This window comes from Mytilus galloprovincialis, chromosome 11, assembly GCF_965363235.1.
Source record: "Mytilus galloprovincialis chromosome 11, xbMytGall1.hap1.1, whole genome shotgun sequence".
NCBI lineage: Eukaryota > Metazoa > Mollusca > Bivalvia > Mytilida > Mytilidae > Mytilus > Mytilus galloprovincialis.
The window spans coordinates 40,264,765-40,553,122 of record NC_134848.1 but is presented as its reverse complement, the minus strand read 5'-3'; the positions used below and the strand labels follow the sequence as shown (position 1 = coordinate 40,553,122).

The window sequence follows — 288,358 nt, the reverse complement described above, 5'->3', positions numbered from 1 at the left end:
CCCTCAGACTGTAATCAATGCAGCAAGTATACACCAAATTAAAGCTTATTGATAAAACAATTAACTGATTATAAACGATATGTTCTGCAACGCATATTAGAGGAGTAACGAAGGAACTAAACATCGGAATATGCTTGAACATGAAGAAATAGCTTATTTTGAATAACGGAATGGACTGCTGCAAGCCGTTAGCCCCTTATCAAGGAAAAATTAATGCAACAAATTAAAGCTTTTTGATAGAGGAATAACATGAGTATCAATGATATGTGCCGTAATGACCATTAGAGGGGTTACGGAGGACCTAATGTCCAAAATACGCGTGAAAATTAAGAAATAGCCAATCTTGAATTATGAAATGGATATTTTGAATAATGGAATGGACTGTTGCGAGACTTTGGTCCCTAATCATAGATATACATTATACTCCATTCGAAAACCTATTAAGAGATGAACAAAAGGTATATAGTCGATATTTTCAGCAACGCATATTAGAGGAGTAACGAAGGAATTAAACAGCGAAATACGCTTGAACATTAAAAAATAGCTTATTTTGAATAACGGAATGGACTGCTGAAAGCCGTTTGCCCCTAATTTCGGCAAAATTGATACACGGAATTAAAGCTTATTGATAGAGGAATTAATTTAGTTTAAACTGTATGTGCCGTACTGACAATTAGAGTGGTTACGGAGAACCTAAATGACAAAATACGCGTGAAAATGTAGAAATCGCCAATTTGAATAATGAAATGGATATCTTGAATTATGGAATGGACTGTTGCAAGACTTTAGTCCCTAATTATAGAAATACCTTTAACCACATTCGAAAGCTTATAAAGAGAGAAACAAAATATATACAGTTGATGAGTTCTGCAACGCATATTAGAAGAGTAACGAAGGACCTAAACATCGAAATACGCTTGAACATAAAAAAAATTAGCTTTTTTTGAATAACGGAATGGACTGTTGCAAGCCGTTAGCCTATAATCAAGGCAAAACAAATACACCAAATGAGAACTTATTGGTAATGGAATAAACTGAGTATAAACTATATGTGCAGCATTGACTATTAAAGGGGTTGTGGGGGACCTAAATGCTAAAATACGCCTGAAAATTAAGACAAATAAGAAATTTTAAATAACAAAATGAATGATTGCAATAATGGAACGGACTGGTGCGATCTTTTAGCTCTAATTATAGATATACATTATATCTCATTCGAAAGCTTTTTAGCAGAGGAACAAAAGGTATACAGTCGATATATTCCGTATCGCATATTCGAGGAATAAAGAAGGAACTTTACCTCGAAATACGCTTGAACATTGAGAAATAGCTTATTTAGAATAACGGAATAGATTGCTATAAGCAGTCAGAGCCTATTCAAGGCAAAAACAAAATACCCCAAATTAAAGATAATTGATAATTGAATAAACTGAGGATAAATGATATGTGCAGCAATGACCATTACAGGGGTTATGGAGGACCTAAATGCCAAAATATGCTTGAAAACTAAGAATTAGCGAATTTTGTATAATGAATGGATATTTTAAATAATGAAATACACTGCTGCGACCATTTAGTACCTTATGATAGATATACCTTATTTCTCATTCGAAAGCTTATTAAGAGAGGAAAAAAAATATATAGTGGATATGTTCTGCAACGTATATAAAAGGAATAACGAAGAACCTTAAAACGGCAAAATACGTTTGAACATTAAGAAATAGCTTATTTTGAATAATGGAATGGACTGCTGCAAGCCGTTAGCCCCTTATCAAGGCAAAGTTAATACACCAAATTAAAGCTTATTGATAGAGGAATAAATTTAGTTTAAACAATATGTGCTGTAATGACCATTAGAGAGGTTACGGAGGACCTAATTTCAAAAATACGCGTGAAAATTAAGAAATAGCCAATCTTGATTAACGAAATGGATATTTTGAATAATGGAATGGACTGGTGCAACCCTTTAGTCCCTTATTATAGATATACATTATACTTCATTCAAAAGCTTATGAAGAGATGAAAAAAAATATATAATAGATATGTTCAGTAACGCATATTAGAGGAGTAACGAAGGAATTAAAATCGAAATACGCTTGAACATTAAGAAATAGCTTATTTTGAATAACGGAATGAACTGCTGCAAGCCGTTAGTCCCTAATGTAGGCAAAACTAATACACTAAATTAAAGCTTATTGATAGATGAATAATTTTAGTTGAAACGATATGTGCCGTATTGACCATAAGGGGTTACGGAGTACCTAAATGCCAAAATACGCGTGAAAATTTAGAAATAGCCAATTTTGAATAATAAAATGAATATTTTGAATAATGGAATGGACTGTTGCGAGACTTTAGCCCCTAATTATAGATATACCTTCAACCTCATTCGAAAGCTTATTAAGAGAGAAACAAAATATATATAGTTGATAAGTTCCGCAACGCATTTTAGAAGAGTAACGAAGGACCTAAACATCGAAATACACTTGATTTATGGAATGGACTGCTGCCACCATTTAGCCCCTAATTATTGATATACCTTATACCTCATTTGAAAGCTTATTAAGAGAGGAAAACAAGATAAATAGTCGATATGTTCAGCAACACATATTAATGGAGTAATGAAGGATCTAAACATCGAAATACGCTCGAACATTAAGATATAGCTTATTTTAAATAATGAAATGGACTGATGCAAGGCCTAGGCCTTTAATCAAGGCAAACTGTATACAAATTAAAGCTTATTGATAGAGGAATAAACTGAGGATAAACGATATGTTCTGCAACGCATATTAGAGGAGTACAGAAGGAACAAAACATCGAAATACGTTTGAACATTAAGAAATAGCTTATTTTGAATAACGGAATGGATTGTTGCAGGCCGTTTGCCCCTAATCAAGACAAAATTAATACACCAAATGAGAGCTTATTGGTAATGGAATAAACTGAGTATAAACGATATGTGCAGCATTGACTATTAGAGGGGTTACGGAGGACCTAAATGCCAAAATACGCGTGAAAATTAAGAAAAATAAGAAATTTTGAATAATGAAATGAATAATAATTTGAAAAATGGAATGAACTGCTGCGACCTTTTAGCTCTAATTATAGATATACCCTATATCTCATTCGAAAGCTTTTTAACATAGGAACAAAAGGTATACAGTCGATATAGTCCGCAACGCATATAAGAGGAATCCTGAAATTCCTCCCAACACTTTGAAACTTTAGTTATAAAATCAAAATCATTGTCTCTAATTTCACAAAATCGACATCGTTGAAACACGGACCGCGAAGAGGACCCCAAAATGAACTGGTTTGGAAACAGAAATGTTCATATTACTGCTTGCTCAACGTGGAATTGGGGTAACAGGACAAGTACAAAAAAGCAAACATTTATTTGTATGTACCTGTTATTTATACAATAGTTGGCTAATTGCAGGATTCATTTTTATACCCCACGCAACGAAGTTGCGGATGGTATAATGTTTTTGACCCGTCCGTCCGTCCGTCAGTCCTGTTTCTTGTCATCGCAACTCCTCTCAAACCAAACAACAGAATGTCATGAAACCTTTTTAGATGAAAAGGGCATATTATGTAGTTGTGCATATCGTCAGGAAATTACGATTCAACTTTTTTCTAGGAGTTACGCCCCTTTGAACTTATTTGCTTCAATGTACTACTGCAACAGTTTGTCATCGCAACTCCTCTAAAACTACACTACAGAATTTCATGAAACCTTTTTAGATAATAAGGACATACTATTAGATGTGCATATCGTCAGGAAATTACGATTCAATTTTTTTTCTAGGAGTTACGCCCCTTTGAACTTATTTACTTAAATGTACTACTGCAACAGTTTGTCATCGCAATTCCTCTGAAACTACACAACAGAATTTCATGAAACCTTTTTAGATAATAAGTACATACTATGTAGATGTGCATATCGACAGGAAATTGTGATTCAATTTTTTTTATAGGAGTTAGGCCTCTTTGAATTTTTTTGCTTTAAGGTACTACTTCAACAATTTGTCATCTCAACTCCTCTGAAACCACACAACAAAATTTCATGAAACTTTGTAGATAATAAGGACATACTACGTAGATGTGCATATTGACAGGAAATTACGATTCATTTTTTTTTCTAGGAGTTAGGCCCCTTTGAACTTATTTGTTTCAATGTACTTCTGCAACAGTTTGTCATCTCAACTCCTCTGAAACCACACAACAGTATTTCAGGAAATTTTGTAGATAATAAGGACATACTACATTGTGACACAACAGCCGACAGTTTATTTTTGTGTTGATTTAGATGTAAATGTGAAAATAAAAGAAGATAAAAGATAGACGTTTTGCTATATAATATTTTGATATGAGCGTCACTGATGAGTCTTATGTAGACGAAACGCGCGTCTGGCGTACAAAATTATAATCCTGGTACCTTTGATAACTATTGCTACATTTTTGTTGATAAACAAACGCCACTCCGTCAATCACGCTCGTCGTTGGGAGATGTCCGACGTGGAGCGATTTTGCTTTTTATAATTATTTTCTCATCCGTTAATTCACTGACCAATTCAGATTCACAGTCACTGTCATATGACGATTCCGTAGTTGAATCGGGAATGTCATTGTACACACGAGTTATCGGACTAAACTGGTCACCCGCTGATTGATACTTCGGCACACGATAACAGTGAAACAACAGCAGGGGTCCAGTTTATTCTCGGACTTTATCGTTGCTAAATAACTAACGGAAGTCTTCGGGAGCATTCGAATCAAATATATAGGGCCTCTAATGGGAATCCAGCAATTGAAATCCATTGACCTTGTTGTGTTGCACGACTTCTTAATCCGGTGAAAGGCTTTCAAACTATTATTTAATTAAACAGTTTAGCTACAGAATGGCAGTTTCGATTTTGTGGCCGTAATTATTTGAGTAAGGTTCATTTAATTGATCTGAGGGAAAGTTCCTTTCTTGTCATTATCGGCGATGGGGGTAACTGACCAGTTTAACGTTTCTTTACGAAAAAATCACTTTATACATGCACACAGACATGCTAATTAGTTTGTAATAACAACTCACAAGTTCATTAAACCTCAAATACCTTCGGAGATACTCTGCCACCCTGTGTTTGTTTAATTAAATCATGCAAATAATTAATTATATTTTATTGTTTTGATTGGTATTGATCGATTTTGACAGGTAATTTTTAGATACAAATTTACTAACGAGCCTTCAAAAAGCGTTCGGAATTCGGTGTTGACAGGGTTCGGTTTTTTCAGGTTAGATTAACGTTAATTAATAGGGAAATTGTGTGGGACTTTGAAAATTGTTCGGTTTAAACTGAAATTCGGTTTTATCAGGGTTCGGTTTACCCAGGTTTCACTGTATGTAGATGTGCATATTGACAGGAAATTATTAGTCATTATTTTTTCTTATACAATTTTTTTTTCTTACACTTATTCAATTTCTCCAGTGACAATGTGGGGACGTGGGGTATGTGAGCGTGCTCACTAAGGTTCTTTAATTTTATATGCTAAGACTTCATAAAGTTATCCTTAAAGTGAAAATGTCCTTAAGACCTTAGTAGTACTCCTAAAGTTGGGACCACCATTAGGACATCTCTTAAAATAAGATCGTTTCAATAACATGGCTAAGAGCAAAAAAGTCTCCTACGATGGTCTTGGGACATGTCTTAGTCCTAAGACACCTTCGATGACACGACCCCAGGTCACTACAATTTAATTTATTTATCTACAATGTACGCTTGCGTTAAACAATGGAAATTAACACTGTATATTATAATTCTGTTGACTGGTAAAGAAGAATTTTACAAGCCTGTCGAAAGAAATTGTACAAGCCAATTCCGTAGAAATTATTGTATAGCGTGAAGATTGTATGTTTTTCTTGTATATGTTTCGACATTTTACAGATCGTTTTCAAAACTCCATTTCATTACTCTGTAATATTTTCCACTGAACATACACAAAACACTTTTAAGGATAATTATATAAAAACCGCGCCCAATAGTCAATAGTGTCCTGGTTTTGATTCCAAAATATGTAGTCATACTTGAATGCAAATGTTTTAGCTCACCTGACACCAGGGCTAGGTGAATAATTCTCATCATTTGTCGTGCGTTAACTTTTACAAACATAAAAAAGAAAATGTGGTATGATTGCCATGCAATGAGACAACTCTCCACAAGAAACCAAAATGACACTGAAATTAACAACTTTAGGTCACCGTACGGCCTTCAACAATTAGCAAAGCCCATAACGCATAGTCAGCTAAGAAAGACACCAAAATGACAATGTAAAAAAATGAAACACTTAAACAAAAGACACCGGTACGTCTAAACACCGCTCAGGACGTCCTGAGTGCACGCAGGACATACAAACTGCACTCAGGACATGAAATATATGTTTTAGTGTGTTGTGAAGGTATGCATTCGATAGATAATATAACTCTTCATCTAATAATTTTTGTTTTGATAAAATCATTTTAACATTTTAACATTTAAGGAGTTATCGAAGTTTTCATCGGCCGTTTTTGTGAAATATGTCAGGCATGACCTAGGATTATATATATTGAATACCAATTATCAGGTTTATTTTGCCTAGCCAGTCAAGGTCGTTAAAAACTTCCATTTGTTGTTGTTTATTAGGTCATTTGGTCTTTAATAGTTAGGAGTTATTAGTGATGGTACTAACCGCATACAAGTAAGCTTGGCAAACAAACAAAATAAGATGTCTTTTGAAATATCAAAAAACAATGAAGATATATTGTTTTAGAAAAAACCCGCTAAATAAACATTTTTCTTTTTGTTTGTAATAATTGAAGACAGTCGAGAAATATGAGAAATCTACATATATAGTTTGGAAATTTTAATTCAATAGACCACTTTCGAGTTCATCCGTCACCGGAAAAAAACTCGTCAATTATACGCGCCTTTATGACGTCATTTACCAGATAGAGGGGATCGCCTGTATCCCTGCACTATTAACGTTCATCAAGCGTCTTAGTGATCGTCATTATGCAGGATAAACTAGAAATAATGCTTGTTATATAGGTACTTAATGACAATTCCGATTGACAGTAGTGCTGATTGTCAATTTTGAGAATTCAATTTGCCGAATAATTCGTACAATATAGAAGTATAGTTTTCCAACCACTCGTTCAATATTGGAATGGAAGTGACGACGCCCCTAAACGCACAAATGACGTTCACTAAAACTAGAGTTTTTGACGGAAATGCATCGAACTCGAAAGTTGTCTATTCATTTAATTTCATTAACTTAATAGAAACAAAACATATCGTTATTTAATATTTTATTTGTATGGATTTTCGTACACTATATTTTATTTCAATTTCGTGCGATGAAAATTTTAGTTTTATTCTTGCTTCAAAATTAGGAATTTTTATTATTAGATGTATTAACGACTAACTTCTTTCGATGACAGAAACCAACCCGCGTCAGCATACACTCCAAAATTCATTTTTGATGGGGGAGTGTTATGACGACAAACGCTCGAGAGCTGTAACCGAGGTGTTGAATAATGGACATTCATTTAACTGTCTCACGACTTTGGTACTGATTATGCTACCTGTCATCGTTATTACTACGTCAGAAACTCGTAGACTAGTACGCCATCATCGTTGTTAGCGGGCTATCAAGCTAACCAACCTGGGCCTGAAAGTAGCCGTTGTGAAGTACAAAAGAAACATCAAAAGAGTAAACAAACCAAAAATAACTCAGCATAACCAAGATGGCCGCGCACCAAAATAGCGGCCTTCAACCTGTTGCTGATTACCAAGGATTTGTATAGTAAGTCTTACTATACAAATCCTTGTGATACCAACTGCAGAAAATATCTAAAGCTCACCAATTGCCCGCGGGATGTATATCCAGTCAATGTCGTTAAACACTTCCATCATCATCATGTTAAAGCACGTACAACAAGATCAAAGCCACAAACATGATAAGCAGAAAAAAGCATTATTATAGTCCATTTGCCAATTCCCGACCCTGTAATTAGATACCTTTTTTTTTAGTTGTCTCCATTATGAGGGACATTCATTTTTTTTTTATTACAATGGAGAGCTAGCAGGAACAGCAAATTTACCTGTGCGTAATCTTAGATTTTGAAATCTTTTAATTACATTAATTTGTTGTTTAGATACATACTTACGACATCAGAAATTATTGTTAAAAACTTCCAAGTGCTCAACGAAACCTCTTTCTAAATTATTAACATCTACTTTATCAGCAATCAAAGATGGGCTTCAAAGTTATTGTGAAACTGTCTATTCTAGAGGTGGCGTGAATCAGATGTGGATACTTAAAAATTCCAAAGATCTTTTAGAGTACATACAATCTAACTCTCTTTCATATTGTAACAGTGTTAAAACATTTGACTTTTCTACTCTTTACACAAGTATTCCACATTCCAAACTAAAAGACGAAAGAGTTGGTATTACTTTGCTTCATAAAAAAGAATGGCCAACGTAGATACAAGTATCTTGTCTTAGGGAGGGATAAATCATACTTTGTAAAGAATCACTCTGATTCAGACAAAAAATTCTCTGAAACCGATATTATCAAGATGCTTGATTTCTTGATTGACAACATATTTGTAACGTTTGGAGGACGTGTTTTTCAACAGACTGTCGGCATCCCAATGGGAACAAACTGTGTCCCTCTACTTGCCGACTTGTTTCTTTATTATTATGAAGCTGACTTCATGCAGGAACTTCTTAGGAAGAAAGATAAGAAGTTAGCAATATCCTTTAACTCTACTTTCCGCTATATAGATGACGTTCTTTCACTAAACAATTCAAAATTTGGTGACTATGTGGAACGCATCTATCCCATCAAATTGGAGATAAAGGATACTACAGATACAGTTAAGTCGGCTTCATATCTTGACTTACATCTAGAACTTGACAATGAGGGTCGGTTGAAAACAAAACTTTACGACAAAAGAGATGATTTCAGCTTTCCAATTGTGAACTTTCCATTTCTAAGTAGCAACATTCCAGCAGCACCTGCATACGGGGTATATATCTCCCAATTGAAACGATATTCCCGTGCTTGCATTTCCTATCATGATTTTCTTGATAGAGGGTTACTGCTCACAAGGAAGCTATTAAACCAAGAGTTCCAAATGGTGAAGTTGAAATCACCCCTTCGTAAATTTTACGGACGCCATCACGAGTTGGTTGACCGTTATGGAATAACCCTTTCATGAATGTGACCTACCGAATTAGACTATTTACCGGATTTGTAATCACATAAGCAACACAACGGGTGCCACATGTGGAGCAGGATCTGCTTACCCTTCCGGAGCACCTGAGATCACCCCTAGTTTTTGGTTGGGTTCGTGTTGTTTATTCTTTAGTTTTCTATGTTGTGTCATGTGTACTATTGTTTTTCTGTTTGTCTTTTTCATTTTTAGCCATGGCGTTGTCAGTTTGTTTTAGATTTATGAGTTTGACTGTCCCTTTGGTATCTTTCGTCCCTCTTGTTGTTTAGATAAATACTTACGACATCAGAAATTATTTTTCATACAAAATTAGTTTAACCGCCGATACATCATTTTCAATCCATCATACTTTGCATTGGCAAAAGCCAAATTGTCCGGTATTGAACCAGTCTCAGATTAACAAAGGGAAGTAATTTGTTTAAAAAGTTTGTAATAACAGAATCAAATCGGACCAAACATTTTGCCTTATTTTGCATTAGAAATGCACAGAAGACTAAGTTGATGATATACATGCATTGGTTTAAGAATGGGATAAACATTACTTTTAACGAGTGACTCACTTTAAATATTGGTTTTATCGTGCAAAAAACCAAAAAAGAAGACAATTTTCATTCCAAATGTAATTAAGATTAATTGTATCGATGTATACCACCAGGACCAGTGCATCTATCCATTTTCAATGATTTTAATCTGAGGAATCTGCTCTAATTTCTGCATGATGACATTTTCAACCTTTCAAGCAACTGTGAAGTGCTGCAATATATTTTTAAGCAGCACATAAACAGTTATTAGAGAGGTACTTTCAGCTGAAACGAGAAAATATATTAGTTTTGAAAAAACACTTTATACACTAAATAAAACATTTCAGTATCTCTTTTTATAAATTTTTTTTAGTGTTATAATATTTTTTTTGAATTTTACATTTGTTAGAGATACATGAAGTACCGATACCTTATCCCGGCCTCGTGTTTCTTGTTTGTACACCTGATTTCTCTCACAGTCTATTAAAAAATAAACAGGGACTAAATTTAAAGTCAGTCCGGAGATTTAAAAAAAAAATATGTGTTCCAGGGTTCACGTTCCCCTTTTCTTGCCCACTCTTCATGTTCTTTGTATGTACTTCATGTCCAGGTAAATGAAATGTGAGGTGAAAACAGTCTCCGGGACAAGTTTGCAATTCCGCTGAGTGCAAAAGTTGTCACCTTAATTTTTGGAGTTAAGTCAAAACAAAGTTGATAACTTGATTGGTATTGGTTCCCTGATATTTGTCCTAAAATTTTTTGGATCTAGCACCACTGTTGAAAAAGTTATGCCCCTTTTTTCAACAATTTCCTCAGAGGAAAAGTACTTTTCCTCAAGGGAAATCAAATTTCCCTGAAGGAAAAAGATTTTTCCTCAAGGGAAATTGTTTTTTCCTCAAGGGAAAAAGATTTCCCTTAGGGAATTTGCTGTTTAATTATTTCCTTTGAGGAAATTCTATTTCCTTTGAGGAAATTCTATTTCCTTTGAGGAAATTCTATTTCCTTAGAGGAAATTCTTTTTCCTTTGAGGAAATTTGCAGCTTCAAATTTTCCTTGGAGGAAATACTTTTTCCTGTGAGGAAATTTGTAGCTTCAAATTTTCCTTGGAGGAAATACTTTTTCCTGTGAGGAAATTTTTGACAAACACTTTTCCTTGGAGGAAAATTCAAGACAACAAATTTCCTCTAAGGAAATCATTGATCTTTAAATTTCCTCTAGGGAAATTTCTGGACATCAAATTTCCCTTAAGGAAATGTTTTTCCTCTATGGAAATTTCATAACAGTACAAACAGTATTAATATATTTTCTCCTAGACTGAATTATTGATACAAAAGATAATTAAAACTTTAATACTGTAATACAAATTTTCATGGTGAGTATTAAACATACAAAAACAAAAGGCTGACTGTTTAGCATGTTTAAGACAATACAATAATAAGCAAAATGCTATGAATATCATACCATTTGTGATGTTATTAATATTGTGCTCATATTTGCATATTAAATAAAATAAACACTTTTCATGTCAAATTAACTTGTCTTCTGTTTCAGCTGCTGTGTATTCGACCCCCTACATAACAGTTAAGTGCATAAATAATTCAATCCACAAGACATCTTCCTTCAATTGGTTGAATAAATTTTGGCAACGTATGTTCTTCAAACATCTTCTTTGTATATTTGATATGATGGAGCCATGTACATGAATTGATAAAGCAGGTGTTTATTTCGACAACAAACATGACAAAGATACTATTTTTTTTCTTAATTTCTCCATAATCCATCAGTTAATATGAATGTAGGTTGTTACATTTTACACAATTGTGTTCTTTGATAGTACTCCATTTTGTTTATAGCAATTTTGTAGGATTTTTTCTATTTCTTTTTCCAGAAAAACACACAGTTGAGTTCATTTCACATTAATAATCCAATTAGCACATTATGTAGAAAAGTATTAACAATTAAGTTTCCTCTTCAGTATAGACCTGCAGGACCTGTTGATGATCATAAAAACCAAGATATCTGACCTATAAATACACAAAATAAAAAAAAAATGTTATAAATGGAGAAAAAAACAGCAATATAAATAAGCTTATTTTATCATGTTTTAATGAACATTTTGAGAAACTTTCATTTGATATTCTTACTTGTCATGCTTATGAGTTCTCTTATTTCAGTGCTTTGTGTCCAAGATTTAATATTCGTTGTTTAGTGCCTTGCAGTGATATTTAAAGTTGAGCCACTTGCAATAGTTGTTATAGAATGTTCATATGTTGTGTTAATATTTGAACCACTGTCCTATATTATGGTCAAGTTGAGTGCTCACAGACATGAGGCCTAAATTAATATATTGTTTGTTTCCCTAATCCCTATTCTGACAAGCCAGGTGTGGGTAGGTAGGTAGGTAAATAATTTTATTTTTCCCAAAAGCCTGAATATTATCGGATGATCCGGCAAGCCTGAAAATCAGAAATGAATAAAATAATATTTGGCTTAGTTTTGACAATAAAATTTTATGAGTAGGGCCATTTTTGCAGGGTCGGTCAGGATTGGAGAAACAAACAATATTTTATATTAGGCATGATTTTTTTTTATTAATTGTTATTGACTTTGAACATGTTGAACTAAATTGGATTGTTTAAATCTTTATATGTTGAGATCTTTAATGGATGACCTATAAAGGAAGTGTTTTCTCATTATTGAAGGCAGGCCCATGATTGGCCTTTAATTTCTTGCATCCGCTTCATTGAACTCTGGTGGATAAGTCACTCATTTACCATACCACATTTTCTTATTTTTATATGAGTCATCATTCAAAGGCAATTTCTTTTATTACTGTAATTCAGAAATTATCGAAACTTTTTAGTAATGCGAATAATGTGACTGGGTGAGTATCGCAAAAATAAGAAATCATATTTTGATAACAGAAACATATATATATATATATATATATATATATATCATGTAACTATATAGATCTTTATGCAGATTTTTTTTGTAATCACAATAAGTTGTCCCTTCCCTGAAAAATCTGAATTTACAGTATATAGAAGTGGTCTTACCATTTAGGCCTTGTTGTATTCTGTTTATCTTGTTTTGCGCTCATTTCTATTGTAACTGTTTATATTTTTCATCATTTTTCTATATTTCTTGTCCTATAAAACATAAAAAGGGTAAAAACTATTATAAAACATCAGTTTGTGTTTTTCTTTATATTCAGTTATATTTAAAAAGAATTGAATATTTGTGCTATTTCATTTCACAAACTTTTTGCCAGTCATGACTTTCAAAGACTTTCACCCTGGTCAATAGTTTAAAAAACAAACATTCCCATACTTTTTCTTTGTGTTTGTACTAATTTTTCATTTGACAACAAAGACATGATTCAACTATTCTTCTAAAATTTGTTTCGCTTGACTACGTTAAACTCTGAAATATTGTTAACAGTATAATCTGTATGTGTCTCACTTGTCAAAATTTCAAATTAATATATAAATCAGATAAAAATGCTATGCATGGCTCAGCTTGATACAAAGGTACAGGTTGAACCCAGAACAGTTGGGGCAAGTATGGACACAACATTCAAGCTCAATACAACTCTGAATTTTAAATTTGGATTGTGATTCAATAGTTGATGCAGCATAGGTTTCTGACACAGAATGAATGCGGTCCAAGTACTTAAAAATTTTAAATTGACAATTAACCTCTAAAATGGTCCAATATTCAAAATCTCAATACATGGTTAGATGCAGCATATCAACATGATCAAAGAACCCCAATAATTCATTTTTTGGTGAAATCAAATAAAGTTAAATTTTGGACCTTTTAGAACTCAATGTGGACCAATTTGATAATGGGTCAAAATATCAAAAATCTGAATGAATGGTTAGATTCAGCATATCAAAGAGCCCCATATAATCAATTTTTGTTGAAATCAAACAAAGTAAAATTTTGGACCCCGATTTGGATCAACTTGAATTTGGGCCCATAATAAAAAAATCTAAGTAAATATTCAGATTCAGCATATTAATCTGAACACCAAGGATTTAAATATTGTTAAAATCAAAATAAGTTTAATTTTGGACCCTTTGGACCTTAAGGTAGACCAATTTAAACAGAACCAAAAAACTAGGAATCTAAATACACAGTTAGATTTGGCATATCAAAGAACTCCAATAATTCAATTTTCTATAAAATCAAACAAAGTTTAATATTGGCCCCTATTGGCCCCTAATTCATGTAATTCCTAAACTCTGAACAAAACTCTGGTCACAAACCTTGTGTTTGAATTTCATAGATTTCTATTACTTGTACTAAAGTTATTAAGCGAAAACTAAATGTCCTGGGACAACGACGACTACATGATAAAATTGAGAATGGAAAAAGGGAATGTGTCAAAGAGACAACAACCTGACCATAGATTTGAGGGTTGGAATCCTTTTCTTTTACCGAGCAATGCATTTGAATGGGAGATATAGTTGGAACCCCTCTTTGCTCTTGGTTGGGACCCCCCTTTTAAAATGGCTGGATCCGCCCCTGAGAAGCATTATAGAAAAATCTATAAGCTTTAACTCAAAATAAGGATAATTTTATTTTTAAAGGGCAGGCACAGATCCAGAGGGGGGTTCAAGGGATTGGAACCCCCCTTTTTTTGGATAATCAATGCATTTGAATAGGGACATGTAATTGGACCCCCCCCCCCCCCCCCCCCCACCTTCCCCTTTTGTCCTGGGTTAGAATCCCACCCCCACCCCTTTTTAAAATGACTGGATCCGCCCCTTAAGGGTCTATAATTAAGTTTGACAACATCAGACGACATACTACTTTATCAAAAAAAAAATGCCACATTTCATCCCTTACTTCATTGTACTTGCTACATGTATTTCATCCATAATATTTAAAGAAATAAATTTGGGAGGAGTATGATTTTAATTCATTTGTAATTTGCAAGTTATTAACTATCCAAACTAGAGACCTAATAGAGTAGATATACTTGACTAATTTAAATCAAACTTGGGGTGACTGGGAACAAAGATTTAAGGGAATAGATGACAGTTTACCTACAATGACCTAGTTTCATAGCAATAGCATACATTAATAAAGACTACATGGTCATTCTTATGTTTAAACGTGGTTTAAACTTTGGGTGTTCATTTTTTAATGTTTAACATGTTTAAAGCTAACAATTTCAACTACATACATGTATCAAGATTTGATCCTACATTATTTAAATATTGAAAAAAATAGCTTTTTAAATTTGGATCTATATATAATTGTGAATGTCACATGGATGTATTTTGATGTAAAGCATCAGAAAAATCATTAGCCGTCTCATATTTATTTCAGTTCTTCAAAAGGCAAATTTATATGAGCTTATGCTGAAAATAGAGATTTCTAGTCCAAATAATTATGACGTCTTGAAAGGCTATTATAATTTTTTTCTTTGACGCCTTACTTCGAAGTAAGGCGTCAATTGGACTAAGAGATTTCTTATTAAGGAGAAATCCCTGCCCCCCTTTTTGTGTGAAAAATTTTGTTGATTATATAGGGAATCACAGAAACATGACTGAGGCAAGCATCCCCCATCTGAACCCCCCCCCCAATGAATATGTTTTTTTAGCTTGTGTAGGTGTAAGTCAGTAAGGAGGCAACCATGCATTTGATTTGTAGGCCGGGTGAAAAATGTGATTAATCTTGCTTTGTAAACTTGTGCTATAAATAAAAATTACCAATCCATTAAAAAATCCGTGAGCCCAATCTCATCCAGTGAAATAGATTATAGTCTGTTTTCGAAGTTATATGGAAGTAAGTTAGTAGTCCAGATAATTATGACGCAGTGCAAGGCATTTTTTCTAAGGAGAAGTGTAGAATGGGGGAATGGAACCAATAAATTGATCGGATCCGAAATGTTCTTCCCAGTAAAGGAGCACCTATTATTTTGTAGGTAATTATTATTAGTGTCGGTGGTCTCACAAGTAAATCAGAGTGAATATTGCATGCACATTAAAATTAGCAGAGAAGAGACAATTTTCAACTTGTGTATAATTCATTTTCTCGCAGTTATTTACGGTAAATCAGCTATATAGACATAGGAAGATGTGGTGTATATATATATATCCGAAAACAGGTGTTCGGTTCTAGTACTATAGTGGCTATAGTATATGACTTTTAAATAACAATTATCAATTATATCTGTATTCTGTGGCGGGTCGAAGGGGATGGAATCCGGGGTTGGCCTCCCCTAGCATTTTGTGAGCAATCATTGCATAAATGATAATCTCGGGAATCCTCTCAAGTTCCTATATACAAGGTGATAGGACGTTCCGTTGGAATAGGTTACCTGTGCATCAGGAAAAGTTTTAAGGCATAGCGTGAAAAGGTAACCTATTCCAACGGAACCGAACGTCCTATCACCTTGTATATAGGAACCTTAAAAATATGTGAATAGGTCGGGGAAAACTCTCTTTTGACACTTAGGTATTGCACTGTTGCATTACACACCAATCAAAACGCAAACAATATGGGAAAAGATAACATTTTAACCTACACAATATATGAATAAGGTATACACTTTTGAAATCTAAATTATATGAAAAGGGTGGGGTAACCGTAGAAAACCAGCGGCAACGACACCCCTTATTTAATGGAGACATGTAGTTGGAACCCCCTTTATCATGGCTGGATCCGCCCATGATTTTACATGTAAATCAAGCCCCGGGTATTTGTTGGCATAACGGTAACCACGAAGGGGGGGGGGGCTAATTAAAAGCACGAGGAATTATAAATATACAATTCAACAGGGGTAGAGTGCATCGAGGAATGGGAATTGAAATTGTCTCTTCACGATGATCGAAAAAAGTATCTTGCACGTTATTTTCATCATCTTGTCTGAAACACTCTGAATAATGAGCTTCAAGGCGAAAACAAGGCATGTGAAATACTAATAACATACACTTCTTTTTTTATACGTTGTATGGACAAACCCATAAATCCCTCAACAAAAATTGCTTGATTCATGTCATATCAAATAAATTACAGCGCGGAAAGGTAACTTTAATTTAATATCAAAACTAAATTTTTGTTATATTTTTCAATAAATTTATAAATCTTAATTAGGCATGCGTTGCGTGAGTTCCATTTCATGAGACCTACACAGATTTCTATAAAACAAACCAAAAATTATAAATACAGTTTTTCAATTCTTTCCGGCATAGATAAAAAAAAATATGTATATAATCTATATACGATTTGGTTGAATTATTTCACTTCATTTTAATGATAAATCCTTTAGTTCTTAAATTTTTAATTAAAATGAATTTATCATTTTGATATCTAACGATAAACTTTTTAAATTGAAGTGACATGGTCAGTAACCTAATTAGTTGCATGGCTGATTACTATCTTACAGGTGACCCAGTAATTTTCCATATGACAGTAGCGTGTACCCTCGGGGTTATATCGGGGTGTGTATAACTTATTTTCTGGGGAACATCCTGTCCACGTGTAGTACTTACCATATATTGCAACAGATGACATTAAACAAATTTTCTTTGTAGCATCGGAGGCAATTTCATGTTCGACCACACAAAATATTTCACAAAAAAGATATGATAAAATCAAAAGAAAAAGATAAAGAAATATTAACAAATAAAGGTGGAATTGAGTAAACGGGGATTCGTGTTTTTATGAGCTTATTTTCAGTGGACAACAACAAATGGAAGTTTTTAACGACCTTGTGTGACCTATAGTTGTTAATGTTTGTGTCATTTTGGTCTTTTGTGGATAGTTGTCTCATTGGCAATCATACCACATCTTTTTGACTGGCTATATACATGATATAATATATATAGCACTTACACGGTCGGTCCAGTGGACATATTTCATACTAGATAACTTATACAGTAATTCTTTTTATATATATGAAAATTATTGTCCGATCTGATACACGTACCTATAATGTACAGAATTTTGAACAGCTTCAAATATATGGGGTCCGTAGAAACACCGCAAAGGACCTCCTTAGTGCACTAAGAACAAAAATGTGCACTAAGGACCTACTCCTTTCATAATTTTAAATTATATTTTTTCTAATGTTTTCTCGACACGTGCCTCAAAAAGTTGATTGTCACCTTTAGTATAATCGATAGCAATTCATGTTCGCTCAACCTTGGCCCGTGAATAATCTACTAGTATACTGATTAAACATGTATATGGTATTTCAAATTGTTCTCTATTTTTTTTTCATTTGTTTGTTTTTGCCGTATTTATTCTGTCTGCTATATTTTTTATTTCTAAATTAATAGCGTATTTTCAACTCTTTTCAGTTTGGGATTTTTCATCCTTTTAATTTTAAAAAGACAAATAATTGTGAACACTTCACGGAACAGTGAGGATTGATATTTGGTTGCTTAACGTCCAGTTGCCAATACTTCATTCATTTTTCTAATGTTAAGAACTATGCCATTTATCAATATTTCGATTTGAGCGTTACTGATGAGTCTTGTGTAGACGAAACGCGCGTCTGGCGTACTAAATTATAATCCTGGTACTTTTGATAACTATCACAGCAATGTTTTTAAACATGTTTAGGAAAGGAACATGTTTCTGATTCGATGTTTATATACAAATGCATTACAAGTATAAATATGTATAGGTTGATGTTTAGTCCCTTCGATGTTTTAGACTGTAAATAAATTATGACCAATTTATTTCTGACATCTTCTTCATTTTTAACTTTTGTGGATAGGTGTTTCATTGACAGCCGTACCACATCTCCTTTCGCTTATTTTTGTTGTATATATTTTTTAATTCACTTTCCTTGTCTTTTAAAATATAAAGTAAGTAAGTAAGTAAGTAAATTGTTTATTATAGTGACATGTGTAAATCAGCATAAATTTGTACAAAATATAATTACATATATAATACACCCGGCCCAATGGACCAATAAGTCACCTTTTACTGTTAGTTCAATATAAATGTTCTAATATCACGTGTCAATTGCCAATTTAAATTTAAATACAGATAATTATAGATTAAGAATTAACGATTGTAAAAGTTCATATATTATTCAACTAATGTTTGTGAAAAAGTTTAAGAATGTTAACTAGAGTAAACTGTTTGTTTTCTACGGAAAAATGACGCTGCTAAGTATTTAGCTATTTTCCTTGGATGGTTCACCATTAGAAATGTTAATTTTCCCTGCTCATCTAGTTGCGTAAAGTCAGGCACCATTAATATCTCGTTAAAAACAGTTTGTCTGATATCATTATAAAATGTGCAGTTTATAAGAAAATGTAGCTCACTTTCAACATTTTGAGAATTACAAAATCGGCATAGTCTGTTTTCTACTGGTTCCCCAATATATCTACCAGTCTCAATTCTGATCGGTAATAATCCGCATCTAAACTGGGCTAGCACAGATCGCTCGTGTTTCGTAAGATTTAGTTTTACATAGTGCTCTAGTTCGAAGTTTGTTTTAAAGTTTAAGTAAGATCGTAGCTTTGGTTTATTTATCAAGGACTCTCTCCATATATCACTGTAATAAGTTCGTACAATTTGTTCAAAAGATTTTAAATCCACCATTGTTCTACTTTCGTAATAATGTAACATATTAATTTTAGTGAAAATATCTTTAGTGTCACTACACCAATTGTTTGTGCAACGATCATAATCCATATTGAACACCACTTTCGTTAATCGGTCGTCTTCAAACGATAAAAGCCTATTCCAGTATCGAATAATGTTCACCCAATGCCGAAACTGACTTGGTATCCATCCAGTATCCCCATACAGTGCTAGAATTGGTGCAAATCTGTGAACGCCTAAGTAATATCGAATTGCTCTGTTCTGTACGTTGTCTATTGATTGGAACTTCCTATATATTTATTCCATTATTTTTATTTGATGCCGAAAATAACAATACGAAGTTATTTGTTAAATGCTATAAATAAGCGAAGTAAAACAACCGTTAATAATTATGTATATGAGCATTATATCTATTTATAAAATATTTTAAATACAAGCAGACATACCATTTGTGACACCAATTTCATTTATTTCCAAATCTTAAAATCATACATTTCCGTTCTTTAGCGTTTCTTAATAATGGCAGAATGGGCTTAAGAGTCATATGATTAAGTTAACTAAATAATTTAGTTTTCCCACATCATTAGCGGATTTAGGGGGTTAAAGCGAGCCCCCCCCCTCCCCCACCCCCGGTTGAAAATCTTAAAATATTTTTTGTATTAACCATTTCTTGTTTTAATGTTATCTTTACTATAATTTGAATATCTAGCACTGAATAGGGTGACACGTTGTCGCTACACTTCTTTAAATATACACAAGTCATAATAACATTGGCCAGAGGGTAACTTGATAATTAGAGGACCAAAGGATTTAATTAAAACAATCCAAGGCTGCTATCTCTATATTTTATTATATATATCTTTATTAGCCTCCCTTAGAGTGATACAACAATTGCAAAACGGGTAGATACGATCTGTAATCAAATAATTAACCTTATAAAATTAATACTTAAAATTTTATTTAGAGTAACCATATGCCGGATGAACAAAAAGTGTGCCATTTATTGAAAAACATATGGTTTGGTATAACATGAAAACTTCTCTAGTGTTTTAAACATTTCTCACATAACCCCTCCCCCAAACCCCCACTTTAAGCTCTGGATCCGCGCCTGCCCATAGTGCTTATTACATTATAAAATAAAATGGTATTCATCTTCAATTGTTGAAATAAAGATGAATTGTTAAAAAAAAAGCATTGACACCAGTTTAAAGTTATCGTTCATAGAAGACAGTTATGATTTATTCTATAATTCTCTTTTTAAAACGTAATATACTTTTACCTCTTGGAGTTTTTCTATATGTTACTTCTGTAATCGGATTTTGAAGAACCCCATGGACACCACATACTCTCAAATGTCTTTCAAGGAATAATGATAGTATGTAAACTCTTGTGTTGTTAGTAAGGAAATGAAATATCAAAAGCATTTGTTTCTCAATTTTTATCTCAAAATAGGGTTCTTTAAATAATAAAAAAAGCTTGCATAGCAATTTCCTTAAAAACTAAATATATATAACAAAGGCAAAGTTTTAAAACACAAAATTTATTTTTTATTTTTCTTTCATAAACTTGAATTTATACCACGCTAAACCGTTAGGTTAACAACCATTGATTAATCAATAAGTAACGATCAAAAGACAATTGTTTATTGGATTAGGTTGATTGAACATGATGATTCGGGAATCTGCAATAAACCGTTGGTCACGTGGCGAGTGGCAGGCGTTGATTAAAAAGTCATTTAACTTCAAAATTACAAAATCTATTGATACCTAACTTTATAGATTTGAGGTATTTAATCATATCCTCTTATATTCATGTTCGCTGTGATCTTAAAACATCGTTTTAGTGTCCTTAATGCAAAAACTTTCTTCTTAGTGCACTAAGAAGTCTTTTGCGGTATTTCTACACACCGAATTATATGGCCTTATTATTGGTAATATACCATATTAGTGTCACTAATGGCTTAACGTGTTACCAAATTAAAAAGAAGAAATAGGCTCAAAACCGCATTTTTAACTTTAGATTTTTTTTGAATCCCAAAATAGAGAAGAGGTCCGGTATACAGACTTATTAAAAAGTCCAGATGAGAAGTTTAACTTGCTTTTCTATTCCCGGCACTTTTAACTTAACGCATGCAAAAAAAAAATTCAGTACCTGGTTACAGTTGCGCATTGACAAATTATAATCTTTCGATTAAATGATCTTAAATCTATATGGTCTTTATTTTAAAAGTTATAAAATCTAAATGTAAAGTGATCTAAAATGTTCAATATAAATGAGTATTTTCGCTGTGAAATGAATCTAAGGTCGTCTAAAAGTGTATACATGTGTATTTGACCCGACTACTGACTACATAGTAAACTATTCATTATGTACCTATAAGGGGGGTCTGAGCGGGACTCGGGATTGTCGAGGCGTATTTTTTGTAAACGTGACACATGAAAGTCAAATTATGAGGGAGGGTAGGAGGGGTACTGATCCCGAAATCCCGAGCTTAAAAACACGAAATCCCGAAATCCCGGGCTTAAAAAACACGAAATCCAGAGGTCCCGAAATTCGAAAAAAGAATTATCGTATCCCGAAAGGGTCAATCCCGAAATCCAGAGCTTAAAAACACCCGATCCCGCAGTCCCGATAAAGGTCCTATCCTCCCTCAAATTATTGTGCCGTGAAAACGCGAAATGAAGTTTAGCGGGACATGGGAAATTACAAAAATAGCAGAATTGTTCACTTACATAGTGTACGCGGGATGGCATCATGCGAGAATCTAAAAAAATAAGTAGTAACTAAGCGGGATCCGTGAACAGAACCCCCAATGAGACCCCCATTAGTTGTGGCTTATTTTAGTCTTTTTAGTTAGTTTCTTTCCCCTACATTACTTGACCGTTTTTGTAAAACAACAGCACTCGAGGTCTGACAGTATTTTACCAAGAAATGCACAAAATATTCAAAAAGAAGGCCTAGAAAATTTAAATATTGGTATGCACACATACTCCCCTATCAGCACAGACAATTATATTTTTGTAAAGGCGCCAAACTCGTTTCTAATATTTATAATAGAACCGAAAAGAAAATGGAAATGGAAATGGGGAATGTATCAAAGAGATAACAACATGACCAAAGAGCAGATAACAGCCATAGGTCACCGATGGGTCTTCATTGCAACGAGAAAATCCCGCAACCTGAGACTGGGGTGGATCTAGTCATATAAAGGAGGGGTTCCTAACCCAGGACAATTTTTTTTTTGGGGGGGGGGGGGCGGTGTCCAACTACATGTCCCCATTCAAATGCATTGATCGTCCAATAAAGAAAGGGGGTTCCAATATGTTCAACCTTCAGCCCCCCCCCCCTGGATCCATGCCTGTGAGGCATGCTTTAGCTTGCCATTAAACAAAAATGTATACTAGTTGAGTGATAATGGACGTCATACTAAACTCTTCAATATAAAAAAAAGAAACTAAAATAAAAATCATACAAAGGTCACAAAGGCCATAACTTCTGGCTCCTGAATTAGGAAAAGTGCAAAATGCAGTGAGGATAAAAGCCTTTACTGTAAATTCCTGAAATTACAATTATATAAATCATCTCACATCTTTGTGCATTTCTTGAAATTGGTCATATTAATAAATGCATGCAATATTTTCAGAAAATTTCAATATATAGGCTTTTAAAAGTCAATCTTGTGCATGATTATCAATGATTATACTCGCACAATTAACACATGTGGTTCTCAAAACTCAGAGGTGTCTATGCTATTTATGACAATATTTTAATCAAGTATAAATTTACAAAATATGTTTAGAACTATATGATTTTTAGGTTTTTAAGCATAGATATAGTAGGTCAGGATCTGCGAACTCTCACTGACTGACTGAGCACATGAATTCAACACTAGTTTTTTGGTGATGTTGGTGTTGCTTAGTGTTTTGTTTTGTTTTTCTTTTCTGCATCTTATGTTTTGCCTTGGCATTGTCAGTTTCTCTTTCATTGCCTTTGGTTTTTTTTCTTATGTTAAATAACAAGTCACAAGAGAGAAAAAACAAAAAAAATATGTGAAAAAATGGCTTAGTTCAGTATATATTAAGGACAGAGATAACAAATAGCTAAATAAGAAAAAAGAAAAAAGAAAATTCCTTTTCTATGTACAGTCAATTGTCTGATAATCTAGAAGATAGCCTGATTTGGTCTAATTCTCCTGAATTCTAGCAGGTACTTTATTCCAACTTTTTTAATTCAAACAAACCATGTCTTAGATAGTCTTGGAATTAGAATACATTAATCATAAAATTTTCATAATACTTTGGTGAATTATCTATTGATATAATCATGATAATTAAGCTCCTTTTTAATTTTTAGGGATTTTAAATTTTTAATTTAAAGTTAGGGATTTTATTCATAAAAGCGGGGATTTTTCCAATACGTATACTATTAATAATGCTTTGAGCAATTTTCATGAAACTTGGTGAATTATTTTTGTATAACATAAACATGATAATTTTCCTTTTAATTTAAAAAAAAATCTGATTTATGTCATTGTACTATCATGACTTGGGATTAGGATAGTCTCAAGAATGCTTTCACAAATTTTGATGAAACTTTGGTGAATTGTTTTTATATCTTGACAAACTCCCTTTTTATTGTTATGACCCAAAGTGGAGGGGGCATAATGTTTAACACTTGTCAGATCGTTTGTCCGTCTGTCCCAAAGTTGTTTTTTGTTCTCTTACAGTACTTTAGTTTGCCTCAACCAAATTCAATTAAACTTTTACAAAAGCTTGTTATCACAATTCTCATATCAAGTTTGAATTTTGGTGATGTCAGTGTTACTGTACTAGAGTATCAGAGTTATGCCCCTTTAGAAATGGGGAAAATATGCTGAATTTTTGGTTTCCTGTTCTCTAAAATTTAGTTTGTCTCAACCAAATGTTATGAAATCAATACACAATGCTTATCATCACAAAATACAGATTAAGTTTGAATTTTGGTAGTGTCTCTTTTACTAAATTCTATAGTTATGTTCTTTAAAAATGGAAAAAAATAATTCGGCCTTCTAACTTAAGTTTCCCTCAACCAAATTTTATTAAACTTTAAAAAAATACTTTTTATCACAATTTTAATCAGATCAATTTCAAATTTTGGTAGTAAAACTTTTACCGTTCTTCAGTTATGTTCCTTTAAAACTTTGAATAATATGCAAGCTGGAGTATCATTCCCTATTTATCATGTATATTTTTTTATAAGATGCAGAGTTAAGGAACTTTAGTTGTTGCAAAGTTATTTTAAAATTGTCCATTTTCAAAAACTTTGAAAGGTTTTAGAAATTTAAGGATTTGTTAAAAAAACCACAGCCTTAAACTTATAGTCACTTGAGATATATATCTATAAATGGAGCCAAATTATATACATGTTTTATGTCAATAAATACCACTGTTTGTGCATGTTTTGTTTTTTTTGGAGGGCAGGGGTCTTATTTGCACAGTGCTCATAGTTTTTTAGTCGATCATTAAAATTCATTTAAAGCTTAAAGACCAGCTATAAGGGCAAGAAGCTTATCAAGCACTCATGGTTTAGATTTTTATTAAACACACATTAATATACATAATGTACATTAAACAGAAAAAAATATTGATGCAAGATGTCATTCAACTTTTACTCTTTTATGTATAGGACAAGAACTATAGAAGATACAGAGAAATTATATACAGCAGAAATGATAGGCAATGTAAAATTTGCAGAAGCCAACTAAACCTAAATTGTAAGGCACCTTTCAATTTTAAAAAAGTTATTGAACTTGAAAGATGATTACTAGTATCATGATTACTATAAAAATTAAAAGATGTGGTATATTAAATATGAAAACTATCATGGCTTTGAGAAAGCAATTGTAGGCCTGTTACGACCTTCAATAATGAGAAAATCCATACCCTATACTATAGTCAAAGTAGGCAGCTATAAAAGACCTAAAGATGAAACATTGAAACAATCCAAACTGTAAAACTAATCATGGTAATTGCCTAGTTTATAACAAAATAAATTACAAAAAATAAATATGACCGGTATGAAACAACAACAACAACAACCACTAAATTTTAGTGTCAGACTAAACTGACAAAAGCTACAGGCTCTGAACTTTGGACAGGCACAATAGGAATATGGCAAGGTTATATAAAAATAAGATGTGGTATGATTGCCAATAAGACAACTCTCCACCAGACAACCAATGATGTAAATTTCCTGCAAACAGGGACTTGACTTCTGTAAATCAACTAATTTTTCGTGAATACTTTATTTGGCATTTTATACTTTCTAGTCTACATCGCAGTTATTTATTTTTCTCGAGTTCAAGTTTACTTAATGTATTTTAATAAGGAAAGATACACATGAAAAACATTTATTGCTGTTTCTCTCTCCATTTATAACATTTTATTTGTTTATTTTGTGTATTTATAGGTGATCAGACATCTTGGTTTTCATGATCAATAGGTCATTACTGAAGAGGAAACTTATAGTTGAAATTTATTTACATAGTGCATAATTGGATTAATTTGAAATGGAATGTGTGCTTTCCTGCAAAAAAGAAATAGGAAATTTCAACATTATCACATGATAATGACCATAAACAAAATGGAGTTCTATCATAGATACACAAAAACACTATTGCATAAAAGCAACAACATATCTTAATCAAAAGAAAGGAGAATGCTGAACAAATACTATTTTGTTGTTGAAAAAAGGAACACCAGTTTTATCCACTCATTTACATCGCTCCCTCATATCAAATATACAGAAGAAGATCATTGAAGAACAATTTGCAAAAATGATTTCTCTTAGAATTGAAGGGAATTGTTTAGTGAATGGAATAATGTATTCACTGAATTCTTACGTAGTGGATTGAATAACTGTACACAAGCTGAAACAGAAGAAATTCTAATTTAAAATAACATGAAAAGTGTTTATTTTATTATTTAATCTGCAAATATATAAACAAATTCTTTAGAACACCACAAATGGTATGACATTCAAATTGGTTGCTTATTAATGTATCGCATTGAAACAATTACAAAGAAAATAGAAGCATTTGCTCCAAAAAAAATTATAAATCAAAGTTAAATTTATAAAAAAAGTATAAACAATACCTAGATCTAAACAGTCAGACTGTATTATTTTCAATGTCATTAAAATGTTGAGTCAAACATTTATTAAAGTTTTAAATATCATTTGCATCAATTATACAGTCTTGTTATTATTATATTCATACTGTTTGTATACATGGTGTAGTGAAGAAATGTTCAACAAGTAAAAATAAGGGAAAACATTTCCTTAAGGGAAATTTGATCTTCAGAAATTTCCTTAGAGGAAATTTGAAGAACAATGATTTCCCTAGAGGAAATTTGTTGTCTTGAATTTTCCTCCAAGGAAAAGTGTTTGTCAAAAATTTCCTCACAGGAAAAAGTATTTCCTCCAAGGAAAATTTGAAGCTACAAATTTCCTCACAGGAAAAAGTATTTCCTCCAAGGAAAATTTGAAGCTGCCAATTTCCTCAAAGGAAAAAGAATTTCCTCTAAGGAAAAAGAATTTCCTCTAAGGAAATAGAATTTCCTCAAAGGAAATAGAATTTCCTCAAAGGAAATAATTATGCAGCAAATTCCCTAAGGGAAATCTTTTTCCCTTGAGGAAAAAACAATTTCCCTTGAGGAAAAATCTTTTTCCTTCAGGGAAATTTGATTTCCCTTGAGGAAAAGTACTTTTCCTCTGAGGAAATTGTTGAAAAAAGGGGCATAACTTTTTCAACAGTGGTGCTAGATCCAACAAATTTTAGGACAAATATCAGGGAACCAATACCAACCAAGTTATCAACTTTGTTTTGACTTAACTCCAAAAATTAAGGTGACAACTTTTGCACTCAGCGGAATTGCAAACTTGTCCCGGAGACTGTTTGAATATCAACTAAGGTGTGATCAAGTATAAAAAATCAAATGACACTCTCTCTAAAAGAACAGATATTATGAAACCATATAACATTTTAGTTCCAGGAAAATATCTTAAGAAGGTGGAAATAAAATTATGTTATGTTTGTTCCAAAGAACTTATTACCATTCAAAGACTTGTTCCAGGGGGAACAAGTATTATGGGAACAACAATCATGTTCACACCACTATGAGAATAAAAAGTTTTCTGGCTTTTGGCTTCAGTTGGAAAAGTTTTAAGATCTGTCATACACTAGATGTGTAAAAGTTAAATGCATTTTGTGTTTCAGAAAGATAATTTCTACAGATGGATTCAGCCATATACATTATTAGATAAAGAACTTGTGTTATGATGAATCTTGAAAAATAAGTGATGAAAACTGCATTAATATGACCTCAATTGGAGATATAACCCAGAGCCCAGAGGTGGATTTAAGGGGAGCAGGGTGTTATTTCTGAACAATTGGTGGAATATAAAGGGAACACAGACGGATCAACCCATTTTAAAAAGGGGTTCCTAACCCGGGACAAAAAGGGGGGATTATATAGGGAACACAAAATCTTACCGCTTTTGAATCCGCCACTGTGGAATCACTGAAGAATGACTAGAGAGGGCCCCTACTTTATGAAAATTTCTAGATCCAACCGGGTCTGTGATCAATTTAAATCTAAATAAGCTATTGTTATTTATTACATTAAGTAGGTCAACAGCTCATCTAGCTAATAAATATATTGTTGTGCCTTTTTATGTATATGGCTCGTTGTAGATTAACATCTAAGAAATAGTTAAATTCATGTTTATGATTTGTGTCATTATTGTTTCATTATTGTAACAATTATAAAAATCATTGTAATAACGTATTTAAGCACGTGAGATTCATTGCTATAAAAAAAAAAAAAAACAGCTTACGCCCGACGTCTTGTGTGGAAGTTTTATGCAATAATCATAAATAGTTTCTGAGGAAGTTTTAAGCAATAACCATTTATTGTTTTTGAGACACGGCGGGACATGTGAACCCCCCTTTCCCACCCTGTTTTATTTTACAAATATCACTAAAATAAAATTTTGAATCAAACCAAAAAGTATACAGATCTTTAAATTAGTATAACAAAGAAGTGTGTACAGTTTCAAGCAATAATCACAAATTGTTTTTGAGCTACGGCGCGACATGTAAAAAAAACCCTCCCCTTTTTAACAAAATACTCAATAACTCAAAAATAAAATTTTGAGTCATCACCAAAAAGTATACAGATCTTTAGATTAATATAACAAAGAAGTGTGTAAAGTTTTAAGCAATAATCATAAATCGTTTTTGAGATACGGCGCGACATGTAAAAAAACCCTCCCCCTTTTAACAAAATACTCAAAAACTCAAAAAGGAAATTTTGAATCATCACCAAAAAATATACAGATATTAAGATTAATATAACTAAGAAGTGTGTAAAGTTTTAAGCAATAATCAAGAAACGTTTTTGAGATACGGTGCGACATGTGAAAAAAAGCACACCCCTGTTTTAGTTACAAAGTGCCGTAACTCAAAAAGTTTAAATCTTATTTTCACCAAAAAGTATACAGATCATTTGACCATCATAAGAAACAACTATATTAAGTTTCATGAAATTTGGATAAGTCGTTCTCAAGTTACGGTGCGACATGTTTACGCCGGACAGACGGACAGACGGACGAACAGACGGACGGACACCAGACATTTGTATACCATAATACGTCCCGTCAAAATTTTGACGGGCGTATAAAAATACCTTTTAACGAGGCGTATATCGGTTTATTAAATATATCTTTTTAAACTAAGAAAGTTGGTTTTACTTAATTTAAACAAAACATTAAGGTATCTTACACTTTATCTATTTCATAAATAAAAAGCAATATATATATAATTATATATCGTTACAGTTTATGTATAGAGGGGAAATGCATACTTAAACCCCGTGCCTACTTTGGTGTTTGTACACCTGATTTCTCTAATATGACCTCAATTGGAGATATAACCCAGAGCCCAGAGGTAGATTTAAGGGGGTGCAGGGAACTATTTCTGAAAAATTGGTTGAATATAAAGAGAACACAGGCGGATCAAGCCATTTTAAAAAGGGGTTCCTAACCCAGTACAAAAAAGGGGGGATTATACAGGGAACACACAATCTTACCGCTTTTGAATCCGCCACTGTGGAATCACTGAAGAATGACTAGAGAGGGCCCCTACTTTATGAAAATTTCTAGATCCGCCAGGGTCTGTGATAAATTTAAATCTAAATAAGCTATTGTTATTTATTACGTTAAGTAGGTCAACAGCTCATCTAGCTAATAAATATATTGTTTTGCCTTTTTATGTATATGGCTCTGATCTGGTTGTAGATTAACATCTAAGAAATAGTTAAATTCATGTTTATGATTTGTGTCATTATTGTTTCATTATTGTAACTATAAAAATCATTGTAATAACGTATTTAATCACGTGAGATTCATTGCTATAAAAAAAACCTTTTAACGAGGCGTATATCGGTTTATTAAATATATCTTTTTAAACTAAGAAAGTTGGTTTTACTTAATTTAAACAAAACATTAAGGTATCTTACACTTTATCTATTTCATAAATAAAAATCAATACATATATAAAAATATATCGTTACAGTTTATGTATAGAGGGAAATGCATACTTAAACCCCGTGCCTACTTTGGTGTTTGTACACCTGATTTCTCTAATATGACCTCAATTGGAGATATAACCCAGAGCCCAGAGGTAGATTTAAGGGGGCGCAGGGTTCTATTTCTGAAAAGTGGTTAAATATTAAGAGAACACAGGCGGATCAAACCATTTTTAAAAGGGGTTCCCAACCCAGGACAAAAAAGGGGGGATTATATAGGGAACACAAAATCTTACCGCTTTTGAATCCGCCACTGTGGAATCATTGAAAGTTGACTAGAGAGGGCCCCTACTTTATGAAAATTTCTAGATCCACCAGGGTCTGTGATAAATTTAAATGTAAATAAGCTATTGTTATTTATTACGTTAAGTAGGTCAAGAGCTCATCTAGCCAAAAATAACAACTAAATGCATTTAATACCTATCTATTATATCTATTATACTGACAATAAACAAATAATACAAATAAAATCCTATTTGGAATTTTCATACCTTGATAAACTCGTAATATAGTGTAAATCTCAAAATATATAACTTCCATTTTCTACAGACTGTACATGATATCAAATGTCCTTCACATAACATGTGACGTATTTAATCACGTGAGATTTATTGCTAGAAAAGAAAACCCTTTTAACGAGGCGTATATATCGGTTTATTAAATATATCTTTTTAACTAAGAAAGTTGGCTTTATATAATTTAACCAAAAATTAAGGTATTTTACACTTTATCTATTTCATAAATAAAAAGCAATATATATATCAGTTTAAATGAGAAATATATGATTAAAGACCGTGCACTCTTAAGTTATATGTTTGAAGCAAGCGCATAGGTCATCATATATACGTCTTGAAATTTCGAAGTGTCGGCATTTCACGAAAATAAACGCAATTGAGCTAATTTTTGGTGCATGTGGAAGATAATGTAAAAGCCTTTAAAAATAATACCGTAATTCAATGAACAAATAAGTTTTTCATAGAGAAATATATCGCTACAGTTTAAGTATGCAGGGAAATGCATAGTTAAACCCCGTGCCTACTTTGGTGGTCATTTTTACGCACGAAATGCTGACTTTTACGCCAATAATTGATATATATATATATATATATATATATATATATATATATATATTGATACATCAATCTATTTTTCATCTTTAGGAGATTCTCTGTACCATACAATACACAATCATATTGGAAATGGTGTAAAGTTTTATACATTTGACCGCGACAATGATATTAACATGATTAATGCACCTTCAAATTGTGCTCAACAATTTTCTGGTGCACGGTGAAATATAGATTGTCACTTAAGCAACTTGACTGGAAAATATCTGGGAGGTGTTTACAAATCCTATGATGATGGAATAGTATGGAATAGTTTTAAGGGAATGTCTTAACCCTTGAAGACTGTCAAAACGATGTTCCGAAAGTATTGATAAAGCAATTGCAATATGATTTCCACTACATTTTATTGTTTTCATTTGTAATTAAAACATAATAAATACCAACAGAGCGCATTATCGTTAATTACACTTAAGTTTCTGTGTGTGTTACGTTTCGGTGTTGTGTCTCTGTTGTGTCGTATAATTGATATGTTTTCTTCAGTTTTAGTTAGTAACCCGGATTTGTTTTTTTCTCTATTGATTTATGAATTTTGAACAGCGGTATACTACTGTTGCCTTTTTTAAAGTGATTTCTACACGTCATGATTACAACCATTTAAAATAGTATGAACTAGACGTTTGTGTCACACTAGTATACATTTGTTATTATATTTTCAAATGGAATATACTTTGCTAAGTTTATATGTGCGTTACCGCCAATCCAATTACTCAGTCTGCAATTATTTGAAGTGAACGACCTATGTGTGCTGCCTATAAGTAAGCGCAGCCATATCAATGTGTCATGAATTACGCAAATGGAGTTAACGCAAATGTGTATAGCGTCATTGTAATATTTCATCAATAAATATCTTAACATTAATGGTATAAAACTATCATCTAGACGTGTATAGATAACAAAATCAGGATACTTTTAAATAAGTTCTTTATTTTGTATTATGGGTTTAGATTGCTGCTACATCGACATTATATACCGTTAATTGCAGGACGGATGTCACTAGTCATGTTCTATCAGAAACAGAAAAGAAACAGGAAACAAACAGAATTCTTATCGATTTTTTCTTAAATCTATTAACGATATATTCAAACCGTAAAACTCCAGTTGATTATGGCAGCTCTAATGTTGTGCTGTTATACCACTAGCACAGGTAGGGAAATCAATATCCACGAAAATGCAAGTATTAGTAATTTCTGGAAAATCTAAAGGTGTAGGCGTATGGTGATCTGTAATTGCTTAATTGCTTATATTTTCGCCTTTAAATTGTGTAAATTGGTCTTACATTAATATATTTGATTAACCTGATGAAATAGGCTTCATAATATAACGTTTTAAATCCGAGTACTAGTATATAAACACTTACAAATGTACATGTAACCACTAAAGAAAAGATATATAGGGATAATGATGGTTTTAAAAAATGTTTTAAGTCATCAAACCGTGACAGTGATGTTACAGTACAACATGAGAACAAACTTGAAAAATTAGTTGAAAGGGGTTTTATTAAAAAAAGGCACACAAGCAATCAACATTAATACAGTAGATACAAGAAACAAAAATCACCGAGATAAACTTATACGTAGTTATTGAAAGGTAGTTCAAAGCCTTTGTCACATGCAGGCAAAATGTAAGTGAAGGTTATTCTTTTTATCAATAACTTTACGTAGGGATCGACATTTTTCAATCAAAAATGAATAATTGAATTTTAAAAATGGACGAAGATGACAAGCTTCATAAACACCGTCTAATACTGTGTTTACCTATTATGTCTATTTGTTTTTTTCACACATCGTTGTAATTAGGGAATTTTATGTGACTGCAATACAAGTTAGAGGTTTAGAGGCTGTTAAACCAGGTTTAATCCACAAGTCCCTACATAAGCAAATCCCTGCGCCTAGTCGGCAATATGACAGTTGTTTTTCATTCGTTTGATGTGTTTGAACTTTTGATTTTGAAGTTTGAATACGGACTTATTGTGTATTGCATATTCCTCAGAGTTCGGTATTTTTACTATCTTACTGATCAATATTTTGATATTCAGCTAATTCATAATCAAAATGTTAATTTAGTTAATATAAAGACCATGATCAACAAACGAGGTCATTTCAATTAATATAATAAAAGAATGGGAATTTGTAATGTTGCAAAATATACAGTATAATCAATTTCCACAAATTTAACTACTTTTCCTCCTAAAAGAAACAAAACAAATGTATTTACAATGTCAATCACTTAATTCGCAGTAAATAAAGTTTGGATGCCAATGTCTTTTTTTCAGATCTAAATTCATTATTAACAAAATAACACGAATTATTTTTGTATCAATTAAAATTGTTTAAATGTGTCTTTTAGTCAGGTCTCAGTAAGCAACATAACAATATGTTCATCTGTTTAATAATATGGCATGTAAAAACACAAAACAAGTCAATTGTATTAAATCAGATTGATGTATGGAGTCACCATAGGTGAAACAAAAGGGTAGGCAGTGTATAAATCATGAACGCACACATGCAACAGCAAGACAGAACAAAGTTGTTGCTTTCAACAATATAATATATTCGTTGTTTGACCAAATTTAGCAAAGCGATGAACCAATGCATAGTGACAATCGTCGAACAGTATGGTAAAAGTATTTTCTCTTTCTGTCAACATTTGATTTTTACTTTATACTGGGCAGGATATTTAAACCTTTCTTGCAAAGATTTTAAAATTGAATTTAGAAGGGAAAAGGGAATGTGTCAAAGGGAACAAAAAACAGCCCAAGTTCACCAATGAGTTTTTAACACACCAAGAAATGTTTATTTTGTTTACTTTAGGCACTTATTTTTCTCATCTTATCACATTGATGCAATTCATCTTGCGATAAAACTAACTTCCTTATCGTAACATTTATTAAAAGGGTATTGCTTCCTTAAAAGCTAAATTATTTTGATATTAGGTTATCAACATCATAAATGCCAATGAATATAAACAGGAAACAAATCTTGATATCTGTCGAAAATAAAAACAAATCCTGCATGTGTCACTTTAAGGACAGTGATAAATTACATTTATAAGGAAACATTTCGATTATAGTATCAGGTTATGATATAACGCAAAAAGGTTGCCTTTGAGAATCTCAACATGATAACAAACTGTTATCATATCAAAAAAATAATTTCCGAATATTTCGTGATTTTGTTATGACAGAAAAATACAAACTTATATATTAAATGAATGTAGATCAATGTCATTTTTTCTCAATTCAACTCAAAATATTATGTTACATACAATAAGTCATATGTAATTTTGATATGATATAAAAAATAATACGATTTATACTTTTTAAAATAATGTAACATCACCACTATTTGAAACATAAGCCAATGTTATGAACATGAAAAACATATTAAGGGGACTCCTGGGTATAAATCAATTTTTTTTTCTAATAAAGGATTTCCCCATAAATGAACTTTATCGTATACTTAATAGAAAAATGAAATAAAAAAATGGGGTCACCGTTCATTTAAGCTCACAATCTGCCTCCGGAAGAAACATACATTTTTGTTAATGTCCTTTTTTTCTGTTGAGCTAATAGGAGAAATAGAGGTTATATCGAAATAAAAAAAAAACTTATTACAGAAATTTTACAACTATTTAGTTTATGTATAGCTTATTTGAAAACAATAATAAAAAATATAGGTCACCGATGAGTTAAATTTCTTTCAATCTGAATCATCAATTTTTTCGTCTGTTGAAACCTTTACGTTTTTTTTTCTCTCAGTACCGTTTTGTTTTTATAAAGGGACGTAACACCACTACTAACCGTGTATGAGATAAGCCCCGCCTCCCTACTTACCTAATATCAAATATACACGGTCTCCACTAGGGCGCTTTAAACCAATCACATTTCTAGAAATGTAAAGGTGGTAAGATAATGTTCCACACATAGTCGCATTATTCACCCTCGCTTATGCTTATTCCTTTTAGGATATTGTGGGAGGAAAACAAAAATTAAGGCGTCCGGATATTATTTCCGTCATTGGACAGACTTTTAAGTCATAAACAAGAATTACGTTAAGAATCGTTTACAATTACACCTTATTTTATAATAATAAGTATAGATAAATGAATACGCTTTATTTAAGAGTCGATATAGTGTACACACAAGGACATAACATACTCTCTAATGAGTTATCAACCGACATAGGTATTTTGGGACTAGACATACTTTTTCGCGTTTTCTGTATACTATGAACATACATATATACTATGAATAAATAGTAAATGATATGTTCTCAATAAGTTTAATATCCACGGTAGTCCCTGATACATTAACACAGTCTCTTTATAATATAGCAGTGACCACCATGGATAGTAAACTTGTAATTATTAGCAAATGGTAAAGGTAGCTACATTTTAGTAATAGTATGTGTATATTAATAGTAAACAGTCTAAAAAAAAACGCAAATAAATTGAAATGAATATAAAACAAAAATGAAATGATTGAACTCCGTTACACCCGTCTTGCAACTTCTATTAAAGGTCATCTGCACTTTTACAAATACATGTACACTGATTCGGTACCTTTAAATTACCTGCCTACTGTCACGCGTACAGGTGAAATTCGACCTCCTATTGGCTAATATGGCAAGGCGTTAGCTACTTGTGGCTGAACATTGACATGCAATTGACATGTAAAATGACGGTAGCAGTACTAGGTGCATAGGCAAACCAATTCAATGTAAATAACACCGTCATTGTTAGAATTTTACGACGTCATGTTAATACAAGAACTGTAAATGATAGATATAGGTCATGAAGACCCCGCTTAACTTCCCGTCGTGGAGACAAGAGACTTTCCCTAAATGGCAACAAAGAAGCAGGTATCAATGGGCTAAAGACTGTCGACGCTGGAACATGAGAAGCTGGCAAAAAAGTCATTGGTCAGATAAGAGTCCGTTAGTGTTATGTCAAGCAGCTATATATAGACGGCAGGAAACGAGTTTGACGGGAAAATAAAACTGCCTACCAAAACAAAATTTCCCAACGAATACATTCGGTGCCGGTGGTGTTGCAAAATGGGGTTGATTCCAATATCGCTATAAGCTTGGTATGCATATTCTGAAGGTTAACATGAATGGACAGACATACAAGGAATTGGTGCTAATAGATATTGTAGTCCCTTAATTGAAGTCAAGAAGGCTTGTATAGAGGATGATACGCCGTGTTATGGAACTGTACCCGACGAGATGAGGATACACATCATATAAGAGGGACGACAGATACCAGAGGGACAGTCAAACTCATAGATCAAAAATTAACTGACAATGCCATAGCTAAAAGAAAAGACAAACAGAAAAACAATGGTACACAAGGCACAACATAGAAAACTAAAGTGTAAGCAGCACGAACCTCACGAAAACCAGGGATGATCTCAGGTGCTCCGGAAAATAATAAGCAAATCCTGCTCCACATGTTGCACCTGTCATGTTGCTCATTTTGCTGTTGCTATTTCAAACCCGGTAAATAGTCTAATTCAGTAGATCAAATTTATGAAAATGGTTCGGAATTGTAGTCACGACATAAGGAACATATCCGATATAATTTGTGAAATGGGTACTCCATAACGTTTAACCAATTCGTGATGGCGTCCATAAAATTTACGAAGGGATGATTTCAACTTCATCATTTGGAACTCTTGCTTTACAATCTTCCTTGTGAGCAGCAACCCCCTATCAAAGAAACCATGATATAAAATACAAGCGCGGAAGAGTCTTTTCAATTGGGAGATATATACTGCATATGCAGGCGATGCTGGAATGTTGCTTCATATAAATGGAAAGTTCACAATTGGGAAGCCTAAAATCATCTTTTTTTCCCGTTAAGTTTTAGTTTTTATCCGACCCTTATTGTCAAAAACTAGATTTAAGTCAAGAAATGAGTCAGGCTTAACTCCATATTTTGCATCCTTTATCTATAGTTCGAAGGGATAGATGCGTTCAACATAGTCACTAAATTTTGAGTTATTTATTGAGAGATACATCATTTATAAAGCGGAAAGTAAAGTTTAAGGATACTGCTAACTTCTTTGCTTTTTTCCTAAGAAATTTCTGAATAAAGTCAGCCTGAAAATAATATAAAAACAGGTCGGCCAGAAGAGGGGAACATATTGTTCTCATTGGAATGCCGACAGTCGTTGAAAAACACGTTCTCCAAACGTAACAAATCTGTTGTCAATCAGAAACTTCGTTTTTGCTTATATAAAGTAATGTGCTTTTTTTTTGGATGACTGTATACTTTTAACCACGCCCTCTTTATTTTGCGGTTTGTTTCTAGTATAGTTGATTGAAGTTCAAGACGATATCGAGTGGAAACTCCATTAGCTAGAAACTTATATCACTCAGGCTTCTTTTGCTACATATTCTGACATCGGCCTTGGACTTCTTTTTGACTGAGTTGTACTGATAGTAATGATGTATGTTTGATTTTTCTACATTGGCTAAACGTATAGGTTGAGATATCACTTATATATGAGATATGTTTGCGCCTGTTCCAATTCAGGAGGATCTGGCCTTTGTTAGTCTTGTGCAATTTTTATATGTTTTGGATTTTAGTATAATATCCCTGATCACTGAATTAGTACACATTTTTACGGGGCATGCTGAAACCCGCCTTTGTGTGCGGGATCATTTCACTGTGTTGAAGATCAATCAGTGGACCTCGGCTGTTTTTTGCCCTTTGATCGGGTTGTTTTCTCTTTGTCACATTCCCTATTTCCATTTTCCATTGTATGATAGGACTGTATTAATGTATGTAATAATGCCAGGACTATATAAATTCATATTTCTTATGTCAGAAAAAAATGTATAATTGATTCGAATGCATAGGTGATATTGAAGGGAAATTTAAACGATTTTACAAAAAACAATTGTGAGTAACTTGCGCAAGTTTGAGAAAGTGGAACATATCTGTTATGTGATATTTTCGTCTGATTGACCTTGCAAACCAAATCACTTATTATGAAATTTGTCGATAAGATAACGTGTCTCTGATTTATAATGATGATAAAATACAAGAAAATAAATACTTTAAAACCATATAGACCTTATGATTTGCCAAATGTATACGGATGCAAGATTGATATTTCGTTAGTATCTACATGGTCATTATTATCACTTGATATCTAACAGTTCGTACGTATAATGTCATTTTTTGTCAGATGATAGAAAATGGGCGTACTGGTAATTATAGGGCATATAAATGATAACGCAACACGGATTTATTTAGTAAGACAAAATTTAGGCTATCTAAAAGATATATAAGGATCAATTCAAATAAAACTGGTAAGAATTACAACTAGTTGACCTGTTAGCATAAACTTACAATATCATAATACACAAGCAAATTGATTAATGAATCGGTGTTTTACATTTTAGAATGGCTAAATCAAATAGTGTATTTCTAATAAATCGTATACATATGATTTTTGAAATGTTTCATATTTTTCCTAAACATGTCTACTACACAAGTAATTACAATAAAATATGGTTAAAATGAGTATGAACAAATATGACGGCTTAAGACTGGTGGCGTCTTTGCTCAACTACTATGCATTCTTGTTTCGGTACCTGTTCTTCGGTCGAGTTGTACTATGCCTATTTTACGTTTCACTCTTTATTTTCTATTCTATTCTATCCAATTTGTTAAAACGGAAATCACATCCTCCGATTACAAATAATGTAAATTTATTCTTGATTGGGAGTACAAGTTATTATTCACTTATTTTTGTCTATGCCGTGGACAACACGTTGAATCAATCGCTCTGTTGTTGTTTAAAGTTGACATAATAAACCTCAAGTCAAAATTATGTAATGTCCATTGAGATACTAACGAAATATCAATCTTGCACCCGTATACATTTGGCAAATCATAAGTCCTTTATGGTTTGAACATATTTATTTTTTTGTATGTTCTCCGCATTATAAATCAGAGACATATTCTCTGTTTTATCAAATTTCGCACGCCGTTTTATTCTGATTAACGGTTGTATTATAATAAGTGAGTTGGTTGGCAAGGTCTATCAGACGAAAATACCCCATAACAGATATGTTTTATTATCTAAAACTTGCGGAAAGAACTCTTAAACTTAAAATTGAAAATAGAAATGGGGAATGTGTCAAAGAGACAACGACCCGAACATAGAACAGACAACAGCAGAAGGTCACCAACAGGTCTTCAATGCAATGAGAAATTCCCGCACTCGGAGGCGTCCTTCAGCTGTCCCCTAAACAAATTTATATACTAGTTCAGTGATAATGACCGCCATATTATACTCCAAATTGTACACAAGAAACTAAAATTAAAAATTAAACTAAACTAACAAAGGCCAGAGGCTCCTGACAGGCGCAAACATGCGGCGGGGTTAAACATGTTTATGAGATCTCAACCCTCCCCTATACCGCTAGCCAATGCAGAAAAGTAAACGCATAACAATACTCACATTACAATTCAGTTTGCTTTTCTTATTCAAGTAAAACACTTTTTTTTAACGTAGGAAGAATAATAAATCTTTGGTGCAACTTTAGGTTTTAACATGTTTTTGTCTTGTAGTAACACGTTGACGAAGATAACCTTTGGTTTTATTTTAGGACGATGAGAAGATATAACCATATAGTTGTTCATGAAAGTCAAGCCCCATTCTAAAATGTTCATGATGTTCACAAAAAAGCTTATTATGTGTTCGTGTATGAAATGGAATCACCAAATGTAATAAATAAGATTTTATCAATGACATTTGATCAAATAAAAAGAAGAAAATTATCAATTAACATCTGTTTTAATACTTTTTTAAATCTATATTCTAGATTGGTCAATATGAGTCAGATACGTTCACCATGGCATGATATGTTTCCAAAATATCATTACAATGCCATCAAACGTATCCAAAAAATAAGGTCACGAAGAGACAAGAAATATCCAGTTCCCGACGTAGAAGATGAGGACAATGGCCTTTGGCAGGTAATACGAATTTCGAATACAGAATTTATCTACAAGGGTGAAATAAAACTACAAGATATACTATATAGACTTCAGTACTTAGCACATTTCAATGAAAGTAAAACTGAAAGAAATCCAGAATGTACCATAACGATGAATATTCTTGGCGCAGATACTAAATTTCGACTTGTGGAGTCTAAATTGTCTCCAAATAACCAACGTGGATGGCAGATTCTTGTATATTATGGCGACGATTCCTATCCAAAAAAATATGAGAACATTATGGATAGTTTGAATACAGTAGATTCTGGAAAACTTGCGAAAGCTATCTTAAGAGCACTGGAAACCTCTTTGGACACCCAGGAGATGTTTGAGCTAGAGGGATATCCTCCTAGTCATGTTAATAACGTAAGGATGTTCATTTTGCTTACTCATATAGCGGAAGCAGCTGTACCATCAGTTCAAGTATTAAAGCAATATTTAGATCTTGTTAAAAGTCATGATGGAAATACAGAGATTAAACCTAAACATGGTCGTACACCAATGATGGATAAAATAGTTAGAGCTAAATTAAGAAAAATTGCTAATGCTCCTACATTTTCAAGTGAGTTTTCGAAAGATGCTTTTCCAAGCCAAGAAAAGGGAGGGACAGAAATGTCAAGGCAGAATGTACTAAAAGGCAATGAAACCGATTTTTTAAGCGATATTGCAGATGAAGCCGTTCCTTTAGGAAATATTGAAGATGAAACCGATCATTCCAGCTCTATTCAAGATGTAACCGATCCTTTAAGCGATATTGAAGATGATGCCGGACCGTCAAATGATGATGATGATTTGGCGAATTCATTTGGTAAAATGAATGTCATTGCTTCTGACAATAATTAGTTTGCATTTGAATAAACTTTTTGTTACGTAATAAACTAGTATATGGATAGTGTACTTATTGTTATATAATAATCAATGAGAATAAATCAATTGTACCAACTTACAATTACACGCTCTTCTAATCTATTGTTTTAAGGTGATACATTGTATATCTGTAAAAATCAGCTGAACGTTTTAATCACGTTCTGTTGTTATGGAAATATTAAGCTTTTCAATGATCAAAAGTTATGTTTGTCAAACTGCTATATATCCAATGATTTGTTTTCCGATAAATTTTGTGGTTCAAGTATTTTGATATTTTTTTAATTTTTGTCAAAGGGTCACAGTAAATATTTAGTCAAAATTAAACGAGTCAAATTAATTTTAGGGAAGTTTTTTTTGGTACCACTTTAACAACTATTAAAGCTTAAAATTAAAAACAAAATCTGCTACTTTATCAAAATGTTCTGCGTAAAGACTCCAAACATTTTAAAAATTTAAACTACAATTATAAAAAGAAGATGAATTAAAACGTTTCCAACCAAAAAATAGATTCTTCATTCGAATTTTGCATAAAAATGCCTTCTGTTGTTGTTTTTTTTTAATTTCTACAACATCAACGACGTGATCTTGATATATCATATCTTTCTTTAAAATGTACGTCCAAAACACTGCAGACGTCCATTTAGGGACAATCAATGTACCACTTGCCTTGCAAGATATACCATGTTTAAATACTTTTACAACCAAATTGATTGGAGGAAAAAGCAAATTGTTCTCTTGAGACCAGTCTTGTGTAAAAGCGTCGATAGCTTCAACAGTAGCATTCCAAACAAGGAATTGTAACGAGGTGACTTAGTATTATAATGGCTAGCAAAGCGATCGATCGTAGGTGGACCCCACATTTCATCTATTAAATTTAAAAATTCGAAGAACACCTCAATCTGCATGATCAACCATTTTGCTAGCATAATCAGCCAAAGTATTTTCAGAACGTGGAAACCATTGTACATGGATTAATATGCCTTGTTCATGTTGTTGAGAACAAACAGAAAATATAGAATATGTCAAATTTTGTAACTCTAATTACATGCTTCTAGATCTTACAATTATTACACAATTTTGGTTATCTGTCAACCATTTTAATGTTCTCCCTTTGAAATTTGTTTCAAAAGAAAGCAGAGACAGCTCAATTGCCTTCATGTCTCTCCAAGTAGAAGTCAGTTGCATTTTTGAACGATTCCACATTTGATGAATAATCTTACTATCAACTTCTACTGTATAAGCACCACAAGCAACATTACTTGCATCTGAATATACCATAACCGTAGATTTGCTATAAGATTAAGCTTTCTTTACATTAAATTTCTTAATGTTATCAAGCCAAAACATTAATAAGCCAAAGTATTGGCAATATTTTTAGACTTAAACTAGATAAAGTTACAAGGTTATTGAAAGTACATTATCTTGGGATACGGTATTGAATATGGAAATGCCAGTCAAAGTTACGGATGAGTTACTGTTTTGGCTTGATATCATTAAGAGATTTAATGTAAAAAAGCTCGATTTTATAGGAACTCATCTTAAACTTTGACTGGTATTTCCATATTCAATACCGTATCCCAAGATAATCTCCTTTCAATACCCTTGTAACTTTATCGAGTTTTAAGTCTAGAAATATTGCCAATTACAGGAGACATAGATTTTAAAATGAAACAAAGCATCCGACAAGGAACATATTAAATCATTAATACGCCTATAGTAACACAAAATGCAGGTGAATTCCTAATGATTCCGAGACATTCAAACTTCTGAACAAGAGTGACAATAGATTTTTTCCAGTTTATTAAAAACCCAGCTGACAAAAGCCCTTTTCTAACAAAAAAGCATCTTTATTACATTCTTCAAAAGTATAACATGTATAAGCCAAGCCCAAACTGTCACCCAGATATAAAACTATATTTTTAAAATTTCTTCCCCAGTATTTAACCATTTCACGTTGACAGATTGAAAAAAGAATAAAAGGAGCTGTTGATAAGCCAAAATGTAAGACAGTGAAGGTTGTTTCCAGGATAAACCTAAAAAGGTGTGATGTTGGGGACAATATCAAAATGATGATACCCCGATTATAAATCAAACTTATATAGTGAGTAATCATTCGCATATTGTGTATTGCAATTTTCCAGTCTTCAAACTTGAACTTGTCTTTCCTGACACTTTGGTTCAAAATACTGAGATCTAATATTAACCCAGGCTTTGAAGATGAATTTAGCGCTACGCTCATGAGACCCACTACGAAATGCTTAAGGTAGATTCATAGTATATCGCCATCTTGGATTGTACAATCACAGTACAAAATCGGTCTAGTTATTTACCTTAATCTGCAAATTTGGAGACAGATTTTGCAACTCAATGGTTAGACTGTTTTTTTCTATTTAAAGAAAACTTGTTAATTAATCGTATTATAAAAAATTTGTTAACAAATGTATTTTTTTTTGGTTTTAAAATCAATTTCAAATGAGCCATTTAAGGGGAGATAACTCTTTTAATACAAAATTTATACTGAGCTAATAGGGAATTTTTTTTACTTTTACTTGTAGCAAGAAAACAAGTTCGGTGACACCATGTTTTCTTTTTATTTTCTTAAAACATATTATGAAAGCTTTTTTCTCACAATTTATTTCAAAATTCTATCACATAGAATTTTTTTTATGCACACTAGTGTGTTTTTCATGAACAAACTAACCAAATTTTGGCAATTTTCAACGCCTCTCAGCTGGAAAAATAGCACGGCGACCCATACTTTTTATTAAATTTTTGAAAAGAGCATAGTAAAATCTTCATTTTTGCAAATTATAAAAAAAATCTGTCTCAAAAAATATATACTTGTGATTTACCTTAAAAGGGACTTACTTAGCACACCCAGTACATTAAGAAAGCTTCATCAACACATTTCTAATTCATAAATACTGATTTGTTGTTCTTACAGTGCATCTGTTTAGGTGTTTCTTAAAACGGTATAATGTAACCGCCTTTTGTAGTATTAATGACAAAATCACTTGCTCCAATATTTTTCCAAAATTCGATATGTTTTTTCAAACTCCCCTTTACACTATGAACAGTGCTATTATGTTCTGCATTTTCAATAAACTTTATTTGTTCAAGAAAAACGGAAAAGTCATTATTATTGTTTTCATTAACTCATTCAAAATAATTTGATTCACAATCTAAGTACTTATCATTAAATACCTGTTTAAGTTCGTTGAGCGCCTTGTCCTTGCGTGTTGTTATGACATGTCTGGAACCTGTTCTTAAGCAAATGCCTAAACTATTTACACTGGTTACACATGTCATACTGTGCCGGCTCACGCCGACCATAGCCTCTACGAAAGGGCTGTGGAGGTTGAGAATAACGACTGTAAGACTGCGAATAACCTGGATTCGGCTCCGTTTCAGCTGGTCTAGCAATTTGGATAGCTCTATTGCTAAAGTTGTACGGAGAAGAGCGAGGTTTGGTCCTCTCCTCTCTTTAATTGACTTAACTACACGGCTTTTGGCTTGTCTAATGTTCTTTTCATCGTCAGATTTATCAACGATGGTATTTAACTCATATTCTCGCACTGTAGTCCAGCTCCCTGCAAAGCTGTCGGTGATCCTTATCGACTTATTCCTAGCTTTAACTTTAGTTATAAGCTCAGACACAATACTGTTAGTGGGATAATCTAAAGAGGGTCCCTTCTTATGAATTTTATGGAACCCGGTCAGAATTTCATCATTGAAATGCTAGTGAATACTGTATCCTTCTTTCTTGAATGTGATAAATTTACATAATAAATTGTCTTGCTTGGAAGCCAAATCATCTTCTACATTTAAGTTTGTAATCAAGATAATCACGGAACAAATGAAAAGCATATGCTATATCAGAAATGGAGCAGGGAGCTATGACTCACCTCTAGGATGTGAATTAGTTGCGTTGTGGTCAGTATCAATATCCGACATAGCTTAAAATTAATCAAACTTTACTGCACTAAGACTGAGCTTCGAATGGTCAAGCTATGAAAATGTATTTTCAATGTAAAATTTTGTTAAGGTGAGTTATTGTTATGCTAAAATAATTTAAATATAATGGTAAACATGAACACGTGTTCACAATATAACAACAAACCAAAATGCTACTGCTTGTTGATAAATACATTTATAATGAGTTATCAAGTGTTATTCGTATAGAAGGTAGAAAGTCCTAGTTACCGGAAATATTTTACAAAAATGAGAACAAACAAATTGTCCGCGATCTCCTGCTTTTAATGGATACTGTTTTTGTGTCTATATTGCAAAAGAAAATTTAGCAAATAGCAACATTATTAAGAAGCAAATGTTAATTTGTGAACATATGCATCATAGGGACAGAAAAAATCGGTCTAGAGTTTTCTTCACTTGACCTGCCATCAGTGTCTTCGATTAAGGCATATTAATATAAGGGAACAATAGAAGATCAAAGCAAACATCAATAGTATTGCTAAAAAGTCCATACATTTCAATACACTAGCATATTACATTTTTTAAAAAGCATGAACATTTCAAGATGTCAGAGGCCTTCAGTTCGGTTAATTGTTCATGAGTTTCACAAGTTGCTTATTATGTGTAAGATTCGTTGAAAATTGAAGGAACGGTAAAATATCTATGTCACAAATTTTGCTAAAGCTTCGGTCACACCTTAACGGATAGCTCGAACGGATGCCTAACGGTAAACTTTTTTTCAATCTGTTCATGCCCGTTAGACGTCTGTTATTATCCGTTAAACGTCCGTCCGAATCCGTTGCATGTCCGTTTAACGTACGTTTTATCCGTCGACGTCCGTTCTGTCCAGTGGAAATGTTTGAGCATGTTAAAAACTTTGAACGGACGTCCAACGGATGAAATGTCCATTGAACGTCCGGTAGGCGTCCGTTTCGTACGGTACTCGTCCGTTTCGTGTCCGTTTTGTATCCGTTACGTATCCGTTATACATCCGTTGGAGGTCTGGAAGATAACTTTAACAACGGACTTCTACCGGACGTTTAACGGATAAAACGAATGTTCAACGAATGAGAAACGGACTTCTACCGGTCGTACAACGGATAAAATGGATAATGAATGGATCTGAAACGGATAAATGCCAATTGAAAATTTCGTGTCAGAAATGCCAATTATTGGTATGTTAGATTTCTAAAGGTTCATGAATTCTTATTATTCATAATCGATCTTAGAGTAAGACACGTCTTCACAATAAATCAGCTCTTATTCAGGCCAGACACTGCCCTTTGGCGGCATTTTGAAGAACAAACAAAAACCAGTTAAACAGAAACATTTTGAATATTTATGCGATTTACATGTATTATTATTGTCGCCTTTAATTTTTCCGAATATCTTGTTCATCCGTTTTATCCGGTACGCTTCCGTTAGGTGCCCTTGTTATGCGGTACTCGTCCGTTGGATGTACGTTCTATATCCGTTCTGTCCGGTACGTTTCCGTTTCTCGTACATTGCATATCCGGTGTGTGTCCGTTATGCATTCGTTACACCTCCGTTTTGTTCGGTCAGTACATCAACGGACTCCCGACGGATACAATTTTGTCAACGAACAACTTTTATTTTCATCCGTTAGTCGTCCGTTCGTGCTATCCGGTAAGGTGTGACCGAGGCTTAATATTTTGCATACAACTTTGGCTCTTTGATCTATAACTTTAAATCTAAAACAAAAAAAATATTTACCTCTTAAATTCTTTGAAAATAAGTGGACATTTGTATAAAAAGTACATAAAATCATTAAAACGTTGTCTTAAATTTTCCTTAAAATTATCAAATCTCAAATTTCTATGATATGGAATTTTGTCATAAAACCATAGGTTGTTAATATAAATTTACATTTAAATGAAACATAATTATAATACGGTAACAGACCTCGTTATTTTGTTTTTAATGACCTTTAATCAGATACAATTTTTGTAAGTTATTATTAATCAGCCAAAATTGCACTTTGATTTTAATTACTTAATTATTTACAAAATACCTTGTTATCCTGATTACATTTCAATTATATTCATGGCATTCCGGCTAAAATGGAAAACAAAAACAATGTTTGGTCAATTTATCATGTCTTAAATGAACGTGTTTTTTTTTATTAGATTCTAATAAATATGTAAATTGATAAAATAGATATGTTTACTTAAGCATATACAATCCGTGTTTACAGATTAGATTCAATTTAACATCCTTGTGTCAGCTGAGTGTTTGAACTCAGATTTTGTAGTTTCATGAACATCAAAGTATCACGCTCAAGGTTTTGCTTAAGTTAATTTACCTTTAAGTTTTTCAAATGGAATTATTATCTTGATTATTTTCTATCGTTTAAATAAATCAAAATAAATAAACCATTGCATCTCGCAACATTTTCTTTTATTATCCTGTACAAAAACAGTTGCACAACTTATATTTTGCATTTACGATACTTAAACACAAAGGTCTCCTGGTAACTGTGTTGAGCAAACGGTAATGTAAAATTTAAATGTGTCCTTGCATGTGACAGCTTTTTTTTTGTCCATCGTCGTCCAAGTGTAAACTATGTTGATTTCATTTCGAAATTAGAGACAGCTACTTGTATATGGATTTAAACAACTAAAGCTTCGAGTGTCAGGGGTACAATGCAGGAAAAAATATGGACATTATCGGATACTTACTATGAATAAATACTCGTTACGAAACAGGCCTCGCTTTTAGTCCCGTTTTCCAAAGCTCAAACCTTTTTTTTTTTTAATTTTCCAACAATATTGTATATATATATTTGTCTTTCTTAATATTTTACCGAATCTGGATAAAATATGAACTACCGCGCGTAAATTTACACACATCGAAATATATTCGGTAAAACAATTAATTACAGTCTATAAGATAAAGTTATACAAAAATTGTGCATACAATATCTTTTAATTGTGCTTTCTAAAAATGATTTTTCTATACTGATCAAATACTAGAAATTACTTTTTTATGTTGAGTACATAAAATTTAAATGAACACAAACATAAACTTTTAGCTACTTCTTTACAAGCAGAACCAAACACAATGAAAGTCCCAACTATGTACTGGCTTCCGAAGCTGCACAAAAAACCTTACAAATATAGATTTATTTCATCTTCTAGCCATTGTTCAACTACTAAATTGTCTGTTTTACTTACTAGTACACTTGGTACAATAAAAAACCTGATAATAAATTGTTCAAATAAGGCCTTTGAAAATAGTGGAATTAATTACTTTTGGAGTGTCAAAAACTCGTTGGAAGTACTTGATAAATTGCATGCATATATTGGTGATTTTGAATCTGTTCAAAGTTTTGATTTTTCTACCCTATATACCACTTTGCCTCATATTCTTATTAAGAAAAAATTCACATCCCTAATTAACTGGGCATTTAAAAAGTCGGAATGCGAGTACATATGTTCAAACTCTTTTAGATCATTTTTTAGTAGCAATAAACAAAAGAACTATGTCAATTGGACATGCTTTGATACTATTTATGCACTTGAATTTTTACTTGATAACATTTTTGTTCGCTTTGGAGATTCCGTATATCGTCAAGTTATTGGAATTCCAATGGGGACTAACTGTGCACCACTTATTGCGGACCTGTTTTTGTATTGTTATGAGTTACAATTTATGACTAAAATTAGCAAAGACCCATCAAAACAACATTTGATACAAAAATTTAACAATACTTTTAGATATTTGGATGATATATTGGCTCTAAATAATGACGACTTCAGTATGTATACTAAAGAAATTTATCCTGTAGAACTTACTTTAAATAAAGCTAATGATAACAATGACCACTGCCCTTTCCTCGATCTTGATATCTATATCATAAACGGGAAGCTTAATACAAAAATTTATGATAAAAGAGATGATTTTTCATTTCCTATTGTTAATTATCCATTTTTAGATGGTGACGTTCCCTTGTCACCATCTTATGGTGTTTATATATCTCAACTTGTACGATTCGCTCGTGTATGTAACAATGTATTAGATTTTAGCGAGAGAAATTTATGTATTACTGAAAAATTATTACACCAGGGTTTTCGATATCACAAACTGGTCAAAACATTTACTAAATTTTATCAAAGTTATAAGGAAATAATTCGTAAATATAACTCAACATGCAGACATCTTATACGTTCAGGTATTTCACATCCAAAATTTTATGGAAATATTCTTTATAAAGCACAAAAATGTCAGTATTCTCCTCAGAAACTAACAAAACCTTTAAATAGACTTATTAAAAGGGGATATAGTTACGATACTGTTGTCAGGTCATTAAAGATTGCATATTTTGGCTTTAACATTGATTCACTGATAGGGTCTTTGCATCAGAACTAAACACATTTATTTCTTAAAAAACAGTTGTTGGCATGACACGGGTTATGTTCTTCTCATATATTTTATGATAGTATGATACTAAACCCCTAAAGGGAGGGATTGTACCTGATATTCATATGATGAAGACATAATCTTCCAATCAGTTTAATTGAGGTCTGGAGCTGGCATGTCAGTTAACTGCTAGTAGTCTGTTGTTATTTATGTATTATTGTCATTTTATTTATTTTCTTTTGTTACATCTTTTGACATCGGACTCGGACTTCTCTTGAACTGAATTTTAATGTGCGTATTGTTATTCTTTTACTTTTCTACATTGGCTAGAGGTATAGGGGGAGGGTTGAGATCTCATAAACATGTTTAACCCCGCCGCAATTTTGCGCCTGTCCCAAGTCAGGAGCCTCTGGCCTTTGTTAGTCTTGTATGATTTTAAATTTTAGTTTCTTATGTATAATTCAGAGTTTAGTATGACGTCCATTATCACTGTACTATTATGCATATTTTAGGGGCCAGCTGAAGGACACCTACGGGTGCGGGAATTCTCGCTACATTGAAGACCCATTGGTTGCCTTCGGCTGTTGTTTGCTCTATGGTCGGGTGGTTGTCGCTTTGACATATTCACCATTTCCTTTCTCAATTTTACACTTCAATTAAACTGACTGAAAGATTATGATTTCATCATATGAACATCAGGCACAATCCTTCCCGTTAGGGGTTTAGCATCATACCATCATAACATATATGAGAAGAACATAACCCGTGTCATGCCAACAACTGGTTTTTGAATAGATGTGTTTAGTTCCGATGCACAGACCCTATAAGTGAATCAATATTAACGCCAAAATATGCAATTTTTAATGACCTGACAACAGTATCGTAACTATATCCCTTCTTAATAAGTCTATTCAAAGGTTTTGTTAGTTTCTTAGGTGAATACTGACACCTTTGTGCTTTATAAAGAATATTTCTATAAAAAATTAGATGCGAAATACCTGAACGTATAAGAAGTCTGCATGTTGAGCTATATTTACGAATGATGTCCTTATACCGATGATAAAGGGAACGTCACCATCTAAAAATGGATAATTAACGATAGGAAATGTAAAATCATCTCTTTTCTCATAAATTTTAGTATTCAGTTTTCTGTTAGTGATATAGATATCAAGATCGAGGAAAGGCCAGTGTTCCTTGTTAGTATTAGCTTTATTTAAAGTAAGTTCAACAGGATACATTTCTTTAGTATACATACTGAAATCTTCATTATTGAGAGCCAAAATATCATCCAAATATCTAAAAGTATTATTAAATTTGTTTATCAGATGTTGTTTCGATGAGTCTTTGCTTATTTTTGTCATAAATTGTAACTCATAGCAATACAAAAACAGGTCCGCAATAAGTGGTGCACAGTTAGTCCCCATTGGAATTCCGATAACCTGACGATATACGGAATCCCAAAAGCGCACACAAATGTTATCTAGTAAAATTTCAAGGGCATATAGTATCAAAGCATGTCCAATTGACATAGTTTTTTTTTGTTTATTGCTACTAAAAAAGACCTAAAAGAGTGTGTACATATATATTCACATTCTGACTTTTTAAATGCACATTTTATGAGGTGTGTGATTTTTTTCTTAATGAGAATGTGAGGCAATGTGGTATACAGGGTAGAAAAATCTAAACTTTGAACAGATTCAAAATCACCAATATAAGCATGCAATTTATCAAGTACTTCCAACGAGTTCTTGACACTCCAAAAGTAATTAATTCCACTATTTTCGAAGGCCTTATTTGAACAATTTATTATCAGGTTTTTGATAGTACTAAGTGTGCTGGTAAGACAATTAAGTAGTGGAACAATGGCTTGAAGACGAAATAAATCTATATTTGTAAGGTGTTTTGTGTAGATTCGGAAGCCAATACATAGTTGGGACTTTCATTGTATTTGGTTATGCTTGTAAAGCGGTAGCTAAAAGTTAATGTTTGTTACAGATGTCGATTTCTGAAAATGGAGTCAGTTGGAATGTTGGTGAATTTGTGATTTCGTTTTTCAGAACCTCAATGTAAAATTTACGTCAAACAATAATAATAGTATTAGGCTTTATCGGCTGGGACAAAAACAAATTCCTTGGCTAGTTCTTTTAGTTTATGTTTGATACGAGAAATAGGTTTGTTGTGGTTATTTTAAATAGTAACATGTTCTTTAAAATGTTGAATACGTATATCAACTATCTTCATTACTGAATTGAAAAAAGGTCCGAAGACTTTTTGTCAGCTTTTTCCCGTTTTATCTATTTCATACAGTATGTATGGAGTGAGTCGTGGATGATATTACGACACTCACTGCTTATGCTACGTCAATCTTTACAGATCAAAATGGTGCCAAACACTTCTCCTACCGCCATGACTAATATGTTGCTGTCCTTGCAGATAAAGCCTAAATCAATATCTTTGGTGTGTGTAAAACTCATTATATTAACTGCTTGATAAACGAATAAGGTATTGACAACTGACTTGGAAACTTAACATATACCCTTACGACACTTACCAAAGAGGAAATTCTAGATAATCATGGGTCTGTTCTATGTTCCTTTGGAATTTCAACCAAAGATGAAGAATTGGATCTTCCATCGCTGTATCGGGTACCTAAACTACATAAGTGTCCTTACAAACAACGGTAAATTGCAGGGTCTTCCAAGTGCTTCAGGAAACCCCTTTCTAAATTATTAACATCTATTTTATCAGCAATCAAAGCAGGGCTTTAAGGTATTGTGAAATTGCCTATTATAGAGGTGGCGTGAGTCAGATGTGGATACTAAAAAATTGTAAAGATCTTTTAGAGTTCATACAATCTAACTCTCTTTCATCTTGCAATAGTATTAAATCATTTGACTTTTCTACACTTTACACAAGTATTCCAAATTATAAGCTAAAAGACAACTTGAAAAAATTGGTATTGCTTTGTTTCATAAAAAAAGAATGACAAAAACGTAGATACAAGTATCTTTTCTTAGGGAGTGATAAATCCTACTTTGTAAAGGATCATTCTGATTTAAACAAAAAAATCTCTGAATCTGACATTTTCAAGATTCTTGATTTTTTGATTGCCACATATTTGTTACGTTCGTGGGACGTGTTTTCAACAGACTGTCGACATTCCAATGGGAACCAAGTGTGCCGCCCGTCTTCTTTCCGACTTGTTACTTTATCATTATGAGGCTGACTTCATACAGGAACTATTAGGAAGAAAGCTACGAAGTATCTATCACATCGAACTAGAGAAAAAGGATACAACAGTTACAGTCGGCCTCATATCTTGACTAACATCTAGAAATGGACAATGAGTGTCGGTTGATTTCAGCTTTCAAAATGTGAACTTTCAATTTCTAAGTAGCAACATTCAAGCAGCACCTGCATACGGGGTAAATATTTCTCAATAAATACGATATTCCCGTGCTTGTATTTTCTATCATGATTTTCTTGATGGATGGTTGCTGCTCACAAGGAAGCTATTTCACCAAGAGTTCCAAATGGTGCAGTTTAAATCATCCCTTCGTAATTTTTACGGAGGCCATCACGAGTTTGTTGACCGTTATGGAATAACCGTTTCACAGATGATATTGGATATGCTCCTTATGTTGTAATTACAATCCCCTTACCTTTCATGAATGTGACCTACCGAATAAGACTATTTACCGGAATTGTAATAACATGCGCAACACGACGGGTGCTACATGTGGAGCAGGATCTTCTTACCCTTTCGGAGCACCTGAAATCCCTTCAGTTTTTTGTGAGATTCGTGTTCACTTGCTTAGTCTTTAGTTTTCTATGTTATGTCATATGTACTATTATTTGTGGGTTTGTCTTTTTTATTTTAAGCCATGGCGTTGTCAGTTTTAATTTCGATTTACGAGTTTGACTGTCCCTCTAGTAGCTTTCGTTCCTCTTTTTTACACACTTTGATCAAATCAAAAGTATGATTGTTTTGCTAAATGACAAGTAAAAATGAAAAGTTTCTTTCATTTAGTTTGTTGCTAGTCTCACTGTTTTATCCTATTCTTTTGAGGATTGGTGATATGATTACAGCAAGATTTGGATGGGTAGTTAATATTGTGAAAATGTAGATTTTTGCGTCGATATAGTTATTACATACTTGTATCTACTTTTTTACATACTATTGAATCAAATTAATACAGAAATGAACGTGTCTTGTTATTCACTTTTGAAAAACTGATAAAAATTCACGATACATTCATCAAATACAAAGCATTATTTAATGAAAAGCAAATGTAAAGTTTGCTCCTTGTTTTCTTGTTCTGTATGATGAGTTATAGACAGTTGGATCGCACGCAGAAAGAGGCATTCACCCTGCATTGAATTACTGCTATATTCGATTCACTCAGTATTTGATTGCTGTATGATGCTATGATTCTGATATTTTCAAAGGTTTTCCAGAGCAGAATGAATGGAGCTACGGATTTTTGCCGAGGATGGATTGATTATGAAAATGGGTTTGGAAGTTTGACATCTGAGTTTTGGTTGGGTACAATTCATTTTAGTTTATACTTTTTTTTCAATTTTGCAGAGTTAGTTTTGTCTTTTTACTATACTCAATTTTATATACGAGACATTAATACTTTATGTTCGATGTCTCTTAATGATGTTCAATGTTTTGTTTAAAAATAACAAGCATTTAAAAAAAAATGTTTAAAATTGATAGTTTATGAATTACAGAACTAAAATAGCATAAAAATGTAAGGTATGTGTTCTTGTTTTTGATATATAATCCATTGAAAATGTGGTAGAGAATGATTTTCTCTAGATATTTCATACATTTAACATTGGCATCCTTATTCTTTGAAAAAATGTAAGGGCAAGCGGGTAATGATTTTTATTCCCACTACATGGACAAAACTAGAGGATTCTGCAGTTGACAAAAAAAAAACCACCAGAGCAACATACCTTCTAAACAAAGACACCTCAAGCCGTTGTGACAGATAAGGATTTGGATATGTAACCTGATACGATGAAAATGTATTTTCAGACTTTTAGTTTTAATTAAACTTACCACAAGAGCTTATATTTTAATAATGTCATTGATTAACAGCATAGTTTTCTTTAAGTCTTCTATGCTTAATAATTTTTCACATGTATAGAATTTGAAACAATTTTACATTCTTTTCGTTGCAATGTTTGTATCTATGAACGAATTTAGTAAAAAAATAAAGTGATTTTTGGTAACAAAAGCCTTGACTGAATAATTTAACAGTAGTATATAGATTACGTCTATTAAACGTAACTACAGTCACGTGCACAGCTAACGAATTGGGATATATAAAGGATCCTCCCTGTCCAAGAAAGAAAAATTAACATCAGGGAACGAAAACCCGTTCTTTTGGTCGTATTTTTTTGTGTAGAGTTTTCCGTGCGAACCTGAAATATGTAAATGAAGGAAAGAACGTGTAATGCTTTTTATATGTGATTTGCTTAGAGTAAATTCTTTTTGGTACATTAAGAAAATTCTTGATAATTAAGCGAAAAAAATCAGGAAGTGTTGTTGATTTTATCAATAACAAGGAATTAAGACAGGTTTGCCCAAATACTGTGATATATTACAGTGAAAGAACAAATCTGCTATTTAAGGGGCACAGTTGGTGTCCATTTGAATATCTAGCACCTGTCGATAAACTTTATGGCCGAAACGTACATACATATACCACATGTATGTAAACATATATAAATTATGTTGTAAGTTTTATCGTTTGCATTGTTTGACAATCATCTGACAATTGTCATTTCGGGTTTTTTTTTAAACATATAGCTGACTACGCGGTATTTGTTTCGCTCATTGATGAAGGCCGTACAGTAAGCTAATGTTGTTAATTTTAACATCATTTGGTCTTTGGTGGAGAGTTGTCTCATTTGCAGACTGTTGTCAAGGAGAAGATTTACAGCTTTCATCAATTCATCCCACTTTCAGTAGGTATAACTAGCATGTTTACTTTCTCATGAGAGACGAAGGCTTTATATTGAATACTGTGGATTCATTTATTTTCGTGGTACAAATTATCGTCGATTGAGGAAAATTCTAATTTTAGTTGATATTTGATTTTGTGGATTTGCCAAAGTCTGCATATTGTCCTATATAAAATTTGGAATTCGTTGGATATTGAAACTCGTGGTCCCAGGTGACCACGTAATCCACGAAAATTGGTATCCAATGAATAATAGTGAATCCACAGTACAGCATATACATTTGCAATCAGATTTTTCAAACAACCATTTTATGAAATAGGACATCAGATGACATATTTTAATGTGCTACCTGCAGTCCCACAATATCTTCCGACATTCAATGTATAATCAGTAACAGGACCTCCAAGACAAAATTCGGAATATTCTGCATGTGCCGAATTCCCTTCAAAATCTTCAAGATTGATATAAAGCTTGTAATTTCCAGTCGAAGTGAGAAGATGTATGAAATTATTTCCTGTTTTAAAGTAAAGAATGACATTTTGATAATCAAAAGGAAATTAATCGCTTGAATATTTCTTACTATGAATTCCAACTTAAAAAAGAGGCGAAAGATACTAAAGGGCCATTCAAACTCATAAGTCAAAAAGAAATGGACAACTTCATGGCAAAAAAAAAGACTAAACAGACAAACACTCGTACACAAAACACAAAATAGAACATATGGTACCTGTCTTGTTGGTTATGTTAGTAAACAACTGTTGTACGTTTAATTATCAATTGTTAACATTATTTTATCATCAATTGGAAATTTTAAGGGAGATTAGCAAGATACAAAAGTGACATTCAAACTCGAAAGTAAACTGGTGGGGAAAAGTAAAAGACCGGAAGTCATTCAACAATGCATTAATCACAGACAAATAAAATCAAAAATAGAGCAACACGACCCCCACCAAAAACTGTCTTTGATCGCATGTACTCTAGAAAGGTGAGCCCTCCTGCCTCACGTGTACTTAACTCATTTTTTAAAAAAAAGTGTTGTAATAGATACATATTATAAGATTTTATAAATATACTTTATTCAATGCTGTAGATAGTGGCGAATAATAATGAATGAAGACATAAAACTCAAGCCGAGCAAAGACGACAATGATACGGTCGAGCACGAAAACCGACGTGAAGATGGAAACACAGTCTACATAGTTTTTGTATTATATCTATTAATCACTGAGAACTTGAAGAAGACGAAAAAGTACAATTTTTATAGATCTGATGATCTTATGTTGTACTGTAACATTCCAGTCCTTGGTTCTGGGGATAGTTAGCCGCAAGTAAACATGTTTAGACACTCCACATCATGTATGTGCATGTATCAGTAACCTATAATTTAGTGATGTTGGTTGTTGCTGTATGTCGTTATTCGATTTTTGAATATTGTTGTGTTCGTAAAATCAGGTCGTAAGTTTTCTCGGTTAAATACTTTTACATTTAATAGTTCGGAGCCTTTTATCGCTTACTTTGGGGTATGGTATTTGCTCATTGTTGACGGCTGTGAGGTGACCTCCAGTTGATAGATTCTACTTCATGTGGTCTCTGGTAAAGAGTTGTCTCATAGGCAATCATACAAAATCTATGACTTACCAGTACACTAAATAATTTAAGCTACAACAAACAAGTCAGCTCATTTTGTGAAACTTCGATGTTTTAGTATTTAAGTTGTAATCGAATTATTTAAGTATATTACTTTTTGTTTTGCAAAAAAAAAAAAACAATTGGTATATGTATAGAATAGTACACCTTTATGGCTTATTCTTTCTTTTATACCTAACAAAGTATATGCTCGTTTCTTGTGTAGCGAATGCTTTTTCATTGTTTATTAGGTTTCAGATTTATAAATAGTTTGCCGCGCTGAAAAGGCATTATTGTCGAGATGCGCATCTGTTGCAGTTAAATTGATATACCGGAAGTGTTATTATACATTTGGAAGACACTTCAGATTATTGATTGTTAGTCCCCGAAATTATAACCAAGGATGAAGCTAGAACTTCGATAGTGCCCTAAAAATACGTATACTGTTTGACTGAAATTTGAAAATTTCCTCATGATGAGGTCTGATTTTTGCCATAATTTAGGTCCTTTTTTGTTTGATCAGCTCTTTTACGATGGAATTAGGTTTTGAATTTTCAAATATTTTGCCGCAATAATGGTTGACGTGACATTGATTGTCGAATCGCGCATGTGTTACAGTGAAGTTGATATTGGTAATGTCACTATAATAGTTATCAAAAGTATTAGGATTATAATTTAGTACGCCAGACGCGCGTTTCGTCTACCCAAGACTCATCAGTGATGCTTAACTTTGTATATACTTCTGCTCTTGGACTGTTTGTTCCCGAGGGTATCACAAGCCCAGTCGTCAATGCGTCGGTAATGGCATGAAAAATGGATAGTTGCCATTATAAAATGATCAAAGTCATTATATATTACGGATTACATCTCCTTGATACAAAGTTTTTAATTCTTGTCCTGATTTGACTTTTCTGTATGTCCTCGGAATACACCTCATTCATGCAAAGTTATGAATTTTGTCCGGATAAGGCTATTATTGATGTCCTTTTTGGTTTGATTAGTTTTTTAACCTTTGTATTAGGTTTTGGATTTCCAAATATTTCGGCCTCAATCACTAATGACTAAATATTATTTGTCGTAACTGGATAAGTACAAATAGTACCATTAATATTTGTATTTTTATATCACATTTGTTCGAATAATTTACATAACTTTGAAACGAAATGCAAAGTGTTTCTATTATAATTATATGCACTCTTTATTTACTTGCTTAGACGATAGCCTTATGTCACTTTGACACCAAGCAGAATATACCAGTAACAGCATATTAATTTCTTTTAATACAGGAATAACGAAAGAAATTCACCACAAAAGTTATAGTCTTAAAGTAGATTTTATTAACTCTTTTTTTACTTGCATAGAAGATAGCCTGATGTCTACTGTCAACAACAACGTCTATAATCAAAACGGCATGATGTTTTCTTCTAAAGACAAGGATAATGACAGATATGTTCGCAGTTGAACTCTATTTCATATCAACTATATTTCAAAGGGCATGGTGGTACAATAGGTGTCATAATTCTAATTTAAATGGAGCATATCATGGTGGGAACCACTCGTCTCAGGGCAATGGTATCAATTGGAGTACACGAAAAGGATTTTTCTATTCACTAAAATCTAATAAAATGATGATTAAATGACACTAAGAACCCTTTTATGAAAGACTCCAAATTCTACTTTACAAAAGTTCATAGTCAATTACAGCTTCAGACAGTTCTTCTATGATGTAATATATAAACAATTTGAGGGAATCACACAAAGTGAAAACATATATACCTACTGAAGAGAAATAAACTTTACTATTTTGTATGTCTTTATATTTTCCATGAGCTATCAACGTTTTTTTTATGAAAGGTCAATTTTAATTCATATGAAATAGCTATCGACACAGAGAAAAAAGCAATAATTCGGGCGTTTTGTAATGCTCATTAAAAACCAAAAGTATTACAGAAACTGTTGAAACTGATACTGTAAAACTGATACACTAAAAATACAAGAAACAAAAGTGCACAATAAAACAATGCCTAAGAATGCTAGCTAGTTTAGTGCTGGAGATGATACCGTTAATCATGATATGAAAATCAATGGATATACTGAGACTGCAGCAGCATTAAAATTATATCTGTTTATCATACACATGATACATGAATGAAGATATTGGTAAAACGTCAATTAGACAGCAGAACAAGATAAAATTGGAAATGGAAATGGGGAATGTGCTAAACAGACAACAACCCGAACATAAAGCATCTATTCAAGTAATTTTTGTTTCGACACCTTTTCCACCTGATAACCATTGACAAAAACTGAAAACAAGAAAAATGTGTAATTCTAAAAAAAAAAACTTTTGTTATTCATTTTAGGTTGAGTTATCAATGAGATACATCATGGGTATAAACCCTGTATTTCGTTTGAGGTTGGGTTATCAATGAGATAAATCACGGGTATAAACCTTGTGATTCATTTGAGATTGGGTTATCAATGAGATAGATCATGGGTATAAACCTTCTGATTCATTTGAGATTGGGTTATCAGTGAGATATATCATTGGTATAAACCTTGTGATTCATTTTAGATTGGGTTATCAATGAGATATATCATTGGTATACACCTTGTGATTCATTTGAGGTTGGATTATCAAGGAGATAGATCATGAGTATCAACCTTGTGATTCATTTGAGGTTGGGTTATCAATGAGATAGATCATAAGTATAAACCTTGTGATTCATTTGAGGTTGGGTTATCAATGAGATAGATCAGGGGTATACATCTTGTGATTTAATTTAGGTTGGGTTATCAATATGATAGAACATGGTTATCAATCTTGTGATTCATTTTAGTTTGAGTTACCCATGAGATAGAAAATCGGTATAAACCTTGTGATTCATTGGATGTTGGGTTATCAATGAGATAAATCATGGATATAAACCTTGTCATTCATTTGAGGTTGGGTTATCAGTGAGATAGAAAATGGGTATAAACCTTGTGATTCATTTGAGGTTTGGTTATCAATGAGAAAAAACGTGGGCATAAACCTTGTGATTTATTTGAGGTTGGTTATCAGTGAGATAGATCATGGGTAGAAACCTTGTGATTCATTTGAGGTTAGGTTATCAATGAGATAGAACATGAGTATTAACCTAGAAATGCATTTCAGGTTGGGTTATCAATGAGGTACATCATGGGTATAAACCTTGTGATTCATTTGAGGTTGGGTTATCAATGAGATAGATCATGGGTTTAAACCTTGTGATTCGTTTTAGATTGGGTAATCAATGAGATAGATCTTGTGTGTAACATAACCGTACGGGCTTTAACAATCATAAAAACTTATACCGTACGGCATAGAATATAACAAAACAATTCACAAAACAAATGCGACATGCATACACTCACGACAACCACCGAAATAGTCGCCTGACTTGATACAGACATATTTAGAAGCGGGGTTCAACAAGTCTGTGAGCGTTCAACCCTCCCTTAACATTGGACAGTGATGAAGCATAACAACATAAGAAGAAATTATAAAAATGAAATTGAAAAAGACTTTTAAATCGTTAGTAAAATCAAAGGAATCATATGTTGGTGGTTGATGAAATTCTTTGTATTGTCACATACATTTGTAATCATTATCAAGCATTTTATTCTTTTATTCTAGTAAGTCATCCAGGAGAATGATATACTATCAACAAATTTCATGAGGTCAAACACGCTTTTTTAAAGTCATTTACATGTATCCCCATTTTAACTACAACTTCAGGAATTTTACGCCTTTTGTAAAGATCAATCCAGCGGATAAGAAGTTTCAACTGTATAAAGTATTCAAACTCATTTTCAAAATCCGAAAAACCAAAATGTACAAAGTGTTTTTCAAAGCATAGGCATATATATAGCAACCAAAACAAAATAGGTTAAAATTTAGCATCGAGCGACTTAGATAAAGTTTACATGAATACACATACCAAATGTCACACTCGCAATCGCTTTGAATCATTTCAATGAGCGAATATATTTAAGAAGAGCTATGAACATGTCTGTTCAGTGACAAAATAGTCGAAGATAACATTTTTTTCGAACTAATAAATCAAAACAAACTGACACCACCATATCAAACACTGAATTAAAACATGCACAATAATAAGTGAATTTAAAAAAAAAAAAGATAAATATGCAAAAAATGCTCTTCAACTTCGTACTTTATTTGGCCTTTTTAACTTTTTTGGATTCGAGCGTCACTGATGAGTCTTTTGTAGACGAAACGCGCATCTGGCATATATACTAAATTTAGTCCTGGTATCTATGATGAGTTTATTTACCTATTTTCAAGTCAAAACCGCAATTTTTCCGAATATTGGTGAGTCCTACATATTTTGTCTGCTGTTAGTGTACAAATACATATTGTATAAAATGTGCTAAAAAATCCCACGCGAGTGCGGCTTGAACATGTTGACGACTACTTAAAATGTTTATGGAGTACGCGTTTCTCAATCTGTGTCTATATACTGATGCATTATGTTGATAGTTTTAATCAAGTTTGTCAGGACTTCATTCATATGCATCTGTATATCCAATTAGTAGCTTCTGTCTCGGTGTTACACAAGTGCTTCTAAAACGAAGAAAAACAAAGAGAAGAATAAGACAAACTAGAGCACTGATGATAAAAACATGTCCCAGTGGTCTAGTTTGTAGCACTTCTTTTTTGCTGATACGAATTTTATAAAGTGATCTAAGTTGAAATAACATAAGCAACACGGCTGGTGCCACATTTGGAACAGGATATTCTTACCCTTTTCGAAGCACCTGAGATCACTTTTTTGCTGGGTTTCGTGTTGCTTAGTCTTAAGTTTTTTTATGTAGTGTCTTGTAAACTTTAATTTGTCTTTTTCATTTTTAGCCATGGCGTTGTCAGTTTATATTCGAGCCATGGGTTTGACTGTCCCTCTGGTATCTTTCGTCCCTCTTTTAAGACTAAGTCTTATTTGGTAGGAAACATTCGTGAAACAAGAACGAGATTGTAGCTACAACAAAAGGAACATATCCGATATCATCTGTATAACGGATGTTTAATGTTGGCTAACCAACTCGTGATATCGTCCGTAAAGCTTACAAAGAGATGATGTAATCTTCAACATTTTACACTCTGCGTTTCATATCTTTCTTGTGAGCAGCTACCCTCTACAAATACAAAACCGTATCAATTGGAAGATATATACTCCGTTTGCAGGCGCTGTTGGAATGTTGCTTCATAGAAATGAAAAGTAAACAATTTTGAAGCTGAAATCATCTCTTTTGTCGTTTTTTTTAACCGACCCTCATTGTCAATTTCGATAAATGAGACAGACTTGACTATATCCGTAGCATCCTTCGCCGGGATAAATACGGTCAACATAGTCACCAAATGTTGAATTATTTAGTGAGGGAACACCATCTATATAGCGGAAAGTAGAGCTAAAGGATATTGCGAATTTCTTTTCTTAACTGTAAGAGTTAAATTCAAAAACAAAAAAGCATTTCGGAATCTGTGTTTACAGTTGATTTTGGATAACACAACAAATAATAACAAACAAGTAAGCTGAATTGTTTAAGCAAATGTCTAGGCTATATTAAAAACTCACAAACGAAAAAAAAACACCAACGATGAAACACTTTTTGAAAGAGACAAAACTCTAATGGTTTCATTTATAATACAATATAAACAAGAATAATCAAATATACGTCGTGTAAATTGAGTGCAACGTCTACACAAGACTCACCAGTAGCGTAAAATCTCTTGAAATAGTTGGAATAGCGCTTATAATATGACATTTATAATTATATTAACACATGACTTTGTAAGAAGAAACATAATAAAAATTAAAACTTGTTCATGATTGTCACAATTGCTTATGCATCATCGAAGATCGCAATGCACACTATTAGTTTGTTGTAACAGTGATGATATGTATGTATCAATAGAGTTCACCGACATGTCTCCATCTATACCTATATGAAATGACGTCGATGCTATATCTAACATAACCTTAAACTGTTCATCACTCTGATCAAGTCCAACCACAAATATTTCTACATTTTCTTTTAAAGTTTCAATAAGTATACTCTCTTCAATTGTCACATCATTCTGGAAATTTGAAAAGACAACAAGAAACTTCTTTGCAGACACACGCGCACCTTTTACACTATCAAATAATAACGCGTTGGCGCTGTTTATCATGGTTGTAATATTGGTTTTGGTGTCGGTAGTTTTAACAAAAGACGACAACTGTCTTTGTAAATTTTGTCTTTCAGTTTCGTTATTGTACTTATTAAAATCAAACCGTATATTTGACGAAGATGCATACGTCAATAAAGCAATTTGTGTGTTCATCGGTCCGAGTTTGAGTCCGGATAATATTTTATTTATTATCGTAGGGACTTTGGTGGTTAAGTCTAAGTTTTGCCAACCATTCGAAGTATCCACAGCAACTACGACATCTGTTTCTTCAGATCTTCGGCAAACTACAAAAAAAAGGAAAAGTTAGAACTTGATATATATGTTGGCATTATGCATTTACCATTCACAAATATATTTCAAAACCAATTGCTATGTAGAAAAGCATTTGAACATATTCCATGTTAGAAAAAATACAATTGAACATTTAATTTTTAATTGGGATTTGCCTGTGAGAGTTCGAATATATAGAGGACTTCAGTCCTTAGATGATTTGAATAGATATATTTTGGTTAAAACGAAGACACAGCACACACCTATTACATGTGTTATCTTTTGGAATTCGTCTTTTTCCTCGATATATTTAAGTGGGCGTTGTATACTCTTTTCTACGTGTGTACATTTGTATTTGTTTTTTTGGTTTTTTTGTTACGGTTAAACGTTGAAGTTGCGAAATCATAGGTTATGATCGTGATATTACGTGACAATTTAACTTTATAGTGAGTGACATACACGCTCGTATTTTGTGACATTTTATTACGATTTTAACACAACACATTTATGGTATTATACAATGGATTTTGATATCTTATTGCTTTTTATAATATTCTCTCTCATTTACACTCTCTTTTGTATCGTTAGTTTTGTCTTGTTATATCTTTTCCTTTTAAATTACTACCATGGTATCCTTCTTAGAATTGAACATTAGTTCTAAAGATGCTCTAAGTGTCGTCATGTTTTCCCAAAATGAGTCAAAATATGTTTTCCCCTTTTCCTTAATTTTTGTATCTCTTTTCGTAAATAGTTTTCAAGATATCTTTCTTAGACTTGATTATTAGTTCTGAATTTTCTTGATGTCATCATGTTTTCTTCAATTACAAATTATCTTGGTCTTTTAATTTGATAAACTCAAACACTGCAAGTATCTGTGATTGTGTAAACAGTCAGTCATCAGCGCTTAAAAGACGTAACAAAATATATACTGTGAGAGAGGGAGGTAAATCGTTATATAAAAACAATAATCATATAGTCTTTTAGCTATAGCATGTATAGTAAACTGTTGTAAATATTTTGAACTTGCTTTGAAAATATGTAAAACTCACTATTACAGCTTTGGTCAATTAGCGCATTCATTGTGTAGTGCCACAATCGATCATTATTGTACGGGAATATTTTTTCACTTCCTCCAGTAATAACAGACAGGAAATGATGCGACACATCTTCCCCAACAGCCACTGCAAACGTTTCTATTCCATACCCGCTCACTGTCGATATCATGCTAGGTGTAGATGGCAGTCCGTCAGATACAAGAATTATATACTCTTTCACCTTACTGCTTGATACAACACGATTTCTGTTATATAAGATATTAACAGCATGGTTGAGGCCCTTTTGAATTTCAGATATTCCGCCTCTAGGATTCATTTGAGTAACAAAATCATCGAAATTGAATTTATTCATCGAACTGTCAAAGTTCAGCTCAGTGTATGAATTATCTGCATACGACACAATGGCTACTTGAAAGTTGTTTACAGTTATCTCCCATTCCTTCGTAACGGATTTAATAAAGTTCTTTGTTATATTGAAATATTCTGGAGAACAACTGTTAGAACTGTCTATTACAAATACTACATCAGTTGGATAAGGCTTGCACATATCTAAATTGAATAGAAAGACATATCAAATGATTCGTCACAATGGCAATTTATTTGAACACGACATAATTACGTTCATGTGACGATAATTGGCCCATGCTAGCTCATGATTGTACTTTCAGACCTATTTCGAGTGTTTGGTTTTTAGTAATTATACAACCATGTTGGCTGCTTTACACTTTTTTTTTCTAACATTTTTACCTGGTTTCTCTGTTTGTTTTGTTAACACGGTGTTGTCAAAATAATTACGTGACGGTCATACAAATGAAAGGAGCTAACTATAAACCAGTTTAAATGGATCATTTTCTATATGACAAAAGACTGCAATAAGTCAGGAATATGGCAGTTGTTAACAATTCGTTGAGTGTATTTTATTAGCTTTTGATTTTGGCATTTGCTTAATAACTTTCCGTTTCTTAATTGCTTAAAATTTTGTCATAATAGTTATCAAAGGTAACAGAATTATAATTTAATGCGCCAGACGCGCGTCTCGCCTACATAAGACTAATCAATGACGCTCATATCAAAATATTTATGAAGCCAAACAAGTTCATAGACAGAGAGCATTGAGGATCCAAAATTCCAAAAAAGTTGTGTCAAATACGGCTAAGATAATCTATGCCTAGGATAAGAAAATCCTTAGTTTTTTTTAAAAATTCCAAGTTTTGTAAACAGGAAATTTGTAGAAATGACCACACTATTGATATTCATGTCAACACCGAAATGTTGACTACTGGGCTGGTGATATCCTCGGGGACGAAACGTCAACCAGCAGTGACATCTACCAAGTTGTGTAATTAGTTATCAAAGGTACCAGGATTATAATTTAGTTCGCTAGACGCGCGTTTCGTTTACATTAAACTATCAGTGACGCTCATATCAAAATATTTATAAAGCCAAACAAAGCTTCAAAGTTGAATGACATTACCTTTTATAGTGGATTACATATTATAAATTGTGCTCATTGTGAAATGCCATATCTTAATCAATTGTTCTTTCAATTCTCTAGTTTACATTATTTTGTGTGATATTGTTGTGACAATCATGCCACATCTCCTAACATGCATTTGATACAGATATTTTCAGTAGGATGAAGCCCCACTTTGAAGCTTCATCTTCCTGTGCGCACTGTATGCAATATATTATATATGAACGCCTGTTTTTTTTAAATATTAAAGAAAACACATTATTCAATTACTTCCTTCTTTTTTATATTTTGTTTTAGAAATATCAACAAAAAAATACAACAAAATAATCTCTTCATAAAAAGAAATGGTACATGATGTAAAAGTCCACTAAAATACAGTCTTCAGTTACACTTCAATGTGTTGTGGTCGACTGAGTTAAGCGAGTTTTTCAGAACGTTTTTGTTTAAATTTATTTCTATATGGATTATCCAATAAATCTTTTTGGATAAACAAATACATGTACATATTGTATGAAAAAAACTGTTTATTTACCTATTCCGCAATGTGTTCCTGTGTAATGTTCTGCACAGCTACATGTAAAACTTGCCAATCCATCTATGCATGTTCCTCCATTGTAACACATAACACCAGCACAGTCATCTATATCTAAAACAAACCCACAGAATACAGTATATTTCGTAATTTGAATGTTCATAATTATACGGCTACTAGATTTAACATAAATATTATGATTTTGAAAATATACCAGGAGCTGACAAATAACATTACAGTCGTCTGCTTAATGTTAAAGTCCACAATATCATTCATGAAATGCTTACCCTTCCGGACACCTGATTTCAATCCAGATTTTTAATGGAGTTTGTGTTGTTTCTTATTTATTATTTATAACTGTTGATGTAAATGTCCTTTGATTTTGTGAGTCTTTCTTTACTCCTTGGTTTTGATTGTTATTGTCTTAACAAACAAAACAATCATAGTACTGTAATACAAGCAAAACAAGGTTGTAACATCAATATAAACATAATGTGTAAAAGAAGAATGTTTACACTACTGTACATTATTGCATCTATAACAAATCAATCTATACGCAGAAGGTCAGCATCTTAATTACATTGTCTGGTGAATTCAAAATTGAGAAAGTATCAGTCAATTTGTTTCACCGTTTTCATATTTCATCCTTCAATTGATAAGATAGCTGTATAATAGGTGCTTCATTTTAGGAATGTGCTCACGATCACACTTTTACAATTATCAAAAGAAGCATTACATTTTTATAATTACTTGTTTGTGCTTTGGTCAGGAAAAATCGGTTTCTGTCAGTTATCTCTTTAATTAACCTATGCACTTCATAGTGATGGCACGATGATTGAAAATGTAACACTTGGTATGTGAATGTTTACTTTAATCTGACGTGCAACGTTGTTATCCTATCAAAATAATAGATTATTCTAGAACTTACATGTAATGATATTAGAAGTTCATAAATATCAACAGTAAAGAAGATCTAGAACGAAAGAAAACATATACGTCTTGTTTAAATAATAGCACAGGAGGAAATGTTTACACCATTGGATAATTTCTACTTTCCAAATAAAGCTTGCAAATTGTACTGGTTTATGATATATTGAAAATGAAATAGATCTAAGTAGAGATATAGTAAATTAATGAAATGGACACTAAATCATGTCTTTTTGACTACGTTGACAAATAAGATCGCACTGGTTTCGAAGGGCGTATGTGATTACGTAGTTGTATTTTTTGTTATATGTAGCAAACCTGTTTGACAGTTATGATCTGTGAAGCCGTTTGGACACAAGCACGTGTACTTAGAACCTCCAGTCGAAATGCATGTGCCTTGGTTTTGACATGGCTGTGGACTTCGTTCACATGGATTTGTCAATACATCTGAAATAATCTATTTTGATAAGTGAACCTTCATCAAAATACAATCATGGTTATTCAACAAACTCAATAGGATTTTTTTTAATGTTACGAAGTGAGATAGATGGGTTTTGATTACATTGCAAATTTGTAATGGTTTGATAAAGATCGTTAGTTTCTCCTTCCACGTGTGACACTATATGTATCCAAATGAAAAATTGTATAAACGTTGATGATGGATGTTTTGTTGTTATATGTTGTTTTTTTTGCAGCTTCCTCCGCCTCAAATTATGTTTTGTATTGGTAATTTTTTTTTCATTTGATAAGTTTAGACAAATTGATATCACATAAATTGACTTGAGGTCGTGTTTTTCTCTGGCTGTTTATGACGTCTTTACACTAAATCCATTGGATGTTGGATGTGCACGGATTGATTGTTTAGTCTTACATGTAGATGCATGATTTTTGTATTAGTTGTTAGTGGCTTTGAACTAGCTGTCAGATAACAGCGAGTACTCTCAGATCTGTTCATTGTGTCTTTTTGTGTCGGGATGTATAAGTACCCGGCCACGTCCACTTGTATTTTTGTCCATCTGATGAGTTAAGCTGATTTTTATACCGCTGTCCCATGTTAGGGGAGGGTTGGAATCCCGCTAACATTATTTATGTATGTGCCTGTCCCAAGTCAGGAGCCTATAATTCAGTGGTTGGTTGTTTTTTTTTCATTTTTTTTATATAAATAAGGCCGTCAGTTTTCTCGTTTGAATTGTGTTACATTGTCTTATCGGGGACTTTTGTAGCTGACTATGCGGTATGGGCGTTGCTCATTGTTGAAAGCCGTACGGTGACCAATAGTTGTTAATGTCTGTGTCATTCTGGTCTCTTGTGGACAGTTGTCTCATTTGCAATCATACCACATCTTCTTTTTTATATTTAGGGTCTTATGAATGAAAATTGATATAAATTGAGTCTTTTATTCGTTAACATGTTCGTCAGAGAATACCACTGTTAAATGATTTTCCAATTCAAACACTTACCAGTGCAGGTTTTAGATTTTATGTCCCTATAAACTTGGCCAACTAAGTCGGCATAACTGGACGCCATGAAAACATAACTCTGGTTTGTTGCTATTTTATCCAATTGATTCCTGTCAACATTACCTCCAACACCGACTGCGTACACTATTACTCCTAGTTGATGAAGTGAATTTCCGCCATCTTTTACCGCCGATTGACCGTCAGTAAAAAATATTAAAATTTTAAGTGAAAAGTCCCGAGCTCCATTTACTCTTTGAAACATATTATTTTTAGCGAAAGCCAATGCCATTTTAAAATTTTCCCCGCCCCCATTATAACTTATATTGTCAACGTTAGATTTAATGCTTGCTTTATCGTTACAGCAACTAAAGTGAAAACCATTTCCCATTGAGGTATGGAATGCAAATGTACTTATTTTTACTGCGCTGTTTCCTACATCAAAAACATCCACAAATTGTTTAACGAAATCGAGATTTTTCTTGAAGTTTGCACCACCGACACTTCCCGATTCGTCAATTAGAAAACCTATATCTGCTGGCTGATTCGAGCAAACTGTAAAAGATAATTATGTTCATTGGTACACAAAAGTGTTATCTTTTATAGTTTTTGTAGATAAATTAAGTGGAAAAAGAATTAACCGATGCTAAAATTCAAGTTATTTTATTTGGCAATTGTCATTTTAACAATACGACTGAAAGTCGAATCTCTAAGTTCTTGATCAATACACCTAAATGATTTTTCAATTTATTCAATGTTTTAGTTTATTCTAGACTGATCCATTGTCACCTTGGCATGTTTCGTCTCGTAGATTTGAGTTTTCAGGGGTTTGCTTGCAATTTGTTAAATGCACTTGTTTCAAAATATTATGCTTCTAGTTATCAAAATATTCAAAGCCTTGACTAGAAACATGCATCACATGAATAACAGCATGATACATGTATACAGTTGGTCTTCATTCGTTTGAAATTGAGAGGGATATCACTGTGTTTGACCTTTATGGCGACTAACAATGCGAAAAACATAAAAGTTTTACTAGTCTAAGCATGCTAAATTATGAAAAACATTAAATTCATCTATTTTATATTTTACTGAACAACCGGGACAGGAACGAATCGATTTTTTTCCCGGAAAATATGAGTTTCTCAGCTCAAGATATTTTCTAAATTGTAAAATGGAATAATTCGTCCCGGGATTTTTTAAGCTACTACTTTTTGTCATGAGCTAAACGTCGTTTTATTATATTATTCTGCTTTTTTGGACCTGTTGATCTGGCTGAAATGTACAAAGCCTTGAACGTACGAATATAACAATTTATATTAAGAACTTAAATTATTAAGTATTCAATAGCGTTGTTAACAAGCCATTTAAACGGCGATCTTAGCAGCCATGACAAAGTATGCAAGAAAATTAAATCAATACTCATAAAATATCAAGTCTGAATTTAATCAATCTCTTTGTACTATTTTGGTCAAAGAAACTATCGTGCTACATGTGTATTCCATTACTGTTTCTTTTGGTCTAGAAAGTGTTACCTGAGATAAATTGTGTAGAGCACATAGAAGCGTTTCATACTTAAAATTATCACATTATAAAATGATAAAAAAGAAACATTCAATACTTGATTTAACATATTAATGCAAATATCAGAAAGTTTTTTTTAAATCAAGTTTCAGTTTATTTGCTTTTAATCTCCTTCGCAGTGTTGTGGTGTCATCATGGAATGTATTGGCAATCATGCATATTGTGCCTTAATTGAAAACATGTTTTCATACAACCACGTGATAGTTATCAGTTTAACAAAACTATGATGATATTCATATGACGAACTTTTATAAATCTGCAATATGATTTATGTTATTGCTTCTAAATATGTATAACGTATTTTGAGCAACATTTCTGATATTTAAGTAACATTTAATTTTTTGTGTGTCTGGTGTGATATGAACTATTACAACTCTGACTTTCCGATCGGTAAATTAATTGGACCGAGAAGCCTAGTACGTATTCTATCGTCTGCGGTTGTTTTTGTGTCTAGTATTTCGATGTAAAAAGTTGTATGTATAAGTTAAATAGAAGATTTCATAAAAAAAGAAACAATACACTTACCTTCAGCAGCTATACGTCTTAAAAAAAGAAGAGGTAGAAGAATCCAAACCAGCATCATTTAATATCTTTCCTACAACAATTATAATTTTAATCACCGTGAAACAAAACAAAACAAATTACATCGATATTAAACATATTTTATTAACTGTATCATCAAATGTTATTATCTCAAGAGACATACATAATTTATTTTGTTAATTTTAAAAGACAAACACAAGAAGATTTTTGTAATTGGCGTTAGGTTTGATTACGTACAAACTTTGTTAGAACTAATTTTTACGAAAAAGATATCGTCGCGATAACAACAGTTAACGTTTGAAACGTCTTTACATCCCCTGTACCCGTATCGTATGCCCTTAAATTTCTGAAATCCTTTTATTTTTCACAAAATTTATTTAAAGGTACATGTACATCCGTGACATGTGTTTGACTGAATTTATATTAATCTAGTCGTTTTTCACCACTACGGATTGACAAAGAACGTTCATCTAGTTACACCATTAGAGTAATAAATACGATTGTAATTTAAATTGCATAACAGTTGTACTTATACTGGTTGCAAAATTGGTTACTATTTAATGCTCGGTAGATAATACTTTTTTTTTTATTAAAATATTAAATATGTTTTACTTGATTTATATATTGTAAGAATTCTAGTATATATATCATTCATAAATACTCTTTATAACAACACTATATACATTTATGACTCATACACAAATAGAGAAAAGAAAAAAAATAACAATGAGATTGTAATCTATCAACAAAATATTAAGGTCAATATAGTTTTGAGCTATTCAAAGTCTTCTCATTAAAGATTGACGGCCTAACTCTATTCACAATAATATCATGGAAAATTCAAGACAAATAGCTATAAAAAATCAATAAAACTATGAAGTGGAAATTCCTACCAGATATGACCACAGGGAGGAAGGGTTATTATTTTGAACTGCCTTGGAAACAATGGTATATTTGAAAGAGTACTTTTGCCTTGCAAGTAGGCATCTACGGACTCAACTGGTTATGTAATGTAACGACTCTCTCTTGTCATGACACATCGGATTTGACGTTTACATTTTAACCGTACGTTTCTATAAATTTAGTACATGTATTACATCTCGTAAAATCAAACAGCAGTCATACTGTACTAAGAGTTTTACTGAAAGGGGATAGAATTGAAGATATAAGCTGCTTAATTTCTATTGGATGAAATATTATTATTATTATTATTATTATTATTATTATTATTATTATTATTATTATTATTATTATTATTATATCATTATTATTATTATTAGTATTACTATTATTATTTTTATGTTTAATTATTTTGTAGATCCAAAACCTTTCTTTCGTTATTCTAGATATGTAATAAATAGAAACCAATCAGTTGAAACAAACACGTTATAACAAAAATTGAAAAGTTTAATAATTAACAGAAATTTAGTACATAATATAATAATGTATAGAATCATGATAACAGTTAGTATTGTATTTATTTTCCCTGACTTTATTGGATGTTATATCCGTAGGATATAGATAAGTATATTTTAAATCTTTATTTTAGATTTTACTTGCTCGATATGGCTTTTGTTATTACAGTTCAAAAGCGATTGCTAAGTAACATTTCTATCTAGTTGTTTGTTTATATTTCTCACTCCAAATTAGAAATATTTTACATTCTTGCCTTTTGTGCTTGTTTTAAATCATTATTTATCATTTTCAACTAGTCTACATCTAGGTCAAATTGGAAAATGAAATATAGTAGAAACCTGAACATTTTTAATGATATTGTTTTATGTTGCCCAATTAGCAATTAACATAATTATGTTTTTCTTATTTGTTTATATTCTGATAACTTACAATTCATTGAAACAGCGTCAACTTACCTGCGTATCTAAAGGTGTACTGACTACTTCCGGCATGACATCAAGACAAATTCTTAATAGAGGAAGTTTAATTTTATTGGTTTATAATGCTTTGTCATACAGATAAAGATATTTAAAGTACTGACTTTACGTGTATAAATTCTTTACAATATTGATTATATCGGTTTAAATTTAATTTACTAATCCAAACATAGATGTATAAATACGCATATCAGTAAAGGTTTATATTTAAGAATTCAAAGATTTAAAACATGAATGTATTGTGGCTTACTTTCTTTCAACACGATTTCATTTGAGAATCGTAGATTATAAGAATAAGTTGCGCTAGTCAAATACTAACAAAACCTTTCAAGGCATAACACGCCTTTTCTGAGAACTCTGATAAAATGGAATTAAGAGGTTACCAAGAGGCACTCATAGATATGTCGGAACAAATAATGGTTCTACCATTGTAAACACTGGTTGAAACCCGGTTTCTACTGGGTTTTACTGTGTCACTCTGACAACCGGATAATATACAATACTGCTTTGAATCTTACAGAAAATTTAGTAACATTTTTTTTATAACAAATGAAAACTATAAAAGATTTTTAATTGATAAATTCAATTGTTTTGGACTCATATTATAAGTATTGGGTTCAGCAAATCAAAGACTTTATGACACATATAGAAATTGGCAAAGCTTTCTAAGTAAGATATCTAGATAATATTTAGGAAATCCATACTGTCCTAATTGGTCAAGCAGTCAATACGATGACAAATACATACGTCTTTTCCAACTATTTTATTCATTAATCACTAAATATATTATCAACTTCAAAGTCTAATAATACTTTTATGACCATCGCAAATTAACAAAGAATAATACATATTATCATGATTATGAATCAGATGTGTTTTTACAATCGGCTTATTCATTTATTTGAAAATTTCAATTTTCCAATCAACTAGAACACACAATGATATTAAAACAACATGAAAAATTGAGTGAATAAAACGAGTGTAATGTGGTTATCAATGTCGCTAAATGCCTTTACCAAGTCAGGAATATGACAGTTCTTATCCATTCGTTTTTGATGCGTTTTGTTATTTGATTTTGCCATGTGATTAGGGACTTTCCGAATTGATTTTCCTCTTTGTTCAGTATTTTGGTGATTTTACTTTTTACATATACGAATACACCATACGATGAACAGGAGACGTGATAGAGACACCTGGGAAACAGCAACTTACCAACACAAATTATTAAAAATCCGTCTATAATATACTGTTTACAAAATATGACAAATCTTACTTTGTTCCTATGCTATTTTCAACACAAATACTGTGAAATAAGCGAGTACGGCCGTGTTTTGTTCCGATATTTAATGTAAGTCATGCATTTGATCCGTCTAATATTACACATAAAAGAGGTAGGTTGCTATCAAATTAATGTGTCTTGCGAATTCCCTTTATTCTTCGTTGTACTGATGTGTAAATTCACACAGCAGCGTCATGAATATTACAGACAAATAACCATTCTGTTTATAATTGCGGAGCCTATTTTTTTCCAATCAAAACAGTTTCGAATACTAGGTAATTATCTTAAACATCAGTAAAGTTATTAGTTTTTTTTATATTTCAAACTAGTTTGCAATCGAAGTTCTTGTCAATTATCTTGCTAAACAAATTTCTCCCGCCTTAAAGAATTAGGATTGGAAACAAATCTTCGGTAGTCTCTTTTACCTCATTACGAATTTAATTCGACTGAAGATCGTTATTGACTTGACACCTAAACTGTTTTGACTAATGTGAACTGCTGACGAATGTACAATATTAATTACTAGATTCTATTTTTTATAGCTATTGGGTTAATCTCATTTAATGTTCTTGATGGTTTGTTTGTAGAGGTGCACCATTTTTTAAAAAGATCCATACGATATGTTTCTTAAAGAGGGGGTACTTTAAATAACTGGAATTATTTCAGGTAATGTAAAACCTTTTTTCAGATTTGGGTTCCGGTGAAGTACCACAGAGAACCCCTAAGTGCACTAAGAACAATATTCCGTACTATGCACAGATAAGGTGATATAATAAACACAACGGACATGGAGTATAGAAGTAGACTACATGAAAATATATAATTTCGAATTTTATAATGATATCTTTAATAATTTCGAAGTAATTCAATGTTTTATCAACACGTGTCACATTTAAACGATTGTCACCATTGTAATTGAAAACAAACCCCAGGGCCAGTTAATTGCATACATTTCTCTAATTCTTCCCATTCTGCACCAATTGTATAAACAAAAAAAGATGGACGAAAGATACCAAAGGGACAGTCAAACTCATAAATCTAAAACAAACTGACAACGCCATGGCTAAAAATGAAAAAGACAAACAAACAACAGCACACATGACACAACATAGAAAACTAAAGAATAAACAACACGAACCCCACCAAAAAACTGATCTGATCTCAGTTCTTTTGATGACGTCGAATTTTTTCTTGCTAACTTCTGGTATCTTCTGAATTTCCTATTGTTACGGCATGAAATAGGCGACCATGCCTGATAATCACCGACAGAACACATCTTTTTGCAAAGTTTGCCTGCATATTCTTTTTTAAATCATGAGAAAAACATATCCACCACCAAATCTCGTTTAATGCGATATATATACACTCTCGACAGTGAAATTTTAAATATGTAAAACGCTAGGCAAGTCCCGCGATTTAATCATGTTAATTGTTTCACTCTCGATGAAGTGGTAGTATCTATAATTCTATATGTATTTAGGTTGAGCATGCAAATGGAATTGCAGCATGTAACTATTTGTTGTTACCGTTTAATGAGTTTTGTATTTTAAATATAAAAGACATATCTTAGATATGGATAAACGAAAATAAAAAAAAAATATTTCGCTTGGACATTCTTGATCATAAAAAGCTTCTGTCATAAATTCTATTAAGGTTGCACTATATTATTGACTTGAAACTTTTCTTACTGATAATCGTTAAAAAAAACTTTTAAAAGTACATTGATCTTTCTCCCTTTGTTTGATGTAGTTAGGTAAAAATATGATACCAGAACATAGCATTTTTGATTTTCAAATCCTGTTTTGAGAAGTTTTTACTGAAATCAAAGATGTTATAGCTATTGAATCTTCTAAATTTAGAATACAACTAGTTATCAAAGGAACCAGGTTTCAAAAATATGATTTGCTATAAAATGAGTCAATTATCAACAAGAGACCAAATGACATCAATGAAAGAAACTGTAGGTCACTTTTCAGCCCTTAGAAAAAATACTTATTTGTTTTGCTCAAATTATAACTCAATATGACTTCTCCAAAAAAAAGTATGACTTTAAATAAAAATATCCCTTAATACAACATAAAAAAGGCAGCGTTAATAAACGTTTATTTTTCGAATATTTTTCATCAATCTACTATCAACTAATCAAATGGTGACGATTGAATGACAAATGTGTTTTAGATAACACCAAAATATTATGTTTTTTCCGTTGGAAGATTACCAGACATTTTATACGTTGTTTGAGATAATCCAGAGATAGAAATCGTTCTAAAGTTTAGGTATTTTATTGACAAAATCCAGAAATAATTAAAACAAAAATATTTTTAAATCACAAATTGAAAAAGGGAAACAAGCGATGTATTAGATACATACTAGAGAAACATTTCATAGCCTATCAGTTTCTTGTCAATTAGTTATGTTTGATAGAGTAGTAAAACCGGTTCTGTTATAGGGATCAGGAATTTGGGGATTCAGTGACTATGATGTTATCAAAAAGATCCATTGAATTTTATTTAGGTTGCTTCACAAATCTTCCGCTCAAAACTATATGATATGCAATGAGCTAGGACGTTTTCCACTTGCTGTTGGTGTAAAATTAAGAATGATATTCTACTGGTCGAAATTGAATATTAGAAAGCCGTCAAGTATTCTATTATTATGTATAAACTACTGTACCACTTGCATTGTACTAAAAACATTACTTTAAATGGTTAATATTTTTAAACGTCTGATTGATGAATATGGATTATCTTATATCTGGAACACACAGTTCGTTTTAAATGGTGTAAATGGTGTACGGCTGAGATATAATACTAAAACAAGATTGTGTGATAAATTCAAACAAACATGGGATGAAACTATTCAAGACTATTCGAAAGCCTTGAATTATCGTAATGTAAAAATAATTGTGTTTTCAGGAATATTTTAACATTTTTAACGATGTCTTAAGCTTTTGCTAGGACATTGTGTAAATTTAGAATTTGTAACCAGAAACTAATAGTCAAATTTGTGGTATGGCACAAAGCAGACGGAAAAAGAACTATTCAATTAGAATATTAATTGTTCACATTTTTAATGGTAGGCCAAACCTTATGTCATTATGTCGTCCACAAATAGGACAGCTCTCATAGATTTAGGTAATTTTATTCGAATTATAAACAAGCGATTATGTCCTCCTGAATAAATTAAAATTGTTTTTGTTGTTGTGGTACATATTCATAATGTACATTTATTTACATGGCTTTGCATGTATTTAAATGTATTAATTACATGTTTTCTCTATTCCAATGTATTTGGTGTTGAGAAAAAAGAATGATTGTTGTTTGAAGTATTTATTCGATTGTTAGTTGTTTAACGTTGAGTAATAATTTTGTCATGCATATTCTCAAATGAGGAAATTAATATTTTACTGCTTACCCTTCCGGGGCATCTGAAAACCCAGCCAATTTTAGTGGGATCCACCCTGCTTAGCCATGTTTTTTCTGTGTTGTGTTTTAGTAACTTGTTTATCTTTTCGTCTTCATTTTTGCAGTAAATAATTGTTTTTTTTTTTGGTCTGTTTTCTACCATGTCGTTTTAAGTTTATTATCGCTTAATGTGTTTGAATATCCCTTTGGTAACTCCCGCCTCTCTTTTATATCTAAGTTGTGAGTTTTAAATACATCCTCGCTGTCATTAGCCTCTTTTTCAATACCATGTAAGAAGCTAGGTTATACAAAAAGGGTTGGTTGAAATAATAAAGGGCGAATATTTTGACTTCAAATGAAAACCAATGCTATGTTGATGAGAGCAGAATTTGGCCCTTTCAACAGACTACCTATAAATCCTTACAGAGGTGGTACAAATATATTCAATGTCGTCATTCAAACTGACTAGGACTGCGTATTTATACAGCTTAAACAATTAACTATAACACTTGCAGTCAACGTACGCAGTTAGTTTAACTACTGAACGACTGAAGTCCAGATAACTATATGTTTGTGATTTTTATATTGATGTAAGGTAATACATGTAATATGGGATGTTTGCTATAAACTTTGACACTAACATGGATTCTTAACCGTCAGGCATATCCTAAATCGCACACAGTCTGTCAATAAATTGTAAATAAATGTAACAAATGATATGTAGGGTTAAGGTAAATGAGACCAAGGGTTAAAACAACAAAACAAATCTATTGGTCTATATAAAAACTTTCATAATAGCCAGATATCGATGCACTAAAGTTCTAAACCGTATCGAATTTAAACAAATGGGATATGCTGGAAAGGAAAAATTAAAAGTTGACACCTTTAATTATTCTCAAAATAACTAACAAATCAAGATATGTGTGACAAGAGATTTTGCCCATTAAGGATCCTGACTTACGTAAAGCACACGGCAATGTGACGATTTGAAACTATAGTTTTTATTTTAAATCGGAATTCCTCTTTCTTATGATTTGGATTAGTAAGCTAACAAAAAGTACAATATAAACCCAATAAAATAACACACCAAACCATGCTCTTCTAGTAGTTAACTCGCTAAACAAACATAACAAAAAGAACAGTTTATGGCGTATCAACGGATGCTCGCACTTACTAAAATTGTCCCCCAAAGTACTTTTACTGTTACACTAAGTTTGGTAACTGTACTTCATAGATTCCATACAACAAAATCAGAAACAGAAGACACGATTGTGTCCAATATATACACAGAGCTAATTGAACATTTCAAGCTTAATACAGGTAATGCGATTTTAAATCTGTATGTCAGTAACCAACTTATGTTGTTTTTATAAAAGCTAATTTGATTTTATAGCATATGTTCGTTAAATTACAAAGAAAATATCAGCGCTTACAAGTAAATGCTGTTAATTCAGGACGGTCGGGTAAAATGACAAACAAATATTAACGAATTTCGACTGGCCAAAAAAATATTAAGAAAATACACTTCGATTGTTCATTAAAAATTCTAACTGATCGCAAACATAGCTAGCGTTTTTGAAACTGCATCGCAAATCTCATCGCATCACTGCACACTATTAATACCAATGGAATACCAACTAAAAAAAGTCCAAAATATCCAATCGACACTGACGACTTCCGATTATCTGAGGCGGATATTTTTCTGTTGAGATATGCTGATGTTTTAATCTTATCAATGGTAAGATTCCGTTTAAGTTCATTTAAGTAATCATTTAGAAATATTTTCAATTCAACAGTTGACATATCCAAATCAGCAAGAAAGTTCCATTTAGTACTAACTGTTGAGCATGGGCACATGAATTGTATCTGATTTGACGTACTAGGACTACTATAATTTGAATATGAAGATATTCCTTCAGCTGCTGACGTAGAAATAGACAAGGTTGTCTGGGTAAACATTGTGTCTTTGATTAAAGATCTTGTCGAAGTTGAAATTTGCAGTTTAGCTACAGTTGACGCAACTTCACTTGACTGCACAAACGGAGATACGGTTGACGTTTTTTCTTTTTCTATTGTTTTAATTGTCTTATGGTTATCTATACTTGTCATGACTTTCAATGCACTGGTAGTAGATAACCTTTCTACTGTCGATGTATACACTTCTGTTGTGGGTTCTATTATAGATGTAGACACTTCCGTCGTGTGTTCTGCTGCAGGAATGTTTATGGGCAAAGATTCGCCTCTTACAATTGCAAAGAAATGATAAACACATACTTAATTAAAATTTCCGTGTGATCCAACTTTGAATAAAACACAAATCGATGTTTAAATCCGTTTTTATCTAATACATCCTCATTGAACTTTTTGCTGCACATTGTCATTGAAGGTAAACAATTCGACTGGGGTCGTGTTTTAACAAGTGATTTTAACTTGATCTTTTTCAGTGTTGCAACGTTTTTCGAATGAATATCAATAAAAACAAATGTAAACGAATAGACATACAATAAGGTAAGACGCCAAAGAATTGTTTTCCTCCTGCAATAAATAATAATTTAGAGATTTGTGTGGTTCAAATTGATCATTCCAGTTTCTTATAATTTAGGGGCTTTAAAATTTATTTAACCAACACTAATGAAAAATACTTTTGTGGTCTAACCATACAAACAGTTCTACGTTTTCAATGGACAAATGATAACATACATGATCATATTTCAGATTTCTAGAGTATTATGCATTATATAATTATAAATAGATAAAAATATGTATCAAGTTGTGTAGAGTTCATTGGAAAACTTTGACAATTCATTTCATGTGGAGTCTGTATATATACTTGACTCGTGGTCATTCATAACACGGCAAAGGGAAATAATGCATACACAATCCTATTGAAGTACACCGTTACTAAGTGGGGGAAATCTGTCTAACAATCAATAAGAGAACGCAAGAATATGTATTGATATACATATAAACAATATTATTATAATACATGCTACCATTCAAGTTATTTACCAGCAACTAATATCTTATTCGATTTTTCTTTGTTGAAAACTTTCAATAGTTATTTTGGATGTCGACCAATCAGTACTCTGACAAAAACATCTGTCGCAGACCAATCAGTTCTTTGACAAAAACGTATCTCGCTGACCAATCATTTATTTGACAAAAACATATCTGGCGGACCAATCATTTCTCTAACAAAAACATATCTCGCGGACCAATCATTTTTCTAACAAAACATATCTAGCGGCCCACCAGTTCTTTGACAAAAACATACTTCGCGGACTAATCAGTTATTTGACAAAAACAAATCTCGCGGACCTATCCGTTATCTGAAGAAAAAAAACATGTATAGCGGACCTATCAATTCTCTGACAAAAACATATATCGCAGACCTATCAGCACTCTCACAAAACAAAGCTTACCAACAAAAGAGAAGCAGGAAAACAAACAAAACATTTTTTCAGTAAATATTATTAATCCACATATCTAAAGCATGAAAATACTACCTTAACATACATTTAAACTTACGTATATCATAAACGGCCATTCGATTATAGCGTCCGCACATATCTCTCACGGTAATTGGACATGGAAATCCACATTCCGAGCCAGGAAGTGGTGTTGTAAATTGTATATCAAGTCCACAGTAGCACTCACATGAACCCTAAAACAAAATATTACTTTTCTATATTAATTATGAATTTTGAATATTTATACTAGTTATAATAATCCCAGATTATGGGCGTTTAAGGTACACGTTATATCATATGTTTTATATTGTGTCCTTGATTTACAGTCTACACGAAATATATTAAACTCTCATAAAAAACTGTTTGGTTTTATGACGACAATGTCCCTTTTCATTATAACGGTATTGAAATAACTTTAATGGTTCTTATGGTTACTTACAATATGCTTATTTCTATAAGTAATGTCTTCTCAGTGACGCTCGGTCGAAATATTTGAAAATTAAAAACCATATTCATGACAAAAACAAAATCGACTAGGTGTGCATGTAAAGCCAGTAGACTGAAATTAAAAATTTTACGATAGAATTTAAGCTGCCACTGGATAAAAGGATGGTTTTGAAAGACATGTCATCTTGTATAAACCATAAACCAGGTCACTATCAACTATAAACGATTGTTCCAATGGTTACTTTACTTTCACAAGAGATCTATAATGGCCTTTGGTTATTCCTGGTGTTAGATTATTATTTCCGGAGTTACGAATCTTTTGTTATCGATATATGATAAATCGATATAGCTTGCTATTAGGTCGACTTCTTTTACACTGTATAATAAAATTGTCAACAATATTGCAACTACTAGGGGTGTTGAATGATATGGATTACCAAGAAAAATTTCGCACGGTCGTTTAAAACAACTATAGTATAGCCTTTTATATGTTAATAGTGTTGCACTCGTCAAGACAATCATAATACCATGTAGGATATACTCGTTTTTGAATATCAATTTAATACGTAAAATTCAATATTCTGATTCTGCTATATAGAAATGGAAAGGTTACAAATAGACATCGCTCTTGACCGAAAATAATGTTCTCGTTTTCAATTATTGGTTAAAATCAAAACCATATTTGATAAATGTTATATCGCATCCTTAATTTCAAGTTTAATAAGATACATGATAAGAACATAAAAACAATATGATTTTATCTTTTTAAAGTGAAATGAGACGTGAGATCTAGGGCATGTGAGCATATTTTGATTCTTCTAATATGTTTCGTTCTGACATATAGTATCAATACTTACAAACGAGTCAAGTTTTGTTGCTGCATATTTGTAATTGATATTGGTACATTGTTCCAAGCAGAAAACTGTCGTATACTCGTGACTAGCCTTCATTTGAAAAGCTGCCATGCCATTGATATCATCTACCCAATAACAATCCATAACTATAAATCCTTTTTCAATAGATAAAGGAAAAATTATGGGGAATATGACGTCACAGGTTTTAAACAGATTTGCATATGACTATATTACTACGTAATCTCATAAACATGTTAAACCGCGCCGCAAGTTTGCGCCTGTCCCAAGTCAGGAGCCTCTGGTCTTTGTTAGTCTTGTAAGATTTTTTAATTTTAGTTTCTTGTTTATAATTCGGAGTTTAGTATGACGTCCATTACCACTGAACTAGTATACATATTTTTCTAGGGGCCGGCTGAAGGACGCCTTTGGGTGCGGGAGTTTCTCGCTACATTGAAGGCCCATATGTGGCCTCCGGCTGTTGTCTGCTCTATGGTTGGGTTGTTGTAGCTTTGACACATTCTCCATTTCCTTTTTCAATTTTATGTGATAATATTTAGTTTATCTCGTTTATCTCGTTTACTTTCATAAATGTCACCTTAAAAATCAAAAAAAAAGAGTTACAGTTACAAATATGGTAATGGGACAAAACAGCTCTATGTAACAAACCTGCTCACTATGATACTAGATACAGATATCAAACGTATAGTTAAAACAAAAAATATTTTATTCACATATATCAATCATAATATACAATTCTTATAACTGAAATAAAAAGGATGCAGTAACAAGAAATTTTGCTTTAAATTTATTTATCTGTCTCTTAGTATACACACACACCTTTATATCGTCATAATTATAAAAGTTTGGCATGTTCTAAAATATTATGTTTCTAAGAAAATAATAGGATATTGCAGTTCACAAAAATGATAAACTGACTAAACATGGTCAGGTGAAATAACTAGATGGCAATCGAATCTGATGCATCCCTGTAATACATTTTTCCTACTGTTACACGAAATGATTCCTACAGAACATTCCAATCTGATCCTAAAATTGCATGAAAAGAAGGATGTTCATAGAAAATCTAGAAATTGAAATACCTACAATGTTGTATAGATTGTCTTATGTTGGCTCCTATCAAACCTTAAGATATTGCATGATACATGTATCTCCGTATTTAAGATTTTTTTTTTGACTGGCTGTTAGGCTGCATATGAAACCATGGAGCAAGCATAAGTTGATAGGCGTGTTATATAACTATAGTTTAATAGTGATGAAATAGACCTATACTCTCTGATCATAATAATACACTGAATGGAAAACATATTGATGTCAAATTTAAAACATTGTTCAAAGAAAGGTGTAACATATTCTTCAAGTACATGAAAAGCGACGAGGTAAGAAGTCATATTTGACAATGACGATTTCAGTGGAAGGGCTATGAAACTGGTCATGAAACTGTGGCCTACTGGCGCGACTATTACGTGTAGAGGAACCATAATATTTCGATTCCAACCGAACAGCACTTTTCAAAAATAAGCATTACAATATTCAAGTAGATTTAATGTAAAATTCCATGTTCAGACAAAACAGGCAAGAGTTTGGCTTCCGAATGCAAGATATGTTGCAACATGATAAAAATATGTGTTAGTGTCAAGTTAAAATAATGGGAGGTATTCTGCATTTGTTTGTTAAGATGCCAAAGGTACAAAGCTATTCATTAGCTCAGGAGTTCTTCGTGGTCTTCCATATGGTCCGAAATAAGTAGCAACAGATCAAGATTTTTATCTTTAAGGCCTTGATCCCTATGTGGCTTTTGTAAGCGATATTCAAAACATCTCAAATTACATCTTTTTCAGTGGACATACATATTTTACAAGTAAATATAAACTTTTCCAAGCGTCGTCACCTAATTGTCATGCAACTAAACTAGCAAAAAAACTTCTCTAATGATGATGTCAATCAAGAAACATCAATACTGTGTTTGATGACAGATGGAGGGCTAAATAAAAGGGTTACTTTCGGGACCGTCCAACTATCGCACATTCAGCTATTTATCACATTCACTTGTATCTAAATGTATATATGATCATAGGATTAATAACGGCACATACAGACAGCTCAATAGATCCAGCAGAACGTTGAATGCTAATTACATGCCTGAGACTTATGAAAAAGCAGTAAAACACAAGTCGACTTTTACAGCTGTCAGCAACTTGGCTCTCGTAAAAACTTGGTTAAGAGATTCTTCTGATGAATTTATCAACAGTGTCCATAAAGTAATTAACTCTAGATTTTAGATGATATGACACTTTAGGTTGAATACCTCACAACTTATAAAGGATATGGATGTTTACGAAGTTGTTTGCCAGATCTTGAATATACAATAAAAGTAGGACAAGTCGAGTAGATAATTGCATCAGGTAATACAGTTGCGGGTAATTTTTGTAAGGGCTTTCTTATAGAGGGAATCGTTGCAGAGAAATGGAAAATCGATGACTAGATGGTCCCTTGCATTGGTATATATTAACAGTGTAAATTTGAATATATTTTATACTTAATATATGATTAGACTAAATCTAGTCATTTAATTTATAGATACTCACCTACATGCTAGTTTCCAAACTGGACGAGTGGCAGGTCATTTGAGTATTAATATGGCATAAATGAAAATTTAATGCAATGGACAAACAAATTTTAATTGATAAAGATGACGATCTACATATCAATTTGGTGTAGCTTTATGATTGTTTTCTAATAGTTAAGTATAACAGTATAAATGGCTATAGTAATATATCAATATTTTTTGAACTGCATTCGCGTTTTTTATTTATTAACAATACCAATCCATACACTGGACATTGGATCCGTCAAAGTAACTACCACGACGATATTTTTTTGTGTATATAACAAGAAAAAAGAAAGTACAAATTTCAACGAACAGCATGAACCATTAAAACCGGGGGTGAACTCATGTGTTCTAGAATGATCAGCAGTGCATGCTTCTTGCAAGACATTCGTGGTGATAAGTCTTGTCTCGTGACAATTCAATTGAAATAATTTAAGGCAATTGAAATAATAATTCAATTATTCAGTTCTAGGTCGGATTTCCTCAGAAAATAATAAGAATACAAGAAGTCATAAATATGCTGTAAGTACAAGTGGGCTTATCATTTCTTGGTTAACACCACAAAACCAAACAATTTTTTATTGACATTTACAAATCGCTGGCTCGACCTAATTTTTTGAGTGATAAAATCCGTAGAAAAAGAAATAAAGGATGTTCGCTACTCTGTTTCAAATTATTGAGCTTTTTAAAAGATGTTATCAATTAATAGTATATGAAAAAAGGAACTAAAAAAAAATCAGATAAAAATGAAGGTCCCTTGTACTTGTTTTTGAGATGTAAGCCATTTAAAATTTGGTGGGAAACTTCTCGCTAGATTTCCAAAGACTGCATTCTAAACTATATCTGATCAAATTATGAAAAGAAAAGGGTAAGTGGGCATTTTTTTCAAGGGTACTACATAGATAAAACCAGAGTAATTTGAATATTTGGCAATTATTCATAAATGAAAGGAGCGAGCATCTTTAAATTGGTGTGGCCTTAGTCTTCAAATACAGTTATATCAATTTTAAGAAAAAGGAAACATGGAGGCAAATTATTTCAGTATCATTGACTCATTTAGGCAATTTAAAGTTTCAGAAACTGGTTTTATTATTGAGAGTTTTATTCGAAAGGAACATTTATATATGTATCTATCAGATTTAATCCCAGTTCTAAATCAAGAACATGGATGTAATATTTGTAACGTTTTAGTCATTAATAATTAATAATAGTTATTATGTTGATAATAGACCGAACAAATCTAAATTTAACATGAGAATTCAAAGATAAACAACTATAAGGTTAGGATCATCATGATCATTACAGCAATTTCAGATTGAGAAAAACCATACACGAGGGTATTACCAGCCCAGTAGTCAGTACTTATGTGCTGACATGAATTACCATTGATATTGTTATATTCATAAATTACCTGTTTATAAAACCTTGGAATTTCGAAATACTAAGGCTTTTTCTACCTCAGGAATAGATAACCCAAGCTGTATTTGGCAAAACTTGTAGGAAATTTGGTCCTCAATGCTCTTCAACTTTGTACTTTATTTGGCATTTTGAACATTTTTGGATTCGACCGTCAATGATGAGTCTTTTGTAGTCGAAACGCGTGTCTGGCGTTAATTCAAAATTTAATATATTATAATCCTGGTATCTTTAATAAGTTTATTCGTAAAGATTTCTAAATTTATGAATGAAGAATGTAAGAAATGTATGATATTGATCATGCCAGGACTATCGAAGTCCACTCTTGACATTTGCTTTAGGTAAGAATATTTTTTGATATGTATATAAAATTCATAAATCTTTTAAAATACATAACACATATATGTTGACAATTTGGTTTTGTTGTTTCTTACTGTTTGATTTTAATACTATACCATAGATCTTCATCATATGCCTCAAATGATGCAGTTACTGGACTAGAATGTAACTCATATTTTTATTGAATATTGAAAAAGAATTATTTCTGTGTGGTTTTAATTTTAGTTAAACTAATATGAGATATAATCGGTTGAATGCAAAAGTTCATTAGCTGGCTGTCAATATGAGTATTAAGTACAAGTGAGAAATTAAAAAATTCAGCTAAATCAAAGTTAATTAATCAGTCCTGAAAATATACATCCTAATTATGTTGTAAAAATAAAACAATAACTGTGTCGATAATGGGCATGCTGTTTTATATTCTGATAAATATCTATCGGATAGAGGTTTGAAGTTAGCTACTAACGTATACGTATTATACCAAAGAAAATTTGAAATTGAAGATTACTGCTACTTTTTAAGTCACACAAGTGCTTTCGTAACAAAACAGAGTATATTCCAAAACATTTTTAAATTTAAGGTTACTGCTACATGTTAAGTCACACAAGCGCTTTGCAAAAATTAAGATGTAAGTTAGCCTCACTTATTGAATCTGGCAATATAAAAACAGAGTATTGCATGTATGTTATGGTTTTATTGAATACGAAGCACACTTTCCATTGCAATGTTCTCTTTATAACGTAAATAAAAAGCATTTATATTGTAAATGTTACTGAAACTTTTAATGAAAGCTTCGATAAAAAGATGACAAACAAAAATTTGTGTTTTAATTTTGATATATTAATGATACATATGTATGTTTGCCAACACATGTTATTTGATTTTAAGAAGACTTATAAAGTTATACATTGTAAATAGGACTTTACTTATGTTGTTAATTGCAGTATAACTTTGAAATTTAAAAGTCTCTTATAATTCTTTTATTGTTTAAACATTTATTAATATACATTGTATTTGTTAAGAGATTAAAAATTGAAAAGTAATTCACGAAAAAATCGTGGAAGAAAAGGTCTTACTTAACTTGAAATACCCAGCAACTAGTCATTCTTGTTATATTTAGGTTACCAACGAATCGAATCGAAAAGTAAACTAGACAATAGCAGATATGTAACATATTTATAAGAAGCATACAGTATAGCTTTTATTCTCAAAAATTTATCAAGTTGAAATAAAAAATTATAAAAAATTATTAAACGTACCTTCAAACATAATATGTAGAAAATCCTGATAGAATTTCATATATTAGATAAGAAAGAATGAATATTTGCATCATTTGTTAAGCTCTACTTCCAACAGTGTTCTTTTCAAAGATGATTGACGATTTCGTTTGTAACGCTAACCACAGCTTGATATTGGTCTCTTGAATGTTCATGCAAAACTGAATGTGCATCATAAATATGCAATTTGGATTTACCTAGCATTTAAATAAGTATCATACTTTACGAAATATTGATTGTGTTCATTGCTCTGTTTGATTGCAGCACACATTTGAAGAAAAAAAACTTCGTGGACGTTGATAATTTATTAAAAAATAATTAAGTTTTAACTCGGTATTTTATTAGGTAGTTGATCGGAAATATTCATATCAATCGAAAAGTGTTCGTATAGTGTGGTCGAGTAGACTGTCATTTCTTGACGCGAACTCTTTACCTTATGACCTTAAAATGTGTTCGTACCTGTATGAATTAAATATCTGCCACTAGACGACATTATCAACGTTTTAAAAACATCCATTTCTCTATTGACATTTGTAACATTTGTTAGTTGGAAAGAGAAAGTACCGGTTCACGGCCTCGTTAAAATGCGTAATAAAATTGAGACTGGAAATGGGTAATGTGTCCAGGAAACAACAACCCTACCATAGAGCAGACAACAGTCGAAGGTCATCAATGAGTTTTATATATACCAAGTAGTATATATTTGATAGACCTAGTTAATACGCGTTACTATTCTTAGTTTTGAAACATACATTACTATAATATTAAGCAATTACTATTTTTGTATGCCCTTGTAAAACATTCTATCACAATGGACAGTATGAGCACTTGTTGTGGATGAGAAATAAATTTTGCAATTTTGAACTTACATTTCTACACTTTTATGTCAAAATTTCAGCCCTAAGGTTTAAAAACTTCTCAAGTATCAGGCAAGCACAGAAATAATAGTTAAAAAAAAAATTATTGTCACTTTTTATTGTTATAGACATACATATGATGAATATTAGCAACTGTAAACTTATATAGAATTGAATTTGTGTATAACTTTTTTATCCTTAAGGACAAAAAAAACAGAATGTTAATGCCTTTATTTAATCTGCTACAAAAATGGAAAAACAAATATTGGCACCTTTGTTTTACGCGACAACAAATTTTGATTAACTAAAGTTCAATTTATTAATCCTCATGTCAAACAGTCTTTCCAAAGGTATAAAAAGTGCACAATTTTCAGGTTTTCCGTAGACTTAGAGAACTATCAATTTGTGTAAATTTTTTCATCATTTGGGGAAAAAAGAACAAATTTTAATGCAGTTGTAAAATTTTGAAACCAAAAGAAAAATATTGGTATCTTTTTTATACAACAAATTTAGCAAAAAAGAAAAGCTCACAATTCATGCAATTATCCGGCCTATTGCCACTTTCCCTATAACGCAAAAGTAATGGCCTGTTTACTTTGAATATAATTAGAATGCGCGCCTTGTTATGCCGTTCTAACTTTTTCTGACGTCTCCATGTAATGTTTGGTATGCAACCAATTGTATTTATTTATAAGTAAAGTTAAATATATGTTTTACGTCAAAAGTGTAAAACAAAACCAAACTGAAAATGAAAAAATAAATATGAGAAAATCAATATATATTTCGGCTAGCAAATATCCCACACAAAATTGAGCATCCTGGTGTAAAATGATGCCATAAGCAAAATCTTGAAGATATACATAAATAAATACTTTAGCTAAGAGAAAGCAAATGGTACTATATATGTTATTTCTATCAAATAAAGACAAACACTGTTAGATTTGCATTTTTTTTTTTTTTTCTCTCAGAGGAATTAGGTGCTCTAAATGACTGTGTATTATATGGCTGCACTATATCGTAACCAATGAGTTATTCTAATATTAATATTAAAATAATATAACTGTACTATAGCATACTTACATGCACATTTTGTAATGATAATAATTTTTTTTTAAATATCATGAAACGTCATTACTAAAATAACAGTTTTTAGAAAGCCATGCTAAGGCACACAAACACTTCATCTTTTCTAGAAGATGTTTAGATACATTTTTAAAGTTCAGAATTGCTCTTTGTTTTAATCAATGTCTGATGTGCAAAAGCATTAAAAAAATATCATAAACGTATTGGTTTGTTTGCGAAAATTTAAGCATAAAACTAAGTGATTGGAATTTGATATCAGACTTTTATAGAACAACTGGTCATCAGAGAGGTACAATTAACTGTAACAACAAATATTATAAGTGAGACAAATACCGAATACATATCAATAGACTACAGCCCTTGGATGGTGTTAACTCTCCAAAACAACGTGTATGGTGTAATGGTGTATGGCATATGGTGCAATGGTGTAAGGTCCAAGGACTGTAGCAGAGACAAAATAATTCAGAAACGTAATAAACTAACCTAGCTGCTAAACACAACTGACTTTTCATAAACTCTGTTTCTATACGCAAGGACGCATTGGTGATGAAAGATTACATTTAATTAATCAAAGTAATGCACAATTCAATGGTTGAGGTTTATCTTGAATTTGATGTTTTACTTTCTTTACACTTTCCCCACAAGATTGGCATTAAAAACAGTTAAAGTTCTGTCTAAATCATTCTTATAATATTTCATACTTTAAAAAAGAAATAATGGAATTTGCAAAAGTTTGATTTTTTTAAAAGCAATGTCAAAAATTGATTTATATTCCTTTAATATGTTTTGTTAAAACACAACTGCGTTCTACGTTTACTTAAATCGAATTGGAGTCAGTATGATGTTTTTTTTATTCACTTTGCGTCCGTCGTTTTTCGTCCGGTCCGTTAACTTTTACAAACATATTCTTTAAAACTATTAGGTTAAGTTAGACCAAACTTGTCCATAAGATAGCCATGTGTGTAAAATATGTATTAGGGTAAAACATAGCTCACAACTATACAGACCTAAAGAAACTTTTTGGCGTCTGTAGAATAACGCATGTATATCTAATAAAAAGTAACATAATGAAAAACAAAACACCTGAAAAATCAGTAATTTTTTTTCATAGATTACTACAACATGTACAAGTACTAAGTAACAGGATACTTTGAACAATAAAATGTTTCTACTTTGGTATTAAATCTTCAGTTTATTTATTTATCTATATGCACTTTTGGTTTATTTTCAGATAAGCATTAGTTGTTCTGTCTGGACTTATTTAGTTTTATTTTTGTTTTCTTTTACTTTCAGTCGATTTAAGAAGTTAACGTCTCGTGTATTTACTCTTCTCTATTTCTGTTGAGGATAGTTAATATAAAATATATCCGTTAAATAATCTGTAACATGCACGTTAATAATCATAAAATAAAGATAGTTTTTCACTGCCATCATTGCTATGATTCATTGCAGTTCTTTCGTCATTGAAATTGTTTTGTGAAACTTTGACGAAATTTCTTTATTATCATGACAATGATAGGTACATAGTTCAAACAACAGAATGTTTGATAATATGCACATTTACCGATAATACCTTAACACATTGTGTTTTTGATAATAGAAACACTTCTACGACTGAATACTTTATTTGTCAACGTAAACATACATTACATTTTGGAGGAGTACATCATTTATAGAATTCCAAAATTTTATATTTGAAGTCAATGTTTTGTTGTTTTAAAACTTTTTAGAATATTTTGAGCATTTGTTTGTTTTGAAGTTTTGATAAATACATTGTATAGTATGTTATTTATGTTTTTTTAAGAAAAGAAATAAATGATCGCATTTCATTAGTATGAAATTAATTTAAAGATCTTTCAACTTTTAATGGTCATGTTTGATGAATGTTATTTGAACCATTTTCGTGTTTTACTAACGTCCAGGGGCAACTGTTTCAACCAAGTTCAGATCTATATTTTTCTGACGTTCCAGACTCACAGATATCATTTATAGTCTTTATGGATACTAAGTCTGGCTAACTTGACAAGATGGTGCAAATGTAGTGTACATAGTTTTTTACGCTATACAACACTTTTTTCATTAATACCCCATAATCAGATAATTCATCCACTGTACAGTTTTCGTTTGAACATTTGTCAAAACAGAATCTTAAATCATGAATGTAAATCCAAGGAAAAGAATGTAAATTACGATTAAAATTCCATGAATTAATGCAGAGTTATATTTAGGAAGAGACTGTTAAAAACGGGGAACGAAGAAACGTAAAAAATGATGTTTCATTTGCAATCTTATAAAGATATTTCTCCGATGAGTTGGATAACCTTCTATCCACTTCGATATTTGTACATGTATATAAACGTTTGATCAGTAAACAATATAGAAAATCTGCTATTATATAGTAAATTAAGTGGAACTGATTTTTTTCTTCTAAATTCTAAAGTGCCCTTACTGCAGTTAAGTCATTTAGAACTTATCTACAGTCCTGACTGATTTAGTCAGTTCTGCTGACAGTTACTGATTTGGACAGTTTTACCTAGAACAGTTTTAGACAGTTCTACCTAGAACTGATTCTGACAGTTCTACTTAGAACAGTTCTAGGGAAGAGCTGTTCAAGGACAGGTTAGAACAGTTCTATGACAGATTATTCTGACAGTTCTAATGAGAGGTTAGAAGTGACCTCCACTGTAGCTTAAACAAAAATGTATATTAGTTTGGAGTGATAATGGTCGCCATTCAAACTCTAAAATATACACAATAAATTAAAACAAAAAAATCATACAAGACTAACAAAGACCAGAGGCTACTGACTGGCGATAGGCGCAAAAATGCGGCGAAGTTGAACATGTTCCTCCCCTACATCTATACCTTTGCGTAAACAGATCAGATCTTGTAGAAAGTTGGATGACATCATACCAGTAAATATAATTGGCATCGGACCGATGTTGCCTTTTAGCCATCCAAAGTCATACGAAGAACTTTTATTGTTTCTGTAGTTAGGTCGGCATTATCTTGGATAAGGTTTGACCCCCAGAAGAAGAAATAATACCATGTAGAACGTATGCCCCATCTTCAATTTGTCTAATCTCATGATCAGCCAAACTTGTTAATAGTTATCAAAGGTGTGTCCATAAATAAGGTGCATTTGTTATGATAAACCCAAAGGAAAAGGAGTAAAAAAATGTTTATTTATAGATAATATGCATTCTGCTAAAAGCCATACATCTAAAAACTTTGTCAATTGGTATATCGTAATCTTTATAAACTGCCGCGTATGTGCCATCATCCAAAAGACAACACAGAAATGTGTGTAAAGCAGGTAGCATACTTTCAACTGAATGATCAAGTGAAATGTATTTAGATAATGGATATTCATCTGATTGTACTACAACTTTACCTATCAGCTTCCGTAAAACACTAGCAGCGGCATAAAGTATTTGCAACCAGTTTCACTAGCAGTAACTGCTCAGATCTTTAAATTTGATAGACTGTATATCACAGTCATTTTAAACCTTTTTTTTTCGTCTTAAGGCATCAGACAACTTGATGTTGTGTAGTTTTCTCGGCGACAATCCACGGGCAGAAATTAAGTCCGGTTAACTGATCAAGTAAAGTTATTAACAAGAATACTTTCTTGTGTACAGTCAAGTCATCTTTAATCGTCGAAATTTTAGAAAAGCTGTTTCATGTTCAGAATTAAATAGCTTTTTACTTTCTGGTTTCAAATTGTGTAGCAAATATTTAGTGGTGCAAGCTCGATGGTATAAAGCTTTAATAGTAAAATTATCATGACTTATTTTGTAAATCAGTTCTTGTAGGTGATATGTGTAGCAACTCCAATACAACTTGAGTTTGCTCCTCAGAGGATACTTTATGAAATTGTGTAACTTGCTTACAGGCTTTAAATATTTTCAAAATATAAAGGCAGACAAATCAGAAGGAGTTGTAGATCTACTGCCCTCGTTGATATACGAGAAGAGACTGGCTCAGTAGAATTGGTACTTGTAGTACAGACAAAACATAATGAAGACGATAAATTGTGCTAACTCTTGAAATATTTACAGCAACTCTTATTATATTTTGTACTTTCAAATGGGGATGTTTTCATTTTTTTTTCATACTCCTGTAAATTTCCTCGTTTTGTTTTTCCTCTGTGGCAATACAACTGAATCTTCAATTAAGTGTTGAACTACATAGTTTCTATGTAGTAAATACCAGACGGACTATTCATTTGTGCAAATTAATGGATAGTTTTTTGCTTTTTAGCAAAGAAAGGGTTGCATTTTATCTGGACTGTGAAAATTCGAGACGACTCGGAAGATTTTCTACAATTTTCCGATACGATTTCTTATTTTTAGAAAGAACTAAATTCGACAGAACTCAAAAACTATGTTTAAGTTTGATTTGATCTTAATTTCGGCCGATTTTATATACATTTCAGCTACACTGAAGTCAAAGATAGAAATGGAACCTTTTAAACATGATTTATCGTACTCTGGTAGCACTAATAAGTACACGGAAATCGACTAACATATTCAGTCAAAAACCGATAACGAAATAGATAAGGGATTCCGGAACTATAGTAATTTTACCCAACATCATACAATTACAGGAATTCGTGATTTCAAATGTTGAGATAAAGTTTATGTCTTGAATGAAAAAAACGATAACTGACTAGTAATTTGGTGTATTTTAAAACGGATAGAGTTCAAAAACATTTAATAAAAAAAGGTACATCCGAAAAAGGTCAGGATTTTGAAAATTTTGGTATAAAATGTCAAATATTTGGAAGGAATGCAAATGCAAACGGACTTACAGTTGTAAATAATGTTTTTCTATATTTTAAGAATCTAATTCACTTAACAATTCTGCATAAAAAGAAGAGATTCGACTAATTTCATTTGCTTGAAAAAACATGTCGTAATTTTATAATGTTCAAGTAATTTCTGAAATAAACGTCAATTTTACAAAAACTGCACCGTACGATTTTGTGATGACCTGGCAAAATTCAAAGTTTAATCATTATTCTTTCATTTAAAAAAGAAATTAGCCGTATGTTAGGTGGGTGCATTAAAGTCTTTAACTAGACGTCTTTTTGAAATATAACACTCGCCTATAAATTCAGAAACAGATCTACTGATTTTCTAGACACTTTATAATTCGTCTCAAATTTATCATAACAATGACATATATGCAAATGAACCCTGTGTAAGCATAGGTTAAAGCTGGGACTATTATACTAACGGGACTGCAAAACGTTACACCAAACAGTGTAATAATATCTACATCACAGTTGTAAGAGCGAGACATTTAGACAATATACGTATAGTGTCTTGAAATATGAAATTTATTTGTATGAGGCTTAGAAACGGGGGAAATATGCGAGGTTCTACCGAGCATTTCCCCTGTTTCGTGCCGAATACAAATAAATTTCATATTTCAAGACACTATACGTATATTGTTTTTATACTGAAATCGATAAAAAAAAATTAAAAAAATTAAAAAAATATGTAACAAACATTGTTAAAAAAAAGTGTTTGGAATTTCCCTCTTGGGGTACCATTTTGGGGTATTTCCCTATGAGCGTAGTCCAGGCGGTTAAACATTGACATTTTAAGGAATTAGAAAGGGAAAATGAACTTAATTAATAACATTTAAAAAACATGGTATTTAAATTACCAATTTGAAGACATAACAAGTTTAAATTCATAAAAGTTTGACCTTTGTTACTACACGTTGTCATGGTTGTGACGTGACGTTGTTGATGAAATACAGTAGTTCCGGTAAGTAGGCGGGGCTTATAGGTTAGTTGAGGTCATTGACGTATAAAGCTAACGTTTATACGTATAGCTTTATCTGTATAGTAAAATTGGTGATTGCAGTATAAAGTATAATAGTCCCAGGTTAAATGTTATCCCATGTAGAACGTTTGTTATCACACATTTTGACGTCTGTAATAAAATAATACAGTTTTGATATGACAGCATGTCATTTTGTCACTACATAATGTAATATGTTACAACCATAGAGAAAGACGACGACGAAAGCCCAATTTACGAAACTATCGTTGTTCAAATGGTCTAGGGAGCTGTTGTCACGATATCCAAGATACAAGGGTTCAAATCTCGCTGAGTGAAGAACAAAACATTGCACAAATGTAACATTGTTAAGCTAAACTTGAGACTAAGTAAATATACATTATTATGTAATCCGCTGTAAGTGTCATCTTTAAAATCTTAAGTGATATGAAGAATTCCTCTTTTAATCGTGAATTTTCCTGATTTTCGTTTCAGTTTCACAAAAAGACTAATAGAAATGAATATCAATTAAGAGAGAAAAACACTACGTCATATTCATTTTTAAGTACCCCTCTCTTAAAAATAAACCTATCCTTGCTATTTCCTGTACGACTTACTAGTAATTTTTAAATTTTAAAATGTGTTTATTTGGACATGTCTGAATACCGCAATATACATTTATAAAAATACATACGCACTCACATCAAACACAAGTTATGAACGTATTTGTTTACAGTTATATGACAAATAAGTCACCACTATAGGTACAATTTGTAATGGAAAAAGGGTCAAAAGGGTTGTATTAAGTTTTTCGAGGCTTCAAGCTAATTATTATACTGAAGATACAATTGTTAATTCATTCACTATAAAGATGTACAAAATAAAGAGATAATGCAAACAGACAAAGAGCAAACACTCCTTTTTAAAGCATAATAAGTTGAAATTAATATACCGAGAGAAAAAGGGAAAAGATTATACCAATGTTTACCTGTCTCGTAGAAATACATTTTTTCTGAATATTTCCGGTTTAATATTGTTTGTATTCGGATGAAGTAGTATTTTACAGAGACACTTCAAATATTGTACAATATGAAGTAGGGTAATTGATTTAAACATAACCCCAAGAACACTTTATTCATGACTTTATTGGGTATAAATATAACAATACTTTGAAACCAAAGTCATTCTTAAGTTTAGTGGGAATTACATTAAAACTTTTAATCCAGTTTGATAGCAGGTATGTTTATATTGTACTAGAACACACCCGTGATATCGCGGGTCCGCGACTGAATTAAAGTATATAACTATGCGCAAGCCTTATTTTGATATTAGTATTGTCATCTGATAAAGTCATGCCGATTATAATATACGCAGTTTTCTCTGCTTTCAAATCTTTCTGTTTGAATCCGTCGAACTGGAACTTATCAATAATTGGTAGTATTAATTAGTTGGAAAACAAAAGGTCCTGGAATGGAATATTTTTTAATCAACAGCATTGTCCTATATTAGTTATAAAGTTGAATTCTTTGATTCGCTGTTTTACGTCATGCCCGCTAACAAATAAACTGTACCTATACGCCTTATTTTAGTCCAGATTTTTAGTATTCGTGATGTTTTCTTAGAAAGTTTTACTGATTAAAATGATACAATAGGTAACAATTTGACAATCTAGTAGTGTCAACGCTGTGAATATGACCCGTGTATATAGCATATTAATCCTGAATACACCGTTTGGTGGTGCGCCTGTCAGATGCGGAACATACAAATAAGGTAATAGGTAACAGGTGAATATACTATTGGTATCGGTATCGGACTCAACCCGGAACTTCTTAATTATTGGCAATATTAATTACGTGGAAAACAAAAGGGCCTGTAGTGGTGTAATTTTTAATCTACACTCTGACGTCAGACACTCAATAAATGTGTTCGTAGATAGTAGATGTTTTTGTGTTCTGTTAAATTGTTCCTTTTAAAATTGTTAAACGATGATGACTAATGTACCCATATTTTGACTATTATATTTATTGTGTCTGTTATTTAACGCATCAATGTAAAAATATCGGAAATTGATGAGACTGTCATTAAAGTGAGAGGGTTAGCGCTATAGAACCAGGTTTAATCCACCATTTTCTACATTTGAAAATGCCTGTACCAAGTCAGGAATATGACAGTTTTTGTCCATTCGTTTTTGATGCGTTTTGTTATTTGATTTTGCCATGTGATTATGGACTTTCCCAATTGATCTTCCTCTAAGTTCAGTATTTTTGTGATTTTACTTTTTTGTACTATATTAGTTATATATAAAGTTGAATTCTTTGATTCGTCGTTTTACGTGATGACGGCTGACAAATTGGACCTCGTAATTTTAGTATTATAGATTGTTAAAATGTTATAGAAAGTATATACACATCTAGAAGAGCAAACATGTTTATTAAGAAGTTAATTGGTAAAAGAAAGAATTTCAATGGTTTTAACAACCGGCAACACAAAGTAATATAATATGGAAGCCCTGTATTTATTTTATAGCTGAAAGTCTGCCACCCTTCTTTGTGTTCCTGGCTGTGTATCTACACATGTTTCCTCGTTTGACACTTATTTTCCACTTTTCAACTCACCACATGAGACCCATCTTAAAAAGGAAAAAGGTTACATTATTACCGTCGCTATTTATGAAAAAATAAAATATTAATTTTAAAAAAGAACAGAAAATCTTAATCTGATGTAGCATGGATTGGGTAGATATTGTTATTACGTGAAAGTTTACTTATAAAATCATTCTATTAACTGGAGCCAGGAGTTCCAGCAGGCGTACGCTCTTTGCAATGTTTAATTTTTATAAAATATTATTTTTTCAATAAACAAATTTTCTTTGAAATAATTTTTTAAGGCTACACTATTTACTTGTCCACATTGCATTTTTGTTTTTGTATATATAATAATTAATAAATAGTATTATGAGATTTCTTATGTATTTTTTTCCTGTTTTTTCTAATATCCCAAATAAGACAATATCTAAATTAAGTGGTACTTCAATTTGGACTGTTGAATATATCCATTTATTAAGTTCTTTCCAAACACTTTTGGACAAGTCCAGAATATGTGTTCTATAGTTTCTATTGAGTCCGTACAGAAAGTGCATTTATTATTTTGTGAGACTTTAATATTGTAAAGTAATTTATTAGTTCCCAAAAACTCTGTGATTAATCTTGTATTGGAGCCACTGTAATTTTGAATTTTTAGTAATGTAAAATGGCAGTCTGTATATTTTAATCCAAATAATATTATGTCTATTAAGGATTAGAGACCACTTTTCTTGTGATGTGATATTTGTTATTTTTTCATTTAAAACATTTTACATGTCTTTTGATCCTTTTGTAGATTTCATAAATATAGAAATAGTAGTTGGTATCATTGGCCCATAAGGCTTTATAAGCTGATTACATTTAATATTAAGACTTTTCTTATAGGAATAACAGCTAACATTACTCCTTGAAATATAAGAAAGTTGGTATCAATATTATATGTTTCTTTAAATTCCTGCCAATTCATTTAATGTCCATCATTATCAATTAAATTATTTATTAGCCAGACACCCTTTTCAGTCCATTTTTTATACAGAGGGATTTGATTACCAATTTTATTTATTTTTTATTATTCCAAAGATTAGATGTGATAAAATCATATTCATTCTTAATAGTTGCTTTGGTTTGGAGTTCAGTCCAAGCATTAAAAACCTCCTGCAAAAAAGGATTTCTAACTTGTGTTCTTGAACCTACCAAGAATAATTCATTTAATTTATTTTTTCACATGTTTCAGTACAAGTTAGTAACTTACAATAGTTATTAGTTTGCTTAATTATTTTTTTTATCCAAGTTAGTTTTAATCCTTGTATGTATTGTTTGAGATTTAACATGTTAAAAAAGAGGGACGAAAGATACCAAAGGGACAGTCAAACTCATAAATCTAAAATAAACTGACAACGCCATGGCTAAAAATGAAAAAAAGACAAACAGACAAACAATAGTACACATGACACAACATAGAAAACTAAAGAATAAACAACACGAACCCAATCAAAAACTAGGGGTGATCTCAGGTGCTCCGGAAGGGTAAGCAGATCCTGCTCCACATGTGGCGCCCGTCGTGTTGCTTATGTGATAACAAATCCGATAAATAGTCTAATTCGGTAGGTCACATTCATGAAAGGGAAGGGGATTGTAGTTACGACGTAAGGAACATATCCGATATCATTTGTGAAACGGTTATTCCATAAAGCCTCGGTCACACCTTACCGGATAGCACGAACGGACGCCTAACGGATGAAAATAAAAGTTGTCCGTTGACAAAACTGTTATCCGTTGTGAGTTCGTTGATGTACTGACCGAATAAAACGGACGTGTAACGGATGCCTAACGGACACACACCGGATATGCAACGTACGAGAAACGGAAATGTACCGGACAGAACGGATGTCGAACGTACATCCAACGGACAAGTACCGCATAAAACGGACACCTAACGGAAGCGTACCAGATAAAACGGATGAACAATATATACGGAAAAATTAAAGGCGACAATAATAATACATGTACATCGCATACATATTCAAAATGTTTAGGTGTAACTGGTTTTGGTTTATTCTTCAAAATACCGCAACAGGTCAGTGTCTGACCTGAATAAGAGCTGCTTGATTGTGAAGAATCGCTCTTACTCTAAAGTCGATTATGAATAATAAGAATTCATGAACGTTAAGAAATCTGACATACCAATAATTGGCATTTCTGACGCGATATTTTCAATTGGCATTTATCCGTTTCAGATAGTTCATCCTCCGTTTTATCCGTTATACGTCCGGTAGAAGTCCGTTTCTCCTTCGTTCAACATCCGTTTTATCCGTTTAACGTCCGGTAGAAGTCCGTTGGTGAATTTATCTTCCTTACCTCCAACGGATGTATAACGGACACGTAACGGATACAAAACGGAAATGAAACGGACGAGTATCGTACGAAACGGACGCCTAACGGACGTTCAACAGACATTTTATCCGTTGGACGTCCGTTCAAAGTTTTGAACATGCTCAAAATTTTCAATCGGACAGAACGGACGTCGACGTATAAAACGTACGCTAAACGGATATGGACGGACGTCTAACGGATAACCAAGAACGTCTAACGGACATGAACGGATTGACAAAAAGTTATCCGTTAGGCGTCCGTTCGAGCTATCCGGTAAGGTGTGACCGAGGCTTAACGGTCAACCAACTCGTGATGGCGTCCGTTAAATTTACGAAGGGATGATTTCAACTTCACAATTTGGTACTCTTGGTTTAATAGCTTTCTTGTGAGGAGCAACCCTCTATCAAGAAAATCATGATAGGAAATGAAAACATGGGATTATCGTATCAATTGGGAGATATATACCCCGTATGCAGGTGCTGCTGGAATGTTGCTACTTAGAAATGGAAAGTTCACAATTGGAAAGCTGAAATCATCTCTTTTGTCGTAAAGTTTTGTTTTCAATCGACCCTCATTGTCAATTTCTAGATGTAAGTCAAAATATGAGGCCGACTTAACTGTATCTGTAGTATCTTTTATCTCTAGTTCGATGGGATAGATGCGTTCCACATAGTCACCAAATTTTGAATTATTTAGTGAAAGAACATCATCTATATAGCGGAAAGTAGAGTTAAATGATATTATTAACTTCTTATCTTTCTTTTTGAGAAGTTCCTGCATGGAGTCAGCCTTATGATAAAAAATACAGATTCAAGTCGGCAATTAGAGGGGCACAGTTTGTTCCCATTAGAATGCCGACAGTCTGTTGAAAAACACGTCCTCCGAACGTAACGAATATATTGTCAATCAAGAAAGCAAGCATCTTGATAATATCAGTTTCAGAGAATTTTTAGTTTGAAGAGTGATCCTTTACAAAGTATGATTTATCCCTCCCTAAGACAAGATACTTGTATCTACGTTGGCCATTCTTTTTTATGAAGCAAAGCAATACCAACTCTTTCAATTTGTCTTTTAGTTTGGAATGTGGAATACTTGTGTGAAGAGTAGAAAAGTCAAATGTTTTAATACTGTTACAAGATGAAAGAGAGTTAGATTTTATGTACTCTAAAAGATCTTTGGAGTTTTTAAGTATCAACATCTGATTCACGCCACCTCTAGAATAGGCAGTTTTACAATAACTTTGAAGCCCGTCTTTGATTGCTGACAAAATAGATGTTAATAAATCAGAAAGAGGTTTCGTGGAGCACATGGAAGATTAAGTCCACCCAGTTTATATATTTGAGCAATTGTTTCTCTTTTAAATTTGTCTGGTTTACCATCCAAAATAAAGTCAAATATCTTTTTTATGAATTGATTTAGTAATCCATTATTAAGATTTGGTAACGTTAGAAATAGGTGATTGAGCTTTGACATTATAAGACTTTTAATTATAGTAATTTTTCCAGTTGGGGAAAAGTATTCGTTAGACTTTTCATTGTTATTTCCATCTCTTTAAATTTGTGTTCAAAATTTAGTGTTTCCATTTCTTGTAGGTCTACTGAATATTTAATACCCAAGAGCGTAAATCTGTTGGAACCCCACTCCAATCCCCACTTTACACACATCGATCTTTTTCCAGACTACCTTTGTTTTCTCTAAATTCATCTTGAGACCAGACCATTCAGCATATAGTTCTAAAACACAAAGAGATGCATCTAAAGATTCTGGTGAACCATCTAAAATGTGTGGTGTCATCAGCATACTGTGATATAAAAAATTATGAGTCTTCATTAGTAATACCTTTTATATTTTCGTAATTTCTAAGAAATATTTCTGACTTATACCTTAACAAGCTCTGACGCTCAAAAACATTTGTGGTGTGATTGGGACATCATACCTGTTCACTCTGATCAAGAAAATCATGATTGTGGATATTTCGTCCTTAAATTTTAAATATTTAAACTATGTACTCATTGAATATATTATTTACTTCACCTACACTTTCTCTTTGATTACATGTGATACAAAAGCGAAGAATATATATGAGGTTAATAGTAAAAAAAAAACACCAGAAGTTATATTAACAGAGAGAGAGAGAGAGAGAGAGAGAGAGAGGCGAATGTTATCAAAGGTACATTCAAACTAATAAATTTAAAAGAATCTGAAAACTCCATGTGAAAGAAGGAAAAGGACAAACAGACAGACAATAGAACACATGACAATACAGAAGACTGAGCAGTTATTGTTAAGTCAATATTAGACTGTAGTTACCACTACTTACGATGTTACGACATTTTCAATAGAAAGTTAAGACTTGATTTTTATACTACTGTTATTTTCAATGGAAATAAAATTATGTATTTTTTTTTAAACCAGGTTTCTAATAATGTTTGTTTCTGTTTTTCTTCCACTACTACTATCAAGTATTCGGGCAAATGAAGGTATGTACTATTTTCTTAATATATATTCAAGTAATACTATGTCCTTTATTTAAATAAAGATGGTTTTATTGGCAATAAGATCGAAAAAGTAAACCACTCTATATACTCCACCTAAATAAATTAACTCTGCTTAAACCAACTACAATGTTCTTTACATCACACGGGTGCCGTATACGGTACAGGAAATGCTTACCCTTCCGGAGCATCTGATTTCACTCCCGGTTTTAGTGAATTCTTGTTGTTTCTTTATTATTATTTATAACTGTTGATGTAAATGTCCCTTAGTTTTTTAAGTCTTTCTTTACTCCTTGGTTTTGATTGTTATTATCATGGTAACATGAGAAGTCAGAAATTTGATCGAGGATGTATTGCCTTTTTATCCTGTAAAAGATTCAAGCCCCTCATAGTTTATTCTACTTTTTTGCAGTTGCTGACAGTAAGAATAGCTCTCGCCTTTTACAAGAGTCAACTAGTTTTTGGAATGGAACACATTTAAAAGACATTCATCAAGATTGCCAAAATGGAACGACGATTCAAAAGTTATTATTGGACCCTTCTTTGACGTACAATATAAGTTTTATTGATGACATTATTCCGTACTTTTTCGATGTACGAATATATTTTGCAGACGGAATTAACAATTGTACATGTCGTTTCAAAGAATTCATTAAAGCGAAAAACAATATATTAACAAATGATGACATATACCATTTTATGTCGCATAATTCAACTTGCTGGGAATATGCTTTCTACAATAACCAGTTCTGCGTTACATTGTACAAATATGATAACCAATTTGCACTGTACCACAAAAAATCTAACTTTCCGATCCATTTCACTCAAAAGCACCAATCATGTAAAGAAGAATTTATCCAATATGTTTATCTTAGTGGCTTCCATACGACCACAAATGACACTTTCATTCTGAATATTGATAATTTAAACAACTTCAGTCAAGAAAACAATTGTTTTGATATTCTATTTCCATGTCCATCACCAGAGTACAATGATATGAGATTTGCGATACCAGATACAACAACAACGTATGTGCAACTAGCAATAGCAGTGGAAGTGATAGTTGTGAATACCTTTGTTCTTTTGATATTTCTACAAAAAGACAACAGAACACCGGTCACCATTCTTCTGTCAGCTTTGGCTCTATCTGATACTACTGCTGCACTCCTTATGACCGTTCCGATAATTATCGCCAATCAAATATATGATAACCGCGGGTATAATCGAAATGGATATTCCTGGTTATTTATTTTAGAATTTCCAGAATGTTTTATTCTTGATCTTTTTGCTGCCTTTAGATATGCTTTCCATGTTACATCAATCCTAATAACCTTACTGTTGTGTCTCCAGAAAACTGCAGCTCTATTATTTCCAATCTGGACCAAAATACATCTTAATAACAGAGTCAGTATTGTTTGTTCTGTTTTAACGTTTGCCATTGCCATTTGCATATATTCTCGGGTTTTCTATGATGGTGCATCTAAGTTTAAAAATTTCCACGGCAGATGTTGCATACGAAATGACAATATTGATCATGAATTATTAGTGCATCATCTTACTTCATTTAACGTATGCATTCTGCTAGCATGTTTGATTGTATCTTTTTGTACAATATATATAATATGCAAGTTAACGGTATTGAGAAGAAAACTACCGTGGACCGATAGTGCTGTTCTTCAGAGAAGAACCCAAATTTCAGCTATAACAGTTGTGTTAATTTGTTTTGTATTTTTGTTATCAGAGTTACCGCTTATAGTAACTTTTTTTATCAACATGCTCATGTATTTCAATCCTTCCATGTACACACGTTCTGATTTGAGAAATAAGGGTATAATCAAGAGATATAACGACCTCATTTTGATTATTGGATTTTCCCTGAACTTTACAGTTTATATTATGATGAGTAAGCAGTTACGTGCTAAGTTGTGGACTGGTGTTACGAAGACCACAGGGCGCTGTAAATGTTGGAGACATTATATCAGATTTTAAGTTTACGAGTTAAAATTTATATTCGCAAGCATGGAAAGAGAGAAATATTTTTATTTTTTTATCATATTTTATACCAATTGCAAATGGAAAAAAAGGGCTTGTTTGAAGCCATTTTAAAAATATGACATTAGCCCTATATACTAACAGTTTGGTACTCTCAAACAAAATAAAAACACAAAAGATATGTGGGGTTTCCAATCATGATATAAAAATAGAACACGCACAGCGAAACACACAAACAGCCACGGAACAGCGCTTTTATTGCTATTCTTCATCTCAACGTCACAGTGAGGAATCAACACGGGGCAAAACAAACCAAGCTCAAATTGTACTGCAAGTTTAAGACTGCCCCTAGCATCGTCCTGATTGGAATTCTTTGCATCGTGAACTATCTATTGACCACCTTGTCCGAACTATCAGGCTTAATTTCAGCATATCCTCCAAAACTTAAATATTTTGTATTGTTAACTTTTTATATGTACATATTTGTTAGGGTTATGCAAATTTGAGCTTAGATCACATATTTAGTTTATCTATGATATTTGATAGATTGTATTATATTTTAATTGAATAATTTCAATATAAATATGTTTTGTAAACTTGTGATTTTTTAATATTAATATTGCTTTTATATGTATTAAAATTGATAATGGTGCATGCAAGCTACGTTTTATTCAAAGCAAACACGTTATTGAATGATGTATGCAATAGCAATATCCACCAATTATGGCAACAGCATCAATATACTCAAAGTTTTAATGTCACTGCTTAATGGCTGATGTTGATGCAACAGTCTAATCGTAGAAAAAAATCAGAGATAAATATGTTTGTTATTTTACGTTATTGACTTACTTTTCACAATTTAAGGCTCTTCTAAATGCCAATGTTGGTCCAAATTCGCCTAGACGAAAGCAGGCATAGGAGCTCGTTGGACTTAGTTTGCCGAATGACTTACATGGCATTCCAATTGCTTTATTTTACTTTTTTTTCATATAAAGCTTTGTAGATGTGATGTGATGGCCAGTGAGACAACTTCATACCTAAGTTTAAATGAAGGGAGTGTATTTATAAAATAATAATTATAGTCCTATTTGCAATATTTCACATAGAGGAAAACCTATTCCATATAGTCTGCTAAAAAGGGCCCCGATATAAAAAAAAAATGTGAAATAATTAAAACGAAGAAACTAACGGTTATATATTGGTAACTTAAAAATTATGTATAAAAAAAGAAAAAAATATGACAGGTCTACATGTATATAACCATTTATTAAAGGCTCCTGACGTTGGACCAATAAAAACAAAAAATGCAGCGGGATTAGACAAGTGAGTCCCCAACATCGGCTCTCCTCAACAAGGGACACTCGCGTAACAGCACAAAATGATAAAAAAAAACTGTACAGTTGCAATTAGCTCAACTCAAAATGTAGGCACATAAACCATATACATAAAATACCGAGAAAGGAGTAATTGAAGTAACTGATAGTTATGTCAAAGCGAATTACAACTAGGAGGCAAATTATGTATCTTAAGTATTAGTTAGTATATTTGTAACACAAAATTTGTTCCGGCGTGACATTTGTTCCACCGGAACAAATTTCATAGGAAATATATTCCACTGGAACTTATGTCACAGAAAATATGTTCCAGCACTATAAAATTTGTTCTGGAACTAATTTTTTAACCAAGTGTGCAATAAGTTCCGGAACAAAAATCACAGCACCATTTGTTCCAATATTAATATTTAAAAAAAAAGTGAAATAAGTTCCTGTGATATTAGTTTTGAATGAAGGTATTTTATTGAAATCAATGAAAATGTTCTGTTCGAAACTATTTCACCGAAATTAAGTCCTGTGCTTGCATGGGGTACATTTGCAATTGAAGGCATGACTGTAGGGTGAAGATAAGAAATAAAAGCGATTATAATGTATCATACATTGTATCTATGTTTTATCGTTTATGTTGTAATCGACCTCCTTGTTTCCTGTTGATCCGTCATGGGTGTTCTAATCATACATGTACTTAGCTATGGTCATTGCACAGTTTTTAAAGAGTGTGTCTTTTGTTTCTTTATGTCTTTTAATATAATTGATCAGTCACTTTGTCCTTTTTAAAAAAGTTCAATAGTTCATCTTTAACCGTTATAATACTTTTTTTCGGAATGACTTTTATCATTATATCTTATTCTACTCTTTCCTGGCTCATAAGTGTCATTTTTAGTATTATTAGTTGAGCATGTTATTAAACTTTTGCTTTACTCCCCATGATCCAAATTGGATGTTTACACTTTCTATTTATTACATTATTAATATAATACATGCTTTTTATAACGACTTTAAACTTACTGATGACAATTGCTCAGTATATATAAGATAACTTGTTTAACCAGTGGAACATATTTCACAGACAAGGAACTTATTTCACAAGGTGAGGAACAAATCTCACAAATCCAGAACTTATTTCACCAGGTAAGGAACAAATCTCACAAACATGGAACTTATTTCACTGGGTAAGGAACAAATTTCACCAACCCAGAACTTATTTCACCAGGTAAAGTGTGGAACTTATTTCATAGAGATGGAACAAATTATATAGAAATTGTCTGTGAAATAAGTTCTCCCAGAACATATTTCCTGCTGAAATTAGTTCCACTGGAACTCTTTTCACAGGAACAAATTTTGGCTCACATATATTCATCGGTTTTAGGTATAGACGTAATAAAACGCATGAACTTGTGCAATGCCAAATAATTATAAGTAAAAAGTATCAAGAGAATGTACGATCTTATGAGTTCTCATAAGTATGCATATATTGTAATACAATGTAATGTTAAGTAATGTTTTAATTTAACAGGTACAGCAAAACTTTCTACATTGTAGCCTTTTTTTTTTTTTTATTTTTTGAAATAATTTGGTAAAGGGTGACTGGGAAATGTACTATTAGATATGATCACTTTGGTCTTTTTTTCCGACCGGCAGTCAAACCTGACCGAAGTTGGCCACCCGGTTAGTTGTGTGGGATGAAAAAGTACGCAGTCACGACACAGGCTCGTGAGAACCTCTAGTTTTATGTACCGACAAAATACTAAAACTTCCTCCTTTATGTAAAGTTGGGATGCAGAGGATCCACTAGTACTGTACCTGAAATTAACATGAATAGAAATTTTCTCCGTTTTATCCTTGTTATTCCTCTTTTGTGTTTAGAAATAAAATATTATTTTTAAACTGACATTGTACAAAACTAGCCTATTTAATAGAGTGATTAAGAACAGATAAACTGTATCGTGTAGTTATATATTTAAAGTTCACCTATAAAAAGATCAATACTTTATACACATATTTTAGGTGTGTATTGTAAAATAAACGTAAACAACACACAACATGGTAATATGACAAATGTTATAACACGGGCACCAACTAATTCTAATAGCAATGTCGTCACTACAAATAATGAGGTTCCAGTCAATATTCGGACCATGACAAGAAGCGAAAATGATTGTAAATTTGTTGCAGACCTAAAGGTAGAAGCGAAAAGAGCCGAATACATACATGCTACCAGTGCAGGAAGGTAAGTAGCTGCTAAGCAATGCAATTCTGACAATTATAAAAGTAGTGCAAATGATCATTTTGCTTTTTCGGTTACATTTTTTAGCTCAAAGATGGACAGAGGTATAGACGTACGGTCACATGCGCCGCTTCTGCTGGCTGTACGTGGTTCCCTGAAAAAATTCTGCCCTGTCCGACATAGTCGAATTTTCAGTTACAATCTTACATGTAGTTTTCAGCTGTTATTCCGATCAACCATTTTTACATCTACTTTTATTTTCCTGTTTTGAAATACTTGCCGATGAACGTTGAACAGCCAACCGAGGTGATCGCGTGTCTGACGTCTAGACGTACGGTCACATGCGCTGCTTCTGCTTGCGCGTGGCTGTACGTGGTTCCCTGAATTATAATATGTTAAAATTCTGCCCTATCCGACATAGTCGAATTTTCAGTTCCAATCTTGCATGTAGTTTTTTCAACTGTTATTCAGATCAACCATTTTTACATCTACTTTTATTTTACTGTTTTGAAATACGTGCCGCGGAATGTTTGACAGCCAACCGAGCTGATCGCATGTCCGACGTCTAGACGAACGGTCACATGCACCGCTTCTGCTTGCGCGTGGCTGTACGTGGTTCCCTGAATTATGATATGTTATTTCCTTGATCAATAAATACTGCGACAAATTTGCTATATTTTTTTGGTTAATTAAGACATGTGACATGATGCAGTTACACATTGTTTATACATTTGAGAATTAAAATTACACACCAGCTCCTTTGTTTAAACTGGGGTGATCTGAGCCGGATCACCCCAGCCAGATCACCCCAGTTCTAATTAAAGCCTATTGTAAATATAACAATAGGTTCGTTAGCGATGGCAGAATACTGTTCAGTAGGATGACACTTTCAGTAAAATATACTCACTGATTGCTTACAAGAATATATGTCATCTAAGTTTGCCCTTATATACATGAACAAGTGATTATATATTTTTTTTAAGAGAAAAAAAGGGGGGTCAAATAAATTTTCATTCATGGGAATGACTTTATAGGGGTCGAATCATCAAAATTGTTTAAAATAGAAAGAATAAATATTTCAATAAAATCAATCATCAATTTTAATACACTATATATTTATTGAATGAAATACGCCGATATGTCTATTTAAAATTGAATGTAACATTCGAGTTATTAAAGACGAAAGACATTCCTTCTGACTTCGATCTTTTTCCGGCTATCACGGTTTCTGATCCCTCCTTTAACTGTACGCATTTCAGATTATTGGTGTCTTCAGCTTGTACGTTATCACTTTCAATTTTCTGCAATTGCAGAATTTCGGACACTTTACGCTTTTGTCCCTCGCTTGGTCTATTGTAGGACCAAATAGCATTACTTCGGTGTCCCGTTTGTTCCCGGACCAATTGTTCTGGAACCCCAGCGTTGAATAATCTAGTCGCTGTTGTAGCACGAAGACTGTGGTTAGTAAAAAACCCATCTACCCCTGCGTCATTCATAATGTCCTTAACAATATTTTCGAGTTTTTGCCTTCCAACAGGTTGCTTACTAAACCATACTGGCTTTGCACATGTTACAAGTGGCTTAAAATAAAATACTGATGGGGGTCTTTCGGCAGGTAATTTGCTCAAGTATAACTGAAACACATTCACAATGCACCTATCTGGCTGTTGGGCGTTACTGTAGGCTTTTGCTGAATGGGGCTCAATATTCCTGTGTTCCGAGACCACCACGATATGTTTTAGAAATAGATTCAGTATACTGGATATATCCAGAACATATCTTAAAATTGTCCATGGTGAGGCTCCTGTGTTCCTGACCACCTCTTAAACCAAAATTAACACCAATAAGCCAAAACATTGTGCGGAGGAGTTTCTGTGGAGTGTCTGTTCCCAAATGACCATTTTCCCAAAGTTGCTCTTCAATTGGTGGAGGTATTGGATCAGCTTTCTTTTTAAATAAACCAACGCCAGCTACTACTTTTTTGCGCATGGTATTACTAATAACATTTCTTACAGACTTAAATTGTTCTCCAGAGAGCAATTGAAAGTTTTTACCATTAATTTCGAAATATTTCATTAAGCCACATGCAATAGAAAATATGGTATCTGATTGATATTCCTCACCATCTTGTCGTTTCACGGATGTAAAGAATAAAGGCAGTAACAAAATAAGTTCCTCATCGACCAAATTCAAAATATCCTTCTCCAGAGCACATTTGATTGATGGTGAAAACTCTTGATTGTGTGCTGCTGTCTTCCAGGAACAATATAAATTGTATGCCCACGTTGCTTTCCTCTTAGTGTTATTCGGTACACAGACTTCCATTTCTTTCCTTACCTCTGATTCCGTCAAAAAAGCAAATCTATTGGCTGAATCCTGACCGTTGATTGGGTCTGAAATATAAGGAAATGAAAATTAAGGACAGGCTCCCCATAAACTGATCTAATCACAAACTAAGACATGTAAAATAAGACACAGTTCCAGAGACAATAGACCATGACTGAGGGGACGGAGCCTAATAATCTCCATGGAAATGAGATGTGTCAGCTCTAAAACAACCGCATACCACATTTGATTGACCTACCACTTGTGATTCATTATAAACTAGACTTAACCACATACTTATACATTGCTGTCGACACCAAAAATCGTTTACATTTGTCTCGTTTTTCGACTCCGTTAAGGCGAGACAAAAGGGGATAACACATTTCCATTCTTAAAAATGTAAATTGGTCGCAATTTGATTAAATAATAGTATCACCCAAAATGGTCGAATGGATGGTTGTTTGTCGTCCAGTGGCAAGTTAGATGCATAATAAAGACGATAACGAAATTTATACACAGTTGCTAGCTCATGAAGTAATAGTCCGCACGAAAACATATAAGGTTTACAGATTAAAGAATAACACATCAATGCTACAGAAAAAAACCGCAGAGAAAACCATGCATTAAATATCAAATAGAGAATAATGGAGTCGGGAAATGTTAACAATAGGGTTCATCATAAGTACTGAATTAATTGTAAAATTATGTTAAAAATTAAAGAATTTACAATTGAGGATCACTCTCAAGACCCTCATGCCATCGAATGTTGAAGCTTTTGATTTGATCCAATGAAGGATTAAACATTTCTGCACTCGAGGCGAGCACATTAACCATAACAACGTCGAAGCGAGTTCCCTGAATTCGCAAAATAAAATGTGTAAGGGTTCCACGGAACCCAGTGTCTGGCATACTTTTGATGTTAATCGCACACTCAACATAAATGAAAAAAAAAACACAATAAAAATATTCCTCTCGATACTGTCTATTGATTCTTATAAGCTTTTGTATGAGTTTATTAAAAATTCAGGATAGTTTATGAATCTTATAAATGTTTTAAAAACTTTAACGGCAGACTTTATGTAAAATAACTGAAAGAAAAATACCATTTATAAGTAAAATAATATGATCTTTAACAAGCTCCTGTCCAAGTTTGGTACAATCCCGGATATTTTAAGAAAGTTATTAAAATTTTAAAACCCCGAACCACACAGTGAATCTAATGTTTCATTGCAGAAAATCTAAGTCCATTTATAAGTATATAACGGAAAAATGGAATTTTATTTTTACAAAATTTACTTCTGGATACTATCATATATATAGTATCATATGAACATAAACAAGCTTCTGTCAAAGTTTGGTAGGTAGTGAAGGAAAGTTACTAAATTTCAAAATCTTTAACCACAGTGTTCTTTTCTAATATTTGCGGATGCTGCAGACGACGGCGATGGAAATTCAATGTAGGATCGCTAGGAGTCGCTTTTTCGACTTAAGTCGAAGGCTCGTCAAAAACCTTTTCTAAAAGCTTTTAGTCAAGTTACAACACTTTTCGTTTTGTATTTTAACTAATCATTTCCCACTGTTATTTTAATGGATATAAGTAGATGTTGTATGCGTGCCAATGAGACAACTCTTATGATATATTTAGAATCGGAATATAATATTTAACAAACATAATAACACACTTTTCTTGCTCGTATTAAACTGAGTCATCATTTTTCAAATATATATTCAACAACTGAAAAAGCATCATCTCTATCAATTTCTTTCTTAATGTAAAAGTTTTTTTATAAGGAATTCAGATACCCAATAACGCCGGAAAACAGGAACTTTGTTCCTAAAAAAGCCGATTATTTCAAATATCATGTTGAAAATATACTGCATGTTCATAAAATGTTATCAAACATATATAGATTATCTGCTTATGGAAAGATGTGATGCGTTATTTGTGTTGTTGAGTATATTACGTAACCATACTGAACACTTACCGCTAGCTGTGTGTGCTCTGGTAACTTGATTGAATACAGGAGCATCGTTTTCAAATAAATTGCTAGCATCTAAAGCAAAGTTTATATCACCATGGTCAAATGTGTCACTCTCATCTACAAACAGAAAAGAAAGCATGTTATCAAGAAGATGTTTTATGATTGCCAGTGAGATAACTAGTAATAAATTATAAAATTGTTAAAGATCACAGTACGGACTTCAACTTTGATCTTAGACTCACGTCATAAAGTAGTTACATGTACCATCAGTGTTTTTTTTTTTATCATTAGTGTGTCTTTATTTTTTTATTCGGTAAAGTTCTATAAAATAATTTTTATTATAAATTTGGACATTTTGATGAGTCATTGTATTTCATTGCTGTTGTTGCGTTTGGTGCCATTCAATTGGTTTTAGTTCCTGAAACATTTATCTTGCATATGTGTTTATTTTGTTTTGTTTATTGTCCTTTTGCATCGTAAGAATTTCATTTAAATAAACTGTAAAGTATGTTTTTTTTTCCCTCAGTGTTAAAGGCAGTATGATTGCCTTTAATACTTAACATTCACTCTATTTGAACTTTGTTGGACAACAATGTCTCATTGGCAATCCTAGCACATTTTCTTATTTTCATAGTAAAATTCTTTGAGATTAAACAATCTTTTTATTGTATACGGGTTTAAACATTAAACTATATATTAACAAGCATTCAAGGAGAGAATCACGTAAAAACACTTTCATAAAAATAATACATTTTTAACAAGAATGTGTCCACAGTACACGGATGCCCCACTCACACTATCATTTTCTATGTTTAAAGGACTGTGAAATTGGAATAAATTCTCTAATTTGGCATTAAAATTAGAATGATCTTTTCAAAGGGAACATGTATACTAAGTTTCAAGTTGATTGGACTTGTACTTTATCAAAAACTACCTTGACCAAAAACTTTAACCTGAAATTTGCACTATCATTTTCTATGTTCAGTGAACCGTAAAATTGGGGTCAAAACTCTAATTTGGCATTTAAATTAGAAAGATCATATCATAGGGCACATGTATACTAAGTTTCAAGTTGATTGGACTTCAACTTCATCAAAAACTACCTTGACCAAAAACTTTAACCTGAAGCCAAAAACTTTAACCTGAAATTTGCACTATCATTTTCTATGTTCAGTGAACCGTAAAATTGGGGTCAAAACTCTAATTTGGCATTTAAATTAGAAAGATCATATCATAGGGCACATGTATACTAAGTTTCAAGTTGATTGGACTTCAACTTCATCAAAAACTACCTTGACCAAAAACTTTAACCTGAAGCCAAAAACTTTAACCTGAAATTTGCACTATCATTTTCTATGTTCAGTGAACCGTAAAATTGGGGTCAAAACTCTAATTTGGCATTTAAATTAGAAAGATCATATCATAGGGCACATGTATACTAAGTTTCAAGTTGATTGGACTTCAACTTCATCAAAAACTACCTTGACCAAAAACTTTAACCTGAAGCCAAAAACTTTAACCTGAAGCCAAAAACTTTAACCTGAAATTTGCACTATCATTTTCTATCAGTGAACCGTAAAATTGGGGTCAAAACTCTAATTTGGCATTTAATTTAGAAAGATCATATCATAGGGCACATGTATACTAAGTTTCAAGTTGATTGGACTTCAACTTCATCAAAAACTACCTGAAGCCAAAAACTTTAACCTGAAGCCAAAAACTTTAACCTGAAATTTGCACTATCATTTTCTATCAGTGAACCGTAAAATTGGGGTCAAAACTCTAATTTGGCATTTAAATTAGAAAGATCATATCATAGGGCACATGTATACTAAGTTTCAAGTTGATTGGACTTCAACTTCATCAAAAACAACCTTGACCAAAAACTTTAACCTGAAGCGGGACAGACGGACGAACGGACGAACGGACGAACGAACGGACGGACGAACGGACGCACAGACCAGAAAACATAATGCCCATAAATGGGGCATAAAAACGCATTGCTAGCTTTATTTTCATATTGTAAACCTTTCTGATTCCTTGTGCGATTTACCGTTATCAAGTAAAAGTAAAATGAATTAGACGTACGTTACACAATAACACACAGGTCAATCAATTACATGCTTCGGTGATTAAGCGTATAATTTTTGTTATTGAACTTTCTTAGGGAGCTACAATTTTATCTGTATTAGGGGTGGGGGGGGGGGGGGGGATGGGGTATGAGGAAAACAAATTTAAAAAAAAAATATTGTCCCGCTTTTTTGTTTATTATTCGTAATCACTGTCCTGTAATTTTATTTTCCATTATATCATGACTAATTTTTACTAAATTTTCACCCTGCCTTTTTTTAACTAAAAACTCCTGTCAACCCTTTTTTCAAAATTCATCATTTCATCCTACCCCACCCCACCCCCACCCACATATTAAAAATGAAATGGTTGCTCCCTTATACTATATATGAATACCGGTAACGAGTGATATGATCTATAACTGATATATACAACAAATTAACATAAAACAGTAGCGAATCAATGCCGGTGAATTAAAAAAAAAAAAAAAAGAAAAGATAAGGGACATTGCCCCACCCCCACCCCTCTAAGTCGTATCTCCCAACAAATACCAGGATAAACAGATCGACGGACAGGATTTATTTTTAATTCCCGATCAATAAACATAATTTTCAACAGAAAGTCGAAACCTAAACATTTTAATTACCTTGATCTGTTCGAAACGAATTTTGTGTAATGAAGATGCTGTCATCCTCAGCTTCTTCTGCCAGATCCAAAGCTTGGCTCAAGATATCATCTGTTTCGTAACCTCTTTCATCGACAGTTTCCATATTGCAAGTGAAGAAAACCATAGAGATGGATCTATTTTATTTGCTCTCTTGATTTTCAACTCACAAAAAGATGACATTTTAAAAAGAACTCAAAGAGTTCACTCCGTGAAAAAAAAAAAAAAAAACTTTTCAATTGTCCTTTTTCTCTGAGGTGACGGATGGGGGCACTTATTTGATAGATTATGAATAGTTTTGTTGTCAGTAAATATGTCATATTTTTCCGAATAAATTTTTCTTTATTTATTTACCTAGGCCTTAAAAATTGTAAGCTGGGGTGTAAAATAGTTATCCCATTCGGACTTGGTATGTCAGAGTCAGATCACCCCTCAGGCCTCCGGCCTTTGGGGTGATCTGACTCTGACATACCGCGTCCTTATGGGATAACTATTAATGGGAAATGGGTCAAGGAGTCGGTAACCCGACCAAAGCAGAAAACAGCCGAAGGTTACCAATGGGTCTGCAACACATCGAAGAAAAATGGCACCCGGAGTCGGGCTTCAAAAATATTAACTTGTTCAATAAATATCGACGTCACACTATATTTATATATTTTTCTATTCTACAGTATAAACACCATTAAGAGAATAACGGCAAGAAATCACGAAGAACAAGATGATTGGTTCTACGAACGCACCTTTATAACAGAATACAATGGTGACTCAGTAGGGATATTAACATTATCATTTCCGCAAGATCCGATCCCTGTGTAAGTGATACAATTAAATTTAAACTTTTGTTAATGGTCCCCGTGGTACATGTTGAAAGAGTTTGATGTTTGAACAAAATTAATGCATGCTGTTGTTTTATTGCATATTAATTTGATTTGAATCAAAATAGCTCTCATATCAACGTTATCATTAGAATGAATCGAAACATCAAAGATTATGACAAATTATAGAAGGTATTTATGAAACCGATATCGTTTTTTAATGCATAAGAAATGTAACCGGAATATTTACGTGTTCTAGGCACGAAGCTATTAGTATTTTGGAACATACATAACCAGCTTGTTGCGGTTTAAAGTAATCCGTGACTTCACGTAATAAGAAAGAGGTTTGTGAATTTTATTTGAAAAAAAGATTTACAATTATATCGGTCATAACTTGTGTGTTGTCATTGATTATTGTTTTTTTTCTTAACATCCAGTGGCAAATATTTCATAAATGTTCAGAACGGATTCTAGTTTATATACAATTCATAAAAGAGTGTAGGTACAAGTATAATGTTCGACCAAGATGAAAATCTGGGAAGCCAATGTAAAAATAGAGTATATTGGAAAAGTACAGCCATTTTATATTGTGGCAAGCCACCTACGTACCACTGTAAAGAGCTTTAGCGAGGGTTCGTAAACATGCAAATATCCTGGCATTCTCTGTTGACGTGGCATCAGATTGAACATCCTCATTTTGAAATATACATTTCATCACTTCAATGTTGGTTTTGATTGGTTGTTGTTTTCTTAACATACAGTGGCAAATATTTCAGAAATTTTTAGAACGAGTCTAAGTTAATTATTTATACAAAAAAAAAAATAAGTATAATGGTCGTCGAGTATGAACAACCGAAAACTAGTTAATTGGTAAAAGACAGCTATTCAGTCTTGCAGTAGTTAACCTTCGGAGCCTGTAAAGAGTTTTTGCAAGAGATCGCTAACGTACGCTCTCTGTACACGATATATCGTATTGAACGTCCCCATTATGCCCTGATCGTGATCCGGATAAGTACTTCCCGCTAGGTTAAATAAACGCCCCATGTTGGTAAAGACAAATGTGATCGTATTTCTTTACCCAGATACCCGTGAGGTTTTGGTGGACATAATTTTTTTAAATTAGTTTTAAAACTTTTATTTGATTATTCTTTTTAATATCTTTTCAGTAAAAGTGATTATGAAATGGAATTCGGATGTACAGATTTGTGTGGGTAAGCATATTTTCATTTCATACTGCGTTAAGATAAATATTATTCGTCGGCGGTAGCGTCATCAGCATTGTTTTAGTTTGTGCATAGGCTAGTAGAGTAATAACTGCTCGTGGTAGGTCGATACCATTTGGTATTCAGCTGAATAAGCATTGGCACATGTCATTGCCATTGATATTATAATGCTTCGTTCCCTCTGACATTGTTTACATGTACTTAGTGGTAGGTCCATGATCGAGGGTCTAGATGGGATGTAAGAAGATGTGGTACGAGTGCCAATGAGACAACCCTCCGTCCTATTCAATTTCCTTATAGTTCAAAGCAGGGCCTTCATAGTGGAGCCTTCGCTCACACCGAGCAGCATGCTATAAAGAGGCACCAAAATGACTAGTGTAACACTACTAAAACAGGTCTTTTCTATATAAAAAAAAACGAGAAATGAGGAACACTTACATTGTGTACGAACCACTGAACTAAAGGTGGCTGACATGGGACAGGTTTAAACAAAGTTAACGGGTTTAAACGTGTCTACCCCTTTTTCGCTAATTAGTATTAGTTTATTTTTCCCCTCTGTTTTCGTCTTGACATTTTTCATCATGTAAACTCCGTCCTGACCAAAGCATTATGACCATAAGAAAACGGATGAACAGTTAAGCAAAAGTTAACAAGTTATATAGAAATAAAAACAAAGACCGAGAAAATGAACCAACTAAGGATGACGTCAAGAACTCAGAAAAAACCCAGACACATTTATACTTGTATCATTAGTAATGTTGTACTTACTCAATATGTATATTTACAATGAAAAACTAGAACATCAGTTCATGTCGGTTTTTTGTTGTTGTTAAAAATCTGATCTTAACGATATAATTGCATATGTTATACTTATAATTTAGGTTATCGTGTTTGAATAGTGGTCTTGATGAAACTGTAGAAGAAGGTACCTTATACATAAACTATATCTATGTTATTGAAAAATATAGAAACATAGGCATAGAAGAACACTTGCTGCAAATGGCAGAGAAAGAGGCGCTGAAAAATAATATATCAGTAAGTTAAATCATACTATTAAAAATACACCATTTGATTTTTGTACAGAACTGAAATATGAAAAATAAGCCTAATTATGTGGTAAATTTGTTATGCAGACAACTATCCGTTAGAGATCAAATGAGACAGATTTAAAAAAATAGTAGTTATTATAAGACCTGTTGTTGGTTTTTTTCTATGGTCGGGTTGTTGTCTCTTTGACACATTCCCCATTTCCATTCTCAATTTTATTATTGAATATTTAAAATCTTATCTAATTAGACTTACATTATGTGAGACATTTACAAAACATTTTGAAATTATCATTAAAATTTGTATTTGTTCTTTACTTCTTTGGTAAACCATTCCTTTTGAATGATTTGTTTTAGATGATTGTCGGAAACACTTCTGTTGAAATTTAACGGTGTCGGCATTACTGAATATAATGTCCGAATTCCGAAAAAAAACCCACCGTGGCTAACAGTCACTATGCAGAACACCTAAAAAGAAAGTCAATTCAGTTGTATTTCTATACCGTTTATGACAGTAATATTGCTGGTTGATTTTGTGCTTTCGTCCCCCCCCCCCCCCCCCAAACATTACCATGTGTTCTGGATCTGTTGAAAATTTCTTGCCAATTGCGTTGCATCATATACGTGCTACGAAGATTCTATTACCATCCAAACAAAATTAAATATGTATATATGTGATAGGGACGCCAATCCAAAACGACACGGCAATCACAAAGAATAACGTTTGCTATCGTGCACATTAAAATTGGTTTAACGTCCAGTGGCAAATATTTCATGCATGTTAAGGACGAGAACAAGTTAAAAATGTATACAATAGGTAGTTTTTGTATTAATAGTGGCCATTCAGATGATAATTGGGGAAATTTGGATTGCCACAGAAAAAAGAGTGTATATTGGATATGGACAGACATTTTGCATTGCAACAGGCCACCTACGGACCCGTCAAAGAATTGTTGCAAAGGTTCTAGGTGTGCAAAGAGCGGATTACAATTTGAGCCCGGTGTTTATTAATAATTAAAACTATATATAAAACCTAACAGTCGAGAATAATGTAATAACATATACAACACAGTAAACTGTGTATGTTTTGTCTTTCAGATTATTTTTCTTTACACCAGATTCGGCAATACGTATACACGAATGTACTTAAATCAGGGATTTACAATTGTAAACACAAAATGTTGCTGTATTTGGTGTACTATGGGTGTTTGTGTAAGTTTATATTTTTTTTTGTGTTCTATAGGCATGATATGTGTGTTTAAGTTGATATCTTGATTTTATTTTTATGGGTGTTGTGTTAGTTTATAATTTTTATTTGGTGTTTATCGGTGTTTGGGTGTTTGTGTAAGTTTATATTTTTATTTTGTGTTCTAAAGGTGGGTGTGTAAGTTGATATCTTGATTTGATTTTTATGGGTGTTTGTGTAAGTTCATAATTGTATTTGGTGTTTATGGGTGTTTTTGTAATTTTATATTTTTATTTGGTGCTCTATGGATATTTCTGTAAGTTTATATTTTTTTATTTGGTGTATTATAGGTGTTTGTGTAAATTAATATTTTTATTTGTTGTTGATGGGTTTTTTTGTAAGTTTATATTTTTATTTGGTGTTCTATAGGTGTTTGTGTAAGTTTATATGCTCATTTGGTGTTGATGGGTGTTTCTGTAAGTATATATTTTTATTTGGTGTTAATGAGTGTTTGTGAAATTTAAAGTTTTTTATTTGGTTGTCTATGGGTGTTTGTGTAAGTTTACATTCTTTTGGTGTTTATATTTTTATTTGGTTGTCTATGGGTGTTTGTGTAAGTTTACATTCTTTTGGTGTTAATATTTTTATATGCTCATTTGGTGTTGATGGGTGTTTCTGTAAGTATATATTTATAATTGGTGTTCTATTGGTGTTTGTGTAAGTATATATTTTTATTTGGTGTTAATGGGTGTTTGTGAAATTTAAAGTTTTTTATTTGGTTGTCTATGGGTGTTTGTGTAAGTTAACATTCTTTTGGTGTTTATATTTTTATTTGGTTGTCTATGGGTGTTTGTGTAAGTTTACATTCTTTTGGTGTTAATATTTTTATTTGGTGTTCTATGGGTGTTTGTGTAAGTTTATATTTTTATTTGGTGTTCTATTGGTGTTTGTGTAAGTTTATATTTTTATTTGGTGTTCTATGGGTGTTTGTGTAAGTTTATATTTTTATTTGGTGTTCTATTGGTGTTTGTGTAAGTTTATATTTTTATTTGGTGTTCTATGGGTGTTTGTGTAAGTTTATATTTTTATTTGGTGTTCTATGGGTGTTTGTGTAAGTTTGTACTTTTATTTGGTCTTTATGGGTGTTTGTGTAAGTTTATATTTTTATCTGGTGTTCTATTAGTGTTTGTGTAAGTTTATATTTTTATTTGGTGTTAATGGGTGTTTGTGAAATTTAAAGTTTTTTATTTGGTTGTCTATGGGTGTTTGTGTAAGTTTACATTCTTTTGGTGTTTATATTTTTATTTGGTTGTCTATGGGTGTTTGTGTAAGTTTACTTTCTTTTGGTGTTAATATTTTTATTTGGTGTTCTATGGGTGTTTGTGTAAGTTTATATTTTTATTTGGTGTTCTATTGGTATTTGTGTAAGTTTATATTTTTATTTGGTGTTCTATTGGTGTTTGTGTAAGTTTATATTTTTATTTGGTGTTCTATGGGTGTTTGTGTAAGTTTATATTTTTATTTGGTGTTCTATGGATGTTTGTGTAAGTTTATATTTTTATTTGGTGTTCTATGGGTGTTTGTGTAAGTTTGTACTTTTATTTGGTCTTTATGGGTGTTTGTGTAAGTTTATATTTTTATCTGGTGTTCTATTGGTGTTTGTGTAAGTTTATATTTTTATTTGGTGTTAATGGGTGTTTGTGTAAGTTTATATTTTTATTTGGTGTTCTATTGGTGTTTGTGTAAGTTTATATTTTTATTTGGTGTTCTATTGGTGTTTGTGTAAGTTTATATTTTTATTTGGCGTTCTGTGGGTGTTTGTGTAAGTTTATAATTTTATTTGGTTTTCTTTTGGTGTATGTGTAAGTTTATATTTTTATTTGGTGTTCTATTGGTGTTTGTGGAAGTTTATATTTTTATTTGGTGTTCTGTGGGTGTTTGTGTAAGTTTATATTTTTATTTGGTGTTCTATTGGTGTTTGTGTAAGTTTATATTTTTAGTTGGTGTTCTATTGGTGTTTGTGTAAGTTTATATTTTTAGTTGGTGTTCTGTGGGTGTTTGTGTAAGTTTATATTTTTATTTGGTGTTCTATGGGTGTTTGTGTAAGTGTGTACTTTTATTTGGTATTTATGGGTGTTTGTGTAAGTGTGTATATTTATTTGGTCTTGATAGGTGTTTGGTATTTATGGGTATTTGTGTAATATATATGTTTATATTATGTTCTATAGGTGTTTGTGTAAGTTTATATGTTCATTTGGTGTTGATGGGTATTTGTGTAAGTATATATTTTTATTTGGTGTTAATGGGTGTTTGTGTAAGTTTATATTTTTATTTGGTGTTCTATGGGTGTTTGTGTAAGTTTATATTTTTATTTGGTGTTCTATGGGTGTTTGTGTAAGTTTGTACTTTTATTTGGTCTTTATGGGTGTTTGTGTAAGTTTATATTTTTATCTGGTGTTCTATTGGTGTTTGTGTAAGTTTATATTTTTATTTGGTGTTAATGGGTGTTTGTGTAAGTTTATATTTTTATTTGGTGTTCTATTGGTGTTTGTGTAAGTTTATATTTTTATTTGGTGTTCTATGGGTGTTCGTGTAAGTTAATATTTTTATTTGGTGTTCTATTGGTGTTTGTGTAAGTTTATATTTTTATTTGGTGTTCTGTGGGTGTTTGTGTAAGTTTATAATTTTATTTGGTTTTCTTTTGGTGTTTGTGTAAGTTTATATTTTTATTTGGTGTTCTATTGGTGTTTGTGTAAGTTTATATTTTTATTTGGTGTTCTATTGGTGTTTGTGTAAGTTTATATTTTTATTTGGTATTCTGTGAGTGTTTGTGTAAGTTTATATTTTTATTTGGTGTTCTATGGGTGTTTGTGTAAGTGTGTACTTTTATTTGGTCTTTTTGGGTGTTTGTGTAAGTGTGTATATTTAGTTTATATTTTTATTTGGTGTTCTATTGGTGTTTGTGTAAGTTTATATATTTATTTGGTCTTGATAGGTGTTTGGTATTTATGGGTATTTGTGTAATATATATGTTTATATTATGTTCTATAGGTGTTTGTGTAAGTTTATATGTTCATTTGGTGTTGATGGGTGTTTGTGTAAGTATATATTTTTATTTGGTGTTAATGGGTGTTTGTGAAATTTAAAGTTTTTTAGTTGGTTGTCTATGGGTGTTTGTGTAAGTTTACATTCTTTTGGTGTTTTATTATATTTTTATTTGGTGTTCTATGGGTGTTTGTGTAAGTTTATATTTTTATTTGGTGTTCTATTGGTGTTTGTGTAAGTTATATTTTTATTTGGTGTTCTATTGGTGTTTGTGGAAGTTTATATTTTTATTTGGTGTTCTATTGGTGTTTGTGGAAGTTTATATTTTTATTTGGTGTTCTATTGGTGTTTGTGTAAGTTTATATTTTTATTTGGTGTTCTGTGGGTGTTTGTGTAAGTTTGAATATTTATTTGGTCTTTATGGGTGCTTGGTGTTTATGGGTATTTGTGTAAATTTATATGTTTATATTATGTTCTATTGGTGTTTGTGTAAGTTTATCATATTTAATTCTTAGGTTAATTCTCACTTTTACTCTCATTTATTAAATGAGTGAATAAAACATTCCCCAACAACTTACATTTTGTACCACAGCTTGATTATAGTAACACTCATAATCTTATTGAAAAGGGAAAAAAAAACACTATGTATTATGATTTCTTTAACTCAATCTAGAGAAGACTATGAAGTGTTGTGTTGACTGTCCTCGGTCATTTCATCTTTTTTCCGTGAAATCCTACATCGACTTGGAGAACGATCAAAACTATGAATATTAGCGTTAAAGTTAAAAAAAAAAAGTTTTTCAAGTTAGTGAGTTGTTCCCTTATCAATGTCTATGTTTTTTGTCTAATATTCACTCTCGTGCAAAAATATTTTCATCATGTTATCATTCGTTCTGATAAAACTTTCTTTTAAGAATTTAACATGAAAATGTATTTTATATTCTTTTTGATGCAATAAGATAATATCAATTTCACTTTTATATTTGTAGGGTTTTTACACAATGGAAAAGCGTCTGGTTTTGTAGCAAAAGATGACATTAGCTTGGTTCAGAATAGGCCACAAAAGTAACAGAATATCGCGAAAAGTTATAAATTGGCATACAATTATTTGTTTGGCCAATGACGACCAACTATACAAGCGTGTAACTCAAGTGTATAAGTGTATGGCTGTTTGCTGCATTTGGATTTTCAATTTATGATTTAAACATAATGTGCAATGGCTTTTCATGTGTTGTTATGATTTATTTATAATTGTTCAACAGATAATAAGTCGTTTTATAATGATTTGTTTTATTTTTTTACTACACCATACATTGAACTAACCGATGCGATTGATTATTTTTTTTTCTTATTGTCTTTTTTTTCCTTCTTATTTTGACTTTAAAGCATGCTAAACTTTAAGACAGATTAAGGGTTTAGAGTAAATACAAATAAGAAATTGTGGCATGATTTCGAAATGAGACGACTATCATGAATAGTTCAAATGAAGAGAACCGTACGGACTTCAGCAATTATAAAAAACTTATACCGTATGGTCGGCTATAAAAGCTCTCGACATGACAAATATGAAACAATTCAAATGAGAAAATTAACGGCGTAGAAAATAACAAAACAGTTACAAAAACAAATGCGACATGCATGAAATCACGACAACCACTGAAATAGTCGCCTGACTTGAAACAGACACATAAAGAAGTGGAATTTAAATATGTCTGTGAGCGCTCAATTCTCCCTTAACATGGGACAGTGATGAAGCATTACAACATAAGAAAAAACTATAAAAATCAATTGAAAAAGGCTTTACAGTCGTAAGTAAAATCAGAGGAATCATATGTTGGTGGTTGATAAAATTCTTTGTATTGTCCCAAACATTTGTAATTATTATAAAGCATTTTATTCTTTTAATCTAGTAAGGCATCCAGGAGAATGATATACTATCAACTAATTTCAAGTGATCAAACACACTTTTTTTTAAGTCAATTACATGTATCCTCATCTTAACTACAACATTAGGAATTTTACGCCTTCTGTAAAGATCAATCCATCGGATAAGAAGTTTTTTTTCAACTGTATAAAGTATTCAAACTAATTTTTAAAAAACAAAAAAAACGAAAAAGTACATAATGTTATTTAAAGCAAAAGCATATATATATAAAGCACACCAATAAGTGGATTTAAGAAAATACTGACAAAAAAACTTAATAAAATATTGATTTCGATACAACATGCTTATCTTATGGCAAAACTATGAACATTTTGCTAATTTGCATAGAGGCCATACTGTCTTGTTCTGACGGCAGCCATTTGAATAGGATAAAGATAGATATGCAAATTTACTTATTTCCAAATCACAACCGCAATTAGTTCTACATATTTTGTCTGATGTTCGTGTACAAATACACATTGTATAAAATGTGCTAAAAAACTCGCTCGAGTGCGGCTTGAACATGTTGACGACCACTTGAATGTTTATGGAGAACGTGTATCTCAATCTGTATTTACATACTGAATCGGATGCATTATTTTGCTAGTTTTATTCAGTCTGTCAGGTCTTCAATTATAGCTATATATATGCATCTAATGTCCAATAAGTATCTTCTGTCTCGGTGTTACACAAGTGCTTCTAAAACGAAGGAAAAAACAAAGAGAAGAATAAAACAACCTAGAACACTGATGATAAAAACATGTCCCAGTTGTCTAGTTTGTAGCATTTCTTCTTTGTCTGTGCGGATACGAATTTGATCAAGTGATTCAAGTTGAAAAAACATAAACAACACGACTGGTGCCACACTTGGAGCAGGATCTTCTTACTCTTCCGAAGCACCTTTTTGCTGGGGTTCGTGTTGCTTAGTCTTAATTTTTTTTATGCAGTGTCTTGTGTACTTTAGTTTGTCTTTCTCATTTTTAGCCATGGCGTTGTCAGTTAATATTCGAGCCATGAGTTTGACTGTCCCTCTGGTATCTTTCGCCCCTCTCATACTTTTACGACTAGTTAAGCCTGAAGAGATATATACATGGACCGTATAACGGATATTCAATGACAGTCAACCAACTCGTGATGGCGTCCGTAAAGTTTACGAAGGGATGATTTTAATCTTCATCATATTACACTCTATGTTTCATATATTTCTTGTGAGCAGCAACCCTCTACAAATACAAGCCCAAAAAAACTGTATCAATTGAAAGATATGTACTCTGTTTGCAAGCGCTGTTAGAATGTTGCTTCATAGAAATGGAAAGTTAACAATTTGGAAGCTGAAATTCGATGGGATAGATACGGTCAACATACAAACTCCGAAACAGTGGTGACATCTGGCTACGCTTCTTTACACCACTGCCATCAGCCCTTTTCAAAATCACAAGATTCTTGTGGTTGCGCTTGATTATCAACGAAATGATTCAAGATATTCATAGAATAGTCATTTTTATTAAACAATAAAAAAAATGCATAATAATTTTGTTAACAATGCGATATATAGCAATGAATTAAAGCGAATTGTTTGGAACTCTTTTTTTGGGGTGTAGTGACTCAAATCGCACTACTTCATTATTCCCGGTACAAATGGATGACAAAATTAAGGAGGTGTGTCTGGAAATCTACTCAGATTTATCAATAAAAGGAGAACAGGTGGCTGGAATTGCAGCTATATTAAATAACAAAGATGTTGTAGTTAACCTTCCTGTTGGTTTCGGGAAGAATGTTATTTTCCATGCTCTTCCAGGTAAGTGTCAAAGTGAAAAACTGAGACGTCTTTATTAAACAATCAAAATTATTTGATCTGAACGATCTCAGGATATAAACTTATACTATATAGAAGTTCTGTGATACTTTGTGTCATTCTATCCACCTTGTAACACTTACATTATAGTACAAGTAAAATTAATTTATAGCTTTCCGAGAAAATATAGCCGTCTCTTCAATGTCAAAATACTATATGAAAAAACCACTGAGGTAGTAAGAGATGTGAAACTCGCTGATGCAATTTTTTAACAGCCAGATGAGTTGTTGTCTTTGATTCTTGACTGTACAGGGTATCAAGTAATCCCTCCATCTCGACAAGAAGAATTTGAGGCCGTGAGCAGAGGCCTGTGCTTTGCATTACACATTGAGAGAAGTGATAGGATTAAGACATTACAATAACTGTGGTCATAGCAGAAGTGCAATATAGTGTCACAGGGTGACAGGAACATTCATTATCTAATTACAAAATATATAGTGAGAGTAGATATGCAACTTAGTGTCACAGGGTGACAGGAACATTTATGCTTTACTGAATAGTGAGAGTATACATAGGGTTACCGTGAGAGTGACGGAGGATTAAAGATCTCATTAGAGGAATTAAATAATAATAATTTTAATTCTAGGATCTATATCTTATTTTATTAATAAGTATCTCCCCAGACGATTATATGGTGTTTCAGTCCATAATTGAAGAACAGTAGTGGACGTATTACGTTGTATTAACAGCGGTTCTCCAAGATAGTGGAAGAATACTACAAAAACAGAACAGAACAGTGGAAAGAGTAACTGTTCTCGCTTTATAGATAATTCATTCAGAATAGCCTTGCATATTTTAAAATTAACAAATTTTATCACAAACTTTAAGAAGCCGTTTAAAATGTTTAATGTTGTGTGTCAAATAAGGTCCTTATCGATTTTACTAATCCTTCAAACATGGTTGTAAAGCTTTGCATGTTCATGATGTTTGTCAAAACAATTCATTTTCTCATCATGAAAGCTTTCTTGTGGTTTAAATCTGATACCCTACTTTAAAAGATTAAAAGACATTTTAATTATTCATGCCTCGGTAATATCTGCCTTTCAGGTAGTAAGAAGCACTCCGCCTGCAGATTCGTTCAATTCTAAATAATGTCTTAAAGGAAACATTAATGATGCACATGTATCACTTAGTCTTAGGCATCCAAGCAAAACGGTGATTTTGTTATTTATTTGATTTTTCACTGATGTACCTTTGATAATCCATTTTCTATATCCCTTTCGTAAATACGCTGTTCCATTACATAACAAATGTAGTTTGAAGAAGAAAAACTTGCAATCCCACTTTTTGTACTTCACAATAATTGACACCTGATATCATCGGAATATTTAAACAACTAGAAAAAGGCACTTCTTTCACCTTCATCCTTAAATTCCAATCTCAAAGTTCTAATAAATACCTATTATCTGAGTCAACATTTTTAACGGCATAGGTCGAAAATGCATCAGGATTGTGCAATGTTCATTTTTGTTGTAGCAGCTGATTCCAATTGCCTTAGATCTTCATTGTATACATGTACATTCAGTTAAATGCTAATATGATGTCAGTTCAATCCTCTTTTTGTCATGAAGTGTTGAAGGCTGTACATTGACCTATAATGGTTTACTTTTAAAAATTGTAGCTTGGATGGAGAGTTGTCTCATTGGCACTCATACCACATCTAATTCTTCTAATTCTTCCTGTATCTATGAAATGAACTATAGTTTTGACATTGCTTAAAGCCTTCAATGTTACAGTTAGAATTATCTTGGCAAAATATTGTAGTGAGAACCTTGTAATAAATGCCACTAAAACAACTATCAACCAAATTTCAAATGACATAGATGTTACCAACAGTAGGTAACCATACCATCTTCAACTATGAGCAAAATAAAAACTGTACGACCTTTTTCAATTGACTCTATGACCAAATCTACACTATGAAAACTTCTTTATGATAAGATAACAATTATTGAAAAACAAGTATGTCAAGACACATGAACCAATGACAACCAAAGCATTAATTTAAGTAACAATTTTCGATTTGAAACAACTTTATATATTGCATTATTCTCATCTTGAATGTCAAGAATGAAAATACAACTAATAAATAATCAAAGCAAAAAAATACAATATAACATGTATACTTCTGTCAGATTAATAGTTGTCAAAAATATAAACTTATCTTATTCCTAAAATATCAAAGGCAAGTAAGTTTAATCAAACAATCTTGAAAAATGAATTACATGCTGTGAAAATGTAGTTAAAAAAGTGAGTTCAATCTTATAACTTCATCACCATATGTATATGATGATACAATTTTCAAGTATGCCATTAATTTCATCATTGGGTATTTTGTATTGCAATTCAAGGCCATTAACTTGTGATTGATTTGGTTCTTACTCTAAATCTGGAGAGAAGTTAGCCATTCTCTTTTTGGATTGTTGATACCCATCTCTGAACTTTAACAAATTAGTAACTGCCTCTTGTCTAAATGAAATACAATTTTGTATTTTCTGAAAGCAACCACGGCATAAACGAGTTGATGGTATGTTTGTAATTTCCTGTAGTAATTGGTTAGAACTTAAAAAAGAAGAAAAAAGATTGTTGAATTTTGAAAACTTCGGACCAGAAAGTGAATAACAATTAGAAAGGTTTGTTCTGAAACAGAAACAACAGCTTATGTCTGTAATTTTTTCCGGCGTCTGCTGCCAGGCAGCCATTTTGACGCTATTGCTGCTAAGGAAAAAGTAGTTCCAGTCTAATCCGCAGCAAATAACCGAAAGCATCCGAAGGGCCGATGGCAGTGTTTGTAGAGAAAGGGAAGTATGACCCGAACGATAACGCTGTATGGAGTTTGGGTCAACATAGTTACCAAATGTTGAATTATTTAGTGAGGGAACATCTTCTATATAGCGGAAAGTAGAGCGAAGGGATATTGCTAAAAAAACATTTTAACTGTAAGAGTTAAATAAAAAAACAAACAAGCATTTCGGTATATGTGTTTACAGTTGATATTGGATTACACAACTAATAATAACAAACAAGTAAGCTGAATTATTTTGGAAAATGTCTATATTAAAAACTCACAAACCAAAAAAACAACGATGACACTTTTGTTGATAGAGACAAAACTGTAATGATTTCATTTATAATACAATATAAACAAGAATAAACAAATATTCATTGCGTTAATTGAGTGCAACGTCTACACAAGACTCACCAGTAGCGTAAAATCTCTTGAATTAGTTGGAATAGCGTTTTATTTTTGACGGATTCACACTACTCTAACATTTTCGACTCGCAATTGAGATCTTAATGTGTCATTTATCATTCTATTTGCACATGTCAGAAGAGACATACAAACTCTAGTTTGGCATTAAAATTAGAAAGATCATATCATAAGGAACATGTGTACTAAGTTAGGTCAAAAACTATCTTGACCAAAAACTTAAACCTAAAGCAGGACAGACGGACGGACGAATGAACAGACGCACAGACCAGAAAACATAATGCCCCTCTACTATCGTAGGTAGGGCAGAAAAACTCACTATCACAGCTTTGGTCAATTAGGGCATTCATCATGTAGTGCCATAACCGATCATTATTGTACGGGAAAATTTTCTCACTTCCTCCAGTAATAACAGACAGGAAATGATGCGACACATCTTCCCCAACAGCCACTGCAAGCGTTTCTATTTGATGCCCGCTTACTGTCGATATCATGCTGGGTGTAGATGGTAGTCCGTCAGATAAAACAATGATATACTTTTTCACCTGACTGCTTGATACAACACGGTTTCTGTTATATAAGATATTAACAGCATGGTTGATTCCCTTGTGAATTTCAGTTATCCCGCCTCTCGGATTCATTTGGGATACAAAAGCATCAAAACTTATTTTATTCATAGAGTTGTCAAAGTTTAGCTCAATGTATGAATTATCAGCATACGAGATAATGGCTACTTGAAAGTTGTTTAAAGTTATCTCCCATTCCTTCGTAACGGATTTAATAAAGTTCTTTGTTATATTGAAATATTCTTGAGAACAACTGTTAGAACTGTCTATTACAAATACTACATCAGTGGGATAAGGCTTGCACATATCTAAATTGAATAGAAAAATAAATTAATATATAACTCATTAAACTTGTAATTTATATGAATATGACTCCAAGTCACGTGACGAAAAATTGACCAATGATACATCATGGTTGTTTTATGTAGATCTGTTCTAGTGTTTGTTATGAAAACTCTTTTTTTGTCTTTTTCCGATGAATATACAATCAAACACATAATATCTTGCACACGGAAAAATTCGAAAAGTTTACGTTGTTTTAGAACAATTGCATATGTTTCAATTACTAGTAGACATTCTTTAAATACCATTTAAAAAAAAAATGGAAAACAACACGTTTTATAATTTATTGCGTCCGAAGCGCTTTTCTGGATTTACCTTCATCAGGAAAGCTCAAAGCCAAACATTTGAAATCCGAAGATGTATAAGTACCGAAAATCGTTGAAGAGCTTTATGTCAAAAATACCTAAAATATAATCAAAGAACTGAATAATAGTATTCAAATTTTCTTTATAGCCTTTTAACGGATTATAAATGTAACCATAAATACTGTTCCAACGATGAAAGCCAAAACGTATGGATGGCTATTTGAATGTCCAAGATGTTAAAGTAAGTATCCATATCCGATCGGATATCGATATGTCTAGTAGGGTATTTGCGACGTCTTATGTATATTAAAGTTTGTTTGCAAAAAAAAACTACGTTTGATGGTAAATGCATGCTATGCTGTGTCTTGCACACATATATTTGTCAATATGTGAAGTTCCCATACCCCTTCCCGGCTATCCGATATACTGAAGCTTTTTCGATTCATGAATGAGAAAACCATAGTTACTTACAAGGTGCATTTTTGAATAATTGTGTTTGCTTGTTACGTGGTTTATGAGGGAATCATGCAAAAGCACGTAACTGCTAGTGTATATGTGAGTTCGTCGTTAACTACAAAGATGTCATATAACCTGTTTGACATGTAGATTAGTATATATATATATGTTTAGGGGCCAGCTGAAGGACGCCTCCGGGTGCGGAAATTTCTCGATGCATTGAAGACCTATTAGTGCCTTCTGCTGTTTTCTAGTCTATGGTCGGATTGTTGTCTCTGTGACACATTCCCTTTTTCCATTCTCAATTTTATAGCTAAGTCTTGGAGAACAAATTTGACTTAATTCATGTTTTTATTTCTTTTTTTTAAACATTTGTATGGCTTTTCAGTAAAACAACTGTTCATTTACCTAGTCCACAATATTTTCCTGTGTAATATTCTGCACAGCTACATGTAAAACTCGTCAAGCCGTCGATGCATGTCCCACCATTGTTACAAGTGACACCAACGCAGTAATCTATATCTAAATCAATCAAACATTAGTTGCTGAATCTTAAAATTTGATAGTAAAATATAATTTGAAATCTGATTCTGGTAATTTAGTTTAAATTTTTTTCCTATGAACTAAAGAACTAAAACCAGACATACCAGATGAGCTAACACATAATATTACATTCAGTTTGAGAGTTAAATGACAGGAAGTGTATATATCCACGGCATAATTTTATACAGAAAATTTTGTAACTTAATGTAGAGATCATTTTTTTTACTATTAATGTATACAAACTAGAACATATTTCATATAGTTTGATATACAAGCATTGTGTATTAAGAAAAAAGTTGTGTATTGCTGCAAACTTCGTTTTTGCCATGCTTATTTGGACTAATCTTTCATTGTTACATGTGTAAGTTGCGATGGTGCAATGTTTGATGTTCGAAAAAATAGTATTGTGCATATATAATGTTAAGCGGTTTTAAAGATTGATATCGTTTGATAAAGTGTATTTCCATGAAAACAAAAAGTGTGATGGTATTTTGCATATATTAGAAACGTACACCTTTCGCGGACTCTTTTAATTTTAGCTACATCATTGCATTTAGATACGGTTGTTGGTGACATTGGATTAATCTTGAAAAAAAATGCCATTTTTGGCCGTAAAACTAGCAATCTTAAAACTAAGAATCAAAAGTGAACAAAGCGTCGCTTAGATAAAAAAAATAATAATGTAATAGGAAACGACATAGAATAAAACAAAGGCCTAGACAACTAAGGAAGACCGAAATTTGGAGCCCGATCCAAACTCTCATATAAAAAATCAATCAAACAAACTTGCACTTCTTTTTTGACCGAGTTAATTGATATGAAGGCTTTCGATAGGTGTCTATGATTGGTGGTGATGTTTGCTAGTTTGGTTGTCTGATTGTTATTAGAAACAAACCTGTTTGACAGTTATGATCTGTGAAGCCTTCTGGACACAAACACGTGTACTTAGATCCACCAGTCCAGATGCATGTACCTTGGTTTTGACATGGCTGTGGACTTCGTTGACATGGATTTGTCAACACATCTGGAATGGTGTACTTATTAATTAAACCTTTTTCCAAAATGTTGTATAAATATATATCTGAACAAACTCATCAAAAGTCTGGAAAAAGTACAACAAACACAACATTTGTATGGTGAAATGTTGTTTGTGATTATTGAATGAATGATTACTAAATTAAATTGTATACTCTATTTTTTTCGGATATCATCTTCATAAGTATTGTAACTATATGTGCAATAGAAAATAGATTGAAACCTATGCCAATGTGATCCCTTGCTAATTTATAATCTTCAGTTGTCGTTTTTTTAGTAGTTTGTTAAAAAATCTAAATGACAGGTTTTGGCAAAATTTATAATTTAATGGATGTCGCAATAAAATAAAATCAGGAATTTTATTCTCTTAAGGTAGCACAATACAAAGATTTCATACCTCCAATTCCCCAGTATAAAAATGCTGTAACTTTCTTTATAATGCTTGATAATTCATAAAAGTGGTATCTATGGATAGCTAACAGATTATTCTTTCATATTAATGCAATGTTAGTATTATATAACAATTATGTAATTAATGATAAAGATATCTGTGTCTACAAAATTTTACAAGAAACTTCCACTTTCAATTGAAATTAACTTCTTCATGTATCCCCCGAGAGTGTTGATTTCATTATATGTTGTTCCTTGAGCAATTATCTACAAAATGATGTCTCAGATTTTGGATAGAACGTATAGATCAAATTTTACACCTAATCATACATTATCTACTTTTATGTGGTAGGGATGTTTACACTAATTACAAATTTGCGAGAGAATGGAAATCGATAGCGATAATTTGAGACACTCTTTTGTAGCTCCTGTTGTGTTGATTAAGATAACGTTAAAATTTCTTGTGTAGCTATAGAGATGAAAGAGCTAAATTCATTCAAGTGAAATGACCATGATTTTGCCATAAATTGCATAATAATTGATTACATAATGATTGCATAACAAAAATAGTGCATTCATTTAAAAGATTAATCTTTTATATATCTATATATACCTCTTTTATTAATTTATAAGAAAGTTACAGCATTTTAGAAGTTGGAGATTAAATGTAAAAAAATCTTTGTATTGTGCTACCTTAAATCGTAACATCTAGCAAGATTGTTTATTTTTATAGATAGAAATCTTCAAAGTTATATAATTATAATATAATTATTTATCTTGTGTACAATACATATTTTGAATGTTCTAAACAATATAACGAAATCGTCTGACATGCGCTTCATGAACGAACTATAAAAAGGAGTAACCTAATGATCACTTATTCAGTTTAAAGAGCAGAAACTGATGATCTGTAGTAAATATTCGAATTCAGTGTTAGGCTTTTGTACGTGTTGAACCTTATTGTTTATCAGTGATTCGTTTGAGAGAGATTTGATGTTGGCTATTATTCGATTTATAAGTCTTGATTTGAAATTGATCATCAGGATAGTACCTCTTATAATCGTCTTAAAATACTCTCATAGCTTTTGAAAAATCATCACGTGGTCAAACTCAAAGAAGTAACCCTCAGATGAAAGAACGTCTGTTTTATGTAACTCACATAGAATTATGGTTAGTTCCCTTCGTTAAATCGATATGTTTGATGCAAAATGGCATATCTTATTTCGATAGTACTATAATCAGAATCGAGCTGTTTTTATACGGCAATGATGATGCAGGATTTTTTAAATATATTTCATTTTCTTAATACTTACCAGTGCACGTTTTAGATTTTATGTCATTGTATACTTGACCAACCAAATCAGCATAACTGGACACCATAAAAACATAACTCTGATTTGTTGCTATTTTATCCAGTTGATTCCTATCCACATTACCCCCAACACCTACAGCGTACACTATTATTCCAAGCTGATGGAGCAAACTTCCACCGTCTCGAACAGTGGATCGACCGTCAGTAAAAAACATCAAAATTTTAAGTGAGAAGTCTCTGGCTCCATTTACATTTTAAAACATGTTATTTCTAGCAAATGTCAGCGCCATTTCAAAATTTTGACCACCGTTATAATAGCTTATCTTATCTACATTAGATTTAATGCTTGCTTTATCATTACAGCAACTAAAGTGAAAACCATTTCCCATTGAGTTATGGAATGCAAATGTACTAATTTTTACAGCAGTATTCCCTATATCAAAGACATCCACAAATTGTTTAACGAAATCGAGATTTTTCTGAAAGTTAGTTGCACCGACACTTCCTGACTCGTCAATCAGAAATCCAATATCTGCTGGTTGGTTGGAACACACTGTAAATAAAACGTATTGCTGTTTCATATATATGCTGCTAATCCATGCAATATATATACACCTATAAATAAAACAAAAGGTGCTCTTTCAATGCAAGCGTAATCAGTTTTTTGTGTGTGTATTTTTTCGTTTTATCTTAACTGACATAGGAACAATAAGCCTTGCATCGATTGCCTATATTTCTTCATATTGATACATAATCAATTTTATACTTCATCAAATGTTTTTATTGTGTACTGGTCACAATATTTACGCGTTTGACATAATACCAAATTTCAATCCTCGTACATCTATGATGTGCTTATTTTGCTAGATATCAACTTTCCATTTTAGCTTCTTCATGTTCTTTATATATCTGTAGGTTACACTTTGTAAATACTTCTGTTTCTCAAACCATCTCTTTAGGAGATATATAATATTCATAGATAAACTTAATTGTTTTGCGTACCGATTCCTGGATATGATCTCTACCATTATAAATTAAATTCTGAAGTAGGCACAAAAAATAGGTAGTGGTAGTACAAAATTTAAAAATAATTTAAGCTCTAACAAGTTAAGGGTATATACATGTTGACAATATTCCGCACATCCCTATAGTTTGACCTTTAAATAAAATAGTAGTGCATATCAGCTTTACATTTTAGGATATACTTTTTATTAAATTGTTAAATTCATGTACTGCATATACATCTGTCAATATGTGCGGTATATTGTTTTATGTATATGTTATAGACCAGATTGCATGCTAAGGAATTGAATTAAATGCGTGTACCTTCAGCGCCCCCGTTTCTTGAAAGAAGAAGTGGTAACAGAATCCAAATTGGTATCATGTTATCACTAATTTGCTGGTCTCTATTATACTGAAACATAACAAGGCAAATTGTTTGTAAGAAGATAAAATAGGTTCGAACATTATTTTCAATGTGTAATTATCTTAATAATCCTTTCACGAGTAAACAAACATGTCCAATAATGGGTAAACGCGCTGCTGATAATTATAATGCATTGTGTTCCATTAGCCTTAATGGAAAAAAGCAAACATTTAGATCTCACCATTTGACAACCGTCGTGTTGCACCTAAAAATAAGCTGACAAAGTATACGAAGTATTACTCCGGATATAAATAGGCCTGAGTCATTAACAATAAGCTACACAATTGGTTCAGTAAGGCAGTAAATATGGCTGTATCATACTTCTTTAATTATAACTTTTGTTTTGCTGCGTGCCAATTTGATAGGTAAAGCCACTACCGGTAGTAAAATTACAACAATACTGAACTCCGAGGAAAATTCAAAATGGAAAGTCCTTAATTAATTTGCAAAATCAAAAGCTGAAACAAACACATCAAACGAATGGACAACAACTGTCATATTCCTGACTAAGTAAAGGCATTTTCTTATATAAAAAATGGTAGATTAAACCTGGTTTTATAGCAAGCTGAACCTTTTACTTGTATGACTCAAAGTAGTTTTTGTTGTTTTTGTGTTGAGGGCAGAATTTGGACCTATAATGGTATACATTTACAAATGGTCACTTGAATGGAGAGTTGTCTCATTGACACTCAAACAACATATTCCTATATCTTTATACATGAATAAAAAAAATTGAACCTCCCGACTTAGCATGTTTGATTATTGCAGCTTACTGTCCATTGTCAGTTATTACATACACATCCAGTACGAGCAACTATTAAAAAATAGTAACAGAAAGTTCTGAATGTGCTGGAAAGGATAACGGACAGAAATTGTGGACTGCCCCCGCATCAATAATATGTTGATGTGTTTGAGCTTGTGATTTTGCCGTTTGATTAGGACTTTCCTTTTTGAATTTTCCTCGGAGTTCAGTATTTTTGTGATTTTACTTTTTTTTTTATAAAGATAGGAGGAATTTCACTTTGCAACATACCAACTACAGACCACTGAAAGAGTTGGTTCGAATGTTTCGTAACTAGTAAAGAAATGCAAAACATCTTCTTTTGGTTGTTTATATCAAACTATGTATTTTATATTTGGGTATTTTAGGTATAAAAACGAAACATGAGGGACTGGCACATGTTGTATCTGGTGCAGCAACATTGGTACTGTTTATGTTATTACTACCACTGGGTCGATTTCTGATAGTCTCCGAGGGTATTTTCGTGATCGTATATATTATTGAATGCGTTGTGTTTATGAAGGGGAAAACACGTAAATTTAATGCTTAAATACAATGACGTTTACGCATATATACATACATACATATATACAGCGCTAACGAGTTTTCCTCGGAGTTCAGTATTTTTGTGATTTTACTTTTTATAAGAAAATTGATAATTCCCGCGGTACTGTGATAGTCTTTATTTATCCTCAACAGGTTGTCACCAGCCCAGTAACCAGTTCTTCGTTACTGGCATGAAATAGACGGCTTGTGTGTTTTGGAAATATCCTGTTAAAAATGCAAAGCTTTGATTCCTCGCCCGGGTTTTGTAATACCTTTTTACCCTTTTTAGTGTATAGGTCTTCGTCTTTTCAATAAACTTTATTTTTTTAAATATCTTGGCCTCGATTATCACTGAAGAGACAATGATGAGGCATGTTAGGCAGCACAATTGGTACCGTGTATGTTATTGTAGTACACATTTTAACTAACAAGTTTCAATTATATCAAAAATGAATGAATGAATCATAATATTAAGGAGATATATTGTCAGTTTCTTAGATACGATGTTCCTGGTTTAGTGTATTCATACCTCTTGTAACAAGTTAGTTCTCATGAATAACATTATATTTCTAAGTGTTTTTTTACACTTCTCTATATTACGTGCTCTCTTTTGCCTTTGTTTTCACAGCTGATCCAGGTTTTAAAGAGATTGATAAGTACTATATATTTATGTATTAACATGCCTTAAAACATTATTTGTGTTGGCCTGTGCCTATATTTTGATACTTGTTTTGAAAGTTTTCGTTATTATTTATAACATTTATACATTTTTATGAATCAGTGGACGTTTATGATGTCTGATGTTGTCTTATTAGTCCCTGCTCCAAAATCTTATTTTTGTATACAAAAAGTTAATGTCTATTCCACGTAATAATGGTGGTTTGAAATATCATAAAATCACACCAACTTACCTGCTATTAAACCGTATTAAAATTGAATTACTTGTGCAGGTATAATTCCTGGGCATTTTATTTTACAGGAAGTTCAATACTATTGGTTTATAATGCATTGTGTTACAACTAATGATATTTAAACCACTTTCCATGCATGCAAACACACATTACACTAATGATTTATTGTTTAAATCTCGATTTAACTCGTGCAAATAGAGACGGGTGTAAAGCTTTATATTTTAAGGTTCAAATATTTTATAAAATCGATGTATTGTTGTAAACTAAACGTACATAAAGCCTTCAGTTTGGTATCGGCTAAAATTAACATAAAATATCATGACATAATAAGTAGCCCTGATCAAACAGAATAGAACATCAAAATCGAAAAGTTATAAAATAGTATCAGTTCTTTCATCTAATGTTTCGCAGATGATATCATAGAAAAGCATCACAAACAGATATGTTGGATTAAATAATAGGTTTTTAGTTCAGCAATAAACTTTTTAAGAACTTTATTTACAGAGCACATATGCCTTAGCATTTATCGGCATGGATCAAATTGTTGTTGTTCTTTTTCAATTGCTAAATCTACTCTTTTGTGCATTAATGATAAGAGTTTCTTCACCGTGAGTCATCTGTATTCTTACCTGTTTAGGTCATGCCGAGGAGCTTGTATTGCAAACACGATTTGTACATGCATTTTGCTCCATGTACTACTAGTATATGTTCTCGATTTCTATCCCAGCTATGTGATCAATTCCATTCATAAATGCTACTAACCGTGCAACTGCACTATCTAGTTACTATGAGCTAACTTATTTTGGCGGAAACTTTATTTCACGTTTAGTCCTTTCTGGCCCATTCCATGGTAATTAAATTTCGAGATTTGATGTAGTAAAGTAAGGATTACTCCTAGTTTTACATAATTGCGAATATTTATGTTTTCGATATTATTCTACAAGCGAAAGTCGCGAAAATAAATAGCTTGGGTTGAAATATACGTTCAAACGAATAACAATCAAAACATCATTCTTCAATATACAAATCTTCATTTCTAACATAACAAGAAAAAAGTCGGAAAGCCGACAATAAACATACATACAAGGAGACAGATTTGTAAAAGCAAATTGCTTGTTTCTGAATCCTTAATATTATTTCATTGTATAATATGTTTAATGTTGATTTATCTGAATAAATATTGTTTAAACTAAATGACACTACATGTTATTGCATTAGTATAACACTATTCATTAAAAATTACTACATCTATTTTCTCTTTTTAAGTATTTATGACAAACTTCTAATATCATTCTTGATGTTCAGTATAATAAGAATTTAGCATTTGCATTATTCCCAAATTAAATGAGTCGTATTGGCACAATACGAGTTCCTGACAATTACCAATGATTAATTGACAGTGCATTTGACATATGATAGTTGATTAACAAAAGCTTCAATGAAAGTGTCAATCTGGTTGGCAAACATGTCACCAACTGTCCCGACATGAAAGGACGAAGATGAAATGTCCAACATATTCTGAAAAGATTCCTCCTCTAAATTCAAACCAATTGTGAAAATCTCAGAGGAATCACTCATTAGTTTGCGAGTTATATCTTTTGATTTCTCATCAATATCAAATTTGAATTCCGAAATAAATAAAATTATCTTTTTAGCAGAAAATCTAGCTCCATTGTCTGTATCGTTCGATAAGTCAACCACATGATCAAGTATGTCACTAAAATTTGTGACTTTTGTATTTTCGCGGGGTAAATAGGACATTCTCTGTATTGTTCGGGATTGTGTTTCATTTAAATAGGTCTGGTTTGTGAATCTGACATCAACTTGATCGGCGAAGTTTACTAACGATAATCGGAGATCAGCATTCTCTAAGCCAATCATATTCAGCAGTTTGATCATAAGTGAAGGGATCACGGTTGTTAAGTCTGTAGTATCCATATCCCGTGAAACATCTACTGCAATCAACAAGTCTGTTTCATTTGATTCGTGACAAACTAAAAAAAAAGACCGTTAGTTTAACAAATTACCATGCCATCAGTGAACTTTATAATTTCATTTATCTTAAAGATAAGATTGATGTATTTTACATGTTTATTAATAACTCAAAGTGCGCGGTTTATCAAAATTATATAAACAAAAATGCCTGTATCAGTGTATATAAAGTGCGAATCCATCTAGTTCATTTTCACTGTCATATGCGAGAATGTTTATTGTAGAATAAAAAATCATGGGAAAACTGTACTTGTTTACGTTTCGAAAATACCAAAATAATTGATTTGAAGTTAAGTTTCAACATATTTTCATTGTGATATGTCTTTTTAACATACTAAAACAGCATTTAAGTTCAAATAAGTGTTATAAAAGCAACATAATATAGCATATTGATTATTGAAGGCGATCCATTTTAACTATAGATGCGAGGAATTATCAATGTTAATGCAATCATTTCTGCTGTAGAATTTTCGAAGATGCGAGGAATTTTTATTGTAGATTTATGTGATAAATGGACTAGCAACAAATGAAAAAACTTAATTGATAACTTTAGTGTTAATGATATTTTCAAATTGAAATATACAAACTCCTCATTCACATTTCATCAAATATATGGCTATTCAAACTTGTAACAAAAACGCTTCTCAACATTTCATATTGTATTTTTAAATTTACGTTTTTCCTTTATTATAACTATGAATTTTGTTCCAATTAATATTAAAAGTTAAATAAGTTCCTGTGGTATTTGTTTTATTTATTTTTTCAATATGAAGATATTACAAACGCCATAGTATATACAGTCGTATTGGATTATTAAAAGTCAAACTTCGCTAGTATTCCACACATACAATCCTTATATCATGCATAACGTCACGGTACCCAAATTGCACCTATTTAGCAAAAAGACCAGCGTAAATCTTACAAGATTTTATAGAGACTAAACAATTTGTGTTTTTATGATTTGATACAACGCACGTCTTTCAACATAGGTAAAAGTATTTAGATATACGCAAAACTTTTACAGTATTTATCAACAGATGAAGTGTTTACTTGAAAAAGCAAACTGTACGGTCATCTTTTTTAAATTAGCAAATACAATATGTTACAAGTATCCATTTTTTTAAAAAAAAAATAAAGAGTAAGCATTGACTTTTATCCAATTGTTCAAAATATTTGCAAAATTTAATAAAAACTGTTATAAGACTTTTGACAATGCGAATTTAGGCATGGATGCAATTTGGGTACTCCTCATTACAGAATCATTGATGGTTTGGAGGTCATTTCAGACCAATTTTTCTATGATTCCATATGGATTCAAAATTAAATTAGTGAAATCATATCGTTAATTATGACACATCAACAAAATAAACGCACAATTAAAACTGTTGTCTGAAGCATAAAACACATAGGTTAAAAAAACTGTCAAAAAAGGTGCAATTTGGGTACATTTACGTTAATGCAAAAGGACAAACGTTATTGAAGACTCATGGGTGGACTTCGGCTGTTATCTGCTCTTCCGTTGAGTTGTTGACTTTTAGACATATTCCCCATTTCCATACTCTTTTTTTTTTAAATTCATCGTATTATGAAAAGGAACATTTTTATTGTACTATAGGTAAGGCTCTCAAACATGAACTTAAACTACCGGTTAACCGTTTAATCGGTCAAACGACTATCCGCGTAACCGGTTAGGCAAAATTGTACGATTTGAAAACAATTATATTAAGCCCATTATAAATATACTAGAAAAGAAGGGTGTTTTTTTATCCCTTTTTATCCCATCCAGTTTCGGTTTGAGCCATAGATAGATATAAGAAGATGTCATATGTGACAATGAGACAACTCTCGATCCGAGTCACAATTTATAAAGGTAGACCATTATAGGTCAAAATACGGTCTTCAACATGGAGTCTTGGCTCTAACCGAACAGCAAGTTATAAAGGGTCTTATTCATTCATTCATTCGTTCATTCATTTCTTTATTTCCTCTAATTAGGGATGAAGTGTCGTGTAAATGGTGAAATAAAACTAAGGATAAAGATCCCTACGATTCATAAGAAATTAAATGGAATACATTTGAAATAAATGTTATTTCTATTGAATTAATTAGAGTGTTAAAGCAAACTTTCCTCCGCAAGATACACTTTATCAAATCCTTTTCTTACTTTATCTTTTGTTTCAGCATGTCGGCTTAATTAAGACTTTAATAGATAAATGTTTTTAAAATTCATCAAGTGAAAATGCACCGCATATACAATACTAATGAATCGCTCTACAGTAAAAATGATTTTTGATCTATAATATCATTATTCGACAGTAAACACGACTCGCATAAAGAAAGCATCATAGTGGAATTTAGTTCAATATAAAGAAACTGAATGACAAAACCTATTCTACGTTATACAACTTTAATAATTGTGTTGAAATGAACATTTTTCTGCAACCACATCTTACCTGCTAGTTTTAAAAATCACCTGCACGATCTGTTCGTGAAATGTCCTAAATATTCACCTATTTCGGTATATATTTCACAGCTGGATGGCTTTATGCGCGATAAAACCCCGTTCGCATCTCTTACATTGTCTTACTAGTATCATTTATTTCTAAACATATTCATTTTAACTAATTTTCTTCATTTTCTTCAAAAATAAAAAAAAATAGATCGTCTGTTTATTTATCATTCTACATCAGAAATTTATGGGATATACAGTAAAAATGATACTTTAGGATCCGCACTTTACATACACTGTGTATCAAGAATTATATTATAACGGATGTTTTCCATTCGTTCCAATGATTGATTAATTTTTATGTTTTAAAAAATTATAATGGACTTCATCCTTGTTTAAATGAGTTTAGGAATTGTGTATTGTTCAAAATAAATAATGTCTTACCTAGTTTAGCTGTGGAAATCAACGTATTTTAAATATTTTTTTTATCAATTTCTGTGCTTACAAATTAATGACATTTTAGTTCGTTAGAATTTTGAAGAAAATTGGTTGCATGATAGAAAACACTATCTGCCAAAAAGACTAAATTCCAACAGTAAATAAAAAAAATGTTGATATGATATCTATCTATTCACGAATCAATGATCCTTTGATATCGCCTTAGTAAATGTCAGTGGACAATATCACATATATATTCAGGACACTACTACAATGTATGATAAAACACTACGAAAATTTACCTCTTTGTACTAAATCAAAATTTAAAATGAATTAAATCGTGTTGGCTCACAGGGTTACAATTTAAAAGAAGACAATTCAGTATGGCTGTCCGGGCATATTATTTGGAATTTGACTCCAGCAGTCTTTAATTTTAGTCAAAATGCCGCGTGCATGTTAGCAATATCATTTTGTTATAATTAACAGAATCTAAATTCACGAATTCATTAATTTAGGGGACAGTGTGATGAAATATCACTTAAGTGTAAATTGATTAAGGGGACAGTGTGATAAAATATCACCTAATTGTTTGTAAACTACTTTATCACACTATCCCATTAAATAATGGAATTCGTGAATGTTAATTCATATATAAAGCATGTATATTGAATCAGCAACGCTCTTACCATTGCAGAATGGATGAATAAGATCAGCCATCATGTGATACCACAGTCGATCACTGGTTGGTGGGAAAATGCCTGTCATATTTCCAGTAATTTTACTCAGGTAGTAATGCGAAACATCCTCCCCAAAGGCTACAATATCGGTTTCAATATCTTCGCTTGTAACTGCTTGTAAGTCACGAGGTGTTGACAGGAGACCATCTGATATAATTATAAGATATTTTTTAGCTTTCATTAAGTGAATGCGACGTTCTCTTTTACTTAAAAGATTTACTCCTTCTGCAATACCCAAGTGTAATTGTGAAATACTGCCTTTAAATTCGATATTTGATAACGTATCCGAAAAATCTGTATTATTACTGATAATGCCAAAATCATACTGGACAACTGATACATCGGAAAATGTTATTATGGCAATTTGAAAATGTTCTTCATCGATTATCCAATCATTTGTCAAATTTATCAAATATTCTTTCTGTAACGTAAAATACACATTCCCCATACTCATCGAATTGTCGAGTACAAATACAACGTCAGATGGATATGGTTTACACATATCTGCAATGAAATAAATCATTTATAAACACATACAACTTGTTTTGATATAAACTTTAACATCTCTTGCAATTTTTAGGATAACAATGTTTTTTTTGTTTGGTATGTGTAACATTGAAGACAGTTGAACACAATGTTTACAGTTCATCGAAATGAATAAATAAGTTCCGGTTAGGTCCGTTTTTGACCTCAAATTTCATGTTCATCTGATAAAAGATTTTGGACACTTTTAACACACTGAAGTTCATGTGAAATATTTGAATTGAATTATATGAAACATCTATCAAAAATGTCATAGTATGTCACTTTTCAGATGTTTTTGTCAAAATAAAAGTGGCCGCATCCTTGTTTACTCTCAACCTTTGTATGAATATTATGAATGAACTCAAATGCGGCAACTTTTATTTAAGACGGACACCGTCTTAAATTTAACTCAAACGATAAAAAAAATTAAATTTCAGTTACTTGTTATGATAATTTAGAAAATTATGAATAGTGTTCAGATTTGACCAAGTCCACCTTTTACTTATTCAAATAAAGAAATTCAATACAAATCATGCAGATAAAATACAATCGAAAAAAATTTTTTAATCTGCAAAACCGCTCAGAAGCACACCTGTACGAAATTGCAAAAATAGACAAATGATCCGTCGGAATGAATATAAAAATATTTGTCATAAACGAAACCTACCTATCTCGCATACTGGTCCATAGAAAGGATCTGGACATTTACATTCGTATCCTGTCCATCCAAGGGGAGAACAAGTGCCATTGTTCAAACAATGCACATCTTTGCATGGGTCTGAAATCAAATGTTTCTTTCAAAAACTAATAAAGACTTATATTATAATTGTAATACAAAATCTATTGTAAGAAGTATATCGCTTCAAACGTTCATAACCATGTTCAAATTAACGGAAAAAATCATAAAGTACCGAACAAAAATTGTTCACTGTAACTTAAAGCAAGCTCATGTGAATAAACACCTTTCTAAAATATTAATAACAAAAGTTAAGAGTTTGGAATAGATCATTTGAGCAAAATTAGTTGAGTGTATTTAAGTTACTAGTGAGCAATTAATTTTAGTTGGCTGTTTAGCCAACAAAACTTATGCTCTATAGAACATATGTGAATCAAATAGAAAAAAATCATAACCAAGATAAACCAAACACGACCATATATCATCACATAATTATTCGTCGAACGTACTGTTATAGCGGTACAAACATATAATAGGAACATTTATTTTTAATTCTGTTTATATCAATTTTACTTTCCAACAACTCTCTTTTTGCAACTCGAAGCAATATGCCATTAACACGTAGAAAATAATAACAAAACTTACTTATTAACACTTTTTAATTACATAATATATTAGCAGGATTAGTACGTGTTGCCTAATACTGGGAGATAACTAAAGTATTAGTTGAATATATACTCCAACACTAAAAACACCTTTCCTAATTAGTTTCATTAAAGTCTCATGTTGGTGACCCTCTGCTGTTGTTTTTTATTTGGTCGGGTTGTTGTCTCTTTGACACATTCCCCATTTCCATTCTCAATTTTATTATCATCATTAAATTGAATGAAACAGCAGTATGCAGAAAGACAGGTAAGACTTTAACCTCGGAAGAAACAACTTAACTATGAAGAATATCCCTCCTGTATACCTTACTTTTAAAAGATAAAAACAAAAAGATTTCTTGAAGTCAATTAATTACTAAACATATTTAACAAGTACATGTACTATTTTCAAATACCTAATCCTAAGTCGCAAGACGATCCACCAGTTCCCGTGTTGTTTTCAGCTTCTTTGTTACAGTCCTTAAATGTATATGTGTAAAACAATCTTAAGTCATTTCAATTAAGTGGAAAATCAAAAGTTACTTTAAATTCAGTTCAAAATTGGCTAGTAAGACTTTCACGTATACTGTGCATTCTTGAATCTGCTTATTTTCCAAATATAATGAAAATCATAGACCACTGACTGTAGACGAAACGCGCGTCTGGTGTACTAAATTATAATCCTGGTACCTTTAATAAATATTTAAACCACTGGGTCGATGCCACTGCTGTCGGACGTTTCGTCCCCGAAGGTATCACCAGCCCAGTAGTCAACATTTCGGTGTTGACATGAATATCAATAATGTGGTCATTTTTATAAATTCTGTTTACAAAACTTTAAATTTTTCGAAAAACTAAGGATTTTTTTATTCCAGACATAGATTACCTTAACCGTATTTGACACAACCTTTTGGGAATTTTGGATCCTCAATGCTTTTCAACTTTGTACTTGTTTGGCTTATAAATATTTCGATATGAGCGTCACTGATGAATCTTATGTAGACGAAACGCGCGCCTGGCGTACGAAATTATAATCCTGGTACCTTTGATAACTATTTAAGCCTCAGGTTGTGAAGTATTATCACTGTGTATGGGTTGTTATGGGAACTACTTATATTCGATTGGAACAAAATAAAAATAATAAACTGATGAAAAACTAAAAAAAACATAATTTTATTCAACAATACAGATTTTATGTACAAATAAATTTCCGAAAACTTAACCATAGTTACTAAATTTAGTCCTGGTATCTATGATGAGTTTGTTTACAACCACTGGTTCGATGCCACTGCTGTTGGAGATTTATTTCCCCGAGTGTATCACAAACCCAGTAGTCAGCACTTTTTCTACCTCAACCATAGATTACCTTAGCTGTATTTGGCAAAACTTTTAGGAATTTTGGTTCTCAATGCTCTTCAAATTCGAACTTTATTTGGCCTTTTTAACTTTTTTTGGATTCAATCGCCACTGATGTGTCTTTTGTAGACGAAACGCGCGTCTGGCGTATATACTAAATTTATTCCTGGTATCTATGATGAGTTTAAACATATCTCCTAAACAATTTCAAGGAAAATTATCTGTTAAAATCAGTCAAAATAATAAGATTACTTCACATATTTTTCTTTCATTTATGGCAAGTCGTTCTCACGCATAGCATTTCTTTCACTGACATGTTTTAAACATAGTTTTCGTGATAAATAGAGTTGTATACCAATGTTCACATAGACAAACATGTTCACTTTTTTTAATTTTATGAAGCAAAATCAAATCCGGGTAACCAAGTTAAACCGAGAGAATCACATACAATGTAAGAGGAAAACAACAGAACGATAAAATCAACAAACAACCAACAAATGCAAATTCATTTATGAACTATCCAAATCTAAAATTGAGAATGGAAATGGGGAATGTGCCAAAGAGACAACAACCCGACCATAGAAAAAAACAACAGCAGAAGGTCACCAACAGGTCTTCAATGTAGCGAGAAGTTCCCGCACTCGGAGGCGTCCTTCAACTGGCCCCTTAACAAATATATACTAGTTCAGTGATAATGACATAATAATTTCCAAATTGTACACAAGAAACTAAAATTAAAATAATACAAGACTAAAAAAGGCTAGAGGCTCCTGACTTGGGACAGGCGCAAAAATGCGGCGGGGTTAAACATGTTTGTGAGATCTCAACCCTCCCTCTATACCTCTAGCCAATGTAGAAAAGTAAACGCATAACAATACGCACATTAAAATTCAGTTCAAGAGAAGTCCGAGTCTGATGTCAGAAGATGTTACCAAAGAAAATAAACAAAATGACAATAATACATAAAAAACAACAGACTACTAGCAGTTAACTGACATGCCTGCTCCAGACTTCAATTAAACTGACTGAAAGATTATGATTTCATCATATGAACATCAGGCACAATCCTTCCCGTTAGGGGTTTAGTATCATACCATCATAACATATATGAGAAGAACATAACCCGTGTCATGCCAACAACTGGTTTTTGAATAAATGTGTTTAGTTCCGATGCAAAGACCCTATAAGTGAATCAATATTAGGGTAGATGGGGTGTCTAAATTATAATCCATAGAATTTCTTAAAAATTTGCCAAAATGTAGTTTTTATCCTGCTTGTTTAAGAACATTAATAAAAAGAATGCGTCACCGGACTTATTTTCACACTACAGGTTGCGCAAAATTGTCATATTTTGTATAGATTATGCATGGAAAACCTAATTTTCGGTCATAAAACGAAAACTACACCATATAATTTTGAGATAAAATATAAGAAGATAGCTCCAATATTATTCTTTCAGATAATAAGAAGAAAAAATGGGGTCACCGGACTCGTTTTCTTGCTTCATAATAAAATGGGTAAATTCCTAACACATTCTATTGTAAAAGTAACACTATCTGAATTATCTGCCCTTGCATTTGGGTTGTCTCCCCTTATTTGGCAAAGTTGGAAAAAAATTAATCAAACAAAAGTCTTTGTTTTTTGTTAAAATACAACCATACATATGATAAAACATGGCATATTTTATATCATAATGAAAAATCTTACTCATGAATTACCTCCTAATAGCAAAATTTGCACATTTTATCAGACATCTAGACCTTGTTTTCTGGTATTCCAAAATCCAAAATGGAGGAAGACACCCTATCTACCTTAACGCCAAAATATGCAATCTTTAATGACCTGACAACAGTATCGTAACTATATCCCTTCTTAATAAGTCTATTCAAAGGTTCTGTTAGTTTTTGAGGTGAATACTGACACCTTTGTGCTTGATAAAGAATATTTCCATAAAAAAATTGGATGTGAAATACCTGAACGTATAAGAAGTCTGCATGTTGAGCTATATTTATGAATGATGTCCTTATACCGATGATAAAATTTAGTAAATGATTTGACAAATTTGTGATATCGAAAACCCTGGTGTAATAATTTTTCAGTAATACATAAATTTCTCTCGTTAAAATCTAAAACATTGTTACATACACGAGCGAATCGTACAAGTTGAGATATATAAACACTGTAAGATGGTGACAAGGGAACGTCACCATCTAAAAATGGATAATTAACGATAGGAAATGAAAAATCATCTCTTTTATCATAAATTTTAGTATTCAGCTTTCCGTTTGTGATATAGATATCAAGATCGAGGAAAGGGCAGTGGTCATTGTAAGTATTAGCTTTATTTAAAGTAAGTTCAACAGGATAAATTTCTTTAATATACATACTGAAGTCGTCATTATTGAGAGCCAAAATATCATCCAAATATCTAAAAGTATTATTAAATTTGTTTATTATATGTTGTTTCGATGGATCTTTGCTTATTTTTGTCATAAATTGTAACTCATAGCAATACAAAAACAGGTCCACAATAAGTGGTGCACAGTTAGTCCCCATTGGAATTCCGATAATCTGACGATATACGGAATCCCCAAAGCGAACAAAAATGTTATCTAGTAAAAATTCAAGAGCATATATAGTATCAAACCATGTCCAATTGACATAGTTTTTTTGTTTATCGCTAATACATAGTTGGGACTTTCATTGTATTTGGCTCTGCTTGTAAAGCGGTAGCTAAACGTTTATGTTTGTTACAGATGTCGTTTTCTGAAAATTGAGTCAGTTGGAATGTTGGTGAATTGGTGATTTCTTTTTTCAAAACCTCAATGTAAAATTTACGTCAAACAATAATAATATTATTAGCAGCTTTATCGGTCGGGACAAAAACAAATTCCTTGGCTAGTTCTTTTAGTTTATGTTTGATACGAGAAATAGGTTTTTTGTGGTTATTGTTAATAGTAAAATGTTCTTTAAAATGTTGAATACGTATATCAACTATCTTCATTACTGAATTAAAAAAAGAGTCCAAAGATTTTTTGTCAGCTTTTTCCCGTTTTATCGATTTCATACAGTAAGTATGGAGTGAGTCGTGGATGATATTACGACACTCATTCCAATTAATAATTGACGGGGGGCGATATTTAGGTCCTTTACTGAGGAATGATTTTAACTCTCGGTCTTGAACGATGTTAAGATCTCCTGTTATAGCATGGGAAATGGGTCCATAAATATATTCGGAGGAACTACAATTACATGAAGTAGGTGTATTTTCACTGATATAAACATCTTTACACAGTTGACTATAATTAAACACAAATTTCCGGGTAGATTTCTTGTAAATATAACAAATAAGAGGTATCTCAGTATTGTCAAAATATCCAGGAATTTGTTCTTTAACAGAATGGTCGTTAAATATACCTGCAATATTTACAAAATCAAAACCTTTATTGACATACTTTATTTTAATAAAATGTTTTGGAAAACAGTTTAGAATAACAATATGCCATAATAATTTGAACAATTTCATACTTATGACTGCTATATGAAATTGTGTTGCAATCCTCCAAAATTTTATTTAACTTATTAACCGGTAATGAACAGAGTTTTGTTAACAGATAATGTCTGCCGTTGTTTTTTAAATAGAAATTAGGTTCGAAATATTGGTATGATTGGTCCGAAATTTTCTTTGATTGCGATTTGTCCTACGACCGTGAGAACGGTTTTTACGAACAGTTTTAGAAACTATATCCAAAATGTTAACGGAATCGGTTCTAGATATATTACCAATTCCCATGATATTATCATTAAGACCGAGAGGGTAGACTGTCTGTAATTTTTTAATCCAATTTAATTCAATTATTTTCCGTGATCGTACAAACTTTGAATGAGATTCACCAGGCTGCTTATTTACTACTTCTAAAGGTTGAACTGCTAAATATTTAAAAGGATGGTTGTGCTTCTTAAGGTGTTGGTAAATGATACTTTTGAATTTATTGGGTCTTTTAAAACGATACAGATGTTCTTGAGTGCTTTTAGATAAATATCGTCCAGTTTCATATGAGTAAATAAATAATACTGTTTGTTTTTCAAGTGCCTTTTTGTTATATATTTGAACAAAGGAAATTTTTCTTTCTTTTTTAATCTTGTGTACAACAATTCATCTTTTAAAACAAAATCGTAATTTACAACTTTATTAATATAACCATACATTGTCATAATTATTTTAACAAGGTTTTGAAACTGATAATAAAAAAAGCTTTGTTGAGAATTTCTATTCTGTTTTAGCCGAGTACAAACAAATACATGTCGAGACAATGTAGGGTTATTTACTGCACTTCATAAAACTGTTTCAAATGAAATATATTGAGGGTAAACTCATTACTTTTTTTGGGTGGAGCAGAAAACTTCAACGAAACGAGATTGTCTCTTTGGTAGAAACAAAAAGTCAACACAAAGTTGAGTAATTGCGATATATATTTACATAGAAATAATTTCGAAAAATGATAAACTACTGCGATAATGTAGAATATTAATAAAATAAGAAGATATGGTTTGATTGTCAAAAGATCATTACTCTTTAAGACCAAGCGAAAAAAATGTGAACAAACTAGTACTTTTTTTTATGTCATAGCTATACCTAATTTAAAATGTTTCCCCTAACTGTTTTAACAGATTTGTTTTGTGTTTCCTTTGAAAACCAATTCGACCTCGTAGCCTTTATCAAGTGACATGTTTCAGGTGTTTCCTTCTCGCAATTCTATTTCGACGTAAATCGTCTCTCTCCATTTCCTTGAAATATTTTCCGAAGCAATGGAGGACTTGATCCGTTGTATCTCAAGACACCTGTCCTCTGTTGAAAACCGTTCATTGTTTCTAGACGTGTTTTATTGTGTTGGGTTGATATTTGTTAACGGTTACCGATACGGTATTATACTTACAATGTTTATACACTATTGTTGTTCCTTTTATGACAATACCATAATCATAGAGAAAATTACATGTAAAATAAGAATTATGTATACTATATGTAGCGATAAGATTATTGTTACCTGTACCGTTGACCGGAAATTCAGTCCTGCGGGGTATCCATAGGAATTGAAGAATTGTATTCCGGTAGACACTGCAAGGAATGTAACCATGGGATTTATATGGGACACATAATGGGCTCCACTTGTTATAATAAAATCAGTGTACTTAATATCGCTTCTGCCATCTACGCTATCCCAAGTAGAAGCGGATAAAGGTTTGTTGTCAAATCGAAGACCACTTTTAAAGTTATCAGAAATTACTAATACAATAGAATTAATAAAATCATTACCATCGAGTGAGACAGTAGAAAAGGTGTAATTGGACGAGTATTGTTGAATGGGAGGAATCAGTATCATTGCTGGGTCACCTAGATTGCCTTTACATCCACCATTTGCAAATAAAGTAAGAGCTATTTGTTTATCAGAAGAAACTGTTTTCGATGAGCGGTCATTTAAATTAAATGTAAAGAAGTCACCAGATTCCAGCAGGTTGACAGGGTTTCTCCCAGATATGTTAACAACTGTATTATCTTGACTAGCAACAATTCTATAGGTATCAGGAGAATTGCAATTTGGCATTCCAATAGTGACAAACTCCTTTCCCCATTTTTCGATTGGCAGCATTTGCTGAACCAAATGATCACACCGTCCTTGTCCGATTTTTGCGCAAACACTCCCTCCTAAAAGAGCAACATTTTTTGTAGAAAATATATGAGTTCCAGTAAAATCCCCTGTGCTTGATGTCATAAAAAATGTTTCAAATTTATTCATAGAGATAGTTAATGTTGTTCTTGGACCAAATGGTATTCCATTAACCATAAGGGATTGACACTCCTTGCCAAACTTAATTTTAACCTCAGTATTGTCATCAATTCCAATTATCATAAAAGATGAAAACATTTGCCATGAAACAACATAGTATTCTTGCCCTAACGCATCAACTGGCAAAACGAGAAATGCGTCTGTGGTTCTGTATTTTTTATTTATAGCGTATACAATAATATCATCATCAGCAGTAACATGAATACCCTTTTCACCAATCTCCCCAGGCGAACCAACAATCAATTGGTCAATTGATACTTTCTTCACAGTACCTTTTCGAACGATCGAGGAATCAGAGAATGATGGATTGAATAAAGGCGTGGTTACATCAACTCTTACATCTTTTTCACTGTCAGTTGTTATGAATATCTTTAAATCTGATGTTAAGTCATAGTTTGGCATAAATCCAAAAACAAATTCTTTTCCTTTATTGTCCATGCCTGAAAACAAGTGTGATATGGAAAAAATAGTAAAACAAAGTTCTCGATATTTTTTTTCATAGAGTACAATTACATTAAAGACATCGGTTATACAAACATTCAACAGAAGCTTTTGGATTTTTATAAAACTGTGAACATGGTGGTATGTCGTTTTTGCACTGGCAGTCCATGTTTAAATTTCAATTGTTTCTTTGGACTCTTCTATTAACCTTTGAGTATCAACTTATTAAGTAGTACTCAAACCTTAGGTATCGTCTGTTTTTAAATGTGTATACGTCTTCAAAGATACCTCAAACTATGCATAATAGGGAACATAAATGCTATACCTTAGATATAGATTACCTTAGCTGTATTTAGCAAAACTTTTAGGAATTTTTGGTCCTCAATGCTCTTCAATTTCGTACTCTATTTGGACATTTAATTAAACTTTTTTTATTCGGGCGTCACTGATGAGTCTTTTGTAGACGAAACGCGCTTCTGGCGTAAATATAAAATTTTAATCCTGGGATTTATGATGAGTTTATATAAACAGAAACAAGGTTGAATGGTTAATATGAATAAGAGGTGTTCTGATGGCTAATGAGACTAATGTAAAGAGTTAACAGTTTTTGGTTTAACACTGAACTGCAATCTAAGGGCCCCAATATTACTAGCATTAAACAATACAATCAAGAAACGAAGGTTTCGTACTACAGAAAAAAAGAGAAACGAGAAAATCATATAAACCATACCAGCAAACGACAACCACTGAACAACTGGCGCTTGACTAAGATCAAGTGAATAAAAATGCCGCGCGTTTAATAAAAGTTCGCAAACCTTAAACCTAACAGATGAGAGTTTATAGTAATAAGTTATGAACAGATTTAATGAGAGTGTCAATAAGACAACTCTGACCTGGAACAAAATGACCTGAAATCAAACTACGTACACAGGACTTTTTTTTCAAAAGAAAATAAAAGTGAACAGTTATCGTCATACTAGATACTTATCATAGTTGGTACATACTAAAAATAATGAGACGCGATATAACACAAAATAAGTAAACATTTGATTACAGAAATACATAACAAATTGCGACAACAGGTCAAATTAACAGTAAAGTACGATTTGATGTACTCGCAGTACCTGAAAGCTTGTTAAATGCCAAGACAATAAACAAGAGAAAATAATGCATCATTGACTAAAATAAACTTTAACACATCGCAAGGATTTAGTATTTTAAAACCACAGACAGTCTAAGAAGACATGACCTGTACAATGCCAGAATAAAAGTATCGACAGGCAAAATAATAATTAGAATTAAACTTTAAAATATAAATTGTATTACATTATACATGGTCGATGCCTCTGCTGGTGGACTATTAGTCCCCGAGGGTATCACCAGCCCAGTAGCCAGTACTTCGGTACTGGCATGAAAATACGGATTTGTTTGTGTTATTAAAATTTGCTGTTACAAAATCTTATAAATTATTATAAATTAAGGAATGTATCTCCCTCATGCAAAGCTCTGATTCCTTTCACGGATTTGGCTATACTTTTTGGAACTTTTGGATTATAGCTCTTCATCTTTTATATAAGCTTTGGATTTTCAAATATTTTGGCCACGAGCATCACTGAAGAGACATGTATTGTCGAAATGCGCATCTGGTGCAAGAAAATTGGTACCGTTAATTTAATTATAAAGATGAAGCAAAGTAAATAAAAAATTAATGTGGATCAGTATTCATATATCACAATATCAATTCGGAAATGCTACAAATTTAATAATGTCTTTTTTTGTTGATGACAAAATCGATGTTAGTGTAACAATAATTTTTATAAGAATATTAATAAGATAACCTTTACTAATAGTGTGTTGAGGTGTTTCGACGAGTTTACAAGGATATACTTTTTATGGGTACAACCATTGGTAACGATCAAATATTTGTTTGTATGACATGTATGAAAAAATTGAGTAAATGTGATTGGTAATATATATGGTAATGAAATTGAATATACAATGAGTTACGTTGATAAAACGACAATTGCTCTACCTGGACAATCCTCCATGTTACAAGGTTGGGTTTGTGATGCAGATCCGTTACAATCTACTCCACCATTTTCTGGAGAAGGACTATCACATAACCTTAACCTTGTCTGAATGCCTCCTTCACAACTGACTGTGCAGTCGCTGTAATTTGTCCATTCTCCCCAACTGCCATTGATTACTGGACATGCTCCTTCGTTGCAAGTATTGATATCATAGCTTGATCCATTACAATCCAAACCTCCATTTTCGGGTACCGGGTTGTCGCATGATCGATTTCGGACCATTTCACCATCCCCACAGCTTTTCGAACAAGTACTTGAATTTCCCCATGGTCCCCAGTTACCATCGATACTGGAGCAGTTACCTTCGTTACACAATACTTTATCAGTAGACAGACCAGAACAATTTGTTCCACCGTTTGAAGGAGGAGGATTATCACAAGTTCGATTTCTGATAATGTATCCATCTGCGCATGTTGTTGAACAGGCTGTCACATTTGACCAAGGACTCCAGTTACCGTCAGTCACTACAATATAAAAAGATCTAATTGCTTTTTTTTTCAATTAATAAATATTCTTTGTTTCATGATTTATTCATTTCATTTATTTACCAACTCAAACGATAAACATGTTATAACTTAAACACATGCTAAATTATTACGAGGAATATTTTGATATGCAAATGCATAAAGCAAACACCACTGTCATCATTATGAAGCCAAGTACATCAATACGATTCAACGACATTTCATATTTGCAAAGAATACATGTTTTTTTTTTTGTATTTACGGCAAGTTTGTAAAATAATAATGAATCCAGGTGTCAATGGGATTTGCTTTGCAGCTGTATTACGATTGTCGTTTCTCATGTCTAACGAAGTCTGTTGTTCGTGCACCAACATGCATACGTTTTTTTTTTCATTTGTTTTGACTGAGTGTGGTAGCCAGTTTTTGTAAAATTGAGAATGGCAATGTGGAATATGTCATATGTCAAAGAGACACCAACCCGACCAAATTTACTCCCATTCATGGTTTTAGTATTTCTTTGGTATCTACTTTATCTATTTATAAAATAATTGACACAGGTGAAGGTACCTACAAATTTAAATAAAATATGTCAAAATATACCTGTAGTTGTCAAAACAGATTGTAGAAAACTCAGAGCAAATAAAATGAGACGCGTATCCATCTCAAGCAGTTCACACAAGATAAACAACCCAAAACTGCAATAAAAATGATAATGCTGTAAATGTAGAATGACTAAAATGGTATAAATGATGATGTACAGCGTGTAATTCGACATTTCAATCTGAAAATAGTTCTAACACCTCTTATTCTAGTACGTAGTAGTCATATCAGCGACATTTTTAACTGTCATAAAGCGGGACGTTTGGCTAGCCTATGAACCAAGTTCGACCCACCATTTTTTTCTTAAAATGTTCTGTACCAAGTCAGGAATATGGCAAGTCTAATCAAATAGTTCCTTTCTATGTGTGTTGGTTTGGTTTTGTCGCACTTCGGTGTTCCTGTTGTTTCCTTGTTTTCAATTTATAATTGTTGTTTCCCAAATTTTGGTTTGAAATCCAGATTTGTTTTCTCTTAATCAATTAGGGACTTTTTAACACAGGTATACTACTGTTGTCATTATCAACCATAAATAGATCCCTCATGAAAATAGTATGTTGAAGAACTGTCGTAAATATTAACACTCTTATAAAGCTGAACTAATAAAAACTGTTAAATGGTAGAACTGTTAAAACTGTTCTACGGTTTGACTGTCAGGATCCATAAATCCACATGTAAATGACGTACTTGTGTTTGTTTACTTCTTAATATCTCCGAATTTCTTTAAACGTTGAAATATGTCTTAAAACTTTCAATTCATTTGTGAACCTTATACTCCGGTCTGTGTTGACATGGTTGCTTTAAAAACGAACAGGCCAACGTCCTTCTAAATGAACCTATACACTGACATAGTATCATCACCTTAATTTTGTTTCTAGTACGGTATAAATGGGGTTTTTTTTAATTTGTGATTGTGAAACAATGTATTGCGCTCTTTAATGGATGGGTTTTAACAAATTTGATACCAATAAAAGCAGAATGATATTGTCACATTTTATTTATTGAGTTATATTTTTTTTTTGTGAATCGTTATTTTGTTTTATGTTAACAACACCAGTTTAATTTTGAACACTCTGAAGTGGGCCCCGAATGGTTACAGTAGGCCTCAGTGACCGATTCGTCTAAGATGTCTACCTACTATATTACAACCCGTCAACAGAGATAAGTTTTTGCTTTAAGGACCTAGTGAGCATTTGTTTACTTTTTGACAAATGAAAATCTTTAAGCACTAGAAAAGATCTTATATAGCTATTCAAAATATTGAATATAAATATAGCTACCACATTTGAAATGTTGGTGTCCAATATTTGTAGGGACATTTACAAAACGTTCGACAAAAATCTATAGTCGACATTTTTTCTCTACGCTTCTTCTCTCTCTCTCTCTCTCTCTTTTACCGAAGAAAATAAAAAAAAATACATCAAGCACATTCAAATTTTAGTGGCATTCAACAAATTTATATACGACAGAGTTTAATAAGCAATTGTAATGTTCGTTGACTCTGTAATGAATTATTGTATATACTTTTATTAATATAGTCGTCAAATGTTTGCATTTTGGCAACAAGTTTAAAAGGTATTTCCCTAAAAGTAATTCGTATTTTATAAAATTTGTTAAGTATAAATATGTTTAGAAGAATTGAAGGAACAATTAAAGGAAAAACCAAAATGAATCTGATGAGTATGATTTCACAGGTAATATACAGGTAAATATACGTCTTCAAGAGATAAACTATTATAATGTTAAAACAAAATCAGGCCTTAAGTAGTCAGACATTTGTTATGAAAAAAAGGATAAACAACATGATAAATCAATATGCTTGTGTATGAATCAGTGTTTGGTTTAGTTTGTGATTATTATTTTTCAGACATCATACATTTTGCAAAAGGTTCGGGAAGTTAAGAAACTGTCGACAAACTATAAAAAAGCGAAGCAATATAAGACGAGTTCAGATTGTTTTCCCTATTTCTAAAATCTAACTGAATACAGAAAAACAGTATGAGGTTAAATGATTTTAAGAGGCCAATAAATTGCATGAAAACGATTTATCAGTCTAACTTTTTTTAATTGGAAAGCTTTGACACTTTTACCTGATGGACAAAATAAAAAAAGTAATCAGTGCGTCCAATATTGAGCTAGTTTGTTATAACATATGTTTAAACACTCCTATTAAGAACTTTCCATAATTTATTCTATATTGTCCATGTTGCCTAAGTTCAGGTTGATTTAGAATTTGACATAAAGTTATCTTTTTTTATAGTTGACCTCGGGTTTATCATTGGTTTTTAAACTTGTCTGGTTATCGGCTTCTTTACAATCTAGCTTAGGTTGATTGCATTGTCTTTTAAGATTGATCCATTTTGTGTTGCAATATTTCTTTTCAACATTTTTTTTGTAAATAAATTCATCATTTATAATTAAAATAAAACAAGTGTACACCAGACAGGATTTTCGCCTACAAAAAACTACCAGTGCGATTCGAAACATCAATCTGAAAAAGGTTAAATAAACATCAACTTACCTGCTTTTAATCTGTAAAATAAATTGTATTATCACGTCAGGTACAACTTTTGAATACAGGAAGTTAAATATGATTGGCTGATAGTACTTCGTTACTAAGATAAAGACATTTAAACTACTTTATGAGCGTAAATAGAATAAACACTTGACAATATTGATTTGAATGTCGAATTGTTGAAAATATTATTGGACTAGTACACATATGCCCATAAAACTAAATATTTCAAGGTAAATATTTGATGTACAATAAAAATTAAAATAAGATGATATATGATTGCAAAAGTGTTGTGTGTTAAATATGAACCAATGTCTTCAATCTGAGATCAATATAAATGATTTTGAAATATTTATTGATTGATCGTTGGTTGTTTACTTAACATGCAATGAAAATGCAATGAGGACGAGAACAGTAACTGAGATAGTTAGGTTCTGTAATTAGTGCTTAATCCTGGGTGAAGTTTTACTAAAACCAACTCTTAATTAGAGACATATAACAAAATGCAATACAAAATTAATTCTAAACACAATATCAGAAAAATTGAAGATGAGTTGACGTACAGAGTTGATAATTTAGAGTGTAGAAAAAGTTCAGTTAGACCCTTTCAATATTCAAATAATATGTATCATTAAGCTTTTAATATGCTATCTGGTTTTCGCTAACGATACACAATTTAAGCTAAACAAGAGATGCCCATACCTACAAAATGTCCTTTTGACTAATAGGAACGTTTGAAATGTCTTGTAAATAATACTTTTCTTATGATCATTTGTAATATATCTACATTTGCATTCATTATATGTTTTTCTAAATAACACTTTTCAGCCATGATTTTTTTTTTTGAAGATTTGTGTAAGCCTTATCCAGCTGATGTAGTATTTGTCATCGACAGCTCCAGCAGTTTTGACCAGGAAAAAAATCAATGCCACTAAAAACATTATTCTATCCACTATTAACAAATGGGAGATAACCCCAAACAATTTCAAAGTAGCCATTGTCTCATATTCATATGATTCATACATTGAGCTGAATTTTGACGAAACAGTGAATACAACAAAACTCGATGATGTTGTGTCAAAATTGAATGTCAGAGGCTAAATATCTGAAATACATCCCAGATAGCATCAAACATTGGCTGTTTGTTGGCATCTTTGTTGGCCAAATATTGTAAGCCATTGTTGGCCCAACAACTTTTTGCTCATCGGGCCAACGTCATTGCCAACAGTTGGCTATATGTTGGGCCAACAACTTTTACCCAACATAAACTACATATTGCCAACCTTAATGTCAAGAATCCAACGTATTACCAACACTATTCAAACCTTAATGTCAAGAATCCAACGTATTGCCAACATTATGCCAACCTAAATGTCACAAATCTTACGTACTGCCAACCTAAACCTACCATGCATGGATTCAACATACTGCAAACTTTCTGTCAAGCTGAAGGTCATGTTTATTATGTTGTACCAATGTTTCAGTCATCTGTATAACATCAATAATTAATTCCTATATATTTCAAATCTTAAGCATTTCGTGTAATATTAACATGGTACGTAAAATGATTTCCCTTTCAAAACAAAAAAAACATGCCACAACTCTTTATAAAAACAACACGGTTTTGAGTTAAAATCTGAAAGGATTCAATAAATGAAGAAATTGACGAGGAGTGAGAAGCTATGGTCCGAGCAGATACTCCTATCAGCCATTCATGATCGATTGTTCTGTTCTGAAAAATTTCACTAAAGCTAAAATAAGCTAGAGTTAGCCAAAATGAAGTTGCACCTGGCCATTTAGCTACAATCTTCAGAAATTTCATGTTAAAGTAACAAACTCCTTGGACATCAACAGAGTGGTAGTTGTTTCTGTTCACATGTTTCTGTTCATCTTCTAATTGAGATTTTATCCTAATGTGCGTCTCGTCCATTGCGCCTACGTTATTTGGGAAGACAACAGTGCTATCAAAGCATTCCGTTATGTTATGAAGGTGTGTTCGATCAGTTAGCATCTTAACATAATGGTTGCATTCTATTTTCAAACACTTTGTCACATAACGGGTAATTCTTCAAACACTCGAGATCGAAATGCTGTTTACGTCGTCAATGACAAGCTGAAAACTCCCCGTTGCGAAACATCTTAACGCAACCATGACTTTTAAAGACACCGGTAAAGCGTCAGATATCCTCGGTGGTCTTTGAAGATAAAATAAAAAAATTCTGAAAAAAAATATAATCATGAGACATGAAAGTCTGTTTTTCTTACTATTTCTTCGTCGTCTCTCAGGTCCTCGGAAAATTCTTTATCTACGTATGTTGTTGTTATTGTTGTCCGAGATGCATGCAAACTAAAGCAGACATATTTGTTTACAACTCATGTTATGATGTCTGGACTTATGACTCATATGACACATATAGTGTAGTCCTAACTTTATGAACAACTTTAAGAGATGACCTAAGTTATAAACACTATGTGAAACCCTCTTAGGACCTGCATACGTCGGAAGACCATCATAATACATGTCTTTTTTCTAAGACAGCTTCGTAAAACTGGCCCCTGGTAAATTTATCGACCTATTTAATAACTTATTCTAAACGGTAACAAATCCAACACTGTAATTAAGATCTTCAGTAAATATGAAGCAAACTAGATATTATTTTTGTATAAAAATGCACTTTCATGAATGAACAATATGTCGTTACCTGTATCTTTGAATTGTACAATGTCATGTTTGTTTTTCTGACTGTTTACGACGTCTTGACTGGAATACATTGGATGTGTACTGATTGATAACTGCATGTACATGTACGTCTTAGAAGCATGATTCTTTTTCTTAGTTGTTGTTTGCTTTTGGCTGTCTGTCAGTAACTGCGAGTACTCTCAGATCGGGTGTTGCTAAACGGCGGAAACGGAAAACGGAACGGAAACGGAAAGAACGGAAAAATATTCATATGGACGGATTATAAGGGGGGAATTGAAAGAACTACAAAAATATATAACGACCGATGTATAAATGAAACCATTCAACAATTGTGTTGACAATAGAATAGGAGCTAGATACCAAAGAAAATAGCAAACAGTTTTGGAAAACATAGCATTGACAGCTAAAGCAGTATTAAGAGCACGTGCCATTTATCTAGGTCTATGTGCATCTTAAACAATGTGAACCTTCCAACATGATAGACTTGAATAGTTTATGATAAAAATCTCTCCGTCTTCTATAGGTTGTACTTTGTAAATACAGCTGTTTCTCAAACCACGCCTCTTTTGGGGAGATTTAGAATATTCATAGAAAATTAATTTTGTTTACATACTGGTTCCCAGTTATGCTCTCTGTGTTCCATCTCATATAAACATAACTTGGGAGTGTTACCTGTAAATATACATGTGCATAGTGTTTACATTGAAATTTGTGGTAACCCTTCATTCGAGATAGGGGTGATTAAGAAAATTAGTGTTAGTTTAAACTCTGGAAAGACCGCGCTGAAGTACATCCATTATTCGTAGTTCATTATTCATTATTCAATAATGAATAATGAAATAGTTCACTATTCACTATTCAATATTAAAAAATGAATAATGAAAAATGAAATGGTTTATGTTTCATTATTCAAATTGAAGCGGTGAATAGTGACAAAAATATTTAAAAAATTGACTGTGACACTATAGCTTCATTTTCATTCGCAATGACCATAAGAGGGTTTACGGAGGACCTAAATGCCACAATATGCATAAAAATGAGGAAATATAAAAAAGAAGATGTGGTATGATTGCCAATGAGACAAATATCCACAAAAGACCAAAATGACACAGACATTAACAACTATAGCTCACCGCACAGCCTTCAACAATGAGCAAAGCCCATACCGCATAGTCAGCTATAAAAGGCCCCAATAAGACAATGTTAAACAATTTAAACAAGACAACTAACGGCCTTATTTATTTTAAAAAATGAACGAAAAACAAATATGTAACACATAAACAAACGACAACGACTAAATTACAGACTCCTGACTTGGGACAGGCACATACATAAATAATGTGACGGGGTTAAACATGTTAGCCTATTTTGAATAATGAAATGGATATTTTGAATAATGGAATGGACTGGCAGGACCCTTCAGCCCCTAATTACAGATATATATTATACCTGAATCGAAAGCTTATCAAGAGAGGAACAAAAGGTATATAGTCAATATGTTCCGCAACCCATATTACAGGAGTAACGAAGGACTAAAATATTGAAATACGCGTGAAAATTAAGAAATAGCCAATTTTGAATAATGAAATGGATATTTTGAATAATGGAATGGACTGTTGCGACCCCTTAGCCCCTAATTATAGATAAACCTTATACCTCATTCGAAAGCTTATCAAGAGAGGAACAAAAGTATATAGTCAATATGTTCCGCAACGCATATTAGAGGAGTAACGACGGACTTAAATATCGAATTACGCATGAACATTGAGAAATAACCAATTTTGAATAATGAAATGGATATTTTGAATAATGGAATGGACTGCTGCGACCCTTTAGCCCCTAATTATAGATAAACCTTATACAGTGGAGATCAGTTCTAACCTCTCATAAATTCTGTCAGAATCTGTCAGGAGAACTGTTCTAGAACAGTATGTAGAACTGTCAGCCTGACACCTTTTAGTCAGTTCTAGGTTAGAACTGTTCTAGCTAGAACTGATTTGGTCAGTTCTACCTAGAACTGATTTGGACAGTTCTAGCTAGAACTGATCCTGAAAGTTCTACCCTAGAACAGTTTTAGACAGTTCTAGCTAGAACTGACCAAATCTTTGGTCGGTTCTACTTCTAGAACAGTTCTACGGTTAGAATTGATTTCAAATTCTACGGCTAGAATTGATTTATAAATTCTACGGCCAGAATTAATTTATAAATTCTACGGCTAAAATTGATTTATAAATTCTACGGCTAGAATTGATTTATAAGTTTTAAGAAATATTTGTCTTAATATAAAGGCTTCGGCAAAATAGCGATTAATATTATATAGAGTTTTGCTATTTTGCCGGTTTTATTTCAGATTTATAATCGGCAAGAGAACATGTTTAACCTCGTCATATTCTGCATGTATGTGCCTGTTCCAAGTCAGGAGCCTGTTATTCAGTGATTTTCTTTTGTTGATGTGTTACATAAATTATTTGTTTTTCTTTCATTTTTTGAACATATATTAAGCCGTTAATATTGGGGGGGGGGGGGCATTATTATTTCATTTATTTTACATTTGTCATTTGGGGAGTCAGGATGACTCGTTTTACATAACAAAATTATCTGACCTTAATGTAATACTAGTACGTTATTCCGGCCCAAAACACCACGGACGGAACCAGCAGTTTAAAAAAAAAAAGGGGGGGGGGTCCAACTAAAATTTATTGTCCTCATTCAAATGCATTGATCTTCCATGAAAAGGGTGCTGTACGGTAATTCAGTTATAATTTTAGGTCAAGAGGGAATGTAATATATACAAGTTATAGCAATATTGGAAAACAATGACCTAAAGTATTGAATCGTAAACAAATATCAGTAGTTTTCATACTTCAGACTGAGTCGTGTAATAAAATCTTTTGACCCCATCAATCTAAACTGACCTTATTTGCTCTTTCTTTCTGCAAATCTATATAGCTGTACAGCAAGTCAGTTATAATTTTAGGTCAAGAGGGACTGTAATATATACAAGTTATAGCAATTTTGGAAAACAATGACCTCAAAATTTTGTACGCATGAATTTATAGTGCCACCATGTCCTCTTTTTATTCAACGTATTGAATCGTAAACAAATATCAGTACTTTTCATACTTCAGACTGAGTCGTGTAATAAAATCTTTCGACCACATCAATCTTAACTGACCATATTTGCTCTTTCTTTCTGCAAATCTTTATAGCTGTACAGCAATTCAGTTATAATTTTAGGTCAAGAGGGACTGTAATATACAAGTTACAGCAATATTGGAAAACAATGACCTAAAAATTTTGTTCGCATGAATTTATAGTGCCAGCATGTCCTCTTTTTATTCAAAGTATTGAATCGTAAACAAATATCAGTAGTTTTCATACTTCAGACTGAGTCGTGTAATACAATCTTTTGACCGCATCAATCTAAACTGACCTTATTTGCTCTTTCTTTCTGCAAATCTATATAGCTGTACAGTAATTCAGTTATAATTTTAGGTCAAGAGGGACTGTAATATATACAAGTTATAGCAATATTGGATAACAATGACCTCAAAATTTTGTTCGCATGAATTTATAGTGCCAGCATGTCCTCTTTTTATTCAAAGTATTGAATTGAAACAAATATCAGTAGTTTTCATACTTCAGACTGAGTCGTGTAATAAAATCTTTTGACCGCATCAATCTAAACTGACCTTATTTGCTCTTTCTTTCTGCAAATCTATATAGCTGTACAGTAATTCAGTTATAATTTTAGGTCAAGAGGGACTGTAATATATACAAGTTATAGCAATATTGGATAACAATGACCTCAAAATTTTGTTCGCATGAATTTATAGTGCCAGCATGTCCTCTTTTTATTCAAAGTATTGAATCGTAAACAAATATCAGTACTTTTCATACTTCAGACTGAGTCGTGTAATAAAATCTTTTGACCGCATCAATCTAAACTGACCTTATTTGCTCTTTCTTTCTGCAAATCTATAAAGCTGCACAGTAATTCAGTTATAATTTTAGGTCAAGAGGGACTGTAATATACAAGTTACAGCAATATTGGAAAACAATGACCTCAAAATTTTGTTCGCATGAATTTATAGTGCCAGTATATCCTCTTTTTATTCAAAGTATTGAATCGTAAACAAATATCAGTAGTTTTCATACTTCAGACTGAGTTGTATAATAAAATCTTTTGACCGCATCAACCAAAACTGACCATATTTGCTTTTTTTTATGTGAGTCTATATAGTTGAACAGTACTTCAGTTGTATTTTTTTTACTGTAGTATATATAAATAACTGCAATATTGGAAATTGAACAAACATCAGTAGTTTTCATACCTCAGACTGACTCATGTAACAAAAATATGTGTCTGCATCAATCAAAACTGACCATATTTGACAGCATCAACCAAATCTGACCATATATGACTGCATCAGCCAAAACTGATCATTTTGCTTTTTTTAATGTAAAAATGCGCGAAGCGGGTTTTTTAATAGTGTGCACCACATTTTTTATGTTATTTCGAATAGACAGAGTATGAAAAGTGCCTTTGACCTCAATCTTCAAACAGATGTAGAATGGATTTGAATAGAGATATTTTCATAAAGTTAACTGTTCCTAAAAGAGGGAATGATAAGTCATTTCTTATAATTTAATTCTAAATTCCATTTTAAACCTTGCCAAACCATGAAAAAACGTTAATGACATTACGGTCACATGACTAACTTATGTCTATGGGCGCTGATAACACAATAACGACAGAAGACCCGTTACATCCAAACTTAAATTATTAAATAATGAACCGTCACAAAAAGTGACTTTTTATTTAGTCAGTAGTTCATGATGGTTTTTTTTTAAACAAAACTATTTAACGGCATCATCCAACACTCACATAACTTATTCATATACTTTATTTTAAAATGAAAAGTACATGTATGAGAAGTTCTCTTCTTGGAAAGGTATACTGACTATACTGTTAATATAATTTGAAGAAGGAAAATGATTGGTTTTGTTTGTAGCCTTACGTCCAGTGGCAAATATTTCATTCATGTTCAGATCGAGTATATTTTTCTGACGTTCCAGACTCCCAGATATTATTCATTATCGTTATGGGTAAGTTTGGCAACGAGATAATGCAAATCTGAGACCTCAGTGCAAATGTACATAGTTTTCTTGCGTTTAACAACACTGTGTTCATTACTATGATATCCCATAATTCATCCACTGTACAATTTTCGTTTGAGCATTTGTCAAAACAGAATCTTAAATCATGAATGTAAATCCAAGGCAAACAAGGTTAAATTTACTTGAATTAAATGCAGAGTTATATTTACGAAGAGACTGTTAAAAACGGGGAACGAAGAAACGTAAACAATGATGTTTCATTTGCAATCTCATAAAAATATTTCTCCGATGAGTTGGATAACCTCCTATCCACTTCGATATTTGTACATGTAAATTTTGATCAGTAAAAAATATAAAAACATCTGTTATTATATATAGTAAAGTAATTGGAACTGATTTTTTCTTCTGAATTCTAAATTGCCCTTTCTGCAGTGACGTCATTTAGAACTGTTCTACAGTCCTGACTGATTTAGTCTGTTCTGCTGACAGTTCTACCTAGAACAGTTTTAGACAGTTCTACCTAGAACTGATCCTGACAGTTCTACCTAGAACTGATTTAGTCAGTTCTACCTAGAACTGATCCTGACAGTTCTACCTAGAACAGTTCTAGGGTAGAACTGTTCTAGCTAGAACTGTTCTAGGACAGGTTAGAACAGTTCTATGACAGAATATTCTGACAGTTCTAATGAGAGGTTAGAAGTGATCTCCACTGTACCTCATTCGAAAGCTCATTACAAGAGGACCGAAATGTATATAGTCAACATGTTCCGCAATGCATATTAGAGGAGTAACAAAGGACTTAAATATCGATATACGCGTGAAAATTAAGAAATAGCCAATTTTGAATAATGAAATGGATATTTTAAATAATGGAATGGACTGGCAGGACCATTCAGCCCCTAATTACAGATATATATTATACCTCAATCGAAAGCTTATCAATAGAGGAACAAAAGGTATATAGTCAATATGTTCCACAACGCATATTAGAGGAGTAACGAAGGACTTGAATATTGAAATACGCGTGAAAATTAAGAAATAGCCAATTTGGAATAATGAATTGGATATTTTGAATAATGAAATGGACTGCTGCGACCCTTTGGCCCCTAATTATAGATAAACCTTATACCTCATTCGAAACCTCATTACGAGAGGAATAAAATGTATATAGTCAACATGTTCCGCAACGCATATTAGAGGAGTAACGAAGGACTTAAATATCGAAATACGCGTGAAAATTAAGAAATAGCCAATTTTGAATAATGAAATGGATATTTTGAATAATGGAATGGACTGCTGCGACCCTTTGGCCCCTAATTAAAGATAAACCTTATACCTCATTCTAAAGCTTATAACGATAGGAACAAAATGGATATAGACAACATGTTCCGCAACGCATATTAGAGGAGTAACAAAGGACTTAAATATCGAAATACGCGTGAAAATTAACAAATAGCCAATTTTTAATAATGAAATGGATATTTTGAATAATGGAATGGACTGCTGCGACCCTTTAGCCCCTAATTGAAGATAAACCTTATACCTCATTCGAAAGCTTATTACGAGAGGAACAAAATGTATATAGTCAACATGTTCCGCAATGCACATTAGAGGAGGAACGAAGGACTTAAATATCGAAATACGCGTGAAAATTAAGAAATAGTCAATTTTGAATAATGAAATGGACCGACAGGACCCTTCAGCCCCTATTTACAAATATATATTATCCCTCAATCGAAAGCTTATCAAGAGAGGAACAAAATGTATATAGTCAACATGTTCCGTAATGCATATTAGAGGAGTAACGAAAGACTTAAATATCGAAATACGCGTGAAAATTAAGAAATAGTCAATTTTGAATACTGAAATGGACTGGCGGACCCTTCAGCCCCTAATTACAGATATATATTATACCTCACTCGAAAGCTTATCAAGAGAGGAACAAAAGGTATATAGTCAATATGTTCCGCAACGCATATTAGAGGAGTAACGACGGACTTAAATATCGAATTACGCATGAACATTGAGAAATAGCCAATTTTGAATAATGAAATGGATATTTTGAATAATGGAATGGACTGCTGCGACCCTTTAGCCCCTAATTATAGATAAACCTTATACCTCATTCGTAAGCTTATCAAGAGAGGTACAAAATGTATATAGTCAACATGTTCCGCAATGCATATTAGAGTAGTAACGACGGACTTAAATATCGAAATACGCGTGAAAATTAAGAAATAGTCAATTTTGAATAATGAAATGGATATTTTGAATAATGAAATGGACTTGCAGGACCCTTCAGCCCATAATTACAGATATATATTGTACCTCAATCGAAAGCTTATCAAGAGAGGAACAAAAGGTATATAGTCAATATGTTCCGCAACGCATATTAGAGGAGTAACGACGGACTTAAATATCGAAATACCCGTGAAAATTAAGAAATAGTCAATTTTGAATAATGGAATAGATATTTTGAATAATGAAATGGACTAGAAGGACCCTTCAGCCCCTAATTTCAGATATATATTATACCTCAATCGAAAGCTTATCAAGAGAGGAACAAAATGTATATAGTTAACATGTTCCGCAATGCATATTAAAGGAGTAACGAAGGACTTAAATATCGAAATACGCGTGAAAATTAAGAAATAGTTAATTTTGAATAATGAAATGGATATTTTGAATAATGAAATGGACTGGCAGGACCCTTCAGCCCATAATTACAGATATATATTATACCTCAATCGAAAGCTTATCAACAGAGGAACAAAAGGTATATAGTCAATATGTTCCGCAACGCATATTAGAGGAGTAACGACGGACTTAAATATCGAATTACGCATGAACATTGAGAAATAGCCAATTTTGAATAATGAAATGGATATTTTGAATAATGGAATGGACTGCTGCGACCCTTTAGCCTTTAATTATAGATAAATCTTATACCTCATTCGAAAGCTTATTACGAGAGGAACAAAATGTATATAGTCAACATGTTCCGCAATGCATATTAGAGGAGTAACAAAGGACTTAAATATCGAAATTCGCGTGAAAATTAAGAAATAGCCAATTTTGAATAATGAAATATATATTTTGAATAATTCAATGGACTTCTGCGACCTTTTCACCCTTAATTATAGATAAATCTTATACCTCATTCGAAAGCTTATCAAGAGAGGAAGAAAATGTATATAGTCAACATGTTCCGCAACGAATATTAGAGTAGGAACGAAGGACTTAAATATCGAAATACGCGTGAAAATTAAGAAATAGCCAATTTGGAATAATGAAATTGATATTTTGAATAATGGAATGGACTGCTGCGACCCTTTAGCCCCTTATAGATAAACTATCTACCTCATTCGAAAGCTTGTAACGAGAGGAACAAAATGTATATAGTCAACATGTTCCGCAACGCATATTAGAGGAGAAACGAAGGACTTAAATATCAAAATACGCGTGAAAATTAAGAAATAGCCAATTTTGAATAATGAAATGGATATTTTGAATAATGGAATGGACTGCTGCGACCCTTTAGCCCCTAATAGATAAACCTTATACCTCATTCGAAAGCTTATAACGAGAGGAACAAAATGTATATAGTCAACATGTTCCGCAACCCATATTAGAGGATCAACGAAGGACTTAAATATCGAATTACGCATGAACATTGCGAAATAGCCAATTTTGAATAATGAAATGGATATTTTGAATAATGGAATGGACTGCTGCGACCCTTTAGCCCCTTATTATAGATAAACCCTATGCCTCATTCGGAAGCTTATTACGAGAGGAACAAAATGTATATAGTCAACATGTTCCGCAATGCATATTAGAGGAGTAACAAAGGACTTAAATATCGATATACGCGTGAAAATTAAGAAATAGCCAATTTTGAATAATGAAATGGATATTTTAAATAATGGAATGGACTGGCAGGACCATTCAGCCCCTAATTACAGATATATATTATACCTCAATCGAAAGCTTATCAATAGAGGAACAAAAGGTATATAGTCAATATGTTCCACAACGCATATTAGAGGAGTAACGAAGGACTTGAATATTGAAATACGCGTGAAAATTAAGAAATAGCCAATTTGGAATAATGAATTGGATATTTTGAATAATGAAATGGACTGCTGCGACCCTTTGGCCCCTAATTATAGATAAACCTTATACCTCATTCGAAACCTCATTACGAGAGGAATAAAATGTATATAGTCAACATGTTCCGCAACGCATATTAGAGGAGTAACGAAGGACTTAAATATCGAAATACGCGTGAAAATTAAGAAATAGCCAATTTTGAATAATGAAATGGATATTTTGAATAATGGAATGGACTGCTGCGACCCTTTGGCCCCTAATTAAAGATAAACCTTATACCTCATTCTAAAGCTTATAACGATAGGAACAAAATGGATATAGACAACATGTTCCGCAACGCATATTAGAGGAGTAACAAAGGACTTAAATATCGAAATACGCGTGAAAATTAACAAATAGCCAATTTTTAATAATGAAATGGATATTTTGAATAATGGAATGGACTGCTGCGACCCTTTAGCCCCTAATTGAAGATAAACCTTATACCTCATTCGAAAGCTTATTACGAGAGGAACAAAATGTATATAGTCAACATGTTCCGCAATGCACATTAGAGGAGGAACGAAGGACTTAAATATCGAAATACGCGTGAAAATTAAGAAATAGTCAATTTTGAATAATGAAATGGACCGACAGGACCCTTCAGCCCCTATTTACAAATATATATTATCCCTCAATCGAAAGCTTATCAAGAGAGGAACAAAATGTATATAGTCAACATGTTCCGTAATGCATATTAGAGGAGTAACGAAAGACTTAAATATCGAAATACGCGTGAAAATTAAGAAATAGCCAATTATGAAATGGATATTTTGAATAATGGAATGGACTGCTGCGACCCTTTAGCCCCTAATTAAAGATAAACCTTATACCTCATTCGAAAGCTTATAACGAGAGGAACAAAATGGATATTGACAACATGTTCCGCAACGCATATTAGAGGAGTAACAAAGGACTTAAATATCGAAATACGCGTGAAAATTAAGAAATAGCCAATTTTTAATAATGAAATGGATATTTTGAATAATGGAATGGACTGCTGCGACCCTTTAGCCCCTAATTATAGATAAACCTTATACCTCATTCGAAACCTCATTACGAGAGGAATAAAATGTATATAGTCAACATGTTCCGCAACGCATATTAGAGGAGTAACGAAGGACTTAAATATCGAAATACGCGTGAAAATTAAGAAATAGCCAATTATGAAATGGATATTTTGATAAATGGAATGGACTGCTGCGACCCTTTAGCCCCTAATTTCAGATATATATTATACCTCAATCGAAAGCTTATCAAGAGAGGAACAAAATGTATATAGTTAACATGTTCCGCAATGCATATTAAAGGAGTAACGAAGGACTTAAATATCGAAATACGCGTGAAAATTAAGAAATAGCCAATTATGAAATGGATATTTTGAATAATGGAATGGACTGCTGCGACCCTTTAGCCCCTAATTAAAGATAAACCTTATACCTCATTCGAAAGCTTATAACGAGAGGAACAAAATGGATATTGACAACATGTTCCGCAACGCATATTAGAGGAGTAACAAAGGACTTAAATATCGAAATACGCGTGAAAATTAAGAAATAGCCAATTTTTAATAATGAAATGGATATTTTGAATAATGGAATGGACTGCTGCGACCCTTTAGCCCCTAATTAAAGATAAACCTTATACCTCATTCGAAAGCTTATTACAAGAGGAACAAAATGTATATAGTCAACATGTTCCGCAATGCATATTAGAGGAGGAACGAAGGACTTAAATATCGAAATACGCGTGAAAATTAAGAAATAGTCAATTTTGAATAATGGAATGGACCGACAGGACCCTTCAGCCCCTATTTACAAATATATATTATCCCTCAATCGAAAGCTTATCAAGAGAGGAACAAATTGTATATAGTCAACATGTTCCATAATGCATATTAGAGGAGTAACGAAGGACTTAAATATCGAAATACGTGTGAAAATTAAGAAATAGTCAATTTTGAATACTGAAATGGACTGGCGGACCCTTCAGCCCCTAATTACAGATATATATTATACCTCACTCGAAAGCTTATCAAGAGAGAAACAAAAGGTATGTAGTCAATATGTTCCGCAGCGCATATTAGAGGAGTAACGACGGACTTAAATATCGAAATACCCGTGAAAATTAAGAAATAGTCAATTTTGAATAATGGAATAGATATTTTGAATAATGAAATGGACTAGAAGGACCCTTTCAGCCCCTAATTTCAGATATATATTATACCTCAATCGAAAGCTTATCAAGAGAGGAACAAAATGTATATAGTTAACATGTTCCGCAATGCATATTAAAGGAGTAACGAAGGACTTAAATATCGAAATACGCGTGAAAATTAAGAAATAGTCAATTTTGAATAATGAAATGGATATTTTGAATAATGAAATGGACTGGCAGGACCCTTCAGCCCATAATTACAGATATATATTATACCTCAATCGAAAGCTTATCAACAGAGGAACAAAAGGTATATAGTCAATATGTTCCGCAACGCATATTAGAGGAGTAACGACGGACTTAAATATCGAATTACGCATGAACATTGAGAAATAGCCAATTTTGAATAATGAAATGGATATTTTGAATAATGGAATGGACTGCTGCGACCCTTTAGCCTTTAATTATAGATAAACCTTATACCTCATTCGAAAGCTTATTACGAGAGGAACAAAATGTATATAGTCAACATGTTCCGCAATGCATATTAGAGGAGTAACAAAGGACTTAAATATCGAAATTCGCGTGAAAATTAAGAAATAGCCAATTTTGAATAATGAAATGAATATTTTGAATAATGGAATGGACTGCTGCGACCCTTTAGCCCCTAATTATAGATAAACCTTATACCTCATTCGAAAGCTTATCAAGAGAGGAACAAAAGTATATAGTCAACATGTTTCGCAACGCATATTAGAGGAATAACGACGGACTTAAATATCGAATTACGCATGAACATTGAGAAATAGCCAATTTTGAATAATGAAATGGATATTTTGAATAATGGAATGGACTGCTGCGACCCTTTAGCCCCTAAATATAGATAAACCTTATACCTCATTCGAAAGCTCATTACAAGAGGACCAAAATGTATATAGTCAACATGTTCCGCAATGCATATTAGAGGAGTAAAAAAGGACTTAAATATCGATATACGCGTGAAAATTAAGAAATAGCCAATTTTGAATAATGAAATGGATATTTTAAATAATGGAATGGACTGGCAGGACCATTCAGTCCCTAATTACAGATATATATTATACCTCAATCGAAAGCTTATCAAAAGAGGAACAAAAGGTGTATAGTCAATATGTTCCGCAGCGCATATTAGAGGAGTAACGAAGGACTTAAATATCGAATTACGCATGAACATTGAGAAATAGCCAAATTTGAATAATGAAATGGATATTTTGAATAATTAAATGGACTACTGCGACCCTTTGGCCCCTAATTATAGATAAACCTTATACCTCATTCGAAACCTCATTACGAGAGGAATAAAATGTATATAGTCAACATGTTCCGCAACGCATATTAGAGGAGTAACGAAGGACTTAAATATCGAAATACGCGTGAAAATTAAGAAATAGCCAATTTTGAATAATGAAATGGATATTTTGAATAATGGAATGGACTGCTGCGACCCTTTGACCCCTAATTAAAGATAAACCTTATACCTCATTCTAAAGCTTATAACGAGAGGAACAAAATGGATATAGACAACATGTTCCGCAACGCATATTAGAGGAGTAACAAAGGACTTAAATATCGAAATACGCGTGAAAATTAACAAATAGCCAATTTTTAATAATGAAATGGATATTTTGAATAATGGAATGGACTGCTGCGACCCTTTAGCCCCTAATTGAAGATAAACCTTATACCTCATTCGAAAGCTTATTACGAGAGGAACAAAATGTATATAGTCAACATGTTCCGCAATGCACATTAGAGGAGGAACGAAGGACTTAAATATCGAAATACGCGTGAAAATTAAGAAATAGTCAATTTTGAATAAAGAAATGGACCGACAGGACCCTTCAGCCCCTATTTACAAATATATATTATCCCTCAATCGAAAGCTTATCAAGAGAGGTACAAAATGTATATAGTCAACATGTTCCGCAATGCATATTAGAGTAGTAACGACGGACTTAAATATCGAAATACGCGTGAAAATTAAGAAATAGTCAATTTTGAATACTGAAATGGACTGGCGGACCCTTCAGCCCCTAATTACAGATATATATTATACCTCACTCGAAAGCTTATCAAGAGAGGAACAAAAGGTATATAGTCAATATGTTCCGCAACGCATATTAGAGGAGTAACGACGGACTTAAATATCGAATTACGCATGAACATTGAGAAATAGCCAATTTTGAATAATGAAATGGATATTTTGAATAATGGAATGGACTGCTGCGACCCTTTAGCCCCTAATTATAGATAAACCTTATACCTCATTCGTAAGCTTATCAAGAGAGGTACAAAATGTATATAGTAAACATGTTCCGCAATGCATATTAGAGTAGTAACGACGGACTTAAATATCGAAATACGCGTGAAAATTAAGAAATAGTCAATTTTGAATAATGAAATGGATATTTTGAACAATGAAATGGACTTGCAGGACCCTTCAGCCCATAATTACAGATATATATTATACCTCAATCGAAAGCTTATCAAGAGAGGAACAAAAGGTATATAGTCAATATGTTCCGCAACGCATATTAGAGGAGTAACGACGGACTTAAATATCGAAATACCCGTGAAAATTAAGAAATAGTCAATTTTGAATAATGGAATAGATATTTTGAATAATGAAATGGACTAGAAGGACCCTTCAGCCCCTAATTTCAGATATATATTATACCTCAATCGAAAGCTTATCAAGAGAGGAACAAAAGGTATATAGTTAACATGTTCCGCAATGCATATTAAAGGAGTAACGAAGGACTTAAATATCGAAATACGCGTGAAAATTAAGAAATAGTCAATTTTGAATAATGAAATGGATATTTTGAATAATGAAATGGACTGGCAGGACCCTTCAGCCCATAATTACAGATATATATTATACCTCAATCGAAAGCTTATCAACAGAGGAACAAAAGGTATATAGTCAATATGTTCCGCAACGCATATTAGAGGAGTAACGACGGACTTAAATATCGAATTACGCATGAACATTGAGAAATAGCCAATTTTGAATAATGAAATGGATATTTTGAATAATGGAATGGACTGCTGTGACCCTTTAGCCTTTAATTATAGATAAACCTTATACCTCATTCGAAAGCTTATTACGAGAGGAACAAAATGTATATAGTCAACATGTTCCGCAATGCATATTAGAGGAGTAACAAAGGACTTAAATATCGAAATACGCGTGAAAATTAAGAAATAGCCAATTTTGAATAATGAAATATATATTTTGAATAATTGAATGGACTTCTGCGACCTTTTAACCCCTAATTATAGATAAACCTTATACCTCATTCGAAAGCTTATAAAGAGAGGAAGAAAATGTATATAGTCAACATGTTCCGCAACGATTATTAGAGGAGGAACGAAGGACTTAAATATCGAAATACGCGTGAAAATTAAGAAATAGCCAATTTGGAATAATGAAATTGATATTTTGAATAATAAAATGGACTGCTGCGACCTTTTAGCCCCTAATTATAGATAAACCTTATACCTCAGTTGAAAGCTTATTACGAGAGGAACAACATGTATATAATCAACATGTTCCGCAACGCATATTAGAGGAGTAACGAAGGACTTAAATATCGAAATACGCGTGAAAATTAAGAAATAGCCAATTTTGAATAATGAAATGGATATTTTGAATAATGGAATGGACTGCTGCTACAAACCCTGTGTATTTGGACTCGGCTTCGTTAGATGAATCTTTGTATCACAGCTAGTTGAGACCTTGGGATTTGAAGAAATTGTTGGGATAAATCAACATTCCCAGCATGCTGATGGCAACGACTGGGTCGTTGATATGTTTGATCAGCTGGCCTGAGAGCTTGCATTAATTGTAACTGATGGTCTTGAAGAGATACATGATTCAATTGTGAATGAGAGACACTAGATCTGCATAAGCATACGACTACCGTGGTTCTTTTACAGTCGCCCCTCTACCAAGATATAATTTTCAGCGGATGGAGGAAGAAGTCTTGGGTTTCGATGTTGATTCGGATCTCACCTGCATTATTCAGGTTGGCACCAGCTTGAGGTTCGTATTCGTGAACCTGATATTCTAGGAGACTTTCGTCGAAGGTCAACCCTTCGGTGATTATAAGGATGTTGGACATTATGTATTTATTTATAGCGCTGCACGAAGTCGTGGATGGTAGCAATGCCAGAACCGGAGATCAGGTTGTTCAACTGGGTTTGCTGAGGTTTGCTGCGTTGAACATTGGGCTGTCGAGAAGACATTCTGCGTTTTCGGGGGCGGGTCATTTTATCAACCACATGGTCGACGGCTTTGGGAGCCCCTTTTTCAACACCTTTCAAGGCTGTATTGAAGATGTTTTTACTCAAGGCCTTACTTCCTATGGTTTTGGTGGCAGGGGAAGTAAAATTGCGTCCAGCCAAATTGGCGAGTGTGTCAAACAGTCCTCTACCACCGTACGCGTACTTTCAGGTGTAACCTTAGTTTCTTGATTTGCAACATTTGCCTATAGGATGTTATGATGAAGCGCCATATATTCTTCGATGCTGATATGTCTACCCTTTTTCATAGAATGGATAATCTACACAATTTCGTTGCGCACACCATTATTTCCTGATCGGTATGCTGCAGCACACAGTTCCAAACGATCGGGAAGCTGCTTGAAGTTGGACAAAACACGATTTAAAGCTCACTGCCAAACTTATACTTCTGGTAGATGTGGAACACGATTCCATTCCACTTGTAATTCTTATTCGCCCTGTGGCAGGATTCTTGAAAGGATGGAATTGCCTTTATAGATAGCAACGGAAATTTTTAGGATCTCTGCATAGTCGCCAAGTTCGTCGAGCTCGAACGATTCTGGTTTCTTTTTCCCCATGACTTCCCAGAGACCAAGGGTTACTTTGTATTTCACACTCTCCATGAAAAAATTATCGCCGTCGAAAGTAAATGGTGAGCTTCTGATGAAGATACCATCGTTTTCAGATCGCAATCCAAAGGTTTGGTCGGGAGTGTCATACTGAGCTGCAAATGCTGCTGTTCTCGAGCTCACAGGACGGTGTCTGTAGTAGGTGGTACAATGAGTAGTCGGTCGGCAAACTCGGGCGGTGAAGGAGGAACGGCTGGCACTGTTGCAGGAAGGTCTGCAATTTTTTGGTGATCTGTGAACCTGCCTCTCGCTGAGCCTCAACCACAGGATTGAACACCTTGTAAAGGTCCCGGCTAAGTTCAGTCTTGTCGAGGCGATGCTGCATATTACTGGCTTGAATATTCAGTTTGGTGTCTTGCAACTCCCTGACAAATGTCGCATGTTGCTTAGGGTCGATAATCTTGATAAACGTCATTTATCTAAAAGGATCGAATGCTGTTGAACGCCCCTAAGCGTTGGTGCGAACGCCACTACATAGAGGGTGACACAGGGGTCCCTGTATATAGGACCCCAAAGATGGTGGGGTCCCTGTATAAAAGGACCCCCAAAATGATAGGGTCCATATATTAATTATACATACATGGAAGAGTCCAAAATAGAGTATGTGGAAGAGTCCAATATAGAGTATTCCGAGTTTTAACTATGGAATGGGGTCCCTGTATAAAAGGACCCCCAAAATGATAGGGTCCATATATTAATTATACATACATGAGAGTCCAATATAGAGTATGTGGAAGAGTCCAATATAGAGTATTCTGAGTTTTAACTATGGAAGGGTATAAAATCAAGAATGAGTCAGGGACCCTTAAAAAAAACTATTATATCGATGTTATCTTTACATTAGTACAAGTTATATAGACGGTGTCCTTATCTCAAGAAGAATCAAGTAGGCATGACGCATAGAAGGGATAACAATTTTGGTCAAACATAAAATAACCTATAGGTCAATAACCTTATTACAAATGTTTATCAAATGCTACGATTCACAGCAAGATTATGAATACATGTAGGAGGAGGAATTTATTTCATCACAAAGAACACAAACTATTTGTCAATTATATCATAACATAAAGAAAAGAACAACATGTCAATAAGATGATAGATTATGACTTTTTATGAAAATTTAACCTAAATCTTTAAGAAAAATAATGACCTGGGACCCCCTTAGAAAACATGTATAGGGTCCATATATCAAAAACTTCATCTGATATAGGGTCCTTTAGGATACATGGAATAGTCCAATATAGATACATGGAAGAGTCCAATATAGATACATGGAAGAGTCCAATATAGATACATGGAAGTCCAATATAGATACATGGAAGAGTCCAATATAGAGTATTGTGAGATGGGGTCCCTGTACTACATACATACATGGAAGAATCCAGTATAGAGTATTGTGAGCTAGGGTTCCTGTATAACAGTCCAATGTAGAGTATTACATATATAAAGTGATCTAGCTGGAAGTCCCTGTATTACATGCATGGAATAGTCCAATGTAGAGTATTAGCATTCAAACCCCAAATAGATTGATTAATAACAGTTGGACACTACCAATAATTAAATAAAATATATGGTGGTATCCAAATATCAATACGGTAGTTTTTAACATATAACAGATTCACATAAATGACAAAGTACATACAGGAATAGTCAAATAATCATGATACACAGCGGGGAGTTCGATTGGTATATGACAGGTTTTTAAAAGGATGGTAAAAGAATGGTGCGGATGAATAAAGATCACACTGAGAATTTAATAGGATGATAATATTTGTGAAATAACACATTAATATATGTTAATAGAGTTACCGTTATTTGTTGAGGGTTTAATAGAAAGTGTCTAATGAGCACATTGTAGTACGATGGTGTTCTTTTATGTATCGTTGATTGAACATGAATACAGAATAAAAGTAGATGTAATAATCAATTAACCATGACAAAAAAAAGTATATAAAAGAATCATATCATTTCTGTTGAAAATGGGTTTTGATAAAGATATTGTAAGACACGATTGTGGTTGTTACACAAAACACTGGTCACACTATTCATTTAATTATTCTAGTTCTGAAAAAAAAAATGAAAAGATTATGATTATTAAAAAATGTTATTGGCGTAAGACACTGAAAAAATATGTTTTTTTTATAAATAATCAACCTAATCTTATTAAATGAAAAATCTTATATCTTTTACATGTTGATAAATTGTTTTTAAGGATGCTGAAATAAACAGCAAATAATGCAGAAAAGTACTACATAAGGATCCATGAATTAAGGACACTATCTGACTTTACTATGTAAAATGGATTAAATTTCAAATTTAAACGTTGTCTAAACATAACCGTTCAAGCATGAAATGATGGTTTAATAATGTACAATAACACACGGTGTCTAAATAGAGTCATTTAATATGAATTAAGGTGTTTAAATGGACAATTGCTTATCGAACACAAATTCGCCGTACTGTTAAATGTCAGAGGCAATGACCATAACAAATCAAAACTATAAAAGACTGAAATTAATGGACTGTTACGCTTTTACAGCATAAAAAGATGTGAAATCAAGTTATGGTACTTGATTAACGAATATCATTGTGGTTGTTTTACAAAAAATATCACACACGACTACGTAAAAGATGGTCATTTTTATAACGTGTGTGAAAATTAAAACACAATATGGCTAGCGAAGCAATAACACCTCAACATAGAGAACATTATTTGAATACTACATTAAGAAGTTATATGGATAGTTTATGTCAGAAAATGCAATTGACCAAGATAATTTAAAGTTAAAGAAAAATAAATAGACAGATCAAAGGTTACAAATACTCAAATCATCAATACAAAATAAGAAAAAAGAGGGAACTATTAGTCAATCTACTTCAGGTCGAATATATCATTCAACAGTTAAAAGTCGCTTTGATTACATATTGGCAATCGGGAATGCTGCAGTATCTGAAACACACAATGCTCTTAGATTTAGTAAAGGAGATTACACTTATAAGACTACCGTAATCTGGAACCGATGTAATTACAAAACCGCTTTGTCATTTTCACTGCCCGTTTACGGTTTTTCGTAGTCACAACAACCCATTTTCATAATCTAATATTACCAATTGGTCAATCAAAACAGATTAAGCCCATTTTCATAATTCAATATGACCAATTGGTCAAGCAAAATAGATTGGATCCATTTTCTCACCCTTTTCTTGCCCTAAATCACATGCAAGTATAAAGTTTTTTTTAGTACATTGTTTTCTGAAATGAATCCTGGTCATTTTGTCTTTACTAATTTTTTATATCATAGAAGACAGGAACATCGGTTCCAGATTACGGTAGTCTTATAAGTGTAATCTCCTTTACTAAATCTAAGAGCATTGTGTGTTTCAGATACTGCAGCATTCCCGATTGCCAATATGTAATCAAAGCGACTTTTAACTGTTGAATGATATATTCGACCTGAAGTAGATTGACTAATAGTTCCCTCTTTTTTTCTTATTTTATATTTTTGTCGAAGTTGATTTCCCTCAAGTATTATCTTTGTGTTGCTTGATATACATATTTTTATGGCAATCATCATGAACTCGTTGAGAGACATGGTGTGTACATGTATTATTAAATTATAAGACGTACTCTCAAACAAAAAGTTCTTCATTTATATTGCGATTTTGTATGTGCGAAAGTTTTTTTTTCTTTGGAAAACAACATTAGAAAACTTTATAACAAAATTGTTCAGGCCTTTTTGGTGACTGTAATAACAGACAAAAAACATTACGATATGTCAATTATTCTTTTTTTTTTTTTTTAAACAAGAGCGAAACATAAAAAATAAGAACTATAAAAACTCAAATGAAAACGAAAAAACATGAAATTAAAATAAAAAGAAATAAGAAATAGGAACAGAAACAAATCAAATGAGGAAATACAAAATACCGAAACACTAAAAAATCAAACACAATTGTTACAGATGTCTTTATATGCCAACTGAACGTTTGCTTTTTATCATTATCAAGTAACAGAATAAATGGAAAAAAAAGAAAGGAAGCTTGCACGTTTTTGATAGAATTACTATTCCAGAGAATAAAAACATTAATTTTAATATCACAGAAGAAATTAACAAACATTATCTTTCACCCTACTCCAACTTTTGTTATCATTAAAACAACACAAAGCGTCACTCCTCTGTACCTTTGTTTTTTACACTTTCGAATTTTCTGGGCTCAATATTTTTGTAAGATGTTGTTATTATTTTACATCCCTCAAGTGTTATCTTTGTAATGATAAATATAAATATTTTTGCGACCATCACCATGACGTTGTTGATAGATATGGCGTGTATTGTAATTATTATAAATTTTACTCTCAAATATAATGTCCTTGTTTAAATTGCGATTCTGTATTTACTAAAGCTAAACTTTTTGTTTCGTTGGAACAACATCATATAGTTTTTATTATATTTTAGATTGTCAACTAAAAAAAGAGTGTTGCTATATACTTTTGTTTTTTATCCCTTTTGGGTACTCTGGTACTCTAACCTAGCATCAAACACATATGACTTTTGATAATGTTTCGCTTTTTATTGCAAACATTTTTTTTTATTACAAAATCCATTTCATTCTCACTGCCCCTCTGAAATTTCGTAGTCACAAATAAAAAATATAAAATATAAAAACACAAACGAAAACGAAAAAACATGAAATTAAAATAAAAATAAATAAGAAATATGAACAGAAACAAATCAAATGAGAAAAAACAAAATAACGAAACCCTAAAAATGCAAAAACAATTGATACAGTTGTCCCGTTATTCCAATGGAACGATTGTTTTTTAACATTATCAGGCAACAGAAAAGAAAAAAAAAAAGAAAGCGTTCAAGTTTTCGATAAAATTACTGTTCCAAAGTACAAAAATATAAATGTTTATATCACAAAGAAAATTTACTTTTCTAATTAGTAAACATTACAAAAGCATTATCTATCTTACACCCCACTCAACTAACTTTTGGTATCATAAAAACAACACAAAGCCACACTCCTCTGCACCTTTGTTTTTACTTTTTCGGATTTTCATTAAGATGTTTGTGTATTATTTATATTTTTATTCAAAGTTTGTTATCTTTGTAATGATAAATATGAATATTTCTGCTACCACCACCATGAACTTGTTGATAGATATGGTGTCATTATTATCATTTTTACTCTCAAACATAATGTACTTCATTTAAATTGCAATTCATGTATATAAAACAGCAAAGCTTCTGTTTCGTTGGAACAACAACATGTAGTTTTTTAATATTATTAGGTGTAATCTCTAACATAATGCTCTTCATTTAATTTACGATTTTGTATATAAAAAAGTATTTTTGTTTGTTTCTTTGGAACACAACATATACTAGTTTGAATTAGAACAAAGAATGTTAATTCAAAACAATGTTGCTATATATTTTTTTATCGATTTTTGGTACTCTCTTTGGATATTTTTTTGGCGTTTTTTTTAATACGAAATGGAAAATTTATTTCAAAATCCCTTTGTCATTTTCATCATGGGGACCATCCCCTAATTGTTTTTTCGTAGTCATAACAAAATATAAAAATATTTTAATATTACAAATTCGTTAAGTTACATGGGACCCATTTTCTCACCGTTTTTTTTCGGTAAATCAAATGCAATTATGAACGTTGTATAAAGTCATTTTTTATGATATGAACCTAGGCTTTTGTCTTTACTAATTTTTTTTCCATATAAGCCAGTAACAGTAGATCTATATTATGGTAGTCTTAAAAGTGCAATCTCCTAACTGGAACTGGTAACGTTACGGGAAAGCAATTGGATTAGTTTTTCTAGAACTACCAATGCTTGTGGATAATAAGTCTCAAAATGGCACCATCAGCATACTTGCACTTGCGTCACGTATGCTACATACATATTTGATGTGTTACTTTATTTCCTATAGTGTAGCTCGGACTTGTCTGTGTTTGTCTACAGTGTTCGTCCTTAATTGAGTAAGTTGTATCTGGTCATCAATATTTCTTTGTGTTAAAAATTTTCAACGTTTCGGCGAGTCTTTCGTACATGAAACGTACATACTGTAATGTATCCGCATTCGTTGGGGACATATTTGACTAGTAAAGGCAAACAACGGAAGACATAGTCAGGAAGCCCGGGAAGAGGAAAGACCGTAAGTTATCGGTCGAGGTCAGTTATGTTGGATTATCAGCCACCATATGTATACTCTTCGCTTTTTTAGAATTTTAGTAGCACTAGGTTTGTCTATTTTCTTCAAATTTAAGATACAATATAAAATAACACGCTCATATGTTTACTTCTTTATTTGAATGTACATATGTGTTACACTATTGTAATATGTGTGTATTGTTTGTAATTAGTTTTAGTATTTATCAAAATCATGTTCTTCTTAGATTTGATTTGGAAGGATTTCCTTATTTCTCCCATATTCCTTTTTTCTTCCTGCACTTCAAATGGATAACATTCTTTATAAGCAAGACTTTCACGTTCACATGGGTTTGATTTTGCACATATGTAGGCCTGATCAAATTCAGGAACAAATTCTCGAATAACTTCCATTTCATCTGTTCTCTTCACCAGATACTGCAACATTTCCGATTGCCAATATGTAATCAAAGCGACTTTTAACTGTTGAATGATATATTCGACCTGAAGTAGATTGACTAATAGTTCCCTCTTTTTTCTTATTTTGTATTGATGATTTGAGTATTCGTAACCTTTCATCTGTCTATTTATTTTTCTTTAACTTTGAATTATCTTGGTCAATTGCATTTTCTGACATGAACTATCCACATACCTTCTTAATGTAGTATTCAAATCATGTTCTCTATGTTGAGGTGTTATTGCTTCGCTAACCATATTGTGTTTTAATTTTCACACACGTTATAAAAATGACTATCTTTTACGTAGTCGTGTGTGATATGTTCTGTGAAACAACCACAAGGATATTCGTTAATCAAGTACCATAACTTGATTTCACATCTTTTTATGCTGTAAAAGCGTAACAGTCCATTAATTTCAGTCTTTTATAGTTTTGATTTGTTATGGTCATTGCCTCTGACATTTAACAGTACGGCGAATTTGTGTTCGATAAGCAATTGTCCATTTAAACACCTTAATTCATATTAAATGACTCTATTTAGACACCGTGTGTTATTGTACATCATTAAACCATCATTTCATGCTTGAACGGTTATGTTTAGACAACGTTTAAATTTGAAATTTAATCCATTTTACATAGTAAAGTCAGATAGTGTCCTTAATTCATGGATCCTTATGTAGTACTTTTCTGCATTATTTGCTGTTTATTTCAGCATCCTTAAAAACAATTTATCAAAATGTAAAAGATATAAGATTTTTCATTTAATAAGATTAGGTTGATTATTTATAAAAAAATATTTTTTCAGTGTCTTACGCCAATATACATTTTTTAATAATCATAATCTTTTCATTTTTTTTTCAGAACTAGAATAATTAAATGAATAGTGTGACCAGTGTTTTGTGTAACAACCACAATCGTGTTTTGCAATATCTTTATCAAAACCCATTTTCAACAGAAATGATATGATTCTTTTATATACTATTTTTTGTCATGGTTAATTGATTATTACATCTACTTTTATTCTGTATTCATGTTCAATCAACGATACATAAAAGAACACCATCGTACTACAATGTGCTCATTAGACACTTTCTTTCTATTAAACCCTCAACAAATAACGGTAACTCTATTAACATATATTAATGTGTTATTTCACTAATATTATCATCCTTTTAAATTCTCAGTGTGAATTTTATTCATCCGCACCATTCTTTTACCATCCTTTTAAATACCTGTCATATACCAATCGAACTCCCCGCTGTGTATCATGATTATTTGACTATTCCTGTATGTACTTTGTCATTTATGTGAATCTTTTATATGTTAAAAACTACCGTATTGATATTTGGATACCACCATATATTTCATTTAATTATTGGTAGTGTCCAACTGTTATTAATCAATCTATTTGGGGTTTGAATGCTAATATTCTACATTGGACTATTCCATGCATGTAATACAGGGACTTCCAGCTAGATCACTTCATATATGTAATACTCTACATTGGACTGTAATACAGGGACCCTAGCTCACAATATTCTATACTGGACTCTTCCATGTATGTATGTAGTACAGGGACCCCATCTCACAATACTCTATATTGGACTCTTCCATGTATCTATATTGGATTCTTCCATGTATCCTAAAGGACCCTATATCAGATGAAGATTTTGATATATGGACCCTATACATGTTTTCTAAGGGGGTCCCAGGTCATTATTTTTCTTAAAGATTTAGGTTAAATTTTCATAAAAAGTCATAATCTATCATCTTATTGACATGTTGTTCTTTTCTTTATGTTATGATATAATTGACAAATATTTTTTTTTTTGTGATGAAATAAATTCCTCCTCCTACATGTATTCATAATCTTGCTGTGAATCGTAGCATTTCATAAACATTTGTAATAAGGTTATTGACCTATCGGTTATTTTATGTTTGACCCAAATTGTTATCCCTTCTATGCGTCATGCCTACTTGATTCTTCTTGAGATAAGGACACCGTCCATATAACTTGTACTAATGTAAAGATAACATCTATATAATAGTTTTTTTTAAGGGTCCTTGACTCATTCTTGATTTTAGACCCTTCCATAGTTAAAACTCAGAATACTCTATATTGGACTCTTCCACATACTCTATATTGGACTCTTCCACATACTCTATATTGGACTCTTCCATGTATGTATAATTAATATATGGACCCTATCATTTTGGGGGTCCTTTTATACAGGGATCCCATTCCATAGTTAAAACTCGGAATACTCTATATTGGACTCTTCCACATACTCTATATTGGACTCTTCCATGTATGTATAATTAATATATGGACCCTATCATTTTGGGGGTCCTTTTATACAGGGACCCCATTATCTTTGGGGTCCTATATACAGGGACCCCTGTGTCACCCTCTATGTAGTAACGCCCCTAATCGATGAGTTGCACATGAAGGTATTTCACAGCTGATTCGGATCCCTTTTCTTCGAAAGATTCAAGTGTCATGGGTATATGCACTGGTGGCATCGAATCGTCTCGGCAGGGCATTTGGGTTGAGAAAATCGCTCCACCTTATCATACTGATGAATTTCCATGCGTTGAAATCACCTCCACCGCTTTAGATCGGACGAAGGATCACACAACCGCATTTTCAAAATATGCTCCTCATATCGACTGGAACCCACTCAAAATTGCATTTGCAGTGTCATTCGAACGTGGAGGGCTTGTGTACCTCTGTGTCCACATATTCTTCATACTTCAGTTCCATAACGAAATCTTCAGGCTGATCCATTCTTTATCTTATACCTCATAGATTTCCTTTTTATTTGCATGAATATTTTCCATTTGCCTTGGTGCTAGTAAAATCGACGGTTACAAATCCATAGGGCTTGGACCAACAATGCTTACAAAGAGCGCCAAACTGTTCCTTGTTTAGATCGTTGCAGTGATCGCGTCGGATGTGGTCGATATTCTTAGCATTCTACTGGAAGAGGCAGGGGAAGTTGGCATTCTCCCGGATCGACTGGCGGGGCAGTGTGAAGTAGTTCTGGCATATGTAAAAATAGTCGACGTTGTGTTCTGTTTTCTCAGCATCCTGTCGTCGAACACCATGAGGTTCACCATGAGGTTCTTGTGGATGAAATCAAGTTCTCGGGGTCTGTTACATCGCTCCCTTGCTCGAAGAAAAAAGTGTCGATACCACTCGGGTGTCGTGGTGGTGTTGACCTCATCGACCAACGAGTAGATAGTAACAGATAAAAGAGAGCAATTCCTTATACAAGGCGTAAAATGAAACTGGAAACTTCTTTGTCAAAAACAAAGCTGGAGAACCTGAAAAGTGGTTGCGATTGACTTTCTTTAGCCATGGAAACCAATTTGTTCCTCCATCTTTGTCTCAGAATATCACTTTAAACTGTTGTATTAAATCGCAGCCAACTGAGTATACTTGAAACATTTTGCGATTTGGCATCAACTGATCCATATTCTGACGCATTTGTCATTGGTGGGGCAGCAATAGTTAATTCTAGGCCACAACGTGGGGCATGAATATTTGATGATTAAGCAAATGTGCCATACTGCCTTACATAAAATTTTGCAACGATAAGTATCCAAGAGTAGACATTGTATTTGATGTTTACTAAATGAATAATTTAAAGGCTGGGACGAAAAAAGGCAAGGTACTGGTGCTAGACGGGAAGTTGTTGGTTCTGGTAACACCTTAAGGGTTTTGAGTAGTTTACACGGTGAAGATGACAACAAAACGGATTTGTTCAAGTTTCTTGCCGACATAATGATATGGCTTCTTTAGTGATTTATGAAAATGCTTATGTTACTCAGTGTGAAAATATTCTTTGCAATTTCAATACGGAAACTTCCCCGCTATTCCCTTGTAACCATGAAGAAAAAGATGATTGATAATGATATACATGCTGCTGAAAATGATTGTAAACAGGAATTGTAAGTAGTACTGACACAGATGTAGTAGTATTAGAAATTGCAACAAATGTAAGATAAGGTGTGGACAAATTGTGGATAGGTTATTGAAGGCTTTCTATGGCTTTCTCTACATGTCATAGCAAATTGGTTTGGCCCTAGTGTAGCTGCTCTTCCTTTCTGCCGTGCATTCAATGGATGTGACACTGTGTCAGCATTCCATGTGAAAGTGAAGAGGTCAGCTTGTCAGACAGGGAAAGTATTCCCAGATGTTACGAATGTTTTTACCCGCTTTTGTATTAGAACACATACATTGACATACTAGAAGCATTTGTTTGCATCATGTATGGAAACATCAACATTTGCTGTAAACAAGGCACGATTTGATTCGTTGGTTATGAAGCAGCAGCTTTATGGTTCTATTCTGCCTACCAAAGGTTCTATTCCGGATCACATCAAAAGAAAATCATATCAAGGTGGACATGTTTGGGCTCATCCGGATTTGTGCATTCGACATGTACATGTACCAAGTCATGAACACTGGAGTTGGATGAAAGAAAATAAAACAATGACAGTTGGAAACAAAGAAGGACTTCTTTGGCTGTCGTTGCATCCTGGTGACAGGAATGTTTAAAATACGAATGTAAGAAATCAAGCAGTGTGGGTAGCTGTAAATGCTACCGTTCTGGTCTTCCTTGTAAAGGTGTGTGTATTGGTTACTCTCAGATAATTATAAGATAGGCAACATGTATATACGCATTTGAACCTAATAAAGACCGTGATATCTTTTGTAAAGTTGACTATATACCTTTTGTTCCTTTCTTGATAAGCTTTCGAATGAGGTATAAGGTTTATCTATAATTAGGGTCAATAGAGTCGCAGCATTCCATTCCATTATTCAAAATATCCATTTCATTATTCAAAATTGGCTATTTTTTAATTTTCACGCGTATTTCAATATTTAAGTCCTTCGTTACTCCTCTAATATGCAATGAGGAACATGTTGACTATAAACATTTTGATCCTCTCGTAATAAGATTTCGAATGAGGTATAAGGTTTAACTTTAATTAGGGGCTAAAGGGTCGCAGCAGTCCTTCCATTATTCAAAATATCCATTTCATTATTCAAAATTGGCTATTTCTTTTCACGCGTATTTCGATATTTAAGTCATTCGTTACTCCTCTAATATGCGTTGCGGAACATGTTGACTATATACATTTTGTTCCTCTAGTAATAAGCTTTCAAATGAGGTATAAGGTTTATCTATAATTAGGGGCTAAAGGGTCAAAGCAGACCATTTCATTATTCAAAATATCCATTTCATTATTCAAAATTGGCTATTTCTTAATTTTCACGCGTATTTCGATATTTAAGTCCTTCGTTACTCCTCTAATATGTGTTGCGGAACATGTTGACTATTAACATTTTCTTCCTCTCGTAATAAGCTTTCGAATGACGTATAAGGTTTATCTATAATTAGGGTTGAAAAGGTCGCACAAGTCCATTCCATTATTCAAAATATCCATTTCATTATTCAAAATTGGCTATTTCTCAATGTTCATGCGTAATTCGATATTTAAGTCCGTCGTTACTCCTCTAATATGCGTTGCGGAACATATTGACTATATACCTTTTGTTCCTCTTTTGATAAGCTTTCGATTGAGGTATAATATATATCTGTAATTATGGGCTGAAGGGTCCTGCCAGTTCATTTCATTATTTAAAATATCCATTTCATTATTCAAAATTGACTATTTCTTAATTTTCACGCGTATTTCGATATTTAAGTCCTTCGTTACTCCTCTAATATGCATTGCGGAACATGTTAACTATATACATTTTGTTCCTCTCTTGATAAGCTTTCGATTGAGGTATACTATATATCTGAAATTAGGGGCTGAAGGGTCTTGCCAGTCCATTTCATTATTCAAAATTGACTATTTCTTAATTTTCACGGGTATTTCGATATTTAAGTCCTTCGTTACTACTCTAATATGCATTGCGGAACATGTTGACTATACACATTTTGTTCCTCTCGTAATAAGCTTTTGATTGAGGTATAAGGTTTATCTATAATTAGGGCTAAAGGGTCGCAGCAGTCCATTCCATTATTCAAAATATCCATTTCATTATTCAAAAATTGGCTATTTCTCAATGGTTATGCGTAATTCGATATTTAAGTCCGTCGTTACTCCTCTAATATGCGTTGCTGAACATATTGACTATATACCTTTTGGTCCTCTCTTGATGAGCTTTTGATTGAGGTATAAGATATATCTGTAATTAGGGGCTGAAGGGTCCAGCCAGTCCATTGCATTATTCAAAATATCCATTTCATTATTCAAAATTGGCTATTTCTTAATTTTCACGCGTATTTCGATATTTAAGTCCTTCGTTACTCCTCTAATATGCGTTACGGAACATGTTGACTATATACATTGTCTTCCTCTTGTAACAAGCTTTCGAATGAGGTATAAGGTTTATCTATAATTAGGGGCTAAAGGGTCGCAGCAGTCCATTTCATTATTCAAAATATCCATTTCATTATTCCAAATTGGCTATTTCTCAATGTTCATGCGTAATTCGATTTTTAAGTCCGTCGTTACTCCTCTAATATGCGTTTCGGAACATATTGACTATATACCTATTGTTCCTCTCTTGATAAGCTTTCGATTGAGGTATAATATATATATCTGTAATTAGGGGTCGAAGTGTCCTGCCAGTCCATTGCATTATTTAAAATATCCATTTCATTATCTAAAATTGGCTATTTCTGAATTTTCACGCGTATTTCGATATTTAAGTCGTTCGTTACTCCTCTTATATGCGTTGCGGAACATGTTGACTATATACATTTTCTTCCTCTCGTAATAAGCTTTCGATTGAGATATAAGGTTTATCTATAATTAGGGGCTAAAGCGTCCTAGCAGTCCATTCCATTATTCAAAATATCCATTTCATTATTCAAAATTGGCTATTTCTCAATGTTCATGCGTAATTCTATATTTAAGTCCGTCGTTACTCCTCTAATATGCATTGCGGAACATATTGACTATATACCTTTTGTTCCTCTCTTGATAAGCTTTCGAATGAGGTATAAGGTTTATCTATAATTAGGGGCTAAAGGGTCGCAGCAGTCCATTCCATTATTCAAAATATCCATTTCATTATTCAAAATTGGCTATTTCTTAATTTTCACGCGTATTTCGATATTTAAGTCCTTCGTTACTCTTGCAATATTCATTGCGGAACATGTTGACTATATACATTTTGTTCCTCTCGTTATAAGCTTTCGAATGAGGTATAAGGTTTATCTATATTTAGGGGCTAAAGGGTCGCAGCAGTCGTTTCCATTATTCAAAATATCCATTTCATTATTCAAAATTGGCTATTTCTTAATGTTCATGCGTAATTCGATATTTAAGTCCGTCGTTACTCCTCTAATATGCGTTGCGGAACATATTGACTATATACCTTTTGTTCCTCTCATGATAAGCTTTCGATTGAGGTATAATATACATCTGTAATTAGGGGCTGAAGGGTCCTGCCAGTCCATTCCATTATTCAAAATATCCATTTCATTATTCAAAATTGGCTATTTCTCAATGTTCATGCGTAATTCGATATTTCGATATTTAAGTCCGTCGTTACTCCTTTAATATGCGTTGCGGAGCATATTGACTTTATATCTTTTGTTCTTCTTTTGATAAGCTTTCGATTGAGGTATAATATCTATCTGTAATTAGGGGCTGAAGGGTCCTGCCTGTCCATTCCATTATTCAAAATATCCATTTAATTATTCAAAATAGGCTAACATGTTTAACCCCGTCACATTATTTATGTATGTGCCTGTCCCAAGTCAGGAGTTTGTAATTTAGTGGTTGTCGTTTTTTTATGTGTTACATATTTGTTTTTCGTTCATTTTTTTAAATAAATAAGGCCGTTTGTTGTCTTGTTTAAATTGTTTTACATTGTCTTATTGGGGCCTTTTATAGCTGACTATGCGGTATGGGCTTTGCTCATTCTTGAAGGCTGTACGGTGAGCTGTAGTTGTTAATGTCTGTGTCATTTTGGTCTTTTGTGGATATTTGTCTCATTGGCATTCATACCACATCTTCTTTTTTATATTTCCTCATTTTTATGCATATTGTGGCATTTAGGTCCTCCGTAAACCCTCTTATGGTCATTGCGAATCAAAATATAGCTATAGTGTCACAGTCAATTTTTTTAATATTTTTTCACTATTCACCGCTTCAATTTGAATAATGAAACATAAACCATTTCATTATTCATTATTCATTTATTAATATTGAATATTGAATAGTGAACTATTTCATTATTTATTATTGAATAATGAATAATGAACTATGAATAATGGACGTACTTCAGCGCGGTGGAAAGTTCAGGGCATATAAATGTTGAAAATATGCCGCACAGCCTCATTTTTTTACCCTTGAAAAAAATTGTAGTGCATTTGAACTTTCAATTCTAGGATAAGATTTTTTTCAAAACTTCATAGTAAAAGTGGTACAGTTTTAGCCATAAAAGGAGGTCTTATGGGAAATTACATTGTCAATATTAACAGAAATGCAACCTTTAGTTTTTACCCTAAACACAATCTTGAGAGAATAAAAGTCGTCCATCATTTAAGGTCAATCATTACTTTAAAAAGTATACTTACTATAACGGAAATATTAACTTGTTTGTAGATATTGTCTTGCTGATCATTTTTGTTTCAATAGTTTCTAGCTATCGGTTATTGTTTTCAAGATAATTGGTAACAACACCATATATTGGTAAAATCATTAAGAGCGAAGACTATAATAACGAGTGGACTTGCGATTTCGCCGGACATTTTGACCTTCTTGTAAATCATATGTTGCTGGTAACTTTTGCAATTAATAGTTTTTAACTATTTTATGTTTTTCTATACTATAGGCAAACATGGAAAGTATTAAGGTGTCACATAAGGGAGATTACTCCCATATGAAATAATTTGACCGTTTTGACGTGAATGGACATTAGGTAGAGCTCAACTTTCTAAACATCTTTTTCGCATCAGGTTTTCGCTATTCATAGAGATATTTAATAGACAGCAGTTGTTGTCCATTCGTTTGATGTGTTTTGCATTTGATTTTGCTATGTGATTATGGACTTTCCGAGTGAATCTTCCTCGGAGTTCAGTTTTTTTGTGATTTTACTTTTTCCATTTCATTTCTATGTTTTAAATTTAGCCATGTCAGTTTTCTTGACTGACAGACAGTGTTATCCAGCACACTTTTTAAACTAGATACACCAATGATAATTGTTGCCAAGTTTAACTAAAACTATCAAACGACTTCCTTTAAGGAATGTGCTTGGAATAGTAATTTATATAGTATAACATTTGGCCAAGTATATAGTTTCAGAGAAGATTTTTGGAAAAGTCAACAAGGACGAAAACTTACGACGGTCGTCAAGTGACGTGAAAAGCTCACTTGGTAGGGCCAGGTCAGATGAAAAAAGTACTCTCAAAGTAAACCACCACCAAAAACTAAAACCAACAGAAAACGAACATGACAGAGCAGAAACATTGAATGGATAATTCAATATATAATTACTGAATGAATGAAACTTTTTTTTTTAATTCCATTGTAATATTTTGAAAAAAAAATCACGCTACTTGAGAGGGACTGATTTTTCAGAGAAGAATTGAGCGGTATGATATTTAAAGCAGACTGAGTGTGGACATTTTGATTTTGAAAGCCCTAGGACATGACTACAACTATCTTGGTAAGGAAACTGTGCAGATCGTTTAACCATGTAGGCTACTAATTTTCCGCCACTCGTTTCACATCAATTCGTATTTATTTGTTTTAAATTCTAGGAGATGCATGTTTGCTTTTCCGACGTTAATACCAAACAGCGTACTTCACTATTGTATTGGGTGAGAAAGGCTTTGTATAGTGAGTGATTTAGTCAATTTAATTATTTTCTACATAAAAAATAAAGTTTCTAATCTAGTTCCCGGGTTTCCTTGGCGGTTGTTGTCCATACATCACATTGGCGGATTCAGAACTTTTTGTAAAGCGGGGGAGGCGCTTTAGTCAAGCTTCAGTGATTCCTTATATATTCCACCAAATTTTCCCAACGGAAGGGGGCCCGCAAGAAAAGTTACAACGAAAATCACTAATAGTAAGAAAGCGAGAAATTACGCGAACGAAATGGAATGCTTCAACACAGTGCAGTGTCACAAATTACTATTCCAAGTCGTGTATATATTATGTTTTCGTTTTTGTCATTTGCAATCTGACCTTCTTTACTGTACATGATTCCGTAAATAAAACATCTATACAAATAATTCATCAAATGACAGATTTAACGTCGATAGTATTAATTGAAATGTGTAATAACCTGTAGCGACATTTTAACGCTAATCAATGTATTGCAATGCTCTATACCTTTCAATGTATTGAAGTTCTATACTTGCAATTAAAGTCACAAATATTGATCTTTCTCTAATTATCGTTACGTTGTTTTAAGGTCTTTCGGGATTGAAGGTTTTACTCTTTCCCTTATTGTCTCACGTTGTAAGTCTTTCGGGATTGTTTCAAAAAGAATCATAAAAAAGGATAATATCGAAGTCATGTATTCTGAATTATGATGTGATTTCAAAATAAGTGGCAAATCGGACTGAAAGAAACGAAATAAATGTATTCTAACACGTACACAACCAAATCAAACAGATGGAGATCTTCAAAAACTCAAAAGTTTCAAACTGTAAACATGGTAATCAATCAATCTTTTGATCGACTAAAACTCTTGACAAAGTAGGTTTTCCGTTTGTCTGCGTTGGGTTAAACACTTCTCATCTACGTCTGTCCAGATACGGGACGTTGAATTATATGCTTCGTATGAAGAGAGTGCTATGTTCTTTGCATGTGAAGATGCTTTGCAAGGCATTATTTCAATCCCTGTCCAATGTACACATATTTTCCAGTGGCAGTCCTAATTTTCTTCTCGAATTGGCTTTATTACAGGATCTACATGTACCTTTTGAATTTTTGTTAATTGTTTTCGTGCTGAACATGCGTGAAATATTTGTCACTGTACCTTATACAAACAATAAGCAATCAATCATTCCAATGAGAGGGAGAGATGCGTCTGTTTGGACGCATTTTTGAACGGTGTACAAATATGCAGACACGAATCATTGCAAGTATTATTTTTGGAATTTGTATGTGACATTAAACAAGCAAATTCGGAGGATGCCGAAATTTAATCTTTTATTTCGGAATATGTCGTCAACTTACTGTGATGAAACCTGGAATCACTCAAGTAATATAGATATCACAGTAGCATGGGTTTGAATCCCGGCGAAGGAAGAACCAAAAATTTGCGAGTTGTATAATATATATATATATATAGTGTCTAAAAATAGCAACAATCAACATTCAATCTATCTAGGTGTGGATCAGTTTGTAAAGAAACTGATGCAGTTACTAAATTAAATTATACAATATATACAACTCTTCTAAACATCAACCCAACAATGTTAGATCTGTAAATTTGCTTTCGTAAATTTTTGGTTCTTCCCTCGCCGGGATTCGAACCCATGCATATATATATATATATATATATACAACTCGTCTAAACATCAACCCAACAATGTTAGATCTGTAAATTTGCTTTCGCAAATTTTTGGTTCTTCCCTCGCCGGGATTCGAGCCCATGCATATTTTTATGTCGTGTGGTCTAGCGGGACGGCTGCAGTGCAGGCGATTTGGTGTCACGATATCACAGTAGCATGGGTTCGAATCCCGGCGAGGGAAGAACCAAAAATTTGCAAAAGCAAAGGAGTATGTTCGGTAAGGTCCTAAAATGGCCCCCTTTTTTAGCGTAAATTTCAAATTCGGATTTATTGACCAATATCACACTTAATTATAGCTAATACAGTGACTAGGTAGGAAATAAGCCATTTTGTTGAAAATTTTACGTTTCTGCGTTTCATTATGACGTCACAAGTTGTACTCATATTGGTTTTTACGAAAAATCAATGAAAATGTGTAAATTTTGATAGATTATGGGACAGGAAACATAGAGTGCATACGTCGACAACAAAGATCTTTTAAAATAATGTTTGTGGAGACATTTCACATGTCTCATTTGAAAATTAGATTTGTCGACGCCTGCGCTCTATGTTTCCTAGTCCTTAATTTGGTTGAAATCCAGCAGATTTTGTCAAATTTTACCAAAATCACTTATCTTGACCTTTTTTGGATGTAAAAATCAACGTGTTAGAATTAAACTTTGACAAAAATAGTTCTGTTTAACTTTCTCACATGTCTTTAACTAAACTTAAAACATTTATTGTCTTATAACTATGAACTTTATAATTTGGGCCAAATATGGCCCTTACCGAACTTACTCCTTTACAGATCTAACATTGTTGGGTGGATGTTTAGACGAGTTGTATATATATATATATATATACAACTCGTCTAAACATCAACCCAACAATGTTAGATCTGTAAATTTGCTTTCGCAAATTTTTGGTTCTTCCCTCGCCGGGATTCGAACCCATGCAACTGTGATATCGTGACACCAAATCGCCTGCACTGCAGCCGTCCCGCTAGACCACACGACCACCTGGGCTCTCAAAAAAAGAGCTTTCGGTGGGCATGTGTTACCTTTCCACGTCAGTTTTAATCTAGCGGCGTACTACAGTACATGATATATAAGGCATGAAGATGTTATTGTTACAGATCAGCTAAATTATCTATAGTAAAGGATCCTACAAATTAATGTAAGATACAGTCACAGAAAATAATTATATTCATAAGTACGTCTGAGTCAGTGACAACCCTACAATATATATATAAGTACCTTTGACTTTTGATACCTCTCCTGATATTCCTCTGTATAGTAATTAAAGTATATATGCATGTTCATTGAGTACAGATAAACAGAAGGTATACAAATCGGTATTTGGAAAATAGGGGGAGGGCAAAAAAATGTGCCCTGTCCCTAAGTACCTTTGACTTTTGATACCTCTCCTGGAATTCTCTGTATAGTAATTAAAGTATACATATGCGTGTTCATAGATTACAGAAAAACAGAAGGTATAAAAATCGGTATTTTGGAAAATAGGGGGTGGGCAAAAAATGTGCCCAATCCCTAAGTACCTTTGACTTTTGATATCTCTCCTGAAATTCTCCAGTTTTTACAGTTTACATACGCTCTATTTCCCCGCGATTTCGCGGGTGTGTTCTAGTTACATTAATTTGTATCACCATAATTGATGGCGATCCGATGGATACATTCAATAACAGGTGAATTTATAGAAAATCAATAGATGTTTCAAGTGTAATACTTCAACATTGTAAATATTTTGCTTGTTACTAGAGTAACATTGTAAATATTTTGCTTGTTACTAGAGTAACATTGTAAATATTTTGCTTGTTACTAGAGTAACATTGTAAATATTTTGCTTGTTACTAGAGATATGTATTGAATACGAATGTCACGCCATGAGAAAAGGGGAAATAACTCTAGACTAATCGGACAATTTTTTTTATGTCGTCTGATTAGCGGGATTAACTGGATTTTACCTACATTTTGTTCAGGTAATTAGATTATTTAATTCTGTTTTAATCCGTTTTCAAAACAGGGCGTTCAGATTATCCCGTGACATGATTTTTATACTTACTTTGTGATTTAAAATGTACCGTACTAAGCGTTAACGGGGCTCTAACTAAAAGTAAAAGTAAATTAAATATCCATTTCCATGTTTGATTTATATGCAGTATGCATTTACAACTCAACAAGTAATTCATTCACTTGAAAAAGAAGCAAGTTTTGAATTTGAATAATTGTTAAGTGTAGAACACTCTAAATAATCTGGATCTCGAGGGAAATCTTGCTGAAAACTAGTTATTTTCTATGCAGTGTTGATTTATGTATGCCTTCAACCCCATTGGGGTATAAATGTGCATTAATCAATAAACATAAAAGTTGTATATTTATTAAGTCACAAGGAAGCTGATAAATAGCAAACAATAGTAAAATATGTTTAGATTGAATTGAAATATAATGAGCTTGAATAATAACGATAAGTTTACGCGAATTCCATTCTATATTAAAACTAAATTCATACACATCAATATTTAACATAATTGCATCACCAGTCAAATTGAAAGGTTATTAAATACCTTCGTTATTAAAGGATTTTCAGTCAATTAAGTCTGCTTTAGAAATGATGAAAGACAACCTTAAAAAGATACAAAGAATATATATAATAGGTAAACGTATTTTACGAGGAGTAGCTTTTTAATGTTTTTCTGTCAAACACTAAGTTTATTCAACGTCACGGTTTCTCCCGTTACCACGTTGTCTTGATAAAAAAATGTAGGAAAGAAAGTCCCTGCACTTAAGTTCTAATTTTACTCACGGTCAAAATTGTGCTCAACTGAAATAGTAGCAGAATAAAAATCGTTTACATAAGGTTAATTGGTACGAAACAGAACGAGACAAAATCTATTCGAGTACATATAATTGCCGTAAATTGGAACATTTTGTAAGTTAAATGGTCTTTCCTGTATATGGTTGATTTTTGTGGTAGTATGATACTTTGTATTGCTATGCTGTCCATTCTTTCATATTCTTTTGTAGAACCACAGGCGCATTTTTTTCTAAATATGTTATTTTTTTACTTTATTTAGTCAAAATAAATTTTTCTTTTAAGATATTTATCTACTTTTACTTATTTAATATGTTCTTGGTCGTATGTAACGATATTACAATAACTCTTCCTATTTTCCACTTGGGGTGCAATCAACAAACAGCTGTTGTAGAAACCACCAAGTCAAGTTTATGTCTTGTTGTTTTTGGAATCATTGTTCATCCTTTTTGTTTAACTGTCATATTACAACGGTCCATTCTACCTACATGCATGTTAACATGTTGAAATTTAGGAATTGAATTGTATGAAAAAAATTGTTGGCATAAGTTGAATAGAATATAACAGCAGACTTTATTTCGCCGGATTTTGGCAGACTGAGTAATTATTTATTTATTGTCGTAACAAGGTACCCCTATTGTATTTTGTATCTTGGCATAAGTTGAATATACTTTTGAAATGTTGGCATCGATTAGAGACATCTTACAACGTCTTCTTTTGTTTGTCATGCTTAAACAAGAGACAAATTTCCAAACCGATGCCGATGACAGATAAGTGGTTTATGTCCAGTGACAAATATTACACGCGTATCGCCCTGTTCTGTATAAAACTAGCATGCTGAATCAGATTACTTCATTTCGCTAGTTCTCAAAGGTAGTGATGCCGCCCTACCTAGACACATTATTCTGAAAAAGCGCCGACCAGTCTAAAATTGCATACTAAGCTGAGAAAAAGTAACAATCAATGTTTAAGTCTTTGGTTGGAAACCAGCCGGGAAAAGAAACCACGATCTACGACATTTAGGGGCTATCACGTTAAAGGGGTATTTCTGAGCGACGAGAAGCATTTTAAAGTAGGTTTATAACATATTTATGTATTATTATTAGAATTTCAAGTAACTTTTAACTAGGTGTATTAAAGCTAAAAAAAGTTACAAACTGACGCATAATTATAAATAGGATATGCATTGTATGAAACAGATCATCAAATTTCCATTTAAAAGAAACTTTTGTTCTTGTAATAAACAATTAAGTCATTGAAATAAATTATGGTCTAGTAAATTCATTTTTAAAAATAATTACAGAACAATGTTTTAACTTTAAAGTTGAAATTACTCTATACATGTTGTAGGGTTTTTTCTTTCATTCTATTTTTTTCCTGCACCAAGCAAGTACGATTTTGGTCGAACTCAACATTTAATTTATGTCTGGTTTTATTTTCATTCTCTCAAAATATGGATTTTTTCAGAGTTTGTGATAAGAAATATTTTGAAATATCTTTAAAACAAAATTATGAAAAGAAAATAGAAAGAGACATAAATTATTTTCTAATTCTATAACTTTGATAGGGTTCGTCACAAGTCATATAGTCTTACTTTTCTCTCTCCCCTAAGTAGCAAGTTTGCTTCAGCATTCTGTATTTTAAATGCGTAGGTCTAAATAAAATCAATATCGTCGAAAGCACACACTATATATAACCGATCGTTTAGTGAAAGATGAGTGTTATCTTCTAAGTTAGAAGATGTGGTATGATTGCAAATTAGACAACTCTTCACTGAATATAAAAAAGAAGATGTGGTATGATTGCCAATGAGACATCTCTCCTCAAGAGACCAAATTACACGTCTTAGACAAATCTGTAACACAGCAACAAACGACAACCACTGAATAACAGGCTCCTGACTGGGGACAAAGTTGGGGTTAAACATGTAAGTTGGATTCCAACCATCACACTAACCTAAAGTAGTGGTGAAACAGTACAACATAAAAACGAACTATAAAAATTCATTCGACGTTCAAATGAAGGGGGTGTCAGCATTACATCTTCAGAAGACACTGTATGAGGTCTGCCTAAGCCTAAATAAATTCAAGACAAAGACGAAATGCAGAGTTTGTTCACAAAGAATTGCCGACTGTCTTGTCCATGTATCACATGAATAATAATATCAATATGAAAAATTAATATTTTAAAGATGACCGTTTCAGAGAACTAATCTAAATCTGACAAGAGTGGTTATTTTTTGGTTTTATTCATAAAAAGTAAGAAGATGTATGATGCAAGTTGCACCAAATTTACACCAGAGACCACGGTGACATAGAGGTAAACAACTCTCGGTCACTGTAAGAACGAGAAAATCCCACACCGCATAGTTAGGTATAAGGTAAAAAAAATGACAAAAGAAAACCAAATCAATAAAGAAAAACAAATACCATATACAAAGTATGTTCCTCCACGTATATAAGACTTGTCGATTTTTTAATGTGTGAGCCAAGGCTCCGTGTTGAAGCCGTACCTTGTCCTATAATGGTTTATTTTTATAAAATGTGACTTGGATGGAGAGTTGGCTCATTGGCACTCATACCACATCTTCCTAATCATATTTTGGTATCTGTAAAAACGTGTTTGTTTCACCAGGAAGAGGTCGATATAACAAAGGATTAATCAGGCGTAAAGTAGCCAATTTCTTACGTACTTTTGACAGCATTTAAGCTGTTATCACAGAAAGTAATAAAATCCATTATAATTTAATAATCACGTATACTGTACTGGAGAGAACGAATTTTAAAAAGTGAAAAGTTTTGTGTTTTTTCTTATCACTCCTTTTTTCAATCTCAATTGTAATATTATATCCATATCGAATTTTATGATTTGATATTTGAAAACTTTTGTTTTTTGATCTTTGTCTGTAATGAATAAATAAAATCACGGTGGGTATGGTTGTCCTGCGAGAGAACGTACTGTGCTGGTGATTTGGTCCTGACGGGTGCTGGTGGGTCCTGATTCTGTGCTGGTGGGTTTGTTTACATTGTATCAGAACGGCAATAAAACGACTGTTTTGTTGCTTAATTTTTCTCTGATGTGTCATAAGTACCATGCAAAGTATATTACAACAATATTATATTGCAAAAGTCATGCAAGTTCGTTAAACGGAATTGTCCTGACGCTGTGCTGGTGATAAGAAAAACGGTCCTGGTTCTGTGCTCCTATGTCCTGGTTCTGTGCTTTTATATTTAAGTTAAAAGTGGCATATATTCAAGAGCATTGATGCTGTACTGTTGTTGACTAATTAGCTGTTGTCTGCTTTCTTGAAATTGACATTGTTGTGAATCTGTTTACTGTTATTATGAGAGAAAAAATACCCCTATTTAAAAAAAAAAAAAATGAAATTAACTGTAATCTTATTTATTGGCCTGTTAATGGAACCCTTCTTGCCCCCTTTTAAGATAAGAAAATATGTTTACGATTTTCGGGATTACGATCATTTTGCAAGATCACCAAAATACGTTGTAATTTATACAATACTTAATATAATGTAGATGATGTGGTATGTTTGTTGTCAATGGACAAATGTCCATAAGAAACCAAAGGAAGTATGTGTTAACAACCATACGTCATCGTACGACCTTCAACAATAACCCATAAAATAAAAATGTGAAAGGTTTTGCATAAATATAGAACAAAGGACTTACTGAGCGTTTGAATCATGTCTTTAGCAGCTTAAAACACATTTGTTTGTGAACAATTGAGTGTTGACTATAAGAATGACAATAGTATTGCGGGTTTGTTTGTTTGGTGTTTTGGGGGGAGGGGGATAAGTTAGAGCGAGGTTACAGTGAAAGCTTGGAATAGTTTCCGGTAAAATTTTAAAGGTGGATTGCAAAAGAAAAATGTATCTTATATTAGCCTTGGTCACACCTTACCGGATAGCTCGAACGGACGCCTAACGGATAACTTTTTCTCAATCCGTTCATGTCCGTTGGACGTCCGTTCTTATCCGTTAGGCGTCCGTCCATATCCGTTGCATGTCCGTTAAGCGTCCGTTTTATCCGTTGAAGTCCGTTCTGTCCGGTGGAAAATTTTGAGCATGTTCAAACTTTGAACGGACGTCCAACGGATAAAATGTCCGTTGAACGTCCGTTAGGCATCCATTTTGTACGGTACTCGTCCGTTTTGTATCCGTTACGTATCCGTTATGCATCCGTTGGAGATCCGGTAGACCAATTCACCAACGGATGTCTACCGGACGCCTAACGGATAAAACGGATGTAAAACGGATATTAACGGAAGGATAACGGATAAAACGGATGACTACCGGATGTAAAATGGACAAATGCCAATTGAAATTTCTCATGGTTTATTGCCTTTAATTTTTAGATGGTTTATTGCCTTCAATTTTCAGATTATTTTGTTCATCCGTTTTATCCGTTACGCTTCCATAGCGGTGTCTGTTTTATCCGGTACTCGTCCGTTGGATGTACGTTCGACGTCCATTCTGTCCGGTACGTATCCGTTTCACGTACGTTCAGTGTCCGTTTGGCATTCGTTACATGTTCGTTAGTACACCAACGGACTCCCAACAGATACAAATTTTGTCAACGGATAACTTTTTTTTTTATCCGTTAGGCGTCCGTTCGAGCTATCTGGTAAGGTGTGACCGAGGCTATTAAGAATCACTTGCTGTAAGATTTTTCCAACATATTTTTTTTTTGTCTAAGCGGTTATCAGGTATTTGTTTTTCGAAAATTCGATAAAACACTAAAAAAATCACTATTTTATGAAAGGGCAAGCTAGAATATGTCAGAGAATGAAGACGAGATAACCTAGAAAACACTAAAAAACCTAAGATTTATTAGCTTTTTCATTTCAAAATAAATATTTTTGATAAAGAATTACGGGGGAGGAAGTGAACAATGTGTCCTACTTTTCTATATTTAAATATTTTTCATGAATAAAAATCAAATGTGCCTTGATTATAATTGAAAATGAGTAAATGGAAAAAATACCCAACTAAAATACACTTTTATTTTAATATTGGTAATATCACTAAGCTTTTAAGTTTTGTGTGTCAAACACACCATCTCTGTAGTTATGACTCCTTACTAAGATATTTCACTTCATTCATTTTTTTTCTGCATTTTTTTATATTGTGAATTCATAGAATTATTATATTAAAATGTAGCCTTAATTTATATTTAAAAAACATAAATTACACGCCTGGAAAGTAAAATGCGTACTCGGCTGTCTGTAATCGACCATTTTTAGACAACCCAGGCTCCTAAAAAACAAGCCGGGGTGGGGGTTCAAAGATGCAAATTAAGTACTTATATCAATATTTTATCTTTTCGTGTACGGTTTATGACAATGTCAATTACGAAATGTGCATATATCAAGGGGAAACTTCTTGCAAAGCATTATTATTTATTATAGTTCATTAATGTATTTAGTAGAAAAAAGAGAATTTAGTGAAAATAAAATCACTATTTTTGTAGAAAATTCACAGACCTTTGTACAGAGATTTTTGTTATGTTTACCATGGGATCAACACAAGGGTTCATTACCAAGTAAACAAATCAAAATGTCTATCTACCTTGCACATTTCAGAAAATTCGGATCAGATAACGAAACTAGGTCCAGCAACATTTATAAGCAATTTAAGATTTTGACCCTCACAGTTTCCATTCACCACAAATATTCTCGTTACAACGAATCATTTTAAATACAAAAATACCAGTTGCAGCCTTTCGTTTATCTAATAATATATGTATACGGATGAAATTATGAAAGGCAGCAGGGTCATCAGGGTGAGGAGTCCATGTCATCTGAAATAAATGCTAAGCATAGATCTAGAAAGCGACAGATAATCATGACATTAACTTAAACTCTCTTCTTTTCGACTTTTTTCGAACAAATTGACACATAAAATGAATTATATAGTATTGTGGAATTTTTAACTTATTTTAGATACTATATATTGTTATCTGATATTGGACGAAAGATGTTGCCCTTTTATGTTATTATGTAATACAAGTTAAGATCATTTGAAAACACATATTAAACAGCCAAATGGATGCACAAGAGCTAAAATAGGAGTCATAGATCCTGTTGGCAACAATTATCTGCCCAATTTTATTGATTTTGTAACATTTGTTTCAAATATGACCAACTTCTTATCCAAAATCACCAGCACCGTATCAGGACCCACCAGCACAATGACAGGACCCACCAGCACAGTATCAGGACATGCATAAATTGAGAAAATGCTAAATTTTAAGAAATTGCAATGTTTTTTCACAAAATTGTTTTGCCGTGTGGATTGCGGTATAGAAAGCGGACTCTATGAGCATTTTTGTTTTATTTTTTCAGTTCGAGATTTTCTGAAAATGAGCATTTTTGTGTTACGCTTACTGAAACAGTTTAGAGGGTCAATTTTTTAATGGTTTATATATGAACACATAAGAAACGAAATTGAAAAATCTGAACTGTTTTCTTCCATTTTTTATGAGTGAAAACGTCAAAAATCATCATTTTCGTCTTTGTTTACATTTTTTCATTGATCACCAGCACCCGTCAGGACCGAATCACCAGCACAGTACGTTCTCTCGCAGGACAACCATACCCACCGTGAAAATGTTAATCTCTACACTGTAAAAATGGTGTTCAGATCCGTAACACAATTCTAAGCACATCTTTTGTGCACTTTATTTTACATGTTTAGATCTAAACAAGTCTCAGTACAATGTGTTTAGGATTGTGTTTAGAATCGTGTTTAGCTAAGAAAAATGTGTTTAATTTCTATACACTTTCATTTTTAAACGTGTTTAAATTCACGTCATGTTTAAATATTATGTGCTTACTGAAAATGTGTTTAGAAATTAAACACAATCCTAAACACGATTAGATCTAAACATGTATCACAAGTGTTTAAATTCTAAGAACGATATTTTCAGTGTAATGATACTCAATTGATATGTTGCTAAATCCATTTTATCTAAATTTTACCACTGCGCATATTGTTTTTTCAATCTCAATTTTATCGAATAATATGGTCGTTTCTCGTTAAGGGAAATTAATTTCGTCAAAATATTACTTTGCTATCAAACATTTTATTTTATAGACAATCCGGTACATAATTAAATATTTCTATCTGAACCTCATGTTTCACAGTTGTGACTGAGGGTAACGTTGTTGTTATTATTTTCTGTGTACCATTGTATTTACAAAGGTTATCAGAATAAACCAAGTTACCGTTCTTTTCTTTCAATAAAAAAGTGAGATGTTATATTCTTTGCAACTAGCAAAACTATCCACCAGAGACAAAATAATGTAAATGTAAATATCAATTGGGAACTAAACGGCCTTTAGCAATGATTTCTTATTTGTCTCTAAACGAAAATATAAATTTTTAACATGCACCATTCTTTTAATGAAATTTACAAGATGCAGCAATGTTGGATGTTGTCAATACAGTATACTCGAGTGATTGATCGCTGACCTACTTCAAGCTATTCAGATAGATAGTGAATACTAGAACAATTATTGGATTATTACAATAATGATTCTTAGATTTCTAACTGAAATCGAACAGATCCTGATGATGGTTTATTAAAAACAAGCCTCGAATGCAATACATTTTAAACAGTAATATAACGTTAATTGAATTATTGTACTACTGTTTCTTTGGCCTGAGTCTTAGTATTAGATCGCACCGTTTCTGATGTTTATTTTGATTAAATTCAGGCTTCGAATGCAATAAATGTTAGAATTTGCTTTTTTGCACAATTTACCTTCAACACCATGAGAAGACCAATGACATTGATTGGGAACACAATATGCATAGTTTGGAATTCTTGTAAACAATCTAGTCAATATATTAGCCGGCTCTTACTTCTTAGTCTCCAAACGAACAATACTCGAACGTTACTTGAATAAATAGATAAAAGGGGCGTAAATGGGGGTATCTGCACGAAAGAAAGCGAAATAAAATTGACATTTCTCGATGAACGAACAATTAAAAATTTCTTGCACGTTGATCTTTTACCGATTTCACGAAACACCGTGAATACAAACTTTATCACGGCTGCACGTGTAAATAAAAATGGCAAAACACGTTGCACGAAAATAACCTTTACCACCCTCATATAGCTGTATCTTAGGTATCTTAATTCTAAGTCTTATATCGAACTGTTTCTTATTTTTGTTGATTAAAAGCATGCTTCGAATGCAGTAAATGCTACAGTTTACTTTAGTGCACGGTTTCGCTTAAGCCCTGGTCACAACGAACCCACGACACATCTATGCAGCGCCACGACATGAAATTTGGTCAAACCGCGTGTCATCTGTGATCTTCGTACGACAATCGCACGACAGTTGCACGATATTTTAAGCATCGTGGCACTGTTGTGTGTCGGGGACGAAAATTGGATGTGCACTTTTTTTGCTCTACGATTTTTTGTCGTGTGACTGTCTTGTGGCTGTCGTGAGAGTGTCTTACCACAGTCGTGCGACTGTTGTGCGATAACACATTATCGTGGGTACCAACACAAACCATTTTAATAAAACAATCGTCGCACGACTGTCGCAAGACACTCGTGATACAGTCGCACGATTGTCTCACGAATACCAAATTTCGTACGATGCTCGCACAACACTGATTGTGAGTCGTACGACAGTTATACGTTCGTCGTGCACATATTTTCGTGTACTATAATTTAGAAAAATACAATTCGGGGGGAATGAATGTTTGGAAAAAACATACCGTCTGCCGTTTAAAGAGGATGGGTATTCCACCAAAACAATTATGCTTGGCCATGCTGAATAGGCACCTTGCCGAACTCCAACAAGAGCAAAATATGGTCCTGTTAGCGTTGTTTCGAGTCCGTGAACAATATAGGATCGCCCGACGTTGGTGTGTTAGGCAATGGATCAAACGGCGCCCAATGCTTGGCCAGTACAGTACACTGATGCAAGAGTTGGAGCGGGAATCTGCCAGTGATTTCGTTGGATTAATCCGGATAAAGCCTGGCATGTTTTAAGAGTTACAAGACAGTTACACAACAGTTACACGACAGTCACACGCGCATCCAAATACATGAAAACCTGAAAAATAGCCACAAACAACTCACAATTGCCGTACGATTGTCGCACGACCAACTTGCGACAAGCACACGACAATACAATTACAATTTTTTTTTCTGTCTTGGACCCGTCGTGGAACCATCATGGGCATGTCGTAGCTGATGTGACTACTCAAAATATTTTTTTGTCATTTTGCACGACAGTGCCACAACTATTGTATAGATTTTCCACTACAAAAAATCGTACGATCTGTTGTGATCGGGGCTGCACTAAATGCAAAACAAAAAGGGGGAAATATGCAACGTTTGGAGTCAGATTTGTCTACATTATATACTGGAACCATATGTACAAATCTTAATAAGCTTGCTTGGGTCCCCTCTCCCTTTTAATCCACCTACATTGTATGTGCACTGGATAACATTTATATGTACAATGAATGAACGGTCTATTAGTTAAATTCGTTGGTCAGTTTAAATTTTTTTGTTACCAAAAAATGATTTTGAACCTTTTTCTCTCACATGTAATCTTTACTTTTACTGCACATTAACCAATATCAATTATTCAATATACATGATTGGGGACTGGGTTTACGTTACAGATACCTTGGTAGCTGCGACACCCTAGTTATGTCCTGATACTCTTGGCATTGACAATAATTGTTATTGTAGATATGTGCATTAAACCAGTGATGAATATGTGTACTGTAAATCAACAACTACTAATCCAAGTTGAAAATTACCCTAGTCTAATTGTATTTTGTCACTCATTTAGCAAACTAGAACTGGAAGCGAAATGGAGCTTAAATTTTCCATCTGATAAAATATGCCATATCGTTATTAAGTCAACTTCAGTTAAGAAAATAATGGTTATTGTAGTTACTGAAGTAATACTGAATTTACTTATGATTCAAATCTATCTTTGAATGCAAAACGAACATAATTAAGATGTATGAAGTTTGAGATCCAGTTAACCTTGTTTGAACATGAATTATGCATTTGCAAGATACATTTCATTACACTTTTCATTTTGTTAATAGCATATCTTTATCTGTTTGGATCACGTATTCACACTATCCTGAGACTGGCAAATTCTTGCATTTGCCTATAAGTTACTGAACTCGTCTTTGCTAGATAATCCTTAAATGTGGACATTTAAAAATCCTTAATGAAAAGCATGGTAATTCTTTGTAATCACTGATTTCTAGTAAACTACTGTACTCTAATTTCTCATTAAATGTTTAGTTTATGAGCAATGAAAACCTTTCTGCAAATGCAGAAGAGTTGGCAGAAATTTAGTACATGAGATGTTCAAATTATTTGAAACTGCACTCACTTGAAACTCTGTTTTTAAACCTTTAAACCCGTTTGCAATTGCTTTAAGGTGAATTTGTAAGACTCAGAGGTGCGATGGTATCGCTGAAATGTAACGGTGACCCTGAAGTGCAATGTAGTAGGATGTTCAGGTCGCTAATGAGCAATGGTTTATTTGACGCATGATTGCTAGTTAAACACATAAATATGTGCAATTGCTTTGAGGAGTACATATACAATTTTTTAAATAGTTAGTTAACGTATATAAATTAATTCATTATTGTTAATGACTGTCCTTCAGAATAGTTACATATTAAATGAGAGTTCGTCCTCTTTGATTTTCGGCATGTGGACATATTTTGTGTTAACAATGTTTATTTACTTAAATCCTTTGACGGGTTCATCGTTTGCCGTAATATTATGATACGGAGTATGTCTGTGGACTCGTTTGTATTTATAAAATGCCACATTCCATCGTACGTAAATGAAACTCTTATAGTTTTAATAGTAAAAGCCAAAGAAGATACATTTTTCAACATTTAACAATCCTACCTGTTCCGCGCAGAAATTTAAGTTCATAAGCCCTTAAGATGCCTTATTAACTTATAAAACCTGACAATGTCTTCTAACATAAAAATTGACTTCTTCATCGACATGAACAGCATTAAACATTTAGTTTTCAATTGGCCATCACACTTCAGCATAGCTGCAAACAAGATAGCGTCACAATGCACCATCGCCCTTCAGCGTGATCAAAAACGCACTTCAGCGTGACCATCGCGGTTCGGAGTATCATCACAGTTCAGAGTTCTACATATTAATTTGAATACCTTTAACTAAAATTAATCCTCAACAAAAATGGTAAAATTCATAAGTAACAAGACATCCTTTTTCGTGTGCCTTAAAACAGATTAATAGTGATATAAAAACCTATTTAAATTCCAATAATTTGCTACAAAAATCCATTACTTTTCTATGTTTAATGCCGTCTTATTGATTTAATGTTTTTACCGTTCGTGCAAAAATGCATTAAGGAATATATTTTACGGCTTTAAAATCCACAAATCATTGTCCTTTAATATGTTAATTGTGCAATATGATGCAAGTATCGTTACTTTTGTTGAGGCAACTTGATTTATTTTAGGAGGGATTTTACATTATATAAATGTTTTTCTTCTTTAATCGAAACAGTAGGAGTTTGTAATCATTCAATTCTGTATTGCTTTTTATTTCAATATGAAATAGACGAGATGACTGATAATCCCAAATAACACCTAATGACACAAAACAAAAATTGAAGTAAGACTTCAACAGAAATCTTCAATAGTCTTTAAAATGAAGGCGAGTTCCTTATATAGGAGTCATCATAATGTATCCAGATAGTTCACGGGTATTCCATCTCGCAGTTATCATGTTGGTCTATCAGCAGGAGTGTAACATTACCTACACATTGTTGAATTCGCCTTTACTGGTTTCAGTCGATGCACCAATCATTTAATTTACGTTACAAAAATGCATCTACGAAACAAACAGAAACAGTGCGTGCCATTCGATTATCACTGAAATCGTATCATGTGACTTAACATTGAAATTTTAATGCTAACATACATTATCAGAAAATAGATCTTAAAGTCTTAGATAAAAGTTTATATTTGCAACTTCTACATTGTTCACCCTTTATAGACTTTTACTTATATCATGTACTAACATTTTATGTTATGAAATAAGTTACAAATAACAATTACTTAAAACTGTTAATATATAATTTTTGGAAATCTTTAAAAATAACAATAAATGCGACTGAGATAGTTTTGTATAAAACTAACATTTAAAACAGCTTGAAGATATGATATCTTGGCATATCAAGACAAAGTGAATATGATAGCATGATTTATATTCAACTTTCAAATTAGTTATGCATTTTAGTTTATTGTCAAACAAACAAAATATGTAAAGTATGAATAATTTTCTAATTTATGTATTGTTCAAAAAGGATCACCTGTAGTAGTTTGATAGAGTTTATAGAAAAAAAATAAAAAAAAGTTCATTGCTTGTATCAGGTTTATCACTGTTGGTTTGTTTATGGTCGATACTATTTATTTGCTTAACACATTGTTGTCTTTTCTCTCAGTCCAGCGTTTTCAGTTTATGCAACGTTAACAAATAGTATTGATGGTTCCCTTTACCTTTTTATGGCTCGAAAATCTGGTATTAAAAAGTGAAGCAATCATATAATTTTTCTGCAAAATGTGATAAAATATAAAACCGTATACTTAACTGTACAATTTCAATATTATTATGTCAGTACGACGACTTGTGCATATCAATCAAACATCGGGTGTCGGTAAGGAATAACTATGACTAAACTTTAAAAAAAGACCATAGCATAATTATTCTCTTTTTCTTTTTTTTTTCTTTTAATTTAACAGAAATTTTGTTTTTTAACTTTCCGACTGAATCAAGCAAAAAGATGGATTTGTCTATTTCAAAGACTCTGTGTCATCGTATAGCTCTTTACGTGTTTATTACTGATGTATTCTTGACTTTTAAATGGTTTGGATTGAGCTTTCCTTGTTAAGGTTGAAAAAAAATCTGCTAAGGACGCAATGACTTGATCAAGATATTTGTTTCCGTTTATACTGACAAAACAACAAAAGGAGCAATTTTGCTTTTATCTCTAACATGAAATCATAATGTTTTTAGCATGTTAAGTTATCATTTCAAATATACTTAAAGTAATTTTGTATAATCCCAAACGCAAATAACACTTTCTTTTTGTTTATCTTAATTTCAGAAGAACTTTGACGCTGATAGTTGACCAAATAAATGCATTTCAACCAATAAAAAGATAAATATAAGTACACGTTGGATATGAACATGTGTATCTACTTTGCTTTGGGTCTACTTTCGTGTTATGTTCGTAGGAACTTAAGTTCGTTCATTGATTGTAAACTGTATCTTCGGGAATAATTACTTTCATGGTTTTGCAAAGAAACCACTTATACAAAAATCGAGGTTCCATCTGTACCTTCTTAATAAATAGCATAAAGTTATTTCACGAATAATAGTACTACAAAATTTATTTGTAGATTAATTGTCATGGCAACTAGAAGTTTACAATGGTTAGAATTGTTTCCAAAATATCATAAAGCGGCCAACGCACATTCAGAAGACATCAAATCATTTTTACTATTTATGACTGAAGTTTTTAACACATGATTTATATCATTTCGGTGCTATAAATAATAGTATAGACCAATCAGAGATGTGTGATACCTTTTTCGGTTTTATCCTTTCAATAGTGTGGTGTGGTGTGAGTTCCAATGATACAACTCTCCGTCTATAAAATAGTCCATAAAAGTAAACCATTATAGGCCAATGTACGGCCTTCAACACATGTATGTATTGACAATCATTATACTAATGTCATGATGATATGATATATTATCTATCTATTTTTATTTTGTCTCATGATTACTAATTGAACTTTAGCTAATCAGTTGCTATATATATGAATCAACATTTCAAACTATTTATTGCATTGTATTCTTCTTTCCATCAATCACGATACTAAACGCATGCAAACTTTCCTTATTCACGTATATAACAAAAACAAATGCCACCAAAGTAATATTGATAAAGTGTGAAATAAAACAATCAAGTCAAAGTTCATTGTGTTTATCACTGCTGGTTTGTTATATCTATATGTTGATATAACATTGCATGTGTCTCTTAATTTCACGTTTGTAGCATCCGAAATGTTAACAGATACTGGTGATGATAGGTTTACTTTTTGTATGCCTCGAAATTTGGTAAACAATTTTTTGCTGAAAAATATTGTGATAAATGAAGTTAACAATGATGGATATGGATATATTTTTCTCAGCTATTTACTTGTTCATTTCTGATACATTCTCCTCTTTCAAGTACATTTGATGAAAGTTAGTTAAAAACATCCGTTAAGGACGCACAGTAATACAGGAAACTCCTTCCGGCCTTATAGTATTATCTTTTACATGCAATCTGAACATATTTAGCATGTTCGTTTAGTATTTCATACACTAACACTACAAACCTAGAAATTTTATATTTTGTATTTTTCTCCACAAAAATTCCTAACTGTTTTCATTAATCTTAGTTTCAAAAGTACATTTACGCTGATAGTGAATTTAATAAATACGTTTTAACAAGTATGAAAATAAATAAATGTACCCGTTTGATTTAATTACATGTTAATATACTTGAGGTTCAATCATTTTCGTGGTTACTAATTATCGTTGATGAATGATGAATTGTGTTTTCGTAGATATTTGATTTCATGGTTTTACATACAAGTCTAGAGAAAAAAAAAACGTGATTCATTTTTATCCTTAATATTAAAGATAAAATTGTATATCACATTCATAGAAAATTATCTCTCTAGTTGAATTATTTATTTGTAGATAAGTAGTCATGGCCACAATAAGTTCAACATGGTTAAATATGATTCTGAAATATTATAAAGCTGCCAACGCACATATAGATGAGATCGGATCAAGAACGAACAAGGACATTCCAGCTCCTAACAGAGGAGACGAAAAAGATGACAAGCTTATGGTAGAAGAAAAACCAAGCGGAGAACTTGTATACAGCGGTGAAATAAAACTCCGAGATATATTAACAAGACTGCAGTACTTAACACATTTCAATAAGAGAAGAACTGAAACACAGCCACGTTTAACCATTAGTATGAACATTCTCGGAAAAGTGACTAAATTCAAACTAAAAGAGTCAGAGGTGGACAGAAACTCCGAAAAGGTACGTGGAAGGCAAATTTTGATATATAACAAAGATGATGAAATGCCAAAATATGAAGAAATTATGGCGTGTTTGAACACAATGGATTCTGGAGAACTCGCACGATCTATTTTAAAAGCACTTGATACTTCTTTAAACGCCCAGCAGAAACATGAGCTCGTAAATTGTTCCGACGATGGTATAGACAACGTAAGGATGTTTATTCTGCTCACTCATATAGCAGAAGCAGCTGTTCCGTCAAAGCTGGCATTAGACTCTTATTTAGAGCATGCAAAAAAGTCAAAAAAACATTTCTCAGGGTTTCTGGTTAAAGATTGTATACGACATCTACCAAAGCATGGTCGAATACCTATGATGGACAAAATTGTTAGAGCAAAACTAAAAAAAATTGTCGACTCATCTACCTTTGAAAGGGAGTTCTCTTCAAAAGAGTTTCCGATTCAGTTAGAAGGAGGGACACAAGCAGCTAGGGAGCGCGCATTGGAAGGAAAAGAACTTGACTCTTTAAGCGACATAGACGATGTTGATGATGACTTGTCTGTACCCTTTGGGGGTCTGACCTTGAAGGCATAAAACTTTGCTCAGTGCTCAGAGCACAAAAATCATGCTCGAAACATGAAATCCAGCCATTTGATTGGTTGATTTTCGAGTCTGAGTACAAAAATCATGCTCGAAAGTTTTATGACCGTGAGGCCACTTCAAAAGTTGTGTAAAGATTTTGACCAAAAAAAAAAACATACATATTATTGATTAAACTTTGCATGCTTGGATGTTCTTTTTTAATTATATTTAGGAACCTAAACTGCTTAGACATTTACATTTCACAAAATGTTATAAAGTACATTATTGATTTTAAAAATACAGTATTTGATTCATAGTTTATCAGGTTTACTCCAATTCAAAAAGCACTGTTTTTCTTTTTCTTTTTTATCCATGGCGTTGTCGGTTTATTTTCGATATATGAGTTTTACTATCCCTTTTCGTATCTTTCACCCCGCTCTTATATATACCTTTCATAGTTTTACGTATGGTGTATATGCCTCAATGGTAAAATTAACAATTTGACGTTAGAGATTTAGTGATCGCGTTTTAAAAGTCACTTCCTTTGTCACTGGGAATAAAATGTGCCCTTTTACTTGCCGACTTGTTTCTTTATTATTATGAGGCTGACTTCATGCAGGAACTTCTTAGGAAGAAAGATAAGAAGTTAGCAATATCCTTTAACTTTACTTTCCGCTATATAGATGATGTTCTTTCACTAAATAATTCAAAATTTGGTGACTATGTGGAACGCATATATCCCATCGAACTAGAGATAAAGGATAATACACATACAGTTAAGTAGGTCTCTTATATTGACTTACTCGTTTGAATTGTTTTACATTGTCTTATCGGGGCCTATTATAACTGACTATGCGGTATGGGCTTTGCTCATTGTTGAAGGCCGTACGGTGACCTATAGTTGTTAATGTCTGTGTCATTTTGGTCTTTTGTGGATAGTTGTCTCATTGGCAATCATACCACATCTTCTTTTTTATATTACATCTAGAAATTGACAATGAGGGTCGGTTGAAAACAAAACTTTACGACATAAGAGATGATTTCAGCTTTCAAATTGTGAACTTTCTATTTCTAAGTAGCAACATTCCAGCAGCACCTGCACACGGGGTATATATCTCCCAATTGATACGATATTACCATGCGTGCATTTCCTATCATGATTTTCTTGATAGAGGATTGCTGCTCACAAGGAAGCTATTAAACCAAGAGTTCCAAATGGTGAAGTTGAAATCATCGCTTCGTAAATTTTACGGACGCCATCACGAGTTGGTTGACCGTTACGGAATAACCGTTTCACAAATGATATCGGATATGTTCCCTACGTCGTAACTACAATCCCCTTCCCTTTCATAAATGTGACCTACCGAATAAGACTATTTACCGGTTTTGTTATCACATAAGCAACACGACGGGTGCCGCATGTGGAGCAGGATCTGCTTACCCTTCCGGAGCACCTGAGATCACCCCTAGTTTTTGGTGGGTTCGTGTTGTTTATTCTTTAGTTTTCTATGTTGTGTCATGTGTACTATTATTTGTCTGTTTGTCTTTTTTATTTTTAGCCATGGCGTTGTCAGTTTATTTTAGAATTATGAGTTTGAATGTCCCTTTGGTATATTTCGTCCCTCTTCCTAAGGTATATTTGACATTACCCGGTATTTAAATTTTCCCCCTTGACGGATACATTTTATAAACGATTATATATGTATATATCTAAAAAATATTGTTAGCTGTTGTCGTTTTCACTACAAGCATAGCAGAAATTATTTGATTCTTTTATGTTAACATTCACTGCAAATTTTTGTAGTTCTGTACATATATACTTATCAACAGGACATATTAGGTTATAATTTCACCAATAAATGAGTAGTTGAACAATCTTTAGAACGTGTCGGTTTTTCCTTGATATTGCCGAAAATCAGTGATCCGACTGACACAAGTGAACTGACATAACACCTGATTAAACAATCATAATTTCTTTTTTTAAGTTACAAAGTTCCTTATATTATCCATTGTTATCAGAATCGTATGTAATAATTGAGAGCAAAAGATATTATTTTGTCAGAAAAATTTGATTCGTACAAATTAATTAGAACTACCTAAGAAAATGACATTTACTAAATAATTAGAAAATTAACATTTGTAATACCAAATACTTCATTATATACTTCTGAAACGACTTTTCGTCCTGAATATGCATGAAATGTTTGCCACTGGACGTTTAAACAACCACTGAATAATCAATTAATCAAATTTTGCTCTCAGTAAAAATGACTTCAACAATATAAGACACAATTGGTGTCTGTTGTTTGTTTGTACAGTAAATATACTGAATGTGTTTATATTCCTTTCCAATTTCAAGTATGTAAGAAAATTCATACATATTTTCAAACATCTTAGCTGACATTTCAAATTTCTAGGAGGTGAGATTCACGGGGTTTGACCTAAAACTCTCTGGGAAAATGCAATTTTAATTCCAATTTGAAACCTAACGGTAATAGATATCCCAAGGGCTTTTTTAAATGCATGTCTAATTTGATAAGGAGATTTGAATAATCTATCTCAACATGCTCAATGGTAGTTGAAATTATTCAGTGCAATCATTTTGTGTCCGTCGTTGTCTTTCATACATATCAATGAATTGGTGTATCCACTGTTTGCTGTTCGTAATCTGTTGTTTATGGCAGTCGATCAGGCCTCGCGATTGATTCCAAAATGTAAGCTCCCACTTAGGTAAATTAATGATCATTTATAGGGGAGGGGCTATTTTTCTCGATGCAAACATTATTTTCCTTCCTGAAAAAAAAACCAGCTTAACAATTTTCTATATGTTTTCATTAAATCATAAACCGATGCATATTAAATGATTTTTTTAAAATTTAAAAACATATTTTTATGGTAAATATATATAAATGTCTGGGTAATTTTCCTCTCTAAATAATAATTTTTTTTTCATTTTTTAAGGTAATAGTGTTATCAGTGGGCAGAATCAATTTGCGCCAATTGCAGTTTTGAAAAGGTATTAATTGCGCCACTCTCTTTTATTTTGATGGTAATAATTGCGCCAATAAATGAAATGAAATTGCGCCACATTTACCTGTTAATATTTTTTACCTATATCATACCTGTACGTCATGTTTTACCTATATCAAGACAAGACAAGACAAATACTTTGTTAAAGTCTCGCCACTTGTTACATATAAAACATACAGCTTTTTAAAACACAAGTTAACAATAAAGAGTTTTGAGAGACTATAAAACATTTGTTTCTTGAAATTATAATGCAAATACAAGTCAACTATCACGAATATAAAATACATTTTCGCTTTATCAAAATTTCATAGCAGATTTTGGCAGTATAAAATACCATATTGTCATTTGTAAAAAGAAATATTTTTTACATTATTAGTGTCCAGAAATTAGAACGTCAAATTTTGAGAACTGCGTGTAAAAGAAAAGCAACCAATGTGTTGTCAGAGCGACCTACAAAAATAAATTCAGAGATCTTCAAAATTGTAGAAGAAAATTTAGAAAAGAAAGATTTAAAATATGTGTGTTAGCCTATGTATAGAGAGAGAAGAAAACTGCGTCCGGCTTAATCTAAAAATCGAGCAGAATTTCACAGAATATTGGATGATATTGGTGTTGTTACAAACAAAGATGATGACTTTGTATTGTGTAACGATCCAGAAAGCGGTATAATTTTATTAGGATGCGAGGCTAATTTGAAATTTCAGTGTACAATGTCAGATGAGTTTTTTGCTGTTGGTACCTAGACAATCATTTAGTTGTTATATATAAATAAAAATATATAAAAATGGCGCAATTAGATGATTATTTTATTGGCGCAAATGATACATTTAGTTTTGAAAATTAGGTGGCGCAAAAGAGGTATTGGCGCAATTAAGTTGTGGCGCAAATGAGTTACTTTTTGGCGCAAAAAGATATCGCCCTTATCGGTTATGTAATTTGACACGTGTCTTATAGTTCAGTGATTTTCGGAAAAATTAATGAAAACTGGCACAGGCATTGTTCAATTATTATCAGTGATCTTTTATTGATTAAATTTGAATATATGCATTAAATATCAATCTCAATCTAGATAAGAAATTTGTTTACACTGCACATCACTCTTTTAGTCCTTAGTAGCATATTATAACATATTAGTGCACTTATGAGTCCTTAGCCGTGTTTAGACGCACCATTTTCTGCTCTATGGTTGGATTGTTGTCTCTTTGACACATTCTCCATTTCAATCCTCCATTTTATTCAATTAATTGTGATTCTCTTTATCTCTCTGTTTTATGTTTTTACAGACAAAAACAATTCGCAGAATTAATCTAAAATAGCAGACATTAAACTTTTTCTTTTAAAAACTTTTAGCATTTTAACATTTTTTCAAGATTTAACCATTAGCTTAAGAGCATATTTCCCTTCTGTTTAGAAATTTGGCTTGATACTGTATGGAGATTTTTGTTCCAACTATTATGAAGAAATTAACGACTTTTTTAACTAGATAAATATCCAACAAAAATACCATTTTTTCTTAAATCAATTTCTTTTAACAAAAATAGAATTGTTACACAAATGTAGGAAGAACCCAATTTTGTAACGAAGATATTCCTTATCTCTTTACCGAAATCTGCATATCTTTATATTTTGAAACATAAAATCTTAAGGGTGTCTGCTCAAAGGACAGAAATGTCCAAGAAACCGAAATATTAAGGAAATGTCGAATAATTCAAACCCATTTGTCTTTTAAATTTAGCACATGAAGATATAATTTTTAGCACATATACACATGTACAAATTGATTTTGTAAAAAAAATCACTGTCGGTCTAAAACTGTATCGCATGCCCATAAATGTCCTAAAGCTTTAAATGTCAGATCATGAGAGTCTGAATGGGGATTCAGTATTTCTGTATTCTATATTTTTAAGCAATTTGTTTTATAATTCGTTTTACCTTTTGCCGATCATTCTTTATTCCATATATTCTAGTACCTCATCATTTTCTTTTCTATTTGTCTGGTTATTTTTTGTATTCTTTATTTTTTTGTCTATAATTTCCTTCTATAAACCCCCATTCACACCCTCATGTATAATGGAAGACGATAAACATTTTAGTATACATACCACCCGTTGTCACTTTCACCTGACATACAAATCACATACTGTTATTACGGCCCGTTATTTCCACCTGGACACAGGACTTATATAATATATATATTACGTAATAATAACGGATATAGTAAATTCAGTAGAATATAACATGTATCAACGCACTGACTTCTTAAATGTATTTTGAACTGACAATTGTAAATAGTATTTTTAGTTATTTTAAAACTAAGAATGAAAATCGGGGGTGTGTCAAAGAGACAACAATCCGAAAAGAACAATTGACAGCCGAAGGCCACCAGTTATATTTGCTAATGTTTTTGTTTCGAATAAGGCAAAAGCCATTGTATTTTCAGAAAATCTCTAAACGGGTAATGAGAGTTTAGCGACCTTGACTTGCTCACAGCCCTAGCACTGTCTCTAAACATTGTCGAATTTAAGAGCCTATATCAATTAAGGGATATGCTACCTAGCTTTTAGAGTTTACAAAAATATACATTTCAGAACCAAATTTTGGCTTCTTTATATTTATACCAAAATTGAGTTCAAGGCAGTATTTTGTCGAAGAGAACTATTACCCAAAGTGCAACATGCGAGAAGAAGTTTCATTTCCCTTATTGTTTTTAGTGATGTGACTAATCTTTCGAGGTTACGTCACGGAAATATATCTTAAATGAAAAGGTGCAACTGGGTGCATCCCTAAAAAACAAATTAAAAAAAATGTTTTATATCTGACATTGAAACAAATATACTGCTCATAATAATTGCACATATGTAGACTTTAATTAAGATATCCCGCGTTTTATAAACCATCGCACTCCATTGCGCCAAAGTCGTCAGCTTGAGTTGTTCGTGGACCGTTTTCACAAATTCTGGTATTAATACTTTGTTGTTTCCAGTTAATCGCCATTTTGAATACATGTTTTAAATATTTATATATTTAAATGATACTTGTCCACACATGAACATGTTGAAGCTGGTTACGAGGTTTCAATACATATTCGTACAATCGTTCTTAAAGTTTTTGAAAATACGTGTTGAAGTTTTGATAACAAGAAAAAGATGTGGTATGATTGGGGATGAGACAACTCAAAATAAAATGACACAGAAGTTTTCACCATAAGTCACCCCACGGCCTTCAACAGTTAGTAATGAACACACCACAGTAATTATTTCATAAATTATCACATACAAAATGTTAAACAGACAATTTGTTAAAAAAAATGAGGAAATAAATCAATAAAATATTCCTGTTGATACTATCTTTTGATTGAAAAAAGCTTCTGTCCAAGTTTGATAAAAAAAACCCAGGACAGTTTATCAATCTAATAAGTGTTTTAAAACTTCTTGATACTATCTTATGATTATTAACAAGCTTCTGTCCAAGTTTAATAGAAATCCAGGATAGTTTAAGAAACGGTCATTAAAATTTCAAAGACGCCGACGGAATGTAGGATCGCTTAGTCTCGCTTTTTCGGCTAAAGTCGAAGACTCGACAAAAAAACATACAAATCAGATTTTTTTCTGACATACGGGCGCACTACGCTTTTTTTATACGCCCGTCAACATTTTGACGGGACGTTTTATGGTATACAAATGTCCGGCGTCCGTCCGTCCGCATGTCGCACTGTAACTTGAGAACCGCTTATCCATTTCATGAAACTTAACATAGTTGTTTCTTATGATGGTTTTCGGAATTTACTCATATTTTTAGTGAAACCATTTGTATTTACACGCATCTTTGTCGGAATTAAAATAAAAACAAAACACTTATAAATATATATATATTCCTTTTGTCTCCGTATATCTTACATAAACATTTTAACAAGCTGACCACACTCTTATTTATAAGTTGGCGCACATCAAAGTCGTGCTCCTATGGCAAACAATTTTGTTGCAAACGAAATGAAACAACAGCAAAATTATTTTTCCTTTTCATCATTTAAATAAGGACACAACACATTAATTAAATATTTGAAGCATAAATCTTTTCGATACAATTGTTTTAAATCACTTAAAATAAAAAAGATCGTCATTGTTTAATCAGTTGCTATACAAAATGTTATTTGGCACGTGTCAAACGGTTCATTGATTTTCGGCATATCAAAGAAAAACCGGCACGTGTCTAAATAATGTTGAATATCTCGTTTATTTATGATTATTTTTCTGTAAAATTTGAAATTTATGCATTAAATATCAATCTCTAACATGATATATAAAAATAATACATATAACAGCACTCCTTCTATTCCTTAGTGGCATTGTATAGTCAAAGCCTTATTGCAATAAGGATTCCTTAGCAGTGTTAAGACGTACCGAAAAAAAAACAACATCCGTCATTCTTTAATTATCATAGAAGGTTAACAACTAGTTTGTTTCCCGGCCGTTATTGAAATTCTTGACAATACCTTAATATTTGTATGTTCCGAAGGCATACTGAATGTTTTACGGAGGGGACCAACCTTGTCAGTAACAACGTACTATTGTGAACTATTTTTCGGATAATAATCTTTTAGACATACATTAAAAACGGTGTCATTGATATGCAACCATGAACACAATGAAAAATGAATCCGTGAAAGCGTTCCATGTTTATTCCATTCAAGTAAAGACTTGTTATGATAATACCATATATTTAATTAATTTATAAAAAAAAAAAAAAAAAAAAAAAAAAAAAAAAAACAAGATTATATCTTAAACTTGTAAATCCAATTTCAAGTTTTAAAAGTTCCTCAATTTAAAATAATACATGATATATTTGCGTGATCTTATATTTGTTTAATTAAAATAATGCCTTCAAATACATGTAATGTTTATTTTTATTCAATTTTCCACAAAACATTTCAGCTTAAGTTAGTTTAAATGAAATTCAGAACAGAGAATTTAAACACTGTTGAAGAGAATATACATATTCGTGTTAATTCGCCTCAATTTAATTTGTTAATTCATGTTTGACATTTAACATTTTGATCCGCAATCCACATTTACCCGACAATCTTGTATATTGTATTTTCTCAATGAAATAACATAACGTGCATGTGACCATCAGAAACTAAGACAAAAATGATATTTATAATGGTATTTATCAAAACTTAAATATTTCGAAATATCTTAGTAGCATAGGAATTTGCAAAATAAGCGAAGAATTATAATCTACCTAGGATTTACAACCAAGGATTTGTATAGTTTCATTCAATCAAATATTGTTGGTGTTTTTGGCGACTATAGCAGCAACATTGCCGTTATTAAATAAAAATATTAAATTTTCGCTATCTGATAATTATAGCCGCGGGTTAAAATGTTCATTAAAATGTATAATAATATACTATAATGGGCATTTTAGAATGGCATGAAGTTCATCTTCAATAGTAGAGCTACAACACATGTCATCTCGTGGACTTCTTTTCTTTCATACTTTCCAGTTTCTATTTTTTTAGTGGAGCTACCCCACATTTAAAGGAGTAGGTTCAGTAAGACCCCTTTTTGGCCCCAAAATATAGCAGTTTTACAAAATTGTTAAAATGTAAACCTTTAGTTATTTATTGGACAGTAGAATGCTTCTGCTACATAAATATGGGCTGTTTTTGACAATACAATGCACATATATCCGGTACTAGCACCATTAAGTCATGCTAAATTACTGAAATCCTAATAATTCTAGAATCTTAGTTAAATTTTAGACGGTTTTCGTGTAAAACGAAAGTGGCCGCATTCGTGTTCATCCTTAATATTGAAATGTAAGTTGTATTTTATGATAATACATAACATATATAAAGGTTGAGGATGAACACGGATGCGGCCACTTTCATTTTTACCAAAAACCATCTGAAAAGTGACATTTTTCGGCATATTAGGTAGATTTTTTATATTTGAGCTTGAATCGGATCGTTTTTAATGACTAAATCTGTTAAAATCTTTCACATAAACTAATTAATTCAAATAAAATAGACACTAAAAGTGTTCAAAAAGTGGTCAAAATCTTTCGTCAGATGAACCTGAAATTTGAGGCCAAAATCGGTCCTTACCGGACCTACTCCTTTTGCAAAAACACATTTTGTTTTTAATGGACAGAATATTTTTAACAAATATCAGTTGGCCAACAGTATATTTTTAAGTCCATTTTCGCTCAGTTGAATAGAAATTCCAATTTTAACTCTTCTGTCGTAGAAATGTCAATATCATGTTATTGTTTGTACGTACAACGTGTATCATTATATCAAAATATGTCAGTCCCAGCCAAGATTCACCGAATAACCACAAAATCTTTACAGATGATAAAATATTTACACAAGAAGTCATGAATCTGTATGAACGTTATGTACGATGAAGTTAATTAAGAGTCTACAAGAAAGTAAGTATGACTGTAAATCTTATTTAAAGTCGGAACATACATATATATTATATATATATACATATACTTTAACCGCTCTATAACCGATTATCATATAAAAACCGCAATGTATAAACGTTACACAATTAGAGATGAACGTTTCACAAATGCACGTTATCTGACCTACACAATTATACACGATTGACAAACGCACGATACACGGTTAAGAATGAATGATTGATGAACGTACGATACACGGTTAAGAATGAATGTTTGATGAGCGCACGATACACGATTCAGAATACACGATGCACGCACGTTACACGGAAAATACACGGAACGATGAATGATGAACGCACGATTAATACACGCACGATGCACGCACGCAACACGCACGATACACGATGAACGCACGGAATAATGGTCAGTTTGAATTTTAGAAGGTCTGTAGCTGTGCCTGCATACGGAGTATATATCTCCTAATTTATACGATATTGCTGGGCTTGTATTTCCTATCATGATTTCTTTGGTAAAGAGTTGCTGGTTTCAAGGACGCTATTGAACCAAGAGTTCCAAATGGTGAAGTTGAAATCATCCCTTCTTGAATTTTACGGACGCCATCACGACTTTGTTGACCATAATGGAATATACGTTCCACAGATGATATCGGATATGTTGCTTATGTCGTAAATTAACAACAATTCCGTTCCCTTGTCATGAATGTGACCTACTGAATTGGACTTTTTACCGGGTTTGTAATAACCTGAGCAACATGACAGTTGCCATATGTGGTGAAGGATCTGTTTACCCTTCCGGAGCACCTGAGATAGTTCCCAGTTTTTGATGAAATTCGTGTTGCTTAGTCTTATATAAAAAATTGTGGCGTGTCTTGTGTACTATTATTTGAAATTGAGAATGTCAAAGACAACAACCCAACCAAAGAGCAGAAAACAGCCGAAGGCCACCAATTAGTCTTCAATACAGCAAAAAAATCCCGCGCCCGGAGACGTGCTTCAGCTGACCCCTAAATACAAATGTGTACTAGTTCAGTGATAGTTTTTTCTTTTTTTTAAGCAATAGCGTTGTTAGTTTATTTTCGATCGACGAGTTTGCATGAGTTTGAATCTGCAAAAAACGGATGCATCTCGTATGCAGTTTCTATGTCTATCATATTGAAATCCGCCAGCTTTAATACAAATAATTGTTTGCTTTATTTGCACTTGCACAAATAAAGTCTCCAGTTATGCAGCTTCCGAGTGAAGCAAGCGGTAATGTGCATATTATTGTTTGCGAAAAAATAATGTCGATTTCCCTTAAACATTAATAGAGACAACTATTTCGATTCAACCAACTAAAGCTTCGAGTGCCGGGTGAAAATATCAGGATACAACAATATGTTTACATTGTCGGACACATAACATCTTTATGTACTCGTCACGAAACAGTAAAAAACGCAGGGAGAAAAGCTGAACGAGCTTCGCTTTTCGTTTTGTTTATAAAGCTCGTACAATTTATTGTTTTTATTACCCGACAATGTAAACATATTATATATTTTTATCTTGCTATATATTTTACAATCTACCACGCGTAAAGATATATCACACATCGAAATTAATTCCGTAACATATTTTTTACGGAATTAATCTTATTAGGATGATATTATACACACATACACATCTGTATACCATACTCAATTTTAACGAATGATTTTTTTTTCAATACTGATCTTAAATATAAAACTTCCTCTGTGAAATACATCTGAGCATTCACCAGCACCTAAACATAACATGAACACAAATGGTCTCCCTATTTCATCCCCGTTAATCCTTTTTTGTGTTTAAATTATTTATGAAATATTAAATGTATATTGATAATGTACTATAGAAGCCTATGACTGTTAAAGAATAGGTAAACACTAAGTTAAACGTGTATTTATATATTTAAAAGAGGGACGAAAGATACCAAAGGGACAGTCAAACTCATAATCTAAAACAAACTGACAACGCCATGGCTAAAAATGAAAAAGACAAACAGAAAAACAATAGTACACATGACACAACATAGAAAACTAAAGAATAAACAACACGAACCCCACCAAAAACTAGGGGTGATCTCAGGTGCTCCGGAAAGGTAAGCAGATCCTGCTCAACATGTGGCACCCGTCGTGTTGCTTATGTGATTACAAATCCGGTAAATAGTCTAATTCGGTAGGTCACATTCATGAAAGGGAAGGGGATTGTAGTTACGACGTAAGGAACATATCCGATATCATTTGTGAAACGGTTATTCCATAACGGTCAACCAACTCGTGATGGCGTCCGTAAAATTTACGAAGGGATGATTTCAACTTCACCATTTGGAACTCTTGGTTTAATAGCTTCCTTGTGAGTAGTAACCCTCTATCAAGAAAATCATGATAGGAAATGCAAGCACGGGAATATCGTATTTTAAAGTACACATATAATAAAGAGATCAATTTTTCATACACATATTTTAGTTATGTATCGTAAAATAAACGTAAACAAAAACATGGCAGTATGAAAAATGTTCAGTCAGGACTCTACATCGTCAAAATTATCTCCCCATTACGCCAGTTCATTTTCACAATCGTAGAAACGGAAGCCATTGTAGGGATGACGCGCTACCAATTTTGCTCTTGGAAACCGATAAATGTATCCACATTGCACCATTACGATCCTTATATGTCAGTTGTATTTTTAAAGACAAATGTATCAACTAGCTAATGAGCATCAGTTAATAATCTTGTCTGTATTGATTCAACTTAAAACTATTGTCTGATCGGTTGTCAGGTGGAATTTTCGAAAATTCATAAACATTTAAAAAAAATTCTTATTAAAAATTTCGTGGAAGGGCAGACTAGATTTTTTTAGTGTATGAAGACTATAAACTCTAGTTATCACACACAAACAATTAGAATTTTTCGAAGATATGCATTTCATCATCCAACTTGAAAGACTGTCGTCAAGTACTTTCAGTAAAAAAATAGCTATTCTAACACACCTTCTCTGTTTTTGTGACTCATTAGATAGGTATTTCACTTGACCCATATATTTCATCTTTTAGTACTGTTATTTTTTTGTGTTATAAAGTCAACCTGTAGCTTTAATATATAAAAATGATAGAATCTGAAGCGAGACGATGTATGAAATATTCTTACTTTGTACGATATCAAGACAAAATACTCAACTCAAGCACGCCCTAACATAAAAAGGTGCACTCGATTTTCTCTTTTCGATACAATTGTTAGGCAGCAACCATTTGATTTTCTGGGGGGGGCTATGGTTTTTTTTGGAAAAAAAAGTTTGTTTCCAGGTTTTGGTGAAAAAAATAATTTGTTTTGGACCCTGAGTAAAAAAAAATGTTTGTTTCACCCTCAGCTGCCACTATATGTAATGCTAAAATTGAAAGAAAAAAATTGTCTTCGGTTTGTCGCTAAAAAAATAGATTGTTCTTCGCCGAAGGCGAAAAAAAAAGTTTGCACAGAAAAAAAAACCATAGCCCCCTCCCCCCCCCAGAAAATCAAATGGTTGCTACCTTACCCATTTTTGGGAAATTTTTGTTCCAGGGGCGTAGCACGTGCCTACACATAATTTGTTCACAATTTTTTTTTTTTTTTTTTTTTTAAATAATAAACAACGTTATATGTAGATGAACTCCAGTGAAGTTGTCACAACTCTAATTATCGAATGTCATGTGTACACTAGTCTCTCGTCCTTAATGAATGGAATATTGGATAGAATTGAATGTGTTTTTTTATGTGTGTACCTTATATAGAAACTATAAACTAGAACTTTGGTTCAGATCATTTCAATTCTATCAACAAAAACTTGAAAGAACTTCAACTTATACACATGAATTTTTAATTAGTTGTTAGTTTTCAACAAGCTTTCCACTTTGTTTTCACCCGACTTGCCAATGTTGCAGGATGTATAAATACGTAGTCACCTCTGGTCAGAATGGGGACATTTAATCTTATGCCTAGTTGTAGAGAGAATGCCACTCTTTGAGGAGTTCGTAGTTGGTCTACTGAAATCCAAAGTGTCTGCTCCTATCCAATAATCCCTCATTTTCCAATGCATGGCATTTTCAAATTTCCAGACCTTCGTCCCGTACAACACCTATAACAGGACTAAGCTCTCTATTGTGTTTATTGTAAATAACCAATTTGTTTTTTTTGGTTCTAAACTTGCATAAATATTTTACACTGGATGTTTAAATCTATCAACTAGCTTCCAGTAGTTTTTAGTACTCTCAGATCTACGTGTAATGACCACAATTATTCAAATTCCTAAGCAGGTAGGGATTTTACAGTAGAGCGGGATATAAAGAAATACGAATTTCTTGAATTTTGTTACGTTAGTATGAACAGAACAGGACTTTTGCATTAGGCATCTACTATGTGTGTATGTGTTTGTGTGGCTAGAGTGAAGGTTTAAGAATCAAAAGATTGATGGTTGATGTCTTTCTATCCAAAAGGATAGTGTTATTACAAAAAATGTATATAGTAATATCAGTGTTTACGTGCACGTGCCTATTTTTTTTAATGAAGCCGGATCGTCAATATGTACTATCAATTAAGTTAAACGTATATATCGATCATAACGGAATATATTTGAAAATACCAAACAGGGTGTACTGCTAAATTAAAGGGATACGCGGATCTATGCTGGGCAGTACATATTGTAAATATTTTTTTTTTTTATATTTGATTTTCCAATTGTACTGCGTTATTTAAAAATTATTCATAATTCTTCGAACTTTTCATCATGTATATTATAATTATCATGATTAAATAACCAGATAATTTAATATTTTTGTGCATAAAATTTTGCAGCCAAAACGCTGAAATCCGTTTTCCGTCGGGGGGCATCGCCCCCCTGAACCCCTACCAGGGCTCTGCCCTGGACCTGCGGGGGGCCTTAAGCGGCCCCCACACCCCCTGCCGATTTGTGCCTACAGTTGAATGAATACCTAGCTACGCCCCTGTCTTCAGTCACATAATGAAAGGGTAGACACGAAAATTACTGAACTGATAGATTGATATGTTTTCCGTCCGTGGTGATTTTTTCAAAAAAATCATGGTTATGCATTTTCTTCATCCAACTTGAAAGATACCCATGTCGTCGACTTGATATCTAATTGTTCTGCTTAACTATGTACTAGATACATTGAAAACTTATGCAAATGGTGTTTTTAAAATAAAACACCTCGTAATTGAGAAGAAAATTGCAATTTTGTTTGTTTCTATTAACTTTTATAAATTTTGTCACCATAGTAAACAATACAGTAAACATTTATCGCATTCTCTAACAAAGAGCTTCGATTCTTTTGTTCTATTTCAACCTGGTTTCCGACTGTGTTATAACACGGGAACCAAATAATTATAATAGCAATGATGTCGTTACACATAATGAGGTTCCAGTCAATATAAAGTCCATGACAAGAATCGAACAAGATTGTAAATTTGTATCAGAGCTTAAGGTAGAAGCGAAAAATTCCGAATACATGCATGCTGTATGTGTAGGCAGGTGGGTAGCTAGACAATACACTTATACAAATTTTAAAAATTATCGCTTTTGTGTTACATACGTAACATAAATTATGGCTCGAGATTTGGTAGAACGGTCACATGCACCGCTTCTGCATGCACGCAGCTGTGCGTGGTGTTCTGATTTATGATATGAAAAAACTCAGCCCTATCCAAATAAAAACCTATTTTCAGTTGCAATCTTAGTTTTTCAGCCATCATTCCCGTCAACCATTTTTGCACCTACTTGTAGAGTCAAAAAATAATATTTTCCTGTCTTGAAATATTTGCCACTGAACACATAGCAATCAACCGAGCTGATCGCGTGTCCTATAAACTACTTGTGAAGGTGTCTTTCCTTTTCCTTTCATATTCCTTTGATATTTTCATTGTTTTATGTAATGCCAAACAAGTAATGTCTGTTTTATTTCCTTAATCAATAAAAAATGCGACAAATTAGTATAATTTTTTTGAAAATTAAGACATGTGACATATTGCATGTTAAATATAAAATAAAGAAAAGAAATAAGAAATGTGTCAATGAGACAACATCCCGACCAAAGCAGGAAACAGCCGAAGGCCACCAATTGGTCTGCATCACATCGAAAAAAAAAATCGAACCCGGAGTCGGTCTCTAGCTGGACCCTTAACACAAATGTTAACTAATTCAATACATATCGACGTCACACTATAATTATATATTTTTTTATTCCACAGTATAAGCACTATTAAGATAATAACGAAAAGAAACCACGAAGAACAAGATGATTGGTTCTACAAACGTAACCTCATAGCAGAGAACAATGGTGACCCGGTCGGGATATTAACATTATCATTTCCGGAAGATCCGATCCCTGTGTAAATGGCAGATGGCAGTTAGGTCCGCTGCTGTATGCCCTAAGGTAATCGGTGCCCTCAGGTAATCGTGGCAATAGTGCCCATATGCGTAGTAATAACATGATCTAAAAATAGAATAAACTAAAAATACATCATTGTACTTTCTATTTCGACTGACAGTATATGTGCGAAAAATAGGAGAAAACAGGAACACATACAATTTTTTTACAATAAGTTACGACAAATAATGCACGAAAAAAATCCAAATATTTGGTTTATTTGTGATCATTGCAACGTGAACAGATATTTATTTAGTGAAACGTAAATGACTTAAAATAATTAAAATGAAAACACTTTTTGAATGGCGAATTCAACTTTTATAAAAATAGTTGTCAAAAACTGGTTTCATAGAGATTTATGTAAATAAATGTATATACAATTATTTAAACTAACTATTAAAGAATAAAAGTTATCCACACATGCCTAAGGCAGAAAACATTTGATTTTCGGGGGGGGGGGGGGGGGGGGGGGAGGGGCTATGGATTTTTTTTCTTCGGCGAACGACAATATTTTTTGGAGACAGGTCGAAAACATTTTTTTTCTTTCATTTCAATTTTAGCATTACATATAGTGGCAGCTGAGGGTGAAACAAACAATTTTTTTTCTCAGGGTCAAAAACAAATTATTTGTTTCTCAAACAATTAGAAACAAACTTTTAAAAAAAAACCAACATACCCCCCCCCCCCCCCCCCAAAAATGAAATGATATGTTCCCATTCAAATGCATTGATCTCCAAAAAAAAAGGGTTCCTATCCCCAGATTACCCCTGGACCCGCCACTGAGCTGTTACAAAAAATATCGCTATAAACTGTCACGGCATTATTTGAATTTAAGTGTACTGCATGCATCTTGCACTGTAAGATTAGCATTAACACTAATGCAAAATTGTTAAATAATTACCACTTTCGTTGGTTTTTTCTTATCTTTGTTTGAAATGTATTTTATTTAAAGCTTCTTTGTGTACCATTCTTTGTTTATTCGAACATGTCGAAAGGGGTAGTAGATATATATACAATTAAAATAGAAGAACCTAGATAACGATATGTATGCGTTCAATAATGATACATATAAAAAAGAAGCTGTGGTATAAATCCCAATGAGACAACTGTCCACAAAAGGACACAGAAATTAACAACTGTAGGTCACCGTACGGCCTTCAACAATGAGCAAAGTCCATACCGCATTGTCATCTATAAAAGGTTCAGAAATAACAATGAAGTACAATTCAAACGAGAAAACTAACGGCCTTAATTATATAAAACAAATGAACAAAAACAAATATGTAGCACATACTAGTAAACAAACGACAACCACTGAATTACAGGCTCCTGACTTGGGGCAGGCACATACTTTTTTTTTTCTCATAAAAGTTGTACAAACAATCGATATGTGAAAAGTATTCCATCAATTATATCAAAGTATAAATAATCATAAATCTTTATCATTTAAGCAAAAGATTTACATCCCTAATTAACTGGGCATTTAAAAAGTCGGAATGCGAGTACATATGTTCAAACTCTTTGCGATCATTTTTTAGTAGCAATAAACAAAAGAACTATGTCAATTGGACATGCTTTGATACTATTTATGCGCTTGAATTTTTATTTGATAACATTTTTGTTCGCTTTGGAGATTCCTTATATCGTCAAGTTATTGGAATTCCAATGGGGACTAACTGTGAACCACTTATTGCGAAACTGTTTTTGTATTGTTATGAGTTACAATTTATGACTTAAATTAGCAAAGACCCATCAAAACAATATTTGATACAAAAATTTAACAATACTTTTAGATATTTGGATGATATATTGGCTCTCAATAATAACAACTTCCGTATGTATACTAAAGAAATTTATCCTGTAGAACTTACTTTAAATAAAGCTAATGATAACAATGACCACTGCCCTTTCCTCGATCTTGATATCTATATCATAAACGGGAAGCTTAATACAAAAATTGTTGATAAGAGAGATGATTTTTCATTTCCTATTGAAAATTATTCATTTGTAGATGGTGACGTTCCCTTGTCATCATCTTATGGTGTTTATATATCTCAACTTGTACGATTCTCTCGTGTATGTAACAACGTATTAGATTTTAGCGAGAGAAATTTATGTATTACTAAAAAATTATTACACCAGGGTTTTCGATATCACAAACTGGTCAAAACATTTACTAAATTTTATCATCGGTATAAGGAAATAATTCGTAAATATAACTCAACATGCAGACATCTTATACGTTCAGGTATTTCACATCCAATTTTTTATGGAAATATTCTATATAAAGAACAAAAATGTCAGTATTCTCCTCAGAAACTAACAAAACCTTTAAATAGACTTATTAAAAAGGGATATAGTTACGATACTGTTGTCAGGTCATTAAAGAGTGCATATTTTGGCTTTAATATTGATTCACTGATAGAGTCTTTGAATCGGAACTAAACACATCTATTTCTAAAAAACAGTTGTTGGCATGACACGGGTTATGTTCTTCTCATATATTTTATGATAGTATGATACTAAACCCCTAACGGGAGGGATTGTGCCTGATATTCATATGATGAACACATAATCTTTCAATCAGTTTAATTGAGGTCTGGAGCTGGCATGTAAGTTAACTGCTAGTAGTCTGTTGTTATTTATGTACTATTGTCATTTTAATTATTTTCTTTTGTTACATCTTTTGACATCGGACTCGGACTTCTCTTGAACTGAATTATAATGTGCGTATTATTATGCTTTTACTTTTCTACACTGGCTAGATGTATAGGGGGGAGGTTGAGATCTCATAAACATGTTTAACCCCGCCGCAATTTTGCGCATGTCCCAAGTCAGGAGCCTCTGGCCTTTGTTAGGCTTGTATGATTTTAAATTTTAGTTTCTTGTGTATAATTCGGAGTTTAGTATGACGTCCATTATCACTGAACTATTATGCATATTTTTAGGGGCCAGCTGAAGGACACCTACAGTTGCGGGAATTCTCGCTACATTGGAGACCCATTGGTTGCCTTCGGTTGTTGTCTGCTCTATGGTCAGGTGGTTGTCCCTTTGACATATTCACCATTTCCTTTCTCAATTTTAATAACTATGTTTCTGATCTAATTTTGTATTCTATAAACGGCATCTATATATTTACACTACAAATCTACAACTCTCAGTATATGGCTACACGTGCTGATCTTATCTATATTCATGCATAATATTCATTAACTGTGTATGAGTATCAAAATCGTATCATTCGCGATGATGACCAGCCAGTACACACTGTAAGGATTTTATTCACCAGTATTAAAACAGAGAAACATTGCAGTACGAACAGTAATCTATTTGTTTTTCATTTGACATTACTTTGAAAGTAACGTAGTTACAAGCACAGGTTATATAATGTATAACTGCTTTTTTAAAATGTTGATTGTCTTAATCAATCTTATTTGAGAGATGTTGGATATTTTCAATGAAAAACCTCACATCTCCAGTGGACTTTGTACATGATCAGATAACCTTAGGTCATCGTATTTCCTGTATCTCAGATCATATCTATGATTGCGCACATGGTGAGGTAACCTCAGGTCACCTCTGTATGATTGAACATTGTGAGGTTACCTAATATTACCTCTGTATTGCTGTACATGTACTACTGTGTATGGTCAGGTTACCTCAGGGAACCCTTGTACTACTGTGCATTGTCATGTTACCTCAGGGAACCATTGTACTACTGTGCATGGTCAGGTTTCTCAAGGGAACCATTGTACTATATACATGGTCAGGTTACTTCAGGGAACCATTGTACTATTGTGCATGGTCAGGTTACCTCAGGGAACCATTGTACTACTGTGCATTGTCAGGTTACCTCAGGGAACCATTGTACTACTGTGCATGGTAAGTTACCTCAGGGAATCATTGTATTACTGTGCATGTTCAGGTTACCTCAGGAAATCATTGTACTACTGTGCATGGTCAGGTTACTCAGGGAACCACTGTACAACTGTGCATGGTCAGGTTACCTCAGGGAAACATTTTCTACTGTGATGTTCAGGTTACCTCAGGGAACCATGGTAGTTCTGTGTATGGCTATGTTACCTTAGGGACTCATTATTATACTGTACTTGGTCAAGGTACCTCAGGGAACCATTGTACTGTTGTGTATTGTGAGTTTACCTTAGGGAACCATAACCATTGTACTACTTTGCATAGTCAGGTTACCTCAGGGAACAATTGTACTACTGTGCATAGTCAGGTTACCTCAGGGAACAATTGTACTACTGTACATGTTTAAGTTACCTCAGGAAACCATTGTAATACTGTGCATTGTCAGGTTACTCAGGGAACCACTGTGCAACTATGCATGGTCAGGTAACCTCAGGAAAGCATTGTACTACTGTGTATTGCCAGGTTACCTCAGGAAATCATTGTACTTCTGTGCATTGTCATGCCTCCTCAGGGAACCACTCTACTACTGTGCATGGTCAGGTTTCCTCATGGAACCATTGTACTACTGTGCATGGTAAGGTACCTCAGTGAATCATTGCACTACTATGCATTGTCAGGTTTTCTCAGGAAACCATTGTTCGACTGTGCATGGTTATTTAACCTCAGGGAACTATTGTACTACTGTGCATTGTCATGTAACCTCAGGGAACCATTGTACTACTGTGCATGGTCAGGTTACCTCATGAAACCATTGTAATATTATGCATTGTCAGGTTACTCAGGGAACCATTTTACTACTGTGCATGGTCAGGTTACCTGAGGGAACCATTGTACTTCTGTGTATGGCCCTGTTACCTTAGGAAATCATTGTACTACTGTGCATGGTCATGTTACTACAAGGAACCACTGTACTGTACTGTGCATGGTCATGTTACCTAAGGGAACCACTGTACAACTGGGCATGATCAGGTAACCCCAGGGAACCATTATACTAATCTGCAGGGAACCATTTAACTACTGTGAATGGTCAGGTTACCTCAGTGAACCATTGTTCTACTGTGCATGGTCATGGTACCTCAGGAAACCATTGTACTGCTGTGTATTTTGATGTTACCTCAGGGAACCATTGAACTACTGTGCAGGGTCAGGTTACCTCAGGGAAATATTGCACTACTGTGTATGGTCAGGTTACTTAAGTGAACCATTGTACTACTGTGCATGGTCATGTTACACCAGGTAACCACTATACAACTGGGCATTGTCAGGTAACCTCAGGGAACCATTGTACTACTGTGCAGGGAACCATTGTACTATTGTGCATGTTCAAATCTCATCAGGGAAACGTTGTTCTACTGTGCATGGTCATGTACCGCAGGAAACCATTGTACTGTTGTGTATTGTGAGTTTACCTCAAGGAATGATTGTACTACTCTGCATGGTCAGGTTACCTCAGGGAACCATTGCACTACTGTGCATGGTCAGGTTTCTTCAGGGAACAATTGTACTACTGCGCATGGTACGTAACCTCAGGGAATCATTGTACTACTCTGCATGGTCAGGTTACTTCAGGGAACAGTTGTACTACTGTGCATGGTAAGTAATTAGGGAATCATTGCACTACCGTGCATGGTCAGGTTACTTCAGAGAACCATTGCACTACTGTGCATGATCAGGTTACTTCAGGGAACCATTGAACTACTTTTCATGGTCATGTTACCTCAGGGAACCATTGTACTACTGTGCAAGGTCAGTTTATCTCAGGGAACCATTGTACTACTGTGCATGGTCAGGTTTCCTCAGGGAACCATTGTACTACTGTACATGGTCATGTTACCTCAGGGAACCACAATACTACTGTGCATGGTCAGGTTACCTCAGGGAACCATTGTACTACTGTGCATTGTCATGTTACCTCAGGTGACTATTGTTCTACTGTGCATGGTCAGGTTTCCTAAGGGAATCATTGTACTACTGTTCATGGTCAGGTTACTGCTGGGAACCATTGTACTTCTGTGCATTGCCAGGTTACCTCAGGGAACCATTGTACTACTGTGCATGGTAAGTTTATCTCACTGAACCATTGTACTACTGTGCATGGTCAGTTTAACTCAGGGAACCATTGTACTACTGTGCATGGTCAGGTTTCCTCAGAGAACCATTGTACTACTGTACATGGTCATGTTACCTCAGGGAACCACAATACTACTGTGCATTGTCAGGTTACCTCAGGGAACCATTGTACTACTGTGCATTGTCATGTTACCTCAGGTGACCATTGTACTACTGTGCATGGTCAGGTTACTGCAGGAAACCATTGTACTTCTGTGCATTGCCAGGTTACCTTTAGGGAAGCATTGTACTACTGTGCATGGTAAGTTTATCTCAGGGAACCATTGTACTACTGTGCATAGTCAGGTTACCTCAGGGAACCATTGTACTACTGTGCATTGTCAGGTTTCCTCAGGGAACCATTGCACTACTGTACATGGTCATGTTACCTCAGGGAACCACTGTACTACTGTGCATGGCCAGGTTACCTCAGGGAACCATTGTACTACTGTGCATGGTCAGGTTTCCCCAGGGAACCATTGTACAACTGTACATGATCAGATTACTTCAGGGAACCATTGTACTTCTGTGCATGTTCAAGTTTCCTCAGGGAACCATTGTACTACTGTGCATGGTCAGGTTACCTCAGGGAACAATTGCACTATTATGCCTGGTCAGATTACTTCAGGAACCATTGTACTACTGTGCATGGTAGGTTTCCTCAAGGAACCATTGTACTAATGTGCATGGTCAGGTTACCTCAGGGAACCACTGTACAACTGTGCATGGTCAGGTTACCTCAGGAAACCATTGTACTCTTTTGCAGGGTCAGGTTACCTCAGTGAACCACTGTACAACTGTGCATGGTCAGGTTATTCATCAAGATAGACAAGAATGAGATTTACAGATAATTTAGTAGACTGAATTTTTTTCTGAACTCATTTTTTTCTGTTTGTTTATAGGTTTATTTATGGTGAATGGAAACATAAATATAGACTTTTTAAAAAATTTTGCATCTTTTGGGGATATCATGTTTTCTTGAAGTGGTGAGGTCTAGTAAAAATAGCAAACAGAAAGTAGAAAAAAAATGAGTTGACTTCAGGATTGCGTAACTTTTTATTCTTCGTGGCAAGACCCCCTTTTATCAATTAAATCACAATTTCACTTTGGTACATATATGATATGAACATGATATTTTTTCTAAGATCAGCTGTTTTGCATGTAAGCCTATGGAGCAGTCAATAACAAGACTGCAACCTTATGTTAATTTGATTTGAATCGATTATATTTGTTGTTATTTTATGGGTTACCTGAGGTAATCCTGTTATGAAAGAATACTTCGTAGATACTTTGCTGGTATATGCATTTATGCTGTAATTACTCAATTTCTTAATTTAAAATGTAGGACTTCATAAATTTGTATTGTTTATGCGATTATATGTAAATGTTACCTGAGTTCACTTGAGATAAATGGGTTGTATTTGGTGTTATAATTGGGGTTACCTCAGGTAACCCTGTCATGAATGAATACTTCGTAGATACTTTGCTAGTCTTTACATTAATTGTAATAAACCAACTTATTCATTTTGAATGTAGGACTTCATTGAAGTTATATTGTTTATGGGATATATATGTAAAGGTGATCTCAAATAACTTCAGTTAAGTGGGTTATATTTGCAATTATTATTTGGGTTATCTCAGGTACCCCTGTTATGAAAGAATGCTTATTAGATAGTTTGCTAGTGTAAACATTTATGTTGTAATCAAACAATTTCTTTATTTTACATGTAGGACTTCACAGATGTAAATTGCTTACGCGATATTTAGAAAATGCGATCTGTCTTAAATTGATTTAAATGGATTATACTTTTAGCTATTCTATGGGTTACCTGAGGCAACCCTGCCATGACAGAATACTTAGTAGATACTTTGCTTGTATATTTATTTATGGTGTAATAAACCAACGTCTTCATTTTCAATGTAGGAGTTCCTTGAAGTTATATTGTTTATGTGATGTAAATGTAAAGGTGATCTGAATTAACTTGAGTTAAATTGGTTGTAATTGCTGTTATTGTTTGGGTTACCTCAGGTAACCCTGTTATGAAAAAAATATAAGAAGATACTATGCTAGTGTATACATTTGTATTTTAATCACACAATTTCTAAATTTAAAAATGTAGGACTTCATAGATTTGTATTTTTTATTTGATGTTATTGTTATGGTTACCCGAGGTTATCCTGCCATGTAAGAATACTTTGTAGATAATTTTCCAGAATATACATTTAAGTTGTAATAAACGATTTACTTTTTTATAAATTTGAACTTCATAGATGTGTATTGTTTATATGATATTAAGAAAGGCAACTTAAGTTAACTTTATTTGAATTGATTATATTGACTGTTATTTTTGGGGTTACCTGAGGTAACCCTGTTATGAAATAATACTTCGTAGATACTTTGCTGGTATATGCGTTGATGTTGTAATTACACAATTTCTTAATTTAAAATGTAGGACTTCATAAATTTGTATTGTTTATATAACAATGAACTTTATAATTGGGGCCAAATATGGCCCTTACCGAACTTACTCCTTTGTATTGTTTATGCGATGTATAGATATATGTTACCTGAGTTAACTTGAGTTAAATGGGTTGTATCTGTTGTTAATTTTAGGTTACCTGAGGTAACCCTGTCTCAGGTAACCCTGTAATGAATGAATTCTTCGTAGATACTTTTTCTAGTGTTTACATTAATTGTAATAAACAAACTTCTTTATTTCAAATGTAGGACTTCATGAAAGTTGTATTGCTTATGTGATGTACATGTTAAGGTGACCTCAGTTAACTTCAGTTTAGTGGGTTATATTTTTAATTATGTCTGGGGTTACCTCATGTACCCATGACATGAAGAATGCTTTTTAGATAGTTTGCTATTGTAAACATTTATATTTCTTTGTTTTAAATGTAGGACTTCATAGATGTGTATTGTTTATGTGATATACCGGAAAGGCGACTTAAGTTAACTTGATATGAATGGATAATACTTGTTGCTATTTTATGGGTTACCTGAGGTAATCCTGTCATGATAGAATATTTAGTAGATACTTTGCTAATATATGCATTTATGGTGTAATAAACCAACTTCTTCATTTTTAATGTAGAAATTCATTGAAGTTATAATGTTTATGTGATGTATATGTAAAAGTGATCTGAATTAACTTGAGTTAAATAAGTTTTATTTGTTATTATTGTATTGGTTACCTCAGGTAACCCTGCTATGAAAGAATTCTTAGTATATACTTTGTAAGTGTATACATTTATATTTTAATTACACAATTTCTTAATTTAAACATGTAGGACTTCATAGATTTGTATTGTTTATGTGATGCATATATATTTAAAGGTGATACCTGAGTTAACGTGAGTTAAATGGGTTGTATTTGTTGTTATTATTGGGTTACCTTTGGTAACCCTGTAATGAATGAATTCTTCGTAGATACTTTGCTATTGTGTACATTAATTGTAATAAACAAACTTCTTTATTTCAAATGTAGGACTTCATGAAAGTTGTATTGTTTATGTGATGCAAATGTAAAGGTGACCTCAAATAACTTCAGTTAAGTGGGTTATATTTGTAATTATGTCTGGGGTTACCTCAGGTACCCATGTTATGAAGAATGCTTTTTAGATAGTTTGCTAGTGTAAACATGTTGTAATCGCACAATTTCTTTATTTTAAATGTAGGACTTCCTATATGTGTATTGTTTATGTGAAATTTCTGAAAGGCGACTTAAGTTTACTTGATATGAATGGATAATACTTGTTTCTATTTCATGGGTTACCTGAGGTAACCCTGTCATGACAGAATATTTAGTAGATACTTTGCTAGTATATGCTTTTATTGTGTAATAAACCAACTTCTTCTTTTTAAATGTAGGAATTCATTAAAGTTATATTGCTTATGTGATGTATATGTAAAGGTGATTTGAATTAACTTAAGTTAAATAGGTTGTATTATTGTTATTGTATTGGTTACCTCAGGTAGCCCTGCTATGAAAGAATTCTTAGTAGATACTTTGCTAGTGTATACGTTTGTATTGTAATTCCACAATTTTTTAATTTGAAATGTAGTACTTCATAGATTTTTATTGTTATACGTGATGTATTTATATTAAAAGGTGACCTCAGTTAACTTGAGTTAGATGGGTTATCTTTGTTGTTATTGTTATGGTTACCTGAGGTAACCCTGTAATGAATGAATCCTTCGTATACACTTTGCTAGTGTTTACATTAATTGTAATAAACAAACTTCTTTATTTTAAATGTAGGACTTCATGAAAGTTGTATTGTTTATGTGATGCACATGTAAAGGTGACCTCAGTTAACTTCAGTTAGGTGGGTTATATTTGTAATTATGTCTGGGGTTACCTCAGGTACCCCTGTTATGAAAGAATGCTTTTGAGATAGTTTGCTAGTGTAAACATTTATGTTGTAATCGGACAATGTCTTTATTTTAAATGTAGGACTTCATAGATGTGTATTGTTTATGTGATATTTCTGAAAGGCGACTTAAGTTTACTTGATATGAATGGATACTACTTGTTTCTATTTCATGGGTTACCTGAGGTAACCTGTCATGACAGAATATTTAGTAGATACTTTGCTAGTATATCCATTTATGGTGTAATAAATCAACTTCTTCATTTTTAATGTAGGAATTCATTAAAGTGATATTGTTTATGTGATGTATATGTAAAGGTGATCTGAATTAACTTGAGTTAAATAGGTTGTTTTTGTTGTTTTTGTATTGGTTACCTCAGGTAACCCTGCTATGAAAGAATTCTTAGTATATACTTTGTAAGTGTATACATTTATATTCTAATTACACAATTTCTTAATTTAAAAATGTAGGACTTCATAGATTTGTATTGTTTATGTGATGCATATATATTTAAAGGTGATACCTGAGTTAACTTGAGTTATATGGGTTGTATTTGTTGTTATTATTGGGTTACCTGAGGTAACCCTGTAATGAATGAATTCTTTGTAGATACTTTGCTATTGTTTACATTAATTGTAATAAACAAACTTCTTTATTTCAAATGTAGGACTTCATGAAAGTTGTATTGTTATGTGATGCACATGTTAAGGTGACCTCAGTTAACTTCAGTTAGGTGGGTTATATTTGTAATTATGTCTGGGGTTACCTCAGGTACCCATGTTATGAAGAATGCTTTTGAGATAGTTTGCCAGTGTAAACATTTATGTTGTAATCGCACAATTTCTTTATTTTAAATGTAGGACTTCATAGATGTGTATTGTTTATGTGATATATCTGAAAAGCGATTTAGGTTAACTTGATATAAATGGATAATACTTGTTGCTATTTCATGGGTTACCTGAGGTAACCTGTCATGACAGAATATTTAGTAGATACTTTGCTAGTATATGCATTTATGGTGTAATAAACCAACCTCTTAATTTTTAATGTAGGAATTCTTTGAAGTTATATTTTTTATGTAATGTATATGTAAAGGTGATCTGTATTAACTTGAGTTAAATAGGTTGTATTTGCTGTTATTGTTTTGGTTACCTCAGGTAACCCTGCTATGAAAGAATTCTTAGTTGATACTTTGCTAGTGTATACATTCATATTGTAATTCCACAATTTTTTAATTTGAAATGTAGGACTTCATAGATTTGTATTGTTTATGTGATGTATATATATTTAAAGGTAACCTGAGTGAACTTGAGTTAGATGGGTTATCTTTGTTGTGATTGTTTTGGTTATCTGAGGTAACCCTGTCACGTAAGAATACGTCGTAGATAGTTTTCCAGAGTATACATTTAACTTCTAATAAACCATTTACTTTTTCATTTTGGACTTCATAGATAAGTATTGTTTATATGATATTCAGGAAAGGCGACTTTAGTTAACTCAATTTGAATGGATTATATTTGTTGTTATTTTTGGAATAACATGAGGTATCTCTGTTATGAAAGAATACTTCGTAGATAATTTGTTAGTATATGCATTTATGCTGTAATGACACAATTTCTTAATCTAAAATGTAGGATTTCATAGATTTGTGTTGTGTATGCGAGGTATATATAAATGTAACCTGAGTTAACTTGAGTTGAATGGGTTGTATTGATTGTAATTATTGGGGTTACCTCATGTAATCCTGTCATGAATGAATACTTCGTAGATACTTTGGTAGTGTTTACATTTATTGTAATAAACAAACGTCTTTATTTTAAATGTAGAACTTCATGAAAGTTGTATTGTTTATTTGATGTACATGTAAAGGTGATCTCAGTTTACTTCAGTTAAGTTAAGTGGGTTATATTTGTATTTATGTCTGGGGTTACCTCAGGTACCCATGTTATAAAGAAACCTTATTAGATGGTTTGCTAGTGAAAACATTTATGTTGTAATCAAACAATTTCTTTATTTTAAATGTAGGCCTCATAGATGTGTATTGTTTATGTGATATATCGGAAAAGCGACTTTAGTTAACTTGATATCAATGGATAATACTTGTTGCTATTTTATGGGTTACCTGAGGTAACCCTGTCATAACAAAATACTTAGTAGATACTTGCTAGTATATGCATTTATGCTGTAATAAACCACTTTCTTCTTTTGTTATGTAGGAATTCGTTGACATTATATTGTTTATGTGAAGAATATGTAAAGGTGATCTGAATTAACTTGAGTTAAATAGGTTGTATTTGCTGTTATTGTTTGAGTAACCGCAGGTTACATTGTTATGAAAGAATTTTTAGTACATACTTTGCTAGTGTATACATTTATATTTTAATTACACAATTTCTTAATTTAAAATGTAGAACTTCATAGATTCGTATTGTTTATGTGATGTATATATAAAGTTACCTCAGTTGACTTGAGTTTAATGGTTATATTTGTTTTTATAATTGGGGTTACCTCAGGTAACCCTGTAATGAATGAATACTTCAGATCATTAATTGAACTTTTATAAAAAAAAAGTTTATAATTTTACCAGCCATCCCCACCCTACACGTACATACAAAATGAATGATCGGTGAATAAAATAATAAAATCATTTGGGAAGTTTGTTGACATCTTTGGTATTTGGTCACATTAAAATTTGGTATTAAGATCTATCTAAATAAGAACTATATTTTCGTGCGTATTTCATCAATAACGCATTACCACGATTACCTCAGGGCACCGATTACCTCAGGGCATACAGCAGCGGACCTAACTTCCACCTGCATGTAAATGATGTACAATGAAATTTTAATACTGATTAAATCACCATTTTCATGAACTTTAAACTTTTGTTAATGGTCCCCGTGGTACCTGTTGAACGAGTTTGATGTTTGAACAAATGCATACTGTTGTTTTATTGCATATTAATTTAATTTGAATGAATCGAAACATCAGAGATAACGACAAATTATAGAAGGTATTTATGAAACCGACATCGTTTTTAATGCATAAGAAATGTAACCGGAACAATTACGTGTTCTAGGCACGAAGCTATTAGTATTTTGGAACTTACATAACCAGCTTGTTGCGGTTTAAAGTAATCCGTGACTTCACGTATTAAGAAATAGGTTTGTGAATCTTATTTGAAAAAAAAGATTTATAATTATACCGGTCATAACTTGTGTGTTGTCATTGATTATTGTTTATTTCTTAACATGCAGTGGCAAATATTTCATAAATGTTCAGAACGGATTCAAGTTTATATATAGTTCATAAAAAAGTGTAGGTACAAGTATAATGTTCGAACCGGGTGAAAATCGGGAAGCCAATGTAAAAATAGAGTATATTGGAAAAGTACAGCCATTTCATAATGAGGCAAGCCACCTACGTACCACTGTAAAGAGCTTTAGCGAGGGTTCGTAAACGTGTAAATATCCTGGTATTCTGGGTACACGTGGCACCGGATTGAACATCCCCATTTTAAAATATACATTTCATCACTTCAATGTTGGTTTTGATTGGTTGTTGTTTTCTTAACATACAGTGGCAAATATTTCAGAAATTTTCAGAACGAGTCCAAGTTAAAAATTTATACAAAAAAGGTAGGTATAATTGTCGTCGAGGATGAACAACGACAAATTAGTTAATTGGTAAAAGACAGCTATTCAGTCCTGCAGCAGGTAACCTTCGGAGCCTGTAAAGAGTTTTTGCAAGCGATCGCTAACGTACTCTCTCTGTACACGATATGTCGCATTGAACGTCCCCATTATGCTTGATCGTGATCCGGATAAGTACTTCCCGCTAAGTTAAATAAACGCCCCATGTTGGTGAAGACAAATGTGATCGTATTTCTTTACCCAGATACCCGTTAGGTTTTGGTGGACATATTTTTTTTTAAATTAGTTTAAAAACAATTATTTGATTATTCTTTTTAATATCTTTTCAGTAGAAGTGATTATGAAATGGAATTTGGATGTACAGATTTGTGTGGGTAAGCAGCTTGTAATTGCATACTGCGTTAAAAAAAAAATTATTCGTCGGCGGTAGCGGTGTCACCATTTTTTTAGTTTGTGCATAGGCTAGTTATTATAACAACTGCTCGTGGTAGGTCGATACCATTTGGTATTCAGCTGAATGAGCATTGACACATGTCATTGCCATTGATATTATAATGCTTCGTTCCCTCTAACATTGTTTTTATGTTGTACTTAGTGTTAGGTCCATGATCGAGGGTCTGGATGGGATGTAAGAAGATGTGGTACGAGTGCCAATGAGACAACCCTCCGTCCTAGTCATATCACATTTCATTATAGTTCAAAGCACGGCCTTCAACGCGGAGCCTTGGCTCACGCCGAGCAGCATGCTATAAAGAGGCACCAAAATGACTAGTGTAACACTTCTAACACAGGTCTTTTCTATATAAAAAAAACGAGAAATGAGTAACACTTACGAACCACATCTGAATACAAACCACTGAACTAAAGGTGGCCGACATAGGACAGGTTCAAACAAAGTTAGCGGGTTTAAACGAGTTTACCACTTTTTTCACTAATTAATATTAGTTTAATTTTTTTCCCTCTGTTTTTGTCTTGACATTTATCATCATATCAACTCAGTCCTGAACAAAGCCTAATGACTATAAGAAAACAAATGCACAGTAAAGTAACTGTCAACATGTTATATAGAAAAAAACAAAGACCGAGAAAATAAACCAACTGAAGATGACGTCAAAAACTCAGAAAAAAATCCAGACACATTTATACTTGTATCATTAGTTATGGTGTACTTACTCAATTGGCATATTTACAATGAGAAACTAGAACATCAGTCCATGTCGGTTTTTTGTTGTTGTTAAAAATCTGATCTTAACGATTTTATCGATATGTTATGCTTATGATTTAGGTTATCGTGTTTGAATAGTGGTCTTGATGAAACTGTGGAAGAAGGTTGTTTATACATCAGCTATATTTATGTAATTGAGAAATACAGAAAGAAAGGTATCGAAGAACACTTAATACAAATGGCAGAGAAAGAGGCACTGAAAAATAATATATCAGTAAGTTAAATCATACTATTAGAAATACACAATTTGATTTTTGTACAGAACTAAAATATGAAAAATAAGCCTATGTGGAAAATTTGTCCTGCAGACAACTATCCGTTAGAGATCAAATGAGACAGATTTAAAAAAAATAGTAGTTATTATAAGACCTGTTGTTGTTTTTTTTCTATGGTCGGGTTGTTGTCTCTTTGACACATTCCCCATTTCCATTCTCAATTTTATTATTGAATATTTAAAATCTTATCTAATTAGACATACATTATGTGAGACATTTGCACAACATTTTGAAATTATCATTACAATTTGTATTTGTTCTTTACTTCTTTGGTAAACCATTCCGTTTGAATGATTTGTTTTAGATGATTGTCAGAAACACTTCTGTTGAAATTTAACGGTGTCGGCATTATTGAATATAATGTCCGAATTCCAAAAAAAAAGCCGTGGCTAACAAGTCGCTATGCAGAACAGCTAAAAAGAATGTCAATTCAGTTGTATTTCTATACAGTTTATGACAGTAATATTGCTGGTTGATTTTATGCTTTCGCCCCCCCCCCCCCAAACATTACCATGTGTTCTCGATCTGTTGAAAGTTTCTTGCCAATTGCGTTGCATTAATATACAATGTACGTGTACTAAGATTCTATTACCATCCAAACAAAATTAAATATGTATGATAGGGACGCCAATTCAAAACGACACGGCAATCACAAAGAATAACGTTTGCACATTAAAATTGGTTTATCAATTGATTGTAGGTTGCATAACGTCCAGTGGCAAATATTTCATGCATGTTCAGGACGAAAACAAGTTAACAATGAATACAATAGGTAGGTTTTGTAATAATAGTGGCTATTCAGATGATGATCGGGGTAAATTTGGATTGCCACAGACAAATGAGGGTATGTTGGATATGGACAGACATTTTGCATTGCAACAGGTCACCTACGGACCCCTCAAAGAATTGTTGAAAAGGTTCTAGGTGTGCAAAGAGCGGATTTCAATTTGAGCCCGGTGTTTAGTAATAATTATAACTATTCATAAAACCTAACAGTCGAGAATAATGTAATAACATATACAACACAGTAATCTGTGTATGCTTTGTCTTTCAGATTATTTTTCTTTACACCAGATTCGGCAATACGTATATACGCCTGTACTTAAATCAGGGATTTACAACTGTAAACACAAAATGTTGCTGTATTTGGTGTACTATGGGTGTTTGTGTAAGTTTATATTTTTTTTGGTGTTCTATTGGCATGATATGTGTGTTTAAGTTGATATCTTGATTTGATTTTTATGGGTGTTGTGTTAGTTTATAATTTTTATTTGGTGTTTATCGGTGTTTGTGTAAGTTTACATTTTTATTTGGTGTTAATGGTTAATGGACAATGGGTGTTTGTGTAAGTTTATATATTTTTTTGGTGTTCTATAGGTGTTTGTGTAAGTTTATATTTTTATTTGGTGTTCTTAAGGTGGGTTTGTCTCATATATGTTATGATGGTATGATACTAAACCCCTAACGGGAAGGATTGTGCCTGATGTTCATATGATGAAATCATAATCTTTCAGTCAGTTTAATTGAAGTCAGGAGCTGGCATGTCAGTTAACTGCTAGTAGTCTGTTGCTATTTATGTATTATTGTCATTTTGTTTTTTTTCTTTGGTTTCATCTTCTGACATCAGACTCGGACTTCTCTTGAACTGAATTTTAATGTGCGTATTGTTATGCGTTTACTTTTCTACATTGGTTAGAGGTATATATAGGGAGATGGTTGAGATCTCACAAACATGTTTAACCCCACCGCATTTTTGCGCCTGTCCCAAGTCAGGAGCCTCTGGCCTTTGTTAGTCTTGTATTATTTTAATTTTAGTTTCTTGTGTACAATTTGGAAATTAGTATGGCGTTCATTATCACTGGACTAGTATATATTTGTTTAGGGGCCAGCTGAAGGACGCCTCCGGGTGCGGGAATTTCTCGCTACATTGAAGACCTGTTGGTGACCCTCTGCTGTTGTTTTTTATTTGGTCGGGTTGTTGTCTCTTTGACACATTCCCCATTTCCATTCTCAATTTTATTGTAAGTTGATATCTTGATTTGATTATTGTGGGTGTTTGTGTAAGTTTATAATTGTATTTGGTGTTTATGGGTGTTTTTGTAATTTTATATTTTTATTTGGTGCTCTATGGGTATTTGTGTAAGTTTCTATTTTTATTTGGTGTATTATAGGTGTTTGTGTAAGTTTATATTTTTATTTGTTGTTGATGGGTGTTTTTGTAAGTTTATATCTTTATTTGGTGTTCTATAGGTGTTTGTGTAAGTTTATATGTTCATTTGGTGTTGATGGGTGTTTGTGTAAGTATATATTTTTATTTGGTGTTAATGGGTGTTTGTGAAATTTAAAGTTTTTTATTTGGTTGTCTATGGGTGTTTGTGTAAGTTTACATTCTTTTGGTGTTTATATTTTTATTTGGTGTTCTATGGGTGTTTTTGTAAATTTATATTTTTATTTGGTGTTCTATTGGTGTTTGTGTAAGTTTATATTCTTATTTGGTGTTCTGTGGGTGTTTGTGTAAGTTTACTTTTTTATTAGGTGTTTTGTTGGTGTTTGTGTAAGTTTATATTTTTATTTGGTGTTCTATGGGAATTTGTGTAAGTTTATATTTTTACTTGGTGTTTTGTGGGTGTTTGTGTAAGTTTATATTTTTATTTGGTGTTCTGTGGGTGTTTGTGTAAGTTTGTACTTTTATTTGGTCTTTATGGGTGTTTGTTTAAGCGTGTATATTTATTTGGTCTTGATCGGTGTTTGGTATTTATGGGTATTTGTGTAATATATGTGTTTATATTATGTTCTATTGGTGTTTGTGTAAGTTTATATGTTCATTTGGTGTTGATGGGTGTTTGGTATTTATGGGTATTTGTGTAATATATATGTTTATATTAAGTTCTATAGGTGTTTGTGTAAGTTTATATGTTCATTTGGTGTTGATGGGTGTTTGTGTAAGTATATTTTTTTATTTGGTGTTAATGGGTGTTTGTGAAATTTAAGGTTTTTTATTTGGTTGTCTATGGGTGTTTGTGTAAGTTTACATTCTTTTGGTGTTTATATTTTTATTTGGTGTTCTATGGGTGTTTGTGTAAGTTTATATTTTTATTTGGTGTTCTATGGATGTTTGTGAAAGTTTACTTTTTTATTTGGTGTTTTGTGGGTGTTTGTGTAAGTTTTTATTTTTATTTGGTGTTCTATGGATGTTTGTGTAAGTTTACTTTTTTATTAAGTGTTTTGTGGGTGTTTGTGTAAGTTTATATTTTTATTTGGTGTCTAATAGGTGTTTGTGAAAGTTTACATTTTTATTTGGTGTTTTATAGGTGTTTGTGAAAGTTTACATTTTTATTTGGTGTTTTATAGGTGTTTGTGAAATTTTACTTTTTATTAGGTGTTTATACGGGTTTGTGTAAGTTTTTATTTTCATTTGGTGTTTATGGGTGTTTGTGTAAGTTTGGACTTTTATTTGGTCTTTATGGGTGTTTGGTGTTTATGGGTGTTTGTGTAAGTTTGAATATTTATTTGGTCTTTATGGGTGCTTGGTATTTATGGGTATTTGTGTAATATTATATGTTTATATTATGTTCTATTGGTGTTTGTGTAAGTTCATCTTAGGTTAATACTCACTTTTACTCTCATTTATTAAATGAGTGAATAAAACATTCCCTAACATCTTACCACAGCTTGACTATAGTAACACTTACAATCTTATTGAAAAGGAAAAAAAAAACACTGTATGTAGTATGATTTTTTTTAACTCAATCTAGAAAAGACTATGAAGTGTTGTGTTGAATGTCCTCGGTAGTTTCATCTTTTTTCCGTGAAATCCTTCATTGATTGGGGAACGATCAAAACTATGAATATTAGCGTTAAAATTAAAAAAAAAGTTTTTCAAGTTAGTGAGTTGTTCCCTTATCAATGCTTATGTTTTGTCTAATCTTGACTCTCGTGCAAAAATAATTTCATCCTGTTATCATTCGTTCCGATAAAACTTTCTTTTAAGAATTTAACATGAAAATGTATTTTATATTCTTTTTGATGCACATAAGATAATATCAATTACACATACTTTATTTGTAGGGTTTTTACAAAATGGAAAAGCGTCTGGTTGTGTAGCAAAAGATGACATTAGCTTGGTTCAGAATAGGCCACAAAAATAACAGAATATCGCGAAAAGTTATAAATTGGCATACAATTATTTTTTTGGCCAATGACGACCAACTATACAAGCGTGTACATGTAACTCAAGTGAATAAGTGTATGGCCGTTTGCTGCATTTGGATTTTCAATTTATGATATAAACATAATGTGCAATGGCTTTTCATGTGTTGCTATGATTTATTTATAATTGTTCAACATAGAATATGTCGTTTTATAATGATTTGTTTTATTTTTTTACTACACAATACATTGTACTAACAGAAGCAACTGATTATTTGTTTGTTTTTTCTTATTGTGTTTTTTTCCTTTTATTTTGACTTTAAGAGAGATTTAGGGTTTAGAATAAATAAAACTAAGAAGATGTGGCATAATTTCGAAAAGAGACGACTATCATGTATAGTTTAAATGAAGTGGATGTAAGCAATTATGCACAACCGTTCGGACTTCAGCAATCATAAAAACTTTTATTGTATTGTCGGCTATAAAAGTCTCCGACATGACAAAAAGGAAACAATTCAAATGAGAAAATAAAAGCATAGAATATAATATAACAAAACAATTCACAAAAACAAATGCGACGTGCATGAAATCACGACAACCACTGAAATAGTCGCCTGACTTGAAACAGACACATAAAGAAGTGGGATTTAACATGTCTGTCAGCGCTCAATTCTCCCTTAAGGTTGCATTTCTGTAAATATTGACAATGCAATTTCCCGTAGGAACTCCTTTTACGGCTAAAACTGTACCACTTTTACTATGAAGTTTTGAAAAAAATCTTATCCTAGAATTGAAAGTTCATATGCACCACAATTGTTTTCAAAGGTCAAAATATAGGGCTGTGCGGCATATTTTCAACGTTTATATGCCATGAACTTCTCAGAGTTTAAACTTACACTAATTTTCTTAACTACCCCTACCTGGAATGAAAGGTTACCACAGATTTCAATGTAAACAATATGCACATGTTTATTTACTGGTAACATTCCCAAGTTCTGTCTCTGCGATATGGAACACAGAGAGCATAACTGGGAACCAGTATGTAAACAAAATGAATTTTCTATGAATATTCAATTACTCCCCAAAAGAGGCGTGTTTTGAGAAACAGCTGTATTTACAAAGTGCAACCTTAACATGGGACAGTGATGAAGCATTACAACATAAGAAGAAACAATAAAAATCAATTGAAAAAGGCTTTAAAATCGTTAGTAAAATCAGAGAAATCATATGTTGGTGGTTGATAAAATTCTTTGTATTGTCCTAAACATTTGTAATTATTATAAAGCATCTTATCCTGTTAATCTAGTAAGGTATCCAGGAGAATGATATACTATCAACTAATTTCAAGTGGTCAAACATACTTTTTATTAAGTCAATTACATGTATCCCCATCTTAACTACAACGTTAGGAATTTTACGCCTTCTGTAAAGATCAATCCATCGGATAAGAAGTTTTTTTCAACTGTATAAAGTATTCAAACTAATTTTCAAAAAACCGAAAAAAACGAAAAAGTACATATTGCTCATTTTTGAAGGCCGTACGGTGATCTATAGTTGTTAATGTCTGTGTCATTTTGGTCTTTTGTGGATAGTTGTCTCATTGGCAATCATACCACATCTTCTTTTTTATATATTGTTTTTTTTTAAAGCATAAGCATATATATAGCAACAAAAACAGAATAGGTTAAAATTTAGCATCGAGCGACTTACAAAAAGTTCACATGAATACACATACCAAATGTCCCACTCTCGATCGCCCCGAATCATTTCAGTGAGCGAATATATTTAAGAAGGTCTATGGAAATGTGTGTTCAGTGACAAAATAGTCGAAGATAACAAGGACTTTTCGAACTAATAAATCAAAACAAACCGACAGCACCATATCAAATACCGAGTTTAGACATGCACACCAATAAGTGGATTTAAGAAAATACTGACAAAAAACTTAATAAAATATTGATTTCAATACAACATGCTTATCTTATGGCAAAACTATGAACATTTTCCTAATTTGCATAGCGGTCATACTGTTTTTCTGATGGCAGCCATTTGAATAGGATTATACGTGTATAAAAGATATATATGCAAAGTTACTTATTTCCAAATCACAACCGCAATTAGTCCTACATATTTTGTCTGCTGTTCGTGTACAAATACACATTGTATAAAATGTGCTAAAAAATCCCGCTGAGTGCGGCTTGAAATGTTGACGACCACTTGAATGTTTATGGAGTACGTGTATCTCAATCTGTATTTACATACTGAATCGGATGCATTATGTTGCTAGTTTTATTCAGTCTGTCAGGTCTTCAATTATAGCTATATAAATATATATGCATCTGATGTCCAATTTGTATCTTCTGTCTCGGTGTTACACAAGTGCTTCTAAAACGAAGTGAAAAACAAAGAGAAGAATAAAACAACCTAGAACACTGATGATAAAAATATGTCCCAGATGTCTAGTTTGTAGCATTTCTTCTTTGTCTGTGCGGATACGAATTTGATCAAGTGATTTAAGATGAAATAACATAAACAACACGACTGGTGCCACACTTGGAGCAGGATCTTCTTACTCTTCCGAAGCACCTTTTTGCTGGGGTTCGTGTTGCTTAGTCTTAAGTTTTTTATGCAGTGTCTTGTGTACTTTAATTTGTCTTTTTCATTTTTAGCCATGACGTTGTCAGTTTATATTCGAGCCATGAGTTTGACTGTCCCTCTGGTATCTTTCGCCCCTCTCATACTTTTACGACTAGTTAAGCCTGAAGAGATATATACATGGACCATGCTCGACATGGTATTCACGTCGTGTTGATCATTTTTTTACAAACCCGGTAAATAGTCTTATTCGATTTTTTATAAACCCGGTAAATAGTCTTATTCGGTAGGAAACATTCGTGAAACGGGAACGGGATTGTAGCTAAAACATAAGGAACATATCCGATATCATCTGTATAACGGATATTCAATGACAATCAACCAACGTAAAGTTTACGAAGGGAGGATTTTAATCTTCATCATATTACACTCTTCGTTTCATATATTTCTTGTGAGCAGCAACCCTCTACAAATAGAAGCCCCCCAAAAAAACCGTATCAATTGAAAGATATATACTCCGTTTGCAAGCGCTGTTGGAATGTTGCTTCATAGAATGGAAAGTTAACAATTTGGAAGCTGAAATCCGATGGGATAGATACGGTCAACATAGTCACCAAATGTTGAATTATTTAGTGAGGGCACATCTTCTATATAGCGGAAAGTAGAGGGAAGGGATATTGCTAAAAAAAATTCTTATCTGTAAGAGTTAAATTCAAAAACAAACAAGCATTTCGGTATATGTGTTTACAGTTGATATTGGATTACACAACTTAATTATAATAACAAACAAGTAAGCTGACTTATTTAAGAAAAATATCTATATTAAAAACTCACAAACCAAAAAAACAACGATGAAACTTGTGTTGATAGAGACAAAACTGTAATGATTTCATTTATAATACAATATAAACAAGAATAATCAAATTTTCATTGTGTCAATTGAGTGCAACGTCTACACAAGACTTACCAGTAGCGTAAAATCTCTTGAATAAGTTGGAATAGCGTTTTATTTTTGACGGATTCACACTACTCTAACATTTTCGACTGCAAGTGAGATCTTAATGTGTCGTTTATTATTCTATTTGTACATGTCAGAAGAGACATACAAGCTCTTATAATTAAAATAAAACATGTTTAAAATTGACACAATTGCTTATGCATCATCGAAGTTCGCAATAAACAGTATTAGTTTGTTCTAACAGTGATGATATGTATGTATCAATCGAGTTCACCGACATGTCACTATCTATACCGATATGAAATGACGTCGATGCTATATCTAACATAACCTGAAATTGTTCATCACTATTATCAAGTCCAACCACGAATACTTCTACATTTTCTTTTAAAGTTTCAATAAGTATACTCTCTTCAATTGTCACATCATTCTGATATTTTGAAAAAACAACTAGAAACTTCTTTGCAGACACACGTGCACCTGTTTCACTATCAAATAATAACGCATTGGCACTGTTAATCAAGGCTGTAATATTGGTATTGGTATCGGTAGTTTTCACAAAAGACGACAACTGTCTTTGTAAATTTTGTCTTTCAGTTTCGTTATTGTATTTATTAAAATCAAACCGTAGATATGACGAAGATGCAAACGTTAATAAAGCAATTTGTTTGTTCATCGGTCCGAGTTTGAGTCCGGATAGTATTTTATTTATTATCGTAGGGACTTTAGTGGCTAAATCTAAGTTTCGCCAACCATTCGAAGTATCGACAGCAAATAAGACATCTCCTTCTTCAGATCTTTGGCAGACTACAAAATAACGTCAAAGTTATTATTTGAGGTTTTTTTCTCTTCCCATTTTCAAAACTCATTTAATACTTAATGATATGTATAAAAGTCTTTGAACATATTTATTGTTTAAAGATATACAATTGAGCATATGATTTCCCATTGTGATTTGCCTGTGAAGTTTCAAATTGTATAGTTTACCTTGGTTCTTAGATGATCTTTTTATTTATTTGTTTTAATGAAGGCAATATAAAACCGGGCTCATGAGTTATATTTTTGAAACTATTAGTTCTAAATACTCTCTGGATGTCATAATATTTCCTAAACGCAGTAAAATCGAGATCGTCTTATTAGTTTAGCCGTTTGAATTTGATTAACTCTAACAAAAACTCTATATGTATGATGTTGTAAACGACTAATTATCGGTGTAACTAAATGAATGCATTGCTTTACGTTTGGAATGTAAACTATAATTTACTGCTGCAAATCTTTTGTACTTTCGTCCTCAAAATGCTTTCCGATTCAAAATCCATTAAATGCGAAATAATACATTATATACAAGAATGTGTCCCCAGTTCACGAATGCCCCACTCGCACTATCAGTGTCTATGTTCAGTCGACCGCCCTATTGGGGTAAAAACTCTAATTAAAATTAGAAAAATCATATCATAAGGAACATGTGTACTAAGTTAGGTCAAAAACTACCTTGACCAAAAACTTAAACCTGGAGCGGGACAGACGGACGGACGAATGCACGGACGCATAGACCAGAAAACATAATGCCCCTCTACTATCGTAGGTAGGGCAGAAAAACTTACTATCACAGCTTTGGTCAATTAGGGCATTCATCATGTAGTGCCATAACCGATCATTATTGTACGGGAAAATTTTCTCACTTCCTCCAGTAATAACAGACAGGAAATGATGCGACACATCTTCCCCAACAGCCACTGCAAGCGTTTCTATTTGATGCCCGCTTACTGTCGATATCATGCTGGGTGTAGATGGCAGTCCGTCAGATAAAACAATGATATACTTTTTCACCTGACTGCTTGATACAACACGGTTTCTGTTATATAAGATATTAACAGCATGGTTGATGCCCTTGTGAATTTCAGATATCCCGCCTCTCGGATTCATTTGGGATATAAAAGCATCAAAACTTATTTTATTCATCGAATTGTCAAAGTTCAGCTCAGTGTATGAGTTATCTGCATACGAAACAATGGCTACTTGAAAGTTGTTTAAAGTTATCTCCCATTCCATCGTAACGGATTTAATAAAGTTCTTTGTTATATTGAAATATTCTGGAGAACAACTGTTAGAACTGTCTATTACAAATATTACATCAGTGGGATAAGGCTTGCACATATCTAAATTAAATAGAACAAAAATTAATATATAATTCATTAAACTTGTAATTTATATGAATATGACTCCATGTGACGTGACGAAAAATTGACCAATGATACATCATGGTTGTTCTATGTAGACCTTTTCTAGTGTTTGTTATAAACACACTTTTTTTTTTCTTTTTCCGATGAATATACAATCAAACACATACTATCTTGCACACGGAAAAATTCGTAAAGTTTACGTTGTTTTAAGAATAATTGCATCTGATTCAATTACTAGTAGACATTCTTTAAATACTATTTAAACTTAATCAAAGAACTGAATAATAGTATTCACATTTTCTTTATAGCCTTTTAACGGATTATAAATGTAACCATAAATACTGTTCCAACGATGAAAGCCAAAACGTATGGATGGCTATTTGAATGTCCAAGATGTTAAAGTAAGTATCCATATCCGATCGGATATCGATATGTCTAGTAGGGTATTTGCGACGTCTTATGTATATTAAAGTTTGTTTGCACAAAAAACTACGTTTGATGGTAAATGCATGCTATGCTGTGTCTTGCACACATATATTTGTCAATATGTGAAGTTCCCATACCCCTTCCCAGCTGTCCGATAAATTGAAGCTTCTTTCGATTCATGAATGAGAAAACCATAGTTACTAACAAGGTGCATTTTTGAACAATTGTGTTTGCTTGTTACGTGGTTTATGAGGGAATCATGCAAAAGCACGTAACTGCTAGTGTATATGTAAGTTCATCGTTAACTACAAAGATGTCATATAACCTGTTTGACATGTAGATTAGTATATATATATATGTTTAGGGGCCAGCTGAAGGACGCCTCCGGGTGCGGAAATTTCTCGATGCATTGAAGACCTATTGGTGCCCTTCTGCTGTTTTCTGGTCTATGGTCGGATTGTTGTCTCTTTGACATATTCCCTATTTCCATTCTCCATTTTATAGCTTAGTCTTGGAGAACATATTTGACTTAATTTATGTTTTTATCTCATTTTTTTTTTACAATTTGTATGGATATTCAGTAAAACAACTGTTCATTTACCTAGTCCACAATATTTTCCTGTGTAATATTCTGCACAGTTACATGTAAAACTCGTCAAGCCGTCGATGCATGTCCCATCATTGTTGCACGTGACACCAACGCAGTAATCTATATCTAAATCAATCAAACAAAATTTGATGGTAAAATATAATTGGAAATCTGATCCTGGTAATTTAGTTTAATTTTTTTTCCTATGAACTAAAGAACTAAAACCAGACATACCAGATGAGCTAACACATACAATTACATTCAGTTTGAGAGTTAAATGACAGGAAGTGTATATATTCACGTCATAATTTTATACTGAAAATTTTATAACTAAATGTTAAGATTATTTTATCAATTATTAATGTATACAAACTAGAACATATTTCATATAGTTTGATATAAAAGCATTGTGTATTAAGAAACAAGTTGTGTACTGCTGCAAATGATCTCAGTGTTTTTGTTTGTGTCAAAACTGAGAATCTATAAATCAAGTTCAGGGATAAACGAATGAACCATCGGATGGTTTTCATACCACTTACTTTGGTATTGTTTATTGGATACATAGAAAGTCATGATGGAAAGAAACAGAATAGAGAAGAATGTGTACACAAATGTAGCGTGTTTAATTAAAACTTGGTTTTTTGCTGTGCTTATCTGGATTTATCTTTCATTGTTACATGTGTAAGTTGCGATGGTGCAATGTTCGATGTTCGAAAAAAATAGAATGGTGCATATATAATGTTAAACGGTTTAAAAAAATAATATCGTTTGATAAAGTGTATATTATGATTTAAAATTTCCTTGAAAACAAACAGTGTGATGGTATTTTGCATAAATTAGAAACGTACACCTTTCGCGGACTCTTTTAATTTTAGCTACATGATTGCATTCAGATTCGGTTGTTGATGACATTGGAATAATCTTGGAAAAACATGCCATTTTTGGCCGTAAAACTAGCAATCTTAAAACTAAGAATCAAAGGTGAACAAAGCGTTGCTTAGATAAAAAAATAATAATGTAAGAGGAAACGACATAAAATAAAACAAAGGCCTAGACAAATAAGGAAGACCGAAATTTGGAGCCCGATCCAAACTCTCATATAGAAAATCAATCAAACAAACTTGCACTTCTTTTTTGGCCGAGTTAATTGATATGAATGCTTTGGATAGGTGTCTATGATTGGTGATGATGTTTGCTAGTTTGGTTATCTGATTGTTATTAGAAACAAACCTGTTTGACAATTATGATCTGTGAAGCCTTCTGGACACAAACACGTGTACTTAGATCCACCAGTCCATATGCATGTACCTTGGTTTTGACATGGCTGTGGACTTCGTTGACATGGATTTGTCAACACATCTGGAATGGTTTACTTAGTAATTAAAACCTTTTTTCAAAATGTTGTATAAATATATATCTGAACAAACTCATCAAAAGTCTTGAAAAAGTACAACAAACACAACATTTTTATGGTGAAATGTTGTTTGTGATTATTGAATGAATGATTAATAAATTATATTGTATACTTTTTTTTCGGATAGCATCCTAATAAGTATTGTAACTATATGTGCAATAGAAAATAGATTGAAACTTATGCCAATGTGATCCCTTGCTAATTTATGATCTTCAGTTGTCGTTTTTTTAGTAGTTTGTAAGTAAATCAAAATGACAGGTTTTGGCAAAATGTATAATTCAATGGATGACAAAATAAAATAGAATCAGGATTTCTATTCTCTTAAATCGTAACATCTAGCAAGATTGTTCATTTTTATAGATAGAAATCTTCAAAGTTATATAATTATAATATAATTATTTATCTTGTGTACAATACATATGTTGAATGTTCTAAACAATATAACAACGTTCCTTAGACGAAATCGTCTGACATGCGTTTCATGAACGGACTATAAAAATGAGTAACCTAATGATAACCTAATGATACCTTATTCAGTTTAAAGAGCAGAAACTGATGATCTGTAGTAAATTTTCGAATGCAGTGTTAGGCTTTTGTACGTGTTGTATCTTATTGGTTATCAGTGATTCGTTGGAGAGAGATTTGATGTTTGTTATTATTCGATTTATAAGTCTTGATTTGAAATAGATCATCAGAATAATACATCTTATAATTGTTTTAAAATACTCTCATAGCTTTAAAAAAATCATAACGTGGTCAAACTCAAAGAAGTATCCGTCAGATAAAAGAACGTCTGCCTGTTTTATGAAACTCTCATTGAATTATGGTTAGTTCCCTTTGTTACATTTGTAAATCGATATGTTGGATGCAAAATGGCATATCTTATTTCGATAATATTATAATCAGAATCGAGCTGTTTTATACGGAAATGATGATGCAGGATTTTTTTAAGTTATTTCATTTTCTTAATAGTTACCAGTGCACGTTTTAGATTTAATGTCATTGTATACTTGGCCAACCAAGTCAGCATAGCTGGAGACCATAAAAACATAACTCTGATTTGTTGCTATCTTATCCAGTTGGTTTCTATTTACACCATTTCCAACACCTACTGCGTACACAATTATTCCAAGTTGATGAAGCAAGCTTCCACCATCTTGAACAGAGGATTGACCGTCGGTAAAAAACATCAAAATTTTAAGTGAAAAGTCTCGGGCTCCATTAATGCTTTGAAACATGCTATTTTTAGAGAAGCTCAACGCCATTTCAAAATCTTGACTACCCCTATTGTAACTTATGTTGTCTACGTTAGATTTAATGCTTGCTTTATCGTTACAGCAACTAAAGTGAAAACCATTTCCCATTGAGGTATGGAATGCAAATGTACTAATTTTTACAGCAGTATTCCCTATATCAAAGACATCCACAAATTGTTTAACGAAATCGAGATTTTTCTGAAAATTAGTTGCACCGACACTCCATGATTCGTCAATCAGAAATCCAATATCTGCTGGTTGGTTGGAACACACTGTAAATAAAACGCGTTGCTGTTTTACATATTTGCTGCTAATCCATGTAATATATATATATATTCATATAAATAAAACAAAAGGTGTTCTTTCAATGCAAGCGTAAGCAGTTTTTTGTGTGTGTATTTTTTCGTTTTATCTTAACTGACTTAGGAACAATAAGCCTTGCATCGATTGCCTATATTTCTTCATATTGATACATAATCAATTTTATACTTCATCAAATATTTTTAATGTGTACTGGTCAAAATATTTACGCGTTTGACATTATACATGTTATACCAAATTTCAATCCTGGTACTTCTATGATGAGTTTATTTTGCTAGATATTGACTTTCCATATTGGCTTCTTCATGTTCTTTATATATATGTAGGTTACACTTTGTAAATACTTCTGTTTCTCAAACCATCTCTTTGGGAGATATATAATATTCATAGAAAAACTTAATTTGTTTGCGTACCGGTTCCTGGATATGATCTCTACCATTATAAATTAAATTCTGAAGTAGGCACAACAAATAGGTAGTGGTAGTACAAAATTTAGAAATAAGTTAAGCTCTAACAAGTTGAGGGCACATCCCTACAGTTAGCTATCAAGTTAGCAGTTACAAGGAAGCTATTGAACCAAGAGTTCCAAATGGTGAAGTTGAAATCATCCCTTCGTAAATTTTACGGACGCCATCACGAGTTGGTTGACCGTTATGGAATAACCGTTTCACAAATGATATCGGATATGTTCCTTACGTCGTAACTACAATCCCCTTCCCTTTCATGAATGTGACCTACCGAATTAGACTATTTACCGGATTTGTTATCACATAAGCAACACGATGGGTGCCGCATGTGGAGCAGGATCTGCTTACCCTTCCGGAGCACCTGAGATCACCCCTAGTTTTTTGGTGGGGTTCGTGTTGTTTATTCTTTAGTTTTCTATGTTGTGTCGTGTGTGCTGTTGTTTGTTTGTCTTTTTCATTTTTAGCCATGGCGTTGTCAGTTTGTTTAGGATTTATGAGTTTGACTGTCCCTTTGGTATTTTTAGTCCTTCTTTTAGACCTTTAAATAAAATAGTAGTGCATATCAGCTTTACAATTTAGGATATACATTTTATAAGTATTCAATTCATGTACTGATATGCATATAAATCTGTCAATCTGTGCGGTTTATTGTTTTATGCATATGTTATAGACCAGATTGCATGCTAAGGAATTGAATTAAATGCGTGTACCTTCAGCGCCTCCGTTTCTTGAAAGAAGAAGTGGTAGCAGAACCCAAATTGGTATCATTTTATCGCTAATTTGCTGGTCTCTATTATACTGAAACATAACAAGGCAAATTGTTTGTAAGAAGATAAAATAGGTTCGAACATTATTTTCAAGGTGTAATGATCTTAATAATCCTTTCACGAGTAAACGAACAATGTCCAATACTGTGTTAACGCGCTGCTGACAATTATAATGCATTGTGTTCCATTTGCCCTAATGGAAAAAAGCAAACATTTGGATCTCACCATTTGACAACCGTCGTGTTGCTCCTAAAAATAAGCTGACAAAGTATACGAAGTATTACTCTGGATATAAACAGGTCTGATTTATTAACAATCAGCTACACAATTGGTTCATTAAGGCAGTAAATATATCTGTATCATATCTTTTTAATTGTAACTTTTGTTTTGCTGCGTGCCAATTTAATAGGTAAAGCCACCACCGGTAGTAAAATTACAAATAACTGAACTCCGAGGAAAATTCAAAACGGAAAGTCCTTAATTAATTTGCAAAATCAAAAGCTGGAACAAACACATCAAACGCATGGACAACTGTCATATTCCTGACTAAGTACAGGCATTTTTTTATGTAGAAAATGGTAGATTAAACCTGGTTTAATAGCAAGCTGAACCTCTCACTTGTATGACTCAAAGTGGTTTTTGTTGTTTTTGTGTTATAAGATCACATTGACAGGTCAAGGGAGGATTCAGCGTACACACATTTGAGTCCTTCATAGCTTAATGTTCAGTATAAGATAAGGATCCGTGTTGAGGGAAGAATTTGGACCTATAATGGTTTACATTTACAAATTGTCACTTGAATGGAATGTTGTCTCATTGACACTCAAACCACATATTCCTATATCTTTATACATGAATAAAAGAATTTAAACCTCCCGACTTAGCATGTTTGATTATTGCAGCTTACTGTTCATTGTCAGTTATTACATACACATCCAGTACGAGAAACTATTAAAAAATAATAACAGAAAGTTCTGAATGTGCTGGAAATGATAACGGACAGAAATTGTGGACTGCCCCCGCATCAATAATATTTTGATGTGTTTGAGCTTTTGATTTTGCCGTTTGATTAGCGACTTTCCTTTTTGAATTTGGAGTTCAGTATTTTTGTGATTTTAATTTTTTTTTATAAAGATCGGAATTTCGCTTTGCAACATACCAACTACAGACCACTGAAAGAGTTGGTTCGAATGTTTCGTAACTAGTAAAGAATGGCAAAACATTTTCTGTTGGTTGTTTGTATCAAACTATGTATTTTATATTTTGGTATTTTAGGTATAAAAACGAAACATAAGCGACTGCCAAATGTTGTATCTGGTGCAGCAAAATTGGTACTGTTTATGTTATTACTACCACTGGGTCGATTCCACTGCTGGTGGACTGAGTCTCCGAGGGTACACTCGTAATCGTATATATTATTGAATGCGTTGTGTTTATGAAGGGGAAAACACGTAAATTTAATGCTTAAATACAATGACGTTTACACATATATACCATGACGTTACATATATACAGCGCTAACGAGTTTTCCTCGGAGTCCAGTATTTTTTGATTTTACTTTTTATAAGTAAATGGACAATTTCCGCGATACTGTGAGAGGCTTTATTTATCCTCAACAGGTTATCACCCGCCCAGTAACCAGTTCTTCGGTACTGGCATGAAATAGACGGCTTGTGTGTTTTTGAAATGTCCTGTTACAAATGCAAAGCTTTGATTCCTTGCCCGGGTTTTGTAATACCTTTTTACTCTTTTTAGTGTATAGGTCTTCGTCTTTTCAATACACTTTAAATTTTTAAATAAATTGGCCTCGATTATCACTGAAGAAACAATGATTGTCGAAATGTGCATTTTAGGCTGCACAATTGGTACCGTGTATGTTATTGTAGTACACATTTTAATTAACAAGTCTTAATTATATAAACAATGAATGAATGAATCCTAACATTAAGGAGATATATGGTCAGTTTCTTAGATACGATGTTCCTGGTGTAGTGTATTCATAGCTCTTGTAACAAGTTAGTTCTCATGAATAACATTATATTTGTTAGGGTTTTTTACACTTCTCTATATTACGTGCTCTCTTTTGCCTTTGTTTTCACAGCTGATCCAGGTTTTAAAGAGATTGATAAGTACTACATGTATATATATATATATATATGTATTAACATGCCTTTCACCAGTTAAAACATTATTTATGTTGGCCTGTACCTATATTTAGATACTTGTTTTGAAAGTTTTCGTTATTATTTATAACATTTATACATGTTAATGAATCAGTGGACGTTAATGATGTCCGATTGTTGTCTTATTAGTCCCTACCCCAAAATCTTATTTTTGTATATAAAAAGTAAATGTCTATTCCGCGTAATAATGGCGGTTTGAAATATCATAAAATCACACCAACTTACCTGCTATTAAACCGTATTAAAATTGAAATACTTATACAAGTATAATTCCTGGGTAATTTATTATACAGGAAGTTCAATATTATTGGTTTATAATGCATTGTGTTACAACTAATGTTATTTAAACCACTTTCCATGCGTGTAAACACACTTTACAATAATGATTTATTGTTTTATTCTCGATTTAACTCGTGCAAATAGAGACGGGTGTAAAGATTTATATTTTAAGGTTCAAATATTTTATGAAATCGATGTATTGTTGTAAACTATACGTTCATAAAGCCTTCAGTTGGGTATCGGATAAAAAAAAACATGACATAATAAGTAGCCCTGATCTATAGTTACTGCGAGCCAATTTATTTTGGTGGAAACTTTATATCACGTTTAGTCCTTTCTTGCCCATTCCATGGAGATTTAATTTCTCGAATTGATGTAGTAAAGTTTTACATATTTGCGAATATTTATGTTCTCGATATTGTTCTACTAGCAAAAGTCGCGGAAATAAATCGCTTGCCAAAAATAATTGGTTTGCAGTATACGTAAAAACGAATAAGAATCAAAACATCATTCTTCAATATACAAATCTTCATTTCTAACATAACAAGACAAAGTCGTTAAGCCATCAATAAACATACATTGTGTTTTTATATCTTGACATCGATCGGGTGTTTACATTCTTTGATTAATTGGATATATTTTTAAGTAATTAAAAAATAGAGTAGCGCTTGTAGACTTGTTTTAGGTAAAACTGCTTAATTAAACATTGTTCACAATATTTTCACATTTTTTGTTGTACATTCTTTTTAACAACTTAGACTAAATAGAAAATATACATGACATGACACACTCTCTCTCTCTCTCATATCATGATCATAGAAAACAGCAAAACCAACAAGTGTCGTAATCCGTTGTATACAGATTTTTTTTCAAATATTTTGAAAGCTAAATAGGAGAAATTTGGTTTGCCATCTGAATATAGTACAATGACAATACATGTTATTACTACACCCATTTTCTCTTTTTAAATTTTTATGACAAACTTCTAATATCATTCTTGGTTCAAGGACACAGTTATCGTCCTTTGGTTTTCGTTGTCTACGAATATAGTCCCTAGTGTAAACAGTGTATAACTTGCATGTTTTATTTGATACACTTTCCCAATTTATTTCTTGATATTAAATGCATGAAATATTAAGTAGGGGGATGTAATTACATGTTAAAAAAATTTGGGTGCTGAATCTTTATGTTAAGTTGTGATTTGGTCCAGTTCAAAAAGGTCAAATTTTATCACGTCTGAAACTGTCAAACTGAATTTTACATCCCCTTAACACAGAATTGTCAATATTTTGAGTTAGAGCTGGTAGAGCTTTCTATAATTTTGATAGTATTTGTCACACTGGTAGTACACTACACTGTAAAAATCTTTTTGAGAAAGAGCAGGTGCGATTTTTTTAATTTGAATTTATTTTCTAAAAGAAATGCACTACGAAATAACTGTGTTCTCGGGCCTCTTGATGTTCAGTATAATAAGAATTTAGCATTTGCATTATTCCCAAATTAAATGAGTCGTATTGGCACAACACGAGTTCCTGACAATTACCAATGATTAATTGACAGTGCATTTGACATATGATAGTTGATTAACAAAAGCTTCAATGAAAGTGTCAATCTGGTTGGCAAACATGTCACCAACTGTCCCGACATGAAAGGATGAAGATGAAATGTCCAACATATTCTGAAAAGATTCCTCCTCTAAATTCAAACCAATTGTGAAAATCTCAGAGGAATCACTCATTAGTTTGCGAGTTATATCTTTTGATTTCTCATCAATATTAAATTTGAATTCCGAAATAAATAAAATTATCTTTTTAGCAGAAAATCTAGCTCCATTGTCTGTATCGTTCGATAAGTCAACCACATAATCAAGTATGTCACTAAAATTTGCGACTTTTGTATTTTCGCGGGGTAAATAGGACATTCTCTGTATTGTACGGGATTGTGTTTCATTTAAATAGGTCTGGTTTGTGAATCTGACATCAACTTGATCGGCGAAGTTTACTAACGATAATCGGAGATCAGTATTCTCTAAGCCAATCATATTCAGCAGTTTGATCATAAGTGAAGGGATCACGGTTGTTAAGTCTGTAGTATCCATATCCTGTGAAACATCTACTGCAATCATCAAGTCTGTTTCATTTGATTCGTGACAAACTGAAAAAAAAAAGACCGTTAGTTTAACAAATTACCATACCATCAGTGAACTTTATAATTTTATTTATCTTTAAGATAAGCTTGATGTATTTTACATGTTAATTAATAACTCAAAGTGCGCGGCTTATCAAAATTATATAAACAAAAATGCCTGTATCAGTGTATATAAAGTGCGAATCCAGCTAGTTCATTTTCACTGTCATATGCGAGAATGTTTATTGTAGAATAAAGGATCATGGGAAAACTGTACTTGTTTACGTTTCGAAAATACCAACATAATTGATCTGAAGTTAAGTTTCAACATATTTTCATTGTGATATGTCTTTTTAATGTACTAAAACAGCATTTAAGTTCAAATAAGTGTTATAAAAGCAACATAATATAGCATATTGATTATTGAAAGCGATCCATTTTAACTATAGATGCGAGGAATTATCACTGTTAATGCAATCATTTCTGCTGTAGAATTTTCGAAGATGCGAGGAATTTTTATTGTAGATTTATGTGATAAATGGACTAGCAACAAACGGAAAAACTTAATTGATGACTTTAGTATTAATGATATTTTCAAATTGAAATATACAAACTCCTCATTTATATTTCATCAAATATATGGCTATTCAAACTTGTAACAAAAACGCTTCTCAACATTTCATATTGTATTCTTAAATTTACGTTTTTCCTTTATTATAACTATGAATTTTGTTTCAATTAATATTAAAAGTTAAATAAGTTCCTGTGGTATTTGTTTTATTTATTTTTTTCAATATGAAGATATTACAAACGCCATAGTATATACGGTCCTTTTGGATTATTAAAAGTCAAACTTCGCCAGTATTCCACACATACAATCCTTATAACGTCACGGTACCCAAATTGCATCTATTTAGCAAAAAGACCAGCGGAAATTTTACAAGATTTTATAGAGACTAAACAATTTGTGTTTTTATGATTTGATACAACGCACGTCTTTCAACATAGGTAAAAATTTTTAGATATACGCAAAACGTTTACAGTATTTATCAACAGATAAAGTGTTTACTTGAAAAAGCAAACTGTACGGAATCGTCGAAACGTCATCTTTCTTAAATTAGCAAATACAATATATGTTACAAGCATCCATTTCGCAAAAAAATAAATAAAGAGTAAGCATGGACTTTTATCCAATTGTTCAAAATATTTGCAAAATTTAACACAAACTGTTATAAGACTTTTGACAATGCGAATTTAGGCATGGATGCAAATTGGGTACTCCTCATTACAGAATCATTGATGGTTTGGAGGTCAGTTCAGACCAATTTTTCTATGATTCCATATGGATTCAAAATTAAATTAGTGAAATCATATCGTAAATTATGACACATCAACAAAATAAACGCACAATTAAAACTGTTGTCTAAAGCATAAAAAACATAGGTTAAAAAGCTGTCAAAAAAGGTGCAATTTGGGTACATTTACGTAAATGCAAAAGGACAACCGTTATTGAAGACTCATTGGTGGACTTCGGCTGTTATCTGCTCTTCCGTTGAGTTGTTGACTTTTTGACATATTCCCCATTTCCATACTCTTTTTTTTAAATTCATCGTATTATGAAAAGGAACATTTTTAGTGTACTATAGGTAAGGCTCTCAAACATGGAATTAAACTACCGGTTAACCGTTTAATCGGTCAAACGACTAAACCGGTGAGGCAAACTTGTATGATTTGAAAAACACTCATATTTAGCCCATTATAAATATATTAGAAAAGAAGGGTGTTTTTTTTATCCCTTTTTATCCCATCCCGTTTCGGTTTGAGCCATAGATAGATATAAGAAGATGTCATATGTGACAATGAGACAAGTCTCGATCCGAGTCACAATTTATAAAGGTAGACCATTATAGGTCAAAATACGGTCTTCAACATGGAGTCTTGGCTCTAACCGAACAGCAAGTTATAAAGGGTCTTATTCATTCATTCATTCGTTCATTCATTTCTTTATTTCCTCTAATTAGGGATGAAGTGTCATGTATATGGTGAAATAAAACTAAGGATAAAGATCCCTACGATTCATAAGAAATTAAATGGAATACATTTGAAATAAATGTTATTTCTATTGAATTAATTAGAGTGTTAAAGCAAACTTTCCTCCGCAAGATACACTTTATCAAATCTTTTTCTTACTTTATCTTTTGTTTCAGCATGTCGGCTTAATTAAGACTTTAATAGATAAATGTTTTTAAAATTCATGAAGTGAAAATGCACCGCATATGCAATACTAATGAATCGCTCTACAGTAAAAATGAAAGTATAATATCATTATTCGACAGTAAACACGACTCGAATAAAGAAAGCATCATAGTGGAATTTAGTTCAATATGAAGAAACTGAATGACAAAACCTATTTTACGTTATACAACTTTAATAATTGTGTTGAAATGAACATTTTTCTGCAACAACATCTTACCTGCAAGTTTTAAAAATCACCTGCACGATCTGTTCGTGAAATGTCCTAAATATTCACCTATTTCGGTATATATTTCACAGCTGGATGGCTTTATGTGCGATAAAACCCCGTTCGCATCTCTTACATTGTCTTAATAGTATCATTTATTTCTAAACATATTCATTTTAACTAATTTTCTTCATTTTCTTCAAAAATAAAAAAAATAGATCGTCTGTTTATTTATCATTCTACATCAGAAATTTATGGGATATACAGTAAAAATGATACTTTAGGATCCGCACTTTACATACACTGTGTATCAAGAATTATATTATAACGGATGTTTTCCATTCGTTCCAATGATTGATTAATTTTGATGTTTTAAAAAATTCTAATGGACTTCATCCTTGTTTAAATGAGTTTAAGAATTGTGTATTGTTCAAAGTAAATAATGTCTTACCTAGTTTAGCTGTGGAATTCACCGTATTTCAAATATTTTTTTTATCAATTTCTGTGCTTACAAATTAATGACATTTTAGTTCGTTAGAATCTTGAAGAAAATTGGTTGCATGATAGAAAACACTATCTGCCAAAAAGACTAAATTCCAACAGTAAATAAAAAAAATGTTGATATGATATCTATCTATTCACGAATCAATGATCCTTTGATATCGCCTTAGTAAATGTCAGTGGACAATATCACATATATATTCAGGACACTACTACAATGTATGATAAAACACTACGAAAATTTACCTCTTTGTACTAAATCAAAATTTAAAATGAATTAAATCGTGTTGGCTCACAGGGTTACAATTTAAAAGAAGACAATTCAGTATGGCTGTCCGGGCATATTATTTGGAATTTGACTCCAGCAGTCTTTAATTTTAGTCCAAATGCCGCGTGCATGTTAGCAATATCATTTTGTTATAATTAACAGAATCTACATTCACGAATTCATTAATTTAGGGGACAGTGTGATGAAATATCACTTATGTGTAAATTAATTAAGGGGACAGTGTGATAAAATATCACTTAATTGTTTGTAAACTACTTTATCACACTATCCCATTAAATAATGGAATTCGTGAATGTTAATTCATATATAAAGCATGTATATTGAATCAGCAACGCTCTTACCATTGCAGAATGGATGAATAAGATCAGCCATCATGTGATACCACAGTCGATCACTGGTTGGTGGGAAAACGCCTGTCATATTTCCAGTAATTTTACTCAGGTAGTAATGCGAAACATCCTCCCCAAAGGCTACAATATCGGTTTCAATATCTTCGCTTGTAACTGCTTGTAAGTCACGAGGTGTTGACAGGAGACCATCTGATATAATTATAAGATATTTTTTAGCTTTCATTAAGTGAATGCGACGTTCTCTTTTACTTAAAAGATTTACTCCTTCTGCAATACCCAAGTGTAATTGTGAAATACTGCCTTTAAATCCGATATTTGATAACTTATCCGAAAAATCTGTATTATTACTGATAATGCCAAAATCATACTGGACAACTGATACATCGGAAAATGTTATTATGGCAATTTGAAAATGTTCTTCATCGATTATCCAATCATTTGTCAAATTTATCAAATATTCTTTCTGTAACGTAAAATACACATTCCCCATACTCATCGAATTGTCGAGTACAAATACAACGTCAGATGGATATGGTTTACACATATCTGCAATGAAATAAATCATTTATAAACACATACAACTTGTTTTGATATAAACTCTTGCAATTTTTAGGATAACTGGTTTTTTTGTTGGGTATGTGTAACATTGAAGACAGTTGAACACAATGTTTACAGTTCATCGAACTGAATAAATAAGTTCCGGTTAGGTCCGTTTTTGACCTCAAATTTCATGTTCATCTGATAAAAGATTTTGGACACTTTTAACACACTGAAGTTCATGTGAAATATTTGAATTGAATTATATGAAACATCTATCAAAAATGTCATAGTATGTCACTTTTCAGATGTTTTTGTCAAAATGAAAGTGGCCGCATCCTTGTTAACTCTCAACCTTTGTATAAATATTATGAATGAACTCAAATGCGGCCACTTTTATTTAAGACGGACACCGTCTTAAATTTAACTCAAACGATAAAAAATTTTAAATTTCAGTTACTTGTTATGATAATTTAGAAAATTATGAATAGTGTTCTGATTTGACCAAGTCCACCTTTTACTTATTCAAATAAAGAAATTCAATACAAATCATGCAGATAAAATACAATCGAAATTTTTTTTTAAATCTGCAAAACCGCTCAGAAGCACACCTGTACGAAATTGCAAAAATAGACAAATGATCCGTCTGAATGAATATAAAAATATTTGTCATAAACGAAACTTACCTATCTCGCATACTGGTCCATAGAAAGGATCTGGACATTTACATTCGTATCCTGTCCATCCAAGGGGAGAACAAGTGCCATTGTTCAAACAATGCACATCTTTGCATGGGTCTGAAATCAAATGTTTCTTTCAAAAACTAATAAAGACTTATATTATAATTGTAATACAAAATCTATTGTAAGAAGTATATCGCTTCAAACGTTCATAACCATGTTCAAATTAACGGAAAAAATCATAAAGTACCGAACGAAAATTGTTCACTGTAACTTAAAGCAAGCTCATGTGAATAAACACCTTTCTAAAATTTTAATAACAAAAGTTAAGAGTTTGGAATAGATCATTTGAGCAAAATTAGTTGAGTGTATTTACGTTACTAGTGAGCAATTAATTTTAGTTGGCTGTTTAGCCAACAAAACTTATGCTCTATAGAACATATGTGAATCAAATAGAAAAAAATCATAACCAAGATAAACCAAACACGACCATATATCATCACATAGTTATTCGTCGAATGTACTGTTGTTATAGCGGTACCAACATAATGGGGACATAAATTCTTATTTTTGTTTATATCAATTTTACTTTCCAACAACTCTCATTTGCAACTTGAATCAATATGCCATTAACACATAGAAAATAATAACAAAACTTACTTATTAACACTTTGAAACTACATAATATATTAGCAGGGTTAGTACGTGTTACCTAATACTGGGATATAACTAAAGTATTAGTTGAATATATACTCCAACACTAAAAACACCTTTCCTAATTAGTTTCATTTACGTCTCATCATTTAATTTAACCTCGGAAGAAACAACTCAACTATGAAGAATATCCCTCCTGTATACCTTACTCTTCAAATATAAAAACAAAAAGATTTCTTGAAGTCAAATAATTACTAAACATATTTAACAAGTACATGTACTATTTTCAAATACCTAATCCTAAGTCGCAAGACGATCCACCAGTTCCCGTGTTGTTTTCAGCTTCTTTGTTACAGTCCTTAAATGTATATGTGTAAAACAATCTTAAGTCATTTCAATTAAGTGGAAAATCAAAAGTTACTTTAAATTCAGTTCAAAATTGGCTAGTAAGACTTTCACGTATACTGTGCATTCTTGAATCTGCTTATTTTCCAAATATAATGAAAATCATAGACCACTGACTGAAGACGAAACGCGCGTCTGGTGTACTAAATTATAATCCTGGTACCTTTGATAAATATTTAAACCACTGGGTCGATGCCACTGCTGTCGGACGTTTCGTCCCCGAAGGTATCACCAGCCCAGTAGTCAACATTTCGGTGTTGACATGAATATCAATAATGTGGTCATTTTTATAAATTCTGTTTACAAAACTTTAAATTTTTCGAAAAACTAAGGATATTTTTATTCCAGACATAGATTACCTTAACCGTATTTGACACAACCTTTTTGGAATTTTGGGTCCTCAATGCTTTTCAACTTTGTACTTGTTTGGCTTATAAATATTTCGATATGAGCGTCACTGATGAATCTTATGTAGACGAAACGCGCGCCTGGCGTACGAAATTATAATCCTGGTACCTTTGATAACTATTTAAGTCTCAGGTTGTGAAGTATTATCACTGTGTATGGGTTGTTATGGGAACTACTTATATTCGATTGGAACAAAATAAAAATAATAAACTGATGAAAAACTAAAAAAAAACATAATTTTATTCAACAATACAGATTTTATGTACAAATAAATTTCCGAAAACTTAACCATAGTTACTAAATTTAGTCCTGGTATCTATGATGAGTTTGTTTACAACCACTGGTTCGATGCCACTGCTGGTGGAGATTTATTTCCCCGAGGGTATCACAAACCCAGTAGTCAGCACTTTTTGTGCTGACATGAATTATCATTGATATGGTTATATTTATAAATTTACTGTTAACAAATTTTTGAATTTTTTGAAATTCTAAGGCTTTTCTACCTCAAGCATAGATTACCTTAGCTGTATTTGGCAAAACTTTTAGGAATTTCGGTTCTCAATGCTCTTCAAATTCGTACTTTATTTGGCCTTTTTAACTTTTTTTGGATTCGATCGCCACTGATGTGTCTTTTGTAGACGAAACGCGCGTCTGGCGTATATACTAAATTTATTCCTGGTATCTATGATGAGTTTAAACATATCTCCTAAACAATTTCAAGGAAAATTATCTGTTAAAATCAGTCAAAATAATAAGATTACTTCACATATTTTTCTTTCATTTACGGCAAGTCGTTCTCACGCATAGCATTTCTTTCACTGACATGTTTTAAACATAGTTTTCGTGATAAATAGAGTTGTATACCAATGTTCACATAGACAAACATGTTCACTTTTTTTAATTTTATGAAGCAAAATCAAATCCGGGTAACCAAGTTAAACCGAGAGAATCACATACAATGTAAGAGGAAAACAACAGAACGATAAAATCAACAAACAACAACAAATGCAAATTCATTTATGAACTATCCAAATCTAAAATTGAGAATGGAAATGGGGAATGTGCCAAAGAGACAACAACCCGACCATAGAAAAAAACAACAGCAGAAGGTCACCAACAGGTCTTCAATGTAGCGAGAAGTTCCCGCACTCGGAGGCGTCCTTCAACTGGCCCCTTAACAAATATATTCTAGTTCAGTGATAATGACATACTAATTTCCAAATTGTACACAAGAAACTAAAATTAAAATAATACAAGACTAACAAAGGCTAGAGGCTCCTGACTTGGGACAGGCGCAAAAATGCGGCGGGGTTAAACATGTTTGTGAGATCTCAACCCTCCCTCTATACCTCTAGCCAATGTAGAAAAGTAAACGCATAACAATACGCACATTAAAATTCAGTTCAAGAGAAGTCCGAGTCTGATGTCAGAAGATGTTACCAAAGAAAATAAACAAAATGACAATAATACATAAAAAACAACAGAATACTAGCAGTTAACTGACATGCCTGCTCCAGACTTCAATTAAACTGACTGAAAGATTATGATTTCATCATATGAACATCAGGCACAATCCTTCCCGTTAGGGGTTTACTATCATACCATCATAACATACATGAGAAGAACATAACCCGTGTCATGCCAACAACTGGTTTTTGAATAAATGTGTTTAGTTCCGATGCAAAGACCCTATAAGTGAATCAATATTAGGGTAGATGGGGTATCTAAATTATAATCCATAGAATTTCTTAAAAATTTGCCAAAATGTAGTTTTTATCCTGCTTGTTTAAGAACATTAATAAAAAGAATGCGTCACCGGACTTATTTTCACACTACAGGTTGCGCAAAATTGTCATATTTTGTATAGATTATGCATGGAAAACCTAATTTTCGGTCATAAAACGAAAACTACACCATATAATTTTGAGATAAAATATAAGAAGATAGCTCCAATATTATTCTTTCAGATAATAAGAAGAAAAAATGGGGTCACCGGACTCGTTTTCTTGCTTCATAATAAAATGGGTAAATTCCTAACACATTCTATTGTAAAAGTAACACTATCTGAATTATCTGCCCTTGCATTTGAGTTGTCTCCCCTTATTTGGCAAAGTTGGAAAAAAATTAATCAAACAAAAGTATTTGTTTTTTTGTTAAAATACAACCATAAATATGATAAAAAATGGCATATTCTATATCATAATGAAAAATCTTACTCATGAATTACCTCCTAATAGCAAAATTTGCACATTTTATCAGACATCTAGACCTTGTTTTCTGGTATTCCAAAATCCAAAATGGAGGAAGACACCCTATCTACCTTAACGCCAAAATATGCAATCTTTAATGACCTGACAACAGTATCGTAACTATATCCCTTCTTAATAAGTCTATTCAAAGGTTCTGTTAGTTTTTGAGGTGAATACTGACACCTTTGTGCTTGATAAAGAATATTTCCATAAAAAAATTGGATGTGAAATACCTGAACGTATAAGAAGTCTGCATGTTGAGCTATATTTATGAATGATGTCCTTATACCGATGATTAAATTTAGTAAATGTTTTGACAAATTTGTGATATCGAAAACCCTGGTATAATAATTTTTAAGTAATACATAAATTTCTCTCGTTAAAATCTAAAACATTGTTACATACACGAGCGAATCGTACAAGTTGAGATATATAAACACTGTAAGATGGTGACAAGGGAACGTCACCATCTAAAAATGGATAATTAACGATAGGAAATGAAAAATCATCTCTTTTATCATAAATTTTAGGATTCAGCTTTCCGTTTGTGATATAGATATCATGATCGAGGAAAGGGCAGTGGTCATTGTTACAATGCCAGAATAAAAGTATCGACAGGCAAAATAATAATTAGAATTAAACCTTAAAATATAAATTGTATTACATTATACATGTTATAAAGATGAAGCAAAGTAAATAGAAAAATATAAAGCAATTGTTTTGAAAACAATTGTTAGGCAGTCTTTCCCCTCTGATGAATGGATTATTGATTTTTTTTTATTGATTGATTTGGAAAAGGGGGGGGGGTATTTGTTTATTTGTTTGTTTGTTTGCTTTGGTATGGGGTCTATATTATTATGTTACCGGAGAAGTTTCATGTTTAGTTTGGAAAGTTTTTCTTTTATTTTAGATACAGCGCGCGCGCAAGATTGGGGAGACATCACGTGACGCGGGTTTATATTAAGAAAAACTTAGTCTTTTAATTTCTTTTTAGGTCGGGACCTTGAACAGACAACATGTCTAGAGATGGAATGTACACAATGTAATTTCTTTTGTCATTGTAGGAAATTGACATTTTGATCACAGTTCACCAGCAGTGCATGTTTTGGATTTAATTGTTCCGGTGTAACTTTAAAACACATTTAATGATTATTTTTTGATAATGTCCATTTTTCAGCACCTGTTTGTTTAAACACAGATTAGTATTTCAATCTCGGAGCGGACATTTTATTGTAGCTTTTTACTGAGATTTACGGACCCAGCAAGCGATTTTTACGGCATTGCCATTTCTTTTTTCTATGAAAAGTCTTGAGAGATATCTGCAAACAGTTTTTTTATGAACCTTCAATACATGTATGCCCTGCTGACTGCAAATTTTCAGGTCGATTGGACTTGTAGTTTCAGAGAATATGTGGATTTTTTTTCAGAAGAGACGTAAGAACAATAATAAAATAAAAATTTTCTTGAATAATTGAGAGTTTGTTTCTTCAATATACTGTCATAAATAAACAGTCATACATATTGATTGATTGATTAGTTGGTTGATTGATTGGTTGGTTGGTTGGTTTGTTGGTTGGTTGGTTGATTAAACACGTTTGATAGGGTCACTTAGAACAAGGGAAAAAAACCTCAAGAGACCTTGCATCCCGTATTAAACGCATGACACGGAAACATACATTAAGTGATTGATTGGTTGGTTGGTTGGTTGGTTAAACATGTTAGTTAAACATGTTGGTTGAACACGTTGGTTAAACACGTTGGCTGGTTAAACACGTTGGAAAGGCTCAATTTAAACAAGCGAAAAAAAACATCTTGGATCCCGTATTTAACAAATGAAACGGAAACATGCATTGATTGGTTGATTGGTTGGTTGGTTGGTTGGTTGGTTAAACACGTTGGTTAAACATGTCGGTTAAACACGTAGTTTAAACACGTTGGCTGGTTAAACACGTTTGATAGGCTCAATTTTAACAAACGAAAAAAACCCATCTCGGATCCCGTATTTAACACATGAAACGGAAACATGCATTGATTGATTGATTGATTGGTTGGTTGGTTGGTTGGTTGGTTAAACACGTTGGTTAAACACGTTGGTTAAACACATTGGATAGGCTCAAAATTGGATCCCGTATTTAACACATGAAACGGAAACATGCATTGATTGATTGCTTGATTGGTTGGTTGGTTAAACACGTTGGTTAAACCTGTTGGTTAAACACGTTGGTTAAACATATTGGTTAAACACCTTGGTTAAACATATTGGTTAAACACGTTGGCTGGTTAAACACGTTGGATAGGCTCAATTTAAACAAGCGAAAAAAAAACCATCTTGGATCCCGTATTTAACACATGAAACGGAAACATGCATTGATTGATTGATTGATTGATTGATTGATTGGTTGGGTGATTGGTTGGTTGGGTGATTGGTTGGTTGGTTGGTTAAACATGTTGGTTAAACACGTTAGATAGGCTCAATTTAAACAAGCGAAAAAAACCATCTTGGATCCCGTATTTAACACATGAAACGCAAACATGCATTGATTGATTGATTGGTTGGTTGGTTGGTTGGTTGGTTGGTAGGTAAGTTGGTTAAACACGTTGGTTAAACATGCTGGTTAAACACGTTGGTTAAACACGTTGGCTGGTTAACACGTTAGATAGGCTCAATTTAAACGAGCGAAAAAAACCATCTTGGATCCCGTATTTAACACATGAAACGGAAACATGCATTGATTGATTGGTTGATTGGTTGGGTGGTTGGTTGGTTGGTTGGTTGGTTAAACATGTTGGTTAAACATGTTGGTTAAACACGTTGGCTGGTTAAACACGTTAGATAGGCTCAATTTAAACGAGCGAAAAAAAAAACATCTTGGATCCCGTATTTAACACATGAAACGGAAACATGCATTGATTGATTGATTGGTTGGTTGGTTGGTTGGTTGGTTGGTTAAACACGTTGGTTAAAGACGTTAGTTAAACTTATTTGTTAAACATGTTGGTTAAACACGTTTGATAGGCTCAATTAAAACAAGCGAAAAAAAGAGACCTTGAATCCCGTATCAAACACATGAAACGGAAACATTGATTGATTGATTGATTGATTGGTTGGTTGGTTGGTTGATTGGTTGGTTGGTTGAAATTCAAACACACATAAAACTGTTTAAATAGTTGTTTAAATAGTGCCAAAACCACATAATTTGATGACCTTGACCTTTGACCTTGTGACCTTCGTCAAGGTCATTGTTCCAATTGCAAAAGACCCTATGGGTCAAGGATCTTTGTTTAAAAGTTTTGCCGAAATATGGCTTTTTAAAAACCATCGATGGGAGTTATGTCCCTTACATGATGGTAAAATCAATATAGTCATAATGTAAAAAAGTTGCCCCTTGAAGTACTTAACATTTTTCACTGCTTAAATTTTCTGTATCTATAACCATTCAAGAATTATAGGGAAATCAAAGACATATGAAAATCTAAAATATGACCTTGACCTTTGACCTTGACCTAATTTTCTAAGTTAGGAATCAGGGGACTCAAATAAAAACATTCCAGGGTTATACGGTTAACGGTTTATGAGTAAAAAAAACATACCGACAAATTTATTCCGTAAAGATAGATAACTCCTATAAAATTTCATCGAATCGCTTCGATCCAAATTAGCCAAAATTTTCTGAGGATGTAACGAACAATTTGTAAAAAGAATTTTGTCGCTATCTTTTTTTGTTACGAAGGAGATGCACACACATGATAAACAGTGAATAGGGAGATAACTCTTACAGAGAAAATTGTTGTCTTAGCAGGGTGAAATTTAAAAGCGCATAAACTATACGATACAATATGAGAAATATCTAAGCGACATATTGCGAAACAAACATTTATCGCAAGTACAAAATTTGGCGGAAAAAAAAAATAATAATAATAATTAAAAACCAATTGTTCAGAGAACAATTGAAAGTCTTTCCACAGCAAAGAAATTTGGATAAGAAGGTAGTTTCTTCATACTGATGCGATGTATAATGGTTTAATTATATTAATGAGTGATATAAGGGAGATAACATGCTACTTCCGGTGAAATGAATGTCACTTCCGGTCTCATATGACAGCTTCTTTCACACTGATTCCGAAAATATATAGTTTCTATATACTTTTGTATGTAGAATGGGAGATAATTGACCACTTCCGGTTTGTTGGAAGTCATTTTTGGTCTTCAGTAATCAGTTTCTGTATCCATATGACAAAATATATGGATTCTGAGTTCTTTTATGTGAAAAAATTGCAAAAAAAAATACTTCCGGTTTTCTCAAGGTCACTTCCGGTAGCCATTTTTCAAGGTCATTTGTCACTTAACCTTTTGTATAAGGTCAAATGTCTTTATAATGAACTTAATTGAAGTTATAATCAAATAACCTCATATCAAGACATTTCAGGGGCACCAACTCCTTTAAGATGCCATTTAATTGTATAAGACTAAATGTAGCATATCTTCATTACAATTAAGCAGACATTTTGAACTTGTTCTTTTATATGTATCTCTCACAGTGTTGGAGAAAATGCACAAACAAGCAAAAGTCACAATTGAGAACTTGACCTTGACCTTTGACCTTGACATCATTTTCTAAGTTAGGACCTAGGGGCCTCAAATAAAAACATTCCAGGGTTATACGGTTAACTGTTTATGAGTTAAAAAAACATACCGACAAATTTATTTTGTAAAGGTAGATAACTCCTATAAAATTTCATCGAATCGCTTCGATCCAAATGAGCCAAAAATTCCTGAGGATGTAACGAACAATTTATAAAAGGAATTTTGTCGCTATCTTTTTTTGTTACGAAGGAGATGCACACAGATCATAAACAGTGAATAGGGAGATAACTCTTACAAAGAAAATGGTTCGACTTAGCAGGGTGAGATTTAAAACCGTATAAACTATACGATACAATATACAAAATATCTAAGCGACATATTGCGAAACAAAAATTTCAGAATGTGGCGGAAAAAAAAAAATAATAATAATTAAAAACCAATTGTTCAGAGAACAATTGAAAGTCTTTCCACACCAAAGTAATTTGGATAAGAAGGTAGTTTCTTTATACTGATGCGAAAAATGATGGTTTAATTATCTTTTTGAGTGATATAAGGGAAATAATATGCTACTTCCGGTGAAATGAATGTCACATCCGGTCTCATATGATAGCTTCTTTCACACTGATTCCAAAAATATATAGTTTCTCTATACTTTTGTATGTAGAATGGGAGATAATTGGCCTGTTCCGGTTTGTTGGAAGTTATTTTTAGTCTTCAGTAATCTGTTCATGTATCTATATGACAAATAATATGGATTCTGAGTACTTTTATGTGAAAAAATTGCAAAAATAGCTACTTCCGGTTTCCTAAAGGTCACTTCCGGTAGTCATTTTTCAAGGTCATTTTTCAGTTAACCTTTTGTATAAGGTCAAATGTCTTTATAATGAAATTAATTGAAGTTATAATCAAATAACTTCATATCAAGACATTTCAGGGGCACCAACTCCTATAAGATGCCATTTAATTGTATAAGACTAAATGTAGCATATCTTCATTACAATAAAGCTGATATTTTGCACTTGTTCTTTTATATGTATCTCTCAAAGTGTCGGAGAAAATGCAAAAACAAGCAAAAGTCACAATTGAGAACTTGACCTTGACCTTTGACCTTGACCTCATTTTCTAAGTTAGGACCTAGGGGACTCAAATAAAAACATTCCAGGGTTATACGGTTAACTGTTTATGAGTTAAATAAACATACCGACAAATTTATTTTGTAAAGGTAGATAACTCCTATAAAATGTCATCGAATCGCTTCGATCCAAATACGCCAAAAATTACTGAGGAAGTAACGAACAAGTTGTAAAAAGAATTTTGTCGCTATCTTTTTTTGTTACGGAGGAGATGCACACAGAGGATAAACAGTGAAATGGGAGATAACTCTTACATAGAAAATGGTTCGCCTTAGCAGGGTGAAATTTAAAAGCGCATAAACTATACGATACCATATGAGAAATATCTAAGCGACATATTGCGAAACAAACATTTTGCGCAAGAACAAAATTTGGCGGAAGAAAAAAAAAAATAATAATCAGAAGAAATACAATAAGTCTTTCCACAGAAAAGTGGAAAGACTTAATTAAAAACCAATTGTTCAGAGAACAATTGAAGGTCTTTCCATCAAAACAATGTATTTTGATATGAAAAGTTGTGAAACTAAGTTTAAAATGTCATTTCAATCGTCAAATGATAGCTCCTAGTAAGCTGATTCCAAAAATATATTCTTTCCATACATTTTTTTTAAATAAGGGAGATAATTTGTTACTTACGGTTTGAAAAATGTTACTTCCGATTATATTTGAATATTTACTTGACACTGATTCCAAAAATATCTGGTTCTATATACTTTTATATTAAAAAGTACAAAAAAATAGCTATTTCCGGTTTACAAAAGGTCACTTCCGGTTGTTTTTTACAAGGTTAAATGGTTTGATATCTTTTTCTAAAAGTTGTATATCTTTATCATGTATACATATAGAATAAAAGCAAAGGTCAAAATCTAGAACGTCAAATTAAGCTATGACCTTGAGATCAGTTTCAAGGTCATAAACCAAGGACCTCAAATCAAAAGACCATAGGTCTTTATTATATTTAGTTAATGAGTTATATCACCAAACGCGTATTTTTAAATACAAGAGGGGAGAAAACTCCCTTTTACATTCAACGTACGCTTGCAATCAAAATTTACATCTTACAACATGTAGCAACTAACAATTTAGTAAAAATAATTTGTTGATATCTTATACAGTCTTTGGATATAAGTGAAAATAAGCCAAATTCAAATATTAGAATATGACCTTGACCTTTGACCTTGACCTAATTTTCATTTTTTGGGACCAAGGACCTCAAATCAAAAGATCCTAGGTCTCTATCACTTATGATTTATAAGATAGAAATTCATATCACTTATATCAGATGCATAAGGGGAAATAACTCTCATATTGAGCGGTCATATCGCTTCGGTCAAAATAGGACAAATCATGCGAAGGATATAACGAGCAATTTTGTAAAATAAATTTGTCATAATCTTTTACGGTTGCGAAGGAGATGCGCTAACAAGGAAAACAGTGTTTGGGGAGATAACTCCTACAAAGAAAAGTATTCGTTTACGCAGGGTAAATTTCAAAAGTGCATAAACTGTTCGATATCATATACCAAATATCTAAGCGACATATTGCGAAACAAATGTTTATCGCAAGAACAAAATTAGGCAGAAGAAAAAAAAAAATAATCAGAAGAAAAACAATAGGTCTTTCCACAGAAAAGTGGAAAGACCTAATTAAAAACCAATTGTTCAGAGAACAATTGAAAGTCTTTCCACACCAGAGAAATTTGGATAAGAAGGTAATTTGTTTATACTGATGCGATAAATGATGGTTTAATTATCTTTTTGAGTGATATAAGGGAGATAATATGCTACTTCCGGTGAAATGAATGTCACTTTCGGTCTCATATGATAGCTTCTTTCACACTGATTCCAAAAATATATAGTTTCTATATACTTTTGTTTGTAGAATGGGAGATAATTGGCCACTTCCGGTTTGTTGGAAGTCATTTTTAGTCTTCAGTAATCTGTTTATGTATCTATATGACAAATTATATGGATTTTGAGTACTTTTATGTGAAAAAAATTGCAAAAAAAGCTACTTCCGGTTTTCTAAAGGTCACTTCCGGTAGCCATTTTTCAAGGTCATTTGTCACTTAACCTTTTGTATAAGGTCAAATGTCTTTATAATGAACTTAATTGAAGTTGTAATCAAATAACTTTATATCAAGACATTTCAGGGCAATAACTCCTATAAGATGCCATTCAATTGTATAAGACTAAATGTAGCATATCTTCATTACAAAAAAAACTGACATTTTCCACTTGTTTTTTCTCTGTACCTCTCAAAATGTCGGAGAAAATGCAAAAACAAGCAAAAATCACAATTCAGAACTTGACCTTGACCTTTGACCTTGACCTCATTTTCGAAGTTGGGACCTAGAGGACTCAAATAAAAACATTCCAGGGTTATACGATTAACTGTTTATGAGTTAAACAAACATACCGACAAATTTATTTTGTAAAGGTAGATAACTCCTATAAAATTTCATCGAATCGCTTCGATCCAAATACGCCAAAAATTACTGAGGATGAAACGAACAATTTGTAAAAAGAAATTTGTCGCTATCTTGTTTTGTTACGAAGGAGATGCACACAGAGGGTAAACAGTGAAAAGGGAGATAACTCTTACATAGATAATGGTTCCACTTAGCAGGGTGAAATTTAAAAGCGCATCAACTATACGATACTATATGAGAAATACCTAAGCGACATATTGCGAAAACAAACATTTTGCGCAAGAACAAAATTTGGCGGAAGAAAAAAATAAAAAAAATAATAATTAAAAACCAATTGTTCAGAGAACAATTGAAAGTCTTTCCAAACTAAAGTAATTTGGATAAGAAGGTAGTTTCTTTATACTGATGCGATAAATGATGGTTTAATTATATTTTTGAGTGATATAAGGGAGATAATATGCTACTTCCGGTGAAATTAATGTCACATCCGGTCTCATATGATAGCTTCTTTCACACTGATTCCAAAAATATATAGTTTCTATATACTTTTGTATGTAGAATGGGAGATAATTGGCCACTTCCGGTTTGTTGGAAGTCATTTTTAGTCTTCAGTAATCTGTTCATGTATCTATATGACAAAATATATGGATTCTGGGTAATTTTAGGTGAAAGAAATTGCAAAAATAGCTACTTCCGGTTTTCTAAAGGTCACTTCCGGTAGCCATTTTTCAAGGTCATTAGTCATTTAACCTTTTGTATGAGGTCAAATGTCTTTATAATGAACTTAATTGAAGTTATTATCAAATAACTTCATATCAAGACATTTCAGGGGCACCAACTCCTATAAGATGCCATTTAATTGTATAAGACTAAATGTAACATATCTTCATTACAATAAAGCTGACATTTTGCACTTGTTCTTTTATGTGTATCTCTCAAAGTGTCGGAGAAAATGCAAAAACAAGCAAAAGTCACAATTTAGAACTTGACCTTGACCTTTGACCTTGACCTCATTTTCTAAGTTGGGACCCATTGGACTCAAATAAAAACATTCCAGGGTTATACGGTTAACGGTTTATGAGTTAACTAAACATACCGACAAATTTATTTTGTAAAGGTAGATAACTCCTATAAAATTTCATTGAATCGCTTCGATCCAAATGCGCCAAAAATTACTGAGGATGTAACGAACAATTTGTAAAAAGAATTTTGTCGCTTTCTTATTTTGTTACGAAGGAGATGCACACAGAGGATAAACAGTGAAAAGGGAGATAACTCTTACATAGAAAATGGTTCGCCTTAGCAGGGTGAAATTTAAAAGCGCATAAACTATACGATACCATATGAGAAATATCTAAGCGACATATTGCGAAACAAACATTTTGCGCAAGAACAAAATTTGGCGGAAGAAAAAAATAATAATAATAATAATAATTAAAAACCAATTGTTCAGAGAACAATTGAAAGTCTTTCCACACCAAAGAAATTTTCATAAGAAGATAGTTTTTCATACTGATGCGATAAATGATGGTTTGATTATCTTTTTGAGTGATATAAGGGAGATAATATGCTACTTCCGGTAAAATGAATGTCACATCCGGTCTCATATGATAGCTTCTTTCACACTGATTCCAAAACTATATAGTTTCTATATACTTTTGTATGTAGAATGGGAGATAATTGGCCACTTCCGGTTTGTTGGAAGTCAATTTTAGTCTTCAGTTATCTGTTTTATGTATCTATAGAACAAAATATATGGATTCTGGGTACTTTTAGGTGAAAAAATTGCAAAAAAAGCTACTTCCGGTTTTCTAAAGGTCACTTCCGGTGGCCATTGTTCAAGGTCATTTGTCACTTAACCTTTTGTATGAGGTCAAATGTCTTTATAATGAACCTTCTTGAAGTTATAATCAAATAACCTCATATCAAGACATATGTAGGGGCAACAACTCCTATAAGATGCCATTTAATTGTATAAGACTAAATGTAGCATATCTTCATTACAATAAAGCTGACATTTTGCACTTGTTCTTTAATATGTATCTTTCAAAGTGTCAGAAAAAATGCAAAAACAAGCAAAAGTCACAATTGAGAACTTGACCTTGACCTTTGACCTTGACCTCATTTTCTAAGTTAGGACCTAGGGGACTCAAATAAAAACATTCCAGGGTTATACGGTTAACTGTTTATGAGTTAAATACACATACCGACAAATTTATTTTGTAAAGGTAGATAACTCCTATAAAATTTCATCGAATCGCTTCGATCCAAATACGCCAAAAATTACCGAGGATGTAACGAACAATTTGTAAAAAGAATTTTGTCGCTATCTTGTTTTGTTACGAAGGAGATGCACACAGAGTGTAAACAGTGAAAAGGGAGATAACTCTTACATAGAAAATGGTTCGCCTAAGCAGGGTGAAATTCAAAAGCGCATAAACTATACGATACCATATGAGAAATATCTAAGCGACATATTGCGAAACAAACATTTTGCGCAAGAACAAAATTTGGCGGAAGAAAAAAATAATAATAATAATAATAATAATAATAATAATAATAATAATCAGAACAAAAACAATAAGTCTTTCCACAGAAAAGTGGAAAGACTTAATAATAATAATTAAAAACCAATTGTTCAGAGAACAATTGAAAGTCTTTCCACACCAAAGAAATTTGGATAAGAAGGTAGTTTCTTCATACTGATGCGATAAATAATGGTTTAATTATCTTTTTCAGTGATATAAGGGAGATAATATGCTACTTCCGGTGAAATGAATGTCACATCCGGTCTCATATGATAGCTTCTTTCACACTGATTCCAAAAATATATAGTTTCTATATACTTTTGAATGTAGAATGGGAGATAATTGGCCACTTCCGGTTTGTTGGAAGTCATTTTTAGTCTTCAGTTATCTGTTCATGTATCTTTATGACAAAATATATGGATTCTGAGTACTTTTATGTGAAAAAATTGCAAAAAAAGCTACTTCCGGTTTTCCTAAGGTCTCTTCCGGTAGCCATTTTTCAAGGTCATTTGTCACTTAACCTTTTGTATAGGGTCAAATGTCTTTATAATGAACTTAATTGAAGTTATTATCAAATAACCTCATATCAAGACATTTCAGGGGCATCAACTCCTATAAGATGCCAATTAATTGTATAAGACTAAATGTAGCATATCTTCACTACAATAAAGCTGACATTTTGCACTTGTTCTTTTATATGTATCTCTCAAAGTGTCAGAGAAAATGCAAAAACAAGATAAAGTCACAATTGAGAACTTGACCTTGACCTTTGACCTTGACCTCATTTTCTAAGTAAGGACCTAGGGGACTCAAATAAAAACATTCCAGGGTTATACGGTTAACTGTTTATGAGTTAAATAAACATACCGACAAATTTATTTTGTAAAGGTAGATAACTCCTATAAAATTTCATCGAATCGCTTCGATCAAAATACGCCAAAAATTACTGAGGATGTAACGAACAATTTGTAAAAAGAATTTTGTCGCTATCTTGTTTTGTTACAAAGTAGATGCACACAGAGGATAAACAGTGAAAAGGGAGATAACTCTTACATAGAAAATGGTTAGCCTTAGCAGGGTGAAATTTAAAAGCGCATAAACTATACGATACCCTATGAGAAATATCTAAGCGACATATTGCGAAACAAACATTTTGCGCAAGAACAAAATTTGGCGGAAGAAAAAAAAAAAAAAAATAATAATCAGAAGAAAAACAATAAGTCTTTCCACAGAAAAGTGGAAAGACTTAATTAAAAACCAATTGTTCAGAGAACAATTGAAAGTCTTTCCACACCACAGAAATTTGGATAAGAAGGTAGTTTCTTCATACTGATGCGATAAATAATGGTTTAATTATCTTTTTGAGTGATATAAGGGAGATAATATGCTACTTCCGGTGAAATGAACGTCACATCTGGTCTCATATGATAGCTTCTTTCACACTGATTGCAAAAATATATAGTTTCTATATACTTTTGTATGTAGAATGGGAGATAATTGGCCACTTCCGGTTTGTTGGAAGTCATTTTTAGTCTTCAGTAATTTGTTCATGTATCTATATGAAAAAATATATGGATTCTGAGTACTTTTATGTGAAAAAATTGCAAAAAAAGCTACTTCCGGTTTTCTCAAGGTCACTTCCGGTTGTCATTTTTCAAGGTCATTTGTCACTTAACCTTTTGTATCAGGTCAAATGTCTTTATAATGAACTTACTTGAAGTTATAATCAAATAACCTCACATCAAGACATTTCAGGGGCGACAACTCCTATAAGATGCCATCTAATTGTATAAGACTAAATGTAGCATATCTTCATAACAATTAAGCAGACATTTTGCACTTGTTCTTTTATATGTATCTCTCAAAATGAGTGAGAAAATGCAAAAACAAACAAAAGTCACAATTGAGAACTTGACCTTGACCTTTGACCTTGACCTCTTTTTCTAAGTTAGGACCTAGGGGACTCAAATAAAACATCCCAGGGTTATACGGTTATCTGTTAATGAGTTAAATAAACATACCGACAAATTTATTTTGTAAAGGTAGATAACTCCTATAAAATTTCATCGAATCGCTTCGATCCAAATACGCCAAAAATTACTGAGGATGTAACGAACAATTTGTAAAAAGAATTTTGTCGCTATCTTTTTTTGTTACGAAGGAGATACGCTTTGATGATAAACAGTGAAAAGGGAGATAACTCTTACAAAGAAAATGGTTCGGCTTAGCAGGGTGAAATTTAAAAGCGCATAAACTATACGATACAATATGAGAAATATCTAAGCGACATATTGCGAAACAAACATTTATCGCAAGAACAAAAGTTGGCGGAAAAAAAAAAAAAATAATAATAATAATAATAATAATTAAAAACCAATTGTTCAGAGAACAATTGAAAGTCTTTCCACACCAAAGAAATTTGGATAAGTGGTAGTTTCTTCATACTGATGCGATAAATGATGGTTTAATTATCATTTTGAGTGATATAAGGGAGATAATATGCTACTTCCGGTCAAATGAATGTCACATTCGGTCTCATATGATAGCCTCTTTCACACTGATTCCAAAAATATATAGTTTCTATATACTTTTGTATGTAGAATAGGAGATAATTGGCCACTTCCGGTTTGTTGGAAGTCATTTTTAGTCT

At 32.6% G+C, this 288,358-nt stretch overlaps 6 protein-coding genes and 2 long non-coding RNA genes across 11 annotated transcripts; 2 read left to right on the top strand and 6 right to left on the bottom strand.

The window, feature by feature from the left end:
• Window positions 1-11,125: 11,125 nt before the first annotated feature.
• Window positions 11,126-15,795, bottom strand: LOC143052177 (uncharacterized). The gene is made up of 3 exons (XR_012971019.1): window positions 15,519-15,795; window positions 12,852-12,944; window positions 11,126-11,816 (listed from the first exon to the last, which is right to left on the bottom strand). It is a non-coding gene; the product is annotated as an uncharacterized LOC143052177 (long non-coding RNA).
• Window positions 15,796-38,094: 22,299 nt separating this feature from the next.
• Window positions 38,095-41,345, top strand: LOC143052183 (uncharacterized). Its single transcript, XR_012971023.1, has 2 exons — window positions 38,095-38,445; window positions 39,967-41,345. It is a non-coding gene; the product is annotated as an uncharacterized LOC143052183 (long non-coding RNA).
• Window positions 41,346-62,678: 21,333 nt separating this feature from the next.
• On the bottom strand, window positions 62,679-71,116 carry LOC143052174 (matrilin-1-like). Its single transcript, XM_076225130.1, has 6 exons — window positions 71,001-71,116; window positions 68,895-69,446; window positions 67,753-67,881; window positions 66,508-66,621; window positions 64,496-65,050; window positions 62,679-63,460 (listed from the first exon to the last, which is right to left on the bottom strand). The coding sequence occupies exons 1-6, from the start codon at window positions 71,056-71,058 to the stop codon at window positions 62,856-62,858; spliced, it is 2,013 nt and encodes a 670-aa protein (XP_076081245.1). The 5' UTR covers window positions 71,059-71,116; the 3' UTR covers window positions 62,679-62,855.
• Window positions 71,117-108,497: 37,381 nt separating this feature from the next.
• On the top strand, window positions 108,498-251,203 carry LOC143052176 (uncharacterized). 4 transcript variants are annotated; one of them, XM_076225135.1, is made up of 6 exons: window positions 108,498-108,766; window positions 116,476-116,616; window positions 245,613-245,657; window positions 246,569-246,722; window positions 247,838-247,951; window positions 250,852-251,203. In XM_076225135.1, the coding sequence occupies exons 1-6, from the start codon at window positions 108,588-108,590 to the stop codon at window positions 250,885-250,887; spliced, it is 669 nt and encodes a 222-aa protein (XP_076081250.1). In that variant the 5' UTR covers window positions 108,498-108,587; the 3' UTR covers window positions 250,888-251,203. The 4 variants fall into 4 exon arrangements, 3 of the variants coding, with proteins under 3 accessions (XP_076081250.1, XP_076081249.1, XP_076081251.1); XM_076225134.1 differs by lacking the exons at window positions 245,613-245,657; window positions 246,569-246,722; window positions 247,838-247,951; window positions 250,852-251,203 and adding exons at window positions 117,786-117,830; window positions 118,724-118,877; window positions 119,987-120,100; window positions 124,109-124,426; XM_076225136.1 differs by lacking the exon at window positions 247,838-247,951.
• LOC143051982 (matrilin-1-like) lies at window positions 130,295-136,478 on the bottom strand. Its single transcript, XM_076224954.1, has 5 exons — window positions 136,385-136,478; window positions 135,060-135,611; window positions 133,217-133,345; window positions 132,187-132,300; window positions 130,295-130,983 (listed from the first exon to the last, which is right to left on the bottom strand). The coding sequence occupies exons 2-5, from the start codon at window positions 135,271-135,273 to the stop codon at window positions 130,295-130,297; spliced, it is 1,146 nt and encodes a 381-aa protein (XP_076081069.1). The 5' UTR covers window positions 135,274-135,611; window positions 136,385-136,478.
• On the bottom strand, window positions 139,917-156,206 carry LOC143052173 (uncharacterized). The gene is made up of 6 exons (XM_076225129.1): window positions 155,862-156,206; window positions 152,588-153,828; window positions 146,600-146,663; window positions 145,531-145,641; window positions 144,288-144,842; window positions 139,917-140,716 (listed from the first exon to the last, which is right to left on the bottom strand). The coding sequence occupies exons 1-6, from the start codon at window positions 156,139-156,141 to the stop codon at window positions 140,112-140,114; spliced, it is 2,856 nt and encodes a 951-aa protein (XP_076081244.1). The 5' UTR covers window positions 156,142-156,206; the 3' UTR covers window positions 139,917-140,111.
• A 3,124-nt stretch (window positions 251,204-254,327) lies between the features above and the next one.
• On the bottom strand, window positions 254,328-261,936 carry LOC143051138 (matrilin-1-like). Its single transcript, XM_076224148.1, has 6 exons — window positions 261,852-261,936; window positions 260,074-260,625; window positions 258,914-259,042; window positions 257,696-257,809; window positions 256,090-256,644; window positions 254,328-255,292 (listed from the first exon to the last, which is right to left on the bottom strand). The coding sequence occupies exons 1-6, from the start codon at window positions 261,907-261,909 to the stop codon at window positions 254,688-254,690; spliced, it is 2,013 nt and encodes a 670-aa protein (XP_076080263.1). The 5' UTR covers window positions 261,910-261,936; the 3' UTR covers window positions 254,328-254,687.
• A 3,435-nt stretch (window positions 261,937-265,371) lies between these two features.
• LOC143051137 (collagen alpha-5(VI) chain-like) lies at window positions 265,372-272,330 on the bottom strand. Its single transcript, XM_076224147.1, has 4 exons — window positions 272,264-272,330; window positions 271,322-271,432; window positions 270,090-270,644; window positions 265,372-266,524 (listed from the first exon to the last, which is right to left on the bottom strand). Exons 3-4 carry the CDS (start codon window positions 270,640-270,642, stop codon window positions 265,920-265,922), a joined length of 1,158 nt encoding a protein of 385 aa, XP_076080262.1. The 5' UTR covers window positions 270,643-270,644; window positions 271,322-271,432; window positions 272,264-272,330; the 3' UTR covers window positions 265,372-265,919.
• Between the last annotated feature and the right edge of the window lie 16,028 nt (window positions 272,331-288,358).

Excerpts from the sequence above, each read along its gene's own strand:
- LOC143052174 (XM_076225130.1), bottom strand. The coding sequence starts at position 71,058 with ATGATGCTGGTTTGGATTCTTCTACCTCTTCTTTTTTTAAGACGTATA. Across the intron at positions 69,447-71,000 it reads AAGACGTATAGCTGCTGAAG|TTTGCTCGAATCAGCCAGCA; the intron begins GTAAGTGTATTG and ends TATCTTTTACAG. Across the intron at positions 65,051-66,507 it reads AGGAACACATTGCGGAATAG|ATATGTGCAAGCCTTATCCA; the intron begins GTAAATAAACAG and ends TATTCAATTTAG.
- LOC143052176 (XM_076225135.1), top strand. The coding sequence starts at position 108,588 with ATGACAAATGTTATAACACGGGCACCAACTAATTCTAATAGCAATGTC. Across the intron at positions 108,767-116,475 it reads CATGCTACCAGTGCAGGAAG|TATAAACACCATTAAGAGAA; the intron begins GTAAGTAGCTGC and ends TCTATTCTACAG. Across the intron at positions 116,617-245,612 it reads CCGCAAGATCCGATCCCTGT|TAGAAGTGATTATGAAATGG; the intron begins GTAAGTGATACA and ends ATATCTTTTCAG.
- LOC143051982 (XM_076224954.1), bottom strand. The coding sequence starts at position 135,273 with ATGTTTTTTACTGACGGTCGATCCACTGTTCGAGACGGTGGAAGTTTG. Across the intron at positions 133,346-135,059 it reads AAAATCTAAAACGTGCACTG|ATGTGTTGACAAATCCATGT; the intron begins GTAAGTATTAAG and ends ACACCATTCCAG. Across the intron at positions 130,984-132,186 it reads AGGAAAATATTGTGGACTAG|ATATGTGCAAGCCTTATCCC; the intron begins GTAAATGAACAG and ends TATTCAATTTAG.
- LOC143052173 (XM_076225129.1), bottom strand. The coding sequence starts at position 156,141 with ATGGTCCGAAATCGATCATGCGACAACCCGGTACCCGAAAATGGAGGT. Across the intron at positions 153,829-155,861 it reads TAACATGGAGGATTGTCCAG|GCATGGACAATAAAGGAAAA; the intron begins GTAGAGCAATTG and ends ACTTGTTTTCAG. Across the intron at positions 140,717-144,287 it reads TATTCATCCATTCTGCAATG|TTTGTCACGAATCAAATGAA; the intron begins GTAAGAGCGTTG and ends CTTTTTTTTTAG.
- LOC143051138 (XM_076224148.1), bottom strand. The coding sequence starts at position 261,909 with ATGATACCAATTTGGGTTCTGCTACCACTTCTTCTTTCAAGAAACGGA. Across the intron at positions 259,043-260,073 it reads TAAATCTAAAACGTGCACTG|ATGTGTTGACAAATCCATGT; the intron begins GTAACTATTAAG and ends AAACCATTCCAG. Across the intron at positions 256,645-257,695 it reads AGGAAAATATTGTGGACTAG|ATATGTGCAAGCCTTATCCC; the intron begins GTAAATGAACAG and ends TATTTAATTTAG.
- LOC143051137 (XM_076224147.1), bottom strand. The coding sequence starts at position 270,642 with ATGTGTAAACCATATCCATCTGACGTTGTATTTGTACTCGACAATTCG. Across the intron at positions 266,525-270,089 it reads TATTCATCCATTCTGCAATG|TTTGTCACGAATCAAATGAA; the intron begins GTAAGAGCGTTG and ends TTTTTTTTTCAG.